The sequence below is a fragment of the Mustela erminea genome, chromosome 14 (assembly GCF_009829155.1).
Source record: "Mustela erminea isolate mMusErm1 chromosome 14, mMusErm1.Pri, whole genome shotgun sequence".
Classification (NCBI taxonomy): Eukaryota; Metazoa; Chordata; class Mammalia; order Carnivora; family Mustelidae; genus Mustela; species Mustela erminea.
The window spans coordinates 56,408,825-56,697,182 of NC_045627.1; the positions used below are offsets into that span (position 1 = coordinate 56,408,825).

The 288,358-nt window shown below is 40.7% G+C and overlaps 3 protein-coding genes and 1 long non-coding RNA gene across 8 annotated transcripts; 1 reads left to right on the top strand and 3 right to left on the bottom strand.

Moving 5' to 3' along the window:
- Nucleotides 1-19,974: 19,974 nt before the first annotated feature.
- On the bottom strand, nt 19,975-68,311 carry LOC116573045. The gene is made up of 7 exons (XR_004278594.1): nt 67,895-68,311; nt 62,713-62,789; nt 61,775-61,836; nt 51,474-51,561; nt 45,630-45,764; nt 36,870-37,023; nt 19,975-22,745 (listed from the first exon to the last, which is right to left on the bottom strand). It is a non-coding gene; the product is annotated as an uncharacterized LOC116573045 (long non-coding RNA).
- Nucleotides 68,312-82,362: 14,051 nt separating this feature from the next.
- On the bottom strand, nt 82,363-168,045 carry HTR7 (5-hydroxytryptamine receptor 7). Of its 4 annotated transcripts, XR_004278595.1 has the most exons (4): nt 167,097-168,045; nt 96,034-96,792; nt 84,773-84,930; nt 82,363-82,401 (listed from the first exon to the last, which is right to left on the bottom strand). XR_004278595.1 is itself a non-coding variant. In XM_032312660.1 (3 exons), the coding sequence occupies exons 1-3, from the start codon at nt 167,639-167,641 to the stop codon at nt 84,873-84,875; spliced, it is 1,362 nt and encodes a 453-aa protein (XP_032168551.1). In that variant the 5' UTR covers nt 167,642-168,045; the 3' UTR covers nt 84,199-84,872. The 4 variants fall into 4 exon arrangements, 3 of the variants coding, with proteins under 3 accessions (XP_032168551.1, XP_032168553.1, XP_032168552.1); XM_032312660.1 differs by lacking the exon at nt 82,363-82,401 and having other exon boundaries at nt 84,199-84,930; XM_032312662.1 differs by lacking the exons at nt 82,363-82,401; nt 84,773-84,930 and adding an exon at nt 87,718-89,551 and having other exon boundaries at nt 96,029-96,792.
- A 10,290-nt stretch (nt 168,046-178,335) lies between these two features.
- RPP30 (ribonuclease P/MRP subunit p30) lies at nt 178,336-205,392 on the top strand. Of its 2 annotated transcripts, none has more exons than XM_032312665.1 (11): nt 178,336-178,455; nt 179,882-179,937; nt 180,740-180,796; nt 181,190-181,264; nt 184,302-184,373; nt 190,975-191,064; nt 199,308-199,424; nt 199,992-200,021; nt 200,430-200,467; nt 200,850-200,929; nt 204,977-205,392. In XM_032312665.1, the coding sequence occupies exons 1-11, from the start codon at nt 178,374-178,376 to the stop codon at nt 205,048-205,050; spliced, it is 771 nt and encodes a 256-aa protein (XP_032168556.1). In that variant the 5' UTR covers nt 178,336-178,373; the 3' UTR covers nt 205,051-205,392. The 2 variants fall into 2 exon arrangements, with proteins under 2 accessions (XP_032168556.1, XP_032168555.1); XM_032312664.1 differs by having other exon boundaries at nt 178,338-178,455; nt 204,941-205,392.
- Nucleotides 205,393-211,926: 6,534 nt separating this feature from the next.
- On the bottom strand, nt 211,927-221,100 carry ANKRD1 (ankyrin repeat domain 1). Its single transcript, XM_032313286.1, has 9 exons — nt 220,830-221,100; nt 219,989-220,168; nt 218,969-219,106; nt 218,733-218,840; nt 217,434-217,532; nt 215,941-216,039; nt 215,635-215,733; nt 215,400-215,498; nt 211,927-212,811 (listed from the first exon to the last, which is right to left on the bottom strand). The coding sequence occupies exons 1-9, from the start codon at nt 221,043-221,045 to the stop codon at nt 212,701-212,703; spliced, it is 1,149 nt and encodes a 382-aa protein (XP_032169177.1). The 5' UTR covers nt 221,046-221,100; the 3' UTR covers nt 211,927-212,700.
- Between the last annotated feature and the right edge of the window lie 67,258 nt (nt 221,101-288,358).

Sequence of the window (288,358 nt, forward strand, 5' to 3'; positions counted from 1 at the left end):
GACATGAACGTCTTTGGGGTCATTATTCTGTCCACCCCAATGACCAACATTTATATTTTTGTAGTTAAGACAAAATTTCAACATTAATTAGAAAGGAAGCCCACCTTTTCATAAACACCTGTGTTCGATCCAATTAATTTGTGGTTTTGGAGGGCTGACTTTCACAACTAAGTAATGATGGGTTTTGGGTTTTTTTTTTTTTTTCCTTTTGGTTGGAAACTTTCTGGAGCACGTGGGTGCAGGGATGGTGGTAGCGTCTGGGTTTCTGAGCAGCTTGGATGAGCATCTGTGGAGGAATCACTGTGGTGGGTTATATTTAAAAACAGTTTCTTCCAAATGTTCAGAACAGGGCCAGGTCTGTACTAAGAAGCAGCCTTAAATCTGCTTCGGAAAGGAAAAAAAAAAAAAGGTAGAGATTCTAAATTGCAGAAGGTGGTTACATCGATTCGTTTCGTATTAGCAGCTCACTAATGATGAGCGGCGATGAGTGGCGAAGCAGAGGATTAAAGGAGGGAGAGGAAGACCTGGAGCTTCTTCACTGATCCTTGAACCAGTTAGTCATATTGCGGTGAGAAGCGAGCAGAGCAAGAAATCAGGGGCACCAGATTCCCCCTGCGTTTCTTTTTCTAGCCAAGGAAAAGAAGGACCGGACTGCTCAGATGCACTTCGGATGGGGCTGGATGCCAAAAAACAAACAAACAACAAACAAAGAAAAACAAAAAACAGCAGTAAAGTCCGAGTAGGGCGAGCCCAAACAGAAATGTTATTATTTGCTTTGGTTTTTGTCTCTTCCTTGAACTGGTCATTGGAGAACATCTACTCCCTCAATGCCCTGAGGAGAGATTTACAGGGTCTTGACCTCCCAGTCCGTTGAGAAAAGAGCCCTACACCGTTTGCTACACAGAGCTCTGGTTTTAAAGTTTCAAGCTGCTGCTTCTCAAAGAAGCAAGTGAAATTGAAAGCCCCTGGGTGGGGGGGAGGTGGAAACCTGGTGATGGCTAAGGGCGCGTGTGGTGATGAGCACTGGGTGTTGCAGACAACTAGTAAATTGTTGAATGCTACATCTGAAACTAACGACGTACTACATGCTGGCTAATTGAACATAGTAATAATAATAAAAAAGAAAGTATATTTGTAAAGAGATTTACATGGTTCGAATACGAGGAAATTCACGTTTACCTACCTGTTCCCTCCCTTTTCAGGTTTGCTTCTCCTAATATTTTCAATGTGTATTTTCATCTCCTAGAAGAGCATTCACTGATATACATGTTACTTTATTAAGAAACTAACCTATAGCTTATTTTTAAAAACAAATGTGAAAATATGTATCAGATGCTTTAAAACAACTAGCCATAAATAATAAAGTGTTCCTATTATCCTTATTAGAATTCCCTTCACGTTGGTGAGGAGAGACAGAGAGGGAATTTTTTGGCCAGTAGTTCCTAAAACTCACTAAAGCACTTCTCAGCCTTTAATGTGCACACAAAACACCTAAGGACTTTGTTAAAATGCAAATTAAGGCTCAGTGAGGGGAGGGGAGGAGAAGAGGAGGGTCATAGATTCTCTATTTTTTACATGCCCCTGAAATCCCCCTGTGAGTAGTGAGGTCATGGACAACAGGTTTCCCAAGCACCGCCCCCTCCAGCCCCACCCCGCCAAACTCCCCACAGAGCTGTAATTTTAACAAGACCTTTGGATTATTTCTATATCACCAGCCTTACACTGGTTCAAGAACAGAATTGGCACACCAGTTAACGTTCAAATGCCTGCTGGGGCCCTGTGGTCACCTAAATGCTCGAATTGGGCTTACTTGAAAATGGGTGCTGAACAAACGCTGTCCGTTCACAGGCCACCAGGGTGTAACCTCGCAGCCTAGAGCTGGCAGTCTGAGCATTTGGAAGGCCATGACCCCCTGTGAGAATTGGATGTCCGTTCTGGGACATCTACCGCCAGCAAAATCTACAAACACATGCACACATTTCATAAACAGTTTCAGGAAGTTGCATATTTCCACGTCCATCCATAGATTCCCTGAAAGTTCATGACCTCAGGCTGAGAATCCCTGGGCCGCCCTGCAAAGACCATCTGCCTCAGCGATGGACAACATGCTAGTTTCAAATTTCATCTTGTTATCCTTTTGACTCCTCTGAGTCAGCACCAGAACCTTTCCCTGAAAAGATCCACTGAAGGTAACTAGGGGCTTCTACTTCCCAGCCCCCAGGGTGCACTTCAATTTAACTGACGTTCATAGAACACTACGGTCAACAAGTATGGACTATATATATTTCAAGCTTATATGGCATATTTACTAACAGAGACCATATACACTGAATCATAAAGCAAGTCACAACATTTTTATGACACTGAAATCATACAAAGGGTATCCTCTGATCACAATGGAATTTGATTTAAAAATCAGTAAAATAATATATCTAGGAAAACTCTATATAGAGTTTAAACAATATATTTCTAAGTAATTTGTGATGAAAGACAAAGTCACAGGAAATTTGAAAATATTTTGTAGGATGGGCCAGCAGACTGGAAATTGAAGGTAAGAGTTGATGTTGCAGCCTTGAGCCTGAAATCTACAAATAGGGTAGCTGAGTGGAAATTCAGCCAGGATGCTATGTTGCAGTCTTCAGGCAGAATTCCTTCTGAGAAACCTCAGTTTTTTGCTCTTAAAACTCTCAACTAACTGGGTGAAGCCCACTCACATTTTAAAAGATAATCTACTTTACTTAAAGACTACTAATTGGGGAGCTTGGGTAGCTCAGTGGGTTAAAGCCTCTGCCTTCAGTTTGGGTCATGATCCCAGGGTCCTGGGATAGAGCCCTGCATCGGGCTCATCAGGCTCTCTGCTCAGCGGGGAGCCTGCTTCGTCCTCTCTCTCTCTCCCTGCCTCTCTGCCTACTTGTAGATAGATCTCTGTCTGTCAAATAATAAATAAAATCTTAAAAAAAAAAAGACTACTAATTGCATATGTTAATTATATCCATCTACAAATACCTTCACAGTAACAACTAGCCTAGTGTTCTACCAAACAACTGTATACCTAAGTCAAGTCAGCTTGACACAAAAAAATTAACCATCACATATAATACATCAAAATATGAAAGATGAAGCTGAAGTGTTAGGGGGGAATTTATAACTTTAAATGCCTAAATCTGAAAAGAAGGAAGAGCACTGGGTGTTATATGCAACTGATGAATTGTTGAACACTACATCTGAAACTAATGATGTACTATATGTTGGTTAATTAAATTTCAAATGACAAAAATAAAGAACTGCATGAAAAAAAGAAGAAAGAGCTAAATACAAGGACATAATAGTCTACCTTAAAAATAAGCTAGAAAAGGAGCAAAATAATCCCAAAGTAAGTAGAAGAAAGGCGACAATAAGCAGAATTTAATGAAACTTAAAAATGGACATACTAAGAGAGAACATTTACAAGTCAAAAGCTGTTTTTGTGAGGCTATCAATAATATTGAGAAATTTCTAACTACTAAGAAATAAAAAAGAAATCACCCATGGTGGGAACAAAAAGAAGGTTATTATCATAAACATTAAAAGGATAGTAAGAAAATTACATACAACTTTATTATATCAAGTGAACAGCTTAGATGAAATGGACAAATTCTCAAAAAAATTTATCAAAATTGACACAAGTAACAACAGAAAAAGGAATAATTGAAGATATACTACATAATTTAAATGTGATAGCAAAACATCTCTCCAAAGAAAACTCCAGGTCCAAGAGGTCTTAATATTGAATAATGTTAAATATTCCAGGAAGAAATAAGACCAATATTACTCACACTTTGAAAAAAAAAAAAATAGAAGAGGAGGTGTGCCTGGGTGGCTCCCCTCAGTGAAGCATCTGCCTTCTGCTGGGATCATGATTCCAGGGTCTTGGGATGGAGCCCCAAACTGGGCTGGCTCCCTGCTGAGTGGAGAGCCTGTTTCTTCCTCTCCCTCTGCCCTCCCACCTCGTGCTTTGTCTCTCGCTCTTCTCTCTATATATTAAATAAAATTTTTTTTATTTAGGGAGAGTTCATTGCTTAACTCATTTCATGAAACCAACATAACCCTAATGCCAATCTAACAAGGACATTACTAAGAAAGAAAATTACAAATGAATATTCCTCATGAATATAGATGTAAAGTTCTTAAGAAAATATAAGCAAATATATCCAAAAACTATATAAAAAGGATACTAGATCATGACAAAATAGTATTTATACCAGGAAAGCAGAGTTAGTTTAACATTAAAAAAATCAATCCATGTAATTCATTGCATTTTTTAAAAAAGCAGAAAACCATATGATCCTTTTGTATGGAAAGGATTAATACTATGCATCATAAAAGACCTGAACAAAGTAGGAATAATAGTGCACCATGCTGTTCTATTATCTATTACCCCCTTACCATAATGTCAAATGGCATCTATGAAAAACCTACAAGTAATAACATCCTTAATGGTTAAAGGGCAAATTATTTTACCCAGAGATCAGAAACAAAGGAAGGATGCCTGCTTCCACCCCTTCTATCCTACATTGCTCTGGAATTCCTAGTTATTTCAATAAGATAGAAAAATTTAATATATATATAATATATATATAAAAAAGTTGGAACAGAAAAAAAATTAATACTGTTTGCAGGTAATATAATTTTTTATATAGAAAATCCCAAAGAATCTATAAAACTACTAGTAGAACCAATAAAAACACTTGCCTAGGATACAGGATACAAAGCTATTATTTGTAAAATCTAATATATTCTTGTATACTAGCAGCAAATAAATGCAAAGTGAAATTTTTAAAAACTCCATTTACAGTGATATCAAAAATAAAAAACATAAAAGAATAAATCTAACAAAAGAGACCCAAAATCTTGACACTGAAAACTGCAAAATATTGTGAGAGAAATTAAGGAATTTCTAAAAAAAAAAAAAAAATGGAAAGATATGGTCATAGATTGAAAGACATATTATAGAGCTGATAATTCTCACCAAATTGATCTATAGATTTAATATAATCCCAATTAAAATTTCAATGGGATTTTTATAGAAATTGACATGCCAATTCTAAAATTTATTAGGGAATATAAAAGTTCCAGATATCAAAACAAATTTTTTAAAAAAGTAAACTTGGAGAAATTACTCAATTTTAAAACTTACTTTAAAGTCACAATGAAGAAAATAGTTTGGTATTGGTAAAAAAAAAAGATAGGCATACAGATTAATGGACTAGATTCTAGAAGCAGAGCTACATACATTTGATTAATTGATTTTGGCAAATTTCTAAGCTAATTCAAAGGAGAAAGGAAAGTTCTTTCAACAAATATTACTACTCAACTGGATATCCATGTAGGAAAAAAATGAAAATTGATACTTGTCTCATACCACAAACTACTGTGAACTTTTTGTGCACAAGTCTATTTAAGAACTTATATACATATCCTTTTCTTGGATTAATTCCTAGAAGTAGAATGGTTGGATATTATGGTAGGTATACATGCAACATTTTAATAAACGGTAATAGTAGTTTTGCCAACTGAAAATTCAGGGAATAGATTATTGACTTAGATATAAAGTCTAAAATTATAATACTTATACAAGGGAAAAGGAGATTAATGCTGTTTTTTTTTGGTAGGCAATGGGTTCTTATATAGAAACACAAAGCATGCAACATAAAAATTTAAAATTTATGAGTTAGACTTAGTGAAAATGAAAAGCGTTTCCTCTTTAAAAGCTGCCAGTAAGAAAACGTAAATAAAAACAAGCTACTGACTGAGAGAAAACTCTCAAAACAGAAATACCAAGAGACTTGTATCCAGAAAATTTTTAAAAAAATTATTCCAGCTCAGTAATAAAAGGCAAATGGCCTAATAAGTAAATGAACAATAGATTTCACCAAAGAAGATATACAAATGGTAAGTATATTTTTAAAAAGCTCAACATCATTAGCCATCAGGAAAATGCAATTTAAGCCACAATGAAACATATATTCATGAGAATTGCTACAATTAGAGTTAACTGGCCATACCATGTATTGGCAAGGACATGGAGTAATTAGAATTCTCATACATTTTGGTTGGGAATGTAAAACAATACAATTGATCTGTAAAACTACTTTTGCCATTTGTTAAAATGTTACATGTATACTTACCATGATATCCAACAATTTCACTTCTAGGAATTAATCCAACAAAAGCATATGTATATAAATTCTTACATAGACTTGTGCACAAAACATTCATTGTAACTTAATTATAATAGACAAAATCTGGAAACAACCCAAAAGTTAATCAACAAATGAATGGGAAAACAATCATGAATGATCCATATACAATGGAATATTTGTTAGCAATTAAAAGGAAAGAACTACTGATAGATGCAACAATTTGGATAAATCTCAGAATCATTATGTTGAAGAGAAGAAACTGGGTGGAAAAAAAAATCTGTATTATTCCATCTATTTAAAGCAGAAAAACTGATAAAACCAAATATGCTTTTAGAAAACAGCATCCTGGTTACTTTTGAGGATTGGTAGTGACTAGGAGGGGAATAAAAGAGGCTTTTAAGGTTTTTTGTTTCTTGATATAGGTACTTATAAGGTTTTTATAAGGTTTTTTGTTTCTTGATATAGGTACTGATCATACAATGGTGTTCATGCAAAGAAAATTTATCAAACTGAATATTAATGACCTGTGTACATTTCTGTGTATGTGCTATATAATTCAGTATAAATTTCAAAATACAAAAACAAAAGAACATGACTACAGACTCTGTATTTTCTACTCTTTTGAGCAATTAATAGAGCTATTTGTACTTGTACTTGCCACACCCATTGCAATCCTGTCACACTGCATCAGAGGGTCACCCTCTATCCTTGAACTAGAAAGCTAGTGGCGCCCTCATCCTCATCACCAGCACCTGTACTATCCAGCAACAGCAGCCACATGAACATTACAAACCTCTTGGCTGACATCTAATGAGAATAAGCCTCTGTTCTGTTCAGAGAACATTTGCAAGACATTTATTTGTTCACACATACCTATCGCAACCACCATCTCTACCACTGCTAAGGAAAAGAACAAAAATTATATCGTAGCTATTGAAAGTAGTATTCTTTGCCACAGTTCCCCCTTCTGATGATCATGAGGAGGAATAATGATAATCCTATCATTATTTGGGGCAATAATTGCCTTTTTGTACAATCCTAATTGACAAATGCATTTGTAATTTCAAGACATGTGCAGAGGGTCATGATTCTATAAATAAAAAGAAGGATTTTTGTTCCAAATCTGAAATAAATATTTGCCTCTCCGGGTCAAGTTCTGAAAGGACTATCTGTTAGAAACCTTGTTTCAACCCCAGGAATCCTGCTCAGGGGAAAATTAACTGAAGGAAAACAAGGTGGCCTACATGTGTCAGTCACCATGAACCTTCTGGAAAACCTGAATTCTCCCTCAGAGAAGACAAAAATATTGTCTGGAGAACACATCAGAGCCTAATCACAGATACTCAGATATCTGAAGTTATGAAAAGTTGATTTAAAAATTAGTTACAGTTATATTCCTTATTGTACCGATGCTTCTTTTAAAATGTAACTTTGCAGCATATCCTATCAAAATGATGAGCCTCTTGGGACACTTGGATGGTGCCATTGGTTGAATGGACTCTTGGTTTTGGTTCAGGTCATGATGTCAGGGTCGTGAAACTGAGCCCCGCATCAGCTCCACACTCAGCGTGGGGTCTGCTTAAGATTCTTTCTTCCTCTCCTGCTGCCCCTCTTGTGCATGATCTCTCTCTCTCTCTCTCTCTCTCTCAAATAAATAAGTAAAAAAAAAAAAAAAAAAAAAAAAAAGGTGAGCCTCTTTTTTCCCTCCCTTGAATCTGGGCCAGTCCTGTGGCTTGCTTGGGGTAACAGAACATGGAGAAAATGATGTTGTGCTAGTTCTGAGCCTAAGTCTCAACATACAAGTATGTGTGCTTCCCCTCTTTTTCTTGGAATCCAGTCACTACCAAACAAACCCTAGCTAGTCTGCTGAAGAGAGTTCAGTTGTAGTACCCAAAATTTTCCTATGCCTATCTATGCCTATGCCCAGCTGATCATCATGCTTGTAAGAATCTACTCAAGATAAGCAGAGTGGCTTGTCCAAACCACAGCTGGTCATAGACACAGAATGAGCCTAGGTGAGTCCAGAACTGCCTAGCTGGCAGACTTGCAAATATATTTGTATTATAATATATATTTCATATATATTATATATAATATATTTGTATTATAATTTGTATTATATATAATATATTTGTATTATTAACACACTAAAGCTTGGGATGGTTTGCTACGTGAATAGTTAGGCAACAAATAGCTGAAACAGAAATCTGAGGGTATAGTTCTTTGGGAAGAGTCTTTGGTCTAACTAACTTCCTCATTTTATGAATATAAATAAAGATAAACATAAAGGACATAAACTAAAAGTCAGAAATACCAGCTTTTTATTTTTATTCTATCTAGCTAATATTACAACATTTCTTGGAAGAGTTTCATTATAACCATCATAATAGCTACTGCATTTAGGCACTTAATATAGACAGAAGTATTCTAAACATTTTACAGCAATTTAGCGATTTTTTCCCTATAATGTGAGGATATGGATTGTTCAGAATCACACATGGAACTAGTCTATGAACGTAAACCCTTCCGACACCAGAGCCCCTATCCTGCAGTTTCACTCTATTCCACCGCCTCCCACGATGGTGAGGCACAGAACTGTACCTTGAACGGGCCTGAAATTCTAAAGTCAGGACATTAAGCAAATAATACTACAGTCAAAATTATCCTGGAAAATGTCTTTGTCTATAAATTGTAACACCAGCTGTCAGGAAGTCCACTAGAATCAGTTTTGTCCTCCAATATTATGCAGATAGCTACAGTTTGGGAGGGACAGAAGTCAGTCTCCATGGCTGGACTGAGTTTCAGAGTCCATGTTGAATAAAAAAGATCCATACACACACGGCCATGTATCTGGTACATGGTTAGATGCTCACGCTATGAGAGATGCAAGAGACCTGAAACCCACTGGAAGATCATCATACTTACCCATCTCATTTTTCTTTTGGCTCATAATCCAGACTGACAGATGGAATCACTTGAGGTATTAAAATTTGCTCTTTCTCTATTCCTGTCTCTTCCCATTGCCAAGTGTTCAAACACTTAAATTCGCAAAAGTTAAATGTGTATCTGGTGCAACTCCACTCTACTGTTTTGGGAAAAGATAACATGCCATGAGTTCCAGAGTACTCGAGGAGGTCAGAGCTATGTGGGGAACTGGAAAGGGTACTCTCCCAAGAGTCAGGAAGCCCTGGTCTTGATCCCCGATCTGGGCACTAACTTGCTCTGTGATTTTGTTACATGTCAACATTCAGTCGACATCCCTAAAGCTCAGTTTCCTTGCCTGTGACATATTTTTTGGCTTTGTGAAACAAGCCTGAACCCTTTGATACCAAAATTAACATTTACCAGGTAAAATCGGACTGCTTTCAGGAAATCAAAAAGGGGTGGAGAGGTGAAGGATCGATGTTAGGCTCTTGGTCCTTACAGCACAAGTGCCTTCCCTGAAACTCTCCCAGATGCCTCCTGTGATGCAGGCTTTCCATGCCTTCCATCAGCTTCATCCTGCGCTCATTGGCTCTACGGTGTCATGGACCCAGGATCTGACAATCCTGAGCTCCAACCTTGGGTCTTTCCCTTATTACCTGCATAAACCTTGGCAATATACCTCAGTTCTTTCTAATTTTAATTCCTTCATGAATGCAACAGAATTAATAACGTATACCTAACCTATCTATATAATAATAGATGGCATTTTTGTTAAATATGTAAGATAACATATGTTAAGCCCAGTAATTTTGTGTCCCTTGATAACATTTAAACACCCATAAGCAATAAAAAGCAATTAAAAAGCGATAAAAATAGAAAACTAGCTTAAGCAAACACACACACACACACACACACACACATTGGAATGATACTGAGTGAGTGCAAAAAAACCTGAAGAGACAAAACCAAACCTGGGAAGGACTAGACCCAGGGCAATTTGGGTGTTTCCGCAACAGAGTGAGCATTCCTAGTGGGTCTCTGCTCCACCCACCTTCTGTGTTCAGGATGTGACTTGCTGGGAGAAATAACCCAACTGGCCTAGTTTGTTTGGATCATTTGACTACATTGGATCAAAGGTAAAGAGCCCTGTAATGGAAAACCCCATTCAAGTCACATGCAGTGAAAAGAGTGAGCTCCCTAAGGGAAGGAAGCACTGTTTTGAGAACAACAGAAGGGATGCTAAGCAGGCAGAAAACAGGTTCCATGCCCAGTCCTGGGAGTTATCATCAACATCACACAAAGGTTAGATCCCAAAGTCATTATTGTTTTTAAATGGCCTATCCAATGATATTTTTCCCTAGCTATGTCCTTGCCATGACCTTTTCTGATACCCTACCTGCTTTCCTGTTGGCTCATTTTTGTGGTTCCAGACAGATTCCTGTGGAGAGCCTTGCTGAGTTTAATTACTTTTAGGGGAAAAACCTCTTTATGCTGGTGAACTCAGCCATAAAACACGATCAATCCAATGATTTCCCTTATGTTAACTTCCCCCTAAGACAAGACTTTTGTTTTTGTTTTTGTTTTTGTCACTTACAGAACAATACAAACTCTATATAACTGATGAATCAATAAATTTTAAAACTTTGCTCTTCACCCAGAGACAACACAAAGAAACTCTGAAACCAGAGCAGGAGCATCGTGTCTCCTCCATGAACTCCTCCCTCCGTAAACTTACTCAAGGCTATTTGAACAGCTGTCACAGGCTTGGTCTGATCTCCTGAGCCCTCCATGACAGTGGGTCAGACAGTAACATCAACACTATGTTTAGTCATGAGGGAATTAGGGGATGAGGGAAATCAAGGTCAAAAACAGACCCATGAATAGTATAAGCTATTTTTTGGTTTGTAATTTTTCTTAGGAAAACAAGGAGATGCTTGGTCTATATATTTAAGCTTGAGAGCTCCAGAGCCTAAGGTGAACTTTCTGAGTAATGTCTTGTGATTCATTTAGTCTCTCTGTGGCCTTTTCAGACCCAGCACAAAACACATGGATGGAAATTCACACCTGCAGTTCACAGGTGGGGAACTGGAATTCAGTCCAGTTCAGTTTTTAGTGTGACAGAACTACTTGAAGTCAGGATCCCTGGGCTCTGATCGAACTACCAACTGTTTCCTAACTTGAGGGGAGTTGCTTTCCTTCCATAGGTCTTGGTTTTGTCCTCCCTTATGTGAGGATACTGAGCCACTTGTTTCTAGGTTGCTTTCCTTCCTGTGTTGTCTAATGAAGCTAGGGCCAGAGGGATTCCTAGGAATACATGCTTCGGGCACTTAGAGAACCCAACTTTCTCCTGGGGAGAAAACGTAGAAATTAAAGGTCCCCATTTGCTCACCTTGATGGGTGAAGAGCTGAAAAGGGCACCTGCTGATGTTATTCAAGAACTCCAGAATATCATTTTCTGTGGGCGCTGATTCTATAATATCTGGGATGACAATAAAAGTTGGAGTCAGCAAACTTTTTCTGTAAAAGGTCAGGTAATAAATATTTTAGGCCTCACAGGGCTAGTCTCTGTTGCAGTCACTCAAACCTACCATTGTCGTGTGAAAGCAGATACAGACAATCCTTAAACACAGGAGCAGGTTGTGTTTCACTACAAAACAGGCAGTGGGGACTTGATCCATGGACTGTGATTTGCTGACCCATGATATAAACAACAGTCTTTGGAAGATCACTGAAATAAGAGCCTCAAGATGGAGGTCTAAGTCTACCATTTAACTATCTGGTGAATTGCTTAACTTCTGCAAATCTCAGTTCCTTCCTTTTCAAATGAGAAAAACAAAGACAGAAAAGGAAGTGGTACACACTGTGCCTCAATAGAGTAAGAATGCTAATAGTTAACATCGGAATCTTATAAAATTTGAAATATTCCTTTCACATTTTTCATCACCTTTAATTCTAAAAAATAATAATCCTTAATATCTACCTAAAGTGGTAGTTGTTACCTAACATTCTGGATTATAGATATCATTATTCCCATTTTATGGAGAAGACACTGAAGGTCATGGGGAGCAGGAGAGTGAGGTGAAAACTGTATGCTGCTACATTAACACAAGGTGCCGTAATTATTCAAGATGAGGGAGATAAGTTCTCCCAAGTCTTTCTTTCACAGGTTCAAGGAGTGGACTTTCATCCTAGTATTTAAAATCCAATTCAGCATACATGTTCTAACATCCACTGTTGTGTGTAATCCGTCTCCGTGCTCAACGAGCTTCTCAGCCTCGTAAAGAGCCCTAATTCACCCGATAAGTAAAGGCTGGAGTATCCCTCCTATGTCCTTGTCCTCTCTCAGAGCATATCCAAGAAAATAGACTTGTTGCTATCTTCATGGACATGGTAGTTATGTGGCAACAGAGAACCAAACAGTTTTCCTACCTGTGCCATTAAGATGCATGGAGGAATGGGGAAGGGGAGGTACTCAGAGTAATCTGGAATCTTCCAAAGGCCAACAGCCCTGTAGGTGAGAAGGCTGCAAGTGTTCTCCCTTGCCTGAGGCTGTGTAAAGACAAGGGTGACAGGTACACAGGTAATGTCTTCCCAGGCTTGAAAGAGGATGATCAAACTAAAAGACACAGCAGAGATCACCACTTTCAAGGGTTTGAAATCTTCCCAGACATCACTTTCAAACATTTTACAATTTTAAAGAGCAAAGATCACAACTGCTGAATTCCACTTACACAGTATAATTTGACACTTGCATGACTTCTTTCAGGTGTTTTGACATATATTTTTCTACCATTAAAGGGAGCATTGCACTAATACGGAAAACCAGAAAAACACAGAAAAAAATTGATGAAAATAAGAGTAATCCATAATTTCATAAGGCAAAATAACTATTAATGTGTCACATTGTGTGGTAGATGGCCACAGTCATCCCTCCCCTTGTGCAGGCCCTTTTGCTATTGACCTTGCCATTCTCCTCATCCAGAAGTGGAGTTTTAGTTTCCCTTCTATTGAATCTGGGCAGACATTGCAGCTTGTTTTGCAAAAAGAAAGTCACGGAATGACATGGTACAAATAATGATGCTAAGCTTTAGGAGGACTTACAGCTTTATTTTTGTCTGCTTAGAGCCCTGAGTCTCTGTATTTAAAAAAAAAAAAATGCCTAGGGTACCCAGGAGGCTCAGCTGATTTAGTGTCTGACTCTTGATCTCAGCTCAGGTCTTGATCTCAGTGTCATGAGTTCAAGACCTGCATAGGGCTCCTTAAAAAAAAAAAAAAAAAAAAAAAGTCTTCTAAAATGAACTACTTAAATAAGACCCAGAGTCTTGTAACACTGCAGAAGTCCAAATTTCAACAGAAAATCAGGCATACCAAGAAGAGAGAATATCTCAAATCAAATAAGAAAAGAAAATCAACAGACACCAACACCAAATGACACAAATGTTGGAATTATCTAACAAGGATTTTAGAGCAGTCATCATCAAAGCACTTCAATGAGCCTGTGAACATGCTTGAACCAAATGAAAATATAGGAAATCACAGAAGAGAAACAGGAGATATAAAGAAGAAGGAAATGGAAATTTTAGAACTAAAACACACGATAAATAAACAGTTCAGTGGATGGACTTCACAGCAGAATGGAGAGGATGAAGGGAGAATTGATAAAGTTGAAAATGAAACAATAGAAATTACCCATTCTGAACAACAGAGAGAAAACAGAGAGAAGAAAAAAAAAAAGGTGAATAGAGCCTCCTCTGTGACGTGGAAGACTATAACAAAAGATTAACATTCATGTCATGGAAGTCTAGAAAAAGAGGAGAAAGAGAGTAGGTTGAAAAAATATTCTAAGAAATCATGGCTGAATAGTTCCCACATTTGGCAAGACATAAACCTACAGATACAAGAAGGTAAAAGAAACCCAAAGAGTATAAACCCAAAGAAATCTATGTCAAGATATATCATAGTTAAACATCTAAAAACAAGATATATCATAGTTAAACATCTAAAAACTAAAGACAAAGGAAAAACAAAAAACAAAACCCGAAAGTCTCCTGAGAGAAATGATGCATACCTGTAAGGAAAAAACAATTAGACAGAGTCCGACTTTTCCTCAGAATCCATGAAGGCCAAAAGGAATCAACACCACATTTTTCAGATGCTGAATGACAAGCGTCAATCCAGAATTTTGTAATTAGCAAAAAAATTCTTCACGAATGATGGAGAAATGAAGATATTTTCAGATGAAGAGTAACTAAACTTGGCTGCCAGCAGAGCAACTATATAAGAATGACTAACAGAAGCCCTCTAACCAGAAAGAAGATGATAAGGGAAGGAGTCTTTGAAAAGCAGGATAGAAGAAAGAACAGAGGAAAATAAAAAACATGGGTAAGTGCAGTAATATTTCCTTCTTAAGTTTTCTAAGTTCTGTTTGATGGTGGAAGCAAAATTGTACCAATGCATGCTGTGGTTCTCGATGTATATAAACGAAATATTTAAGACAAATGTAGTGGGAGAGAGAAAGGGGAGGTAAGGTTTCTGCGGTCCAGTCAAACTGATAAATGTGGACATGCATAGCCTGTGGTAAGTGATGTGTGCATCTACTGTAATACCCAGAGCAGTCACTGTAAAAACTATATATAAAGAAACACTCAAAAACACTATCAACAAATCAAAATTGGATTTAAGTAATTCCCAAAAAGGCAAGAAAAAAGGAAACAGAAAAATGAAAAATAAAACAAACAGCAAAATTGTTTTAAAAAATAAATAAATAAACACAATTATAGGGCTTCCAGGTATTCAGGTGCAAAGTGGTTAAAGCCCTGTCCTCTGGAGCCAGACTCCAAGGCCAAATTCCTCATTCTGTCCCATTGGATAAATTGCCTAATCTACCTGTGCCTCAGATACTAAATCTATAAACTGAAGATAATGATATCCCCTTCATAGGATTTTGCTGAGATTTAAACGAACTAATATTTACTTATAACAATGCCTGACAAATGATAAATATGATATGCCTATTTTTTAATTAAATAAATTAAATTGATTCCAATAAATTAAATTGATTTCCCAACTCACAATTTTATTCCTCTTTTTTCACCTCATAAATTTTTTATAAAGATTTATTTATTTATTTATTTATTTGAGAGAGAGAGAGAGAGAGAGAGAGAGAGCAAGCCCATGAGTAGGGGAACAGGGGTGGGAGTGATGAGCAGAGGGGGAGGGAGAGAGAGAATCTCCAGCAGACTTTCCACTGAGCACAGAGCCAGCTGCACGAGATCATGACCTGAGCCAAATTAAGAGCCTGAGCCTCAGCCAACTGAGCCACCCAGGCGCCCCAAACCTCATAAATTAACACTGTGAAAGACAACCTTATACTTTTGTCTTATTCTATATTTCTGACTATTTTTAGGGTACCGGAATCCTCTGAAATGTTCTGATGTTCATGTGCAGTCCCACTCCTTTTTCCTGGCAGGATAAACTTCACAGACTTCTAGAAGAACTTGAATAACTAGAGCAGCTGCAGTTCTCACCAAATTTGTCTCGCCAGCCGGTGAAATAGAGAGCGGAGGTCTCTGTAGCAAGGAAATCCTATTAGCTTATGACATTACACTAAAGCAGCCTAATGTCATGGTTAAGAGCATGGGCTCTGAAGTTTGGTTGTCTCAGTTCAAATTCCAGCTCTTTTTGTTTGTTTGTTTTTAATTTATTTATTTATTTGACAGACAGATCACAAGTGGGCAGAGAGGCAGGCAGAGACAGAGAGAGGGGGAAGCAGGCTCCCCGATGAGCAGAGAGCCTGATGTAGGGCTCGATCCCAGAACCCTGGGATCATGACCTGAGCTGAAGGCAGAGGCTTTAACCCACTGAGCCACCCAGGCGCCCCCAAATTCCAGCTCTTTATCATTCATGAGCTGTGCAACCTTGGGCACCTTGCTTAACCTGTCTGTGCTTCCATGGTGGTCTTTTTTTTTTTTTTTTAATCTATAAATAGGGGGAAATAATCGTATCTTGAGGATGTTAGGAGGATGAAAAGAGTTAATACACCTGAAGTGCTCAGAGAAGCGCCTGCCGTTAGACCACATAGAAAAGTTCAGCAAAGCGTCCTTCCTGATGGCCGAAATCTGTCCTGCAAGCAAGCGGGTAAGAAATGGACCATGACCCTCCCTCCAGGTGAAATGGTGGCCTTCATTATTGGGCAATGTTGGCTGCCAGGAAGGTTGTGATAGGGCGCCTGGTTACGCGCCACAACTAAGATAGCCTACTGAACATCATCTCAGCCAGAAAACATCCCTAAAGAAGAAGGGAAACAAGTAATTTTCATAAAGTATTTTTTTCATCTGAGCTGACTCTAGCTGCTGGCACATGTGGGAGCTTAGCACATTTACTGGATGACAAACAGATTGGCCTGTTCCATCGGGGTATCTGCAAGGCTTAATGTGTGGTTTGATATCTTTGCAATTCTTGGTCTCCAGGAACTCCGTGACTCAAAAGGAGTATTCTTAGATTTCTTATGGCTATAAATCAAAGTATAAGATCGTGCTTTGGGAGATGTTGTTTATTGTGTTTTTAAATGGAGTTAAAAATAAACTGCTAAGATTCCCTCTTAAACTCTGAGCTTAGAGCAGATTCTATTCTGAGGTATTATTACTCAGTGTATAAACAGACTCTACAGAGATAAATTGTACGAAATTCCATAATTCCTTTCTGCCAAAGAATAGCAGCTGGTTGTTGCCAAAAAAATCAGCTTCCTATCTTTCCTTTCTCCTTTCCTCATTTTTAATGGCTGATTTTACTCTGGAATCCAGACAAGGGACAGACTACAAAAGCATTAATCCATCCATTGTATTTGAGTTTGCATCAGGATATTCAAGACCCAAAGCAATCACTCTCAGATTTCATGCATCATTGAAAAGGGAGATGTTTGAGATTGATATATATGTCCCCAACTCATACTTAACTAGAATATTGACATAGATCCTGATTTCTTATCACTGTTCCAATGTGAAATATTCTGGCCTATTCTTAGCATAAGTTATCAAATTATCCTGAAATCCCAATAGCTAAGCATTCTTGTTATGCCTCCTTTATAACCCTAAGGAGCCATGTGTCCTATTTTAAGGTATGAAAAATATGAAGACCATGAGCCCAGGCAGTTCCTCCTATTCATAACTGCTGATTATGGTCTGCCCATTTCCAGGTTAAAACGTTGGAGTCTGGACTCCATAAGTTGGAGAACTTGATCACTGTTCCAAAGCTTCAAAAGGAAAGCCTCTTACAATGTTTTTTTAATTTTTTTAATTCACATAGAATGTATCATTTGCCCAGGGGACAGGTCTATGAATCATCAGTCTTACACAATTCACAGCACTCACTAGAGAACTTACCCTCCCCAATGTCCACAACCCAACTGCTCCAGTGTGTTTTGCAGGACTCACAGATTTTTTTTTAAAGATTTTATTTATTTATTTGAGAGAGAGAGAAAGATCACTGGGGGTGGAAGTGAGGAGGAGTAGAGGGAGAGAGAGAAGCAGACTCCCCACCAAGCAGGGAGCCCTACAAGAGACTCCATCCCAGGACCCTGGAGTCATGACCCCAGTCAAAGGCAGACACTTATCAACTGAGCCACCCACGTGCCCCAGGCCTCACAGATTTAAAGGACCATTTGGTCTAAACAAGAAGACTCTGCTAGAGGATTTCCAGCTGGGGACTATCTGCATGCTGAGCCCTGTTCTCACAGGAGATAAGCTCAACAGAGCAAGGCCAAGGTAATTGGAACAGAAGCCTAAGAGGCACTCTAGCCTCTCTTGCTTTAAGAGTGTGCACTCTGGAATCAGACAGCGTAGATCTGAATCTTGTCTCTACCACTTATTAGCTGTGTGACCTTAGATAAGCTAAACAAGCTCTCTTTGGTGATAATAGTGCCATCCTGACAGGATTGTGGTGAGGAGTAAATGAGCAAAAACACGTAGACTAGTGCTTCTACAACAACATTTGCTATTTTAGTGTTCTTATCACTGATTATTAGCAATGTTACGTCCATATTGAGCGAGATTTACAATGGTTTCTTAGAAAACCAGAACCAATCAAATGTATTAAGCACCTACCATTCACTCAATCCTCAGCTAAGCACTCGGTCTTCAAGGGTATAAAAACATATGAGTAAATGGGGGAGAAGAGACAAATCAACCATGTAGAAGCATTTCAAATAATATATAGATACTCAGCAGAAACCACTCCTTGAGTGTGGGCTGCACACAATGACTCTTTCCAAAGAGCCATAAACAGAATGGACAGGGGTGGGAGGCCAGCCACTTCACGGTGAAGAAAGCTGACAAACACTAACTCAGCCAAACAATCAAGCTCATCGTAACACTGATAAATCATGTTAATTATATGCATTCCAGCACCAGTCGACTCCTGGGAAAAACCCGAGACAAATCACAACTGAGGGACGTTCAATACCTGGCCAGTTCTCAGAACTGCCAAGGTCATCAGAAACAAGGGACGTCTGAGAAGCTGTCACAGCCAGGAGGAGTCTAAGGAGATATGAACAACGACATGTAGTGTGGTTGGTCCTGGAACTAAAAAAAGGACATTAGGTAAAAACCAAAGAAATCTAAATAAAGTATGGATCTAGTCAATAAGGTATCATAATGGTTCATCCATTACGGCAAATGTACTTTACCTAATGGAAGATGTTAGTCAAAGGAGAAACTGGCTGCTGGGGCATATGGGAACTCCCCACACGGTCTTTGCAGTTTTTCTATAGATCCAAAACTGTTCTGAAAAATTAAGGTTTAGGGCACCTGGGTGGCTCAGTCATTAAGTGTCTGCCTTCGTCTCAGGTCAGGATCTCTGGGTCCTAGGATCAAATACTGCATCAGGCTCTCCCTGCTCAGCGGGGAGTCTGCTTCTCCCTCTTCCCTGCCCATCCCCCACTGCTCTCAATCACAAAAATAAATAAAATCTTTAAAGTAATTATAATTAAAATTTATTTATAATAAAAAAGATATGGATTTGGCTCATAGGATGTCCCAGATTAATGGGGAGACAAGTGATTAAGTCATGAATTACAAGGAGTGTGGTATGTGTACACAGCATGGAGAGGTTAACATCAATGTTGAAGGTGGTTAAGCATGGCATTAGGAGGGAGACATTGTCTGAGCTGCAATTTTCAGGAATGAATCAGGCCTCCTAAGAAGAGGGAGTGCCTGAGTAAAGATCTGGAAACCATTGAGCCTTTTGGCGTTGTCAGGTGTCTAAGCGTGAAGAGGAAGAGTCACAAAACAGGAGACTGACAAGGGAAAAGCCAGATCAGAAAGGACTAGAGTGTGCGCTTAGCTGGAGGGAGGCTGGCCCATCAGGATCATTCCAAAAGGGGATGCCTGGAAGAGCAAAGCAGTGGGAAACACTCCTGACAGGCACCCCATTCTCTTAAAATTAAAATGCCCATCATCCCTCCACTGCCAGAAATAACAGCTATAAAGTACTGGACTTGACCTGTTTTAATCCCATTTGTCATTGGGCTCAATTTATTGATGGCTAATAGCTTCTTTCTAGGGGAAGATACGTGACTCGAGAAAAAGAACTTACCACTGTTAGTCTGAAGGCTTCTCCTGAAATGGACAGAAAAAATATCAAATAGGGGTTGACCTGGATGACCAGGTTTGGCCATCTCAGCCTGTGTGGTAGTCCATAGGAGCCAGCACCAAATCAGTGAGGGCAGGAAGGAGGCAGACATTGAGCAGGGGACAGGGATGGGAGTGGAAATGCCCTTTTATAACAGGGTAGAATTCAAGGAAGTGCCCTGGGGATTGAGCTCCAACCTGGACAAAGACCAGCAGACTAGAAAGGCTATTAAAATAAAAACACAATTCCCCACCACTTTTTGCAGAAGTCCGAGCATACTGCCACATCAATAAGAACAGGGAGTATGAGTTATGAGTTCAATGGTGCCAATTTAATTTCTAAATTATGAAATCCATGAAGAGCAAAATTTGTCCAATCAACTGTTCTGGTTGCCCCAATGATGGGAAGAGGCAGAAATGCCAGATGTCCCACAACTCCTGGGACAGTTCCACCCAACAAACAACTGCCCTACTTTCCACAAACTTCACACATCACTTCACACAGAGGGCCATGAGGAATTATCAGAGCCAAGAACACAACTCTGTCTCACCTATAAATACAAAGTACCTTTTGCAAGATACTAATTTTGCAGAAACCCAACCACCATGTAAATCAAAAGAAAGAGTTTCCATTGTTTGAAACTTCCCAGAGTTGTTCATTTTGGACGGTACCATGACTTATCTAATAACAGCACAAATGGTAGTTTTGGGTCCTAGATTCTGTGAGCCCATTTTTTTCAGCCTCTGCATTCACAGAGTTTCCAAATATGAATCCCAGTATGCAACACCTTCATGGAGGTTGTGTTTGAAAATTTACATATTGAAACACATCTCGTTTTAGTAGAAATTTCCTTCTTTTTATTTCTCACCTATATTACTGCTAAGATGCTAAATTAATGTTTTCATTGTGTGAACAGGAATTTCATTTTAGGATAGTACAGAGGACATGATAAGATGCTTGCTATAAGTAGGTGGTGGGTCTGGTAGGATTAAGAATCACAGTATTAGATTCAAGGGGGCTAAGAAATGGGCAGAAAGCCCCTCCCAGCAGCCTGCTCCTTCATTACATTTAGGAGGAAGTTAAATGACTCTGGTGGGCTGTTAGTCCCCTACAAGGGATTCCGCCTAAGTAAATTCCTGGGGGGCAGAAGCCCAAGTGAGCTCCAGGGGTGTCTCAGAAGTTTAGAGCTGCTCCGAGACCCAATTAAATGCAATTAAATTAAACTCCAAACATGCTTCCAAAATGTCAGGGGAAGTTTAGTCTCCTGAGTGCTGAGACCAAGCCATGAATGGATTCTGATTTAAAAGAGTAGTATCTCACACACAGAGACAGAAGGAAGCCCCATTAAACTGTTTTCTATGAGGGGGCAGGGTGACCATATACCAGCTTCTCCCACACTGAGCTGAAATCATTAAGCAAAACCCCTTGTTCCAATGAGGTTTTGTGTTGTTTTGTTCTATTTTGATCTGCCAGAGGATTTGGTGAAGAGGACAGTGTCAGTAAAGACAGAGCTGCTTGCTAGGATGCGAGCTGGCACACTGGAAAGAGAGATGCTTAGTGTTCTGACGTTGGTCTCCAGGTCCTCCTCACCAAACAGCACAGAGATAGCCTTTAAGCCACAGAACCAAGGGACCAGTTCTGACCCAGTCAGGCTCCCTTTTTGTGCACTGCATAGCATTCTTGATGCACACCACCTCGGGTCTTTGGTTCCTGCATCAGGGTGAGGGGCACAGTGCTCAAGAAAGACAAACTGGCAGACATCCAAATTCATGGTTTCTACCACAATTCCCCACCCAAGTTGCAGGAACAAGCTTCTTCAGTGTGCAATGCCTATTTCAGAAGATTTAAACATTAATACTGGATGAGAATTGGTGCCCTGAACAGAACTTCTCAGGGTACTTATGATTTTACTAAATTATTGGGAACACTACAACCCTTACCAATCTCCCAGGGTTTTCTCTGGCTCAAATACTGTTAATTTGTCTCCATTTCCCTTGGTGAAAATATTAAAAGGTCATTGCTTGAACTAGCTGACGAAATCCATGTTGTACCCAAACAGTGGCATGCGTCCTCAACCCAGTGTGAGGGAGGACTTTCCACTGAAGTGCTTCCCACCGGACCCACATGGCTCATACGATCAGCACCAAAAGTCATTTGCAGAAAGCTATGGGTCAGGTGTTGATCTGTTTAAGAATTTGGAACTTTGGGGGCACGGTCCAAGGAATTCTCCTCTGAAGGCATTATAAAGAATAGCAAAAATAAAACACCAGTGCCAATCAAATGTTATTGGTTGGGTCCTAACCATATTTCAGATATCACACTAAGGGTGTGTGGCCTCTGCCCTCTCCTTCCTCCCAACTACCCTGCCATAGAAGCATTACCATCCCTTATTTCTAGATAAGCAAACTGAAGTTCACGTATGCTAATTAGCTTTTCCAAGCAGTGTGGAAATAGATGTGAACCCAGGACTGAGTCCAAGGCTCTCATCTTCATCATGGCAGGAGAGGCAGCAGGGGCCATGGAGAGAATATGAACTCCAGCATAAAATATGTCCCCAGTCACTGGCTGTGTGATCTGGAATCAATCTCTCAATCCTGGGCTTCTGTTTTTCTGAAATTCCATGGGCTGTATAAACTGATCCGTCAGAGGAGAGCATAGATGGGTGCAGACCATTGCCTGAGACCGGGCTGGCTTGTTGACTCTCTGAATCAGTGCCAGGAATCAGCTGAAAGGTCACGCAGAGGATACTCCCAGGTGCACAATGACAGTGAGAGCAGGACCTTCACTTGAAGAAGAATGCTTGCAAATAATTTACGGATTTATGTTTTCAAGGCCAGTGCTTTGAAGCTTTTCGTTTCCTGGCCAATCCCTTTGCACGAGGTGAGGAGTAGAGACAACTGTCCTCAGTTTTCTGTTGTCTTGAGTATTCTTAATCACTGCTATCCGAATACCGCTGAGATTTCCTTATCCTTCTGGATTTTGCTGCTATTGGATGCTGGAAACTGCTGAGAGCTAAACCAAAGGAAAAACATATAGACTTATTAGTCATACAGTATATAATATATAGGACAATATAGATAACATATATCATACAATTTATAATAAATAATATATATTTGACATTATATGTGTGTGTGTGTATATATATATATATATACATATATATATATATATATATATCAGACCCCAATTACTGGATGCATGCACACAAAAGTACACAAAAGTTAAAACTATTCATATATGAAATCAAGTATGCTATACCACATGATGAAACTAATACACGAAATACACATAAAATTCTCCAAAGCATATGTTTAAAAGGAATATAGATTTTATTTAATCATGAGGGGAAACATCATAACAAGAGCTTTGTTCCTTGTCCAGCTCAGCCACTGGCTAGCTCTGTAAACTCTGTAAGACACAGCGAGGTCTGTAACAAGCTTAGAGGCCAGACAATTTAAATTCTGGTGTGGAAGGGCACTGATTTGCACAATATGTTTGGATGTACAATAGGAACAAAACAAGCAAAAGTTCTATTTGTTCCACAACTAACCCCATCGTTGTGAGGCTCTCATTCCCATGGTGGAAAGACCATAGGGGAAAATGAAATACTTAAATTTGACAAGTCAAAGTGATCTAACCTCAAGTTTTAAAAAGTCTCCTTCAGTGCCACAATTTCATTTGAACAAACGGTCAGTTCAAACTCACATTCAGAGAAGTTTTTCCATCTTTCTTTAATTTCAATATTCTCCCTTTCCTTCCCTCTTCACAGTATAGTATCAGAGTAGAGGGGAAGTCTATTGTGTGTCTGCTACTTGGTAGGGCTGAGCCATCTGGTCTACCTGCTTTTACTCACTCCCCTCACTGCTCTCCAGCGTACACGTCATTGGCACAGACAGGTTCCTGGGCACTCTCTACTGGCATCTGTGAAGGTAGAGCTAATCCTGGAGATTCAGGGTGCTATGCTGGCCCCTGCTCCCTAGTGTCCTGAATTAAGCGGTCAAAACAAATTAAGAAATAAATGTCTAAAAAAGTATGGGAAGGACAATCTTACTCCAACTCCACCCACGATATCAATAACCATCTACAGTAGATGACTCAACATGTTTTATCTTTAGTCCTATTCCTTGAGCAGCTGACATATGCGGCCAACTACTACTTCATATCTCCATCTGGTGCTTGAAAGACACCTCAAATTGAATATATTCAACCAAATTCATCATCTTAATCCCCCAAAATCTGGCCTTATTTTAGTTGTCCTTACAACAGTAAGGACATCTATCATCTACCAGTTATCTGAGCTAGAAATTTAGAGTTCATTCTTAAAAGCCTCTCTATTTCAGCCTTTCTATATAATCCATCATTAGGGGCAATTGTTTTAATCTCCTAATTACCACACAGATCTGACCCCTTCCTCTCAGACTTCACTGCCCCCTGTCTCTCACCGACATCCTCGGTGGTCTCCTGACTGCTTTATCTGTACCCATTCTGGACTTCTAGTCTGCTTTCCACCTTAGCCAGAGAGGTGTCTGCTAAGTAAACACAGTGTCAGGAGCATCCACACCTCGTGTGCACACGTGCATGCACACACACACACACACACACACACACTCTCTCTCTCTCTCTTTTCAAAACTCTAATTGGCATTCTATTATTCTAAAAGAAAGACCAAAATATTTCATATGAGTCTCAGAATCCTATGTCACCTGACCCCCCACTTACTTTGGCAGCTCCCCTACTTGCCTTCACTCTCTCAGCTCCAGTGACACCGGCCCAATTTCAATTTCTCAGTCTGAAGGGCTTCTTTCCAACACAGGGCCTTTGTGTCTGCTGGTCCCTCTGTCTGTCTTGAAGCCTCCTCTCCCCACTTAACCCTCCTTTGCCTGGCTAAGGGAAACTCTTCCTTCAAACCTCACCCTAGCATTATTTCCTCAGGGACCCTTTCTAACCTTCCTGACGATATCAAATCCCCTTGTCAGATGTACTTTCTCTCAGCTCAGTTTACATGTATGCATATGATTTTTTGATTAATGGCCATCCCTTTCACTAGATTATAAGCTTCCCGAGAGCAGGAACCATATCTGCTTTTGCTCTCCATTTTATCCTCAGCATTCTGAGCCATGCAGGGCACACAATAAGGTGCTTTCATACTTATTTTTTATTTCTACTCATTGAATGCATAACTGATTGAAAAAAATCCATCCAGAAACTCTTTGATGACTGTATTTTTAAAAAATTTAATAAGTTATTGATACCTGTGGAATTGACTGTCAGCTGGAGAAATGGCTTTACTTCAGAGATTTTGACAGCTGTCTATGCTGCCTGTTAGCTAGGTAAGCTTTGGAAAATCATTTAACTCAGCAGGAGCATTAAAATAATAATACCTGTTTTCAGTCACAAAGCTACAGATAAATAGTCAAGTATTATACAAATGTAAGGCATTATGATTTTATTAGCAAAGTTTAAAAGCTTTCTATGAAAAGCTGCAAAAAAAGCAAGAACACATAATTAATGTTGAAAAAAGCCTTGTGATTTCCCCCACAGACTTCATTTTTATATTAGTCAACATGATGTTTAATCAAATATTACCCTAAATATTTATGAAACATTCTTTAAGCACCCAATACCTTGCAAAAAGTATCTATTTCCTATCATGTAATCATTGTTATAGTTCAGTTCCATGGGTGGTAGCAGTTCCTTCCCCACAGATGAGGGACTTGAGCTTTAAACTGGTAACCGCCTTGTCCAAAGTCATGAGCTAGGAAGGGATGACGGAGGATGCCAACACCTGGTGTCTGTGACTTCAAAACTCATCCACGCTCTGGAGATTTGGGCTAATTTAAAGGAGAAATTTTATCAAACAAAAGTAGCATTTCGCTTTTTTTGGTGGTGGGAGGGAAGATCATTATTGAAAGCCAGATTAGTAGCTTAGAAAATTGCCTGCAAGAAATATCTCAAAGACCTGAGAAAACAGTCTAGAAATAGAAATTAAGAAGGAAAAGTTTAGAGATTTAAAATCTCTATATCCAGAAGACCTAACAAATGAGTAACAGATACTTGAGAAAGACAAAGGGAGATCGATAAGAGGAGGTAGTAGTTAGACAAATAAATAAATAAAATATTTGTGAGATAATGAAAGACTTAAGTCTACAAGATTGAAAGCCTCTCTGATTTCAAGCCTGGAGTATTTTTAGGCATGCCTCATAAAATTTCTGATCTCTTAAGTAACGATAAAGAGAAAAAATCTTAAACACCACCAAGTAAAAAAAAAAACTACCTACATGGGAAGAAAACAAATCAGACTGGCACTTAGAACATTGGAAGTTAAACAATAGAATGAAATCTACAGATAAGAGCAAAGACTGCAACTGAATTCTATACCCTATGAACGTATGACCACCCTTCCATGGAGGTGTACAAGACTTCAGAGAGGGAATCATGCGTAGAGTCCATCTAAGGAAAATACTCAAGAACATTCACTTAAATAAAAAGTGAAACCAAAAGGAAACCTCAAGATGAAAAAAGAGTAAAATAAAAAAACAGTGAACAAATAAACCTGATTGATTTGTACATAAATCCTGGTACAGATACATGTAGAACTGAAGATATAGGAATAAAAAAGTAGGGATAAAGCATCTGATATTGTCCAACAGAAGGTTTAAGAGAGATGCTTGAAATAGCAGAGGAGAACACCAATACATACAAATTCCCAGCAAAATCTAGACATTGAGAGTGACAAAAAGGGAAAGGATTCCAAAAGTTTAATGGTAGAAAGAGAGGAAAGAAAGGTGAAAGGTAAAGTATTTTAATAGTCTCATCCTGTAGGGTGCAGGCAGCTGGAGAAAAAGAACATCCCACAGTGAAAGCTTCATTTTCTTATAAATAGTTAGGGAAATTGTTTCATCTGCTGGGAGAGGATCATTAAGAAAAGGGAAAAATACAGGACCACTTCCAAATTAACAAAGGGAAAGAAACAGAATGAATATCAACGAAAACCAGAAAAAGGAAACAGAGTAATGAAATGCAAAGACTGAAGAAATAAAGTCATTATACCTAACATGAATACACCAAAGTATCCTAGTCAAATACAAAGACTGACAGCCTAGATTGTATTTATATTGCTAGTTGCAGAAAACACACTTAATTTGAGTGATAAAGCATGATGGGAAATGAAAAGATCAGCAAGGAGATACCAGACAAATGCAAACAAAAAGGAAACAGATACGGCAATATGAATACCAGATAAGGTGAAATTTAAGGTTAAAACATTATAGAGAATTGAAAGAATCATTAAGTACTGATAAAAAGCACAGTTTAGGAATTCACTAAATCACTGTAGGGGCCCAGTCGGTTAAGTGTCTGCCTTTGGTTCAGGTCATGATCTTGGGGTCCTGGGGTCCAGCCTGAGCTGGGCTCCCTGTTCAGCAGGAAGTTTGCTTCTCTCTCTCCCTCTTCCCATCCCTCCCCGCTTGTTCTCTCTCTCTCTCTCTCTCTCTCTCTCTCTCTCACTATCTCAAATAAATAAAATCTTTAAAAGGAAATAAATAAAAAGGAAATCAGTATAGACTATATGTACTAAAAAAAAATGGCAGCTGAACAGGTGGAGGAAAAACCACTATCTATATAAGGAAAACCAGACAAAAATGCAATTGTCATACAGTTGACTCAGAATCTAGTCATCAAGGGTATGTAAGGATAGAAGAATATAATAATACAGTCAATAAACTTGATTTAATAGACCTATGCAATGGGGCGCAGGAGTTGGATGGTACCAGCCTTGGAGAGCCAGTTTAAGTCGGTCTACTGCTCCCACATACTGAGTGATGTCACGTTGGTGGCTAGAATACAGGCTGTGGTGGCCATGGATATACCTGGAAACACCAATTCTACCAATACTGCAAATGGTCATCTCCAGAGAGAGCTGGCTGTTCAACTTTATCAGCACACCACTGAGTCTATACATGAAAATTTACATTTAAGTAGAGAATATAGTTTTTCTCATATACTCAGGGAACATTTTGAAAAAATAATCATGTACTTGACTCAAAGCCTTAACAGATTCTAAAACTGGAGATTTTTTACAAACTGCATTTTTCTGATCATATACCAATGACACTTGAAATAAGTAATATAAAAGTGACAAGAATTACTACTGGCAATTTAGAAACATACTTCTAGTAAGTGCTAGATCAAAGGAGCATTACAATAAAAGGGAAATCAGAATCATCTAGAAAGCAAAGAAAAGGAGAACCATTCATGTAGAATCTATGGACAAATGTTAAGCTTTACTCCAAAGAAACTGCATGTTCTTAAATGCCTTTATTATTACAAAAGAAAGAGTAAGGACAAATAATGCAAAGAGTCTAAGAACTAATCTTAGAAACTGGAGAGGAAAAAACACAACATGAGCCAAGAAACAATAGGAAGAGAACAAATAATAAAAAATGAAACTAATAAAGCAGAAAACACAGACTAGAGAGAATTAAAAAAAAAAGAAAGAAAGTTGAAACCCCTCTTTGGAGGGAAAAAAAATAGATAAATTTTTTCACCAGATCTTGAAAAAAAAAAAAAACAAGAGAGCAATCATAGAGCAATATTAAAATTAAGAAAAGAAATATAACCACAGATGTAGGAGCAATTAAGATAATTTTTAAGAAAATGAAACTAAGGAGATACATTTAAAGAGGGTTTTCCTGCAAAATACAAATTCTTTAAACGGATCTAAGAAGAAAAGGAAAATTCAAATAAATATTCCAATGACCCTAAAATCAGAAAAGAAATTAAAAGTCCACCATTCAAAACAGCACAAGAACATCTGGGTTCATAGCTATGTTTTAGACATCTTTTAAAGAACAGACAAATATTTATTTAATCTATTCCATTTCTAGGAAGAAGATGAAAATGTCTCCAGTTAACTTTTGGAAGATAAAATTATTCTAATAACAAATCTCATAAACAAACCTGATAGTCAGATTTTTCATTGAGAAAGAAAACTTTCTTCTAGATGTTAGCTCTATAAGAATGGGGACGTTTATGCTTAAATACTGTGGCCTCAGCACTCAGACTACTACATGACAGAAAGCAGGTGCTCAATAAACATCTTTTGAATGAATAATAGGCCAATTTTCCTCATGGATAGAGATGCCAAAACTAAAAACAAATGTTAGTAAATAGAATCTGACAATGCATCAAAATATTTATAGCATACTAACAGATGCTGAAAAGACATTTGTTATCCCAATGTCATAAAGTAGTTTAATTAAAATCAGACATTACAGATGGAATGATATATAATACCAAAATTTTTTTATTATTATCATGAAAGTTCTAGCCAATTTGGAAATTTAAAAAAGGTAAAATAATGAATCTACACATCAAAAAAGAAAAAAGGATAATATGTTATTGTTGATAAATGCTCCTATACATTGAAAACCCAAATATCTTGGAGAAATTTCCATAGGAACCATTGAGTGACAAAAGAAAAATGCACAGAAGTGGGCATAATAGCTCATTTCTTAAAACAATAGCAAAAACCCCACAAATATCTAAGAGGGAGAGAGATTTGTAAGCATGGAAAGATATACAGAAGGTTATTTTGGATTATCATGTGTCAAAGAACTGGGTGAAGGAAGAAGAACAGGAAGGAAAAGCCAAGTAAAATTCAAAATGTATATACACATACACACATATGCAAAAATTATGTACTATATATGCATTTATGCAAAGTTATATATACATGCACATATAAAACATATAAAGAAATAAAGTTAAAATTTATTTTTATTAACAATATAGTTTTTAAAGGATTCAATTTTTTTTTTAAAAGGTTATGTTGCTTCAAAGGAAGGTACAGAATGAAATAATTCAGAGGTTAACTTTCTCAACTACAACTCAGGGTGTTGAAAGGCAGATTGAGAACACAGAGCATAAACTCCAAGGCCATCTCCTTCTAGGGCACTGCCTTAGCACCCCTGGCCTGCTTTCTAACAAGGTTTTTCTCTGCAACTTTCCACAAGGAACGCCCTCTAACTGCTTGGTGATTTATTAGCCATAAGAGGGAATTAGCCAACAACAACGAATGTGTCCAGCTCAACACAATTTCTCCACCAATGGGCCCCATTGGAGGATCAGTTTCAGTCCTTTATGTTCCTGCTCAAATAACTGCATGATTAAAATTTATAATTGTTTCTTTTCTCTAAGCTTCTTCTAATCAATTATAAAATTATTTAACAATTATAAAACCAGGAGTAGATAAGACTGTCTCAAAGAGCCTTCTTTCTAAAGCAGCAGCCCCCTACCCCATTCATTTGACCATGGTTTTCTGGAAAGGGTAGCTTATTAAACATTCAGAGGGATACCCATGAGGTGTACTCCATAGTTGAATGAATGGTTCAAATGTGTTCAGTGATGCTAAAAATATTCAGTATATTTTATCTTATAAAGTAACAAAAATATTGGAGAGTTTAAATCATCTTATTCATTAAGAGTAAAATAATATGTTTAATCTTACATTTTTGTTATAAAGTTGGGATAAAAAATATTTTAATATAAAAAGTAAAGTTTTTATTCTTTATTACTTATCCTCTTAGGTATATTTTGCATCCTGGTACAGTACCAAGATTATTCTTATATTTGTTTACACTGTGGCATTATTTAAAAATCCCAGTTCACACAAGTCCATGAGAACAAAAGATGTACATACATGTTATGTCTTGAGATATTTGGATACTCTTTTTTTTAAAATTTTTTATTTTTTATAAACATATATATTTATCCCCAGGGGTACAGGTCTGTGAATCACCAGGTTTACACACTTCACAGCACTCACCAAAGCACATACCCTCCCCAATGTCCATAATCCCACCCCCTTCTCCCAACCCCCCTCCCCCCAGCAACCCTCAGTTTGTTTTGTGAGATTAAGAGTCACTTATGGTTTGTCTCCCTCCCAATTCCATCTTGTTTCATTGATTCTTCTTCTACCCACTTAAGCCCCCATGTTGCATCACCACTTCCTCATATCAGGGAGATCATATGATAGTTGTCTTTCTCTGCTTGACTTATTTCGCTAAGCATGATACGCTCTAGTTCCATCCATGTTGTCGCAAATGGCAAGATTTCATTTCTTTTGATGGCTGCATAGTATTCCATTGTGTATATATACCACATCTTCTTGATCCATTCATCTGTTGATGGACATCTAGGTTCTTTCCATAGTTTGGCTATTGTGGACATTGCTACTATAAACATTCAGGTTCACGTGCCCCTTTGGATCACTACATTTGTATCTTTAGGGTAAATACCCAGTAGTGCAATTGCTGGGTCATAGGACAGTTCTATTTTCAACATTTTGAGGAACCTCCATGCTGTTTTCCAGAGTGGCTGCACCAGCTTGCATTCCCACCAACAGTGTAGGAGGGTTCCCCTTTCTCCGCATCCTCACCAGCATCTGTCATTTCCTGACTTGTTGATTTTAGCCATTCTGACTGGTGTGAGGTGATATCTCATTGTGGTTTTGATTTGTATTTCCCTGATGCCGAGTGATATGGAGCACTTTTTCATGTGTCTGTTGGCCATCTGGATGTCTTCTTTGCAGAAATGTCTGTTCATGTCCTCTGCCCATTTCTTGATTGGATTATTTGTTCTTTGGGTGTTGAGTTTGCTAAGTTCTTTATAGATTCTGGACACTAGTCCTTTATCTGATATGTCGTTTGCAAATATCTTCTCTCATTCTGTCAGTTGTCTTTTGATTTTGTTAACTGCTTCCTTTGCTGTGCAAAAGCTTTTGATCTTGATGAAATCCCAATAGTTCATTTTTGCCCTTGCTTCCCTTGCCTTTGGCGATGTTCCTAGGAAGATGTTGCTGCGGCTGAGGTCGAATATTTGGATATTCTTAAATTGGACTAATCCAAAATGTATTGATTATTTCATTAGGGACAATTACCTTTTTCTTTTCTTTACATTTTTTAAAAGAGAGAGAAAGAGAAAGAGAGAGTAAGTGGGGTGGGAGGTCACAGAGGAGGAGAGACAGAGGGAGAGGGACAGAGGGGGGAGGAGAGAATCTCTCTCTGAGCTCCACTGCTCAGTATGCAGCCTGAGTTAGAATTCGATCTCAGGACACTGAGATCATAACCTGAGCAGAAATCAATAGTCAGTCACAACTGACTGAGCCACCAAGGTGGCCCATTATCTTTTTCTTTTTAAAGAAACTATGGGCTTTGATTGTTCATCTTTAATTTTGCAATAGTCCTTTGTGTTTTTTAAATTAATATATAACTCTGGAAAACACAAAATTATGCTCTTTTGATAAAAACTCTTTAAGCTATACTAGGTTCATGACAAACTAGTTTGCCTAGTAAAAATATTTACCTTCAATAGCACAATATCATTCATCATCTTTAACCACCCTCCCGAAATCAAGAGAGACCTATATGTAGATTACAGAGAAACTGAGTGGGAAACTGAGTCTAGAGCCATTTCTTGGCAGTTAGTGCATTACAGCAAAATAAAACTTACAGCTATAAGGTGGAATGTCTTTCTAGAGACACCTATAGCTTATCACATATTTTTTAAAAGTCCAATTTCTCCTATTAATATGAATCTGGCCCGATTCCTCACAAAATAATATCCAGGACATTTCACAGTAAAGATCCACTTGCCTTTCCTCATATCAAAAAGCAGCAATTCGTTGCACACTGAAATCACTCTTTTTCTAGTCCTCAAATTTCCCCTTTGTCCGCCAAAGGGGAAAGAGACCTCTCAGTCCATCCTGACACAACACATTACTGTCATTACTTGATGAATACCTACTTTTTCCCCACTAGAGTGTAAATTCTGTGCAATCAGTACCTTTGTCTATCTGGGTCCCTAATATCATTTCTTGAGCTTTGTATAGTTCCTGGAGCATAATAGGAACTCAGGATTTGTGGAAGTAAGAGGAGAAGGAATGGGGAGAGGAAAGAAGGAAGTCAGAAAGCAAGCAGGCATATAATAATAAATGATAGCTTCTTGTTCAATAATTGGTCATGATTATTATTGCTGTCTCTACTCACATTTTAGGGATGGGGTTCTAAGCCCAAAGACTTCATTAGTCCTTCAGACATTCTGTTGGGACTTCGTTATAATATAATAATATTTCCAGGCTAACTTCTCTGAAAGAAATTTACTGGGGCTTCTGTTTTATTTCTAAGCAAAGCATAGGGTATTGACATTTTCCAACCCAACCAAACAAAAAAGTTTTTCTGAAGATATTTGAACCAAGAAAAACAAGTTAGGTTTTCACAAGGAAATGGATTTTCTATTAAATGGCAAATCCCACTAAATGGTTGTTTCATAAGGTTCTCGGCAAAATGGTTTTTTTTTTTTTAATTTACATGTTTAAATTTAGATCACTGAAAAGTCCATTTCAAGAATGTTTTCTGAACATAGAAAGAGCATCTTCACTCAGTTGTGAAGAAGGCCAATTTTCTTCTACTATACACTTTCACTCAGCATTTTGCTCTTCTGAGCTAGAAAAACAGGCAACGACACTCTGTTAGCCTTTAAAGTTTCTATTTCAGTCCACATCATCATCTCAAGAGCACTATTATATTTTAGCACTTTTCAGAAAGGTTATCATACTCAAAAAATATGGCTGTTTGTCAACATCCTCATTTATACCAAGATGAATTTTCCTTTCCCCTGCCTTTCTCACCTGGAATACTTTCTCAGTGTTTGAAGTAATTTTGAACTGAAAAAGTAATTCTCCATCTTTGTTGGTTTTATACAAAACATGGAAACGATGTGTCATTACTGTCCACACCCTCTGAGCCCTCACCCATAGCAGACATCACTAATTAATTATGGCAATTGCCGAGCCTAGATTTGAACACAGAGTTCATATAAACCTGGGTTTCCTGGCAGTTACCCATAATCATTTAGACTGATTGTGGCAAAATAAAACTTGTTTTGCCAGAGCTAGTCTAGAAGCTACTGAAAGCAATTAGGGCAATTAGAAACCTTGAGATCCATTTCAGTTCTATTATTCATTCTTATCTACAAATCATTTTACCACCCCCCCCCCCCGCAAAGTTGGGAGAGACAACTCAAGCAATCTTTCATACTCTAGAATGGTAAAATTCCAACATTTGTCATGCTGTTGTCAGGCATCAAGTAAGAGAGTAGCAACTAGGTATAGGTTTAATTAGTAGTGGTTGTGTCCCCTATGGAAAGTCTGTGGTTGTCTCTTTAGAGCTTGTATAAATCAAGAAAAAGTAAACACATGAGAAGTTGGTAAGACACATCTTTTTGGAAATGTGGAATAAAGTTGGTCTTGGACAAAGAGGAATGGAAAAGAGATCCCAAGAAGAAAGGGAAAGAGTAGAGAACTAACCCTGCCCATTCAGGTTGACAAAACATGGGACAAGAATTCTGCAGGATGGGAGGCCCAGAGTGTGAAAGAAGGTATGGCCACAATCAACTAGGCCAAAACTACCACATTTTACTTCAGAAAGTGTGGTGTCTGTGGCGCTTTTGCATCTGTGTTTGTATTTTGTGTTATGGTCCATCTGACTCACAGAAGTTTTCATTTAGTGGTACAGCATGCTTTTACAATTGAAGCGATGGGATAGGGATGCCTCCTGATTATGAAGTAAACTGGGAGAGGGAGTGGGCAATTATTTGGGTTGATAACCTTCAGAGCCCAAACCTAAGCAATTATCACACATTCCCACCATTAGCTCCATGGAAGCGGCAAGAACGTACCATTGGCTAATAGCTTAATACTTTTAGCAGGCAAAATTTTACTAATTTATATGTTTAAAATGATTACATGCCCTCTATAAGATAAACACTCTTTATTGAACTACAATAGAATATTTGGGTACCAGAAACTAACTTCTATGTACATCTTTCTTTTTTTCAATCACCCAAGATCCATGATCAAGGCTGGTCTAAGAGTGGTAATACTAAAGGGAAGCATTACTTTTCTTGTACAGAAGGATGGTCTTCCCAACCCAAGATCTATGGAAAACATATCAGTGCTTTCCACAACAATGGGAATAAGTCTATTCTGAGCCATCCATATCACTTACCTGTGCCACATTACAGGCATATCTGTTAGGATAATTTGAGGTCATGGGCTCATTTATAAAAAATTTTTTTTGCAAAGCTGAGAATCAAATGTGTGAACTTGTTCTCATATGAATGTCATTTGTGGGAGCTCAGTGGAGATACACTGTCTTTCCTATTCTTCTGGAAATAATAATCCAGCTTCCAGCTACCCTAATATTATGTAAAGTTGTGGTTAAATAACTAAATAAATAAATAAATAGCCCTGCCCTGAGAACATGAGGCCCACCCTGACTCCTCTCATATAGGTCCCTAGCTAATGCTAATAGCATAATACAATCTTTATAAAGATGGGGATGTGCCTCGGCATAAAATAAAATACAGTGTTATCAGAAGGAAGCCAGAAGAGTTTATGAAGGTTCAAAATCTTCCCCGTATTTTTCTGTTTTGCTAAATATAGAACCAGTGAATCATATGAATGGGTGTGCTCAGCATTCCTCTCCCCAGCTCCAAGCTCTTTTCCTTTTGGGAGGGGGCGGCTTGAAATGTGGAATACTGTCTCAGCTTGCTTTCAACCCTCTGATCTCCCATAAAGCAGTAGAAGTCTAGAAACTGTTACCAATTTCTCCCTGGTACAACTGGAGACACAACTTGAGGAGAGAATGAAACACTCTGTGTCAGGATTCCCCAGAGAAGCAGAAAGCTTCTAGTTATGAATATATAGATATATATCCATAACAGATAGATGTAAGATATATATATGTAATATATAAATATATATTTATATAAATATATTTATAATACATAAATATATAATATATAAAATAGGATATATACACATATATAAACACACACATACACATACGTATATATACGTATATCTATGTATATGTATATATACACATAGTCTTGGGTCCAAAATCTACAGAGCAGACCAGCAGGCTGGAAGTTCAGATAGGATTTCTATGTTATAGTCTTGAGAGAAAATTTCTTCTTCTTCCTAAAAGCTCAGTTTCTGTCCCAAAGATGTTCAACTGATTGTATAAGTGCTACTCACATTGTCAAAGGCAATCTCTTTCATCTAAAATCAATCGTAACTGTAAATGTTAATCATGTCTACAAAATACCTTCACAACAACATCTAGGCTAGTGTTTGACCAAACAACTGGGCGTAATAGTCTAGTCAAGCTGACAACTAAAATTAACCATCATGTATCAGTCTTAGTGATATCTCAAATTGTTGATCTTCTAGAAATTAATTCTTTACCTCTCATTCTACCATATTAATAAATATGTGATCTTTCTTGTTCTAAAGTAATTTCAAGAAATGTCAAAATGATGGCTTTATACAGAGCACAGAGCCTTCAGAAGTAGAGGGGGAAATTGTGTCACAAGCCTTAGAGTTGTTTAAGATAAAAGAAAAGCTCTAAGATATTGCAAGGTCCTTAAATATAGGAATAAATTATAGGAATAAATGTAAAAATAAATTGGAATTGGAAAGCATTCCAAGGATAGGTATCTGATACTGTTATCACTTCAGAAGTTCATGACTTCCGGAACTGAAGCAACACAACTAAAGTCAACACACATGCAAAACATACTACGTCAGAATCTGCAGGTCTTTTTCCTTTTATAGGAAAGAGAAGTACAACCTTTTGTAGGAGTTTACAGTCTCTCTGATTGCTTTCATTTCAGTAAATAAGATCAAGAACAAAATGAAGATGTTTTGTTACCACCCAAATTCAACGATAAATAGACAAAATGTGGAACTGATTTAGTTTATGACATCATAAACTCAACATCCTATTGTACTAAAAGTGCCTCTCATTTGTTCATTAGTGTTGTTAACCAACATGAGTGCATGCCTGCTATGTCCCAGGCTATTTCCAGCATCTGGGCAGCGGCCCTCGGAAGGAATTGCTTGTGTTTATAAAACACCGGTGAGGCAGAGAGATAACGTTCTTTTTCTGTGCATAAATGCATAAACATTGCCTGAATGGCTATACCACCACCTGCCAGATAGGTGCATCAGCCAAGCTGGGTCAACGTTTGTGTATACTTAGTAACCATCCCTCTTGGAAGTATGCCTACCTCCCAACACACCTTTCACCCATGCTCCCAAATCCATTATTTTTCTTTCTTTCCTGGCTCCTTTGAGTTTTTCCTCAATGTAGCAAGGATCATCACTTATTTGCTTGTATCTGTTTCTTGCTCATCATTATATCCCTTGTTCTTGGCACCATGCCTAGGAAAGGAAAAGAGATGAATGGTTATTTGTTGAGTGAATTAACAAATGACAATTCACAATTATATGAACTCTGCAACCTGCCCTGGGCCAGGGAATGAGGAAAATATATATCTTACTCCCCGACCAAACAGGCATTCCCACCCATGGGCTGTCCGTGTTACTATCTGTGAAAAGATACATCTTTAAGAATAGAAAAACCAGAAATGGACCCGCAACTATATGGTCAACTAATCTTCAACAAAGCAGGAAACAATACCCTATGGGAAAAAAGAGAGTCTCTTCAAAAAATGGTGTTGGGAAAATTGGACAGCAACAAGCTGAAGAATGAAACTGGACCACTTTCTTATACCATACACAAAAATACACTCAAAATGGATGAAAGACCAAAATATGAGACAGGAAACCATCAAAATCTGAGAGGCCAACCCACGCAGCAACCTCTTTGACCTTGGCCATAGCAGCTTCTCACTAGATATATCTCCTGAGACAAGGAAAACAAAAGCAAAAATGAACTATTGGGATTTTATCAAGATAAAAATCTTCTGCATAGTAAAGGAAACAATCAGCAAAACTAAAAAGTAACCTTTGGAATGGGAGAAGATATTTGCAAATGACATATCTGATAAAGGGTTAGTATCCAAAATCTATAAAAAACTTATCAAATTCAACACCCTAAAACAAATAATCCAGTTAAGAAATGGGCAGAAGATATGAATAGACATCTTTCCAAAGAAGACATCCAGATGGCCAGCAGACACACGAAAAGACTCTCAATGTCACTCAACATCAATATCACTGATATCATAATATCACTCAACATCAACATCAACAATATATGTGTATGTCAGGGACATACAATATATACAAATCAAAATTTTTGATTTTGATTTGTACAAATCAAAACCACAATAAGATACCACCTCACACCTATCAGAAGGGCTACAATTAACAACACAGGAAACAAAGGGTGTTGGCAAGGATGCAGAGAAAGGGGAGCAAAGGGAGAAGAGGCTGCAAACTGCTGCAGCCGTTCTGGAAAACAGTTCCTCAAAAAGTTAAACCTACAACTACCCTACAATCCAGCAATTGCACTACTAAGTATTTCCTCAAAGGATGCAGAAATACTGAATCAAAGGGCCACCTGCACCCTGATGTTTATAGCAGCATTATCAACAATAGCCAAACTATGGAAAGAGCCCAAATGTCCACTGACTGATGAATAGATAAAGAAGATGTGGTATATATACACAATGGAACACTACTCCATGATTAAAAAAAAGAAGAAGAATGAAATCTTGTCATTTGCAATGACATAAATGGCAAGAGGAGCTAGAGGGTGTTATGCTAAACAAAATAAGTCAGTCAAAGAAAAATACCATATGACTTCATTCGTATGTGGAATTTAAGAAACAAAACAGGTGGATGTGGGGGAAAGGGGGGAAAAAGAGAGGGAAACCGTAAGAGAGACTCTTAACTATAGAGAACAGAGGATTGCTAGAGGGGAAGTGAGTGGAGGGATGGGCCAGATGGGTGATGGGGATTGAGGAGGGCACTCGTGATGAGCACTGGGTGTTAAACGTAAGTGAGGAATCACTGTATTCTACTCTTGGAACTAACATTACACTATATGTGAACTAACAAGAATTTAAATAAAAACTTGAAACATTAAAAAAAAAAAAGATACATCTTTGAAGTACAAAAATGATGGGGACCCTCTCTTAACCTGAGAGAATCAAGCTCTAATGCCCTGAAGCATCTACTCTACATCGAAAATTAACTTCTCTCTTATGCATCTAGAATGTTCTATGTCATCATTAGGAAAACTGCAAAAATAGTCATCCAAATCATTTTCTGTGTTTAGATGAGAAATGTCGAGAGGAGGTATGCCCAAGTCTGAGTGGCAAATTTTCCATACTGTATCATTGCAAATATGCTGAGTAACTATATATAACTATATATATATATGTAACTATATATAACTATATATATATGTATGTATGTATGTATGCATATATATATACATACATACAAACAACTAGATCACTCTTCTTTATTGGGTAGTTCCCTCTACTTCCCCCTCTTCTGATTAATCCTGACCAGTTTAAATCAGTTTAATTCTATATTGGTAGCAGGAACCTATATTTTGATGCTGTTATGTTAATGCATTGCTATTAGGTAACACTTCAGGTCCTATTTGTCAACTTTTGTACTGCACTAGCAGAGGGCCCCAGGTACAGGGAGTTCCATGCTTCTGGTCCCCCGTGTTCCTCATGCAGTGTCTGATATTCCTCAGCAGGCTACAGAATACAGTCAGTGCCAAGGATTTGGGGGAGATTGGGGCAGGGAACCCAGAATCCCACTGTCAAGTCTGTCGCAGAGCACAGAGCAATAGAAACTAATCCAGGGACAGCCAGAACAGCAGGTGGATGAGGGAGTGAGCAGGACTCAGTGTTCCCCATGCGCTGGATGCCTGCTGGCCTGCTGAATCACTGTCTTATTTCCCTCTCATCATTCTCCTGAGAAAAAGAGGACTCCCTCTCCCTATGCTTTGCTGCTCTTGGTAGGAGCCCAAACCTCAAAGCAGCTGGGAGAAGAAGGTGAAAACAAGGATTTTGGATCACATTGAGATAAGGAGAAAAGAGCCTACCTCTTTCTGTTTCCATGAAACAAAATATGGCTCAGCAGTTTGCTTAATCAGAATACATCTTGGCTATTTTTTTTTTTTTTGGCTCTTTTAGCACTTTAAGTCTGCCAACCATTCTTTTAAGACGAATGGTACAGGAACAGTGCAACCCATACGTCTCTCCAATAACAATAAGTAGAGAATTATTATAGATCCAGGAGAGGCATGCTTTTCATGTATCCTTATTGTGCTGCTGAATTTCTAAAGTTCAGACTCTCATCTAAAATTCCAGGTAGTATCTATAATAGCCTAAAATGGTTTTCTCATGTCCCTTGTGGGGATTAGTGATACTGATAAATGAAACAAGTCATTCAGCTAGGGTTTTTCTTTGTGTATGAAAGATGTTTGCTATCACTTAATAGGTTTAAAAATAAAAGATCAGCTCTACACAGACTATTCCCTTCCTCAAAGACCCAAGTTGGCTCTGGGTGTGTTGACCAGACCAAGAAGTTCTCATTTAGCATAAGTTGCTGAGGAAAATGAGATGAAGCATTTGTCCATGCTTCTTGATGGTTTTTCCCTCCAGAGAAACTATTAGAATAATAACACAGTACTCATGAAGCATAAATATATAATGGAAATAAAAGCAGATACCGTTGACCTTGGAACAGCATGGGTTTGTACTAGGCAGTCCACTTAGACGCAGATTTTTTTCGATAAAAATGTATTTTTCTTCCTTGTGATTCCCTTAACAATTTCTTTTCTCTATCTTATTTTATTTAAGAATACAGCATTTAATAAATGTAACAGACAAAACTGTGCTCCTCGATGAATGATGTTATAGGTAAGGCTTCCTGTCCACAGTAGGATATCAGTAGTTAAGTTTTGGGGGGAGTCAAGGTTACAGTGGATTTTTGGAAGCTCAGGGATCAGTGCTTCTAACCCCCACAATTTTCAAAGATCAGCTCTACTAGACCACTTACTGGGAGCAAGCAGGTACTCTTCTAAGCATTTTGCATTTATCAGTTCATATAATCCTGATAAAAACCCCGTGCAAGACATGCCATTGTAATTTCATTTTACCTATTAGGAAACTAAGGCACTGAAGGAAAAGTAACCTTTGGTCGCATGGGAAGTAATCTGAAATGATATTGAAATAAAAACATTTGGGAGAGAATGGTACTCTTGTCACTAAATTTTGTTTCTGTCACCACTTAATTAAAACTTAGCTTAGGGGCACCTGTGTGGCTCAGTGGGTTAAAGCCTCTGCCTTTGGCTTAAGTCATAATCCCAGAGTCCTGGGATCCAGCCCCCCATCGGGCTCTCTGCTCAGCGGGGAGCCTGCTTCCTCCTCTCTCTCTGTCTGCCTCTCTGCCTACTTGTGATCTCTGTCTATCAAATAAATAAATAAAATCTTAAAAGAAAACAAAACAAAACAAACAAACAAAAACTTATCTTAGAAAATTTTTCATTTCCTCAAACTAAGAAAAACAAACAAACAAACAAACAAAACCTGGTTGTCTTAGCCCGGACTCCCCTCCTCGCTATTAGCAGCTTGCGTGTTATAACACATGGTGCCTCCTCCTGCTGACAGAGTTCAAGGGAGGCCAGTTCTCACTAAATATTCTTGCCGTGGGTAAAGCAAACCACTATCTGTCCATGGGGATCGTGTTATCTATGGTGATATCATATTCTTTCTCTTTCTGCATCAGAATCAGAACGACGGAGACTCCTGAAATCCCCCCGAGTCCCCAGAATGGTCATTCTAGCCACTAGCAACTTGCTGCTGCAAAACTTATTAGGGAACCATGTCTCTGGTTCCTTCAAACAGCCATCCTCGCCTTGCCCGCAGAGCTCCTTGCTATGACACTGGAGTGTCTCCGGCTAACTTGTGCTTAGCAAGGACGATTCCTTACTAGGGCCTTACTGAGCATTTAAAAAGAGCAGTAGGTTTTTTTGCTTTTTTGCTTTGTTTTGTTTTAAAGATTTTATTTTATTTTATTTATTTGAGAGAGAGAGCATGTGAGGGGAGAGGTCAGAGCAAGAAGCAGACTCCTCACTGAGCAGGGAGCCCAATGTGGGACTCGATCCCGGGCCTCCAGGATCCTGAACTGAGCTGAAGGCCATCGCTTAATCAACTGAGCCACCCAGGCGCCTGAGCAGCATTTTTTTTTTTTTTTTTTTTTTTTTTAAAGATTTTATTTATTAATTTGACAGAAAGAAATCACAAGTAGACGGAGAGGCAGCCAGAGAGAGAGAGAGAGGGAAGCAGGCTCTCTGCTGAGCAGAGAGCCCGATGCGGGACTCGATCCCAGGACTCTGAGATCATGACCTGAGCCGAAGGCAGCAGCTTAACCCACTGAGCCACCCAGGCGCCCCAAAGCATTTTTTAAATACAGTTACATACTGCTGCCTTAGTACCTTGTGCAAATATCTTGTGCATTTTAAATGAGCCTTTTTATCTAAACCCTACCTACAGAGACCTCAGTCTTCAAAATAAGATTTGCCACATTTTAAATCCGAGGCAAATTCAAGGTAAAAAATGGCCTCTGGTTCCGCTATGTACAACACGGAAATTTTATAGCTCCTTAGGTTATGTTTTAGTTCCAGACTTTGCTCCCCAAATAATAAAGCTCATTTATTTAAGGATCTGGAGAAACAACTGCCCGTTTAGCGCTGGAAACAAGAAACAGCGTATATCATTTCTGTCCCTTCCTGCATCCCCATCCGCCCTCGAACCTAGGGATGGGAGATTCTCGCAGAAAATTCCCTGTAGGTTTAAGAAACAGAGCAGGTCAGAGAATTCTCAGACTAATCTTAAGTGCATGTCTTACTGTAGGGACCCACAGGTACAAGTCTGAGAGGACACAGAGAAAAGTCAGGCTGATCAAAGGCATCTCAGCCCAAGAATCCCCATAGTCAATGGCAGCTAACATTGGTTGAACACTCATCTCTGGCCAGGCAACATGCTAAATGCTTTCCATGTTTTTACTCATTTACCTTCACAGGGAAATGATGAAATGGGTACTATTCTTATCATCCACGTTTTATACATGAGAACCCTGAAGCACAGAGAAGTTAAGTGACTAACCAAAGTCACACAGCTAGTTAGAGGCAGAGGCAAATATTTGGATCCAAGCCTTCCAGCTTCAGAATCCCTGAGCTGAATTACTCTATTCCAACTGTTTCTTGGAAGAGAAGTTTAATGTTGACTGTCCTCCTCCTCCTGGCCTTGGAGATAAAGAAAGAAATGGTCAGCAAGTTACCTGAGGGTTCATGGAGAAAGTGGATTTCAGAAAACCCTGTGTTTGTGCTTTCCATTTGTTTTTTTTGGGGGGGGGGATGTTGTTTTTTGATACTGGAAAAAAAGACTCCCTATAATAATTATCATAATGTTTGTCTAGCAGAGAACCTTTGGACACATTTGTCTGACTTTTCAGGGAGGGAGCAAACAATAGTTAAGGTCCCCATTTGTGCTTATAGTTATAATGACTTAAGAATCCAGTGAATACCAAAAGCACCAACCAAGGTCATAAATAATACAAACAGAGCAGCATACCCAAAGGATGAGGGATGCCTGAGCACATTTTATTCCACAATATCCAATCAGTATGGTTTTGTTGATAGAAACATTCCAGTTTCAACTTTCAGTATTCCTGTAGACCCAAGGAACAAAGAGGAAATTTCACTGTAGTCTACAAAAGCAATCAAGTCATTGGATCACCTCTACTGCAGTGTTTCGAACTAATGAAAGCCATTTCTCTTTGGAGAGCTGGGATAATTCTAGAGCTTTCAGGGTCTAGAACTAACCCAGAATATAAGGAGAGCTGGAGCCTTATTTACCTTGCACACTTAACGTGTTGCTAGTGCCTGGAAGCCCAGCATAGAGCAGGCACCGAACACACGGAGTGAAAGTTGGTCAGTGAATGACTTGGAACAACAGAGTTCTCTGAGTCTGGTTCCATTCTGGTTTGAGGGAAACCCATAGCACCCTTATGCAAATTTATTCTGATATTCCTTCTGCAGGATTTGCAATCTGAAAACATAACAGAAAAGGGAAATGTTGGCTCAAACTTATACTTCGAAGATTGTTGTAGCTGCCCCAGGACTTGCTGACTGTAAAACCAGCATTTGATCACTGGTTGAAGGGAAAGAGGTCCATCCGCCCAAAGCATGTACCTCAAAGTCATTTGCAAAGTCATGCAGTATAATGATTAAGAATTTGACCCTTGGGGTCAGATGTACATTCATATCTGAGCTCCACCATTAATAAGCTGCATTCTGAATATCTCTTAACTTCTGTTCCCTTGTGTTTGAAATCGAGGTAATAATGCACTCCAAATCTTCTTGTTGTAAGAATTATATGCACCAACATACAAGAGGTACTAGCAGGATGCCTGGGTATAAGGAAATGCTGAAGAGATGGTTGGAAAGGGTGTAACGGAAACATGCTGAATACTCCTTCATTCTGAGGTTCATTTTCATGTAATATTTTTATTGCTAAAAACCCTCAGATTTGATGATCACCAGTTTTTCTTTTAAACAGTCTATGTCCCCCACAGGTCAGTGACCCTCTCAGAGAAGAATTCTGATATCTTTTAGCAATGTGCCACACAAACCCTGGCAAGAGTAGGGCTCATCACCATGGCGTTGGAAAGTCAATTGTGCTATGCTCATGAAGAGAATACATGTCACTATATGAAAGAATGTATGCAGTTTCTAGAAATACTTAGCTTGTTACTGGGCCAAGGATCCTCATTTTTGTTATTCTCAGACTGCCTTTCCAAATAACTTTAATGAAACGAACTCTTGACTTTTCCATATCTTGAAGATTCCAATCGCTTGTGTTATTCTAATCTCAACACATTCAAGAGCCTCCTGGACTCCCTGTTCCACTCAGGAATTTTCCTTCCTGTACTAAAGGAATCTTCCTTAGTCACGGAAAATATGTGTGCTTATTTGGTGAAATAAGTCATAAAATATAAAAGATGTGTTGCAGATAAAAACATTTAATTGGCTTAAAATGATTATTACACACATTAGCAATGTCATCCTAAGAGGTAGAATATTGGATGCAAGGAGGAAAGGAAGGGAAATGAGGCAAATATTTTAAAATTCATACCATGTACCAGAATCCAGGATACCAGCATTTACCGGGCTTAATAGGCACCAACCTCTACACTAGCACTTTTATGCCCACTTTCTCTCATATAATCATCACACATATTCTTTGACCTGGGAAAGCAGATCCTTTTTTTCCAAATGGGGAAACCTTATCAGAAAAGGGATAACCTGCCCAAGGTCCTTTATCTAAGAAGTGGTGAGTTCAGAACTTAAACTCCCAGATCAAGATTCGAAATCTAAGATTTCTTATGCTACCATTTCATGTGCCCCACTGTTGACTTAAGCAGAGGGTAGAGTCTTGACCTTTATAATTGGAAAGAGTAGGGGTGTGGGATACAATTTTTGACCAGTTTACAGCAACAGGTACTATTATGTATATAGGAGGACAACTTCATTGCCCCTCTATACCACTGAGATAAAGATGCACCCCAACTTCTCGTTCAAATGAAGAATAAGCTAGATCTTGATCTTGCTTGAACCAGAGATCAACAGGTTTTAACAGAACTCTGAAATTTTGGAGTATCCACTTATAATGATTTTGATGTGCTTGTATCGTGGGTCCAATAGCAGCTCAACTGTTTACACAGAGCAAGTTTTCCTTACTCACTCACCATCATCTCCTAGCTCATGGCTTTTCCTCCAAAACCTTCTCTGGGTATTTTCATAAATAGGCTTCATAATCAGAAATATAGAGAGAATCACAGCAATGCTAATTCCACCCCCGGGACTGGTTCCTGAAGGCAAGTTTCAGACCCTTCACTTGCTTTTCAGACAAGAGTAGAAATAATTGGGCTGCACTAGGTCTATTTTTATGAAATTATTCTGAAGAACAGTCATTAGGTAGAGAAGATCCTACCTTCTCCATCTCCCCTGGCCTGCTAAATGAGGACAGCAGTTTGTGTAAAGGCAGTTGTAAGCTTTTAAAACCACCACATTTCATGCGATAGTTGGTTTCTTACATATTTCAATGGGCATGACCTGGAAACCCAAACTAAAAAGAAAAATACCCATCGTTAGCTTTCATTTATTAACAGTTCTTCTCTACAATGTCCAGGACTAGGTGATGTGCTCAGGGGGGGGGGGGGGGGAAATATATATATATATACATATATATATATATATATATATATGTATGTATGTATGTATATACATATATAAATAAATTTGTACCATAAAAGCAAATGTCATGATTATTAAACCATGGAAGAGTCTGTCAGTTGGTGGGATATTTGTTTTTATGGTGGGTCCCCGGGGTGGCGGGGGAGGTGGACCTGAGCAGCACCCGGTTCCCAAACTGAGCTCTGTCTCCCGAGATTTGCATTTACCTCAGTGTCTCTCACTTACGCAAGTGGTTTAGGATAACTGAAAATGTCCAGGCTAAAGACGCTGTCTCTAATCCTGGTCCTGCTGGCAAAATTCACTCCATTTAATAAATTCCCTCAACTCAAAACCGTGTGGATAGGACTAGGTGATTTCCAAGTTTTTCCAGAAGCTTCAAATTCTAGAAGCTGCTTCTTCTACTCCCTTCACCTTATCTGCACACAGGCTTCTTGGTCTCTTCCCCTTCCCACGGCAAATGCCACTGGAGGGAGGGGTGACTGTCTGAACTGGTCTGGTTGTCAGACTCCAGGACACAGAGGGGGCCATTTTCACAATGAAGCAGGGTCACTGTAAGGGGAATGCTCACTTGGGAGTGGAATGCACTTAGAAGTGGCTTTCCTTTCCTGCTCTCAGGCATGCAGCTGGAGTGGGAAGTGGACCCAAGGCTAGTTTTCTGAGCCGCTCTACTTCCTCTTCTCTGGCAACAGCCAAGCCTGAGCCCACACCCCCAGATGCAGCTTTGAGGCCATCTCAGGCACCGGGATGGAAAAAACTGCATTTTTCCCATAGTCTCTTTTTCTGTCACTCCCTGTCCTTCCGTTCCTGGGAAGCTGGCAGCTGATGGACTGGGGGTGATGAGCTGGGAGGGAACTGAGACACTGGGCTCATACAGTCCTGTTGACTCTACTGGAGTTCTATGGACGGAGACCTCAAGCCCGAAACCAACTGCCCAACATGTGGTTTTGGCCATTTACTCTTCATGAGCTCCATTTGGGTATGCTTTCCCAGAGAAAATTCCAGGGAGGATGGGAGATGGGGCTGGATAGGTGGGAAGCAGATGTTGTGAATTCCTTGGCTCTAACACTACTGTCACCAAGAATAGTACAATTACCAGTAAGATGGTTTGGAGAACACTCTTTGATTCCAGAAACAAATATACACAACTTTATCAGAAGTTAGCTTAGACCCTAATTCATAGAGTTCGCAAAAAATATGAGCTCTTACCTGACAAATATATGGCAAAAATTCATCTGTCTGAATTTGTTCACATATAGCCTAGACCTTTATCTTTCTCAGAGTATCTCTAGTTCTATCACGTTCTTTCCCCATCTGCTCCTCTCTCTCTCACACACGTACATACACGCACGCGTGCACACACCCACTCTACCGTGTGACCATGCAGGTGTATCCCAGCATCACATGGAGAGGGACTAAGAATCTACTCTTTCCCAACAAGCCATCTGCAGCAGGAAGCCTCCTGAACCAGAGCCCAAAGAAGAACTAATATACTTGGTCTCAGTTTTCCCTCTCCAGAGCCCACACACAAACCCACCTCCTAACACACACAGCATCTGGCTTATCCACCCCAGCATTTTCCCACCCACTGGGAGCTCTGCACCTCAAACACGTTACTGCAACGATGGGGAGTGGATTCTCAAGAACATATCCTGGACCGAGAAAACGTGCGGGCAAGAGGCAGCTACCCTGTGTCCAGTGAGCGCACAGTGCCCTCCTCTCCAGCGAAGTCAAAACGAATGTCTATCCCGCTTTTCCTGGAGGGCAGTGACCTATTGATAATGCGACTCTCCAGGTCCTTGGCCTCCCATCCTGTCCTGAGAATCCTGTCACTTCCACACCGTTGACTGGAGTCTAAAGGCTGCTTCGGGTACAGAAGAAAAGGAAATAAAGTTGAGAGAGTACGCAGCAGCCTTCTCCTCAGGCTGTTACAAAAACTGAGCTGTAAGGATGATGTCTGGTTTCCCAGAGAAGAAAGGGGAAAGAGGAACGACAAAAACACTCAAGAGTCATCAAACTCCAGAGTTCTTTCCACAGTGATAACAAGTGCAGCTACATCAAAGACTTTGCGCTTTTCCTAATACGCCCTGAGCAGCTCGCAAGCTGTTGCCATTAAGCGACTCTAATGTTTTCTAATGCACAAGCACATTGATAGTAATTAGACATGGGATACTTCTTTCTGTTCCAGAACCTTAATGCTGGAGCCTAGCAGAGGAAGTCTGGCTAAGTCTCCTCAGTTACAATGGCTACTCTCCTGTACCATCTCCTTTTTTAAAGGGGGGGGGGGTTGTATGTGATGTGGGGTAGAGTGACAGGCTGGTGCCAAACCCAGGGTGGTCCCCATGGAGTCCAGAGAGGGAGAGCTGTACCAGGGGGCACCCTCTGCACCAGACCACAGCAGGGCAGGGCTGTGGTGAGGGAAAGGGAGGGAGGAGGAAAGATGGGAATAACTTTCCTTGGCGACTTTCCCATTTCCCCACAGGGCAGACCAAAGGTGCTCAGTGACACTGCATTCCTTAGGACCGCAAGGGGTAAAGAAGTCCTTTCCGGAATGATCACGTGTGCTCCTTACCCCATCTGGCTTCCTCAGCCTCCAAGGCAAACACAAACACCTACGTCTCCCACATATAATTTGCTGCCCTAGCCAAGATTGCTCCCAAAGATTACATTTGATATCTATTGTAAAAATATTACATAGTCAGAATAAAATCTTCCTTTATGCAGAGTAGTATGCTGTGAAAAGTAAAATTCCTTTCCCGCATACCCCCCACCACGTGCCCTGGCCACAAGTAACCACACTGCACCGTTTATCTTATATCCTTCAAGAAGTGATCTATGCATATGCAATTGAATCTGTATATAATACTTTTAAAAATATTCACAGGGAATCACACAGAGCGTACTGTTTCATCACTTGCTTTTTTAACTTAATATATTTGGACATTTTTCCATGTCCGTATACTCAGCAAATCTACTCAGATCTAATTTATTCTTCATAAGAACTGAATATTGTTTGGGCAGACCATAATTTAATGAGTCCTCTCTTTAGTGGTCATTAGGTAACTTCCAGTTGCTTGTTATTACAAACCATGCTGCAGTTAAATTATTTGTATATATATCTTTGTGAACCTGAGCAAACATATCTTAGAAGTGGAATCCTTGGCTTAAAAAGTATGCACGTTGTAAATTTAGACAGATGAAATCATATTGCTCTCTCAACAATAATAATGGAAAGTCAAATGTTGGCTTTTCCACATCCTTGCCAACACGCAGTATTCATCAGTAGCTGAAAGTTGTATTTTATCGTCTAACTAAATTTTCATTTCTTTAATTATGAAGAAAATTGGGAATATACCCACTCATTATAAATCCTCAGTGTGTATTTATAATGCCCTATTTGCACAAACACAGATACATACCCAGAAACACATTTCCTTCATGAATTTCTTATTCATGTCCTTCAGTCATTTTCTTAAGAACATATCCATATATCTATGAAATTATTATGTCTTTATCATATATATCCACATTTTTTTCCTACTTCATCCTTTGAATTGTTCATACTTTGTTTACAGTATGATTATAATACTGAAGTTTCCAAATTTTTTAAAACATAACATAACATCTGGGTTTTATGTCAGACCCCAAGTGCTACCCCACTCCAAATTCTTTTTTAAATTACTAGTATTTTCTTCCAACACTATTATTACTTAATTCTTTCAGTGTAAATGTTTTAATCTCTTGGAATTTATTTTGGTGTAAGACAGGAGGTAAAGAACCGACTATATATTATTCCCAAATACAATTTATTACATAATCTAATTTTGGTGTTTTAATTCCAAATACTAACCTACATGTCAAATTCAAAACATATGCTGTTATTTCTAGAGTCTAATCTGTTTTATTGATTTGCTACTTCTACTTTGATTATAAGCTGATTTAATTACTCTAACTTTATTATGCATTTCAATATCTGGTAGGGCTAGTCTTTCTTCCTAGCTTTTCTTTAACATGTTTTATTTTCAAGCTAGAAAAGTTGCAGGCAGATTCTCTCTTCCAGGATGGTGGCTTGGGTTTGCTTTGAGGGGTCAATGCCCCTGTTCTGTGAAAAACCACTTGAGAGGGTCCTAGGGTTAGGCGATATTCACCCATAGCTGCGAGGGAACAACTAGAATGTAAACCCACATGCACTCTGTTCCATCTGAAGCCAAAGGTTCTATTTAGAAATGGGGTAGATTTTTTAAAAAAGAGATCTAGGGGGACGCCTGTGTGGCTCAGTTGGTTAAGCAGCTGCCTTCGGCTCAGGTCATGAACCCAGCGTCCTGGGATCGAGTCCCACGTCGGGCTCCTTGCTCAGCAGGGAGCCTGCTTCTCCCTCTGCCTCTGCCTGCCTCTCTGTCTGCCTGTGCTCACTCTCTCTCTGAAAAATAAATAAATAAAATCTGTAAAAAAAAAAAAAAGAGAGAGATCTAGGTTTCTATAGTTTATATAGCCAACAGAGAAATGTTCCTTCCTAAGTGTGGCATTTTAACGTCCCACTCACATACACGAGCACATGTGGCACAGAGATGGGATGGAAGAGCCAGCCTCAGAGAGGGGGCTGTGTGGGGTTCTGATGTCCCCTCACTCTCCCAGGCCACAGAGATCGTAAACAAGGACAGGCTGAGATTGGCAGTCCATCCTGGGCCTGGGCGCTTTATGACACAATTGGTGTCATAGACAGTGAAACACCCTGAATTAGGAAAAGGTATGCTGTTAAACTTCAGAGTTCTGATGTATTCTAGAGCCGTCAGAGAAAATTTTAGGCTGCTTTTAAGCAAACAGTCTGGAGCCATGGAAACTTGACCAAGGTTAAAGGGCCCACAGCGACCACAGAGCTAAACGCAAACAGGCTCATGAAGCGACTCACCTTGAAATGGCCACAGGCCCTAACCGATTACAACCAGGCACAGTTCCTCAGATTACCAAAAAGGGAAAATTCCATACATTTCCCATATTCCTTCACTCTGCTTCTAACTGTGGCCCCTCACCACCCCCTCTTCACAGACAGTCTCTCGTTTGCTGTCCTGCCCACTGTTCCCTTGCAGTGTAGTCAATAAACTTGTATCTCCTTTGCTCTGCCTTGGGTGAGTCCTTTCACTGACCCTGCTACTCGCTGGCTTGCACCCAACTGGGTGGGTTGCTCCCACTTTGGGGGCCCCATCTGATCAAGAGAGACACCACAAAAACCTTATTCCTGTGGCCTCTTCTCTTTTAGGGAATGAATATTCCTACTCTCCTTGAAGGAGATGGGGAAACATGGATTTTGGGGTGCTTTAGGTTTTGGGAGTAAAAAAAGATGTGCTTGAGAGCATGGCCCTGGGGTTGGTTAAGCAGCAAGCTGGGGGCTTCACTGGAAGGGGAGTTGGGGAAAGAGACACACCTTGTCAATGAGCTCATGGAGTAGCTTTGAAGGCTCCCATAACTAAAATTCTTTTTGCATTCTCTTTCTTATTACTTCCTTTCGAAACCCCCAGACCTTCATAAAGCTTCAGACTATCTAACAGGTAATTATGGAGGGATTAAGGGACGTGACTGTGCCCACCTAGAGAAGAATAGTCAAGAGGCATCCAGCTACAGATGGACAAAATCCATGGAAACAGTGGGATTCAGAGGAGTCGGCAGGAAATGACCTGGCAGAGGACAGAGAGCAGCAGTTAGGTGGCTGAAGTGGCAACAACTCTGACCGATTTCTGTATTACGAGCATTTCCCGGGGAATCCCAGAGAACACATAAGTATTCTGGAATTTCTACAGGCAGTGAATTTGGTTACTAAGGGGGGAATGTGGGGCGCCTGGGTGGCTCAGTGGGTTGAGCATCTGACTCTTGATTTCAGCTCAGGTCATGATTTCAGGATCCTGAGATTGAGCCCCTCTCTCCCAGCCAGCTGCAGAGCTCAGTGGGGGAGTCTGCTTGAAATTCTCTCTCCCACTGACCGGCCCCTTCTCCCACTCGCAGACCCTCGCCCTCTCAAAACAATATTGAAATTAAAAAAAAAAAAAAGCTAAGGGGAAATGTGGCCTCATATCTATTGACAAAGGGTCATTTCTGCAACAAATATTTGATTTTTGTAACCCCTTAAGGTGAAGTATGCTTTTACTCACTAATTAAACTACGTTTTTCAGATAGGCCAGCTGGTGTCTCAGCCTCACCCAGCTGACACAGTTTTCAAATAGTCCAGTAAATCCTATCAAGGCGGGAAGATTCTCTATCCTAAACAAATGAACAAAAATTAAGATCTGACTTATCCAGGTAGTTACCCCAATCCTACTTTTAGCAGACTGAGGACTCTTGGTTGCAGCCTTTGGTGAGCAGGGAGAGCCCCCGAAGGTGGACCTGGCCATTTCCTCAGGGGTCTGGCCTGCGGAAGACTTTGCTCTTCCAGGTACTGCTAAATAAAAATAATTACAGAACTGAGGCTCCTCTGAGCCCACACTACCCTTTCCCTCCGATCTCCCGACCTAGGTGAGCAGATCTACCCCTAGAGCCTTCCTTGGTGCCCTTAAACTGCCTTTTGAGTCCTTGTGTTTCAATACAAGTTTCCTTTGATATTCCTTTGAATTCAATTTAAACCAGATATAAATTTGGATGTGGGGAGATACCGGTATCCCCCTACAGACAACTTTTAATGTGATTCTCACTTACAGCTATGCAGTCTTTAAGCAGTCATGGAAGACCATCTTTTGACTCAGGTGCCACTGGTCCTTAGGAGTTCACTGATCTATTTAATATGCATTTATGAGCATGTATCTTTTGTATTCACAGCCCTATGCCATGGATAATAGAGATGTAGATGATAATATTAGCTTCTATTTCAAGAGTATTTTTTTAAAAATAATTTCCAAATGCATTACCTCCTCTAATCCTAAATAGAAGAATTGTCTGTGCCTCGAAAGATACATAGACTCCTGGGGAACAATATATCCCACAACAATGCAAAAATGTAATGAACTTTATACTTTATGTCATGTTTTATAAAATAACAAAATTAACATGAGGTCAGCTTACTCTTAGAAGGATTCTTGGAGAGAGCTGACTCAGAGTAGTCTGTGCGGGTTTTTTTTCTTTCTTTTTTTTTAAATCTTGGGATGAGCATGAGTGAATTTTTTTGGGTGTTGTGGAATGGAGGGGCACAGGGAGAGGGAAAGAGAATCCCAAGTAGGCCCCATGCCCAGTGTGGAGCCTGACACAGGGTTTAATCCCATGACTCAGAGATCATGACCTGAGCTGAGATCAAGAGTCGAACACTCAACTGACTGAGCAAGCTATCCAGGTGTTCTGAACATGAATGAATTTTTTTTAAATTTATTCATTTTTTTAAAAAGATTTTATTTATTTACTTGACAGAGAGAGAGAGACAGCAAAAAAGGAACACAAGCACGGGGAGTGAGAGACAGAGATGGAGGCTTGCCACTGAGCTGGAAGCCCAATGCAGGACTCAATCCCAGGACCCTAGGATCATGACCTGAGCTAAAGGCAGACGCTCAATCACTGAGCCACCCACAGGCCCCTAAAATTTATTTTTCATATAATCACAGTATAGAAATTTTGGAAAATGAAGATTAAAACACTCCTATCCTAAATGATATTATTAGCATGCATATGAAAATGAAAATAATGTCATGGAAGCATATACTGGAGTGTTTCTTTCCATTAATTTTTTTAATATGCTACCTATCCGTATCTACATATACATTTTTTAAAGACTTTTTTTTTAAAGATTGTATTTATTTATTTGACAGAGAGAGAAAGATCACAAGTAGGCAGAGAGGCAGGCAGAGAGAGGGGGAAGCAGGCTCCCTGCTGAGCAGAGAACCTGATGCAGGCCTCCATCCCAGGACACCGAGACCACGACCTAAGCCGAAGGCAGAAGCTTAACCCACTGAGCCACCCAGGTGTCCCTGTATCTACATATCCATTTTAACTAACATTAGGGTGTAAGTACTTACATGCTACTGCGAGTGTTCATAACCACCATTTTGATATTTTTATCCTATTAAAACCAGTGAATATATGACAAAGTATCATATAACCATTGCTCTATTACTAGAACTACAAAGTTTTCCAACTTCTCAACTATTCTGACCGAAGTAGTCTTCCTATACCATTGTTTCTTTAAGGTAGTTATCCACAGGAAACTTATTTTAAACAAATCTGTCTTAAGTTTGAGCTTTCTTGCTGAAACTATGGTAAATTCTTGCAAAACTAAGATGATTAAAACCCTAAAGATTTTTGTTGCATCTCTTACTTATTTAAATCTATGTTCCTTTTTGAGTGACTAATCCTTCCCTATAATTTTTTCCTGACTGCTTTGTTCCTCTCAAGGCAAACAACATATTTTTCTGTCAACTTTTTGTTACACAAATGCAGAACCATTAACATCAACAAAACAATCTAAAATAAAAGTTGTACTTTCTTTAAGAACAAAACAGTAAACACACACACACACACACAGAGATCAGTAGATATCAAGTGTTCTCTTTGGCTTGAATTAAAGAGTAAACCATCTTGGACCTGTGGAATCACTTCAGCACACTTAAGATAGAGTTAGGAATACATCTTCTTCAGTAATACAGTGGATTATTTGTTTCAGCTTCTATTTATTTTCTGTCTTTTTCCCCCCAAACCTGTTTGCATGAGAACAAGAAATGTTCCTGATTTCCCACCTGCCTCACACCATTCTGCTATTCCTTTAATTAGTCAGTCTTCTTGAAATCACCTTTTCCATTCCTCCCACATTGTTCTATCTATGCACTGATCCCGCCCTTGAGCTGTTCACAGGGCTTGCTAGCATCCTATTGGTGGTAGATTATACAAGGGAAAGCAAATCCACATGTTCTATTACATTTAAAGGTTCACATCCAGAAATGTTTACTGTGGATTCTCTGCAATAACTCCTAGACACTTTTTTCTTACAGGGAATTTCAGTGCAGATCATTTGAAAAGTGGAAACGCGTGCACTTATGGTAGAAACAAAAGCTGCAGGACCAAATTCCTCCAGCCAGAAAAAAGAAAAGATCCACAGGACACATGCATTTCCAAATGCCTCAGTATAAATTTCAGCACGTCAGATATAATTAGGAGAACTTCACAAGATTGCTTAGCTATTTAAGCCCTATATACAAAGAATATTGGGAAAATTACAAACAAAAAAATGTTAAAGTTTTTTTATGTTTAATGTTGTTTCGAAAGAAATATGTCTTCACTATACAAATTCAAAATTCACTGAAAAGCACAAAGAAGAAAATAAAATCCACCAGGGATAATTTAATCCTTTATGTCCAGAGAACCATACTGTTCAAATGATAGGATTTTTTTTTTAAATAAAATTGGAATCAGGCTCCGCATCATGATCTCCAGTCATGCTTTTTTCAATTAACAGTATACCAGGAATAATTTTCTATGTTATTGGTATTCTAAAACATTTTGGTCTCATTCTGTAGATGGATATGCCATAGATTAGCTAATTCTTGTTTTTTCTTTTAGCAGTTGTGGGGTTTCTTTTTTTCTATTACAAGTAACTATAATTGTGATGACATAAATTTTTTGCACATTTCTTATTATTTTCTTAGGAAAGATTTTTTAGAAAAACTAGTTTCACTGATCAAAAAACACAAACAATTGTAAAGACTTTTAGTAAAGGTTGTGAGTTGCCCATGAAGGACATTCCCTTCTTTTAATCTATGAAAATGTACCATACATATTCTTTTCTACTTTTAAATTTTTAAAAATCAAGTGTGATATTGTTAACCAACTTCTAAAATAATGTAAGTGGGCCTATGTATCCATCCTTTAGTCCCTTCACACATTTAATCCTTTTATTTCTGCAAAAATTTTTAACCAGAAAAATGGAGTTTGTCCCACCCTGGTAGTACCTAGAAGATGACCATAGTTCCTTTCAACCTTATTCCTTAACCCCTTCAATCAAAGCTTTCCCAGAAAGAGACTCTTAAGATTGAAATAGAAAATTACTACGTCTGATTGAAAAAATAACTACAAAGACTTTGAGACTCCAAGGTGGTCACCTAATGTTCTAACGGTCCAGCACCCTTCCCTCTCTTGATCTATTCAATATTTTTGGTGGGGGTGGGGGTGGGGGTAACAACAGCTGCCTCATTTCATCTGTTTACAGTAAAACTGCCAGTTAGCATCTTACTCCTGTCGCAGTAAGTCATTCATCCCTTCAATAATTATTGAGCACCTTCTTTCCACTATGCACTAATCTAAGATCTTGAAATTCAGCAGTGAGCAAAAGTGAAAATGTTCCTGCTTTCCTGGAGCTTAGGTCTGTGTTGGGGAGAAACTTAACATGTCTGTCTTCACATTGCTTCTGTTTCCCTTGGTGCTGGACAGCTTAGAAGCTTCTGATGGGTCCTCCACGTAGGCATGTTAATCACTGAAGGAATTTTGCTTACAGACAAGATTTGTAAAAGCTGCTTTTTTGCCCTAAACCTTCCTCTCTTGGGGAGAGAAGGAAGTACATACAGATATGACCATGTTATATCTAAGATTTTACAGGAACAACATGCCCAGATCCCAGTACCCAAAGATCAGCTGACCAAGGACAAAGAAGTCACGTGACCTTCCTTGGACGTCTACAGACGTCAGTCACCTATTGACTCAATCCTCTTCCACTTCTACTTTTTGCTGACATTAAAGAAGCTTTAGTTTCAGGCTGAGGGGAAATGGTTTTGGGGGATAATAGTCTCTAATCTCCTCGGTGTGCTGGCTTTCCACACAAAGTCACTTTCCTACCCCAACATCTTGCCTCTCGACTTACTGGCCTGTCCTGTCACAAGCAGAGGAGCTTGGACTGGTTCTAGACCCTAGTTGGAAGAGTTGGCCAAGTTAGACTAAATGGAGTTGCTTTCTAGAATTTTATATGCAGATGGTGAGAAAAATATGCTTTCTTTCCCCCTTGATTGAGAGTTGTAAAGGTACTATTTTTTAATTAATTAATTAATTAATTAATTTTAAGCTCTATGTCGAACATGGGGCTTGAACTCACCACCCCAAGATCAAGAATCCCAAGTTCTACTGACCAAACCAGTCTTTAGGTGCCCCTAAAGATACTACTGGAGAGCTCCCAGAAGCCATGTCCTCTGCTATGTGAGGACACCAGAAGAATGAAGCCAAGAAGTACTGTAGAAGCTGAGAAAAAAAGCTGGAGAGCCACAGTTCTGGGGCTATTTATCATCCCCAGCCATAACCCTATGCTTCCCAGTTATGAGAGACCTTATAACATGCCCTCTGCCTTTTTGTCCTTAACCTATTTGTCTAACACAGACTCTGGTCCCACATCTTAGAAGATGGGATCTGGGAGGGCTAAAAAGCCAGCAGCAGAAGAGGAGATGCTAAGCTTCTATCTATGTGCTTCTTTTTCCTTTGCTTCTGGAGGACTTTAAGTATTTCACCTCCCCCCACATTTCATTCATTTAACAAACATTTTTTCAGCAATGACTGTGCATCGAGTAGTCTTCTAGGGACTACAGACCCAGTGGTAAACAATACGTATGGAAATTCCTATCCTTATAGATTTCAGTTTCCAGTGGAGCCAGCTAGACAATAATTAAACTAAGAAAGAGAGTGGTGACACCAAATAAATGAGCAGGAAAGGAGACTCGAGTGCTGAGGAAGGGGAGGTAAGGGATTGTTCTTTTATGTAGACCAACTTGGGAGGGACTTGCTTTTAAGGAGTGGAGGGTGGAGTGGAGGAGACCAGAAGGCCAGGCGGGAACAAATAAATTGGGGGAGAGTTGAGGGAGTGTGATTAGGAAATAGAGAGGAGCAGCTCGGAAATGCCTTGACCCCACACAGATAAGTCAGCTCTTAGTGCCCAGTCACTGGGACTCTAAGTCCCAGTGTCACTTGACTCTAAGACCAGAACTAATTTGAAGGGAAACAGAAAAAGGTGTTAAAGGAGATCACAGACTTAATTTGCCCTGTTCTTTTAATAAAGACATGAAATGTTGTAATGAAGGATGGAGTGTCAAAATTATCCTTTTGAGCATACTTAATAAGGGATCCCCATCTAAGTGAGCCCTGGTATCCAATCGACCTATACCCACCATTGCTCTTGCCTGAAGAGTCATGGTGGGGGGTCAGATTGAAATCTAGAGCAAGGAATCCTTAGCTAAGATTCCAGGAGACACAAATGCCATAAAATTAGGCAACAACGACAACTCTAGGGACAGACAGACACTTTTAGTACACACATACATACAACCACCATCTACCATACACACATACATATATATACACACATCTATTATATATACAAACATCTATTTTATATATGTACACACACACACACACACACAATCTCTGAGACCCAAGATAAATTGAAATGAGGCTCCTTTCTCTGTCAAGGAGAAACGATACCACTATTAGCTAAAGCCTCAACCTCCTCTCTTTAAAAGATAAAGTAAGTCACGAACGTGCGGAGGATTGCTGCCCTTCTAAATCAGAGGCCCTCCCCTTCTCTATATCACTTGTTTGTGAAACAGACAGGAGATCGAATTAAGGGGCTCAGAACAGCGATAGGAGATCACCTGGATTTAAAACCCAAGAATCTCAGAACCAGTATCTTGTGGGCCTACGGACCCCAGAGAAGCAAGCCTGGGAGGTTGGCTCATCAGAGAATCACAAACACCTTGAAAGGTAACCTACCCCCTCCTCTTCCCACCTGGATCCCCCCCCTGTATTCATAGGCACCCAATCCACTTTTATTCTGCTATCTCATGCTTGGCCTTCCTTTCCTCACTTATAAAATATTATAAAGGTTAGATCACATTTTCATTAAAGTCCCCTCAACGTAAATTCATCCAGTCCTCAGTGTTAGGAACCAAAGGATCACCCGGGCAAGGACAACTACACTTCACAAATGCTCACTAAGTCACGTGTTCGGCATCGATCCCAAGGGGATGAGACAAGTCGTATAAAACTTCTGTCCCCAAAGGGCTCTCTCTCGTCTGTAAACAATGCTTTTAAGAAAGTTTTCTACTTAATTTGAAGGCTTTATATAGTTAGAACACAATCCAGTCTCTTTAAGGGGGAAAAAAAAAAAAAAGATCCTTTAGTTAGAAGAAAGAGGAACCATTTTTTAACAGTACTGGGAAATTCTGTGGTAATAAAGGCTGTACTAAGTGATAAACTACCAGTTCCTTCTGTGACGGCCTTTGTGGAAAAGGTGCTAGGAAATCCAGGGCCAAGCTACAAATAGCCCCAACCACAGAGGCTTAGAAAGGGACCAACGGCAGTTCCCAACAATATGACTAACTGGGACTGACCCTGAGCGGAAGTCCAAGGAGCCGTGCAGGAGATCAGTACCCTGTGGGGAGGGAGAACTGACTGAGACCTCGGGGCGCCATCGCCCCACCCCCAGACCTTTGTCTGGGCTTCTCTCAGATCTACTTGTGGTGGTTACTGTTTCTAAGTAGAGGGTCCATTTCAAGAGCCTCATTCTGTTCCTTTTACAGATAACTAACATTTCTATAAGAAGTACATCCCGGCCCTCTCCAACATTCCCCTCTTATACAAGCCTAACTGACAGACCTCAGGTTACCCCACAGACTCATGAGTTCCCTGAGAAAGGGAATGGCTGGGCTCTGATGAGCTTAGCCTTTCATCTCCTTCCTGCATCATGAAGCCCCAGGGGATGAGAAAGCGTGGTGATTCCCAAGTCTGCAGAGACCTGCTCGGAAGACCGAGGGTGGGGCCCAGGCAACTACATGGGGAACGCACGCAAAATTCCACACATGGGGAACTGAGAGCGACCTCGCTAACTGGTCACGGACTCACAGCCCAGGAAGCCTCAGAAACCACAAGCCAAGATCCCTGGGTTCCAGCCCAGCTGGAAACTGTATGCCCTGAGGGAAAGCTCCTTTGAGAAGGAGCCTCTGCTTCAGTTTCCTAAAGAAGAGATTTAAACCTCTTCCGGGCCACTTACACTTTTGTGGGTATTTGGCCTTTGAAGGTAACACCTTAATGGGATCAGGACTGTAGCGGGGAAATACCATACTCGGGCACAGTTCCAGGCATTTACAGCAGACGGAGGGAGAGGGAACTTGTTTGCCCCAGCATCAGATCACGTAGCTAGCCCCTCTGCACAAGCAGGCAGGAGCTGAGCCGGCCATCGGACCTGCACTGCCACAGCATCCTGCACTGTCCGAAAGTTCTCAAATCCCTTCAGCTTCTGGATGTGCAGCACGGTTATCCCTGATGAAGGCTTAAAGGAACTTGTCTGGGATACCGTGACACCTCAGACAATCTCTTTGTAAGTTATAAAACACTACAGCAACGTCAGCTGGCTTATTATTACTCTTATTATTGCCATCAGATGAGGTGTTGGGCTACTCTCCTGGCAGGTATGAGTAGTTTAGACCAAATCTGTCTTCATCGCTGAGGTCAAGCCCCAAACCCTAACCACTCACTTAAGGTGAATTACTCTTGTGTGTCATTTTCATACTAGAAGGATATTGGTGGACGCCAATGAGAGCTTAGAACAATAATTTGTTCCAGTGCTCATTGTGCTTTGTTAACCTTGGATGGACATTAATGAACAAGTTTCAGTTTCATTCCAACTTGTAGAACAAGTGGAACAATAAATGCAGTGGGACCCTGTACTATAAACTTGGCACGTCTCATTATTTAGAAACTGCCTGAAGAAAATTCTAGGAAGAAGCTTGGTTTATTCGTAAGAACTAATGTGTTCACTTCTATTTTTCTCCTAGTTTATGGTACTTCTCAATATGTTGGTAAATCACCTGATGTAATGGTCTGAAATTCCATGTGGGTAAAATGGGGTTAATAAATCATAACTGAAATCATCATTAGTGAGCTCCCTAACAACCCCAGATTCGTCTTCGGTTTCCAGGTTTTTCCTAATGCTCCAAAATAAAAAGCTCAGCAACATATCAGTGTAACTGGTCATACTAATGTCCTCTGCTACGTCATCCCATCCTCAAGAGAATATGCTAAGAAAGGAATTGATTATAATCAGAATTACATGCCACCATAGCTTAGCTGTCCTCTTATACTAACCTCTAGTTCTAAAATAATGCCTCCTATTTTTAAAATGTGGTTGGTATTTTTAAACAAAACATAGAGCAGCAATAAGATGACAAGAGTAGCCAAGACCAAATTGAATGAATAATTCTTCTATCTCAAAGAATAGCCACAAATAAGGACATGCAGACTGTTGCCGTGTCTCAAAAGCACTGCACATCTATCTTAGTGACGGAAGAATCTAACAATTACCTAAATGTTTGATGTGGGTGCGCCTGCGTGGCTCAGTGGGTTAAAGCCTCTGTCTTCGGCTCAGGTCATGATCTCAGGGTCCTGGAATCAAGCCCCGCATCGGGCTCCCTGCTCAGCAGGGAACGTGCTTCCTCCTCTCTCTCTGCCTGCTTTTCTGCCCACTAGTGATCTCTCTCTGTCTAATAAGTAAATAAAATCTTTTTTAAAAAATTCTGAAAAAAAGAAAGAAAGAAATGTTTGATGAGTACAACGTACTAAACTTTCAGATCACGGCTGACTTTCCCCTCCTTTTAGTCAAAATGTATTGGACTCATGTACACCTAGGCAAAGGCAGATAGGGAAGGGTAACGAATGTAACTGTAATATAATAGTCATTAATCAAGTCATTTTAGAATCACAAATTATAGTTGACGAGAGGGAGACATCCGTGTCAGCAATATGGTTGACTCGACTTGCACAGAAACTGCTCTAGGAACAGCCCTAACACTTAAAAATGCTGCATGAAATCGTTTTAAACCCTTTTTAATTCATGGCTGGAGTCAGTGGGGAAAGAAGTATGTAAGAGCTAAAAGACAGGCATTAGCTTACCATTAACCCTAGGAGGTTTGGAGCCTGGGATTTAACAGACATAAGGGAGACTGGAAACAAATCTGTGAAAACAAGGGGAGAAGTCAGTCAGAAACTCTAATTGAAACTGAAACTCCTTCCCTTACCAAGGATTTTCATCCTTGAGGGAGACAATAAGAATACATGACTCTCTTGATCTTGGCTGTGGAAGGAGTTGGGAAAAAGGCTCCCCTTAGAATTCCAAGCTATGGAAGCAATCTAAGTGCCCATCAATAGATGAATAGATAAAGATGTGATATATACATAAAATGGAATATTATTCAGCCATTAAAAAAGAATGAGCTCTTGCCACTTGCGACAATGTGGATGGACCTAGAGGGTATTACACTAAGTGAAATAAACCAGAGAGATACAGACAAATACTGTATGATACCACTTACACATGGAATCTAAAAAATAAAACAGACAAAGCAGAACCAGACCCATAAATACAGAAAACAAACTGGTGGTTGCCAGGAGAGATGTGTAGGAGGATGGGCAAAATGGATGAAGGGGAGGGGGAGGTATCGGCTTCCGGTTATGGAATGAATAAGTCAGAGGGATGAAAGGTACAGCATAGGGAATATAGTCAACAGGATAGTGTTGTATGGTGACAGATGGTAGTTATACTTCTGGTGGGCATAGCATAATGTACAAACTTATCCAATCTTTATGCTGAACGTCTGAAATTAATGTACCATTATGAGTCAACTATACTTCAGTAAAAAAAATGGCATGTCAAAACTCACAAAACAACTAGAGACAAATGTATAATTTTAAAATGTCTTAGCAAATAAGACTAAAACTCAGTGAAATAAACATCCGTCTCAAGAAAGTCTAAACACATAGCAAATTAAAATAAAGTAAGAAAATGTAAGATAATGAAGAAATGAAATTAATGAATTAGAAATAATACTTACAACAGAAAATATAAACCAGGCCAAAACCCGTGTGCTTAAAAAAACTAATACAATTTATCAATTCTTGAAGATACTAGCTGAAGAAAAAAGAAGAGATGAATTAGATAAATTCCTAGGAAAATAAAATGTACAAAAACAGATACAGAAGAAATAGTAAATCTGAACAGTCTATAACAATTTGAAAATCTAAGTCTATAATTAAAAACCTGTACAAAAAAAAATCATAGTTTCCCAGAAAGTTGACGTTATAGGACAAGATTACCAAAGAATGTACAAAGACTTCAACTGTACACACAGTATCCAACACAATTTATGAAGTCATAGTAACTTCACTATAAAGTTTGCTAAATACATTGCAACAAAAGAAAAGTTACAAAACAAACCTCACTCAAGAAGGTAAATGCAAGAAATCTTAATATATTAGCAAAACAAACCTGGTAATTTATTTGAGAAGGCAGGGAAGATTTATGCAAGAAACAAAAGACTTTATTTATAAAGATTGAAAACTACATTAAATTAGATTGTGCCTAATAAGAAAACAAACAATCCACACCAAAAAATAATTAAATAAATGACCCAATTAAAAAAAAATGGGATAAAGACCTTAATAGACACCTTGTCAAAGAAGACACACAAATGACAAACAAGCATATAAAAAGATACTCTATATCATAGACCATCAGGGAAATGTAAATTAAAACAATGAGATACCACTACACACCTATTAGAATGGCTGAAATCCAGGACACTGACAACACCTAATGCTGGCCAGTATGTGGGACAACAAGGGCTCCCATTCACTGCTAGTGGGAAGGTAAAATGGTACAGCTACTTTGGAAGACAATTTGTCTGTCTCTAACAAAACTAAAAATATCCCTATATGTGATTCAGCAATTGCACTCCTTGGTATTTACCCAAGGGAATGGAAAACTTTCATGTGGTTTTGTTCACACAAAAACTTGCACATGAATGTTTATAGCAGCTTTATTCCTAATTTGCCAGAACCTGGAAGCAACCAAGATGTCCTTCAGTACACAAATGGATAAACTATAGTACATTCAGAAAATGGATTATTATTCAGTGCTAAAAATAAAAGAGCTATCAAGCCATGAAAAGACATGGAGAAACCTTAAATGCATGCTGCTAAGTGAAAAAAGCCAGTCTCATAAGTCTGTATACTGCATGATTCCAACTATACCACATTCTTGCAAAGGCAAAACTTATGGAGACAGCAAAATCATCAGTGGTTTCCAGGGGTCTGGAAGGATGAATAGGTAGAGCATAGAGAATTTTTAGAGCATTGAAACTACTCTGTCTGATACCATAATGGTGGTTACATGTCCTTACACATTTGGCAAACCCATGGGATATATAACACAGAATGAGCCCTCATGTAAACTATGGACTTCAATTAATAATAATTCATCAATTTTGGGTCATCAATTGTAACAAATATACGACTCTAATGAGTGATGTTGTCATCTGTAGTCATGTGACAAGAGAGATTTGATGAACCTGAAAGAAGTCTTCCGAGTTGATCAAGGTCTAATGCAATGGGGCATAGTAGCACACGTCCTGGGAACTGGGAGGACAGGTAAGCTTTAGAATCTAAAAAGCAGCCTTTGATTTGCTTTTCCACCTCCTCCTAGGTACGTGTCAGGGAATTCATCCAACCACTAATAGCCACAACCTTCTTCAGCAAAAGGAAATGTTCATTAGGATAACATCTTATGAGTATTTAAATCATAAGACAAGATTCCCTCTGTCAATGGGAATTAGAAGTCTGAGACCAAATGAACCAGTAAAAATATCTTTTATGGTTCCTTTTCTGAAATCTGTTTAGCACATCTAACGACACTTTTGTAGGGAGACTTCTCTAAAAACCACTGAGGAAATGAGCTAGAGATGAATAGCCAATTGGTGAAATGCTTCTATTGGTTGAATTTTCATATTTTTATTCTTATCTTTTTATCTCTTAAACTAAGTAAACTGTAAACTAAGAACATAATTAAGACCTATGTCTAAACAGATGGCATTATAGACACTGTGAAGTTATTCCTGGTCAGAGCTTCTGCCTGGCAATTTGATACAGTGTTAAGACAATTTCAGTTTCTTAATTTCCTTCATATAGCAATCACTTAAATAATTGAAACAAATTTTCTAAGTCATATCCTTCCCTATTTATTCATAATTATCCAATCAATTGAAGTACTTTCCTGTAACTTCAACCATAATATAATAAGTGCTATAATCAGATAAGTTTAAAGTTTAATCAACTCAGACTTCTATGTCTATGGAAATGTTTTAGTAATCTAAATTAAAATCACCTACGATAATTCACTCACTCCTCTCAATGATATTTGGTAGTTCAAGGAGACACACATGTCGTGGGGTTAGCATTCAATGGCTCTGTATTGTATTAAGCAAAAGTCATTTTCTTTAAGTACAATGTAAATTGCATTTTAATATCTCTATAGATTTCTATGTTGGCAAGAGGAAAGCATAGCAAAATTTCTAAATAAATTTGAACAGAATTGCCCAGTGCTATTAATAATTTCATCTCCATATTTTAAAGATATGAATTTGCTTGCTTAAAAGCCATCTGATGAAACTTGTATTTTGAAGGGGAAGTAAGCTCAATTTCATTAAAGTCCATGGTGGCATAGGCAAAGTAAACATATGCAAGTTGTTTACACTTTGGGAATACTCCATTCTGTTGTAAAACTCCGATTAGATCATATATATAACACATAATAGATTACACACATGCACAGAGGTCTATGGAGCTATTGGAGGCAAAAGTCTACAAAATCAGGAGGCCACTTCTGCATCTCTCAGTACACGGTGATATCAAATACTGTAAACTGCTGCTTTTTTCCAATTATATACTCTATTAACATTTTTAAAATGTAGGAAATTATAGGGAAAGAATAACAATAATTTGTAAACCCACTATTAAAAATTTACTTATCTTTAACACTTTGAAAATATAGAAAAGTATAAAAAAGGAAATAATAAATAAAATATTATTTTATTTATAATAACTATATTTATAATAAACAAAATATAAGAATAAATAAATAAATAAAAGAATCACCTGTAATGTCAATATCCAGAGATAATCACTTTTAACAGTTTGATATGCACACTTACACATATATGTACATATACATATATATATAAGAACTTACATATATCATTTTTTAAATTGTGATTTTATTACTATATATGCAGCTCCTTACCTGGAGTTTTTCCACTAGATATTGCACCATTAGTTTTCTTTTCGTATTGTTAACTATATTTTCGAAACATGTTTGTTGTTGATGGCTGGAAAATATAACCTCTATGAGCACAGGGACTCTATCTTATTCATACAGCCTGTGCCAAGTATGCCATAATTTATTTAACCACTTTCCAATTTTTTAACATTTAGGCAGCTTCCAAATTTTCGCTGTCATAAATGTTACAATATTTTTTTATATATTTAATTTTTTTGTTAACATATAATGTTTCATTAGCCCCAGGGGTACAGGTCTGTGAATTCCCAGGTTTACACACTTCTCAGCCCTCAGGGTAGCATATACCTTCCCCAGTGTCCATAACCCAACCACCCCTCCACCCCCTCCCCCACAACCCTCAGTTTGTTTTGTGAGATTAGGAGTCTCTTATGGTTTGTCTCCCTCCCAATCCTATCTTGTCTCCTTTATTCTTTTCCTACGCCCCAAATCCTCCACATTGTATGAATTTCCCCACTATTTTCCTTTTGCCAAAAGCCGTTTAGTTTCTTTCTCTCTCCCACCCTCAGAGGAGAGTCCTATTTCGCCTAATGATTCTTTGAGATTTTGTGAGGCCGGTCTGGAAGGAAAGCAGTGAAGTTGAGGTTGAAGAGTAAGAGGCTGTGTGGGCTAGGACCGGAGGAGGACTCTTCCGAGAATTCGAAGATAAGATGCGGGAGTAGCTATGTGAGATAAAGCGACGGGAGAGGAGAGCTATTGCAGTGGTCTCTCTTAACCTCCTCACTGTGCTTTTAAAAATGCCAAGCATGAAAACGGAAGTGGAATCAGTTTTTTGTTTTGTTTTGTTCTGTTTGCCTGCCCAACATTAATCTTTGACAATTAGGGCCCCCTAACTTCTGAAACAAACAACCCCCCAGATTTCATGAAAGTTTATTTCTTGCTCGTGTCACCGTCCAATGGGTGTTCAGTGGGTGGCCTTCATGTGATGATGTAGGAACTCAGCAACTTCCATGTGAGGGATTTGACATCCCCCAGGGCCTCTGAGTCCTACACTTGTCCTTCTACATCCTGCGGGATGGAGAGCAAACAGAGAGAAACACCAGTCCTGCAGGAGCTTTAAGGGGCCAGAGCTGGAGATGGCATCCATCACTTTCACCCCATTCCATTGCTGAAAATTCAGTTACTTAGTCCCCACTCAGCTGCAAGGGAAATCATGAATGTGATCTATGCCATCCCTCCCGATTTTATGGATTTGTGGTAAAACCATAACAAAACAAAACAAAAAACAAACAAAACTGTTACTTGGGGTGGCGGTGTTGTCTCGATCAAACGATGGACAAATAATGCTGTTCAGAATCTTCTTTCTAGGTATTTGAATCTTGAGTAAAGTGACAAAAGGATAGGAAGCATGTGGGACTAGTTCATCCTGAGCTGGTGCCCTGCGGGGATCATTCATTGTTCCTTTGGCCCATCTTTTACCAGAACTAGATATCCAACTTTTCCTTCATATCCACGGTTTATCCACATCCTTCCAACAAATACCCTTTTTGCCTAAGTTAGCCACAGTTATTTTTTTGGTGCTTATAATCAAAGGACCTAATGAATACAGAACCTGAATTATTTTGAAATTGTGTCTGGTTGTTATTGTGATTAATCTGTGTTTCTTTGCTCATATAACCACTTTTGGATGGTGGCTCTATAAAGGTTACAGAAATAATGTTGAGATAAACTGATTTGTACACAAATCTTTACCTTATTTCTGATCATTTTCCCAAGCCAAATGCCTAGATCAACTCTATTTTTAAAAGCGTTTTAATACTAATTATATATTTCAGTCATTTAAATATCAATGCAAAATCTTTTCATATCATCAGCATTCCATTTCAACTTTAGAAAATTGTGTTTTCATCATTAAGAGTAATAGCAAAGCACAAGAAAGCACTTACCACATAGTCTGACATTAAAGTTGGATTGCTGAATCTCATCATGAGTGAACAATTCCTTACAGAAAGACTAGATCCTGTACAAGCTTTCCTGGAAGCTGTCCTGGGTTGCAAGAGGAAGGTGGGGAAATTGTGGCCAGATCAGTAGTGTGGGCTTCTGCAGCTTATTATTCTCTTATTCTTATCTCTTTTCCTCTAACCTGTGATGTCTCTTAGCATTCATGAAGCAACAGGGCACTAGCGGTTCTTCACCCAGAAGCCAGTCAGGTTGCCTGTGAGGTCTTGCTGTCGCATGACAACAAATTCTTTCAGAGAAGGTGGGCTTCTCTTCTTGGCTTAGGAAAGGGAATAAGAATTGTGAAATCAGATAACCATGTATCCCCAAAAGAGAAATAGGGAAAAGTTTGTTGTTGTTGTTGTTTTTAAGATTTATTTATCTGATGGGGAGAGAGAGAGAGAGAACAAGCAGGGAGAGTGGCAGGCAGAGGGAGAGGGAGAAGCAGGATTCCTGAGCAGGGGAGCAGGGAGCCTAATGCAGGGTTTGATCCCAGGACCTGGGATCATGACCTGAGACAAAGGCAGACAGACACTTAACCAACTGAACCACCCAGGTGCCCCAAGGGAAAAAGCTTTTAAAAAAATCTGTAAAGAGGAAAGGTTTTTTTGAGACTTGCATACAGAGGGCAATTCATATATAATAATATTCAACTTTGAAATGAGAATAACTGTCACCAGTTAAAATTTAACTCCATTATGGCCAACTCAGCCCTATATTTTGTTTTGTTTTGTTTTTTTGTTTTGTTTTTTAAAGATTTTATTTATTTACCTGAGAGAGAGACAGTGAGAGAGAGCATGAACGAGGAGAGGTCAGAGAGAGAAGCAGACTCCCCGTGGAGCTGGGAGCCCGATGCGGGACTCGATCCCGGGACTCCAGGATCATGACCTGAGCCGAAGCTAGTCGTCCAACCAACTGAGCCACCCAGGCGTCCCAGCCCTATGTTTTGTTGTTAGAGTTATTGTGCTGCTTGAAAAATACACCCTTTATCAAAATATTAGCATAAAATATTTAATTAGTACTTAACCCAAAATATGATATAATAGCTACTCAAAGAACAAGCACAAAATTAGCTAAAGATAGACATTTTTAACAGGCAATACAAAGGTGTGGATCAAATACTTTAAATAAAACTTAAATTGGACAGTGTTTCTTACCTTGAAAGCAAAGTCAGAAGAAAAAACAAAACCTTTTTTTTTAAGCCACCTATCAAAAAGATCCAGTATAATCATGTGAGCAAATCCTTTTCTTTTTTTTTTTTTTTAAGATTTTCTTTTTCTTTCTTTCTTTCTTTTTTTTTTTCTTTCTTTCTTTCTTTCTTTCTTTCTTTCTTTCAGGGAGTGAGAAAGAAAGCAGGAGTAGTGGGGAGAGGTGGAAGAGGCAGAGGGAGAGGGAGAAGCAAAGCAGACTCCCTGCAGGGAGTCTGATGTGAGACTCAACCCCAAGACTCTGGGATCACGATCTGAGCCAAAGACAGACACTTAATTGACTGAGCCACTCAGGTGCCCAATCTTTAAGAGACAAATAGGATAAACTTCTCTACTGAGCCCTGGAACAGTTTAAAGGAAAAGGATACATTCCAAGTATATGTTAAAAGCAACATGATACTATTGCCAAACCTTAACAAAAAGAAAGCAACTAACCATGCTTATGTTGACCAAGAAAAACCTTAATAAAATATTAGAAGACATAACTGAATAGAATACTGAAAGCATAAGAGATCATGAGTAAGTGCAATTCATTCTAGACTGTAAGGATAATTTGATACTAGTAAATAAATTAATATACCATACTCTCTTGGCTGCCAAAAACATTTGTTTAATTCCAAATGTATTTGAGATTAAAAAAAAAAGAAATGTGATGTAGGATTGAATGGATATTGCGTGAATATTAAAAAATAATATGCACTGTAACTGTAAAGCTGGCATTATGCTTAGTGGATAAATAATGGAAGTATTTCCTTTAAAGCCAGAAATCAGATATCTCAGACCGGTGCAATTGTTCAGTATCATTCTGAACATTGAAGAAAATGCAATTAATCAAGAAAATGAAATGAGGCATACATGCTTGAAGGGAGAATGCAAAATTATTAGTATTTCCAGTTAATATAATTTTCTACTTGTGAACTCCAGGAAAACAAACTGCAAAACTTTTAGAACTGTTAAGAGAATCAGTAAGATAGCTAATTTCAAAATAAAGATACAAAAATGCAATTGCTCTTTTCACATATCAACCATAACTAGTGAGAGAATTGCCACATTTACAATAGCAACTAACAACAAAAACTCAAATGAAAAAATAAAAAATATATATTCATCCCTATAGTATCCAGCAATGATAGTAAGGACAACCACAAGAACAATATGCATGATACTGGCACAGGAAAGACAGACAGACTGCCAAGGAGCAGAGTCAAAAATCCCAGAAATGCTCAAGTATCATGAGAATTTAGAGAATAAATGTGCCATTTCAAATCACAGGGGAAGGAATTGCTCACTAAGTAATTTGGGACAACCAGCTAGCCAGCTTAGGGAAAAGTCCATTTCATAAATTAAATTCCAGTTAGATAAAGCATGTTAATAAATGGAAAAAAGAAAAAATGTATGAGAAAACACTCCCAAGAATAATAGACTGGAATGCTTCTTTTTAAACTTGACACCAAAGCCAGAAACCATAGAAATTTACATAGAAGTTAAATATTTCCTGGCAGTGAAAACAAAAACAAAATACCACAATTATGTAAGTTTAAGAGACTTAGGAAAAACCATTTAGTAACACACATGTTGGACAAAGAATTACTACCACTCTATGAGGAGCTCTTACAAATCAATTATTTTTTTTTTAATGGTCAAAGACTATAGCCAATTTACAAATAAAATAAATTACAATGGACCAAAAAAATGATACATACAGTTTATTTTCTGAAATGCAAGTGAAACTATTTTTATGGTAAACTTGCCCTCGCCTCCCATTTTTTTTTTTTTTGTTGAGGCATAACTGACATACAACATTATATTAGTTTCAGATATAGGACTTGGTGATTTGATATTTGTATATATTGTGAAATAATCAATACAATAAGCCTAGTTAACATCTATCACCATACATAGTTATAGAATTATTTTTTCTTATGATGAGAGCTTTTAAGATTCACTCTTAGCCACTTTCAAATATGCAGAACAGTAATATTAATCATAGTTACTATGTTGTACATTACATTCCCAGGACTTATTTATTTATAACTGGAAGTTTTTATTTTTTGACCACCTTCACCCATTTCACTCATATCCCAACCTCTACCTCTGGAAACCACCAAGCTGTTCTCTACATCTGTGAGTTTGTCTGTTTTTAAGTTGTTTGCTTTTGTATTTAGATTCTACATATAAGTGATATTATATAGTATTTGTCTTTTTCTCTCGGACTTAATTCATTTAGCATAATACCCTCAAGGTCCATCCACATTGTTGCAAATGGCAAGATCTCATTGCCCCCCCCCCTTCTTTTAAAAGATTTTATTTATTTACTTGACAGACAGAGATCACAAGTAGGCAGAGAGCAGGCAGACAGAGAGAGGGGGAAGCAGGCTCCATGCCAAGCAGAGAGCCTGATGCAGGGCTCAATCCCAGGACCCTGGGATCATCATAACCCACTGAGCCACCCAGGCACCCCTCATTCCTTTTTTAAATGACAGAATAATATTCCATTGTATATATAGTCCACAGTGTCTTTATTCAATCATCTGTCGATGGACATTTAGGTTGTTTCTGTATCTTGTCTATTGTAAATAATGTTGCAATAAACATAGGAGTACATATATCTTTTTGAGTGTTTTTGTTTCTTGCAGATAAATATCCAGAAGTGGGGTTGCTGGATCAGATGATAGTTCTATTTTTAATTTCTTAAGGAACCTCCACTACTGTGTTCCATGATAATCATATCAATTTATGTTCTCACCTACAGTGCACAAGTTTCCCTTTCTCCACATCCTTGCCAATATGTGTTGTTTCTTACCTCTTTGACAGTAACTATTTGAACAGGTACATTTCCCTGATGATTAGTGATCAGCATTTTTTTCACATATCTTTGTTCATATACCTATATGTCCTCTGTGGAAAAAAGTCTTCAGATCCTCTGCCCATTTTTTAACCATATTTTCTTGCTTTTGAGTTGCAGGAGTTCTTTCTATATTTTGGATATTAACCCCTTACCAGACACATGATTTTGCAAATATTTTCTTCTACTCAGTAGTTTGCCTTTTCCTTTTGTTGATGGTTTCCTTTGCATGCAAAAGCTTTTTAGTTTGATGTAGTCCTACTTGTCTATTAGCTTTTGTTGCTTTTACTTTTGGTGTCAAATCCAAAGTCATCATCTTTAAGACCTATGTCAAGGAACTTATTGCTTGTATGTTCTCTAGGAGTTTTATAGGCCTTATGTTCAAGTCTTCACTGTTTTGAGTTTATATTTGTGTATGGTGTAAGATAGTGGTCAGTTTCTTTCTTTTTGTGTATGTGACTGTCCAGTTTTCCCAACACCATTTACTGAAGACACTGCCTTCAATAAACACTGTCCCCACTGTATATTCTTCACTCCTTTGTCAAAAATTAATTGACCACACTGGCATGGTCTATTTCTGGATACTCTATTGTGTCGAATGGATCTATGTGTTTTTTTATACTAAAACCATATTGTTTTGATTATTATAGCTTTGAAATATAGCTTGAAATTTAGGAAAGCACTGCCTTCAGCTCTATTCTTCTTTCTCAAGATTGCTTTTGCTATTTGGGGTCTTTTGTGGTTCCATACATATTTTAGGATTGTTTGTTCTTGCTCTGTGAAAAATGACATTAGAATTTTGATAGGGGTTGCATTAAATCTGAAGATTACTTTGGATAATATGTACATTTTAACAATATTAATTATTCCAATCCATGAGCACAGAGTATATTTTCATTTCTTTGTGTCTTCTTCAGTTTCTTTCATTAATGTCTTATAATTTTCAGTGTATAGGTCTTTCACTTACTTGGTTAAATTTATTCCTAAGTATTTTGTTCTTTCTGATGCAACTATAAATGGGATTATTTTCTTAATTTCTCTTTCTGATAGTTTGTTATTAATATAGAAACACAATGAATTTTTGTATCTTGATTTCGTATCCTACAATTTTTTAAAAGAAATCTTTTAAAACCATAATATTGGCATCAGATGAATGACAACCCAAACATTTTTGTAGGGGGGTAAATTTTTACCTCTATCCTCTTAGGGTTTTCCAGCTGGGCCTGAGAATTAAACTGACATAAGACATACTAACAGGAGAAAAACACACACATTTATATTAAGTTTTACATGACATAGGAGCCTTCCTAAGGAATGAGGCCCAAAGAATTGGTAAAACCTACAGGCTTTACAGTAGGTTGAACAAAGAGAGGCAATTGCAGAGAAGTAAGTGTATGGGGAGCCTAAGGGAAGATAAGATATATTTTAACAAGGTCTGCTTGAACAGATTTCTTTCAACCTCAGTTCCCTGTCACTGGTGATAAGAATGTTTTCCTTCCTTTTGGTATACAGAGGACACCTTTCACATGGGAGGTTTATCTCCTACCTTCAGGAATGAAAAGGAGGGTCAGAGTGCCCATCTTGCAACTGCCATTTTTCAAGTGCCTTTAATTCAAAATAATCAACATATTAAAACAGCACACTTTGGGGTAATATGCTCTGCACTGCTCCTTTGGCAAAGGAGACAGAAAATGGACATTTTCAAAAGCTGTTGATAGGAGTATGAATGGATACAACCTTTTTGGGAGGCATTTTTATCAACCACAATTATAACTGGGCAACCCATTCAATCTAAAAATCTTGTATCTAGAAATTCTCCACAAAGAGATAGTTACACAAGAGGGAAAACATATGTGCATAGATGTACCTGGCTGCATCATCATATAGGCAAAATTGAACAGATGAAGCAGAACAAAATCTCCATCATTAAATGATTGGTTAAGTAAATAAGATATTCTATCATTAAGAAGTAAGGTAGTATCTTATCTATTGAGGTAGAAACATGAAATCAACATGTTTTCAAGTGAGACAAAAACAGGCTGTCGTGTAGGATGAATTTATTTATAAAGCATGCATATGCCCACATTTCTATATGTGTATTCATGTACATTTAGAAATCTAGGAGTTTATCTCTGGATGGTGAGATTTGGGTGATTTTACTGCCTTAGTAGATTTTTTTTGCACTTGTTCCTATGTTTTGTTTTGTTATTTTTTGTTAATGAGCATGTATCATCTTAATGACAAAATATTAAGTTTTTTTCAAAATAATTCACCTTACCTACCAGTTGCCTCTTTTCACTGCCTTTGTCCCTCTGTTGCACCAATTTTACCACATTTTTTCAATGCTAAGTAGCATAGGCTTTTTCCACTGCCACGCATCTTAAAATAGATGGCATTTCACAACTGCTGTTGGCCAGGGGACCAACATGACATCGTTGTCATTGCCTGTGCAGGTGCAAACTTGGCCATGGTTATTCATATTGCCATGACTTCCGCTAATTATACACATTATTGGTTCTACATCCGTTGAGTGTAATTGACATTTAAAATTGCTTTGGTTCATTGCTGTCGTATCACTTCATCACCTCAAAACTGGGTGGCTTAAAACAACAATCCCTTTGTTATTTCTCACAGTTTCTATGGGCCAGGAATTCAGCAAGGGCTTGGCTGGGTAGTTTTGGTCAAGAAATATTGCATGCGATTGCAGCCCCTTAGAAGCTGGAATGGACATAGCAGAGGTGGCGGAAGCAGGAGCAGCTGGAAACAGGCAAAGCTTCTTTCTCCCTTCATGCGGTGGGCTTTTCCATGTGATTCCTCAGGAGTTGGATGGGTTTGGGTTTCCTCTCAGCATGGCAGCCACAGACCACTGAGACTGTTAACACGGAGGGCCTGGGTTCTAGAACAAATATTCTAACAAGCCAAGTGGCACCTGCATCATCTTCTCAGACCTAGCTTCAGAAATCATTCCAGAGCTGATGCTTTCTATGCGTTACAAGCAAGTCACAAACTCTCCCAGATACAAGCAGGAGGAAATAGGCTTTCCTTCTTCATGTGGAATTAGTAAGGTTCTAGAAGCCCATATGGGACAAGAACTATTATTGTGGCCACTGGAAAAAAAAAAAATAGCTGGCACAAAATATTTTCAGAATGATTACACTATTATATGGCATTGACATGTAAAGTTATTTTATTTATTTAACCTTTTTAAAAGATTTTATTTTTTGAAAGAAAGCGAGAGACAGTGAGAGAGGGAATACAAGCAGGGAGAGTAGGAGAAGCAGGCTTCCTACTGAGCAGGGAGCCCGAGGTTGGTCTTGATCCCAGGATCCCGGGATCATGACCTGAGCTGAAGGCAAATGCTTAATGACTGAGCCACCCAGGCGCCCTTGTAAAGTTATTTTAAATTCATAAATGTACTACATGATAAAAAATAAATCCCTTTCTTTATATGTCGAACAGCGTTCTTTAGTTCAGGAAGTATAAACTAAAAATCTAGGTGGTTAGGGAGCAGTGTCTCATAGTCTAACCGGCTTCCTAAAGGTCTTTTGTACTGACTTCTTAAAGGTCTCCTATTTGTCCATCCAGGTCCACTTTCCACATTTCTTGTGATCTTGACACCATGCAGACATGCTCCTGTGCCCTCTGCTTCAGCTCCAACAGGACCCATGGGTAGGCCTGGTGGGGGATGGGAAGGAGGAGGAGAGAGAGGGCAGAGCACGCACTGCCTTGGTGTTTCCCTGGCCCGAACCTGACTCAGGCAGCCTGCTCTACCATTCTCTCTCCCTACGGGTTTCTGTAACATCTCCCACTTCTCATCCTTTTATTGAGGTGGTGACAGCTTCTCTGATGTTTGCCCTGGGTTTCTGAACTTGCCTTTGTTGTTCCCCCACGCCTTTGTAATCAGCGCCTATGGAAACAAATCCCCGACCGGGCGAGAGGCCTGCCGAATAATCCACATCTTGTAACCAGGGGCATATTAGAATAGAAGAGGTAATAGGTACTGCTTCAGAAAGGACTGATTTTCCTTCACATTACATGCCAGCAGGATGAACAGAGCCTGGCCTGTCCAAGGCCTTCCCACTGTGGGGAGAGGCCGGTGGAGCTGGGAGCTCGGGAAAATTCCCGGTGGTAGACAGGCATGGCCAGTGGACTGTGGGGCAGTGATCCACTGTCATATTTTCTATCTTGTAATTCCTTTGTTGACAGACACACATGCAATGTTTGCTCGGTGTGACAGCCTGATCTCACCTGTGACATAAGCCAAGGTCCAAACCTGCCTTTGCTGTGTAGCAGAAATAGAAGAGGAGGAAGAAGAAGATGGCCACCGAGTGTCAAGAAGCGACCTAAAAACGGTGGACAGTTGACTGAAGTGATGAGGAACGATCGACACGGGGTAAGGAGAGACGTGGATGGTTTTTCACTTTGGGCATGCTGTAGAGCTATTGGCCACCTACAGGTTTTTTGCACATGTACCCCCATAAAGTCATTTTGAAAAACTAAGCAGCCACTTGCAAATTTCTCAGATACCTGGGGAGGGAAAGATAATGAAGACAGGATTCCCTGATGCCCCATGTGACTCAGGGTGTCCAAGGAGAGAATCTGTGAAGACTGGGGACTCCTGGGTTTCATACAGTTTTAACCCTATTTAGGTGAACCTATTTCTTGAACACTGGGTGCATGAGGCCAATCTTAGTACATGCCTACAGGTCAGCAGTGAGAATCTTAGTACCTTCTTGCATGTCAGTGGTCAGAACCTCAGCACATTCCTGCATGTCAGTGGTGGGAAGCAAGCCAGAACTTCCCCAAATCATTAGAATCTGACTAACAATTTTCATGGTTTCAATTCTACCAGACACCATAGAGACACACTGCATTGAAAACCAGGCATATTCTTTTCAAATAGGAATGGGTGAAGGGATATCGTTTTGCTTTCCTCTGATCAATTACGGATTCTTCTGAAAGTTATCAAAAAGGAGTGTGCTGACTAACTGGTTGTGGAAAAATTCAATTAAACTTTTTTTGAATAAAAACATCATTTCAAAGATGTCTGCCAGGTGAATTTCAACAAAAAGAATCCTATTTTTCCCAATTATTGTAATTATTGAAATTTGTCAAGAAGGAAAAAAAAAGTAGATTACCAAAAATAAAAGCGATTAAAAAGGATCACAAAGAGTCACTGCTTTGTACCCCATGTACTGTTTATACCGGAAAATCTCTTGCAACTCTCTCCTCTCTCAAACTCCCCTCCACTTCCCAGATTATAAGAACTGTTCTAGGTGCAAAGATATCAGTTTCCAGGACTGTGGTAGTTGTTCTAGAACTTCCTCTCACCTGATTATCTGTAGTGTGCCCCTAAAGATCAGCTGGGATGGCATTTTGCCAAAGGTGCCCACCTCCCTCGAACAAGCACTTTACCAACATAATTCTTGAATATTTCAGAGTTAAAAATAAAATGCATTTAAAATGAGAATTGTCTGAAAAATAATCCCATTCTGAGGGTTTTCTACTTTCATTTGGTAATAGATTAATAAACATTGTTGTGGAAAATAAGAAACTGTATTCATCTTTATATCATCCCCCCCACCACCACCACCCCAAATCGTTCAAGTCTAGAAAATCCCACCTACCTGCAATGGCAACCCTGGACAAATATTCCCAGAAATTTCTGTTGTCTGCATATGCAATGTTTGAAGCACACATTTTATGTCATACTTAGTAGGTAGAGTAGTATAAAGGTGTTTGCCCCAAAATAAGCGGCAAAAATCAACATGTTATAAAAAACAAGTTCCCCATGTTACAAATATATACATTAACAATTAGAAAACAGTCAAAGATATGAGGAAGGCAGCTCACAGAAGAGGATATGACCGGTGGCCAACCACACACGATAAAGAAGTTCAACCCCACCAGTAATCAGGAAAGCACAAACCTAAAACCACAAAGTAATAGCATTTCACACCCTTCAGACTGGCAAAACCTTAAAAGTTGAGTATTTGTGAATGCCAAGTGTTTGAGAAAATGTGAAACTGTAAGAACTCTCATATACTGTTAGTGGGAGTATAAAATGGGGCAAAGACTCAGAATTTGGCAAAATCTCGTTAAGGATATACACTGACTCCTACACAGCAATCAGGCGAGCTATGGAGCTGTTGGGCTCCTACATTTTTTGCACATGTACTCCATAAGGTAATTCTGAAAAACTATACAGCCACTTGCAAATTTTGGACATGTAAAACTTTAAATCACAAATGTGAATAGTTGCAGAAGATGTAAGTTTGCAATTGTTAGAAATACTGACATTTAAAAAATAAAACAGTGATGTCATTCATTTAAATCTATTCAAAAGTGGTATCAGATAACAAATACTATCTATTTTAAAATTACACAAACTGCTCTTGTTTAACATTTGGAAAATTTATCTTTTTTTTTTAAACTTGTATTTCCATTGCACATCTCACTGAAGTTTATCTTAACATAATGTATTCTTATGTTTGAACATCCTATTTTGATCAACTTATCACCTGTTACAGATATGTGCAAAAAATTTTTATCTGCAAAAAATACACATAAAAATGTACCTTTAAGAGATAGTTAAGAATTTTTTTCCTCAAAAAAAGTGTTTTTCTTGATTTCAAAAGTTATCAATAAATAACTATTTTAAGTAGTAATTCACATTACTAATTCTTATTATGTCTAATTATTATTACATGAATTACTACTAAATTACTATTGGCCAAAACCAAAATGTATTGCACATATTGGTAAGTATTAAATGTAAAAGTATAAATTTTGATTAGAAATGTTTATGATGGAATGAATGGACAATTTTTTTTCATTTAGTTCCTGTATCCAATTATGAATATTACTTATTGCTAAAATGAAACAGGACTCATGAAATTAACAACAAAATAAAAGTAATGGGGTTACTAGCAGTATGAAGCTTACCAATAGTATATTAATGATTAAGTGCATTTTTTATAATAAATTTCACTAAATATACCAAAGTTACATAAATCTAGTAAGTACATGATAAAAATGAACAAATGAGCTGAGAATTGGTTAATTGGTGATAATGAGCAGGAAATTTAAGTCCAAATGAAGAGTGTATATGGATTTATAATGTCCAATAATCTTTTTGTAAAAGTAATGGAAATATTTCTTCTACAAATCTGATTAAATGTTCGAAAAGATATAAAACACTAGCTTACTTGCAACATGAGTTTTTTCTACTCTATTTCACTCTGTCTGTCTGTCTGTCACACACACACAAACACACACACACAGGATGCCCAATTAAATTTGAATTTCAGCAATTTTTTAATATAAATGTTCCCAAGGCACTACTGAGACATATTATTTGAGAATATACTTGTACTAAAATAATACAAAACTACCTGCTGTTTATCTGAAATTCAAATTTAACTAGACATCCTGTCTTTTACCTGAATTTTAAATTTCACCCAAGTTTTTGCCTTTAACAGAAATATGTGCAAGGAAAGACATGAGGCTCTACTGCAGACTTATAGGCCCTTAATTAAAGCAGACTATGTGGATCCCAAAATATTTTGAATTGTCCCTTTGGGGCACAGCACTATATTAAGTTCCTAGATAGGTAAAAGACCTTTCTTTCGGACAATGGAAAGAAGTGGTAGTGAATGAGGAGATGGACAGTACAGGTGGCCCTCAGGCATGTCAAGTTTAGAATGCGAAAATCCATTATGCTAACAGCCATCATACTGGGGAAATTCCAGTGTGTGTGTGCGTGCGCGCGCTTGTGCCTATGTGCATATGAAGCCGGGACAGGGGTGGGGGGGTGGCATTGGTAATGGCACAGTGCCCATACCTTAATTTGAAGTCCAGTATTCTGGGCAGGGTTTCCCAACACATCTGCACTAAATGGTTAAATTGGGTTACGGTTGTGCCACAAGAGACTGACCTCTTCAGCTCTCAGGGTAGCCTTCGTTTAGAGGCACAGTGACATCTGGCAGAGGGACCCAAGTGAAAAGGGCTGGGAAGCCTCATATAGCAGAAACATCCCCTAATATATGTAGCATGGTACATCCATAAATGCTCATAGCAGCATTCTTTATAGTTACAAAAATCTAGACATACACTAAATGCCCATCAGAGCAAAAATGGAGGACTGAGTCACGAATATTCCACTAGCCAAGTGTTACAGTGCAATTAAAATGGATAAACCTGATCTGTAACTCCCAAGAGGAAGAGCCCTCAAAAACCTGGCACTGAGAAATAAGCAGGTTGCAGAAGGATGGCAGACACAGTGCGGCAAACGTGTAAAATAGATAGTTAAGGAAACTTTTAAAAAATGCAACCATCGTGTATTAAAAGCAGGCAAGCACTGATTAGAAGGATGTAGAAAGTGCCTGCTTATGCCAGGGGAATGGGATGGAAGAGGATGGGTAAGAACAATGGCACAGGAGGGCACTCATGAAGCTCTGCTCCGTTCTCCATTCTTTACACTGTTAACTCATTCACATCTTTCAAAACCCCAGAAGGTACTGGACAGTATTATCCCCATTTTACAGAGGAAAGGATGGAGGCACAGAAATACAGAGATTAGACAACTTTCCCAGTATCAGACACCTCTAATAATAAAAGGGACAAAAGGGGTCCTTTAGTATTACTAATTTTTTTATTAATAAGGACTTGAAAATGTGACAAAATGACAACATAATAGATGAAAGGGTGTTTATGACACTTCATTCTTTTCCACTTTTTTGAAATATCAAATTTAAAAGCTCTGCTTTATTTTTTCAGAAGCTCAGACTTGTCCAATAAGATCATTCTAAAACTCTGGTTATGAATTCTTTTCATGAAAACATAAGTCTTTTTCTCATCTGTCCTCACCAATGGTAGATAAATTACATAAACAGGTATCCTTTTTATTTCTGTGTGGTAATACGGAAGTGAAGACATTCTATCTCAGTCTAAATTACACAGTAGGGCCGTAAACTTGTGTGCCTCACTACAAATTATGTTATAATATTTAATATTTAAGGGATGGTTTCCATCCAAAAAGTCTGTGCTTTGCATGATCCAAATGGATGAATGGGAATTAGGTCCAATTTTCCCTTAACTGATTTAATTAACTAAATCTTTTTTTTTTTTTTTTTTTGGTTGCAGATAAGTTAAAAGCCAATATTTAAAAGCCTGCTGCAATTAAATTTCTAAGAGCCAGGAGAATAAACAGTATAAAGTGTAATCTTTGATTCATGTACCCAGAGTAGTGTCAGGTGGTAATTTTATCTCCACTTCCAAAATAGATTCCAACATTTCATACAGAGCCATTGATGAGGAAATTGATGGGAAAATGGGGGTGACAGCAAACATTCTTCCCTGGAATTGCTCTCTTCCGGTGGAAGAGCAGCTAAAGCCTCCCAGGAGCATGTCTCCACAGAGACCAGGCTGGGGGCAACTGGCCAAGCCTCCCTGACATAGCTCAGCTATTATTTAATTGCCCTCATTCATTTCCACTCTCAAAAGCTAGTAGTCGTTGGGGTGCCTGGCTGGCTTAGTGGGTTGAGTGTGTGACTCTTAATCTCAGGGTTGTAAGTTCAAGCCCCATGCTGAGTGTAGAGGTTGCTTAAAAATACCAACTTTTTAAAAAATTAATTAATTAAGTCACATTAAAAGCCAGTCATTAGCTCCCTTGTGAGCTGAAGAAAGACCTGGCCCAAGTCACATGGATGGATCTGGAGAGCAGCAAGTTTTCAGGTGCAGGGGCCCCTGGGGTCTATAAGTAACGAAGCAGCCATAGGATCGTGAATCCTAGACAATGAAGGAGGCACGCAGGTATGATGAGAGGGGCTACTGCCCCCACCAACTTGTCACGCTGTCTGAAGCTCCTACCCACACTCTCTCAGGTTCGGACATTGATCCAAGGAATTGCTTATCTCAACTCTGTACCTTGCAGGAAGGGGACATTGCGCCTGAATATGGATTCGTGTATTTGACTCATTGGCTTGACTGTTTAGAGACAGCAAAAGATGAGTTGGGCACAGAAGAGATAAGTTTTAATGAGCAGAATATATAAAGGCACATGTTATAGGGGCAATAGCAATTGGGGAAGCATATTAGGGCTCCTCAGACAAACAGAACCAGTGGGTTATTTTTATATGTATTATACATAGGTTATTGATATATATGTCCCATATACGCTTTTATATAAATGTAAAACAATATTCTATTGATATAGTTATACATACACACATATAATCTACATAGAGAGTTTCATTGAGAGAGAGAGAGAGATTTATTATAAGAATTGCTCACGTGATTTCGGAGGCTGAGAAGTCCCACAACGTGCTGGCTGCAAGCTGGAGACCCAGGAGAAGCTGGTGGTGTAGTTTGGTCCAAGTCCAAAGGCCTGAGAATCAGAAGGCTGGTGGTCCCGGTCCAAAGGCAGGAGAAAACCAATATTCCGGCTCAGACAGTCAGGCAGAGAGTTAATTCTCCCACTCTCCAATTTTTTTGTTCTATTCAGACCCTCAAGGCATTGGACATAGCCCACCCACACTAGGGAGGGTGATCTGCTTTACTCAGTCTATGGATTCAAATGCTAATTTCATCCAGAAACACCCTCACAGACACACCCAGAAATCATGCTTAGCCAAATCTCTGGGCACACTGTGATCCAGTCAAATTAACACATAAAATTAACCAACACAGGCAAGCTGCAATAGAATTACAAACCAGGAGAAAACACTGAGATGCTAGGTACCCAGATACGGAGGAAACCAAGAATAGGATTAGGAAGTAGGAATGACACCTTTGCCTTCTTCTCATTATCCAGGCTTTAACCTTGAACAACTACTATGGGGAATTCAGTGACCCAAGAGTTTCTCAGAGTTCAGATACATACTTCCAGTCCCACAGAACCAGTCGGTATCACTGAGATGCATTTTGTGGAATGGAAGGAAGGATGTAAGAAAAAGTACACATCAGCCAGAGGGCTGTTCTGCTACTTACAGGTTAATGTCCTCAAATGCCATACGCATCAGGTCTCTCACAAAATGGAGATAAAAACCCCCTCTTAGGGCTGTTGTGAGGATTATCATAATGACCAATGAGTAAGAAACACCCAACCTATGTGAGTTGTATTAGTCACTGACATTACACACACACACACACACACACACACACACGTAAAAGTGAGGACCGTGGTCAAGGTCAACGTCTCATTCTCAATGGCTAATATCCAACACATATTTTCAAAGATCTAGTCTTTGCTTTGTTGACAAACATTTGATCAGCTGCTTGGCATGGGGACAGAAAGGTGAGGCATTGATTCTCAGCTGATCTTGTGCTACCACCAATATTAATTAGTTAATTCCTGGAGTTACTCAATATTGTAGGAATTAATCAGGTCTGGACTTAAAAACAAAATCCATATGTCCCTACATATAACTGAAAACGATCTAAGGTGATCTGGGGGTTATTTTCTTCCACAAAACTGCTGGATTTCTGGTGCAGGGACTGAGAACTAAAGACTTTGTGAGAGAATTTGTGTCCTGTGTGTTTCTCTGACAAGATGCTTGAACTATATACAAAAGATTTAGAAACGATTATTTCATATTCATTATGCTTTTCCACACTAACTGCACACAGAATCAGCTACATGATTCATTCTGCCAGCATGTTTGGGAATAGCAATTCTCAATGCTTAGAACCCAGCTCAGCTGTACCAGAATCACCCGGTAGGTTGGCTAATGGCCCTCTTCACCCTCCACTGCACCCCACGACATAATGAATCAGAATTTCTGAAAATGGGGCCCAGGAGTTTTCATGTTTAACAAGCTCCCTAGGGGTGCCTGGCTGGCTCAGTCAGGCAACTGAGTGACACTTAATGTTGGGGTCATGTGTTTAAGCCCCACGTCGGTCATGGAGCTTCCTTCAAAAGAAAAAAAAAATCCTTAAAAAAAAAAAAAAAAACAAGCTCACTAGATAATTTTTACTTAGAGTAAAATTTTGAACATGGTAGGTTTAAGGCAGAAGGCAGAGTGGTTACTTCAGATGAAACTTCATCTTTCCTATATCACAAACTTTCACCTTCGAACTATTGTTGACGCTGTCAAAATTTAGTCTCTATTTTTCTGGCCTATTTAAGCACAGTTTGGTTAATATAATCATTCTAAAAATTAAATATCTTTCAGTGTCTTCAGGGCAACATTCTGGGCTCAATTTAACTGGGGGATAATTAAAGAGGAGGAACACAGGGGGAAAGCTGGGTTGTTTGCAGGCTCTGATTGGTTATTGCGGGCCACCCCTCTGCATGGCTCATAAGCCAGGCGTTGTCCTCCCCTGCCCTGTCGGCACAGCACCTCTGCCTCACACACACCACAGCATGCTGGGGGAGAGCCTTGTCCACAGTGTCCTAAGTGTTTCATGATTGTGCTGGTCATTTCTTAGTCTAGGCATGGCTTGGTTTTCCCTAACTGTACATTTGCAGGAGACAATGGCCAGTGTTTGTGATTTTTTGTTTGTTTGTTTGTTTCTCCACGTTAGGTTTGTTCTGACCATATTTACTGAACTGTAATTTTAGGTCTACCAAACCTAGTAAGAAAAAAAATTGAACTTATATTTTGTATTTTTACCTCACTTCTCTTCTAATTCACTCTATTTTATTGTATTTTGCAAACACACAGCTACACGACAGTTTTTAAAACCTCTTCACCAAAGACAGCATGGCTTTCCACCACTCTCCTTTAAACAAATTCGGACAAAACCACAACTCTACTTCAGCACATTCTCACCTGCTAAACAGTAGGAGTTTACTCTAGATCATCCATGAGATTCTACAATTCTCTGTGGATACGGTTATATCTTTTTCCTAGAGGTGACAAACTTGTATGTTCATAGCAGACTTTCTGCTCTCTTGTAGCTGCTCTGTGCCATCTCTCCCACTGTGAGACTGTGTGGATTAAGAGAACAAAGACCATTTTAATAATAGCCCAATCAAAATGTAATTAAGAAAGGTAATTTGGCATCATTAAAGTTATTACATAATATACATCAAAGATAAAGTCTAGATATTTCTTACCATCTGCTACTTTGGATGATCAGTTCTCTCCTCCAGTAAGATTGAAATGTTCTCATCAATATTTTGAAGTGTGCACTCCTTTCTGAACCTCCTTGTATTTGCCTTATCGTAATACATATCACACTGGATTAGAATCATTTGTGTAACATTAAGCTTCCTTTATAGATTTTTAGCTTCACAAGAATGGAAATCAGTTCTCTCTAATTCACCACTAGGTTTTAGTGCTCAGACTCTGACATATATAATAAATATGTATAGGAATAAATGAGGAAGTGGAAAAATGAATTTCTTAGAGGAAGAATCATGCATCAGACTTTCCTTTCTTTACAGCCTCTTGAATATTTCTTGTCCATTACTTTCCCTTTGTTCTATAATCTCTGAGCATAAATTTTATAGTTTGACTAGAACCTAAGCTTTCATGTGTGTTCTGAGAGCCATAGTTACAATATGTCTTAATTCCCTTCACTCAGCATTTTTTTAATGCCAAATACCCAATGTAATTGTTATCTTCAAGTCTACATCCAATGGCTGTCAACTTCTCTCATTTTCTGCTTCCTATTAGCGTAGTAAATTTTGCTTTTACATTGTGTATTGATGATCACATCACATTTCTGTTGCTTGGATTGCATAAGCAATGTTTTTGTTTTTTGTTTTTTTAACTTATTTAGCCAGCAGGAGCTTAAAAGCAAAGTTTTTTTAAGTAAAGAAATTACTTTCCTTCTCCAGAGAAGATGTAGATGAAGCAAGTTCAAAGAGATATCCAGTTAAATAAACTTTTGTCTCTGGGAACTGGATCCCCTGAGTTGGTTCTCAAGGTCTGCCTGTTTCACACTGATTGTCTGACCAGGTTTTCCTTTTGTGATCTACACTGCTTGAACTAAGGAAGGAATGACATCACAACATGCGTTTCTCCCAGTGCTTCCTAAATGCACTGACCCCTTGAAAATTTCAGAATGGCTTCTTTGTGCACTGGGAGGGACCATCTGGCTAGCTGTAGATAAACAAGTTTCAACATATGGGCCATAACACATACATGGCTCTGCTCTACTAGTGCAGAAAATTAAGAAAAGGTTGCTCTCTTGATATGAGAAGCTCATGCAAAAGGAGCAGCACCCTGTCGTGGAGGGCCTGCCCTACACTGCACACAGGAGAGCTTAATTCCAGCCCCTCCTGTCCCACTCATTGAACATGTCACTTGATCACACCAAGTTTCCTCGATAGTCTCCTCTGAAAATTAACAAGGATGCCAAGTAAACCCTGGCCTTCCTCTTTCCCTCCACCTCCTTCTTTCTTTCCCATTTAGAAATATTTTTTACATGCTTCCTACATATGTTGCAAGCACAGTGCAAAGTGTTGGGCATATTGATGAGGGAAACAGACACACACTATAATCACCCCTGAAGATGTACTAAACTATGATGGATATATACATTAAATAAATAATTGAAAACATGAAGAATCTTCCAGACAGAAGGTGGAAAGCATGTGTGAAGGTCCTGAGATGGGAAGCATCGACTGTTGGAAAATGCAGGATTTTGTAAACATTTCTATCCCTTAAATGGAGGACTCTGCTGAGAGTCAAAATGCTGCAAGGAAAATGCCTGCCACCTCCAGATGGCAGTTCAAGCAATCAGTATATTAGCATAAACTATCTGAAAAATTGTCTGCATCTTCATTGATATTATGCCTATGATCAATGCATCTAATAAAACTACATGAAAATATGATCACTAAAAACATATACAAGCATGTCAAGCACATGACACTGTGGCAAAGGCTTTAAGAATGATGAAACCATTTCCAGAAAACAGGAACTCTATGCGTGCCCCTGCTTAATATGAACATAACAAAATCAAACACGAAGTAACCATCACTAAGTGACAGCTTACAAGTACTGTTTCCTAAGCACCATTTCCCAATACCCAGCCCTGCAGGCTGACAGTTGACACCCCTGAGTGAGAAGAGACATGAGTCATCACAGCCATTCTTGCTGAACACTCATAAAATATGTGTAGAGTGTTTCTTTCAGTGATTTCCCCAATTCTGGGTTAAAACAAAAGCTGTACCTTTGGCACAAATTATGTCATGTGGGAAGCAGTATAAAGTGTCTGAGATTTCTCTCATTCTTTCTCAGTTTCTACTCCCTCCTTTCTTTTGGCAGCTATGCTCGTAAAGCACAGTGCACACTGGCCAGCCCCTGTAGCCAAGAAAGCAGAGTTCAATAACCAAGCATTCGAGTCAGGCATGATAAAGAGCCAATGTGAAGAACTAAGGTCATGACCAAAAAAAAAAAAAAAAAAAAAAAAAAAAAATTAAACAAACTTATTTAAAAACCTGAGTCAACCCAATTAACCATAATGCCTTGTCTTCTACTACAGGAAAGAAATAGGACATTCCCTACACACTGCCACACCGTTCACTGTGTGATATGGCAACTATCTGAGAAACGTATATCTTCTCTCTAATGGCACACTTCTTCAGAGTAAGGACCTGCTTTATCCGTCTTTGCTCCCTTGATGTCCACAGTGCTGAATATGGCATAAGCCCAGTAAATGCCCACTAATTAAGTCAAGGAATGAAGAGTCATTCTTAAAAAAAAAAAAAAAAAAAAAGTTACGAGCTGGATAAATCCTCATAGTGAAACACAATAAATTATAGATGGTCTTAACTACCTGTTAGGATTTTAGCAAAACATACAAAACTTGGTTGACCTTCTGCTGTTCTACGTAGAGCAATATTCAAGACAGCAGACCTTCCATTAAAAATCGTTACTTAATTTGCTTTATTACAGCTACAAATAAACTTTATTTGATGTAATGTAATAAAACATTTTTAAAATTTAACAACATTTATCTGACCAGAATTAATCATTTAAATTATGAATATAAGTATATACAGTCACTTTAGCAAATCCATGATTCAGGAATCTGTACAAGCTTTGTCTGAGAGGACAGCACCCACCTCCCCTCTAGACCCTTCCTTGTGTCTGGTGAGATGCAATGTTCAGTGAAAGCAGAAGATATCCAAAATCCACGTTGGAAATCCATAGTCTTCTGGAAGAGAACAGCTACCTTTCTTGTAGGAAAATAATTTTCTCTGTCAGTTCTCTTTTATCAAACGAAGCTTTGTGTTCACTTTCTCCCCTTGGAGGTACTCTTCCGATCCACCATCTTCCTGTCTTATTACATATTACTTGTACATTAAAAACAAAAACAAAACAAAAAAACCCAACAAACTATTTGCATCGGGGCCTTTTCTGGTTTACCTGCCTTCATGTCTACCACTTTGAGGAGGGAGAGGGAAGAAGAACAGAACTGGCCAGGCACACATTTGATTTAGGTTACAGAGAACACGAAAACAAATCCTCCTAAAGGAAGAGAATAGTGTTCTGAGTGTTTCCCAGTAGCAGCCCAGGTGACCTCCAAGTCACATGGTTCCCTTTAATACAATGCTGCCCAAGAATTAACCATGTTGATGCTCCATGTCTGAAAGCATCATAACTTCCCATGGAAACCTTTCTTATTCCCACACTTCCTCCCCCAAAACACATGGTTATTGTCCAGCCTGGGAGCCCACCACAGTTGTGTCAACCTGATACCTACACCTGAAGTTTTATGCCCACAGCCATGCTGGTAGACAGCACAGTTCAGTGGCCCCTGCTCTTCATCCAGGCAGGTACAAAGCCTACCGAAGGAACCCTCCTCCCCTCTCAGGACCCTTCAGAAGAAGTGTGAGTACAAGAAAAAGCTTTATTTAGGTTTGATGATTCTCTCCATCCTGAGATCTGTTCCTGAGTGATACCATAACAATACAAGAGTTCACAAAGAAAAGTACATCGGTGGGGAAGTCACAGGGACCCTGCAAAAAAGCGAAACTATTTGACAGAAGCTTGAACCAGACACTGCTCTGGGACATCATTTGTATTAGCTGATGACGGGATTCTGTTTTCTAACACGGACATGCAACACATTCAACGCTACGCTTACCACAGTTTGCTTGGAAAAACACACCCTTCTGTCCTGCCACAAAATACATTCTGTCTCGTAAATGATTCCTGAATATTCACCACAATGCCTAGACTTGGAAGCATGGGAAGTGCGCATTGGAACTTTCTTCCATTTGTAGGGGCTTGGACGTACGCAAAGCACCAGAAACGGCTTCTTTTCTGGGACTCAGTTCTGTTTGTGTGCTTACCGCTGAGCTGATCTGGCCATCTTAAACGGAAAACTATTTTCTTTGGCACACAACAGCACTGATCCACAGAAAAAGACAAGAGGTCACCATCTCTCTCACAACATGCTTTGTACAACAGATCACTCTGCTTGTCACGTCTCAGCCACCCCAGGAAAGGACAAGCCGCGCTCCATTCCGCGGCCTCAGCAAATGGTTGAGTTCTGTTTCCACCTCTGTCTTGCCTTGTTGATTTCGTTTTCATTATTCCACTTTTGATCATGAATCATGACTTTTTTTCCTACAGTAGTCAGAGTTTTGTCTATAAAGAGAGAGAAAGAGAGAGAGAAAGGGAGAGAGAGAAAAGACAAGAAAATGATTTAGCAGAACCGTAAATGTGACTTTTCATTTTGTGGTGGCTAGATTTAATTTTGACAGCATTCAGTCATTTGAATCATGTGTGGTTTCTAAGGGGTTATATGAGCTTCTCTAAAAGGAAAGAAAGAGTGCTGTGGCTCTTTTCATAAATTTTATAGTGTCTCTAAGTTGCCAGGGCCTTAATATATTTGCAAATCAGCCCCAGATAACCCATTTAGAAATTCACTTTTATAATACAGCTGTAGCCAAAAATGGCTCCACTCTCAAAAATCCTTGCAAAATACTACTGCACTTATCCCACATGAAAAGAATAACGGCATCCACGTATGAGAAGTGTTCTTCCTTTCAGGCCCAGGAGGGTGCATCATAGAAAGACATGTGTGCCAAAACCAGAGAACCCCATCTCCCTCACTTCCTTCCTCCCGGATTCACAGAAGTGGCATGAATCATGGAGAAGTCTTGGCCAACCACTGAGGGACAATCTCTTTCTCCTTGGTGCAGAGCCACATTCCCACCAGATCCACAGTCCCCTAACTCTGTACATTCATAGGACTTCACTTACCAAACACTATCCACAAGCTTGAGACTTAGGTCTGTTGAGGTTCCAGGGCCTGGCACCACCACACCCTCAGGCTTTGTCTCCCCAACCCAGTAATAGTCCTACTCTCACTTGGCTCTCAGGACTGGATAGATGGGTTTTCCTGGTGAAAGGATCAGCTTCTCCATGAGACCCCAGCTCTCATTTTCTTTGTCTGTCACTTCACAGAATGATGCCTAAAGAGAAGGACCATGCTTCGGCTCAAACCCCCTCCAGGCTCCTGGGTTTGTGGGAGTGGGCACCGGAAACAGCTGTATCCCCGATGATGCTCCCCAACTATTCTGAGGCTGGGGCCTCCACCGTCTCAGCACAGAGGAGACACTGCACTTCCCTGCAGCTCAGCGCCGCTCTACTTGGATTGGCTCATGAAATGCACTGAACCCCTTCACCATCCACCTGCAAGGACAACACTGAACGTTCAGACATCCTTGGCCTCTTTTCTGGTCTCAACACCACCTTCCCTGTGTGGGCCTTCATGGCAGTAGACCTCATTTTCATATTGGTCTCCTAACCCATCTCCCTTCTCCTATTGTGAACTAGTCTACACCGCTGCCTTGGTCTCACCCCTGCTCCAAAGGCTTCATCTCTCTCTCCCCCACCCACACTGCCTAGCTGGCCCTCCGTGCTGACTCTAATCGACCCAGATTCCAGGTACTGCTGAAGACCTGCCCCGCGTTCCTTATTTGCCTCCAACCACATCTGTGCCCCTCTGTCCCTGCTGTCCCATCTGCTTTGAGTAGGTCCAACTCTACCTTTCCCCAAAGCTTATTTTTCTTATATACCTATCTATACTGCTTGATTTTTATTTATTTTTAAAGATTTCATTTATTTATATTTATTTATTTGAGAGAGACAGAGACGGAGCGTGAGCACCAGCAGCGGGAGGGGAGAGGAAGAGGGGCAGAGGGAGAGCAGTCTCCCCGAAGACGCAGGGAGCCGGACACAGGGCTCGATCCCAGGGCCCTAAGACCACAATGTGAACCTAAGGCAAATGCATAACTGACTGAACCACCCGGACATCCCTGTGCTTCTTGATTTTACTTGGTGTTATCTGTATCTACTCAGAAAACAAAAAAGAAAAAGCACGTTCAAAGAAGCAAGAAAAGCCAATTGCCTGCCTTTCCTATTCTAAAGAGATACTGCAAAGTGAGAAAGTAGGCAACAGCAAAGCAAACAAGCTGTGATTATTACTCACTGATGATTTAATGAAAACAAGGAGTTGAATTACTGCTAGTTAATGAAGAGGAAAATAGAACGGGGCGTGGAGGGGAACCCATGAAATAGCAAAGGTGTCATTTGTTTCTGGCTTTAAGGTGACATCCCAGCACAGATATTCAGAGAGCTTCAGGGCCTTGGTGCTTCCTCCCAGTTCCTCCTAGGATCCGTTCCTTTTCTTTTTTTTTTAAAACCACTGGTTTTCATAAAGAAAAGGTAGAATCACCCTGAACTCTAAAGCTTCAGCACAAAGCCGGGAGCAGCGGATTGACAGAACTCATAAAAGGAACCCAAGGTTACTCTGTCACAATTCACCACTGCAATCAACCGGGATTCTAAGAGGCTTTTTGAACAGAAAGGCAATACGATCACCAAGGAGAAGAAGGGAGAGGCGAACGGAGAGCTACTTCAAAATAATTTCATAGAATTATTTTATATGGAAGTATTTCAAAAACGGCAACTCTTTTTCTTTTTTTAAAAAAATATTTTATTTATTTATTTAAGAGAGAGAGGGGAAAAGAAAGAAAGCTAGGGAAAGGGCAGAGGGAGAGGGAGAAGGAGACTCCCTGCTGAGCAGGGAGCCTGATGCGGGGCTCAATCCTAGCACCCCGAGATATGACCTGAGCTGAAGGCAGACGCTCAATCAACAGAGCCACGGAGGTGCGCCCAAAACTGCTTTTCTATATTGTTCACAATAACAGTGTCAAAGAACAAAAATCCTCACGATGTGACCCTTAAAAACAATTTATGGCAACTGAAAGCAACTCCGTAAGTGAGGTTGTCAAATTAAAAAGAAAAACACAAGAATCCCTGCTATATCACATTATCACACTTGGCTTTGTATTACCAGATTCGGATACTTGCGAAAAGGTGAAAGAGGTTATAACTTAGAACAGACCAGGGAAGCAGGAACAGCTTTTCTCTCTGTCCACTGCCTACCCAAGTGCCTGCTGGACTCCTGAGTCTCTCATTGTGCTGATCAAGAAAATGGGAAGACATGGGTAGATATTTGGAAGGAGCAACACACAGTCTAGTAGAGCATTTACGCAGAAAAGAAAGGAAACCATTATGTAGGGATAAAGCCAAGAAGGCGGAGTTGGGGGCATAAGTGAATAAAATTAGAACCCAAGCAGCCACAGAGGGAGGAAAGGGCTGGAGACACTGGAGGGAGGAACTTCAAGTCTGTAGGCTGGCCAAGAAGCGTAGGCACAGGAGAGATGGGTTGGGGGCACAAAGGATCCTGAGAAGGTTTGCTGTGAGCTACGGGTTAGACACCAGTCACTCTTCCAGAGACTCCTGTAGAGTTACGAGTTGTTTGGGCTACCCAGCTGGTGTGTACTGAAATGCAAGTATGGGATATTCTTTTTTTTTTTAAATTAATATACAATGTATTATTTGCTTCAGAGGTATAGGTCTGTGAATCATCAATCTTATACAACTCATAGCACTCACCGTAGCACATACCCTCCTCAATGTCCAGCCTCCCCAACCCCCTACCTCCCCAACCCCCAGCAACCCTCAGTTTGTTTCCTGAGATTAAGAGTCTCTTACGGTTTGTCTCCCTCCCTGGTCCCATCTTGTTTCATATTTTCCCTCCCTATCCCTCACAACCCCGACCCTGCCTCTCAAATTCCTCATATCAGAGAAATCATATGATAATTGTCTTTCTCTGATTGACTTATTTCACTCAGCATAACACCCTCTAGTTCCATCCATGTTGTTGCAGGTGGCAGGATTTCGGGGTAGGTGGGGGTTGACGGCTGCATAGTATTCCATTGTGTATATACACCACATCTTCTTTATCCATTCATCTGTTGATGGACATCTAGGTTCTTCAGTATGGGATATTCTGATTACTAGTCTCTCACTAACTACGACTACCACATCATCCCCCCACCCAACGCACTGGATGAAAGCTTCCAGAAGCATAGACTGTCACCTCTTCATCTTTCCACCCCCTGGCATGCCTGGTATTATACCTTGTACGTAGCAGGTCTCAAAGGTTTCTGGAAAAAACCAGCCACTGAAGAGACTACTTCCTGCCTCTGCCTTCTGATTCATCTCACCCGGAGCCCCCTGGATCCATCTCCATCTCTTCAATGATTCCCATTCTCCTATTCACAGAGATCTAGTCAGAAGCTCTGTTCTGTCCACACTAGGGTTTTGCAACTTTAGCATTATAGAATTTGTGGTGGGGTAATGCTTTGTTGTGGGGGAGCTGCCCCTGTGTTATGCGATGTTGAGCTGTGTCCCACTGGATGCCGGTAGGTCCTCCCTTCTCCCAACTGTGACAACCAAACATGTCTCTAGACACCGCCAAATGTTCCCTGGCAGCAAAACCAACTGGCTGAGAACCACTTGTCTACACTAAAATCCCAAAATCCTGGGGCTGGAAGGGGAGAGTCTTCACAATCTGATCTCATTTTACCTTCCCACTCTGATCCCCAAATCTTGCCCCACCCCAGAGCTTAGCGCCAGCCTGACTGTCCTCTGCAGAAGGCCCCCCACTGGTGCCTTTACATGGATGCTGTCTCTACTCTCCTTTAGCTACAAATGCTTGACTACTTTCAGAGACATACTGGAGCCCATATCCTCCAAGATCTTCCCTGATGAGGGTTAGGGTAAGCTCTGAGTTATTTTCCTCTGCTTTGAATCCTTTAGCTTTTATTTTTTCCAACTTTCCATTGCTCTCATTATGAAAAGGGTGGCTGTGCATATATGTGTGTTTACATTCAGACTGCCCAACAGAAATATATGCAGGACAGGAAAAACATCATGTATTTTCTGCATCCTTCACAATGCATGGCACAGTTCGGGGCAAGAATTTCAAAAGGAGTCCTCCCCTATGGAAAGTGAATAGAAAGCTACCTGGTGTCAAATTTTTTTAAAACAGCAGTTATTCCAACTCTCTTAATGGAAATTTCCTGAAGTTAATGGAGATTTAGACCAATCATTCCAAATGATTTTCATATTCTATTATTATTTAAAAAAATCAATAATTACAAATCAAACAGAGTGAGATGTAATGAGAGAACAGTCATTTTCTTACACCAGGGGCAGCAAACTATGACCTGTGGGCCAAATTCAACTGGCAGCCTGTTTTTGTAAATAAAGTTTTATTGGTACATGACCATCATCATTTGCTTACTTGTGTTGATGACTGCTTTCTCACTGAAAAGGCAGAGATGAGTAATTTCAAGTGACCCGCAGCTAGCAAAGCCTAACACACTTACTATGTGGCCCTCCAGAGTAAAATTTGCTGACCCCTGTCTTAGACTAACAGGAAAACAACACCTAAGCCTCTATACTAGCTAGCGGCCCAGAGGCAAATATCCCTGGATGCTATGCTGGTGAAGTTAGAGAACAGGCTGCGTTCCTAGAGGTGTTCAGAGTCATTTGGGGGGTATCCTAGATTTGGAGCCTCTGGAGGCCATTGTGATCCATGAGGACACTTTGGCATTCACCTGAAGCAAGGCTGTTCTTCTGGGACAGCTAGAGGGAAGAAGGTGTCCTTTGACATGGTGGTTACTCATCAAGGAATCTAATATATGAAGAATTTACAGGGATAAGAGTCAGATGAGGTGGAATCTAGACCTAAGAGTGCTGCCTTAGTCCCCAGGTCTGTTACCTCTTCTGTCAAATGAAGGGCCTGGACAACATGGCTGACAGGCAGCCCATGGTCCTCTGGCTGCTCCTGCCCACCAGGTCCAGTGAAGAGGAGTGCCTCCTCCTCTCATGCCCGCCACTGCCCTCTCATCAGCACCTTCCATCTTCTCATTCCAGATTCTTTGCCCTCAAACAGCTTTCAAACAGAAGGATGTTGCCTCTGCCTCATATTTAAAGCACAATCAGGGGGCGGTGTGCTAACAACCCTAATTACTCTATTGTCTCCTTCCTTCTTCACCATGCCAAACTCACTAGTCAGTGGGTTGCATGTGACACCCCTATTCCTTATCACCACTGGCCCTCAGATCCCAGCCCCTGCTGCAACTGCTCGTGAGAAAGGCAGAGGCCTCCCAGACACACTCAGGAACCATGGGTTCCTTCCTCCTCCGAAATGGGCAGCGCCTCCTCAAGGCTCTGCAGCTTTCAAGACTTTAATCGTGGCTCCTCCCCGTGCTATCCACTCTCCTGTGTCCCAGGCTGCTTCCTGTTAGCTCGTGTGAATCTGCTTCCTTCCTCCAACGACTTGATCAGCAAAGGATGAGAGCATCACAAAAGCTTTACTGAATAGAAGAGTCACAGCAACAGAAAGCAATGGCGTTACAAGAATGGGAGCTGCGGGACATGGCTTGGACGCTGTTTACGGGAAAGGGGTAGGAAACGCCACCTTCCTTGCCCATCACACCTGCTGCAGTCCCTGGACATACCAGTCCAGTCTCCCAGGCCCTCTAAGTACCTGACTTGGGCTCTGGGAACTCTGCTGGGTGGAGGGCTGGAGTCCACAGTGTCCTGAATTCAAATCTGATCTGCTTAGTAGAAAGTTGGCTGGCTACGGATGCAGGGAGCCCTCTGGGACATGCTCAGAGAGGGTCCGTACTGGGGTGGGGAGAGGGGGCGGCGGTGGTGGTTGGAGATGGGGATAAAAGGAGAATAGTGATAAGTGACCTTACAGCACAAACTCAGGTCTCTCGGGCCTCTCGGCGAGCTTCAGGGCTTCGTGCATGCCTGCAGCCGACAGCTTGCGGTTGATGTTCCGGTACTGGCACTGGAGCAGGCTGCGGTAGGTGGTCCTCAGATCCCGGTTGAAGAAGGCATATATAAAAGGGTTAATGAGAGAGTTGGCGTAGCCCAGCCACAGAAAGGTCCTCTCCACCCACAGCGGGATGCAGCTGCAGGCCGTGCCGCAGATGAAGGGTCTGGCGGTGGAGAGAAGGAAGAACGGCAGCCAGCACACGGTGAAGGCCCCCACGATGATGCCCAAGGTGGTGGCCGCTTTCTGCTCCCGCTTGAAGATGGAGATGTTTTTCCTCTCATGTTTGAGGAGTCTCGAAAGGTTGGCACACTCCTCCACCTCCTTCTGGAGCTTCACCATGCCGTTCAGGGAGATGCTGCTGTCTGGCTCCTCGGGCCGGGGGAAGCCGGGGAACTTGTGCTTGGCGGCGCTCTTCCGCGCGGCCTTGTAGATCTGGTAGTACATGAACAGCATGACGGACATGGGGATGTAAAACGCCACCGCCGTGGAGTAGATGGTGTAGCCAAAGTCCTGGCTGATCAGGCACACCTTGTCGTCGTTCACGTTCTGAGCCCAACCGAAGAGCGGGGGTAAGGTGATGGAGGCTGAAAGCAGCCAGACAGACAGAATCATTTTCGCCATGCACTTGCCATTCTGCCTCACGGGGTACGTGAGCGGCCGCGTGATCCCGAGGTACCTGGAGGACAAGTAGAAAGAGAACACGTGACTCTGGGATCACTCCCGAGCACCAGAGGCCGAAGGCTGCTACCAGGCTTTCTACCTACTGAGCAGCTCCATTCCTCAGGACAGCCCTTCTAAGGAGGCATCGTAACGCCCATTTTACAGCGAGGTAAACTAAGGCTTAGGGATGTTATCTGCTTCCATCCAGGTCATAGGCTCAGCCAGAGGGACTGCTGCCCTCTGTCTGTAATGCCAGGCCATGCTTTTCTCGAACCTCGCAGGCTCTCCGATTCCCCACAGTCAGTGAACCAAAGGTTAAACATCCATTCCCCCCATGACCACTGCCACTGAAATCAGCCAGGAACAAAATGTCAAGCTGACGTGGGATGTGGTGACACATCCTCACACATTAACCAAGGTCTACCACACTCTAATATTACACACCCACTGATCTCCTGGGTTGTCTTAATTCAGACAGGCTTTTAATTCATTTTAACTTCCCTTTTGCACTGTGGTGAGAGCATTTCTTTAAGATCACAGAGATTTGTGAGATATTAAGGAAATTCTAGGGCTTTGGAATGGGAAGCAGCAAGTAATCATTTTTTTTTTTTTACACCCAGAAAATTCTCACATAAGAGTAACGTCAGAAGAACAATTCTATAAAATAAAAACAGCCTACCTCGTCTCTCCTCTCCTGAGAAGGATCACAAAAAAGGGGCACAATTCTGAAAAATAGGAGGTGAAGCCAACATTTTTTCTGTGCTTAGTTCTACACAGAGAATAAATAGTTCTCCATCTCTGCCCATCAAGGATTTCCAAAGCAAAAGAGATTTAGCAAACAGAAAACATACACAGCAAGATGTTTTTGCTAAATATTTAATGGTTTTCAGCTTTCCAAATTTGTTTTCTTCTCTCTGTATTTAATGGTCTTAGCTTCTACTTTAGGAAGAATGCAAAGAGCCTGTAAGAAGCCAAGACAGGTAAAAGCTGTCATTTTGTTGGTTTCTTTAAATTCATGGATGTATATAAAAGATACAGTCGTAACACAGGAAAAGGAAAGGTAGAGAACCCCCAAATTACCAAAAGGTTATTTTCCGAAAGCCTCTCAGTTGGTGGGTTGGAACTTTAAAAATAATTATTTTGTGCTAGAAATAGCCTCACGTGTTTTGTCTAAATTATCCCACAAAAGTCAAAATAGGCATCACTGTAGCACTTACGACAAGGCAAAACTGAAATATTAATAAAAAGCAATCGGCCACATTTTCTTATTCACCAAGAATATTTACTTATTCCTTCAACAAATATTAATTGAGTTTCTTCTCTATGCCAGGTGCTATTTTAAAAGTTGGGAATGTGGCAGTGAATAAAGGAGATATAAATTTTGAAGGCAAGTGCTTGGGGAAATTGTGTTGGGTTGAATGGGAGGACTAGGGCTGATGCTTATGTGGGAGGGGCTCCTGATTCTTTCCAAGGATTCAGGTGTTAGTAGCACCTGAATTTTTTCACAACTGCTAGGTCCCTTTCCTCAATCAAGCCAACGCACAAGCACTATCCCTAGGCTTATCAGGTATAACTAGGATTAAGTTCTGGCTCCGGAACAGAATGAAGGATGAGAAAGAAGGCATTCTCCTGAGAACACTAGAATTAGAGCTGAAAAGGAAAGAAAAGAGAAAAGGAGGGAGGAAAGGGGGGACCAGGGAGGAAGAGGGGAAAGAGAAAGCAAGGAAGGTAAATGCAGAGTAGACTTTGCTGTTTGGGAATTTTTATCTGAGTTTTAAGTTATGGAAAAAATTGTAAGAAAATTAACACACACATACACAAAAATGGTAAATGAAGAACCCCCTGAAGCAAAGTGTTGGAACTGACTGAAGCATACAGTTAAGTTGATCCCTGCTCTGAGATGTTCCATTGCTTTTTTTTTTTTTTTTTTTTTTTTTTTTTCAGTTCAGGCTTTTCCTGTTGGAACTGCTTTGCAGACCTCTCTTTTCACATATCGAATTTGCTCTTTAACAACTCCTGTGGATGCACACAGCCTTTTGGATTCTTCCTTGTTTCCGGTTCCCTCAGCAAGCCTTTTCCAGGACTTGGATTTTGATTATCTTCTCTCTTTGCCTGTAGCTACAGCTACAGCTGCTTGTTTCCAAGCCTAGATCTAGCTTCCCAGGTACCAACCCCAGCAAGAGGTCCAACGGGAAGAGACCAGTTCCTACAGTTCCCCAGGTGGCCACCAGATGGCATTGTGAGACCATCTTACATCTACTTATGGGGGGTTGGCATGTGGGTAGTTAGGGCAGTTGGTGTTTACTGGAAGGAGGAAGGAGGATCACTCTTGATGAGAGAAGTTATATTTTATTTGCGGGGTTATACAAAAAATTAGCATGGCTGGAATTCACAACCTCATAAACTCCTATTCTTGATTAACACAGTTCAGTTTTCCTTTCCATCCTTCAACAGACTCCTTACTCAAACAGGGAAATTCTATCTTCAGGCTTAATTAAATCCAGCCTTTCTACTGCTCCCATAAATAATACGGAATTCACAAAGATTAAGCCTGAGAGATTAATCGAGTACCCAAGGACATCTCACAATATTAAATAATCTCGTGAGCACAGCATGCTTATTCATATTCTAATATGCTTAGTCTGACTTATATTGCATTTCAGTGATGTGGGTTGGCCCATATTTGGTCCTTCCTGGATGTATAAATTATAGTCCATAAACTCCTAATTTAGACTCCATTCTCTAGTGGCATCAAGTCATGTCCTACAGTAAGGCAGATACAGTTACTGGGTACCACCTGGTGAGACTTTCGGAGGCTAAAATCAACCGAGAGATGATTTTAAAAAATACGAGTGCTCATTAAAGTGTCTGGAAATAAAATAAATAAACAAAAGTCAACAGTTTTTAAAAAATCCATCAACTATTAGAAATATTATGAAAGGAAACATCTCTATTCATAGCAACCATCAAGGAATTAAAATATTTAGATAAATGTTTTAAATGCCAGAGCCTACATGAAGAACACATAAAATGCTACTGAAAGCATGAAGAGAATGCTTGAATCCATAGGGAAATTTTTTAAAAATACAACTCAGTATTATAAAAGTGCCAATTTCCCCTCAATTGATCTAAAAACAATAATACAACTGTACTGGAAAATTCCAGCAGGACTTTTCCTCAATCAACCAAATGACTTTTTAGTTCATCAAGTAAATATGGAAAAAACAGAACGTCTGAAAAAGAAGAAAATTGAAGGGATACTTATTCTGTTAAAAAAAAAAAAATAGTACAAAGCCACAGAAACAAAAACTCAGTAAGAATGACTCAGAAACAGGTCAACTGAATAAAATAGAGCCCAGAAACAGATTCAAATATATAAGGGAATAATATAAGAAAATGCACCACTTTAAATCAGTAGTAAAATGGTGTATGTATTCTTGAAGTCTGACAACTGGCCAGCAACTGGGGTAAGTAAAAATAAAACTGGCTTAGGTTTCTCCTTATTCAAAAATAAATCCCAGATGGATCAAAGATTATCGTGTAAAAATGTTAAAATCTAAGGCTACTATGAGGAAATATGGGGGAGTGGTTCTGCAATCCTTAAAGGACAATGCTCATTCTTAACTACGATATAAAAGCTTAAAACTTTATATAAAAGATATAATGATTAAATTTTTGATAATAATTTTATACACAAAAACAAATAAGTGATGTTTAGTTTAAATTAATAACCACTGTGTGCAGAGTTAAAAGTCAAATGACAAACTCCCAGCCCAAATAACAAAATCTCAATATTCACAGATCTCTTACAGGGCAATGAGAAAAAGACAAACGGTGTGATAAAAATACTGAAGCAATTAAACAAAGAAGAAATAAGCACTTGGAAATATGTGCAATTTCATTAATAATCAAAGAGATGCAAATTTTTAAGTGACTTTTGAGCATTTATCAATTTTTAAGAAAGACAAAAGCCAATATTAAGAAAGTATGAAAAAACAAGCACGCTTCTATTATTTTGCTTAGTGGAAGCTGCAACTGGGATGACAGATCTGGAGCAGTTTGGTAAGGAATATACACGAACATTGACCTTTTGGCTCAGCAATCCAACTTCTAGGAATTTAAGAATGTAACTCTACAAATGCAAAATGATTAATGTGCAAGGATACTTAGGGGGGAGGGAGATGGAAGGATGGGTGAGCCTGGTGACGGGTATCAAGGCGGGCACAGATTGCATGGAGCACTGGGTGTTATACGCAAACCATGAATCAAGGAACAGTACATCAAAAACTGATGCTATACTGTATGGGGACTAATATAACATAATAAAAAATGTGCAAGGATATTAATAAACATAATGGGGGGAGGGCGCAGTGTAAATGTCAATAGGAGGTTAGATAAAGTAGGGTATATATGTGTGTATATATAGATACAGATATGGATATGAATGTAGATACATAATGTAACCATTAAAAATTCTGATATATGTATCTATTTACTAGCATGAAAACACAAAAAAGGGGATAGAAAACAATATCTAGTCCCAAAAGACAAATAGCAGAGCATCATATATTGTATTAATTTTTTTATGTAAAAGTAGGTGTTTGTGTGTGTGTGCTGAGATGTCTAGAAGGCTATCTACCAAATACGAATGGGACTTTTATCTGAGTTGGAGAGATTTGAGTAGTTTTAAATCTTTTCTTTGGACTTGGAATTTTCTATGCTTAATTTTTGTTAACTATAAAAAAGAAATGAACATCATTTTAATTTCATTTTAATTCTGAGAATAAAATAGAAGATTAAGGAGAATTCTGTAAATTCCTAAGCCACCTAAGTGATTTTGGCAATACAGATGATCTGGTTCATAAAACCTTTAAAAAGCTGATAATTAAATCTTAGGTTGTTTCATTTGATAAGCTTTCCAAAAGTGTTTTATTACATTCATAAATTCACACAAAGGAAACAGAACTCACTGGCATTTAAAATTCCATAATTAGTATACAAAGTAATATTGGTATTCAGGGAAGTGTTTGTTCAAATTATACATCCGTTCTCTTAAATAGTATAAATTCGTTCTCCTGTACAGTATAAATCTTACCTTTGAGGGGGGAGGAAATCTAGATTGATTCTGAAAATTCCCTAATATGCATGGTGAATATTTGTCCCTCTACATTTTATGAACATTTATGCTCAGTGTTAATTAGAAAGCAGGGTGCTTATAAAGCCTTCAGAATTTAACTTTAAAATACATACAAATGTTACAATACAGTAAATCTCAGAGATAAAGGCACCAAAGTATTATATAATTGAGAAATGTATGCAACTCACAACAGGGGTTCTATTAAAAAAGGGGTTGTAGAAAAAGAGGGTTAGGGAGTTGTAATCTACATAAAGAGGGATTAGAAAGCAAAAGAATTCTGCTGCCTGCCTTCCATTCTAATTCTACAGAAATTACAGGTAATGGTTCTTCAATGAAATGGCTTCTCCTGAGTTTTGCTGCTATAGAATAATAATTTAAGAGGTAAAAGAACAAGGAGAGATTACTCTTTGGTAAGTGTTCGACTTGGAAAAGGTCTGCACACTTAGCACACCAATTTTCGTGAGAAATCTTCCCTCACAGGTGAAATTCACTGGACTCTCCAGCCCGAAGCTGTCAGAATATCGGAATCACAGAGACTCTTTGGAAACATACAGATTCCCAGACTGCCTTCCACATATTCTCTTTCAAGAAGTCTGGAGGCCCAGGACTTTGTATTTAGGGCTGTTCTGTTCCCTACCCGGTGTGCTGCTGTCAGAGTCACCTTCCCTTGCTCAGTTACAGAGACTTTACTCTTGTATGAAGACTTCACTTTTACTTTATATATTTCATCTTAATGGTCTGCTTACAGTTGGGCCCCGTAAAAGCATCATGAATCGTGTCTCCATTATGCCAGCTTATTACTCTGTCTTCCAGTGTGCTAAATGCAAATGAAATAAGCATGGTTTTTTGTCCTAATCAAGTTGTAGATTTTTTTTTTTAATTCACAGAAGACAACAAGGTTTTGTAAACCTTTTTGAGAGTAAGAAATAAGAATACTTCCTTTTTTAAGATTTTATTTATTTATTAAAAAGAGAGAGAGGAAATGAGAGAGAAAGCATGAGAGCAGAGAAGTCAGAGGGAGAAGCAGATTCCCCGCTGAGCAGGCAGCCCGACAGGACTCCAGGATCATGACCTGAGCTGAAGGCAGTTGCTTAACCAACTGAGCCACCTAGGTTGCCCCAAGAACAAATATTTCTTATACTAAATTTCCACAGTCACTCAGTACACATATATTTATGATATAAATAAGAATTTAAGGCATATACATGTAGGTGTATAGATACAGGCATGCATATATTTATGTATTATGAAATGGAAATAAAGATTTCACAATACCAAGTTACCGTTATGATTTGCAATTTACTCTTTTCTATTCTACTTCAGATTTTTTTTTAAAGATTTTATTTATTTATTTGACAGACAGAGATCACAAATAGGCAGAGAGGCAGGAAGAAAGAGAGAGAGGAGGAAGCAGGCTCCCTGTGGAGGAGAGAGCCCGATGTGGGGCTCAATCCCAGGACCCTGGGATCATGACCTGAGCCGAAGGCAGAGGCTTTAACCCACTGAGCCACCCAGGCTCCCCTCTACTTCAGATTTTTAAAGTGTTGGTCTTACTGCAGGAAATTGATTTCATGACCTAATAATGAATCGTGACCCAAAGTTTAAAAAAGTACTAGCCTTCAATGAACATATGATAAGGTGTTGAATATTATGACTCATCAGGTGAAATGCAAATTAAAAGCACACTGAGATACCACCAATACCATCAGAAGGGTTACAACTAAAAAGGATAATGATTCAAACTGGTGCAGCCGCTCTGGAAAACAGTATCGAAGTTCCTCAAAAAGTTAAAAATAGAGATACCCTACACCCCAGCAATTGCACTACTGGGTATTTATTCAAAGAATACACAGTGATTCAAAGGGGTACATGCTCCCCGATGTTTAGAGCAGCAAATGTCCACAATTGCCAAAACATGGAAAGAGCCCAGATGTCCACTGGCAGATGAATGGATAAAGAAAAGGTGGTGTATATATATACAATGGAATATTATTCAGCCATCAAAACAGTGAAATTTTGCCATTTGCAATGACATGGATGGAACTAGAGGGTATTATGCTAAATGAAATATCAGAGAAAGACAAATACCATAGGATTTCACTCATAAGTGGAATTTAAGAGACAAAACATATGAACACAGGGGAAGGGAAGGAAAAATAAAATAAGAGGAAAGAAGAGAGAGAGGCAAACTATGGGGAACCGAGGATTGCTGGATGGGAGGTGGGTAAGGTGAAAGAGGGAACTGGCTGATGGGCATTGAAGTAATGAGGACTGGTGTTGTATGCAACTGATGAATCAATGAACTCTACCTCTGAAACTAGTAATACAGTATATGTTAATTAAGTTGAATTTAAATAAAATTTATAAAACTAAAATGATGATGTTCTTGGGGAACCTGGGTGGCTCCGTCATTTGAGCGTCTGACTCTTGATCTCAGCTCAGGTCTCGATCTTGGGATTGTGAATTCAAGCCCTGCGTTGGGCATAAAGACTACTTTAAAAAACTCCAAAAAAAAATTAAAATGATGATGGTGGTGATGATGATGATGATGGTAAAAACTACAATGCTAAATGGTAGGTGAAGACAGGAAGCAACTGTCATTCTCATATACTACTGATGAGAGTATAAATTGATGCAATAACTTTGGGAAACTATTTTTTAACATCTATTAAACCTGATTATATATATGTTTATTCTTTTTTTAAACATTTTTTTAAAGATTTATTTATTTACTTTAGAGAGAGAGAAAACAGGGGGCGGAGGGGAAGGACAGAGGCAGATGGAGACAGAATCCCAAGCAGACTCATGCTGGGTGTGGAGCTGAGCGTGGGGCTCAATCCCAGAAGTCTGAGATCATGACCGGAGCTGAAACCAAGAATCAGACACTTGACCAACTATGCCACCCAGGTGCCCCTATATTCTTCTAAATATATGATAAACATTTAACAAAATACCGAAATACATGTATCAGGATGCTCATAGCAGCATTACTGGTAATAGCCCCAAAGGAAACCAACCCATTCCACAAGAATAAAGTGCCTGCAGTTCCACAATAGAAGAATGGGTACATACATTGTGGTATATTCATGAAGTAAATTCTATAAAACAACAAGAGTGAACCAACTACTGCTCAACGCACCAACACAGATGATTCTCACAAACATAATATTGAACTAAAGCAGCCAAAAAGAAAAAAAGAACACACACTTCCAAAACAAGTGAAACTAACCTATGGTGATAGACACCAGGATAGCGATTACCTTGAGAGGAGAGGGGACATTAATAAGTAGGAGGGACTCTCAGGAAAATTTAGAGCTCTGGAAATGTCTATTTCTTTATCTGGGTGCGTTACATAAATACATTCCTTTGGTCAAAATTAAGTTAGCTGCGCAGTCATGATTTGGCAGTGTTTAGAATGTAAAGAAAGAAAGTTAATTTTAAAAATTAAAAGTAAATTTTTAAGAACACATCAAATTTACCATTTGCCATTAACCTACACATCTCTAAATCTACCACTAAAATGGGGTTCCATTATACTTTTAAACCATTTTCATCAATGTTTCCAGGCTGTAATTATAATTAGGACCAGCAAAAATCGAGATTCCCCATTCTGAGCCCCGTATTGAGGAAGAAACGTGGCCAGAGGAGAGGGGGAGAAAAGACAGCAACAAAACTCAACAAGATTTGGAAACAGAATAACAAAGGCTTCCTCTTTGAAAAACTAAATTATAAAATAAGAAATTATAGTTTCCCTTTAGGGAGAAAATCAGGCTTAATTAAAATAAAGCAAATCACTTAAAGCCAAAAGTACTTGTTAAAAATTCATATACTGTTTTAGTTTACTGTTGTTACATAATTAATTACCACAATTTAGTGGCTTAAAACAACACCAGATCTGTAGGTGTCCTTACAGTTGTGTAGGTCAAAAGTCTGGACACAGTTCTACTGGGTTCTCTACTCAGGGTCTCACCAGGTTGAACTCAAGGTATTGGCTGGGGCTGAGGTATCACAGGAGGAGAACTCTGGCAAGAGTACATGTTTGCTGGCAGAATTCATTTCCTTGTAGCTGCAGAACCCATAAAGGTTGCATCTTCAAGGCCAGCAGGGGAACACCTGCTACACATCTCAAACCCTTGATCTTTAAATCCTCTTTGAAAAGCACTCACCTGATTTGATCAGGCCCACTAACATTGAAGAGGAAAGAATTATACCAGCATACACACAGGGAAAAGAGAATCTCAGGGCCATCTTAGAATCCTGCCTACTGGGGTGCCTGGGTGGCTCAGTGGGTTAAAGCCTCTGCCTTCAGCTCGGGTCATGATCCCAGGTCCTGGGATCGAGCCCCACATCAGGCTCTCTGCTTCACTCTCTCTGCTTACTTGTGATCTCTGTCTGTCAAATAAATAAATAAAATCTTTAAAAATAAAAAAAAGGAATCCTCCCTACCACTGACAGTGATAACAAAAGCTAAGGATACAGGAAACTTCCCACTAAGTGAGCTCAACAGAGACCTTTCTGCTACCTACTCAAGCTGAGACAAACCTTCCAATGAGACTATCTCATCTGGACTCTATCATAAGGCAACTGTTTTCTGCTGAATTTTTCCACCATTTAATACAAAAAACAAAACAAAACAAACAAACCACAAAAAGACAATTAAAAAAAACCAACAAAACAAAAGAAAAGCCCAAAACACAAATTTTCTCTTACTGCCAACTCAATTTTTAGCTACCTACTATGTAAAACTCTGTATCTACCAAAAACTATCAAAGAATTTTTTAGATAATTATAGGAAGTCATGCAAACAAATAATGTAAGAGATTAATAGTGACTCCTGAATTATACTTGGTGCTTACTTACTTCAGTTTTTATCTGAACTTACATACAGTCTGAATTTTCCCACCAAAGAATTTTATTCCTCAGAGAAAGAGAGAAATGAAAAGGCAAAGAGTAAGCCAAAATTTTACCAACAAAAACAAAACAAAGGAATGGCATAAAACTTTAGTTAAAATTTCAAAAGATTACAAGCAAGGAAAATATAGTACTAAGTGACTTCTAATCCCACATCACTCCGTAGAAGCACGTGAAGCAAAGGGTAAGTGAGTAAAATCGTTAAATTTCTGAGTAGTATTATTTGAAGTAAATTTGAGGTGATAAGGAACCAGTGTAAAGAAAAGCCATTAAAGCCATTAAGAAGAAAAACTCCAAAGTATCATTTTAGCCAAGGTAAGAAGGAGCACCCAAATCTGTTATCTTTTAAGATACTGGCCTAAAAATGAGAGCTACACTGAGGTCCAGAAGGTGGGTAGTCCTTAGCTTAGTGGAATGTGCTCTGATACAGTACATTTAATGAAGATTTAGAATAAAGAACAGTCTTCCACTAAAGGCTTTCACTTAGTGGCAGTTACCCACCCCCCAATCCTACACCTTCAGACTATGGAAAAGTAGATACTATGGAAAAGTACATAGAATAAATAGTACCTTAAAGCAGAAAAACAACTGCTATCAAAGAAGGCAGAATGACATGGAGAACGCAACCACACGATGTCAGAACAAACACTAACATTTAAATAACTCATATTAAGAATGAGCCAAATGGAAAAAAATAATGTTACAGCAACTATACAAACATATTACAATAATAACAGTGAAAGAAGAAAGCAACAGAACATGAATAAAACTATTAAAAAAAAAAAACAAACAAATCAAAATGAAAGCATGCCCTTAGGTTAGAAGGAGTTTTTTTACAAATAGTTTTCCCTGTAAAGGACCTCAACAAGTACATCTGACCCTTGAACAATGCAGGAATTAGGGGCTCTAACCCTCCATGCAGTCAAAAATCTGTATTAACTTTTGACTCCCCGAAAATAACTCCTAGCCTACTGTTGCCCAGAAGTCTTACTGGTAACATAAACAGTTGATTAGTGCATATTTTGTATGAAATATAATTATATACTTTATTCTTACAATAAAGCAAGCTAGAGAAAATAAAATTATGAGAAAATCATGGAGAGAGAAAACACATTTACAGTACTGTACTAATTTTTAAAAATCCACATGGAAGTGGACCCATGCAGCTCAAACCAGTGTTGTTCAAGGGTAGAAATTTATGTAATCACTAAAGCAGGGACTCAAAGATGAGATGCTGAAACAGCGGAATGAGACAGAAAAAGAGACTTCAGAGTTAAGGAAATAAATTGAGGTCAAAACACTAGCAGTTCAGATCTAATAGATAAATTAGAAACAGGTAGGAATAGAATAACATACGTGAAAAGCCAATCAGTGGCATGAGGAGAAGGCTAGAGATAAAAAAATGCGGAGGGGAAAACATATTCACATAATTAGAGGAGGACAGACATGGAGGACACACATGGATAATGCAGTGTAGGTACGACTGGTGTTCCCGAAGAAATGAAAGAGCCCAACAAGGTAGCAACAACACAACATCACTTAGACGTGCAAAATGTAAAAAGTATACAGAGATGTAACATAGGATATTTTCCCTAAATCCATCAAAGGGGTGAATGTCATGATCAGAAAAGGACATATGACACTGCTGGGAAAAGTGACCTAGAATTATCTATCATCAAGAAGACCTAACCAGGTAACGTAACCGAAGTTCAAGACATGGAAAGACATATACAGGCATCTGGAATGAGAAAGATCAAGAAATGTCCAAGGGGGAAACAATCAGATACTCCGTAGCGTCACTCCATGATGGAACATAACAGGAAAGTGTCTAGGAAGATGTGAGTGTGGAAGAACACGATCCCCGTTACTTAAGGTTATAAAATCAACAAAATTCTCAACAGGAAAGAATGTGGGGAGTATAGCAACCATAAACTCATTTGCAAGACAGCGGGACAAAATGCATCCAACCAAAAGATGAATCGAAATGAAGAATTTAGAAACAAAGAAACCATGATTATCACTAAACCTGTTTAAATGCAGAACTAACACCTGTGGGAATTATATTAGAAAAACAATACAAGTTTTACAAAGTAAAAATAGCATAAGCCACAAGAATCAGGAGTTGAGGAAAGTGGTATAGTATGCAGTGTTAGAAGACTAATCACTTCAGGGCGCCTGGATGGCTCAGTAGGTTAAACCTCTGCCCCTGGCTCAGGTCAGGATCTCAGGGTCCTGGGATGGAGCCCTGCATTGGGTTCTCTGCTTGGCGGAGAGCCTGCTTCCCCCTCTCTCTCTGCCTGCTTGTGTCTCTGTCTCTCTGTCAAATAAATGAATAAAATCTAAAAAAAAAAAAAAAAAACTAATCACTTCAACTTTTTTTTTATTAAAGATTTTTATTTATTTATTTATTTGACAGATCACAAGTAGGCAGAGAGGAGAGAGAGAGAGAGAGAGAGAGGAGGAAGCAGGCTCTCTGCTGAGCAGAGAGTTTGATGCGGGGCTCCATCCCAGGACCCTGAGATCATGACCTGAGCTGAAGGCAAAGGCTTTAACCCGCTGAGCCACCCAGGCGCCCCAATCACTTCAGCTTTTATAGTAGGGAAGTACTAATACGGTCTATGAAATTTTAACATATAGTTTCTATAAATCCAGCTTCTTGATGGTTGCATATTTTCCCCATAATCTTCATGCAATCTTTTAGGAAAGAATAGCATTAAAGTTAACAGCCCTTATTTGAAGTTTGTACTTCCTTCATTTTAATTTTATTTTTAACTCAAGTAAACATTGTTTTAATATTTTGTTAGAATAACAAGTATAATGTTATCTTATCTCCTTCTTTCAATTTTTCATCTATCAACTTTCTGTCTATCTATGTGTTGAGTCAGCCAACCAGAGAGCCAGCTGTCCTCCTAAGTGGACAGAAGCATAAAGAGATGTCTAAAATGGTCCTCACCGAATGTTAAGATTGTCATTTTTCCTCTTTGTACAGGAAGAGTTTAGACAATTTGTTACTTTCTTATTTATGTTTTTTATAATAGCTGGAAGTTTTTATGTGCACACATATTTTTCAAGAAATTATTTCTCTAAAATAAGGAAAGTCCCTCTTTAATAAAATAATGGTTTCAGGGGTACCTCGCTGTCTCAGCCGGTTAGTTAAGCATCCTGTTCATTTCAGCTCAGGTTTTGATCTCAACATCGTGAGTTCAGGCCCTGAGCTGGGGTCCATGCTGGGTGTGGAACCTACTTAAAAACAAAACAAAACAAAAAAACTGGTTTCAACCAGTAATTTCATTCACCTTCCAGTTGGTTCCTCTTTACAGATCTCTCTATCAACCTGGCAAGTTTGGAATTAACTGCTGATTTAACCGTACTCAATTTCTCAGAAAATTTTGCAAATTATCTTTGCACTCTAAATTCTCATTAACTTCTTGAATTGTGAAGTACCTCTTGGGAGGAAGCCAGTTCTAGGCATCCTAACAGTCTAATCTCCTAACGAGCTCTGGTGAACTAACAGGGGGCTGCCCACTCTTTGCCTCCCTGTCTTTCAGAGGTAAACTCTTCCCCTTTCCTTTATTCTGGGCTAGGCTTGTGACTTGCTTTACCCACAGAAAGTGGGGTAAGCGTGTGTGACTTCTCAGGCCAAGCCTTAAGAGATCTGTAGCTTCTGCCTTCACAGCTTGGAAAACCCCCTCTTGGAAGCCCACCAGGCTGACAGGAAGCTCATGTTAAGCATGTTTACATATATATATTTAAAAAAACAAAAAAAACAAAAAACACCTCATGAGGAACACTGAGCAGTCAGGTGAGTAAAGCTTTCTTGAATCTGCCAGTCTGGCCCACACACCAGCTGAATGTGGCCAAATATGTAGTCTCTTACGATGCCATTTGATGTTTTGATGTCAGTGGGCCACTCATGTGAACTCTGCCCAAATTCCTGACCACAGAATTTGGAACAATCATAAAGTTACGGGTGGTTTCTTCTGCAACAACAGATGACTGAGACAGTATACGGAGGCCATATTCTTTCTCCTCATTGACGTGTGATCTCAGACACTGCATTTGCTGACAATCACTTCACCTCACTCTTAGGAATGAATTACCACAAGCCCCATGGCTTCCTTTTGGCCTCTGCAGCCCCCAAAAGTGAGCCAGGAACACTCACTAGCTTGTTTGAAGCAACTCCAGATTTCACTCTTCGCTTTCTCTCACTTTGGTTTTACCTTAATGGCTTCATTTATTCATTCAGAGAATATATCCTGAGTACCGGCAGTAGGGTAGGTCCTGTTTAAGGACAGGGGCTACAGCAGTGAACCTAATAGACCAATATCTGTGAAGCCTGAATCGAAACAACAAAACCAATGAACAAACAAAACCAGAAACAGAATGACAAATACAGAGAACAAACTGGGGGTGGTCCTGGGCGGGGAGGAGGTTGATGGGTGAAACAGGTAAAGGAGGTTAAGAGGTATAAACTTTATAACTTTTCGGTTATAAAATAAATAAGTCATGGGGATGAAAAGCACAGCAGGAGGAACAGAGTCAAAAATACTACAATAGTGTTGCACAGAAACACATAGCAAATAGGGGTGAACACAGCCTAATGTACAGAATTGTGGAATCACTATGTATTATACCTGCAAATAATATAACTTTGGATGCCAACTATACTTCAATAAATAAATTATAAAGTTTTTAAAAAATCTATGAGGCTTACAGAGATCACAAATAAATAAGTAAAAAATGGACAGTAGGTCAGATCATTTTAAGTGCAATGGCGAAAAACAAGACAGCAGAGGGGAACAGAGAGTGGAGAACAGGCTGGGGATAACCTGCAGAACAGATGTACACTTTGGTCCCTGAAATGGGGTGGCAGGCTGGCCAGGATTTCTTTTTTTTTTTTTAAAGATTTTATTTATTTATTTGACAGAGAGAGAAATCACAAGTAGGCGGAGAGTCAGGCAGAGAGAGAGAGAGAAGCAGGCTCCCGCTGAGCAAAGAGCCCGATGCGGGGCTCGATCCCAGGACACTGAAATCATGACCTGAGCCGAAGGCAGCGGCTTAATCCACTGAGCCACCCAGGCACCCCTGGCCAGGATTTCTTGAAGGGCTCTCCACTCTCAACTTCCGTGGTCCGGTCTTCACCCACTTTTTTACCTTAGGCTGCACAGAGAAGCACCATCTTCATGGAGGGGCTTGACCATATTCAACATCTGGCTAAAATGAAAACCGCTGAAACCCTGCATCAGGCAGATCTGGCTTCAATTCTGGCTCTGTCCTTTTCACTAGCTCCAGCACTCTGAAAGGGATCCTCAGCCCTCCAAGCTTCTGCTGCCTCCCAGGACAGAACGGGGGCGGGTCGGGGTAGAGAATGGAGTCACTCTGATGGGGGAAATGGGAACGTGAATGTCAGGTTTTCACAGTGAATGTCAGGTTTTCACACCACCCGCTAAGTAGCAGACACTCAGAAACTAGAGCTGACTTCCTGCCCCAGAACCCCATTTTAAAGAAAGGAACTGGCAAATAAGGCTGCCACCTGAGTTGATCCAATGGGAGAGCGAATGAGGGGACATATGAAGCATCTGGGAAAGGAAGAACAGAGGAGGGGGGTTATGCCCCACTCAGGAGAAACTGGCAGTGCCCAGCAGGTGTTTGTGGAATTTGTTGGTATAAGAGCTAGCTGGCCTTGAACCGGTGAAGTGGCTGTATGAGGAGAGAAAAGACAGAATTAGAAGACATCGTCGGAACAGAGTAGATAGGGCTCAGAAATGATTTAGCAAGGACTGGGGGTAAAACGGGACAAAAGAGGAGGAGCTAAAGAAGCTCATCAGTTTTCAAGCCAGGCTGACTGGGAAGACGGTGGGGCCATTATCCGAAGGAATAATCGTCCTCAGTCTACCATGATCCACCTTGCAGCCCGAGAGGCCTCTGGGGCAGATCCTGCTGACCTCTCCAGATCCACTGGCCATCACTCCACCCTGGTCATACCTGGTGGCTCTGCAGCCTTCAGCATGCACTCCGTGCCTCCTTCTTGAAACTTTCCTTTTCCTTTTTTGTATTGACAGACTTCCCAAGCCCTCCCACGCCTCTGGCCCACTCTTGCCCACTCTTCTTGGCCTTCTTGTCCTCCACTATGGGGCCTTCATGTTTTGGAACTCCTCCAGGCTGGGTCCCAACCCCACTGTCCTGACTCTGTATTCTCTAGCTGTTCCCCTCCATTACCAGTGCTTTAAAACCTTCTATTGACTGATGATCCACAAATTTGAGTCCCTAGCCCAGACTCCCCCATGGAGCTCCAGACTCACAAATCCAACTGCCTCCTTCCCATCTCCACTTTGATATTTCTAAAGCATCTTATTCATTCCTTCATCCAACAGACTTTTGTGAAACACCTTATATGGGTCTGGCACCCTCTCAATGTGTCCAAATATATCATTCTCCACAAACTGAGTCTCCTTCTACTTCCCCAACTTAGTGAATCCATCCAAGGGTACACAAGAACCTGGGAGACATTCTGGACTCCTCCTTCTCTAATTTACCTCCTCCATAGCTCTAAAACCTACCCACTTCTCTCTGCCTCCACTGCCACCATTCTAGAATCCTTATCTCACCATGGATTACTGCAGTGGCCTTTCAATTGGCCTCTCACATTTTATTCTTTTCCTTCCTAACCCATTCTCCTCATGCATCCAATATGACCTTTTCTTTTTTTAAATTTTTAATGTTAATGTATTTAATTAAATATGTAACATCTTTTCAGACTAAAAAATTAAATTACAAAAATTAAATTTAAAAAATCTTCTCAGACTAAAAAATTAAAGTATAATAAAAGTGGATATTGAGAAGTCTCGTTTCAAATCTTGCCCCATCCTCCTACCCCTTACATTCTATATGTATCATTTTTATTAGAATCTTGTATACCCTTCCAGCTTTTCTTTGCACAAATGCAAGCATATAAGAATATATTTCTTCTCTCCAACTTCCTTATATATAAAATAGCATACTGGATATGCTGTGTTGTTCATTGTTTCTTTCACTTAAAAATATATCCTTGAGATACTTTTACATTGGTGCATCAAGAGTTCCCTCGTGCTTTTTTTAGAGCTGCCTAGCATTCTATTGTGGGGCTTTGCCATCATTTATTTATCCAGTTATAAATAAATAATGGTATAAATAAATGCTAATGGTATCCACACCATTTGTACTGTTCCGTCCACCAATCAAAGCCAAAAAGAAATCCACAGGTCAGATGCAAACACCCAGGCAGCAAAATAATGAAACAATGCCTATGTCTTCCTTGTGATGTGAACTCTAAAACTTAGTGGCCACCTGCCTTCCATTGGCCTTTGAAGGAAAGGAAAGTTGTTGCTGGCCAAGGCTGGTACTCAGCTCCTACTGAAGATCCCACTGACACAGAGCACAGAATGGATGTTTCTTTCTACTAGCCAACAATACTCCAATTAACTGAAGCCCAGAGTCTAGTTTGCAGAAATCCTACAATAGCTCAGGGTGTGTGTCTTTGAGCCATCCTTGCAGAAAGGACAAGAAGTCAGGTTTCTTCAATGACAAGTACCTCAAGTTGCTGCATTGTTTGAATGTAAACATTATTTTCCTCCTACTTTGAGAATATCATACACAGTAGTCTAAACCCACCAGTATTTAAGCTTCTAAAAAACATATACAAATATGGCACCTATAGCTTTGGCTAAGACATTTGTCTCTGTAGTTAATATTTTGATAACATCACTTTCCTTTCTTAAGTGAATTATATGGAAAGTGATAAATTAAATTTACTCTATATTCTCTTTTCTATTTATTACTGTTATCTGGTAATTAATTTGCCCATTTCCATTAATCTTCCCCCAAAGCAATCAACTAGCAAATACATTTAATCTTGAAAAGCTTATTATGTATGCATAATTTCAATGTTTTCTTCATGAACTAAATGCTTATCTGATCTAGACCTATCACAAATGTTCATAAATTTTCACTGAAATAGAGTGGAATATAAATCAGCATATAGTTATCAAAATGTATTTTCTGGTTTAAGTTTTAACATAATAAGCTTTGGACAATATAAGCAACTATAGCCAAATATATATTTTAAAAGAATTAGGAGAACAAAAGAACAAAAGAATTTTAGGATTAGAAAACCAATTATATAATATATTCTAATCTGGAAGCATAACTTAAAAGATTATATTATAAAAAAAAAAAAAAAAAAAAGATTAAACAAAAATTAAACCGTAACAGTTGGCAAAATAACCGACAGGAAGAGTTAGTTGAACAAAATGAATAAAATCGAAAAGACCCTTTATAGACTGTTAAATAAGAAAGAGATTAAAAGAGGAAAGAAATGAAAGAGAAAATAGCATTTAAAAAGATCAATAGCTTTCAAAGTAAACTAAAACATAAAACAAAAGACTTTTTAAAAGCCATTGGTAAGAACTATAAATCACTGTATGTATAAAAAACAGTACTTAGGAAGACATCTCAATTGAAAACTGATAACAAAATTACTGTAAGATAATTCAATAACCTCCTAAATTCAGACAGTATTAAAACAAACTTCTAAAAAATAGTAGCATAGTTTTTGCTTTGATCGACATAATAATCTTACTATCTACTTATCTAAGCAAATAAGCATCAAGTATGGGGGTGGTTTACTCACCTCTAATTCGAATCCTTTATTCTCATATCATTTCAGTATTTTTCCTTCAAATGTTATTATTCTACTGGTTTGAAAAGGTATTCGGTTCTAGTTGCAGATATGAGTCAATATAGTCTAACCACTAAGCTGTCTTCCGCTTCTTGGAAACACAAAATCTGTCAATAAGACTTGGGAGATTTTCCTCCTCCTCTTTCTTCCCCCTTTAGCCCATTAAACCATTAAAAAATTACCACAACTTGAGTCCAGAGGCTCCTGTTCCCTGTCGCCCTTTTTTTTTTCCCTCCTTCTCTTTCTTTTTTTCTTTCTCTCTCTCTCTCTCTTTTGGTGCAAAATGGTGGTTTATTAAACCATGGGCACAGGACTCAAGGGCACAAAGAGCTATGGCACTGGGGTTTTGAGGGGTGGCTGATTATATGCTCTGGGATTGAGGAAGGTGAGGGAAAAGGGATGTTTCTGAAAGAACTTTCATACGCTAAAGATGACTCCCAGACTACCCTAGGCCTTGCTATTGTCAAGTCAAGGTTGTTTACCCCTCCAGTAAGGCCTTAACAGTAAGATACTTGGGAGCTTCCTAGAGGAATGTTACATTCTTCCTATCACAGTCCTTAACAATGGGCTGCAGGTTTAAAAGAAATTAGTTTTATTTACATTTCTTTCTGCCTCAGCCTCCCACAATTTTATGGAGGGGAGAGCGATGTTAGGTCCCTTAGCCCTTTTCCACGTGATGTATCTTTACACAGGGGCAAAACCTTTCCAGAGGGAAAATCGTAGCTGATAAACTTATTTTCTACTAGTATGGGGAAAAATTTACATTTCTTTTATGCACGTGTCTACCCAGAAACCCAACCTCCTTTGTGTGAGTTTAAAGAAATATGGCATGTGTTTTTCCTTTTATCCCCAAAATGATCATGCTGAAAGAGTAAGAGCAAAAATAATTCTGCCTCATGTCTTCCTAGCATTTGAATACTACGAGCTAACATTTACTGAGCAAGCAAAATGCCAGGCCCTGTGATAAATGCGTAGACAGGGCATTGGACTCAGTCCTTGCAACCCTACGTGGTAGATATTAGCCACATTTCACAAATGAGGACAATGAGGCTCAACGAGGTTAACTTACTCTTCCACTGTCGCCCAGCTAACAGAGCTCAAAACTGGATGCCAATCAAGTTTTTTCTGACTTGGGAGTCTCCTCCTAACCAATACCCATTTTCTACCTCATCATTTACAAATCACATCCATATACATTTCTCTCATATACTCCCTCTTTTTCCATTTATGTTGGAGAATCACTGCACGTCTAGCTGGGAAAAGCTCAGAAGCCCTGACTGAATATAGAAATTCCCATCTAGAACATTCCAAGCTTTGGGTTAAACTCATACATTGTCAGAGAAGTCAGAGCTGCCTAAAGCAAATAGCTACGCTGTTGGATAGTGACCAGTGTTTATACTGAGTTCTACATCAGGTCTGAGACAAATGGGCCTTTTAATGTTTCCCCTCCCTGGGTGCCCTTCTTTTAGAGCAACCGAGAATAATTCTCAAATCTTTTCCATACGGCAACTATTCAAATAGCTTCAGGCATTTATGATCCTTTCACTCTTCCGTTCAGTTAGGTCCTTTTTATTGGAGATGATGGAACCCTGAGCTCAAACAAGGAGAAGCAAGAAGGCAAATGTCATGGCTTGTGATTTTAAAAAGTTAAGGTTCTGTTTCATGCATGTCTTGATCCAGGGGCTCACACGATGCCACTAGCATTTGGGTTCCGTGTGATTCTCATCTCTACACCCAACAGCACGGCTCCATTCTCAAGATCAGTATCTGGCCATACTACTTCCAGCCCCTAGAGTTATATTTAGCAAGATTTAGTCTGATTCAAGACTGTGCTCTCTCCCAGCAAACCCAGGAAAAGTCTTTTCTTTCATTTTACTAGCTTTGATTGGTTCACACACCCATCCCTGAGCCAGTCAAAGGGGCCAGGAAAACAATAACCCTTCTCACTCAGTGCCCCAGATGGGAGTAGCATCCACTCCCCTTCAAACACACAGAGTAAAGCACAGGGTTCGGGTAGTTTTCCAGACTAAAATAATAGTTGTTCCAGGCAGCTTCCTTATTTTCAGGAGAATTTGTCCAAGATCTTACAACATGACTACCGAAACGAAGTCAGGACTCCAAATGTGTCTACATCTGCAGAAATGACATGAAAAGGGGAATTGTTCTTTTTTTTCCCACATTTTTGTGTTATACTTATAATTCAAGTTTATATAATAATATTGATAATTGATAATATTGATAATTATATAATAAAATTGATAATTGATAATATGAAGATATTTCTTCTTTTTTGGAGTTGCTCTTCCCTTAAGTACTAAGCACTATTGTGCTGTGTCCCTAGCTGGTTCCTTAGGGAGATGCTATTGTACAACAGCATCTCATTCGGGCTTCTGCTCTTTTCTCTGACAGGCTTATACATGGGAGGCTGCTTCACTTAAATGTTGTTATAATACAGCATCAGGTAGGTACCTCTGGCTGGGAGAAACATTTTCAGAAAACCCAGCTCCACATGACCTAAACAATGAGAATAATTTATCATCGCCCCAAACAAGAAGTCACAAAGTAGGACAGCTCTGAGATAGTTAATTTGTCAGCCCGACAACATCATCAGGGACTGGGCTTCCTTCCAGCTGCTTAATCTGCCATTCTCTGGGTTCGGACTCAGCAGCTCCGTCTGGACCTAACGTGGCTGCTGCCACTTTGGAATGGCAGCACACACAAACCAAGACCAGCAGAACTATGACAGATCAGCCCTCCATCAGCATCTCTTTTTAAGCAGGGACACCTTTCCCAGACAGCCTCTTTCTCAGAAGCCCTCTGCTCACAACTCACCAACAAGAAATCTATCACCTCCCTAGTCCTAAATCCAATCAGAGACAGAAATATGAGACCACCATGAGTGGTTCAATGAAGCAAGCCCATCGATAGGAGAGGGAGTGCCTGGACAAAAGAAGGTTCTTTAACAATTGCTGGGTAGGTGGCAGAAAAAATTGAAAAATCATTCATCACTTGGAAATAGACCTTATTTACATTTCGGTGTTATTTCCTTCCAAACTGTTCCCCACCCCACTTTCTTGGTTGCTTCATTTAAACTGTTTTATTCATTTGTCTGACAAATATTTGTTGAGGACCTACTTTGTTCCAGTACTGTTTGAGGCAGTGGATTTGGTGGTGCTAGAGGCAAGGAAACAAATAATTTACATGTTCTTTTCAGACCGTGTTGATGCTATGTAGATGAATTTTAAAGGGTATAGGGCATAGAGTGGGGAGAAATGACACAGTGAGTCATCACAGTGAGGAGGCCTATCTGAGCAGAGGTGAGGGAGTGAACCACCTGCGCATCCAAAGACCGCACATCATATGTGCAAAGACCCTGAGAGCAGCACACAGCCATGCTCACAAACCAGCAAAAGGGACAGAGTGGCATGGAACGCTAGCAAGGAGGGGAGAGGCAAGGGATTGATTTGCAAAGTGGTCAGCAACCAAACTTTACGGCGCCTGGCCGGCCGTTATGGGACCTAGGGTTTTAGTCCAAGTGAGGTGAAAAGTCCCCAGAGGGCTAAGCAGGGGAGATGGGGCCTGAGTTACATTTTTAATACTCACTGGGACTGCTATGTGAAGAGACTATGTAGAGACAAGATTCTAGGAAGCAGATTTCTCCAGATTCTCTAACAGCTTTTTAAGTTCTCTTTGTCCTCACTTACAAGAACAATGCTTTTTATTCATTAGCTTTCTCCTAAATCTCTGGGAGTCTGTTTCAATCACTTCTCTTAGACCAGCACTGTTCAAGAGAAATATAATGTGAGATTCATATGTAATTTAAAGTTTCTAGTAAAAAATTAAAAAATATATATATAGGTGAACTTAAATTTAATACTATGCTGCATTTAACCCATATATCTTAAATATTATCATTTCTACACATGATATAAAAATTTTAATGAGTGATTTTACAGTCTTCCTCTTATATAAAGTCTTTGAAACCTAATGTCTATCTCCCATATAGGGCACATCATCATTCTTAACTAACTGTATGTCAAGCCCTCAGAATCCACATATGGCTTCTGCTACCACATTGGATGTGGAAGTTTGGGACAACAGTTTCCACCTGTTCTTTATTCCTTCAATTGCATCCCTTATGCTATTTCATGCCTTTAGTACTTGAGGAGTTAATTTCATAAATATTTTAATTATAAAAGGTCTGACAGACTTTAATATCCAGTATCACTCAGATCTGTTGGATGGACATTGTCTTATTCTTTTGCCTTTTTAGACTTTTTATTTTCAAATACTTTAATTCAAACACAGACACACACACGAATGCTAGCCAGCTTCAGTTCAGAATATTTGTTTGAAAAGGCAAAATGTTGGAAATCTTAATATGCCATAAATAACTAGATAAATTCTATTAGTCTTAGAAAAGATGGGAAACTTAACTATTTTTTCTTTCTCTTAAGTTTATGACCTAAATTTGATTTAATCATGCCAGAAATTTCATAAACTCCAAACCTCATACCTCACATAGGTTGAAAGGACATAACTTTTTAAAAATTTTAAAATCGACATTTAAGCAGAGTTAAATTAAATTATCAGGTATAAAAATGCTGATTAGTTAGAGTACTTAGGGAATAAGATGGTTTTGTTAATTGAATTCTAAAGTTAATGTTTGCTCCTTATTGTGAAAAATCTTCCTAAAATATATTAGGTAGATTTCCATTAATTAAGTTTAGTCTTCTGACTATAATAGATTCTCCTTTGATGATTCCAGAAGTTATGCAGTCTCAGTGTTATTATTCTTAATACTAGCCATTGGTATACAGAGGTGCAAGGGAAAGAAAATCCAATTATTTAAGGTCTTAGTTTAGTTGAGGTCTGGCCAGAATTCCCTATAGCATGGCAAATGAGAATGATTACTGTTTTATAGAGTCAGTGAGGGTATACTAGGTAGGAATGCTTTTAGCTAAATATAATAACTTCTCAGGTTCAGGAGGAGTCCTGAGCAGCTATGGTACCTCTACAATGCCATTAGGGCATTGTAAATTCCCAGTTGTAACAAACTTAATCTTGTGGCCTTAAGCTGGTGTCTACCAAAAAGTGGCATGCCATCCGTGTTCTAGGCTAGAAGACAGGAGAAAGGCCAAAAGGCAAAATGAAAGTCAACATAATCTGTCCAATTTTGAAGACTTCTCCAGGAGTCCCTCTCAAGAACTTTCATCTCAAGTCTCATCAGCCAAGACAGTGTAATCTGACCACCACAGCTCCAAGAGCAGCTGGGGGGTGAGTATTTCAACTGAAACCATGCCATCCTAAACAGAACCAGAGCCTAGTTAATAAAGAAAAATAAAAGAAGGGGTTTGGAAAGGGTAACCAGCAGTTTTACACATGGGAACTGGGGCATAATTGTGGGGGAAAGGGAATTGGTTCCTGAATTCCCTATGTCTCATGGCGGTGGGATTGGAAGTAAACAGATAGGATCTGAACATAATTTGTGTCAACAAATAATCTTGCCACTTCCTCACCCTCATCCCAAGCCATACGAGCCTCTTCATCTCTTCCTCCTCAAGCAGCACTGGACTCCAGGGACACTTCCAGGCATAAAATTTCCTACTGTTGTTTCCTTTTCCATTTCCCCTAAAGTGGAATCTAACAAGGTGACCCATAGATCCTAAGGGTAAGGATAATGACATGTGTCTCTCTGCTGGCCATTTGAGCCAGCAGGAGGAGACCACTGGACATGCTGAGTAATAATAAACTGAAAGAACCTAAATGAACATAAAAAAGGTTGCACTGTTTGGGCTGTTCAAACAGGACTCCTTTAAATGAACTGGGGTCCCAAAGAAACACACACTGGATCCTTGGCCTCTACCTCTGTAATTAATCCAGGCCATTTCTATTTGCCGGCACCCACTGCCTTTCACACTGCGCTTTCCTGTTTCTTCTGCTGTCCGAAAATGGCTTCATATGTGAATGGCCATTGTCCATTGTCCTGGTAGTCTTCTTCTACCTGACTCCCTCTACTCAATTCTCAACTTGATTTTTCAGCTTCAACTGTAATTACTGTCCCACCTACCAGACAGGAGACCAGGCACCCTCACTTTCAAACCAGCATACTGACTGTAGAAGTCAATCAGCCCAAAGCGAGAGTTGCTGACCTGATTCTGGCCATGATGCTGGTGAAGGGCCAGTGGGAGGGAAGATACTAGACCTGCCACTTAATGGTGGTGCTGGCCTGCAGAGCCTCTGAGAGCAGTCCCTGAGGAAATGTGTATGCCTCTTGGAGATGTTTAAAAAGAATTCCAGCAAACGTAAGTTCTCTTCCTCCTTCCCTGTCTTTGGAGCAGAAAATGCTACAACAGAGAAGTTAGGACAGACCAGAAGAAGAGGGACCAATACCATCATGAATGACAAGATGAAACTCTCCACATTTCTAAATCTGCTGAGAAAGAGATCTGATGTGATTGGAGGAAGCAGTCAGTGTTTTATCCCAAGAAGAAGACAACAAGAGACAAACAAGGTCCTTGGTGCTCTGACCCCTGCCTTTGGCTCCACCTCATTGCAGGCCACTCCCTTCCTATACCTGCTTTCTATTCCTCACACATTGTGTCGGCTCAAAGAAGGCAGCTTCTGCTCTGATGAAAAACTCTGAAATTCCAACAAACATTCATTTTTCGCTCGTGTCACATCTTCTGTGAGTCCAGGCAATTCCTCAGGCCAGCTCTACTCCTTAGTGGTGGCTAAGCAGTACATCTCTGTCAAGCCATACTTCCACAAGCCCATAGCAGGGAAAGAGTGCTCTGGAGATACCACACCCACAGTTGAATCCCATCCAAAGAATAGTTGCCATTTCCACTCACATCCCATTGGCTAAAGCATCTTACAAAGTGGTGATTAACCCCGGTGGGACAGGGAAGTCAGTCCACCACAACTGCAGAAAGACAGACGGAAATACTGCTGGGCAATATAAAGAAGCCGTCACACTTTCCATGTTATCTTGGATCTCCACACTTTAGCTTCCCTGAGGGGCTGCTCTCCACAGGCTGTCAGCCCCCAACCCCTTCCTTGGTTAACATCTATTCCTATCAGTTACTCCTCACTCTCCAGGCCTGCACCCAGGCTGTGAGAACTCTGTACTGTCATTTCATGTGTCACAGTATTTGCTTATCTTACTCACAAAATGACACACTTCTAACAGCCTATTACTTGTCTTTTGAAAATTCAAGTATGGAGACCATGTGTGGCACATGGTAACGGATTCCAAAATGTGTGAGAAATGATTAAATGAATAAGCATGTAGCAACCCAAGAAAAGCCAAGAGCAGCACGAGACACGGTGCCACAGGGAAGTAAAACAGACAGACCTACATCCAGCAGGAAGACCAGCCATCACCAAGAAGGACAAAATCAAACTCTCCACCTTTGTGAATCTGTAAAGAAATAAAATCCTGTGGAATGATGGGAAGTGATTTGTTTTTTTCTCTTTGGGGTTGGGGGTGGGTATTTGTTTTGTTTTGTTGTGTCTGGTCCCAGCAAGAGACAGATACAGCCCAATGCCTGGAACACTGCAGAATTCCCCCTATCTTAGCTTTCTAGCCCACATAAGAATACCACTGGTTTGAGGAAGAACCAGAGAAAAACAAAATTCCTTTGAAAGAAATAAATATTCTATGATGGATGTGGCTTGAAATTTAAAGGTTTTCCTTGATGTATAATTAACATATAGTGTTCTACTAGTCTGAGGTATATAATATAATGATTCAACAATTCTATACATTATTCAGTGTTCATGACAAGTACTCTTTTTTCTAAAGATTTTATTTATTTATTTGTTTGTTTGTTTATTTATTTGAGAGAGAGAGAGAGAAAGAGAGGGAAGGTATGCTCAAGCTGGAGAGGAGCAGAGGAAGAGAAACAAGCAGACTCTGTGCTGACCGCGAAGCCTGACACAGGGCTTGATCTCAAGACCCCAAGATCATGACCTGAGTCAAAAATCAAGTCAAAGACGTTCAACCAACTGAGCCACCCAGGCACCTCAGGATAAGTAGTACTCTTAACCCCCTTCACCTATTTCACCTACCCTCCTAACTATCTTCTCTCTGGCAACCACCAGTTTGGTTTTTTGTCTCGTTTGTTTGTTCATTCATTTTGTTTCTTAAATTCCATATATGAGTGAAATCATTTGATATTGTCTTTTTCTGACTTATTTGGTTTAGCCTTATACTCTCCAGCTTCACCCATGTTGTTGTAAATGAAAGACTTCATTCTTTATTTTGTGGCTGAGTAATGTTGTATATCCATTATATAATATATATTATATATACTGTGTGTATATATATATATATATATATATATATATATATATATATATACAGTGAATAAAGAAGAATGGATAAAGTAGATATACACACAGTATATATATATATACAGTATATATTCTTTATTCATTCATCTATCAATGGACACTTGGGTTGCTTCCATATCTTGGCTATAATAAATAATGCTACAATAAAATACGGGTGCATATATCTTTTTGAGTTAGTGTTTCTGTGTTATCTGGGTAAATACCCAGTAGTGGAATTACTGGATCATATGGTAATACCATTTTTAATTTTTTGAGGAATCTCCATACTGTTTTCCAGAGTGGCTGTTCCATTTGGCATTCCCAACAGTCTAAGAAAGTTCTTTTCTCTCCACATCCTCACCAACATTTATTGTTTCCTGTGTTTTTGATTTCAGCCATTCTGACAGATGTGAGGGGATATCTCATTGTAGTTTTGATATGCATGTCCCTGATGATGAATGATGTTGAGCATCTTTTCACATATCTATTGGCCATCTGCATGTAGTCTTTGAAAAAAAAGTCTATTCAGGTTCTCTGCCCATTTTTAATAGAATTGTTTGTATAGTGTTGAGTTGTATGAGTTCGTCATATATTTTGCGTATCACCTCCTTATCAGATATACAATTTGCAAATACCATCTTCCATTCAGTAGCATGTCCTTCAGTTTCATTGATACTTTCTTTTGCTATGCAAAGGAAACACAAAGAAAATTCCCTCATAAAGAATAAATGTTTACATCTATGACAAGTGTGGCTTGAAATTCGAAGTTTTTAAACTTTTCTCATTTTTTATTAGGAAATAGTATATGACCCAAAACAAAAATTTCAAATAATGCAAAATGGTATGAATTTAAAAATGGAAGTGTCCTCCCCATTTCCACCGTAGATCTCCAATACCACTCTCAGAAGTAATCAGTGTTAGCAGTGTGTTCTTCCAGAAATCTCTATACGTATTATATTCCTACATGTTATTTAATCTTTTCACATAAATAAGATCATTTTCTATATATTCCACAACTTGTCCTTTTCCTGTGCAATTGGACATCTCTGAATCAGTGCATATAAACATACTTCATTCATCTTAAAGTTGAATAGTGAGAACAAGGAATTTGAACCAAACTCTTAACAAAGAGGCCAAAACCTTTTGGAGTTTTAAATATATCTTTCAAACAGGAAAAGACTCTTGGGACATTGTCCTCATTGTCTCATTGGAAACAATGAGAAAAATGAGTTCATATTCTGCAGAAAATCTGAAAGACATCAGAAGGGTAATAAATGGTCAAACATTCATCTTTTAAGTGAAGATAAGAATCTGAGAAAGTAAATGTTTTCTTTTCCATAGAAAATACTGTGCGTGACTCTACCAAAAAAAAAAAAAAAAAAAAAAGGAATCTGATTTCTAATGTCCTTATTTCAAACATTCCATCCTGTTACATAACAAGGGTTCTTCTTTTATTTTTTCACAAGAAGAGAATCTGAATTAAAAGCCTTCCCTCATCAACTTAAAGAAATAATCATGTGTCAGATTTTCTGGATCAAAATCAGGATTTAGCTGGGAAATAACCTCTCTTTGCCCTTCTTTGACCACTATGGTGTTCCTGGCATAACTGGCCACCATGAGCCCAGGCAGCAGGAGGCTGCAATCAGCGCCTTACTCCAGAATTACTCCCACGGCCCTCTTCTGTGTTCTGGGCACATTTTCCTTTGGCTCCAGACCTTAGCTCTCTCATGCCTCTCTCTGGGTTGGATCAAGCTGGACTCCAGGACCAAGCCATGACCTCTGGCTGTGCCCTGCTTCCCCCTGGAAAGCTGAATCCTGCCATTAATGGGCATCACAAAAACAGGGAGGGGTGGTCCATCCCACATCCAGGAGAGTCTCCTAGACATTGCCAGAGCTGGGTTCACAGCACCTCCAATTCCACAGTCACAGGCAAGAGACAGTGCCCCCAGTATCCCCAGACTCTTCAGGATACCACACTGAGTGCTCTGCTTCTCTAAGAGGACACTGAACAGTTTCCAGAAGTGCCGAAGTTCAGGAATGTTAGCTCAGAAGTCAGGCTGACTGAGATCACACCCAACTTTAACTTCATTAGCTTGAGTAAGCCATTTTCCTAAGACTTCATTACCTCATTTGTGACAGAGGGCTAATAATAACACTTATACAATAAGATTAAAGTAAAATCTTATTTTATAAGGTTAAATAATCCATGTCATGTACTCATCACAGAATGTGACTTAAGCACACACAGAACATGCTTAATAAATGTTCACGGGGGTGCCAGTGATGATGCCAATGGTGAAGACAGCAACGTCTCCAAAAAGTGTTTGAAAGTCCTGACTTCCTTGAGCAACAGACCCCACCCCACCCCCCAACCTGGAATCATGTCCCATCACCTTTCCTATAGGAATGAGATGACCCAGATCCTTCCAGAGGAAAGGCACTCTGAAAAACCTATGACAGTGCCTTAAATGGCCAACTAGACTTGGCCAACATCCTCAGAAACAAGGTAAACCCTTGCCCATGCCATGTTCCTGAGGCTCCTTAAGAATGTTTTTGAGGCCTGTGTAATCATCTAGCACCCATTCTTCTCCTTCCCACAAATCTGTCCGACCATCTTTGAGCATTTTTGTTCCCCATTCACACTTTTGATTCCACTTTTCTAAGCACAATAAACATGGGCATCTTATGTTCAATATTGAATAATGACATCTAAAGTCTGCCGATCCAATTGTGCTGTGTGTAGTTTTTGCTGATAGTCACTGGTTTCCTGAGGAATTTTATAACTTGGTGATTATGAGCCCCTTCTTATTGGAACTTGAACTGTGGGAATTCTCCGAGGCCTGTGTGGAAGGTGTATTTCCCTAGAAACCATTTGCATCCGTTTCTGCCAGGCAGGGCAACACTGCCAATCCAGGGCCCCTTTAAGCCCAATTCTAGGTTGGAGATTCTGCTTGTTTGTTTTTTCAGGGCCTCCGGAGTAGTATGGGCATCCCCACCCCTCCACTAACTTCCATGAACATTTGCCTGTTAGGTCAGCCTTTCAATAGTCACTCTCTCAAAATTCTGGGTGGCAGCTTTGGTCTCACTCCCCACTTTGTAAAACTTCTGGGCTTACTTCTTGCCTCTGGGATGCAGCCTTTATATTTAAGACTCTAGGTCAACAGAAATCAGCAGCTCTCTCCATGGGAGGCCGCCAGCTCCCACACTGGTTTACCTCTCTGGCTGCTTGCTTCCCCTTTTGGCCTGAGGATTCATCTTACTTTCTTGGCAGCTCAGCCACACAATTAAAATAACATGTATTTAAAAAATTCTGTTCGGCATTTTTAGTGTTTTTCATTAAAAGGGCTTTATAGAATATCTAGTCCATCCATAATACTGCCAGAAATAGCTTGGATTTTCATGTGATTTTAAAACTTACTCAGTTTTTTCTTCACCCTATTATTTGAATGGTTTATGTTTGCCTCTCCTTGTCATCTGCTTCAATAATCATGATGCTCCTGCTCGACTTTGGAGCCCCCACTAACTCACCTCTGAGTTTTTTCTTATTTTTCTTCTTGTTTTCCATTAAGCTGTGGCACTTTATCACGAATTTTTCCAACTAGGTCTGCCCATAGGAGAAAGGTTACTATATAATTATTATTTTTATACTGTGACTTCAAGCAAGATTTCTAGAAAATTTAGTTCCTGACAGGTACAATACAATTACACAAAGAAAGATGGAGATTAATTACATTCTTGCTAAGACAGAGCCTATTAAAGAGGCGATGTGGAATAGTATAGCATTTTATACATTATCTGTCACAAAACACACCACATACAAAACTGTCTAATCGTGTTGCCAACCATCTCAGGAAATATTAATCATCTACCCACTAGAATCCTTCCTTTATTTTAAAATTAATCACAAAAGACTTTAGAAAGATCTGCTAATAATCTCTGTATTGCATACCAAATACCTCCATCTGGTTCCTTCTCTGAAGCTTAAGCACTGCGGTTCCATGTCCAGCCTCCAAGACAACCTGAGTTTGAATCACCGCTCTAATCCTTACCAGGTGAGAGGGTAAGAACAGGTCACTTCATATCTCAGAGTCTCTAGTTCTCATCTGCACAGTGGGAATAACTGTTCCTCCCATTTCTATATCAGGGTTTAAATATGAACGTCTGTAGGGGCGCCTGGGTGGCTCAGTGGGTTAGGCCACTGCCTTCGGCTCAGGTCATGATCTCAGGGTCCTGGGATCGAGTCCCACATCGGGCTCTCTGCTCAGCAGGGGGCCTGCTTCCCTTCCTCTCTCTCTGTGATCTCTTCCCTTCCTCTCTCCTACTGTGATCTCTCTCTGTCAAATAAATAAATAAAATCTTTAAAAATAAATAAATAAATAAATAAATAAATAAATAAATAAATAAATATGAACGTCTGTAAAACCTTGGTCCAGGGCCTGACACACAGACCATCTTTAATCATTGGCAGCTATAAGAATAAATTCTATTAATTAAAAAAAAATTTCTAAATTATCCAACCAGCATTATCCCAACTAGAAGAGCGATCACTGCTGAGCCAGTATCAAAGTTTAGGAAGCCAAGAGGTTTGTTTAAGGAATTGGGATTAATGTGTGCTGACCCAACTACCTCCTCTACTTGGTACTCTGTGGGTAGGGCCAGCTCAGTCTCCAAGATGCTCAGTCAGGGTAAAGTCAATGGCACCCACCTTAATTTGGAATGTGTGAGCGCTAACTGTGTGACTCAGCAGCAATAAGCACAGTTCATACAGTTCTGTATTATTGCCCAGTTTGCTCATCAGCCATGACCACTCTGGGAAAGACCCAAGCTCCTGGCCACACACACGCTGTTCCTCTGCCTGGAACACTCCAGTCTTCCTTGGGATAAGTCCTACTCATTCATTAGAGACTAACTTGGATGCCATTTCCTCCAGAAAGACTCTCCGGTCTCACTGAATGCCCTGCTTGGCATTCCTGGGGCTTCTCCTCAACACACAATCAACCATCCTGGAATATGTTCTCCACTTATTTGTTTTGGATCATCAATAAGATAAGGTGCGTTGGGGTAGGAACCATGTTTTTCCTTGTTTAGCACTAAATCCAAATCCTAGTTCTGTGTCTCATATGATAGGTATTAAATAAATATTGATTGTATGAATGAATGAAACATGCAGAGAACTGTAATCAAAGATGTACTTGTCCTGTAGACATCACTTAGAGGCATTCGGAGAGACCTAAGTATCTAATTGAGGTGATGGAATCGAAGAAGTGGCAGAACATACCCTTTGAACATTCTCTTCTTTGTGAATGCCTAATAGAATCCAGGGGGTTTTGAAGTCCTAGAGGCAAATGCCTTTGTTAACTGTATAATGTCCCCCATCCATCTGTCTGTTCCTTAGCCCCCACACACACACTTGTCCATACAGTACATGGCTCAGTACCTGGTACATAAACCCTAAATAAATGCCACCTGAATAACTAAATGGCATCCCTGCCATGCTGTCCCCCACCCCCATCAATCCTAACATTTTGCCTGTAGCAACAAACACCAGAGCCAAGAGCCAGCGCTGAACTCCCGCAATCCACTTGGAGCCTCCGTTTTTGTGGTATATTTTAAATAACACTATGGTTCACCTTGTTCTTTACGCAGACCTTAAAACTGTGTTTATTTTGGGGCACCTGAGTGGCTCAGTAGGTTAAAGCCTCTGCCTTCGGCTCAGGTCATGATCCCAGGGTCCTGGGATCAAGCCCCGCATCGGGCTCTCTGCTTGGCGGGGAGCCTGCTTCCTCCTCTCTCTCTCTGCCTGCCTCTCTGCCTACTTGTGATCTCTGTCTGTAAAAATAAATAAATAAATAAAATCTTTAAAAACAAAAACTGTGTTTATTTTCCCTCCAACACTTTTTGCTATTCCGCAAACGGCACCACAATGCCTGCTGACAAGGACTGAGCCCCAAACGCAGCGACGCACAAGGTCCTAGAGCCCCGCGGAGCAGCTGTGCAGGAGAGCTTCAGGAAACAGTCACTGTGCTGCCTGCCAGCTGCCCAACGTCCAAACGAGTCTGCTTCTAGAGGGTGCTTTCTCACCCCAGAGCCCATGACCACAGGGATGTGGCCTTTCTGCAAGGTGCTTCCACACCCTCTAACCTCTGTCTTCCATACGGCTGGTTCCAGGCATTTCTGCTGAGGGAACTTCCACAGGACACGGTGCCCAGGTTCATGTCTGACCTGTGTCGACCTTACGTTCTCACTAAAAACACAAAACCTACAACAGCAGGCAGGTTAACACCTGATCTTTGCTCAGCATTGGCCCACCCATCCAAGGAGGCTACCCTCCGTGGGAGGCCTTAGCACTTGGTAAAAGCTAAGTAGTGGCCAAGGGCAGGCCGGGGCGAAAGAGGGTTCATCCGCTCCATCAGCAGGAAAATGCCTGTCACACTTGCCTGCTGCTAGGTACCCACTTCATGTTTCTTTATAAAGGTCAGTGATTCTTATTTATTTGTTTATTCACATGTTTACCACACGTGTTCTCCTGGGAACTTGGAAGCTAATGAGGTAGCCAGATGTGTCTGCTGGGTGATTTTTATTTATTTGCTTATTTATTTGTTTACTGCACATGTTCTCCTGGAAACTTGGAAGCTGATGAGGTGACCAAATGTGGTGCCTGGGTTCACATTTCTGTGTGTGTTTGTTCCTGATATTGGGGTACAGGCTAAGAAATGCTTAAACAGACGGAAAAGTTGATGAGACAAGCAAAGAGAGAAAAAACCTGACAGAGTTTAACTTCCCTTATTCTAGGTTATTACCTGAACTTTTATTTTTAAACTACAAAGCCCTGAAATTCATGAATAATACAGGAAATCTGTAAAATGCCACTTTTCTGGAATAAGCAGGACATTAAAATGCAAATTGCAGTTCCACACACAGCTGTACTCGATGTGACAAATTAAGCTCTTCTTATTCCTAGTCTTGACATTTGCCTTCAAGATGTTTGTTCAATGTAAAGAGAAAGAGCAAGGGAGAAGCAGACAAGAGGAGGGGCTACCACAATGCCCAGGAGTTTAGCCCCCTATAAGAGGTCCTGAAGGGATGAAAGGTCACCCTGGGAGCTCCCCTCCTCTAGCACAAGACATGGAGAAAACCAACCTCTGCATTACTGCATTTTTCTCTATACTGCATTTTTCCCTATAAAAATAGCATTCTTTAATAATACACGTACCTCTTTAGAACAAGCAGGACAGAAATTGAAAACAAACTGAGTAAATGAAAAAGTTGGAGTCCCTTTTAGCCCTACAGTTGCATACTTCACTCACTCAGCTAGACCCACGAAGCTCATCCTCAAACCTCCCCTTATAATACATCATTAGGACAAGTGCCTACTCTGCCTGGTGCACTTAGGTTCGATTGGTAAGTAACTCGGACAGAGTTTACTGCCTTCACTGGGCTTACCTGTCACAGCTGTGTGTAAGAATGACTAGCTAATGGTGCGATCAGCTGTAGTGCTAAATATGTATTTGGCTTACATAATGCCCACCGTGGCCCTGTGAGGGAGGTACTACCGTTACTCGCATTTTACAAATGAGGACACCGAGAGGTTAAGTAATTTACCTAGCACACTAGTAAGTGGGTGAACTGGGATGTGAACCCCAGCACTCTGGCTCCAGAATCTGCACCCTAGGTATCTTTGGAACCCACCACTCACAATCCCTACCGAATTTTGTCCGTGAGTAATCATTACTATTTCTTGAATAAATGATTCATCTGTTATTACTCAGTGACCTTGGGCTAGAGTAGCAACAGCAAATATTAGCACCACCTGCTGGACAGAAGCCTGGCACAGAAAAGACCGCCGTTACTGAGGGCTTGACAGCAGAGATCAAAGCAATTTATCTGGATAATTCAGGTACTAGTCCTCACGCAGGGACCTTTCATCATTCCACAGACCTCTCACACTCGATCTGATTAACCAAAAGCTAGTCACCTATTATATAAAGGTGCCAATATCCCAAACAGATCAATCGTTGGTATTCTTCAGGGATCAACAAAGCAGAAGTTTTTAAATAGAACTCTTCCAGAAAAGTCATGATCATGGTCATGAGGCGACAGGGAATATCTCAAACTCTTACAGGAAAGACCTACATATTTGTATCTACAAATAACTGCACTAATCTTGTTAAAGCAGATAAAACCAATCATTTGAAGACCAAGAATTAGATTGGGCCCAGATATAAAGCCTAAAAGATGATGATTGTTCCTGATCTCTGCTTCTACAGGAGCTCAACTCTTTACCCACTCTTTTACTAAATATTAGCAAATTTGTAAAAAAAAAAAAAAAAAAAGTAATTATAATAAAAATGTATTAGTATACAAATAAAGGGTCTACCTATACTTTGTTTCAAGTAAAACAAAACAAATAGAATTTCTTTTTTTAAAGACCTCTTAGCAAAACAGGAAAAATAAAAGAGTATTTTGTTATTTTCAGTTGCTTTCCCTCTTTGACCTAAAGTGAAGAAAAAGAAAGGAGAAAAAAGGTATGCAAAAAATGCAGGGAAACAGAGTTAGAGGCCAAAGCGGAAAAGTTTGGAAGACTTCAAATCCCCGCTTTGTAACTTGGCAGACTCCTATTCATCCCTTAAGACCTTGCTCAAGCGTCACCTCTGCTGTGTAGTTTCTCCTAGCTATGCCCCTCCTCCACTGCTTACTCTCATTATTGAGATCCCATAGCACTTGATATGTATATTATGATATAATATCACATCATAATTATGCACTGACCTGTCCTTGCCCCCTAGACACTATGAGGATTTTCTTATGATTTTCTTATGAAGTTTCTCAGTCAGCGAAATGACTACTGAAACCAGAAGTAAACAACGGTCATTTGAAACAAATATCACTTCCTTCTTTCTAAACTATACTTTGTATTACTACCCAACAAAAGCTCTTGAAAGTAGCTTCAAGACCCAGCAGTGCTCAAGGCTTTTGCTTTGACTCTTGTGATTTTGTGTGTGTGTGTGTGTGTGTGTGTGTATGGTCTTCAACATTAGTCTTCCCAAGCTACAAAATCGAAAATCATTGAAATATAAAGCAGGAAAAGTAACCAAGGGCTTTGGTTTCCAATGCTATTTTTGTCTGTTCTGCCTACGATAAAACTATGTCAGGAGGGACACCCCACACACATCAATGCATCTGCCTGAACTGAAAAGAATGTGGAAAGCCTCACTGGGAACATCAAACCCACTTTATATATCCAAGTGCCTGGACATGATCTGTTTATTTAAATGCTATTGGCAAGTGGACTGCCGAAGGTTAACAGACAATTGGGAATCACTGTAGTTCTGTGAAAATGATAAATAAAACAGAAGGATCAACCTTACATAGTTTTATAAAATCAGCTACAATTACACAAAAATAAATCACCAGGAAAAGCACTGTACTTGCTAAATGCATCTTACTGGTATAGTACAACGGTTAAAAAGTGTTTAGATTGAGGGATAACACAAAGCCAGAATTCAAATCCATGTTTGACTGTATATAACCTGGGTGACCTAAAACACATTACTCAATCTTTTTATGGCTCAGTTTTCTTATCTGTAAAATGGGAGTGATAATAGTACAATCCTGGGTCTGTTATGAGCACTTAGCAGAGCATCCGGCATATAGTAAACACTCAGCAGATACTGTATTTCTTTCTCTTTTCTCATTTATTTATTCACTGCTTCAAGAAAATAAACACTAAGTGCACACACTAGCTATTATGCTGGGGACTTCCACTCATATCTCTGCAGCTCCTAACTGGAAAAATGAAAGGGTCGGACACAATGAAAATTCCCCAGGCCAACATCTTTTATCCTAGTCATGCAAAGAGTCAAACTGTGCTCCCAGGCTTCTGCAAACATTTGATTCAAATTTCATTGTTAAGGTATATTAATTATTTTTACAACTTTAATGTGAAACATCAACCACACTCATTTATGTTCTCTATCAAAATTTCACGCAAAGGAGACCCCGAAGAACTTAATGTGCGCCCCCTGGTTGACTGCTTTATTCCAGAGTCCACACAATAAGCTTTTCTGTGAATATATTTGAAGTTCCCAGGAATGTGACACTGATTGAGAAGACTGAAAGTCCTTTTTGGTTTGCTCTGTTTTGTTTTGCTAAAATTCAGACCTGTACGTGCCTACTCACATAAAATCATACAAGCAAATAAAATCCTACAACATATGTGTGCTCCACTCAATTAAATGACAAGACACATTCACACGGCATTTTCTGACAAATGCTGACTAATTAAAATGGCTGAGGAACCCATTAATTGATTTTTTAAGGTGAATACTTAATTAATAACCACATGCACTTGTTACTTGCTGTGATTTTAATTTGAGACAAGTATTTGCTACTTTTTTGAGTTACTGTATCCATTAAATTGAAGAGAACAATTTTTAAAAATACTGTCATTCACAACTACTCCTCAGTATGAGTCCACATTTTCTTGATACCATGCAAAGAGAGAGAGTGTATGTGTGTGTGAGAGAGAAAGACAAAGAGAAAGAGAAAGAGAGAGACACAGAGTGAAAGAGAAAGTTAAATTGGATGCTTAGATTGATGTGGCTGGAACTGTCTTCCATAAACAGAAATTTAATTACAAGTTTATTAAATGAGCCTCATTGCTCTTTTGGATGATTTTTTAAAAAATATTTTATTTATGTATTTGATAGAGAGGTAGAGAGAGAGCACAAGTAGGACAAGTAGGCAGAGCTGAAGGCAGAGGGAGAAGGAGAAGGAGGCTCTCCACTGAGCAGGGAGCCCAACACAGGGCTCGATCCCAGGACCTTGGGATCATGGCCTGAGCCGAAGACAGCTGCTTAACTGACTGAGTCATCCAGGCACCACTTTGGATAACTCTCTGATAACCAAATGTCACAAATTTGAAGTCACAAATGTATACTAATAAAATTTCCCCTTCATCTCATATTTGATTCCTACATGATATTTAAAAGGGAGGTTCAGAAAACTTTGTTCTGGATTATTCTCTTTAGTGAGCCATTATCATAGGCTAGTAACTATTAATGGTTCCTAGGTGGGTCACATGGAGAAGTATTACCAAATACCTGTCCACGGAAAGGTTAAAGTCTACAGAAGACAGACATACCCATATTTAGAATAAGGCAGTATCTGTCAAGTGCCATCAAAGTGTGTAGACGTATCATTCATATATATATATATATATATATATATATATATATATATATATATATATATATGGCTGTAGATTGGGGGATGATTCAATTCAACCAGGAAGTCAGAGGAAAGTTTCATAACTGATCAGTTTTTAAGTAGAACACTGAATACTGAATAGAATTTAATAGGAGAATTAAATAGAACATACCAAGGAAAGATAAAGAAGTAAAAGATTCAAGAAATGCTCTAGAAAGTTAAGTGGTCCAAGCATATGCATATACATTTTTGTTCATGTTCACTGAAGGAGGAGGTGGGGGAGAGAGTACAATATGAGATAATAAGGCTAGCCTAAACTGAAATAAGCTGTCACTCCCAAAATTGCACCTAGAATAAAGATGTACATTTTGCATTTATCCTAGGTCTAAGGAACCAAAGAGAATAATGTTTGAAGTGAGATCTGCTGATAGTCCCTTCCAGGTTTTTCTGTCATTCAAGATACCCTTATCATTTCCAGTGAAGTGAGGTTTGATAATCCTCTTGTTTCTTGATCTTTCCTAACAATTTCTCACAAACATGAAAATATTATAATATTTGACAGAAGTTTTGGTTTTTTAAATTTGAACTATCTGGTCATAGTGGCTCCTTAGAGTTCTTTGTTATTTATCTGGGAAATCTCCAAATCTGTTTTCAGTAGAGTTTATAAAAAGATAGAATGAAATTAAAGAATTTTGAAGAGAAAAGGAACTGTAAAATTGTGTAACTCAAACTCCTCATTTTCATGGCATCTATGACCCATATAGCTCAGATGATTCTGAGGAAAGGATGAAATAAAACAGAACACAAAACCATTTTTTAACTCAAACACACTTAAAAATGCTTGTTTAAGTGTCACACAAGTTCCTCCTCCAAGCTCTCAGTGCTAGAAAGATAACCATGATATCGTGATCCAAATTTCCAAATTTCTTGACTTCTAACCCAAGTTTATCTTCATGCAGGGTGCGGGGGATCAAACATAAGACATGGAGTCCCTAGTTCTAAGATTTCAGTGTCTAATTGGGGAGATAAAAGATAAAGTCTGTAAATAATAGGAGTTTGTTTTTTTGTGTGTGTGTGGTTTGTTTTGTTTTTGTTTTTTTACTACAGCCATACCAGATGGAAATTAATCATGACTCTTGGTTTACAACATATTGTCAACACTGCTCTAGGCATGACCCTCTTCTTATTTATTTTATCTTTAAAAATAATATAATGAGCACCACAAACGTACTATCTGTCTCAAGAATCAGAATACAGACAGCCATACCTACCCATGGGCCCCTTCCTGCTGGGTTTAGGAAAGACTCAGTGGAGCTGGTCAGATTTCATTCAGGGATGATCAGTACCATTTGGGTAGATGGAAAAGAATATCCAAACATGAATAAAATTTGAACAAAGGTCATACATAAAAATCTGTAAGGCAGGTTTGGGAAGGGACTAGGAAGAACACAAAGATGGATTCAGTTGGAATAACAACTTGTGTAAGGGCTTAATAAGAGCCAACAAAAGATATACCTATAGGTAGAGAACTCTAAGTGCCATCTAAAGTATCTTAAGTGTATTCTGAAGACAATAGGGAGACTTTCAACAGAGAAAAGAATGATCAAAGGAGAGTTTTAGAGAAATCAGCAGGATGGAAATAGACAAAATAGACTGAAGGGGGGAAGCCAAAATCAGAAAGTTCAGTCCAGAATTAGCTGTACAACAAAATATCACTGAAAATGACATCTGGCCCACATGCCACTAGCAGCAACTCCCTGTTTTCCATAAAAAATATGGACTCCTCATGCAAACTAAAGACATAAAACTTATAAAAATCACTTAAGTGAATAGACTATTAACAAGTACCTTTGGATGATCTTTAAAAATATTCAACATGATAAAATTTAAAATACACACATTTTTAAAATCACAGAGTTAAAGGATAAACATCCATTGGGCAATTTTTAAAAAAGCACAGATGGTAATAATAATTTCAGGTAAAGTAGGGCATATAATTAAGCTAACTTTAAACACATATGGGAAAATATAAATTTCCAAAGCTGACCCCCCCAAAAAATGTAAACCAACAAATAATAATGAAGGAAACTGAAAGATTAAAGAAAATAAAAGTCTCCAGAACCAGATGTTATGAACCAGTGGATCATAAAAGATCCACTCATTTTATGAATCTAATATAATTCTAATATCAGAAAAAGAACTAGCACCAAGTAAGAACAAATTACTGAAATTAACTACAGACCAGTACCATGTCTTTAATTTTAATAAGGATTATACAGAACCTGTTATCTACCCTGCAATATGCTAAAACAGAAGAAAAAATGCATAGTCTCTGTCTTCTTGGTAATTATGGTTTAGCCATCAAGCAAGTAATTATAAGTGTAACGGGGTAGATATGTAATATGTGAAGATCACAATAAAATACAACATAATTTTATTTTATTTTATTTTAGAAGATTTATTTATTTATTTATTTGACAGACAGAGATCACAAGTAGGCAGAGAGGCAGGCAGAGAGAGAGGAGGAGGCAGGTTCCCTGCCAAGCAGAGAGCCCCACTCGGGCCTTGATACCCAGACCCTGAGATCGTGACCTGAGCCGAAGGCAGAGGCTTTAACCCACTGATCCCTTTCCCTGGACAGCTGAGGAGTCACACCACAGTCGTGGTGACCCATCCCTCAGGTTAGAGGAGGAACACACTCAAACCTCCCTCTGCTTTGTCTCTCCAGGCCTGCCCGGCTCACCTGTGCTCAGGGTTCCCAAGTGCAGGGGTGGGACAGGGCTGTGGCGTCTTGTTCAGAAATAAAGCAGCTGTCCGCTCAAAAAAAAAAAAAAAAACAACAAACCCCACAACAGAATTTTAAAATAAACTAAAAGAATCATTCATAATAACCACGGAGGAAGCAATCCCAGGAATGCAAGCATAGTTGAATGTTAGGAAATTTATTTATATATTACTTAGTAGTATATCAACATATGTATTGGTGGACTGTTTTGAATATATATATTCAGTAATATATAGATAATGAAAAAAATAATTATATTGAAAAAGAATTTTTTAAAAACTCAAAAGAAAACCCCCCAAAATAAGATCAGCTTAGATTACACAGCAGTATATGCTGCAGCCTCAGTCCTTACTCACCAATTCCTTATGTACAAAGAGAGCGTCTTAAAAATCTATAGTAGTATTGGAAAGCAAGAAGGGGTGCCTTCGGTGGACCAAAAATTGTAAGGAACCCCTTAAAGATGAAAAGTAGACTGGATCGGATTAAAAAAGGAACTGTAGTCCAACATGCTCAGAGACAAAGGCTGCTGAAATACAGGGGTAAGCCTCTGAAGGTACCAGGAAGTAGGACAGATACAGGAGGAAGCTCCAGGACAACCAACAATGTGGTCTGAGTAGGGACGGTAATCACAGCTGGGACAGATAGACAAGCCTGTCACTCTCCACTCACCCCCATGCTCAAACACTAACTAGCAGAACACACTATCTGGAAAGGCAAGATGAACCCACCATCAAGAACCACAAAACATCTGGGGACAACCAAAACCACCAAAATGAAGCCCCAAATTCAACCTTGAGAACTAACACCAGAGGAAGAAAAATTATTATAGCAAATACAGACTTTACAAGAGCATAATTTTTCAAAATATAATTCATATCCCCAGAAGGATCAGATGAGATATTGAACCCATAAAAAAGTTAAACTTGATATAGTAAATTGTATCTTGGAAACACAACAGAGGGGTGCCTGGGTGGCTCAGTGGGTTAAAGCCTCTGCCTTTGGCTCAGGTCATGATCTCAGGGTCCTGGGATTGAGCCCTGCATCAGGCTCTCTTCTCAGCGGGGAGCCTGCTTCCCCCTCTCTCTCTGCCTGCCTCTCTGCCTACTTGTGATCTCTGTCTGTCAAATAAATAAATAAAATCCTTAAAAAAAAAAAAAAAGAAAAGAAAAGAAACACAACAGAGTATTTGTTTTCTTAGAATGAGTTGAGCAGTTCTAAAGCTCATCTAAAAGAATATTAAGATGATATTAGCCAAGGAGTTTTGAAAGCAAATAGTCTTAATTGTTAGATAATAAAAAATTAAAGCATCAAAATATTGGCATAAAAATTGATAATTAGGGGTGCCTGGGTGACTCAGTGGCTGAGAGTCTCTGCCTTTGGCTCAGGTCATGATCTCAGAGCCCCACATCGGGCTCTCTGCTCAGCAGGGAGCCTGCTTTCCCCTCTCTCTCTGCCTGCTGCTCTGCCTACTTGTGCTCTCTCTCTCTGTCAAATAAATAAATAAAATCTTAAAAAAAAAAAAAAATAGATAAGTAACCAGGCAGAGTAATAGCCCAGGAATAGACCTTAGTACAACAATGTATTTAGAGCAAAGTACAACAAACCTTACTACAATAATGAAAATAACTCAAGAACAAAATGAAAAAACAAACAAAAAACCCATGAATTATCTAAAATAAATCACAAATATTTCAATTGTCAAAAGATAAAAAAGGCATTTTAAACAAAAAGGCAATATAAGAAATAAAAGATAGCTTTAACTATTAAAAATACAAAATTAAAAAGCAAATGATAACTCAGAAAATTATATCTACAATATCTATAACAAAAGAGGATTATTTTCAAATATAAAGAACTCCAAAAAGTTAATCTCTAATTAATACAGATACTGAGATGCAAACAAAAAAGGTTATTTGAATATTCACCATTTTACTTTATTTTATTTTTTGCCATTTTAATGTGAATCATGTTTAATGTAATCACTATGTGGTTAAAGTAAGAATTTTATTCCCTTTATATTTTTGTACACTCCAGATTTTCTACATGAACCCAGTACTGTCACAATCAGAACTAAAAATTATCTCTAAATCAGTAAAATGAAGATAAACACACTGGCAAAGACAGTTAATTTAAAAAAAAAGAAATATAAGGATGACAAATATATGATAAAAGCTAGACAACTCTAATCAAAAAGACAAACAAAAATAGGATGCCTTGTTTGTTTCTTAAATTGTCAAAGTTTAAAAAAAAGTTGTTCTAATGATACTACCCAGGGTTAGCAAAAATGCAGGGAAACAGACACTTTATTTACATGGTCTTCTCGGGGTAGAACCTAAATTGGTAAATCTTTCTGAAGAATGTAACAACATATGCCATAAATATTAAAAATACACAAACTCTTATAATTTCCACTTATAAGAAATTACCCTGAGAAAATAATCAGAGCAGCATAAAAGCATTTTCATCTTATTCTTAATAACAGCTCAAAACTAGATACAACCTGAATATCAAAATATAGGAAAATTACCAAATAAGTTATGATAGATAATTATGCAATCATCAAAAGTCATAATTTTGAAAAATGACTTAAGGATGTGATGATTGTTCCCAACATAATTTTAAGTGACAAACAGTGAGATATAAACTTCTATCTACAGTGGGGATGTAAAATGATGCAGCTGTTGCAGGAAACAGTATGGTGGTTCCTCAAAAAATTAAAAATAGAATTAGCCTATGACCCAACACTTCCACTTCTCGATATATTCCCCAAAGAGCTAGAAATCAGGGTCTTGAAGAGGCAGTTGTATACCCATGTTTATATGCCCATGTTCATTTGCCCATGCTCACACAGCAGGATTCAAAACAGCCAAAAGGTGAAAGGAACCCAAGTGTCCATGGACACATGAGTGGATAAACAAGATGCCATCTATCCATAGAATGTAGTATTATTCCACCTTTGAAAGGAAGGAAATTCTGACACATGTCGCGACATGGATGAACCTTGAAGGCACTATGCTAAGTGAAAAACAACAAAAGTGTGGTATGATTCTACTTCTATGAGGTACCTAGAGTAGTCAAATTCACACAGACAGAAGATAGAATGGTGGTAGCCAAGAGCTGAGATGAGGGGAATGGGAAGTTGTTTAATGTCTATAATCTCAGTTTTGCAGGGTGAAAAGAATTCTACAGATTGGTTGTACAATATGTGAATGTATGTAACAGTACTGGACCATACTTGAAAATGGTTAAGGTTGTAAATTTTATCACGATTTTTTAAATGGGGAAAAAAAACTAGGTATGAACCCATTTTTGAAAGACATTTATAAAAAACAATCACATCCTTCTACACCTCCACCATCACTATCTTCTAAGGAGAACCTAGATAGAGCACAAAGTTTTAAAGGCTCTTTGAATAGCAAACAATAAAGGTCACAAGATAGTAGAAGTCTAGGAAATGACTAAGAGAGAGAAGGTAGGAGCTGGCAAGATGGTAGTCCACAGAAGAGAGAAGGAAAGTAAAAGAGGAAGCCAAAACTCCTTTGTCAAAGAAAATTTACAATATACTACAAATTGCTTATAAATGCTTTTACGCAAGTGGATTTTTCCAGGGAAGCTCAGAGAGGCGAGGCTGGTGGCAGCTGACAATTGGGTTATATGAAAAATGTCTACGGAAAAAGACTGGAAAGATACACCCTAAAATGTCAGTGATGGTTATTTCTAGACAGTGAGATTCCTGGCAGCTTTTTTCTTCTTCTCATGTGTACTCCTTTATGTGTTTTCTAAATTTTCTTTAACAAGCACAGGGGCATTTATTTTTTAGTGGTTGTCTTGGGTAGTGGTGATGGGAATGAGAGGAAGGTAAGCAACAGACATAGCCTTAGGAACGATGGATCGACAGGATTTAGCAACAGGACCACTGAGGGACTGCCTTCTCCTGTAGTTCATTCACTTACCAATTCACTAACCTGAGCATCTAACAGACTCATTATCAGTCGACCAGAGAATCATGTGAGAAGCCCACACGGACTTCGTACTAAGGATACACTCTAAGAAAAATGACCAGTCTAGTCAGAGTACTCACTGGAATCTAGGATGGTTGAAAAATGCTTTGAATTATGTAAAACAACAGATGAATGCCAGATACTGTCCCAATTACCTGAATTATTCTATCAAGGAACAAAAGCTCCATAAAACAATGAAGAATGTATCAAGGAAAGTGTTCTACAAAGCAAAATTTCCGAACTGTGTGTGCATCTTTATGGAGCATTTTGATAAGCACTGTTGAATGAAATCTTTGGTAAAGAATGTGTGTCCTGTTTTGCATGATGAAACAGCATCTACAGAACATCTAATGTTTTCCTGATGATTCAGTGTCATCATCAAAAGCATCAAGCCCAGCGCTGTCTATGTCACAGTTATGCCCTCAGGAGCTACCAAGTTCTCCAAGACTACTTCCCACTCTGGTCCAGATTTCTAGGTTTTTTCCATTCTTGTGTGTTTTTCTATAGCTTTTTATAGCTTTTATCTTAAACACATTGAGGTTTGAAGCTGGAAGTGACCTCAGAGATTACCTAATATGACCTACTCATCTCACAGAGGAGCAAACTATTTTCCTCCTCCACTCTGAGGCTCTTCTTCCAACATTTAGCTGTGTCAATGTGCCTACCGTGAGCAACACCTCTCCGGTTTCCAATGTTCTGCTTCTAATCTGACAACTGGGAAAGCAGATAAGCAACCTTATTAGAATTATGCCAAAAATAACCATGATCTAAATGGAAAACTATTCTTAGAACACAAAGTAGGAGTTTTAATGTTGTTCTCTTGGGTCATACATTTCTTTGTGGGAATTTGGAGGCCTGTTTTCCATCCCTCAGGTTTGGGGAATGTGTTTACAATACAATACTACAGGCTTCTAGGACTATATATAGAGAACGCTAATCCTCTGAGAAGAAGGAACCCTTCCTCTCATGAACTATGTGAGCTCAAGTCAACTGTTGTCATTCTGAGCCTCAGTGTGCTCACATGTATAATGGGAATGATGTCTACCTGGGATAATAATGAATGGATTAAGTGAGGTCAGGTGCTTTAAACAGTGCTCAAAAATGAGAGTTGATATTGCTGTTCCTCTTCACACTCCCTCAAGCACTACAAGAAGGCATGTTTGCAAAAATTAACACAGTATCTTCATTTATTCAGCTCCTTCAGGACTGGGTACAATCTCACACAAAGCAAGAGTGGGAGCCTTACTTGCAGATACTCTGATTCAACCGGTCTGAGTTGGCGCCTCAGTACAGAGATCCTCAAATGATTCCCATAGGAGCCCAGGTTGCAAATTAATGCTCCAGACAAAAACCTTGAACCCTGCTGAGGCTCCATACCTGCCTACATCAGATCAGGACCCCTAGAAGCCCTACTGTCTGCTGGTAAGACTCTAGCTTGGTTTACTCTTGGTACTGTCACACTGATCCCCCGGGGACCCTGCCTTGACTCAACTCCTATTTCCCTCAAATTGCTTGATAGTATATGATGTAAGTCTCATCACATATTGCGTACATGAACTGATATGACTGTAACAATTGTTAAAATGCTATAATACTTCCATCCTAGCTGGCATAGAGTTGTTGCCCCAAATTCCTTGAGTGGCCTCACTTCATCATCCAGCCCTGTGATCTACATCCACTCTGGCTGGTTAGTAACAATAATCAACTATTTTTAATACCATTCCTGATTTTCATGACCTAGGGCTTTGTACCAGGGCACTGAAACTAAGAGAATGAAAACACTGTAGCTAATGATATTTTTAACTTTGTGGGTAAAAGAACGAAACAACAGAAAAAGAAATCAAGGAATTGTTCCCATTTACAACTGCACGAAAAACTGTAAGATACCTAGGAATAAACCTAACCAAAGAGATAAAAGATCTGTTCTGTGAAAACTATAAAACACTGATGAAAGAAATTGGAGATGATGGGGCACCTGGGTGGCTCAGTGGGTTGGGCCTCTGACTTCAGCTCAGGTCATGATCCCGGGGTCCTGGGACTGAGCCCCTCATTGGGCTCCCTGCTTGGCGGGGAGCCTGCTTTCCCCTCTCTCTATGCCTGCCTCTCTGCCTACTTGTAATCTCTCTCTCTCTCTTTCTGTCAAATAAATAAATAAAATCTTTAAAAAAAAAAAAAGAAAGAAAGAAATTGGAGATGACACAAATAAGTAGAAAGATATTCTATGCCCATGGATTAGAAGAACAAATATTGTTAAAATGTCTATACTACCCAAAACAATCTACACATTGAATGCAATCCCTATCAAAATACTACCAACTTTTTTCACAGAGCTAAAACAAATAATCCTAAAATTTGTATGGAACTACAAAAGACTCCAAATAGCCAAAACAATCTTGAAAAAGAAAAACAAGGAGGCATGATAATTCTGAACTTCAAGTTATATTACAAAGCAGTAGTGGTCAAGATAGAATGGTTCTGGCACAAAAACAGACATATAGGTCAGTGGAACAGAACAGAAAATCCATAAATGGACCCACAACTCTACGGTCAACTAATCTTCAACAAAGCAGGAAAGAATTTCCAATGGATAAAAGATAGTATCGTCAACAAATGGTGTTGAGAAACCTGGACAGCCCCCATGCAAAAGGATGAAATTGGACCACTTTCTTACACCATACACAAAGACAAATTCAAAATGGATGAAAGACCTACATGTAAGACAAGAAACCATCAAAATCCTAAAAGTAACCTCTTTGCAAGTTCTTGCTAGACATGTCACTGGAGGGAAGGGAAACAAAAGCAAAAATGAACTATTGGGACTTTATCAGTCAAGATAAAAAGCTTCTGCATAGCAAAGGAAACAACAACTAAAAGGCAACCTTCAGAATGGGAGATATTTGCAAACAACATATCTGATAAAGGGTTAGTATCCGAGATCTTAAAGAAGATATCAAAGCCAACATCCCCAAAACACCCAAAAAAACAAATAATGCACTCACGAAATGGGCTAGAAGACATGAATAAACATTTTCCCAAAAGAAGACATCCAGATGGCAAACAGACACGTGAAAAGATGCTCAACATCACTCAGCATCAGGGAAATAAAGATCAAAACTACAATGAGGTATCACCTCATACCTTTCAGAATGGTTAAAATTAACATCACAGGAAACAATAGATGTTGGCATGGACGGAGAGAACGGGGGAACCCTCTCGCACTGTTGGTGGGAATGCAAACTGGTGCAGTCCCTGTGAAAGACAGTACTGACATTCCTCAAAATGGTAAAAATACAACTACCCTCTAACCCAGCAATTACACTACTAGGTATTTACCCAAAGGACACAAAAATAGCGATTCAAAGGAGCACAAGCACCCCAATGTTTATGCAAGCATTAACAACAATATGGAAAGAACCCAAACATCCACTGACTGATGAATGGGTAAAGAAGATGTAGTATATATGTATACAATACAATACTATTCAACCATAAAAAAAGAATAAAATCTTGCCATTTGCCACAATGTGGATGGAGCTAGAGAGTATAATGCTACAGAAAATAAGTCAGTTAGAGAAAGACAAATACCATATGATTTCACTCATATGTGGAACTTAAGAAACAAAACAGAAGCGGGGGTGGAGGGAAAAAGGCAAACCATAAAACAGACTCTTAACTAAGGAGAACAAACTGAGGGTTGCTAGAGGGGAGGTGGATGGGGTGGGGGGATGAGTTAAATGGGTGATGGGGATTAAAGAAGGCACTTGTGATGAACCTTTGATGTTGTCTATAAATGATGAATCACTGAATTCTATTTTTGAAACTAATATTACACTATATGTTAACCAACTGAAATTTAAATAAAAACTTCAAACTACAAAAAAATAAAAATAAAAAGATAACTTTTATGGGTGAGCACGTTCACATAGACAGTGACACAACTGGCCTCCTAACTTTATTCAGGCCTTTGTTCACCAAATGTCATACCACAGAGAATGTCCCACACCACTCCATCTAAAGCGGCGCAGCTCTGCCTAACGTTTCCATGTTTTATTTGTTGCACAGCACGAATTATTTTCAATTATATTTTTTGTTTTGTTTTGTTTTAATCTATACGTTAACTCTCTCTACTAGATCCAAGGTTCTGTGAGAGCAAGGACTGGTCTGGTTTGTTTGCTCTCTAATTCCCAATGTGTTGAACATTATCTATTCTACAGTAAGTACTGATAGAGATTTGCCAACAATAAATGAATAACATAATTCATATACCACTAAAAAAAATTATGGATGGGAGGAAATATCTGCAAATCTTCTATCTGATAAAGAACTTGTATCCAAAATACGCAAGAACCCCTACAACTAATAATAAAATCATAAACAACTCAATTAAAAAGTGGGGGCACTGAATAGACATCTCACCAAATAAAATACCCAATTGGCTAATAAGATGCTCAACGTAATTGATCAGTAGGAAAACACAAATTTAATGACAACAAAATTCCACTACACACCCACTGGAGTGGCTAGAATCAGAAATACTGGGGTGAACATGAAGAAACTGGACTTCTCTACATTGCTTTTGGGAATGTACAACTGCTTTGGAAAATAGTTGGAGAGTTTCTTAGAAAGTTAAACAGGGGCACCTGGGTGGTGCAGTGGGTTAAGCATCTGACTCTTGGTGGCAGCTCAGGTCTTCATTTCAAGATCATGAGATCAAGTTCTGCAACGGGCTCCATGCTCAGTGCAGAGTCGGCTTGAGATTCTCTCTTCCTCTGCCCCTCCCTCTCACGCTCTCTCTCTCTCTCAAATAAGTCTTTTAAAAAGAAAAGTTACTAGCAGTTCCACTAAGTTATCTGCCCAAGAGAAATAAGAATAATGTCCACACAAAGACTTGTCTACAAATGTTCATAACAGATTTATGACAGCCAAAAAGTAGAACAGCCTAGATGTTCTTCAACTGATGAATAGATAAACAAAATGCAGTATAGCCATACAACAGAATGCTGTTCTGCAAGATATACACATACATTTTGGCGGGGGGTGGGGGAGAGGTATTGGAAATATTCCAGGACTGGATTGTGGTGAGAAATATACAACTCTATACATTTACTCAAAATCGTGGATCTGGGTACTTACAATGGTGAATTTTATGGTATATAAATTATATCTCACTAAAGCTGTTAAACAACACACACACACACACACACACAAATTGATGCAATAAAAACCACTGTGGAAATCTAAGAATTCATTTTTAGCCCTTCCCAGAAAATCTCTCCTACTCCCTTTTCACTAATACTGCCTCTTTATCCACAATGATAGGCAGATATGCCTCAGGCTGGGGACCCAAGGCCAACAGGAATCTGCTAGTTTTGGTGCCCTGTGACTGAACAATGTATCCTATTTCCCCTTAATCTCTCCTACATGTTCACGTGGATAACTTAGAGTTACAACCCCAGATTGCCCCATGAGGGCTTAGCCTAGTATGGGGTTTCTACTTCTGGAGTCTACCTACTTCCAACTATCCTCTTGGTTCCCAAGCTCGCTTTTGTCCTGGAACACTGATTTTAGTCCAGCCTTATTCCTCAATGCATAAACTTGAAACAAAAGTCCTAAAGGCCATCTACTACCCTGGGCCAAGAACCTCATTTTGACTGATATCAGCTAGCTTCCCCCTAGTTCTGGGGTGGGATAGAATTCAGGCAGTGGCTCATAATCTGAAGGGTATATCCCAGGGATTCCCATCCTTCTTCAAAAATGAGGACCCCTTTAGGATGTCAAAACATTTTTCAAACCCACACTTAGTAGTAATTGCACTTTTAGTATCAGTTGACTAAAAAAGTACAGAATGACAAAACGCTATGCTAGCTTAAATGCTCTTAAGTAAATTTGCATTTTATTAATCATAATCACATCTACATTTACCGGGAAGGAAAATCTTCTCTATTTTAAAAGGGAGAAATATTATCTCCAGCTGCTTCTGTATCCTGAGAAAGTGCAGGATTCACATTGGGGGTGGGGGGAGAAGAGGTCATTTTTTTCCCTTAGGATGAGGCAGCCCTGAGTCGTGAAAGGGAAGCCAGCCTCTAGACTGATCTGATGAAAGAGATAGAGGCTATTGGGAAATAACTTGGTTTGCATAATAAAATAATAAAGATCTTTCAAGTAGTTCTCAGGCAGCTAACAGGAGTGGTGGTGGCTTTTAGTATTGTTTTTGGTATGGGGGGCAGCAAAGGTGAGGAAGAACCCCAACATATTGAAAGAAGTGTTGAGGGGAAAGGTGTCAATGGGAAGAAGAGCTTAACACAAATCCAGATCATTACCGATTGGAGCAAGGACCTGGATGTTGTCAGAATGCCCCAGCCCACAACATGAGAAATCCCCTATAGGAAATGGGGTTTCTAATCATTTCTTGAGTAATCTCTTTAGAATCATCAGAATCACAGGTGAGCGTCACAGATACTGAGGGAAGATCACATCTGAATTAGTGAAGTACACAGATCAGAACACCAGCTTAGGACCCACAGTCCCACTAAGTCTGTCATTTCAAATACCTGTAACACCCTACAGGAAAAGCAGTACTCCACTTACAAAAAACACTCTTGTACATACATTCTTACTTTTACCATCAAAACATCCTATGAGAAAGGTATAATCAACCCAACTTTACAATATGGGAAATTGAGGCTCAAAGAGAATAAAATGATGTCTTACATCTGATAAGGAAGTCACCCAATGAGACCCAAAAGTGAGGCCTTTGGATTCCAAATGCAGTGTGTTTTGTACAACATCATGGGTATGGAAAATGAACAGAAAAAATAAAAAGAAGTCAGGGCAACTGAATTCTAAGTAATAACAGACTTCAACAGCCAACAGAGACTGCCTCAGAAGTCAAAGAATTAAGCAGTGTTCTAGACAGATTAGGTGCTCCTGCTAACTTTACTATTTCCCACTCATCAACATTATGAATATCCATTCATTAAATCATTCAACAAGTATTGACTGACTGTTTATCTTGAGCCAGTGCATTGGCAAAGCCAAATTTCAGTAACTGCAACTTGAATACCATTCAATAATGGTATCAATAAAAAGTGTGACGATATCCTTCCCTTGATGGTAAGAACCTGATTCGCTGCCATCGTGGTTTGTGGGTGTTATTAAGCTCATGAAAACCCCGTATTTCCCAAAGAACAAAAAACCGTTTGCCCCAAAAGATGCTAATTACACTCACACACAAACCATCAGCCTGTACTGCTTTTAAATGTATAACCAGATAAACACAGAAGTCCATTCCCGGCATTTTTTATTCTGGAGCACCCAAAATAAGGCAAAAGTCATAGCCAACAAGTTGCCCAAGTACAGTTGAGCAATAACCTGGGTCAAAGTGATAACAGAAAGATGTGACTCAGTTAAGTTATTCTACAAGGAAAGGAAATAAAATAAACAACTATCTCAGCTACTAGAGTACTATTCACAGGTCTGTCCTCACTGTGGTGTATGTGTGCATCACTGGATAGGAAGTCAGTCCCATGTGCCTTCCAAGTTCTGGTCTTGTCACTTAGCAGTCAGTGGCTTCAAGCAGGCCCTTCTTTTCTCTGTGCTTTGATTTTCTCTTTATAAAATGTGAAGGTTAGACTACATAAGCTTCAGAAGTTCATATCAATTCAAAATCTCAGCAAGAAATAAATTGCACCCTTAAATTAGGATAGTGAAGGAAACTGTACAGAGGTATGAGCAAGAGGCAAGGGAACGACAAAGGACAGTGGGGCAACAGAACAATCACCACATGCAAAGGGAGGAGGGCAAGAGGCAGTTAAAGGACCCACTGGGAAAGAGTCAGGCTGCAGGGGCCACCTGCAGAGGAACTGTGACTTCCGGTCAAGGGGCACAGTCAGTGCAAAGTAATGTTCAGGAAGGGTAGGATCTCTCTTTGATATCCTTCCAGAACCCAACCAGAAGCTGGAGAGTGTATCAGTTTCCCAAGGAAGAAAACAGAGTGGAGAAAAGTAGAGGGAAGACCTGGAGATGTCAATTAGCACAGGTCTCGTCCAGTTTTCACATTCTCTGATTCTGTTCATCTGGTAATTTGTGGAGGATAATTTGACCTCACTTGACCTCTGGCATGTCAAACCTGGAACTCAGGACAATCAGGGATAAGTAGAGCCCAGAACACACACCAAGGTCAACACCTATCTTATCACTCACTGTACAGAATATTTCAAGGTGCTGATATCATGCTCCTAGGTGAACCTCCCAGGTCTAGATATATTATTTGATTTTCATCTTTAAAAGAAGACCCATGATCTACCAGGAATAGACCATACTTTCCAATCCTTTCTTTGAGAAACGTGACCGTTAAGACACCAGCCTGGAATCAGATTCTGACCCTGAGTAACCTGATTAAATTCTTTAAGACTTTCCAGGTTTGTAAAATGGGGATAATAGAACCTACCGCACAGAGCTGTTGGAAAGAGTGCATGAAATGGTCAGCATGTAGCACAAAGTCCTACAGATACCAGGTAACATTTAATCCTTCACTGGGTACTTATTTTAAAAAAATTTCTTAGGAGTTGCTAATGATTTTTACCTAAGTTACCTTTCTCTTCCTTCATTCCAACTCTAAAGGAATCCTTGACACAACTTTCTAGGGTTCCCGAAATGCCAACAATTGATCAGGGATTTTTATTGAAGCTACACATGAAATGAATTTGTTTGGAGATTCATCACCTCAGACAAGATTAAATTAACAGTTTTCAGTGGGAAACTGTTCATTTTGAAAATACAAATCCTACACACTGAAAATCAAATCAAATGTAAATAAAAAAATCAATCATCACATAATGCCATTGGAAAAATATAATCTAGAAAGAGAAAACTTGGATTTTTATCAAAAAGTTTCTTTTGACCAGTGTCTTCTGTGAGTACATAATCCTATTCTCTAAAAACTTGGGGGAGACTTTGCTATTACCTATAGACATACTAAGAAATTATAAGGATGGGTAAGAGACCACCATAACTTTAAAAGACAATGTGGAAATACAAAATGTCAAGAGTAGAATAAACATCAAGTGTTGAATACCCAGGGAAGTGGGGAAGAAAGAAGTAAAGAGGCTTCTGGTGAAGCAGAAGCCAATATTCAAAGACACTGCAGTTGAGCTGCACATATTCATCTGGCCTGTCCACACTTCTGAAGTACATTCTTGGTCCCTAGCCCTGGGATAGTCCTTAGGTCAGCAAACCCTACCAGTCCTCCAGACACTGCTTCTGCTCTTGAAGTATCCAAGGTCTCCTGGGGAGGCAGACTCCTAAAGAGCCATCCAGAGAACATGATGGACACTGAACTGTAATATGAACAAATCAATATGGGAACATAAATTCAGGGAAAGAGGAGGATCAAGTCACTAATGGCTTGCTATCAGTTAGCTTCTGCTGTGTAACAAAGTACACTAAAACCTTGAGATTTAAACACCAGCTATATATTCAGTTTGCTACTCTGCGGGTCAGCTGCACTATTCTGGTCTAGGTTGGTTCAGTTCATCTCAGGTGGTTTTCTTATGTCTGTGGTCAGGTGAGAGATCTGCTGGTGCCTGAGTAGCTTATGAAAACCTCATTTGCCTGAGTGGGCACTGGGAAATAAGAGGACTAAGTCATGAGTCTCTCATCACCCGGTTTAGGCTTCTTCACGTGGAAGTAGTCACAGTGCCCCCCAAATTAACAAAGGCTGGCAAATACCAATGCATAGGCTCTTTTCAAGTCTCTGTCTGCATCATGTTTGCTAAAGTCCCATTAGGCAAAGCAAGGTAGAAGGCCAAGCCTAGAGTCAGCATGGGAAGGGCTGTAAAGTCACACATGGAAGGCATGTGTATATAGAAATGGGAAGAATTTGAGGCCATTTTTATAATCTATCACAAGGTTGCACACAAGTGACATTTGAGGGGAATGTAACAGCCTCCTAGGAATTTAGCAGAATAGGAGCTATTCCCTGGAAGAAGAATCAAGACAGGAACCAACATGTAAGTGTCAACATGTCTCTGACTCACCCAGGATAGAGCAAGGAGAGATTCTGAAGGGAGGTTTACACTTTATCATGGGATTTTCCATTTTGTGCAGGGGTATTTGAAATATCTGTAGCTGTAGTGGATCCCATTATATGATTTCTAGCATCTCATCTTGCCTCTGGGGCTCGGAAGCTAACCCAATGAGGCTGGCAGGGTTGTTCATGTAATGCACATAACAGGTAAAAATCCTGTTACACTGGCCGCCCTTACAAAGAGACCTTAAAGACAGAACATCTTGACAATGAAATCCACAGTGACTTCATAAACCATGGGAAGCAGAGCTGTGGCATCAGAGTCAGAAAAACAAATGCCCTGGCAACTATGATGACGTCCCCACTCAGGGAGAAAGGAAACAAGGCCCACCAAAGCAGAACTGGATCATAAATGGTGTGGCTTCTATGTCCCTCATTTCCCCTGCCTACTTGTTCCAAACCCAAGATCCAATTAAATAGTCAAGATGTGCTTGCTTCATTCATTCACTTATTCATTTACTTATCCATCAAATATTTATTGGGCACCTTCCACATGCCAAGAGAAGCTGGGAACAAACAGAGATGAGTAAGTGCTCCTGTCCCCAAGGACTCTCAACATTTGCTGGGGTGGCGGAAGAAATAGAAACAAGTACATTTCAGCATGATGATAATTGAGAAGGAATCTCAGGTGCTAAGGGAAAGCCTGGAAGGAGAACCCAATCCAGACCAAGGGTCAGGGACAGCTTCCTGGAGACCAAAATATGAGAGCTGAATGCTAAAGAATGTTTAGGAAATAGGCAGGAAAGTGGAGGGCATTCCAGGCAGAGGAAACAATAGGTACTAGGACACAGGAGGAAGGATATGGTATAATTGGGAAAAATGGAAACAGCCCCTATACTTTCTGACACACAGGAAGCCCACAGAGAAAGGGCACAAGCAGGAGACAGCTAGGATGTCATCTGACAAGGGACGATGCCCCACAAGCTCTCCGCTCCCCAATATCTAGAACATTGTATCAGGTACCAGTTAGTCACCCTTCCTGACAAACTGAGCAGAACCCATCATGAAGGAACTCAAGTCCCTGACTTGCCTCAAGCAGTGTCTATACTGAATCATGGAATAGACGTTGGCCCCTATTTTTAGCATCACTGGCTAGTTAGGGTGATTTGGGGGCAGGATGCGATTCCCTGAAGCCTCATCAAGCCCCCATACAGGCTTTTTCTGCAGGCAAACTTGATTTACTTCTTCTCTTGAAGATGAAAGAAGACAGGAGATTGAAGAAGGACACCAGGGAGTCCTCCCATCCAAACAGCTCTAACTCCAGAATGCTGCCTTGATTGGCTGGCAGAACTCAAGGCCACAGTGCAGCTCAGAGTTGAACAATATTAACAACAGTAATAATAACACGGGCATTTTATAAGAGACAAGCCCTTGGCTAAATTCCTCTTGGATATAATCTCATTTATTCCTCATATTAACTCTGTGGAGATATTTCTATCATAATGAGCCATGAAACTTAGAGATAAAGCATGATGACTTATGTCAGGTCACAGGAGTCACAGAAACAGAATTTGTGTCCTCTCCCATCTCTGCTGTTTCCTAACCCAGGCTCCCCTATTTGACACCCAATTTTATCAGATAACGTTTATTCATTCAGGGATCTTTCTGCATCCCGCCTGGTGTACTGAGCCTGCAGAGGATGAATCAGACATGGTCTTGAGCCTAAAGTTCTTCTGCCCTTGTAGGATATTCCTGAATTCAATCATCCATTAATTTAATCAATATGATTAAGCACCTACTGTGTGCCAGGAACTCTGTAAGCGCTAGGAAATAGAAGTGAAAAATGAAGTCAAATTTCTTATCTATTGTAATGGAATTCAAGACATGTACCTAAGTAACTATCATCAGGGTACCATGCCACAGGGGCTAGAAGCTCACATTCCTGACTCCCAGCTAAGTAGTTACCGGCAAAACTTCTCGAAAGAGCTGTTTCTAGTCACCATCTCCACTTCTTTCCTCTTGTCTCTCTCATCTCGCTCCATCTGGGCTTCTGATTCACTGCTCCACTGAAGCTGCTCTTCTCGAGACAACTAGAGCTCAAGGTCACCAAGCTGACTGTTTGTTTTTCTAGCCTTCTCTTACAATACCATTTCACAGAGTTGATAGTCTGTCTTTATCAAAATACATTTCCCTTGATTTCCTTGACAGCACATTCTCTAGGTGTTCCTCATGTTTCACTGACCGTCCCTTTTTGAACTTTGCTAGCTTGTCCTCTCCACTTAACCTCTAAATATTTTATCTCCTTAAGGATTGGTATCCAGGCCCCTTTTCCTATCTATTCTTTCCCACCCTATGGCTTTAAATATCATGTATACTGGCACCCAAATGTGTATCTCTAGTCCTGACTTCTCTCGGGAACTCTAGACACTTAAATCCAAATGTCCACGGACACCAAACTCAACATTCAAAATAGAAACTCATGATTTTTACTACCAGTCCTACTACTTTCTCATTCAGTAAACAGCATCACCATCTGCTGGGTAGCTTGAGCCAAAGTATGTCCTCCTTTACTCTTCTCTGTCCCTCACTCCCCACATCCAACCTTCAGTGCTGCTGATGCACCTCCAAGGCATATCTTGATCCCTTCACTTCTCTCCATCTTCACTATTCCATTATTTCTTATCTTGATGACTACAGAAGCCTTTGGGTTGGTCTCCTGGCTCTGCCGTGTTATTTATATCTCAGTGTATATGTCACCACCTCAGAAGGGGCTTCCATGATTACCCACTCTAATTAATTCATTTCTCTGCTTTAATTATCCATATGGTACATATTACCAATGAATGTACAAAAGTATATGTTTCCAGCCCATTTATTCTCACTAGAATGTAAGATTCAAAAAAGTGAAGAGCTTATTTTTGCCTTGTTTAGGATACTGAGGAGTAACTAATGAAAATGGAGTAACCAGTAAAGGCTGAAGAAATGAAAAGATGAATTCCTAGGACTCCTGTAATAAGAAAAGATCATTCTGATATGTGAAGAAGTTGCTAATAAAGGTCTATCACTTTTGTGATCCAGGAAGGAAGCCAGAGGGTCAGGACCTGCAGCAGCCCCAAAACTATCAGGGATGGAACCACAAGGCAATCCATTTGTCAAAACGGAAGAATGGACAAAGACTTTTATTGAGACTATCAGAGACTTTTTCACACCAAACACACAGAATATGTATTTCCCAAAATACAATTCTGAAATATTCAGGCAGCTGGACCAGATTGATTATAGCTAAACTGGAGCATGCCACTGAAGTCTCCCAGGTTGAAGCATTACGACTGATAGGTGCCTGTAAGTGGATAGTTCTGGCAGATGTTTGGGATGAATGAACCATTTAGAAAGAAGAAAGCCATCCAGCTGCCATTCTTTGAGAGTAGAAAATTCTATCAGAAGGCCCAGAAATACCGAATGCTCGGGAATTTGAGTCAGAACAGAGCCCATGATGACAGTGAGAATTCAAACTGGGTAAATGAGCAAAACCAAAGCTCCCCATATAAATGCACCATGAGGACTCCCCCCAAGGCCCACAGCTGCTCCGCCCACAGATGCTGGTGTCCAGCGTCTCACTACAATGCCGGAAGACTGAGCACATGGGTTGGACCCACAAGCCATCACTGTGCAGCAGTCCTTAGCAAAAACTCAGGCACAGAAAGGCTGTTCAAAAACAGACCACAGAGTACCTGAGTTTTTATTGATGGAAGCACTCAAACAACCCAATTGTTTGCAACCAGAAGCTAAATGACTCATAATCTCCTCCAGAAAGGTCATAGCACACAGGGATTGACTGCAGAGCAATATGGATAAGCTAGTTTTTTAAAGGTCCAAATTTTCTGATATGTGAATAAATCAACTTAATGGATGCTCAACCAGATAACTTCTTGAAGACGTGGGTGTGTCTTTGTCCACCTTTGTATCATCACAGTACTTCAATATCTAGGAGACAAGAAACAAGGGTTTGTCTTTTAAAGAAATCTCAGCTCCGTCGTCTCCTCTAACTTGTTCATGCATCCTCTCTCTCTCTTCACTGCCTCTCTTCCTCTCCCTCTTCATTCTCTCTTTCTACACACACACACACAGCCTCTCTACTAGGGCCTGGTGCTCAAGAGTCCTTAAACCGGTAAAGAAGTGGATCATACTATTCCATAATGACTTACCCTAACCCTAACCCAAAAGCTAACAGATGGACAAGAGTGGAGGTGCCCTGGACCAACAATGGAGGAGAGGCTGCCAAAACACATCTGGCTCTTAGGATATTAGGTAAGAGACTATGGGCTTCTGCTAACATAATTACTATCATAGTCACATCATCTCTGTCCTCTCTGAAAGGCGGAAGAAAATATCTAGTGCGGAATGTGGTTCACAAATGATGTTCACCAAGTCAAAACCCCTCTGGATCTCAAAACACCTGAAGTCAGACATTTCCCCAGCCAAATGTGACTCCACTACTTTCTTCCTAGACACCCTTGGGCAAGTTATTTAAGCTCTAACAGGCTCCCTTTGCTCATCACACAGGTGGCCATGATGAGAGTGCCCACAGAGTGGTTGTGGAGATAAAGTGAGATGAATTACATAAAGCCCTTGGCAATGGGCCTGGCACAAAATATGCACTCAACAAATGACATTGCAAATGCCATTTACTGTGCTCCCCTACTTGGCTCTCACCTTCATGCCTGACACCTGTGCCTCTCCTTTTGGGATGTGTGAGCTTGGTCAAAAATATGTTTCTTCACCGAAAGAAAAAGCCTCTGGGATTGTCATTCAGTTTTGCCTGCATTTTCCCCCTGTTCCATGGCACAACAGTGATGATAAGAAAGATCCAATCCCTGTCTCTAAACTGCTAAGCTTTTAATATCCCTGGGCCTTTAAAGTCAGTGTTCTGCCTATGTATGGAGAGCAGAAAATGACTCAGCAGCCTACTATGCCTATGGATAGATGGGACAATCCCTTGGGGCTATCCCACTGCCTCCATGCTGTTTCTGTTCCATCAATCCTCAAATGCTAATTTGGTTTAATTCAAGGATACTTCTATGTTGTCTCCAGAAAGAATGTTGCACAGAAAGCTGGAAAATAAGAAGTCACGGCTAGACCTTTGGGAATCTGAGGGACCCACCGTCCTTCCTCAAATCAACCTACAATGATTAGCTAAACACCTACTATGTGCCAAGTACTACGCTGGGGATGGGGATATAGTCTCTGACAAGACAGACTCCTGCCATGAAGAATATATGGAAGATTCCATGCAGAATGTACAAGACCTGCTATGCAGAATATATGGATGATTGAGCCAACAAATCATGCATTCATTACAATTAATTTCACAAACTGTCAATTACACATTGCAGTGAGTGTTACTAAGAAAAAATGCAGTGAGTTTTAAGACTCCTTAAGGTGGTCTGGAGATTCTAGGATTGCTTGCATAAGACAGTAACATCTAATCAAGGACCTGTCTAGAGAGTGATAAGAATTAGCCAACCAAAGAGGTTGAAAGGGGGAGGGGGCAATAAAAAGACTTGTGAAAGCCCACAACATCAAAAATGTCAAGGAACTAAAAAAAAAAGAATAAGGTTTCCAGAATACTGGGGGCTTGGAGGAGATGGGGAGAAGATAGATAGACTGACCAACAGACCAACAGAGGACTGAATTGAATTGAACTGAACTGAATCGAATCGAATTGAAGCGAAGCGAAGCAAATTGAAACTTCGGCAAAAGTTGGCAAACTCCAGCAGGGTCAAATCTGGCCTGCTGATTTTTGTCTAGTACCCCCCAGCTAAGAATGTTTTTTTATGTTTTAAAATAGTTTAACAAATAAAAAGAATATTTAATGAGATGTAAAAATGACATGAAATTCAAACTGCAGTATTCATAAATGAAGTTTTACGGAACACAGCCACTCCCATATATCCACATAATGCCCATGGCTGCTTTCAAGCTACAGTGGCAAAGTAGTCACAACAGAGACCACATGGCACACAAGCCTAAAGTATACACTAAAATACTTACCTAGGTCTTTACAGAAAAAGGTTTGCCAACCCCCAATCTAGTGAGGTAGGCAGAGGTCAGATTATATAATCTTTTAGGTCACAATGAACATTTAGGATCTCATCCCAAGAAATGGGGAACTCATTAACTCATTCAAGAAGCAGGAGAACAGCATAATCTAGCACATTGGACTAATCCGGGAGCTTCCAAAGTTCGGATGCATGAGTCCTAGCCCCAAAGGCTATCTATGCATTAGTTGGCCTTGTGTGTGGCCTGGGTGTGGACTGTGGAATTTTTTTAAGATTCCTAGGTGATTCTAATGCGCAGAGAAGTTTAGGAACTATGAATAAAATCACATTTGCACTTTTAAAAGAACATCCGAACTCCATCAGGTTACACATTAAAATCACCTGGAGGGTATTTTCAAACAAACTGATGCCCAGGCCCAACCAGGTTAATTAAATCAGGTTCTCTCTAGAGCTGGGCTCCAAGACGGGCATTAAGAAAGGCAACCTGCAACATCTGTCACAAGGGGAAAAGTCTGACAGACTTGGGCTTTTCCTGTGCTATTCCCTTACCCGGGATGCCTTCTGGCTCCCTCTCTGTACGTTTGCTCACAGACTGATTCACTGCCTCCAGACTCTTGGCATCTCTGTTCCCCTTGCCTGGAAACTCTCCTGCCTTTCCATCACCAGTCTAATTCAACATTTCATCTGAGACCTCGATCAGGATTTAACTCCATCATGGTCATACCCAAACTCCTATTTTCTTTAAATACATACACATTAATACATGACACTTGAACCAGCTTTGAACCCAGGTTTTACTCATACAAACTGTGTCTTTGGACAGTCACTTTCTCCCTCCAGTTCCTCCCACACGGAGTGAGATAATAATGCCCACCCCACAATGTTGTCAGAAGGATCAAAGGAGATTTCTGTGGGTGGAAAGTGGTCTGCGAACAATAAAGCACTGAACACCGATTAGCTGCCAGCATTTCTACACAGCCAGCTAACTCATAAGAAGGAACCAAAGTAGTTTGTGGAAAGCGTCACTCACAAAAGTGCAAAAGATCTCTTTATTCTCCTCCCTCTCGCCTTCCCATAGCAAAGCTGGAAGAGGATTCTAGCAACCCTTAAAGTATACCTACCAGCTGCAAATTAATTTAGAGATGAGTGAGGATGACTTCTTCAAAGAGAAAGGCGATCCAGAGAAGCCAGAAGGCTCCCTGCACTGCTGATCACAGTGGAATGAAAGCCAAGAGCACAGCTCAGATCATCGAAGAGAATGAGTCACAGCACCTGGCGAGGAGGCAAGACTTCAGCCAGACGCCAGTCAGAGCTAAGGAGCACGGCTCTTGCAAATAACTCAGATGAGTTCCTGTAACTGTTAACAACCCCAAGATGACCCCTGCCCTCATGCATGAAGCTAAAAATGAATGGTGGCGGACGGCACTGAAACAGTAAGTGTACCTGGTCAGACTGACCATCCATCTGATGTGAATCCTCACAGGATGTCATCAGATAAAGACTTCCGTCCTTTTGATGATAAAACAAAATGCAGAAGCAGGAAAGTGTCTAAAATATACATGGATGCTTTGGCGGTAATTTAAAAAGGGAACATTCTTGTAATTATCACTACAGTCAAGAGATAAAACATGACAGCACTTTAGAAGCAAGCCCAGAGGTAATCACTCTCCTTGTTCTCATGATCTATATCTCTTCCCTTTTCTTTCTAAAATTTCCACTTACCTAAGTCTCTAAACAAATTTGTTTGTTTCAGACTTCTATGAATGGAATCACACTGTATGTGTTCTTTGGGATTCTGCTTCTTCTGCCCAGCATTACGTTTGTGACCCCAAAGTATTTATGTGAAATGACATGACATCTGAAATTTGATTTAAAATACTGTGAAGATGGAGGAGTCACAATGTTGAATAAATGGGCCATAAACTGATCACTATTGAACCTAGGCAATGGATACATTAGGTTCTTCATACTATACTCCTGACTTTTAGATATGTTTCAAACTTTTTGGAACAAAAAATTGTTTAAATTACTCTGAAATTCATTTTGACCACAGTTTCTTCATTTTTATTGTTGTATAGCAGTAGTTCTCTAGGTAAGGTCCCCAAACCAGGAGCGTCAGAATCATCTGGGAATCTGAAATGCAGATTATTTCGCTCCACCCCAGACTTACTGAATCAGAAACTTGGGGTGGGACCCAGCAATCTGTGTTTTAATATGCTCTGCAGATAGTCCTGATACATGTTCAAATTAGATAACCACTATTGAATAGTACTCTATTATCCAAATATACCACAATTATGTATTCATTCTACTACTGATGCACTGTGTATTATTTCAAGTTTTAGGATTCCAAGTCTGTGGATATTATAAATATTCTTTTTTTTTTTTTAAAGATCTTATTTTATTTATTTGTCAGAGAGAGAGAGCACAAGCAGGGGGAGCGGCAGGCAGAGGAAGAAAGAGAAGCAGGCTCCCAGCTGAGCAGGGAGTCCTGATATGGGGCTCGATCCTAGGACCCTGGGATCATGACCTGAACGGAAGGCAGAGGTTTAACTGACTGAGCCACCCAGGTGTCCCCATATTATAAATATTCTTATACAAGACTTCTGGTGACAAGAGTCTCTCTGATACATACCTAATGGTAAGATAACAAAATCATAGGGTGAATTATCTTCAACAGTACACAATAATGCCAAACTATTTTCAGAGAGATTCACCAATTCACAACCCTATTGGTAAAGTATGAAAGTACCCTTTGCTCTACATTCTTGTTAATACTTGGTATTTTTCAGGTATTTTAATTGTTTCCATTCTAGAGCATTATGCACTACCAGGCTTTCCAGCTTGGGATCAAAAAAATATACATTAGGAAATAGATATATTAGGGGATAGAACTCTAGACATGAAATCATAGTTTTGCAAATATGTTAGTTGATGGGTTTGCATGAAATGGGCCTGATTTCAGGAAGAATCTGGAATGATGGAGAAACTGCGAAGGTCATTGGGATTATATACTTTGGAAAGCAAGAGGGAATGTGGTATAAAATGTTATTGAGAACTGAAGCAAGGACAAATCAGGGACCTTACAGATGTGCTAAACACTTTCAATTTTATTCCAAGTGAAATGAAAAGCCAATGAAAGGTTTTCAGAAGAGCAATTTACATAATTATACTTCTGTATTTGTATATATTTAAAATATTTCAGGCGCACATCCACTTGTAGCTATGATGAGGATGCATGATGCTTCAGACCAATGCTTCTGCTGAAACAACGAATAAAGCTGGACAAAGCACAGAGAGGCACACACACACACACACACCTGCTTGGAGCCATCAGAGTTACTGAGACAACCAGGAGCTGAGAGGACAAAATAATCCTGGAGAAGAGAGAACCACAGAGAGGTAAGCCAAAATTCTGCCGCCACTCTTTCCCTTGGGACATTGGCCATAACTAGGTGAGGGGAAGGGGCAGAGGATCCAGGCAAAGAGCCTCCGCAGAACTACTTATGAAGAGGCAACAATACCAGAAGAAATTTTGGCAGTCTCTTGAAGATAGAAAGACAGAAATTAAAGACCTAAGAGGCCAAGATCCCAGTAAGAAGGAAGGAGCAGAAAACTAAGCCCAACGCTTGGCTGGTACTCCCCTTAAGACGTTGGTTGACTTCTGAAGTTTTGCAGGGCAGGGGACTGAGAGGTCCAGGAGAAAGCTCCCAAAAGGCTTTCAGTAGGAGTTTTAGCAGTCTTACAGTGCTGAGGAGAGAACAGTTACAGTACTGAACAAGCCAGCAGGAGAAGACATTGAGAATAGCTCATGCTCTTAGCTGAAATCCCACGAAAAGCTACACCCCGGGAGGAGGCATTGGCCAGCAGCAGACAGAGCCCTATCAAAATTAAAACATCACCTATAGTTAAGCACAACCCCTAAATGGATTATAATAATAAGTCCACCAATATGTCTGCCTAGAAGCTATTTTCTCTCGAGAAAAATAACATCATCAACGTCTATAATTTTGCATACAAAATGTGGAGCATATAGTCAAATGTACTAGGCATGCCAAGATGTAGACCCAAAACCCAGAGGAAAACAAACAGATCACACACAAAGAAACCACTAGTGATTCAGATATTGAAATTTGTATAAAAAGAGCCTAGGTATACTCAAGAATATAATAACAAGAAGGAGAAATTACATGCATAAGGCAGAGAATTCAAATCAATGAAAAGGAACAAATCAGGAAAAAAAAGGATCAATTGGAACTTCTAGGAGTGTGAAATTAATAATCAATAGATAAGGCTGAACAACAGATTAGACATAGCAGAAGAGAGGATTAATAAATTGGAAGGCAGGTCAAAATTTTTTCAAAACTCAATCACAGCATAAAATGGAAAATAAAAAGTGTAAGAGACATGTGTGACAGAGTAAAAGTTCTAAATTATATAAATTTGAGACACAGAAGTAAGAAAGAATGGGACAGTAAAATTATTTAAAGAGATAACAGCAAACTGATCAGAGACATCAATGCACAAATACAAAAATTAAGAATCCCAGCAAGGTTGACAGCAAATAGACAGTAAAAAATAATCAATAACGCCACACCTGGGGACATCTTAGAAAAATTGATAAAAACCAAAGACAAAGAGAAAATCTTAAAAGCAACCAGAAGAAAAAAAACACACATTATCTTCAACAGCATAATAATAATGTTGGTGAATGGCTGATTTTTCTCCAGAAATGACAGAAACATGAAGAATGTTTTAGAGTGCTGAAAATCCCTCAAACATAGAATTACATACTCAAAGAAAATGTCATTCAAAAATGATGGCAAAATTAAGACAGTTTCAGATAAACACAAACTGACAGTAATTGTTACTAACAAACACTCACTTTAAAAAAAAAATGTTAAAGAAAGTTTAACTGGGCAGAAGAAAATAATCCCAGATGAAAACATGGTAATGTAGGAAAAAAATAAAGAGCAATAAAAAGGTAAACATGGGGGAAATAAGAATGAATACTGACTATCTAAAGTAACAAAAATAATATCTGATAGATTTTCTTTTTTTTAAAGGTTTTATTTATTTATTTGACAGAGATCACAAGTAGGCAGAAAGGCAAGCAGAGATGGGGGGAGCAGGCTCCCTCCCCAGCAGAGAGCCCAGTGCATGTGGGGCTTGATCCCAGAACCCTGGGATCATGACCTGAGCCAAAGGCAGAGGCTTTAACCCACTGAGCCACCCAGGCACCTCTCGATTTTCTAAATATGTAGATTAAAATGCATGACAACAGTAACAGAAAGGATGTACGGGGGTAAACAATTAAAATACAATAAGGAAACTTACTATACAGTATTGTACTAAATAAATAAATAAATAAAACAAAATAAAATACCGACAGACTATAAACTATGGGTCAATCACAGAGATATTATATTGAGCAAAAGAAGCCAGAATTAAGAGTACATACTATACTGTTACATTTATATGATGTTCTAACCAAGTGAAACTAATTCATGATGCAAAAAGTCAGGATAAGTTATCCTTGGAGTATCAGAAACTAGAAAGGGGCAGAAGGGGACCTCTGGGAGGTTGGTAATATTCAATTTCTTGATCTAGTGGCAGATTACATCAAAGTGTTTGCTTTATGGAAATTTATCAAACTCTATACTTAGGATTGTTTGTTTTCTATATGTATTTCCAAAAGACATTAAAAATATATTTCAGACTAACAGAAAGTTATACAAAAAATAACAAGACTATATCAACCATCAAAATTAGAAACAAAACATTACTGGTATAGTTGGTATGTGTGTTACTCCCTCATTATAACTGCCGCCCCCAGAGATAACCACTCCCATGAGTGAGGCATTCATCATTCCTCTGCACTCTTATTCCCTTTACTCCTTGGACTCAACTAAACAATGTATAGAGCTCTTTTATATGTTTTAAACTACATATAAAATATAACTTGATCTCTATTTTTATTTTTTTAAGACTTATTTATTTAGAGAGAGAGGGAGAGAGCAAGTGGGGAAAGGGGAAGAATCTCAAGCAGACTCCCTGCTGAGCACAGAGCCCACCTGGGGTTCAAAGATCTCAGGACCCTGAGATCATGACCAAGCCAAAATCAAGAGCCAGACACTGAACTGATTGAGCCACCCAGGTGCCCCAGTTTCTATTTTTAAAAGATCATTCTGAAAGGGGCACAAGGCAACTTTCTAAAATTATAAAAAATATGCTATATCCTGATAGGAATATTGCTTACATGGGTACAAACATTTGTCAAACACATCAAGTTATGCATTTAATATCTGTGCATTTTGCTGTAGATAAATGTTATCTCACTTAAAACAAAAATTTTTAAGAGACCATTCTAGCTACTTCATTGGCAATGGACTTGCCAGAAAAGAAACCAACAAGGCCAGTTCAAATACTCCAGTAGACCTGATAGTGCCAAACTCATCTATCCAAGGAGGAAGGACATAAAGACAGCTTGTGGGCACAGTTCTTTGAGCGGTTTAACTGGGAAGTGGAGCAGTAACTGGAGAAGTAAGGCCAAAGGAAAATAAAAGATCAAGCCTGGCCCAGTTGAGAGGAAACACTGAAGACAAAGAAGAGAAGTAGGATCAAGGACGGAGCAAAATCCTTGAGATAAGAGGGGATGGGATATGAAGCGCAGGTGGTTTGGTCTTTCCCAGGACACAATGTCTTTTCGCCCTCTAACTGGGCAGAAATAAAAAGGGAACAGATGTAAGAAAAATGTAAAGAAAAGATGTAAGAAAGATTGTTTGGTAGTGGAAAGATAACGAAGCTCCCACAATACTCAAAAGCAGGAATACTATTATTCACCCTTGATTATACTTCACCTTGTACTCAAGAGGGGATGAATAAGTGAAGATTAAAATGTTTCATATTTTCTTAGTACATTTGTATGTCATTGGTCATAGTCTACAATGGGACTGAAAAAAACAGTCTCTTCAGAAATAATTCACCTTAGATATCAAAAGCATTTTCCTTTTTCTCATTTTTATTTTTGTGTGTTCTTGGGAAAAAAGCAATCTGCATCTTCCAGTGTTATCAGCTCTTCATTTTATCAGAAAAAATAAATAAAACCTATGTTCATCCTCCAAAATAATTTTGAAGCAGAATTCACCAATGGAACAATTCTCATAGGAAATAAAGAGAGAGAGTCTATACCCTATATTACCACAATTTGTAACAATCGTAAGGATATACTGGATAAAGAAACTGGAAGCTCTTGCCAAGAAGGATTAACCTCTGTCATGGAAACATTCCTGCTGCTTGTTGGTAAGTCACATGTATACCCTGAGTGACAAGCCTTTAGCTCATATACAGGAATCTCAGGGTGGTCCCAAGCCAAACCTGAATGCGCCCAGCAGGACAGAAGCACCTCCTGTGTTAGGAGATGAGTCAGTATACTGTGCTGTTTACATATCACTAATCAATTACGAAAGGAAGAAAAATTATAAATGCATTTCTTGCACCATAAATTGGCATGTGTTGTACTACACCAAGTTCCATTTAAAAGGACTCCATTCATGCAAGAAGTGCCGATTTGGTTGGCTTAGCAGTTCAATTTTTATGCTTACAATTCATTTATATACTCACTATGTATATTGAGTGCACGCTCATATTTCCTGTTGCCACAGCCAGACTGTGAGTGCATATGTTTTTGTCATTCTTCACTACAGTAATTCAGAACTTCAGCTGTCAAGTTTGGAGCTAATATTTTCGTATATGCCATTCGTGCACTACTCTTAAAAATAATTCCTTGTTTGCTCTCAGAGGCTCCAACCTGACATGATATATGAAATGGCAGGATCAATTCTTTAAAAATAACCTAGATCTTTATATGCAGCTACAATATATTTTTTTTTCCTTGAAAATATCCCCTTTCCTATCATTCCCTTTATTCAGTAATTATAAACCCTGGTCAAGCAGTAAAATAGGACAACATGTTAAACATCAACAAACCACATAGAGCAGTGTTTACAGGGAGGAAAAGGAAGAAAATCTCAGCTTCCTGCTACACCATCCTTTGAGGCACTGTCATTTTAAGTGTGGAAGCATCAATTATTTCTTCTATGCTGAAGGATTTATACATTTAAAGGTTCCATAGGTCCACAAAGAAAATAAGCAATCGTTTCTCTGTATCATTAAACACAACAGGATACCAGTCCTGTGCGGGTTTTAAAACACCAGCAGAATTACGTGGGTGAACACTAAGGTTTAATATTTATTTCACTTTCAAGAGAAACAGAGTTATTAGGTGGCCAAAGGACATCGGGACCATCCTTCAGGTTGTCAGTTGCACTGTGTTTCGGGGACCAAAGACTAGCTCCATTGCAGCATCTTGTAGTCCTAGAGTCTGAAGAAACCTCAGGGTCTCCTAGCCCAATCTGTTACCCAAGAATTTTACCGAAATTTCCCCCTCAATATCTCTGACAGATGGTCAGCCTCTGTTGCAATTACTCCACTGGGGAGTTCGTAAGAGAAGATTCTCAAGGGATGTGATGAAAGACTAGAACCAACCATTCAGACAGGGAGTAAGGCTCCAGTCAGCAAGGCTGCAGGATACAGACAGCGTTGCCAAACGCTAAAATCAGACTTCCAGGAGAATGAGATTTGAAATCAGCAATGATAGGGGTTCAGATATGTAGAACCCCAATTCTGGAACCCTCCTCAGTCCCCTCACTGGCCTGGAGAGGAGCTCTCACAATCTGGAAGCAAGGAGCCTTTTCAACGACTGATTTCTTAAAGTAAGAAATGACACTTTCAGACTCACAGCAAGGGTTTGTCAAGCTCAGAAATGATCAGATCCTTTCCTTCTAAAAACCAAGCCCGGGGACCCCCTGCTGGAACTGCTAATGTTTAAAATCTTAAACTTTGGTCTTAAAACCCTTACTAAAACATTTCGGGCTCTTCTTTTCAAGACGCATATAGGCTCTGCTTTAACTGAAGTTGCTCGGTTGGTGTAGGGTTGATGTGTGGGGGTTGATGTTTTCGGCGCAGCCCTTCATCCCGCCTAGGAGTCTGGCTTATCCTCCCAAGAAAGGCGGGCGCTAGCGGTGGAGCGGTCAGCACATCCCCAGCCGGACCCGGGACGGGGCGGCCCGGCCCTTACCTGTCGATGCTGATCACGCATAAGGTCATGATCGAGGCCGTGCAGCACATGACGTCCATGGCGATGAAGACGTTGCAGAAGAAGTGGCCAAAGATCCACTTGCCCCCGATGAGGTCGGTGACGCTGACGAAGGGCATGACCGCCACGGCCACCGAGAGGTCGGCCAGCGCCAGGGACACGATCAGGTAGTTGGAGGGCTGGCGGAGCTTCTTGACGAAGCACACCGAGATCACCACCAGGCAGTTGCCTGCGATCGTCAGCAGCGTGATGAGCGTCAGGATGGAGCCGATCACAACTTTCTCGGCTCTGCCATAGTTGATCTGCTCCCCGCAGCCGGAGGCATTGTCCGGCGGCGCGTCCCAGGTGGGCACCGGGCTGGCCGTCACCTCTGGGACCCCGCGCAGCAGGTGCGGCGCCCAGGAGCCCGAGACCGGGCCGGCGCCGTCGGGGCTCAGGTCCGGCAGCCCGCGCCCCACCTCCGGCAGGAGCAAAGAGCGGAGGTGCCCGTAGAGGTCCGGGCGGCCGCTGCTGTTAACGTCCATCATCGTGCCGCTGTGCGCTGCTGCCCATGGAGCCGGCGCCCCCGCCACGCGCTCCGGCCTCCGGCCCGGGGGCTTCACCTCGCCGGTTCCGCTCCGCCCGGCCCAGCCATGGGACCCGCGCCGGCCGCTGGGGGGCGCCTCGGCTCGGCCCCGCGGCCCCGCACGTCCCGGGGCCCCAGCCGCTGCGGACCACGCGGGAGCACGGCCGCGCCGAGACTCCCCGCGGGAGGCGCCCCCGACACAGACGGACGCCCGCGACGCGCGGCTCACGGGCTCGCGGGCGCCGCTCGGCTGGCCGCCCCGCAGCCCGCAGCCGCCGCGCGCCTCGGCCGAGCGCGCCCAGCAGGCAGCGGCAGAAGTTGCGGAGTGCGCCCCGCCCCTCGCGCCCGCCGCCGCCGCTCCCCTGCGGCAGCGGCGCCGCGTCCCCGCGGCCGCCGCCGCCGCTGCCCGCGCCCCTCCGGCTCCCGGGACGGGCTTCCCCGGCTGGGCCGGGCCGCCGCCTCTCCCGCACCTCCCCGCCGGGCGGGGGGCGGTGCTCCCCGCGCCTCTCGGGATCCGGAGCCGGTTTGCTCCCAGATCCCTCTGTGCGGCTGGAGGCGCAGACCCCCTCCGACAGACTCGAGCCTCCTCACAGAATGAACGACACTTGGATGGGGGAGAACAAGGGGACCGGCGGACGCTCGGACTCACTGCAAAATGAAGAACCTCAAGAGGATTTTTTTTTTTTTCTTAATTAAAAAACCTTTTCGAGCACCACACCAAGCAACAAATAGATACTTCCGTTTCCCATTTTGACCACTTCTGGGAGAAAGCGAAGATGGAAAAGGAGAAGCAGCCGACTGGGGTGGGGGTGGGGGTGGGAGCTCAGAAGAAAGCAGAGAGAGGGTGGGCTGCCTTCAGGAGGAGCTGGGGGCTCTGGGGAAGAGACCACCACGGGGCTTAAACCCATTGTGACTAACCCTCCAGCGTCTAGAAACAGGCCTTTCGGGCTCTGCAAATAGATCCGGGGAGCTTTTCTATTCCGACTTCGAAGCCTAATATACTGAAATAAGGGTTAATTTTTCCCATGGTATTCTGGAAATCTTGCCCATAAGCGAAGAAACGACCGGTGATGGTGTTCTGCAAAAGAACCCTGGAGGTGTATGTTGACTTAGTGCCTATTGCCTAAAACCCCCTTGATATTCAAAGCCTGTCAGAGTGGCTGATTTTTACTATTTGACACTTACTTCACTCCATTTTGTATAAAGGTTTTATTGTAAACCAGCAGTGATTTCTTTAAAGACTCTAAAAATAATCAAATCTGTTTTCTTTTCTAGATGGCCCTAGCAGATTATAAATAGGAAGAAAGGGAACACAAACCTCAAAATGTATTGATCTGAGAGCTGAATAATACTCTCATTCTTCAAGGTGGGTATTAGCCCTATTTTTCCAGATAAGGAAACACAGTTGCTACTGCATTCAGCTGGAAAGGCACAGTTAGGTTTCAAACCGAGGTTTATGTGATTAGTATGTCCATATTCTTCTCTCTACACTTAAAAACAGAATATTTTTAAGTAAAAAAAAAAAAAAATACCCACATGGTGGGCTAATGGTCACTATTTATGACCATTTCAGGGTCTCGCTCACTGAGATAAGCAGATCAATACATTGAGTCAGAGGAAGAGTGAAAGCTACATAGGCCACAAAGCAATATCATTTAGTAGTTAAGAATATGGATGAGGAAATGTCTTCAATCTTACTTATGTTAGTATTAAACATAATTTCAGACAAAAGAAAACTAGTTTGGTGCTGGAAGGCATCGAAGAAACCATTTGTTTACCTTTCAAGACAGGGGAACAGAGGTTGAGAGACCGTTAATGACTGAACCAAGATCTTATACGACTACACTGAAATGGTTTAATTCTCCGGTTTTGAGTTTAGAATTGTCTCAAGGACTCTTGAAAATTCTCTAAGGTGGTAATTTCACAAGCTACGTTTGACTTTTCTTATTTTAACTCTTTAATCACTTTAACTTATCTTTTTTTTTTTAATTAAGATTTTTTATTTATTTATTTGACAGACAGAGATCACAAGTAGGCAGAGAGGCAGGCAGAGAGAGAGGAGGAAGCAGGCTCCCTGCTGAGCAGACAGCCTGATGCGGGGCTCGATCCCCAGACCCTGAGATCATGACCTGAGCTGAAGGCAGAGGCTTTAACCCACTGAGCCACCCAGGCGCCCCTCATTTTAACTTATCTTGACTTTCCTCTTTTTCCCCCTGAGTAATCAGGCCAACTTACATTACATTGTCTTGGCTCTCATAAACAATAGCCCACACTAATGAATTATACGAAGAATTTAAAAGCAATAGTTGTATTATTTGAATCTACAGTTAATATAATTTGTCGCCTATACTCCTACCAGCTCTTATCAGGCCTACTTATTTCATAACACCTTCTGATGTTTTTAGCCTTCATTTTTTCATTGTAGGATGCCAGATAATCAGTAAAGTACTACTTTCAAATTGACTTCCTCTTCCATTTTCTATACAGCATCAGGTCCAAACTCCCCTTTTTATAGAGCCGTCACCTCTATTACGTTATCCTGGGTGATGGCTGGGTATATTTCCTTAGAGTTGCTAGGTTTTTAATTTATAAGCTGTCACAATGCATAAACATAGTTATTGAAAATCTCAGCTTCTGCAACATTACCTTGCTTATGTTGAGTTTAAATTTCATCTATCATTATTTTGAGATCCTGACAGAACTACCTGGAATTCTTTGTTTCTCTCTAACCTTGACTAACAAATAATCCTCTCGCCATAAAAACGCTAAAAATCTCATGTATACATTTCCATAATTTTCTTGTAATGAAAAGCTAAAGGTAGAGCTTTAAAAATCCACAAAATCCCTAAACACTCACCTAAATTTGATATTTGTTTTGTCCTTGATTTCCTAGTGTTTAAAATCCATACCAAGGTGTTGCTTCCTTCGCCCTCCCCCAGCCCACCTACTCTTTGGCAGTTACACTGGAGAGAATAAGAGAAGTGTTGGCATTTAAATCAAATCGTGTTGTTCGTTTTCATCCCTTTTGTTTCTTTCATTTAAAAAATAACTCTGCTGCTTTAAGAAGTATGAAACGTTGTTTAGACTCTCATTTCCTATAACAACGGTCTCATAAAATTGTCAGTGAGGGTACTTGAGACTACAGCTTTCTGATGCTTCCAACTGGTAATCTTCCTCTCTCAAAACTGCTCTGGGGTAGTAGAAAAGAGCCGCCGAGTCCTACAACAGGAATTATCGTCTTTTTATAAGCTCTTTCTCCCTCTAGGTACTCATAGCTCATCCAAAGCATATGCTTAATCATATCTATGCAGACACACACATACCCATCCATAGGACATAAAGAGAGTTTTTTCCCCTAAAACCAGCATATTCTGGCAATCTAGATTTACTTTAAGAAACAAGTAAAATAAAGCTTTCTAAGTCATAGGACCCACTGGCAACTCACTGGTCAGTTAAGCATACTAATGTCATGCTGACTGGGGTTCCAGTAATTTCCAATGTCCAATGCTGCTGACTTCCTACAGAGTTACTCTTACTTTTCCAAAGTTTTTCAGCTCCTCACTTTAATACCCCATTGCCTCACTCAACTAAAATATTCACTGGGGTTTCCCTTGATCCCAATAACCAAATACTACCCTACCCTATGACTACCAGTTGGGCTGTGGACCAGTAGCACAGGGACAGAATTCAGAATACCCATCCTCATGACAATGACTGAAATCTGTCAACAGGCATTGGGGAGGCTCAGTTTGGGATAAGAGCAGCTAACTAAGCTGGAACCAGGAATGCCCCTCTCTCTGTGACCCCTTTTACCATAGCTAGTTTTATCCTTTCTAGATTCCTGAAGCATTTTTTCCCCTATCTTTATTCTAGCATCTACCAGTGCAATATGCTTTAGATCTTATTTATTTATTTGACAGAGAGATCACAAGTAAGTGGGGTGGGGGGGCAGAAGCAGGCTCTCTGCTGAGCAGAGAGCCCCATGTGGGGCTCCATCCATGGACCCTGAGATCATGGCTTGAGCCAAAGGCAGAGGCTTAACCCCCTGAGCCACCCATGTGCCCCCACATATGCTTTATATATACCTGACTATCCTCCCATTAAACTGTGAACTCCCCAAAGACAAGGATATTTTCTTATTTCTTCCATGTGTTAGGTGTTCAATAAACATTTGTCAAATGAACTGAGTGTAGAATAATGCCTATAACCAAGTGTCATTCATGGTATAAAAGAATTCCTCAGCTTAAAAGTGAATTGTGAGTTTGGTTTTCTTTTAGAATATACATCCTTTAATTATGCTACCTTTGTTTGCATTAGCTCCCAAGGATGACGACAAAAAATGTACTTTTTTTCTTTGGTTCCTTCCATTTAGAAAACTTCCATTCTCTTTACAAAATAAATGTAACCTTTAAAAATTGTCATAAGAAAAGATAAATAGAAAATCAAAGAACAGATAGATCCAAGAACGCTTATTTTTAAATTACTCATTTTTTTCCATACTAGGACTGTTTTTGAAATATAAGTGGTACGTGCGCGCCGCCTAGTGGGAAATCTGTTCCTCAGTATAAATTCCACAAAGAAAAACTGCCATGGAGAGCTTTTATCAGGGAACAAATTCAGTAATGTTGGCTTTCGATCTCTGAACCTGAAGGACGAATTAAAAGAAAAATTAAATTCTTCAATTTAGAGAAATGTAAAGAAAAACTGATAAAAGCAGTATTTCCTCATTGATTGAGCCAATGTTTACTGAGTCTAATAATACAAGTTGTAGTACAATATGCAAATAGGTATGAACTAAGGTTAAGTCCACAGGAAAGAGGCATTGGACCTGACTGGGGAAACCAAAGAATTCACAGAGCTAACATTTCAGTTAGGCTGCTAGAAAGAGGACAGGGTTCCATAAATATGGGGGATATTTTTAAATAAATATGTTTAGATTCTAATAGTTTAAATTAGATTTATTTTTTTAAAGAATTCATTGATTTGAGAGAGAGAGCACAAACAGAGGGAGAGGCACAGGGAGAAGCAGACTCCTGGCTGAGCAGGGACCTTGACATGGGGCTCAATCCCAGGACCCTGGAATCATGACCTGAGCTGAAGGCAGACCCTTAACCCACTGAGCCCCACTAAATTTAGACTTAAATTAACTAACTGAAAATTGTCAGTATTTCTAATTTACATGTACTATTTGTAAGTAAAGGCTAAATATATATACTTGCTTTTTTAACTGTATTAGATTTTATTTTTAAGATGATATACATATATGTATGTCGATAAAGGTAATTGCATATGTGTGTGTCACCATAAACATGAGGGCTACAAATGCAGAGTGATGCAGGGGTGCTGTATTGTCAACCCAAATAACAGCAGCACTATTACTGCAATGACATGATATTTAAAATGAGGAACAACTCTTCTAGTTTTCTTGCAGTTCTAACCAACTCATAATTCCAAGCAAAGCAAAGCACAGGCCTCCCTCTGTTTACTCAATAGTTACATTCCTGGAAACTTCTGTGCATATAAAAAAAAATTGTAAAAAAAAAATGCTGTGCATTTATATATAAAACCTGTTTAGGTTCTAGATTAAAAAAAGAAAGAAAGAAAGAAAAAAAAAAAGATAAACAAGCTTTACCCATGCCGGACAAGGAGCGAGTGTTCATTCTACAAGATTTTCTCACACATTGCAGGATTGTTAGCATCCCTGGGCACTTCTTGCCAAAGCTAGTACCAGCCATCTCACCTCTCAATTATTGTGACAACAATAAGCCTAAAAAAATACTCACATAAATTTTCAAGTGCCCCCCACCCAGGGTTGGCTGGAAGGTGGAAGAGAGGGCAACAATACTGTTGTGGAACATTGTTTTAAAGAATGGTTCATGAGATATTTTCTGTAAAGTATGATATATGTATTTTATGTTTTCCAGGCTAAGATGCAAGATTGAGGCTATTATGTAGGTCCTTAAAGAGCAAAACTTCCTTGTGTAATTTTCATTCACAGTAATGACATAAATCGGAAAGGACAAGTTAAGCAGTATTATCATAACGTTTAAATACTTAAATCAGAGTACCTTTTTTGGATCATAGTTTTGATGCTCAGTATGAGGTTAGACCATAATTTTCATAGCTGGAAACCAGTTTCTGTGCAGAAAATGACCTGGGTTATCCCTAGCCAGATGAGTTTCCCAAAGACACAATTTTGCTATCTATGAACAAATCAGTTTATGTGAATTTTTTTTTTTTTAAAGCCTGATGCGGGGCTTGATCCCAGGACCCTGGGATCATGACCTGGGCCAAAGGCAGAGGCTTTAACCCACTGAGCCACCCAGGCGCCCTGATGTGAATTTTTCTTTTAAAGGGAGATGGGGGATATCAGAATATTTAAAGGAGATATATCATCAACCAAAAAGACTATATCTGACCCAGTCTTCCCTGATAAGCCAAGGTGGACATATTTTCCTTGATAACATTAGCAAGGAAAGCTCTTTCTGCAATTCAAGATGTTTTCAACAACCACTATATCCATTTACAGCTATTTGGAGCATGAACTGCGTGGTTAACTACCACGACTATTATTTTTGTATAGTGTTTAAGTTTAGAGCTCAAAATGGTTTCTAGTCAATGGTACAATAAATTGACTAAGACTCTGTGTCTTGACAAAATCTTGTCACATTGTGCTTATGATCCATAAGTCTGATGTTAAAAATGACCCCTGCAGGAATCCCATCTGTAGTCATGGTTACCAGTTCTGACAAATCTACTTTAATATTTTCAAAATTCTTCTCCATACACGCAAAAAAAAGCCACTTCCTAATGATGTGCCTTTTGGGAGTAACTTTTCCAGATGATATTTAGTCATATCGAAATTTTCAACAACACAAATAGCTTTTATATATCTACTTGATTATCAACTGCAATAGAAAATGCCCAAAAATAACTTGATTTTTAAAGGTCAATTTATTCTGCAAGTTCCAAGCTGTATTTCCAACATCCTGAGCAATAGCATTTATAGTTACCATGTTTGTAAACGCTAAATTCTGTTTAGGACCTGTTCTTTCTTTTGCTTTCAATAAACATTTTTTGTAAGCTTGCCTTCAGTTAAGTAGTTGTAGTTGCCTGAGCAATTTTTGTTTTCACTTAATATGCGCTAATTCCAAGGCAGCATCATGGTGATGAGTAATTTTATCTATCAACTTGACCAGTCCACAGGGTACCCAGATATTTGATCAAACATTGTTTGTTTGTTTTCCTGAATGAGATTAGCATTTGAATCAGTTGGCCGAGTAAAGCAGAATTAACCTCCCTAATATGGGGTGGGGGGGCTTCATCCCTAGTTGGAGGCCTGAAAAGAACAAAAGGTCTGATCCTTCTTCAAGTAAGGAAGGATTCCTCCCCCCTGACTGCCTTCAAGCTGGGACAGTGTTTTGGGGGTTTTGTTTTGTGTTTTTTTCTGTCACTGGACTCAAGCTGAAGTATCAGCCTTTTCTGGGGCTTGAGCCTGCTGGCCTTCAGAATGGAAGCTACATCAGCTCTCCTGAGTCTCCAGAGGGCTAGATCTGCAGATCTGGGGACTTGTCAGCCACCATAATCCCCTGAGCCAATCACTCATATGATAGACACACTTTTTGGCTTCACCAGCTCTGTGGCAAATGGGGGCAAATACAAGTCTGCCTAGAGGAAGGGTGCCATTTTCCAATCTGCACAAGGGCTCCTTTAAGTGCTCCATCATTGGGAATCAAAGAGGGGGTGCTTTGGGGGTTGCTGGTGTATCATGCCAGCATACCATACACACAGTTCAGTGAACTTCTGGCCGTGTGTTTAAATAAATGAATACGATCCAATAGCTACAGTTGTGATGATGTGGGTATGAAGGTGAACAAGAGCTCATGGGTTCATTGATTAAATCTGCAAATTTTGACTGAGCACTATCTACTTTGTGCCCATTGTGGATAAACCCCAGACTTCTGCATCTTATTACTTTTTAATTCCATCCATCAAAATTTAAATCAAGCATTCCCTCCTCCAGGAAAACATCCTTTATCTCCTCCAAATCCCCCCAACCCCCCCTCAATCTGGGACAGAAGACTCTGCCAGATGTACCTGACACACCTGTGCAAATGGTGTTATCATACTGCTTTCTTGCCTTGCCCCCCACCTCAACCATAAGCTGCCAGAGGACAGGGGCCCACAGGAGCACTCATTTATGAAAGGAGAACCAAGTGAAAAGAGGATAAGGCCAAAGATTAGCTGAACACACACTGACTTTTGGGAACAAGCTCAAGAAAGATAGGCCTTTGGGGAGAACAAGAAGGGCTTAAGGGTTGCTTTGGATACCAAAAGGCACCCTTTCTAAACTCCCCAAGGAAAAGGAAATGACTAAAGAGCCATCCATCTTCTCTGACCTCAGATATAATAGGAATAACAGTATCTCCTTCATTGGCTGATTGTGATGATTATTCAGATAATGGATACAACATGGATACAAAAATGGATAAACCAGATAATGGACACAAAGTACACAGAGTAATTATGCAGTACTATTATTTTCCAGGCAGATATTTTCAGGGTTTCCTTCAAACTCCAGATCCTTGCTGCCTCAGCTTCCCTTGCAGGCCAACTTCTGACCCTTCTTCCTTGTTGTTCTCCCCTATCACCATCCCATCCTATCTCTCCCTCCTCCTTTCCCAACCTCCAACTCTCTCCACTGCTTGTTTTGTCCAGGAGACCATACAGGAAGGGAAAACTGAGCCAAACTGCCTGGATGTATATATAGATCTATCCCTATTACTTGAGCCATATGTTTCTCAGATGTAAAATGCAGATGTTGCTAAACAAAAACAAAAAGCCAGTACTTAACTCACGGTTGCTTTGAAAATTAAATAAGATATCCAAGTAAGAACTCACCGAATTAGCTGGCCCTCAATAAAGTGTTCAGTGACTTTTCTCTATTCATTTTTTTTCTCCCCCTTTCGTTTCCTCCTCATCTAGGCCTGGGGGTGAAAATGGGAAAAGAAGTCTAAATGTACAGTTCACAAGAAAAGCACAATGACTTTCAAAGAGAGAAGCCCTCTTTCGTCTAATGCTGACATCAAAAATCAGTTATTTTATTCACCTTCACCACACCTTGGTCCTATTTCTGACCATTCTAGAACTGTGGTCATAGGTGAAGATACCTGTATGATCTTGCAAAATTAACCCTAGGTTTCCCGATGAAAAGCAGAGTTTGCTTTGCATGACCTTGTTCTATTTACAGAAGTAAAAAAAAAAAAAAAAATTGTTCTTACTTAAGAAATACCAAGTACTGGAAAAAGGCAAAATATTTCTTCTTTATTAAATTTAACCAAAAGGAGAATTGCATGCTTTCACATGGAACAGAACTGTCTTAAAATTGCCTTCCGAAATCAGGAAAGAAAGCATTTAAAGAAGGACCAATCATTACGGTGCGGTCCACAGACCAGAGACTATCTAGGTACTGCTTGTTTTAAGTACAGAAATGGAAACTGTTTAGAAACGTTTACAGCACTTTGTTACTGTCGGGAAATTTAAGCCCCCCAGTCAGTGGGCTCTTCTTATTTTGCGGAGTAGAGGGCGATCCGGTTGTGGTCAAACCAGTTCTTTTTTTTTAAAGATTTTTTTTTTATTTATTTATTTGACAGAGAGAAATCACAAGTAGATGGAGAGGCAGGCAGAGAGAGAGAGAGGGAAGCAGGCCCTCCGCCGAGCAGAGAGCCCGATGCGGGACTCGATCACAGGACTCCGAGATCACGACCCGAGCCGAAGGCAGCGGCCCAACCCACTGAGCCAAACCAGTTCTATGCGGCCAGAGCCCCTGCTCACCGGTAACGCACAGGGGACCACCTACGGCGTCTCCGAAGAACTGGAGGCGGGGGAGGGGACCGGAGGATGGGGGAGAGGTGAGACTCCCGGTCCAGTTTGAGAAGCCCCGACGTAAACTGTAGTTCCACAATTTTACGTTGTCGGATAATTTATCAATCTTCGAGAGCTCATTTAAATGAAGTCCAAAAATGTGGAAACATCCAATGTGCGTGGGATATGTGCCACTTTGTTCACTTCTCAGCTGGAAAACGGACAGATTTCAATTTTGCATCTCCCCTGTCGAACCTGTCTGGCTAACTGGGCTCCCCGCTCGTCCGAGAGAGAGCCCTGCCATCTCGTGGCTGCAGACGGGGACCGCAAGACGGAGCCGCGCGCCGGGGACCGCCCGTTCTGACTGGACCGAGAGACCCTAGACCTGAGGTCTTCTGCTCAGTTCTCCGTCTTCCGGATCAGCCCGTTTCAAAGAACAGAATGGACTTCAGAAGGCGGAGGGAAAAGGGTTTCTTACGACTGTTTCAAAAGCCCTTCCAGCTCTTGGCAAAAGTGTCCGGTTCGCGAAAGAATCACTTTCCACAGTATTTTCTGGACGAATGGTGGGAGATGAGAACGCCTCCGAGGGAAACCAAACATTCTCATTCAGAAGGCGGCAAAGAAAAACTGAAGTGAGGCCGTGGATTTCAACACACTAACTTTTGCTGGTACTCGTAGGCGAGGCAAGTGCCTTCGAACCTTAAAGCGAATACTTAGATCTAAGTGGAGAGAGGGGCGGGCGGCGCAGGTAAACTACAATTCCCAGCATGCCAGAGGGGGCGAGCCCTGCGGCTGCGCAGACGGACGCGCGACGGTCACGTGAGTTCAGCATGGCGGTGTTCGCGGATTTGGACCTGCGAGCGGGTTCCGACCTGAAGGCGCTTCGCGGGCTGGTGGAGAACGCCGCTCACCGTGAGTCTCCCCGGCTTTGCGGGCCGCGGTGCCTGCCCAGTCTCGCTGTTTCCCAGACCATCGGGCCAAGTTCAAGAGGGACTCGAGGGCCTGTCCTGGTCCAGGTCTCCTGAGATCCCTGGGATGTCCCTGGTAGCTGATGCCGCCGCGGTGTTGCTCTGATCCCGGGCGCGGGAAACTCGAAGGCACCTGGGAGTTATTACCCGGTTCAGCTCCTTCTTGCCTGCCAGTTGAAAAAACTGAGGCTCTGAGAGGATGGGAGACGTGCATAGAACCCCACAGCTGAGGGATGGCAGAAGCCTGGGCTTCCGAGTGTACAAGTCACCTACGCCACTGCTTTTGGTATCACCCCTTTCCGCCTCACGGCACTATCAGAGCATTTCGGGGAATTGAGCACAGGCGGGTAAAGCTGTGGAAATTCAAAGAAAAGGGGGGAGGGACGTGAGGGTGACATTGTGGGAACAATATTAAGAAGAAGAGGAGGTAGGGGGAGGAGGGAAGACGTACTACTATGCGGGTGGGAGGGGGGCAGCATGGCCATAATGCAAGAATGTTAGGCATATTTGAATCCAAGGGAAGCCAAAGCCCTGAGAGATCCTTTTTAATGGTTGTAGTTAATCATGAGTGTTGTCTTCTCAACACTCCACTGTAAAGTGCGAGGATAGAGAAGTTTAAAAATGAGGAAGTTTCTCTGGAGCCTGTCGAATAATGGATGCTCATTAACAATTTAAGGGAGAGGAAGGAAAGAAGGAAATCAAACAGATGAGAGAGAGAGCCATTCTTTTGGTATTAATATGCATGATCTCTTAATACTAGTATCCTGTCATCCCCATTGGTATTTAAGTAACTTAAAAATAGGAGTCATGATCCAGACATATTTTCGGTAGTCTGAATGTCCAGAAAAATGCTGTGTTGAGCTGATACAGCAGGGCCCTGGCCTCCAGAGAGTTCCCAGTCTGATGGTGGGCAGCTGGAAAGAGGAGGTGAGCAGTGGTGTGAAGGAGTGATTACTCCATTTTTTCCTAGGAAAAGGGCCTCTGAGGGAAGTAGAGAGGGTAAAAAGCAAACGAAATGAGCGAGAAAAAAAAGTATCGTGCTAATAATACATCACAGAAGTCAAACAGAGCCCTGTCTCTGTGCCACGCACTGCTCTCAATCATCCTGTGCTTATTATCTTGTTTTCTCATGACAGTTGTGTGAGGTTAAGTTCTGTTAAAACCATTTGATAGTTGAAGACCTGAAGCTTGAAGTTAAGTAACTTGTAAGTGGTAACCCGTAGATTTGAAGGCAGGTGGTCTGACACCAGAGCCCATATTCACAACCACTGTTCCTACTGACCCCTAATCTTGACATAAATTGAGCCTAGCCTGTGCATACAGGGAAAAGGTTGTCCCATTTAATAAGAATGTTCGATTTTTCTTTTCAGTTGGCTATTCAGTTGTTGCCATCAATCATGTTGTTGAATTCAAGGAAAAGAAACAGGTAAAAAACAATTTCTGAAGTTAATAACCGGCATTTACAGTTGTCTTTGTTTATATTGGTAATGTGGAAGCTACAGATGAGCATATTTCTTAAATGCACCCTCTTGTGTACTATCTTATTTTACATGTAAACAGTTGAGTCAGTGCAAAGTTTTTGTGAAGTATTAGGGCATGGTAGAAAGATTTAAAGTTGAGGTGATGTTAATTAAACAACTTTTTTTTTTTTTTTAAAGATTTTATTTATTCATTTGACACAGAGAGATCACAAGTAGGCAGAGAGGCAGGCAGAGAGAGAGAGAGGAGGAAGCAGGATCCCTGCTGAGCACAGAGCCCGATGCGGGACTCGATCCCAGGACCCTGAGATCATGACCTGAGCCGAAGGCAGCAGCTTAACCCACTGAGCCACCCAGGCGCCCTAATTAAACAACTTTAAGTAATTTTTAAAAGTATGTTGTCATTGACTGAATTGTAATCCCAGTATTACTCCTTTTTATTTTACTGACATGGACTCATTATTAATTCCCCTCTTACACGTGCATGTAAATGTGTATATTTCTCGTCAGGCCCAACAACTGTACCTTTTAGATTTTTTCAGTCTAAAAACTGTTTTTCATCTCTCCTCTCCATTGATGTTTCAACCACTTCTCTGATTTCCAGCTTTCTTCCTTTTACTTTTTTTTTTAAACTTAAGTGTTTCTCTACACCAGAAATTAACTTTTCTGAAAACCCCCTATAAGTTTTCCATTATGTTTCATTCCTTTAACATGTATGATCTAGGGTGACTGTTTATTGTTTTTTTATAGGAAATTGAAAAACCAGTAGCTGTTTCTGAACTCTTTACAACTTTGCCAATTGTACAGGTGGGTATTCTGTTGTTTAAGAACTATAATACTATTCAAATATGCCCAATTTTATGTAGGGTTTTCTAACGGGCACTGTTCCTTCCTCTGCCAGTCTTACTTTTCCACAAAACTCAGCTCTTCCCTGAAGTATTCACTTACTATGAATTCAGTACTTCTTTGATTATCTTTTTTCCTGAAGTCCTATAACCTTTAATCTCTTTATGTAGTTTAACACATGTACATCTTTATTTTACTAATTATATTATAAATTCCTTGGTATTGAAGACTAGCTTTTACTGATCGTCACTATCTTTTATTGCTGGTATCTTTTAATGACTACTTCCCACTGGTAAAGAGGAAAGTCACTCATTGGCCTTTGAACTTTCTTTGATAGAATGTTTTTGATTATAGGGAAAATCAAGACCGATCAAAGTTTTAACTAGATTGACGATTATCGTTTCAGATCCATCTCACTGTAATGTTTTGGTAAGTTAATTTTTCTTCTTTTTGGCCTTTTAAGTTGTACTGGTTCATGTTGAACCTCACTTCCTACTCTTTTTTTTTTTTTTTAAGGTTTTATTTATTTACTTGACAGAGGGAACACAAGCATGGGGAGCAGCAGGCAGAGGGAGATGGAGAAGCAGGCTCCCCACAGAGCAGGAAGCCCAATATGGGGGTCAATCCCAGGACCCTGGGATCATGACTTGAGCTGAAGGCAGATGTTTAACCCACTGAGCCACCGAGGCAGCCTGAACCTTACCACCTTCTGAATCCCTGAATCCCCTGCCCCCGGTTAGGATACCTGCCTACTCTCCTATTCTGAGGAGAATTCATATAACATAACAGTCTCTTCTACTCTTGTCACAGATAGAGGGGTACCACAGTTAACAAATCCTTTGACAACTGTTCTTCATTGAACTCACATGAACCAGACGTACAGTGGGTGCCAGAGATATTGCTGTGAATAAGACAGACAGGATTGTTGAACTTAGGAAGGTTATAGTTTAATTGACAAGACAAGCACCAAACAGATAATTAAGAATGTGAGGAATATTTGAAGAGTTGGAGGTAGTAAATAAAAGATACTCTGAGGAAGGTGATGTTCCACCTGGGACCAGAAGAATCAGTAAGTGTTATGTAGGTGCTGCGCACATGAGAGAGTGTTCCCACAGACAGGATGGATTAGGCACAGGTTCTGGGCCCCAAGAAAACATGGTGTTTTCTAGGAAATGAAACAACACCAGTAGGGCTCACCCTTGTGAGCTGGCTAACCTGGGATGAGGTTAGGGAGCTAGTCTGAGTAAGCAGTTGGAAGCCCTTGAAAGTTTTAAATGAGGGAGTGAAATTATGATGTTTCCATTATAGAGACTGGATCAGAGGGGTTGAGGGGATTTAAGAGGCTTAGCAGGGGCTGAGGATTGACAGGATTCCATGGTTGATTGGGTGTAATGTGGTGGCTCCCAGCACTGCCTGATCAGCCCGCTAGTAGATGGTGGTACCTTTTCCTGAGAAAGGACATAAAAAGAGAAGCAGGTTTGAAGGCATTGTGTTAGGGACATGATGGGTTATTGTAAGGATTCCAGTGGCAAGTTTGTAAAATGGGTAGTTGGAAAAAGGGGCGTGACCCTCAGAAGAGGGATCTGATTAAAGATACTGATTTGGAAACGGTCTCTCTGTAGAGAGTAAATGAAGTCATGGAAATGGATGAGAATCCCTGGTTCACGTGTGGACCTGTGAAGAAATTCTCGGACAGAGTCCTGAGGAACTTCAGCATTTAATGGTGGAGTAGAGAAGGGGAGCTAGAACTGGAGACTGAGGCGGGACTGTGAGAAATATGAAGACTGGGCAAAGTGAGAAGGGAAATGTGAGGAAAGGTGAGCAGCATCTTCGAGCCCGAATAGTCCAGCAGGAGAGGGGCTCAGACATGTCTTGGAATATTGACAAGAAGTCATTGGTTGCCTTAGCAAAAAACCACCTCCATGGAAGTGATAGAGACGGGAGGAAATGTAGACAGTGTGTGATGCTGATTTCACTTGCAAAGTTGACTCCATAGGGGAACAGAAGGCACAGGGAGGTTGGCAGACAAGAACCTGCTCTCTCTGGGTTTTAGTAGCTGGGAGAGAGGAGTATGCCTGCTGGTGGGAAGGATCTAATGAAGGAGAGAGAAAGAGATCCTGAAAATGTGAGGAGTTTTATCTTGAGCTGGAGTGGACTCCTCTGCCATAGAACAAGAGTCATCAAGGAAGGGCTGGCCTCTTTTATAATGATTAACATTGCTTAAAAACAAAAGTAGAAAGCCAAGTTCTGATTCTCTGGGCCCAAGTAGACCTAAAGGGAGTTGACTTTTGATGGGTCACAAAGATGTTCATTCTCTCTTGTTATCATGAGCATCCTGGTAACCCCTTTTTGTCCCTTTTCAATTGGGAGTGGGCAAGCAGAGGGCACAGAATCCTAGGTCCTAACTTTTCTAAGACCTGGGGTCTGCCCTGTGTTAGCATGTCTGCCCAGCAGCCCTTCGTGCCTGCTTCTGCTTCTCTTCACCCCTCCCCTTTCCTGCTCTGATTTTTAGAATCCCTTTTCTTTCTACAAAATCAGAGGTAAAAGCTTTAAAGGTACAAACAGGCAAAGAAGAAATATCACATATTATCCCATCATTCAGAAACCGTGTTTGAACATACAGTTGAGCCTTGAACAATGCCAAGGATGAGGGCACAGACCCCCATTACTCCTACCCCACATAGTTAAATATACATGTATAAATTTTGACTCCCCCAAAACTTCACTACTAATGGCATCCTACTGCCAACCAGAAGCCTTAGTAATAACATAACAGCAACATTATAGTAACAGTAATAACATTTACAGTGCTGTATTAGATTTATTTAAAAAAAAAAAAAAAGAATGTATGGGTGGACCTGTGTAGTGTGAACCCATGTTCAGGGCTCAGCTGCATAGTTTTCCAACCTTTTCATAGACATACACATATGGTGTTAAGTTTGAGATTTTCATTTTTAAGCAATAACTGTTTAACTGATCTATCCCTCTCCTACTCCTATTTTCTTGCACATCTAGCATTTTAATTTATATTTAACAGTATTCTTTTTTTTTTAACAGTATTCTTATTGTGAGCCTAATTGTATCATGTTTAGTGTGTGTATTTCTTGTCTCATAAAAAAATGGTGAGTTCCACTGAGAGCCCAGACATGCCTTGAATGAGTTCATATCCCCAGTGCCCTGCACACAGTAGATGCTCAGAAATATCTGGTAACCTTCTCCACTCATGTGTAAGAGCACCAGCTATCCAGTTTGATTTTTATATCAAGCACAATTTGGTATGCAGTTAAAGGGTTACAATGTGGGAAGGAGGGTGATGGGTGGGGTCTAAAACCTCATATACAAAGCAAAGCAGAAATGGCATGTAAGAAATACTACGTGATTAATATAAACGCAGCTAGACTACAAGTCAGAATTCCATGTGTACACTCTTGATTATTATACAATAACATTCTTTTTGTACTGCTAGAGAGCAACATCTTCAAGGGTCCGGCTGTATGATATCGTTGCAGTTTTTCCAAAGACAGAAAAACTTTTTCATGTGAGTATGTAAGTAATAAATAGTGAGAGAACATAGTATTTATTATTTTACGTAAGAAGTCTGATGTTCTGCTTTTGCAGGTGATCTGTTTCACTCCATCTGGAAACTTCTAAGATTTTTCATGTATACCTGGGATTCTGAAATTTCACAAGGCGGTGCTTAGGTGGCATGTGTTGTTTTGTTTATCTTGCTGGATATTTGCTGGGCTCAAATTGAAAGAGTCTCAAGGTTTTTTCTGTTTATCTCTGCTTCATTCACTTATTCATTCATTCATCTGAAATGTCTCTTAGGTGAATGTTGTTCTGTCTCATTCAAAGCTCTGAAATCACCTCAGTTTCTGCCTTTTGTACCATGCATTGCTACCCATGAGGGAAGAAAGGTGCAGAGTTCTGCTGTGGCATAAGAGATCTCCTCTCTGGTTTGACTTTCTCCTTTGCGTGCTCTGAGGTGTGGTCCATATGCTAGCAAGATCATGTCCACCTTTAGTCTTAGAGAAGTTCTTCAGAATCAGCCATCTGCTGATTCTGTTGCCCTTTGTGTTCTTTGTGCCTTTATGAATTTAATTCCTTTTGTATTTTTAAAATAGCCATTTCCGTGACTTTTCAAGAGCCAACATTGTTGAGCCTGCATGGTCATTTTGTCAAGTTAAAACAGAGCACACTGGGTATTTTGTTTTTTTCACTCTGCACATTTTAAATGATTATAGGAAAGAACAAAAATCAACTGTAATAGTTTTTCAGGAATGTTTTACTGTTTAAAATAGGCATAGCTACTTTTAGGAAGTTCTTTTATCTAGATTGAAGAAAATAGCCAACTACCAAAACTATACTCACCAAAAGGATACTGCAGAAAAAAAAAATGTACTGATCTTTGATGTTTTAATTTTACAGCCTGTTCATTTTTTTTTTTTAAGTTTTTATTTATTTATTTGACACACAGAGATCACAAGTAGGCAGAGAGGCGGAGAGAGAGGGGGAAGCAGGCTCCCCGCTGAGCAGAAGGCCTGATGCAGGGCTCGATCCCAGGACCCTGGAACCATGACCTGAGCCGAAGGCAGAGGCTTAACCCACTGAGCCACCCAGACGCCCCACAGCCAGTTCATTTTTTTTTAACTTTATTATTTTTATTAACATATATTGTATTATTTGCCGCAGGGGTACAGGACGATTCACAATCGTCAGGCTTACACATTTCATAGCACTCATTTTTAAGCAAAATGTGTTCTAAAATTATAGGATGATTTTCCTTTGGTTTATCCAGTAGAGGGAGCTGTTAACTAAGGAGGCTGATGTGTGATTAAATTTAGTTTTTAGGGCAACTATCAATTCTTAATTGTTTATATTACTTCAAGGAAATAGCAAAAATTGTCTGTGATTTTTTTTTTTACTTTGGTGATGCCCTTCATAAAATGCTCAACTATAGTAATTATCAAGAATTTTGTTTCAGAAAAAGGTGAGTGGGATCAAGTGGTTCTTATTTATCAGAAGCCCCTGTGGAACTAGTGAAAACCAGGCACTTTAAGATCTCCCCCACTGGAGATTCAGATCCATTAGGTTTGGGGTTAGAATATCTGGGGTTTTTTGTTTTGGTTTTTTTTTTGTTTTTTCCAAGTCCCATAGGAGATTCTCATTCAGTATTGAAACCCCAAGGAGGAATATGAGCATATCCAAGTTCATTGAATAGCAGCTTAGTTTTCTAACTAAGTAATAGCAACTCTAGACTGAAAGTTGGCAGTGTACCTAATTTTTTGTTGCCCATTTATTTTTTTAATTGATTCTGAAGTGCACATAATTTATATTTTTGATAGTTATATAACATGATGGAGAAGCATATGTTTATATATCTCCCAGAAACTTCTGCATATTTATTTCATTAACACAATAATCCTGGGAATAAACAGAACATATATACTTTATTATCCTCATTTTTTAGAAGAGAAAGTTGAGACTTAGGCTAAACGATTTGCTTTAAATCTTGGTTAGTATATAACAGCCAGGCCTTTTGGGTTTTAGAACACATTAAAGTTTCATTTAGCAATTTTATCTTATTATAGTTGACCCTTGAACAGCATGGGCTTGAACTGCACGGGTTCACTTTTGTGCAGATTTTTTTCAATAAATACAATACTATAAATGTATTTTCCTAATGTTTTTCTTAGTAATATTTATTGTCTAGCTTACTTTGTTGTAAGAACACAGTATATAATATACAAACGTGTTCATTAGCTATTTATGTTCTCAGTAAGGCTTATGGTCAACAGAAGTTAAATTTGGGTGGGAATCAGAAGTTATACGTAGATTTTCTGAGGGGATGGCACCCCTCAATCCTAGGTTGCTAATGAGTCAGCTGTACTTGTTTTTCTCCGATTGTGTGAATTCAAAAGCATGAGCACATGCTTTGTATGGTGGGTAGAATTGTCAGAAATACCCCTGAAGATAGAATAAAGCTATAAATAACATAAAAGGTATTTGTTTGGAACAGACTATGCAGAGAGTTACATGAAAAGTTACATGAAAACAGATTCTAAAATTGGAACATCTTCCTTTTATCTGTTTACATCTTTCCCATTCATTAAGGAGCAGTTAAAGTTAGCATTCTCCCTGTTTTCTATAGAAAATCAATTTTAAGAGACATTTTTCTTTTAATCCTAAAGGTTTTACAAGTATATCATGGTTTGGAACTGGGTCAGATGCAAGCAATGTGTTGCTTAGCAGGTTGTATTCTCTAAGTGATTTTATTTGTTTGGTTTTTAAGTAGATTATCTAGAATTTTTTTTTTTAAAGATTTTATTTATTTATTTGACAGAGAGAGATCACAAGTAGGCAGAGAGGCAGGCAGAGAGAGAGGAGGAAGCAGGCTTCCCGCTGAGCAGAGAGCCCGATGCGGGACTCGATCCCAGGACCCCGAGATCATGACCTGAGCCGAAGGCAGCGGCTTAACCCACTGAGCCACCCAGGCGCCCCGATTATCTAGAATTTAAGCAAGCATCCCTGTAGATGTGATATTCTAAAACTAAGGTCTCTAAAATGAGTCACAAAAACAAATACACACACACACACGTGTTAACACTTAGTAGTTTAAAATCTAACCACCTTAAATAGCATTGTTTCCGTGGGAAATAACCTGATTTTCCATTCGGAGTATCTGGAAGATATCTCATGGATAAACCCTCCCTCTCCAGGGTTACCCTAGGGGCTAAGGCAGAAGTGAAAGACTGTAAGGGGAGTCCATGACCACAGAATTTGGCAGGCAGCATTACATAGAAGCTTCGGGAACTTCTGAGTTACTCCCATTTAGGATTTAAAGCAACTGAACAGGATGAGGAAAATTCAAGTTATTTAGTCCAGTGCGCTTTGAAGTAAGTACTTTGATTTTGTACTCCATCAATTTAAAAAAAAAAAATTGAGTCTTCATCCCCAGTACCTTGTTTATTTTCTTATAAATTATATGTATGTTTCATTATGTCAGTGTGATTTTTTAAACGATACATGCACACAAAACAAGTTTTAAGAGAATGAATTAAAATAAAGGGAAATAGAAGGTCTGTTTTTTTCCTTCCGAAATCCACGCGGTAGCCTTCAAAGAGTGTTGTCGGAGACCATGTGTGCAACACGGGAGGCTCCTCAGGAGAGGGAGTACCTTCCAGGCAGTGCTCCTCAAGCTGGCTCCACCAGCTTCAGAACTGACAGGGCTGTTTGTTAAAAGGCAGGTTATTAGGCCCTACTTATTACTGAGTTTATTACTGGGAGTAAGACCTGATAATTTCCAGTTTAGTTAAATTCTTCAGAGGAGTTTATATACACACACTTGAGACTGAGAGTCACCCTGATGGACGTCTCGCTTTTCTCTGGGTAAGTCTGGCTCTCCCTTACATCTTATTTCTCATAAAGTACCAACATGTATTAACCTGACACCCATGTAGGGGATTTGTGGGAGACTGAACCCCTACCCTCCCATTCTCCCAGTTCTGTTGAATCAAAAGTAAATGTATTTGTGGGTATGTGCACTTTGGAGACTGTGCCTTCCTTAAATCCTCATAGGAGTCCCTGAAAGGTGAAAAGAGCCGAGATGGCTTGATGCGCAACTTGGCAAAACCACTATAATCAGGTTCTCAACTGCAAATAGTATTTGAACATAATCTGTTTTAGTGATTTGGGAAGTATATCATTATAATGTAAAATGAGCTGTTATTTTATAATGTCCTGAGTGTATCCGTTAAACACTTGGATTAGTAGAAAGTTAAATAACAAAAGAATTCAGTTTGAAACATTTTAAGTTTGAGGTGTCAGAGGGAGCCAAGTGGAGCTGTCCTTTGTAAATGAACGTTTATTAGAATATGTGTACTTACACCAACACAAGGGATTGTTTTTAATTAGCTGCCATTATGTAAGAGGAGGAAAATGAGCAATAGATCTGTTAAAAAAGAACCTAATTTATCCTTATCCTGAGGAAGAATCCTTGATGGGCTTTTAAAAAAATGAATCTGCTTTTTTTTAGATGAAAAACAGTGATAAGTTCAAACAGGACAAAAGGCCATGTATTGAAATGGACACTTTTCTTCCCAGCTGAAACGCTCCCTTTTCTCCTTTGGCAACCACTGCTAACAGTGTGTGTGTATCTTCTCAGCAGTGATTACACACGTACTCCTTCCTTCCTTGATTCCCCTCTTCCTCCTTCCACCCTTCCGTCCTTTCTAACACCATGCTTTTTTTTTTTCACCTAACAGTATATATGGTTCCATAATATCAATCACAGATGTACTTCATTCCCTTGGAGTCTTCATACTCGGTTGCATAAAGGGACTATATTTTATTGAAGTAAAATAAAGGAATATCAAGTTGTGTCTAGTCTTTGGTGATTGGTATTGCTATGACTCTCCTCGCACTAATATTCGTGAGCATTTGTTGGGTATAAGGCTGTAGAATATATTTCCACAGGCTCTCTACAGGATGCATTCCTACAGGTGAATTGCTGGTGTGTGCGTTTAAAATTTTGACACCTGTTGTAAAATCCTTTTCAGGGTCCTGTACTGATTCAAAGACCCTGTGAGTGCTTGTTTATTTATTCTCTTGTTAGCAGTGGATTACTAAACTTGTGGATCTTTGCTATTCTGATAGCTTAAAAATGGTGACCAGAAGCTGAATTTGTTATATCTTCTATTCAGAGCTTTTCATCCATTCTTATCAAATTCTCAGTGAGTCTTTTATGAGGTGGACAGCTGTAGCAGTTGGGATGGGGCAGATTGTTTATGAGCCAAGTGTTTCTGCCAAAAAAGTGTTACTTCCCAGGCTTACTAAGTTACTATGACCGTCTAAAGCCAGGCAGCCTCTATCATTGCTTGCTTCTTCCTAAAGCCCTGGAGTGGGGGTAGGGATGACCAAAGTGGGAATTCTGAAGAAGAGAGGCAAGATGTGACATTCCTGTCACTACTGAAAGTCCAAGCTGATCATATGGGGGATATTATTACCTGCTCTTTACCCCTCTTCCTTACTCTGCCCTTCCCCTCTGGCCAGAGCTCTGGTGTTAGTTTGCCAGCATAGCCAACCTCGCATTTTGAATTTGTTCATCAAGCCTGTCTACACCAGCATTGTCAGTAAGGCTTGTTTTCAGTACACTACAAAACAGACAATTCTTTCTGTCACTGTAAATCAAGTAAAGGCCAAATCAGAGCAGGATACGCATCTTCTAGCTGTGGTTTTGGCTTATACTCTTATGCTCGTAATTTTTTCCCAGCTTTATTTTGCTCTTCTGGTTTTCTTATCATTCTGTTTTCCTTATCTATTTTCTTTTGTATGTTTTTGTTTCGTTTTTTTGAAAGCTATTTCAAACCTCTTTTGGAGGTAAATGCAAAGTACTGATCAATAAGCAAGAACAAAAATTGGAACAAAGGAAAGGGAACTTAGAAGTTGAAAAATACATTCAGCATCATTTGATTTGAAACAACTGTGCTTTGACCACCACCACCCTCCTTCTCCATCTCCTCCTCCTCCCCCCGCTGCTGCTGCTTATCATCTTTCCCCTCTGTGGAGACAGCTTATGCATTACACCCATTACGTAGACTATTTCTCTTCTAGTTGGAACAAAATGCCATCAGCAGGGCCATGCTAGTATCCTAGCCCCTTAGTAGTCTGATAGAAGCCACAGTCCTAGGACAGTTCCTGGCAGAAAAATAAATAATCTGTGGAATAAATGGACCATGCTCATATTCCTTTGGCTTGTTTTTCTTCCTGGATTTCGGAACAGTTAGTTACCACTTTCTGGAACAATCTGATGTAGCCTTCCGGAAACTGAGCCTCTCTTAGCATCCCACCCTTCTGTAGCAACCATGAGCTAGAGGGTCTCCAGGCTCTGTCTGGTGAGATGATCCGTGGACATACCACTGTGCTCCAGCTCGGTTACAGTTAAACCACTCAAACCGAATGTGAAGGAGTGGCTACTCATTGACAGATACATTTCAACACCATTATGATGCCTGTGGACTGAACCATATATAATTTATATTTCCTTAAATCAGATTTGACTATGTCTCCCATTCTTAATGTGTGCCATCTCTTTCTTTCATCTTTACCTGTTGTTTTTGTTTTTGTTTTTTTCTTGACAGGTCGCTTGTACACATTTAGATGTGGATTTAGTCTGCATAACTGTAACAGAGAAACTACCATTTTACTTCAAAAGACCACCTATTAATGTGGTGAGTGTTGTACTTTCTCTTTTATATGTGAATCTGTACAAACCCACGTTAACGAACTGGAAAAGGGGCAGAAGGACCTAGTATTCTTTAGAAGGAAAAGCCTAAGGCTGATGATAAATAGGCAGTTTAGGAAAGAGGATTTTCATTTTTGAAAGCTGACTAGAGGTAGAAAGGGAACTTGAAACAAAAATTATCCAGTAAATTATTAAGATGCGTTTAAAAGACCTTAGAAGCCAGAGTTAATGAAGGATATTTCTTAAAAGGATAGCCATAATCACAGACACTTAGAGCCTGAGCATTGAACAGTAAGGGGATAGAGCAATCTAGAAAGAAGAGGAAGGGGGAAAAAAACAGAGAGGGTTCCTAAGGTACCAGCGAGCTCGGGCGGGTGTGTAGAGGAGGCAGCCGGGTGCAGAACGCCCAGCGGACGAGGTCCAAGCAGGATGATCTACCCTGAAGCTCGCTGGTTGACGCAAAAGCCCAGGATCACTTTTATAATAATCTTAGAAGGTGGCCATGTGTTCAGGAAAGTTTTGTTCCTGCTTCTGCAATGGAATTCTCCTTACCTTTCTACGTAGTTTCTCTTGTTTCTCCCAACCCTTTATCTTCCATCTGTCACACCTTCTTGCCAGTCTTCATCAGAAAGGTGGTAGAGCTTGACCTCCATGGCTGTCGGGTCAGCACGGCGGTCAGCTGTTCGCGCGGGCAGCCGGGTCCTGGGGAAGGGTTAGGATGCTGTTTCAGAAGAGCAGCTTCCAAACCTGTCTCCCCTTCTCAAGAATTCCTCTCGAAGGAGACCGAGGGTGTCACAGGCAGTCCACATTCCATACCTTGTCCTGTCAGAATTGGAAAATTAAAAACTTAGGCACTTTTTCAAGATCGATAACTCCCCTCTTCTTCTGTCTCTGTGGAATCACAACTTCCTTGAGCTTTCTTTCACTGTCGCCGCTGCTAAGGAATTGGCTCGAGGCCAAGAGTAGGGGGAGACAGTGAAAGGAGAACATTGATCTATGTGGTGTGCAGAAATTGAATCCGTGTGGAAAAATTTAAGTTGGCTTACGTTCCAGCCCTAAAAATATGCTACTAAAGAACTTGAAAAGGACTCAAAATTTTAAAGTCGTATATATAAGGGGAAACCTATAAACCAGCTCTTTTCTGATAAATACAGAGAGTGCTACTGAACATAAAACAGTATTTACTAAGCTCAAATCATGTTTCCTGTCTTCTTGCTGGTACTTAAAAAGATAAACCCTAAAAACAATCCTGAATCATCACATGTTCAGGTTGGAGATCTGTGTTGTTTTTAGCAGCTCACCTGTGCAGTGTGGTAAATGCAGGCTAGCAAAGAGAAGCCATTCAACCCGTCAGTCCCAGGATGGGGAAAGTTCTGGTTGGTACCCTGTCAAAAGAGAACTCTGAGATGCTCCAGCTACCTGCGATAAAAGGCACAAACAAATACAGTACCTGAGGTGATGGCATTCTCATTGGCCTCACATATTGTTCCTCTTCAGAGGTAGCAAGCTCTGTCTCTAGAAGGCTTTTTACTAGCCTCCAACTACCCGTCCAATTTCTGCAGTTAGGTGGTGCAGCCACTCTGTAAATTGCTATTCAGCTTACATTTTTTTTTTAACCTCTCTCTTTGTCTTAATAAATAAGGAAGGCCATTTTCTAGACTTCTTTGCCTGAGTAAACCCACTTACGGTACTGTGCCCTTGACTGGGAGGAGATAGTAGCATGGGATGCTAAGGCCAAGTCCATGGAACAGATGGACAGCAGTGCACAGCACATAACTCCTCATGTCCTTCAACAGTGGTAGGCTTCTCAATGGCTGTTTTGGCAAGGGCTTTCAGTTAGTTCCTTATGAATGTGCCCTACTGTTCAACCCAGATTGTAAGCTTATAGACTGTACCAGCTGTGGGCTGGGTCTTTTTAATTATCGGCAAAATCTTGCCTGCAATGGATGCTCCTTAGAATTTGTCAGTCGAATGAATATATGTCACATTTAGCATATCAAGGTGCAGCTTGGGGAACATGGCCAAATCGTCCTTGTCATCAGTCTTTATCTGGCTGTCAGGGTCTGGCAGGAAGTGTGGGCATGGAGGGAAGTGGGGCACTGGGGCAGCATGAGGAGGATGGCAGTGGGGACAGTGGCAGTAGGACCGCCCACCCTCCAGTTCCATCTGTAGGTACAGGAAAACTGCTGTTTGATGGATATTTTTGGCTCAATTCCCATCTATTTCAATTTAAGAATTCTGAAAAGTAAAAATTTGACAAGCGAGAGGGATATGCAGTATTTAACACAGTGTCTGCTTTTTTAAAAATCTGGTGTGAACATTTTACATATGTTGTTTAATAAAAACTAGATGATGGAGTGGAAGGAAGGGCTGTGCAGGATTATTTTTAGTCTTCATCTAGTGTAGAAGTAGGCTGTGGTGTGAATTGGTCAGGAAGCACAAAAGTCCATATTTATTCACCATCCATTTTTTTCATTTGAAAGAGTAAGCTTTGAAACATATAATAAGAGGTAGCTAGCTTATTGTTTAGGGTAAGTAAGAGTTGTATGATATGTGTGTATTATTTGTATCTAATAATATCTATTCTAGATATGGAGCTGTAAGATTTTACATTAAAATACGGAAATATGTTCACCATGAAAGGATAGAAAATGTGGTAAATGAGAGTAATAATTAATCTTAGGTCCCGGTCCTTGCATGCTCCTTTGGACTTGTTAGTAAACTTGGCTTTGGCCATGAAAAGTTGATAGGTTGACTTTATAAGGATCATCGTATTGGGCACAGATCTTAATTTAGAAAGGATATGTATCCCTTTATTTTGTGGTGGTAAAAAGCAGGAACATTAAAATACTTAATTCATTAGTCTTCTTCCCAGAGGCCTTAAGCCATGTGACAGTTATCAGCTCAAAAGGTTGGCATGATAGGTTGGAGGGTACGAATTTCCAGTTACAAGAAGAATAACTTCGGAAACTCTAATGTACTCGCATGACTGTAGTTCATAGTACAGTGTTGTGTACTTGAAAGTTGTTGAGAATAGACCTGAAGCATTCTCACCAAAAAAAAAAAAAAAAAAAAGGTTACATTAACTATGTCAGGTGATAGATGTGCTAGTTGTGTGGATCTTAGTAATCATTCCACAATGTATATGCGTATCAGATCATTGTATTATGTACTTTAAATATGTATAATTGTATTTGTCAGTTATTCCTCAGTAAAGTTAGAAGAAGACGACAGCTGGGCCATGAAAGTGGCCCAGGAGCTGGAGCAGCACACCAGAGCATTCCTTTGTACAACCTAGAGCTCGCATCCCCCTTAGTTATCTTCAACACATGCTTGGGGCACCGTAATGTCACTTATGTAGTTCCCTCTAAAATCTCCTACAGACCTCTTCTGGAGTCTAACCTGTATGGAAATCACAACTTCATCATGTGATAGTTGGATTTCAAAAAGTTAAATTCAGTTTGTCTTCTTAGACAGTCAGGTGACTTCTCATTACTTATCTTATGGTTTAGGCACTTTCTCAGCTGCTCCAGCCCAGCAGCCATAGGGCACGTGGATGTGAAGTACCTCCATTATGCAGATAAGATCGGACTCAGGTAGTTTGTGGCTCACACTTCTCTCACAAGTTGACTTCGGAATTGTACTCGAGCTCTGATTTTAAATCTGCTGTCATTTCCCACTGGGAAATGCTATTTAAAATTACTTTACAGCACAACTCTTTGTTAAGCATAGAATAATCTTATATTTTAGAACATGATCTTTAGGAATTCAGGTTTCAAGAACAGTTTTTTTAGCAGCACATATCTTTACCTTCCTTTGATTTTTCCCTTTAATTTTTTTTTTTTCCCCAGTGTTCTTGCCATTCAACAATGACTTCAAGTTTATGGAGTTATTTCAGTGCTTATATGTGTTATGTTCCCTGATGTTTTCCTCTCAGCACTCCCTTTAACTATAATCTATTTCTGTCTTCATGGTCCAATTAGTCCCCACTGAGAAGTGTCCAGCAAATAGTGTCTGAAGCAGTGAAGTTGTTCCAGGAATGATGCCATATATACTTGAGTTGGGTGTGAGAGCTCTATAAACTTTATTTTTCATCACACATATTGTGAACCTAAATGTGTTGAGTGCTTTATCGATCCAGGGCTTAGACCAGTGCTAGCAAACTTGCCAGTATCAACAATTTTGTGTGGCAAAAAAAAACAGAAAGAAGGTTAAAAGACTGGTGAAAATATTTTCACATATTTCAAAGCTAAAAGGCTAATGAGAAGCTAAAAAGCACAGATGAACAGTTCCCCCAAAATGGATTAAGAATGTGAAGACATTTCACTGGAAAGGAAATACAAATGGCCCTCAAAAATGAAAGATACTTAAATTCCTCATTATAGGAAAAATTTACATGAAAAACACCTAACTGATTGGCACAAGCCTGAGAGTTTGATGTACACTCTGCCGTAAGGTTGCGGGAAAGCAGGCATTCTCATACATTGCTGGAACAGTGTAAATTGGAACGATCCCTATGGGGAAGTGGGTGATTTGGCAACAACCATCCGAATTACAACTGCTTTCCCTTTCTGACCTGGTGTATTAGTTTCCTAGGGCTGCCAAAACAAAGCACCACAAACTGGGTGGCTTAAAACAACAGCGATTTATTGTCTCATGCTCCTGGAGGCTAGAAGTCTGAAATCAGGATATCATCGGGATCACGCTCCCTGTAGGAGCTATAGGATAATCCTTCTCTGCCCCTTCTTTGCTTCTGATTTGCCAGTAAATAATCTTTGGGGGTCCTTGGTGTGCAGCTGTGTGACTCCACAGTCTTCTGGCTTCATCTCACAGTATGTTCTGCCTCTGTGTCTGTGTCTTTATGTGGTTGTCATGTTGTAAGGACCCCAGTCTTGGGATCAGGGGTGTATCTTAGACCAGTGACCTCATCTTAACTAATTACATCTACAACAACCTTGTTTCCAAGTAAGGTCACATTCTGATGCACTGAGGGTTAGGACTTTAGCATACCTTTCAGGTGGGTGGGGAGGGGAGACACAGTTCAGCCCATAATAACCCAGCTTGAGTGTTTATTCTACAGATAGATTGAAATAGCCCAAAGTCTCTTGATGGAGGCATGGTTAATTACACGCCGCTGTATCTCTCCAGTGAAATACTGTGCCGCTATAAAACAGAATTCGGGAGTTAGGAGCTGACATAGAAAAGCCCTCGAGTCAGAGCAAGAATATGGTATGCTACCTTTTGGGTAAGAGGAAAAATAATATGTATTCATATTTACTTATGTTTGTATGAAGACACTCTGGAAGAAGACACAAATTAATAGAAGTAATTATAAGAGGTGGGAATGGGGCAGATGGGAGCAGACATACAAGTAAAACTTTTTATTGCTTTTTTATGTGACTTTCATTAGTGAATTAGATGAACAAATTACCTTAAATAATGTTACACCAGAGGGTGTTGAATCCTTTTGAACTCAGTAAAGAATTTTTATGAAATTACCAGAGAATCTGTATATTGGCCTGGTAATCAACTCTCTGTTTTCTTCCTGTCATCTTCAGCTTTGCTTAGTTTTTGGAATTTTACCACCAGTTTTTTCTTGATCACGTATCACACACCTGCCCTTTGTAGCGTCATTATGACTGTTACTTCTCATTAGTAAAGAAATCTGATCATCTGCCTATTCCAGAACCTTGGTCAGAGATGTGAACAAAAGCCAATCAGGCAGGCACTGTCATGCTTTATGAAGAGGCTGTTAAGAACAATCATTTGACAAGCTTAAGGCAATTTACATTAGAATGGTCTTAGAAACAGGCCCAGGTAATGAGTCTATATTTTATCCATTGAAAAATTTAAAGTACAGTATTATGAAAGAAATATTCACAACCGTCAATAGCACATTATGTATAATTTCTCTGTCTCAGACTTTTCTTAGCTGTTTAAAAGTGAACTTGATTAATGTACTAAGAGCAAAATCAGAACTTTTTTCTTAAAGACTAATTAAGCTGATTATTGTCTTCGCTCCCTCGCCCTGTGAAAGAGAGTTTTTATTTTGATCTCATCCCCAGACGGGGCTAAAATTTTAGATACAGTTAGGGGTACTTTATGACCTGGTCCCCCAGGTCTGTGTATCATCCACATCTTCTCCCCTTCTCCATCCTCCTGCCTTGTGTTTTAGTTCAGCAAATAGCAGGATGAAGAAAAAATGTCAGCTTCTTTGACTAATTAGTAATTTTGGTAAGAGAAGTAGCCAAGGGAATAGTTGAGAATCTGGCTAAAGGAAGTGTTGTGGTTTAACTGTTGAATAAGTCGCCAGTTTTATCCTGGTTCCTTTTACATGAATAATCTGTGATGAGCAGCATTATTATATAACTTCTTTCCTATAAGCTACTATTTATCTACTCAGAATATAAATACATTTAACACTTTTTGCATAAAAGGCAGTTATGTCTTACAAAGAAATATGACGCTACTCTCCAGCTGTGTACAAGATAGGCAGGGAGACCGAGGTGCACATTTAACTTTGGCACAAAGAGTATCATCACAGACACCATTCCCAGAAATAATCAACACAAGCCCAAGGTTTAGAGGTGGGAAGAAATTGTCAGGGAAGGTTGCAGTATGGAAAATCCCATGTAAATTTTAACTAAACTAATATCAGATATGTAAGGAATTCTACAATAAAATCTCAGAACCTTAAGGCAAGAGGAAAAGTTAACGAAGGGAGGATTAGAGGATAGGAGAAAAGGAGTCTCGGTTCAGGGAGGGAAAGTAGGGGCCTTCCATGTGCACCTGAATTAGTTTAAGGTGGGCTGCCAGTTCTGGAAGACCAGTTTTTCCATTCCTTGTGAACATTAAGAAGTAGACCCCCTGTGGCCACACAGGAGGGTAATAGAAACTCACTTGCCAGGTGCTGCCCAGTTTGTGCCTGCCGTCCTTCCTTTGTTCGTTCAGAAGAGCACTGCCACCAACTAGGGACTTCCCCTGCCATGCCAGCATCCTTCATTGCTTCCCACTGCTGAGATCAGTGTGTCTGCAGTCCTAAAGACTGGCCCTTCCCACCCTCCTTAGCCTCCATTCCCACTACAGGGGGCCCCCTCACTCTTGTCCCCAGCCATGACCTCCTCCCTTTGCTCCCACACTCCCTCCAACCCCAGAGCCTTTCCGTGTACTCCTCCCTTTGAAAATGCCTGTTTACTCAGTTCCTTCATCATCTACTCTTAAAGTTCTTGATAGCACTTTCCACAGTTGAAGTGTTAGGGTTTTTAGTAGTTATTTGGTAGTCCCCTTAGAGTAAAAGCTCAGAAAAGGGAGGAACCGTGTCAGCGTTTGCTCGCCATTCCCACACATAGTTGGCTGAACACATACCTGTCATGAATGGATGAAGACACAGAGCTGGTCGTCAGAAAAGATGGACAGTGTGGTGGTGGATTTCAGTTCTGTTTCCACCCCTTCCAGACTGTTTTCTTACTTCTGGATGCCCAGCTATTAAGAATGCTGTAAGTAGGAAAGAAGTTAATTTTTCTCATGTAAAAGACTAAGCTTGTCTGATGAGGTGAGCTGGGCGAAATATTTAAGAGGCCAGGCTTCTTTCATGCCTGAGCCCAGCCAGAACTCAGGACTCTAGTAGTAAAGGACAAGGGGAGAACAGATATTGGGGTCCGTTAGCAGTCTCTCTCACAGTGCCTCATAAAGGTATCATTAGGGTTAAATTCACACATAAGACTCTTAGCATGCACTTGACACGATACTTCCTTCATTCAACATATGTAATAATTGACTCATCTGAGGGGCCTTCCCACCCCTGTTCTTCACACATTTTTCAGCTCTTCATTTCTTTGTCTCTTACATTGTTGGGTCCAATTAATTTTTGTTGTTGTTGTTTTCTTTGCAGTTTACTGGAAGTGTAGGGAGCACATCTCCATCTTCCTTTTAATAGTTCGTGGAGGAATAGCCCATTTGCCACCCCACTGGGACTTTGCTCTTCCTATTTATATAAAGTCAGCTTCCCCACAGCTAAGATCCACTATTGATCAGATAGAGCCAAACACCGGCCTTCCCCTGCGGATGGTGCCATTCAGGCATGAATCTGTCTTTGTTTCAGGCTGTACCTTGACTTGTGGGAGGTCTAAGGTGGGGTTGAAGAGGGAGGTGAGGGAGATTCTTAGTGAAAAGAAAGTAGGACAGTGTGTGTTTCTCCTTGACAGTTTATTTCCTTTATCTCCTGTGAAGGCAATTGACCGAGGCGTGGGCTTTGAACTCATCTACAGCCCTGCTATCAAAGATTCCACAATGAGAAGGTACACAATTTCCAATGCCCTCAACTTGATGCAGGTCTGCAAAGGAAAGGTATGGTTCCCAAATTTCAAGGTGTTTTTCAAATCCAGCAGTTTATGCTTATTATTAATATACTGGAATTGTTTAACTGCTTCCTTTTCCCTAAAGCAGCAAGTTCTCAAAGCTGGGAAACAAATTCTCCCATGTCAATGAACCCTGCAAGTTCTAAGGGAAGGAGCAATATCAAAGGAAGAAGAATGGCAGGGTCGGGGAGGAAGATGTGTTGAAACCCTTTATAAGGAATTTGAGGTTCACCTACTTTGAAAAGAATGGTCTGGATAACACTTGTTTGTCATCAGTTAGTTGAATTAAGATTATAGGACTTTTTCAAGTAGTTTTTTAAATGAATTCACCTTTTGTAAGATCCAGTGGGAAGGCTTACTGTGTTTCTTGTCTTGTAGGCTGCTCTTGATCCTAAGGTCTTTCTCTGACTTTGATTCTTTACCTTATCTTTAGAAGAATGGTATTTGTAGAAACCTAAATGTGAGCAAGTGATAACTGGTTATTTGTATTAGAAGACTTTTCCATTTTTTTTTTTCATTTATCTGAAATTAATACTGAACACTTTCTCTTTGGCAGAATGTGATTCTGTCTAGTGCTGCAGAAAGGGTAAGTCTGGCGTGAGTACTTTGTTTTCACTTTTCAAGTTATAAAACTTTGAAACGTGTTTCTAGAGGATAAATTAATAGTAATGTAATGAATGCTTTTTGCATATTTGCATTTTGAATTGCCTGTGCCCATTGCGGTTGCTGAGAATAAAATGTATCCCCATTTCTTCTGGGATGCACGTTTTGTTTATGTGAAGTTTTTTTCTTTATGCTGTTACAGAATGCTTTCAGGGTTCTTTTAGAAACTTGGAAACTTAAGAAAACCATCAAAATTGTAAGGACTTAAATTGATGTGGTTAACTCCTTTAGTTTTTGGATATTTAAGCATCCTATTAATTTACTGCAAATGAAATCATTGAAATACTATGAATAACTTCTCTCCTGTCTTTTTTTGTTCACTTTATTTTAGCCTTTAGAAATAAGAGGCCCATACGATGTGGCAAACTTGTATCCTTTTCTGAGTTGGAAGCTGTTGAAATGTAGGAAATTTGGAAATTGATGTGGTATTATAGCTTAAGGGTTTTTTTTTTAACCTTTTACTGTGAGTTTACCAATGTAAAATTTCAAAAATAAATTACATACGTCGTAGAGAGCTTTATCCTTTTGTTTCCTGCGTTAAGGGTGAAATAGAAAAAGGGGGAAGAAGGGACTCTATATCATAAAAGCTTAGATTCAGTCTCTTCACAGATGCCCATTGCATTCAGGCTAGAACTCCTAGAGAGTGAAAATCCCTCTTGGTGTGGCCAGGGGAGCGGGGTTGGCAGTTGGGTTTCTGGTAGTCCCCTGTCCTTGGCTGACGCTATGTTGAAAGCTTTAATGGCCCCACCAGAGGACTACTGTTTGGGCTGTCTGAAAGTGACGCCAAGGCCGCCGTGTCCACCAACTGCCGAGCGGTTCTTCTGCACGGAGGTGAGCAAGTTCTTCCAATAAAAACACCAAATGCTCAGGTTAGGAGGCAGTCTTTTTTTATTTTTTTATTTTTTAAAGATTTTAATTAATTAATTAACTAATTAAATTATTTATTTATTTATTTGTCAGAGAGAGAGAGAGAGTGTGGGAGAACACAAGCAGGCAGGGTGGCAGGCAGAGGCAGAGAGAGAAGCAGGCTCCTCACTCAGCAAGGAGCCCGATGCGGGACTTGATCCCAGGACCCTGGGATCATGACCTGAGCCGGAGGCAGCGGCTTAACCAACTGAGCCACCCAGGTGTCCCAAAGATTTTTATTTATTTGACAGAGATTACAAGTAGGCAGAGAGGCACGGGGAAGCAGGCTCCCTGCTAAGCAGAGAGCCCGATGTGGGGCTCGATCCCAGGACTCTGAGATCATGACCTGAGCTGAAGGCAGAGGCCTAACCCACTGAGCCACCCAGGCGCCCCAAGCCAGTCTTTTTTTTAATCAGACGATGGAGCCTATTTACTTTTACTATCCTACTCTGCAAACCTCCTTTAGGCTCATCTTTGCTCAGCCTGTTTTAACTTTACCCACCATTGCTTCTCACCCTTTGCTTCAGACTTGACTTTGTGTCCTCTGTGGACTGAACGTGGTCTGTGTTACAAAACTGAGTACTGAATGTGTCTTCCGAGCTCCACGTGTTTGGGCCCGTCTACCTTCCTCCTCCCTCCTCTCCAGGGAGGCATGCTTCCCCTGCTGAAGTCATTGTTTGCAAGAACTGAAATGTGAAAAAATTGATGTTAAACCATTTGTTAGGAACACAGAAACAGCAAATACATTTTAAAAACCCAACTAAAAAACTCAAATAGTGTCTTTTCATATTTAATACAACTCATGATCCTTTTTCTCATTTTTTTTTTCATGCTTAACTATGGGCAGACTGTGTATCTTTTACTCACGTTTCATTTACATAAACCTACCTCCTCACCTTAATTCCACTACTTGAAGCCACTGAACTTCATATTCATCAGATGATAAAAATTAAACCAGAAATATTTGCTATGCCAAGACTTTAGAGAATGAAGATAAGGGGTTGTTTTTTTGTTTCTTTATAAAGATTTTTTTTTTTTTTTTTTGACAAAGATCTCAGGTAGGCAGAGAGGCAGGCAGAGAGAGGGGGAAGCAAGCTCCCCGCTGAGCAGAGAGCCCGATGCAGGGTTCGATCCCAGGACCCTGAGATCATGACCGGAGCCGAAGGCAGAGGCTTAACCTGCTGAGCCACCCAGGCGCCCCGAAGATGAGGTTTTTTAAAAAGAAAAAAATTTAGAGGCGCCTGGGTGGTTCAGTCAGTTAAGTGTCCCAACTCTTGATTTTGGCTCAGGTCTTGATCCCAGGGTTGTGGGATCGAGCCCCACGTTAGGCATTGTGCTCAGCACAGAGTCAGTTTGTCCCTCTCCCTCTGCTCGTCCTGTGCACACGTGCGCTCTCAAGTAAATAAACTTTTCAAAACATACTGTCTCTCTTCCTTCCCTTTTTTAAAAAAAAAAAAGAAAAATTTATACTTTCGATCTGTTTTATCTTTGTTCTCTCTGATTTTTAGCACTAGTAGTAGTGGTCACGAAGCAGTTCGCTTGATATCACCTAGATAAATTTAAACTTCAGAATAAGGCTACATGTAGACTAGGTTATTTGACATATGAATAGGTGAGTTATTGAGGCCTTGTATGTTTTGTCTAGATTTTCTAGATTTAATGATCTGATCCCCACTTGGGAGAATTGATTTCTATATTGACTTACTGTAAATTAGATGATTTTGCTTCTGTTTTCAACATTTTTAGTTTGAGATAACTGTATTATGTAGGCTAACTGTGTTATGTGGGCTAGGCCCTATCACATAAGCTCTGGGAATGGCCAGATTCATTAGGACTTTATCAAGATTGTCTTGAAATTAAGAAATGTAGGTTTGTGCTTTGGTTGTTCTGCCATTATTTTTGTCTGTTTTAAATGAACATAAGGAGTCATCAAGATTTTGGATAACAATTGGTGTTCCAAAGTAGACTAAAATATGAAAAGGAAGCTAATAAGAAAATATAATGGGAAAGATAGGAAGTTCTGCCCTTAAAAAAACTCAGCTGTTCAGCAGAGGGTATGTATAAAGCTAGGCTTTTATGAAGCTAAACTAAAGGAGGCCTTATGGACTCTAGGTAGCATTACCCTCCCACTGTGTGAGAGTCCTGGTTTATGGCTGCTGTCCCTGCAGAATTAATAGCACATCTGGAGGATACATTACAGTTACCCTGCTTTTAGTTGACATTGGGATCAATATTAGACTGCAGTGTGGTGGGTTCCTAAGACTATGAATTCAGCCTCAGGTTACACTAGAAGAAACAAAGGAATCTGAAGCAAGGGGATTCAGAGTCTCACTATTATTACCCTCTGCGTTGATGAAGTCTCAACTGGCGTGTGTAGTATCCCGAGTGCCGCTTTTCAGAAGGAAGCAGTGCACTGGAGCACTACCAGAAGACGGTTACTAGGTTCTTAGAGGGTCTGGAAACCTTATCATGAAATGGTTGAAAGCAGTGCTGGAATGGATATCTGGAAACAAAAGACTTAGGACACATAGTAGCTGCCATTCAACACTGGAAGGCTCTCTATAGGGAATCAGGATTAGGTGGGCCATTCAGGGTTCCAGAAACCAGTGAATAGCAATTCTAAGGAGGTTGTAGAGAAGGGACAGAGGAAGTTGGCATTCTAATGATCTTGAGAGAAGTTTGTCCCTTTTATAAATTAGAACACTTTAGATAATTGGCAAAGATTCAGTAGACTTGGTAAATTAATCCTGATAAGTGAGAAGGTCATGCCTAGGTAACTCTAGAATTGACTTGACTTTTATTACTTGAAACAAGAAATCTTAACTGAATTTATGTTCATAGAAGTTCTTTTGATTCTGTCTTCTTTGTAGCCAGTGGATCTCTCCTTCTCTCTCCTCCCTAGTCCTTAATTCATAAGAACTAAATTTGGATCTTTTCAAGGCATTATGGCCTTAAGCTTACCCATCAAGCCCCATTTCCCCATAAATTTTTCACATTCCCCCTTCACACCAGCTTATTGTCCCCTAAACATACTAGGTTCGTCTTCCCTTTTCCTGCATGCCTTTGCAAAGGAATCCCATCTTTTTTTTTTTTCTGTATTCCGAGTGTTACTTCTGTTATGATACCTTCCTGATTCATCCAGGCAGAGTTTCTTCTTATGGGTGCCTCCATTCCCATTACATTTGCCCCTCACGTTCTTTTATCTCTGTGGTAGGCATCTTAGTACCCTTTATAGATGACACAGGGCCTGGCCCAGTAGTACATTTTTAGCTAAAATTGGATAGATTTAAGTTGAACTCTGCTGCCAGCCTGACCTAGTATCTCACAATTCCCATTCTTTATCCATTGTCACCAGTATATGAGAGATCAGTAAATGTGTGAGTTTGATTTTTTTTCATTCACTCAGCAGGTATTTATTGAACACCTGTTAGATAACCAGGCATTGCTGGGTGTTAATACGACTGATTCTTCAGAGGTACATAGATGACCTAGTGAGGGACCCAGATACAGTATGTGCTGTAAAGTGAAGTAAGCTCATGTCATCACCATGGGAGGAACACAGTTGACTGTTGACCAGGCTCTCTTGATTCGTGTGCCTTTCTACCATACTTAAAACATCTGCTGCACCAAAGTCTGGGACTTGGGCCCTGGCTGCCAAAGGTACCATGGACAGACCATTGGAGAGAACCTGTCCTGTGGTTTTACCCTTGAGTAATCCCTTTAGAATGAATTAGATGTAAATAATATACTGGTATTTGTATCCATTGGGGATGACAAGGTACTGACAGTGAATGACATCAGTATCCATAGCAGTTATTCTGGCTTTATTATTTACTAATGTTGTTAAGTCAAAGTAACATGGTGATACTTGTTAAACCACATCTTTTTAAATCAGGTCTTAACTTAAGGGCTATGGTTTCCCTGTTTGTTTTATAGAAACTAGAAAAACTGCTTTTGGAATTATTTCCACAGTGAAGAAACCTCGACCATCAGAAGCAGATGATGATTCTCTTCCAGCTTGCAAGAAAGCCAAGTGTGAGAGCTGAAAAGAATCCCCAGTCTCTGTCAACACTCCCTTCTTCCCTTTGATAGTCCATCAGCCGCAATAGAAATAAAACCTTTATGATTTACTGTTTTCATTTGGAACTAGAAATCAGTAATCTATAAAAACAGTTCTATATTCAAGCCATTAAAGTAACAAAACCTAGTGAAGCAGTAAAAAAAAAAAAAGACTGCCCACTTAATGAATTTAGATATACTTTAAGAGAAAAATCAGAGACGAGTTTATTTATTTTTTGTGTTAAGTAATGAAACAGCAGGTATAATTGAATAAGATGTTTCCGTATTTCAGGAGACGCTTTAAAAAGTTTCTTCTTCATTTAAAAAAATACATGTTTTGCTGCTTTGCTGGATATACATGGCTTATTATTTTTTAATCTTACTCTTCAAAAAGGGGTTATTTTGAGGCCTGTTAAGGCATACCAAGGGATTGGCCTTTAGGTGATTTATTTTTGTTGTAAACCTCTCTCTTTGTATTCATCAAGTCAAGGTTCTTTCTGAAAGGAATTGCTATAAATTTTGTGGAAGGAGAGAGAAAGTGCATGTAAAATTACATGTGGCCTCTTCCTTTGCTGCTTACCTTCATGATATTCTTGAAATAGAATTTCCTCCTTTGAGTTGGAAGTCCCTGAAAGCCTACTACTGATTTTCCTAATAGCTGTATTAAAAATATCAAACCATTGTACTCAACCAACTTTGGAAATGATTTTTTTTAAAGTAGCAGAACCATTAAAATAAAATGAAGTGGACTTTTTTGCAAATGTCTGTATTCATGTTATGTTTTATTGATATAAAGAATCATTTCCGTGAGAAAAAGGACATTCTGAGAGAGAAAAGATAATTTTTTAAAAGAGCTGTATATCAGTCTCACTTATGGATACAGATGCTTAGGTAAAATATTGGTAAAGTGAGACCATTAAAACAGTATGCCTGACAAATGAGATTTATTCTAGGATTGTAAGGATATTTCAGTTATTTTTAATGTACTGTACTTTATCATATTTATTTATCAATCAAATTAGAAAAATCAGAATCATTTTAATGGATAAGACATTTGATAAAACTTAAAATCCACTCCTGGTCTTAAAAATGATAAAAACCCATGGCAAACGTTTACAAATAGAATATATCACATATATACACACATATGTTTATATACTGTATGTATTGAACATGGTGGCTCTAAAAGCATTCCTGTCTGACTTCTACTTGAGCAGTTTGATGGATTAGCCAACCCCATTCCCTCCGTAAAATGATGCTGATGCCACCGTTGCTGCCAGGCCCACACAGGAGTCCACCACTCCCTCAAGTGCCGGCTTGCTTCTGCCCTCACCCCACTTGGATTCACCAATGGTTAATGTATGTTTGTTCACCAGTCTGTTGATGCCATTGTGGTTAGCATTGTAAAGTTATATATATATTAACTAAATATTATGAAAACTGTTGCACTATGAAGCACAAAAAAGGAATTCCCAGGAAATCCAAGTTTATGCTTTTGAAAGGCTTGAAAAGATGAGCCATTTAAAAAAAAAAAACCTGTCACAATAGGTGTGAACAGGACAACTAAGATTTGGGGGGATCCAGTAAAAATTCCACACTTGGATTGCTTCACTCAAGTCTTAAGTTGTTTTTCTTCTTTAAAGAGACAGGAAATCAAAGACAACCGTAGGTGTCCCATCAGGTCCCATCAGAGGGGTCCATAATCCCAAAAACAGATGTGATCCTTACAGATTGGCACAGGAGTGTGCATTTATAGATTTTAAACTCAAAATACTTAAGGGGGCATATGGTCATCTTTTTTTGAGGTCCCACTTTGTTCTACTGTTTCAATCAACTGGTTATATTACATGTATATTTGCCTCACTTGCAGCGGATATAATAGCGAGGGCCTCTTACATTAGGAAGTAAAGTTACTGCAGATGAGTCTGGCCTCTTCAAAAAGGAAGCAACTGGGAAAAGCTTAGAAATACAGGTGCTCCTTCGTTTATGTACCTTTGCTACATATTTGCAGATGTGCCTTCTTCCAGTTTATGAACAGATGCTTATCCTGTTCAGAATAGGTGGGCATTATGGCTGGTCCTCAGTGGAGAGTGGCAGGCAGGTTTCCTTCTAATATTTATCTTTGTTAAAACATGATGCATTACTGACTTCCTGCAACAAAATGTCAGTACCTTAAAGAAAAGTTCGGCAAGATGGTCCGTTAAAAGCTAAAGACACAAAAGGTAATCGTTTGGTTAATAGTAAGTTGCTATAAAATGTCACTTTTTTTTCAGTGTCATTTTAAAAGGTGGTACTATTCCAAAAATATAAATTAAGAAACACATAGGTCCTCTATGAAGAAAATTTTTTAATAGGGAAATTAAAGACGACTGGAAGACACTCTGGTTTTTTGGGTTTTTTTTTTTTTTTTTTGGATGAGAGACATTGTTCATCAAATTTTCCCCCAAATTATAAATTTAACAAAATTTAAAACCATCCGCATATGTTGGTTTCCTTGTATATATGTTGGGATTTGAAAGAATAAATAGAATACCTACAAAAATTCATAGAAAAATAATGGGAGGGGGGAACCTGAGTGGCTCAGGCAGTTAACCATCTGCCTTTGGCTCAGATTGTGATCGCAGGGTCCTGGGATCAAGCCCCCATCTGGACTCTCTGTGCAATGGGGAGTCTGCGTCTCCCTTTCCCTCTGCCCCTCCTCACTATTCATGCCCTCTGTCTCTCTCTCTGCTCTCTCAAATAAATAAATACAGTCTTCAAGCAATAAACACCAGTGGAAGGGACTTGTACACCCAGTATTACAGAGTACAACAGGACTCTGGGAACTAAAACTGTGTAACTGGGAAATTCAGAAATTCAGAGATGAGTGAAAGACTTTGGAGTCCAGAACAACTCCATTTACAGGAAGTATGGATTTCTCAATGCCGTGATGTTGGAATAACTGGTTAGCTATGCAGGAAAGGCAGTACAGCAAACAAAGTTAAGTGGAAAGACTAAAGACTCTGCATATTAAAATCTGAACCTGCCAGTACTCCGTACCTGTGACCTTGTGCAAATTTCATAATCACTCCGTGACTCACTTTCTTCTTTTCTCCCTACCTATGGCACTACTGCAAGGGTTAAGCAGATTCATATTTGTAGGAGGTTCAAAGAAGGACCAGTCCTACAGAACATACCTACTAAGCATTAGCTATTGTTCTATCATTTAGGAAAAAAAAAAGTCTAATCCTTATCTTCTACCCAATGTACACCACACTAAATTCAAATGGATTAAAGAATTAAATTTTTTTTAAAGTTTGTAAAATACTAAAGAAAAGGTAGGTACATTTTTTGTCTAAAATAACCTTGGGTTGGAAAAAACCTAAATATGGTCATCAAAGCCAGAAAACATGAAAATTAACTTGCCTCTATAAAACTAATGTTCTGTTAGAAAAGTACAACTAAAAAAATAGATTAATGAGGCATCTTACAGAGCAGAGGAGTTTAGCATCCTTAGTAAAAGCTTTAAAAAATTATTTTTAAAAAACATATGCAATTTGAGGGGTGCAATTTGAGGGCTCAGTCAGTTGGGTGTTCCACTCTTGATTTTGGCTCAGGTCGTGATCTCAAGGTGGTGAGCTTGAGCCCCTCGTCAGGCTCCACACTGGACGTGGAGCCTGCTTGAGATTCTTTCCTCACTTTGTTCCCCCCCCACCACCGATCTAAAAAACAAATAAAAACATGCAATTTGATAAATGCTGTTAGTGCCCACCAAATCCCTTTCACCAGGCTGGTGTACCCTCTCTCCAGCTGATTCAAATTTGAGCACTCATGGTTTCTCTTCACTCTCCCCAGAGCACTGCCCTGGGCTGATGGAACTCACCTTACCCAAAGAGGCCTGGGAAGCTTTACCTCCCCACCCCTACCCCCAACCCAGTTCGGCCTGTGGCTTGTGCCTGATGCAGGACATTATCACCCGGCCTTCTGGCCTCCACAGCGTGACTGATACTCCAGAGCTGGGATAAGGCTGAGGAGAGACTCTTCCTGAAAGCACATCTTTGCCTGTTTCTTCTGCCCTGTCCTGTTTTCCTCATCGCCTTATAGAGCGCACTCAATAAATCACTAACACAAGAATCCTCATTTCAGGTTCTGCTTCCAAGGAACCTGACATAATAGAAACTAGGCAATAAAGATGGATCCAAAAAATGCTCCATAAACAAAGATGGTGAGCTTTCTCAGTAATTAGGAAAATTCACCACAAATGTATCTTTCGCTGATCAGGTTGGAAGAGAAAAGATTTATAAGATGAGAATTCTCATAATTTGGGGGAAAATCAATAACATAATGGAAGGGGATTAATTTGATACTAATCTTACAAAGTCTTCTGTGAATGTGTTTCTTCAGAAATAGCTGGTTAGGTATGAAGGGTAGTGGATAAGGATATTCACTGCAACAATGTCTAGAATAACAGGAAAATGGAAACAACTTAAACAAACAATAATAGGACTAAATGGTCCATTATAAACTGAAACATAAGAATACCTGGATTTTTTAAGGAACTGAAAAGTACACAGAGTTGAAATTCAGTTTAGTGAAGAGAGTGATAAGAAACAGATGAGAATAGAGAGTTAAAGGCAGTCAGATTTCAAGGATTTTTGAAAAATGTTGAGTTTTCATTTCATCCTGAGGGCAATGGGAAGCCACTGAAGAATTTTTTTTATTTTTATTTTTTTAAGATTGTATTTATTTATTTATTTGACAGACAGAGATCACAAGTAGGCAGAGAGACAGGCAGAGAGAGAAAAGAGGAAGCAGGCTCCCCGCTGAGCAGAGAGCCCTATGTGAGGCTCCATCCCAGGACCCTGGGACCATGACCTGAGCTGAAGGCAGAGGCTTTAACCCACTAAGCCAGCCAGGCACCCTGCCACTGAAGAATTTTAAAGAGGTGAATGGCTTGACCAGATTTGCAGTTTAGAAAAATCACTCTGTAATAACACATTATATGTTTAATAAAAAAAAAAATAAATAAAAAAAAATCCTGCAACTTAACAGACTGGCGGGAAAAGAGCCCAAGGCCAGGAGCCCGGCAAGGGTCATTTGAGTAACGGAGGACATTGTGGCCATCTGAGCTAGAGCAGTGGCCCCTGGGATGCGAGAAGTGGACAGACTGCAGAGCCACTTAGAGAGGATACTTGGTAAGAAGACTTGAAGGTTGATGGGGATAAAGGAGTGAGGAAAAGAGAAGCAAGAAAAACCACCAGGCATCTGTTGGTCAATGGGACGTTCTCTTTACTGAGGAAGAGCCAAGATGAGAGACAGATGGTGGGCAAAGAGCTGGCTCAGGTGGCAAGACAAAGAGCTTTAAAGTTGACCACCTGTGAGACAGGTGAAAGCTTTGCCTGAAGTGTTTATCTTCTCCATTAGCAGAGGTGACGGAGTTGGCCTTATTCAAATGGGACTTACCCCATGTTGTCTTTCATGGGGTACCTTTCATGGGGTACCTTCGCCCTTTACCTTTGTGCTGGTGGAAATCTCATGTGGTGACTCAGAAGTGTTTTTTGTACCCTCCCAGCTGTTGCGGGGAGGGGGGTGTGAGGAAGCCATCATAAAGAGAGAGCTCGGTCACTTAATAACCTGCCAAGTTATGCTGTGTGAGACACCAATACCAGCAAGGAAAATGTGATTTGTGTGAGGAAGTGGAGGACCCAAGCCTTAAGGACTTGACTGGTTAGACCCAGGACCCTAGCAGGAGGGAGACAATGGAGGGACTGAAGTTCCTGATGCCCTTGGGAGGTTAGGAGACTAGATACAAAAGGCTCAAAGGTATCTCAAACCATCCTCACAACTTAGATGTCCGGGAGCAGCTGACTAGAACACCTTCTGCTTAGGGACCATGCCTGCGCACGCTTTCAGTGTTAGAGGCATAGCCAAAAGGCTGTGTGTGTTCTTCCACCCGGAGAGAGTTTTGGAGCTAGGGACCCCAGTGCTACTGTTTTATATTGGCCTTCATACATTTCCTAAAGTGCCAGACTTTCCCCATGATCGTGCCCTTTCTGGTGGCCTCTCTGCTGTCTGGAATAACTCCAGCTCATCCTTCAGACTGCCCCCAAAAGTTAGCATCTCAGTGAAGTCTTTGTAGAATTCCCCACCTTGTCTCTCCCCTTCAAATGGGTGTGCTTTTGCGTCTGAGACTCACAGCACTCTTGTTTTTTTCCCTTCATTGGATTTACCACAGATCATTACTATGTATTAATTTCGGACATTATTTCTTTAATATTCATCTGTTCCCGGAAAGCAGGGCAGGGACAATCTGGTTTTCTCATCACAGGTCTTAGCACCTGGCCTAGCACCTGGCAACAAAATGGCTCCCCTTGGAGGTCAGAAATCATTAACCAGGTGTATTTTCTCGTGGGCAGCCTCTGACACACAGCCGGTGTCCACAATAATCGTTAAGCCTCTGATTAGCGCTGATGGGAATGTCAACGATCATTTGTTTAAGGTGCAGTAATCATTCTTCCCACCAGGGGTCTCTTTCTCCCCACCACTGGGGCCAAAAGAACTTGAACTCCTCTATCTTGGTGATGGTTTTCCCAGCCTTGTTGCTCAAAGTGTGCATTTGGTGTATCACCACCTCTGCATCATCAGGGAGCTTCTCAGAAATGCAGTCTGCCTCTCCCCACCCCCCACCCCTGCAACGAATGGGAGGGATCAGAAACTTCATTTTAGCAAGATCCTCAGGTGGTCTGCATACATGGTCAATACTGTTGAGAGGTACTATTTTACAGGACATTTCCAATCCCCAAAACTTGGAAGACAAAAAACTCCATCTAAATGGCCTTTTTCACATGGCTCTTTCCCACCATACTTATAGAAGCACTTAGAAAGAGGTTTAGAATTTGCTTTTATTATGAATATAAAATAGACATACAACATAATATACATTTACACATTTACACTTTACGGTCACTTTCATCTTTTTTTCAGCAAATTCATTTCATCATGGCCCAGTGGCCTGCACCTGCCACGAACATGCCATTTACACTCACGACATTCTCTTCACCTTGGGACAACATGTGACTTGGTAAGGAATACCAGGCCCGGGCGTCTGACGGCTTGGCTTTACCGTCCTCCTCACAGAATCCCTCTCATTCTACAGTTTCTCCTCCTGTCTCTACATGCCTCCCACTGCCCCAAACTTCAGTATTAAAAATTCAGGAGAAAAGAAGGCTGTAATAATCACCCTTGTCCTTTAAAAAAAAAAACACCTTGAAATATCGTCCACCAATGAGGTGCACATGATTAGGCATGAGCAGCATTGCTCGTTAACATGGTTTAAGAGCAAATCTACGGGGAGGCTCTGAAGTGTTATATACAAATGAAGATTTGCTCACCAAGTGGGTCATTGTGAAGGATCAGAATTTCCAGTGGCATCACAGTAAATAAATAAATAAATAAATGGAAATAAATTAAAATAAATAGAGTGAGATTCACTAAGGGAAATTCCCCTAACTATATGCCTGTGCTTTCTCCAGACTTCACTGGGTGCAGCTGTACAACAGGTGGATAGGAGCTGGGTGTTAGGACTCGTTGCTCTTCCTTGGGGCCTTGCCTTCCAAATGCCGGTGAAGAACAACGGGATGCAAGCGGCGCCATTTCCCTCAGAAGGAGGCTATGCGAGAGGTTTTGTAGGAGTTCTCCTTCAGGCTGTCAAATATCGCTTTGGTTCCATTCTGCCAGTGCAGGACCAGATCCATTGGGGTCTTCCCAGCCTAATCAAAGTGCAGGAGGAAATGTGACTTTCAGATGGAAGGCATCTATAAATTCTACACATCCTCTGTGTGTGTGTGTGTGTGTGTGTGTGTGTGTGTGTTTAATGAGGTAATGGATGGGTCTATGTTGTTGATCTGTTTTATGCTTTCCACTATGAGTGGTTTGCAGTTTATATTCAAATCAGCCCTTCAGTGTTTCTCACAGGAATGCTTTATGGCATTTCAGATGAGCAATGTTTGGGGGTTTTGTTGTTGATTTTTTTTTTCCCCTGCCCTGTGGGACTGCCCCAGGTATTTAAAAAAAAAAAAAAAATTCAATCCCCAGTTCCTAGACAGTAAATGGGAAGAGCATTCCAAGTCACTTTGAAATTTAAAAAATGCCTCTCTATATATCCAGTATCCTGTAGAAGAGGCCTGGGGAGAAAGTGGTCAAGAACCAGTTCCTATCAATTTGGAAAATGATTCCTGATAAAACATGATGGTAAACGAGCTATTTGGACACCTTGGCAAAGTCCTCAGGTGCTGTGCAGAACTATTACTGCTCCGAGAGGGCTAGTTTTCAACTGGGATCTCCTGGGAAATTTCCTTTTTCTTGGGGGGACATCAACAATGTGTAAATAATTTTTGAGACCAAAATGCTTTTCCACTTATGCGTAGGTCTCCAGACAATTACGAAAATGCATACCATGTCACCTCTCAATTCTTGTCTTTAAATATATGAGAAGTCTTAAAATTTCCCACCCCTGTTCTTTTGGAAGTCTCTTTAACTCAGAGACTGTGAACTGGCAGCTTTAAGATGCAAATCAGTCTAGAGACCTCTTTTGTTTGGGCCCAGACAGAACTCAGATTTCTTAAAAGTTGGAATTAATTGGCAACAGTCGGGAATTAGGGGATTTCCCAACTGAATCCGTGAACTCTCTGAGAAAATCAGAAGAGTTGTCCAGCATGATACCTAGGACTTCACAGAGCAACAATGGACTGGGGTGGGGAGGAGCCACCACCTTTAAAAGTTATGTGCACAGACCCCCTGCAGCCAACATTTATGTAATTTAGGTGATCTGCCTGGCCCCTGTGCTTATTTGAAGTAGTGGCCCTGTAACCCTCATTTTGGAACTCCCCACCTCTGTAGCATGTTCCTTGAGCAACACTCATCGGTACACATGGTGACAGAGCTTTGGACAACAGAATAATGTACTGTGTGATGCTTCCAGTCCCCCTCAAGATGGTGTCCAGTGGCTTTGTGGTCTTTTGGGGAATATCCAGCCATTGGATCAATGACATTAATAGTTCTAGGACCCTTATGTTGGACTCTAACTGATAATTCAAAGCCATGAGCCCCATTGGTATATTTTGGGCTATTCTTCCATGAATTCCTTTACCTCATCTCTATTAGAATTTATCTCCTGATTTTCTGGCTACTTACACTGTCTCCCCCAAATCTGTAGGCTAGTTCTCTGGGCTGGCAATGTCTTACTGCCTAAAAATAATTGTCATAGTTTCTGCAGTTTGGGAGATTTCATTAAATCTACTTTTTTCCCGCTAATTTATTTAAATTATTAGATAAGACCAATCCCAATATGAAGGATGAGGGGATCCTACTATTAACACTTTCCCATCCAAGCAGCCTCTGTTTAATGCTTCTATCCTTTGTTCCTAACACCAAGACAGTTTTGAGGTGCTTTTTTTTTATGATAAAATATTCCTCTCAGTCTCATAGTAACACAATAAGGGGAGGAAATTATTCACAATAGAAGATGACTGGGGTTTTCCTTCTTTGTGAAGTGATTCTCTACCAAATCTTTCCAATTATTTCTTTGGTAATTTCTATCCATTCCTCCCAGTGATATTTTTAAAGCTTATATTAGATGATGTTTGTCTGGGAATTGGGACCATGAGGAAAAGTTGGCTCTCTTCCCTGGCTTGCAGATGAAGCTAAATTAACACGTACTTGTAGAAGGGACTTATATGAGCATTTTCAGGGCCTAAATATAGGAAATTATTTTGAGGGATATGCAGATAAACCACAGTGGAGAATGGATAGAACTTATCTCAAAAAATATAGGCAAAAGCATGGCTAACCCTGGAAGAAAGTGGTAGCATGTCCTGCTGTTGTAAGGAGGGGAGGACTACTCAGAATTACTCGGATTCGATATTGATTAATTTCAGTTCATTGGCTCTTGGCCCCATTGACTGCTGTGGAATTTAATCCTTTCAGGAATGGCGCCTGTCTTTATTCCTAACAACCCCAGGCCTTGCTCAGCCACGGGTGTCCAGGGAAGACAGTGCTTAGGTTTGTGAAGGTGAGCAATTTGACCGTCTCATATTTTCAAGAGGAAATCTTAAAAGAAAAGAATCACCGGACACTGTGATTGTGTTATGATGGCTCCACCCATCTCTGACCAGGTGACCCAAGTCCTTGCCAAGGACTAGCAATGTCATTAGGGGAATAGACAGGGGCATTTAAAGCATCACAAGACCACCCCCTAAACCCTGAAATCCTACCACCATGGGGCCGTTTTCAAGTAGAGCAGAGATGCTTTCGTGCATCAGAAAGCCCACAAGCGGGGCTGCTTATTTCGGGTACTTACACAATTCTTGATGTTGAGGTCGGCCCCATACATAATCAGGAGTCTGATCATTTTGTAACGGTTCAGCCTCACAGCATCATGCAGAGGGGTATCTCCTTCCTAGAGAAGCAGAGACCACAGGCTAAAGTGGGGCCTGAGGCCAGGAAGTGGGTCCCACAAGAGCCCAGGCTTGGGGAGTGATTCCAGATAAGTGAGGCTGGAGCTGCTGGAGGTGGAACTTGGCCCAGGGACTCACTCGGTCTTTGGCGTTGAGGTCAGCCTCACAGGCGATGAGATGCTCTGCGCACTCGTAGTGGCCAGTCCTCACGGCTACGTGCAGCGCTGTGCTGAGCAACTGGGAAATTAAAGAATGCGACTGATTTGCGGGGCTCAGGGACAGAGGTTGTCCCAGACCCCTAAGGCATGTGCAAGGGGGACAAGTGGCCACTATGGTGCCCCTCACAGCATAAGCTTCCTGCTGACCCAAACGGTGAGGTGGCTTTGGGAGAGGAGGGGGGAGGGGAGAGGGGCCCAGGAGTGGGGGAGGGGGGGAAATAAATACCTTATCCCGAGCACTGATTTTTGCTCCTTTATTCAGTAGCAATTTTAAGACATCGAGGTTTCCTCCACGGCTTGCCCAGTGGAGGGCTGTAGATTCAAGCTATACCAGAAGGCAAAAAGACATGAGTTAATGTAAAGAACTGGTCCGAGGAGTTAATACTTGGTTTCTGAGACCCGGGAACACCAGACTGGCTGAAGCATCCATGGTAGCAGTAGGCTGTCCCCCTATGGATTACGACTACAATGACTGAGAACTACAGTTTATTGAGAATTTCAGCATGCCGACAAGGTGTTGTGCACTTTCGATGGACTGGTCCTCCCAGCAACGCTATGAGGTAAGTGTGACTGCGCTCGTTTGGCAGATGAGAAAAACAAGTCTCCAAAATAGTCAAGTTTCTTGCCCAAGGAAGAACAGCTAGTAAGTATCAGAATAGATATCCAAACCCACATCTGCCTGGAACTTTTAGCCACTTTTGCCAAATATACTCAGAAGTTCTAGAGAAACGCATTTTAAAATTCTGGCAGAATAAAAGTACTCCTTTCCAAGAGATTTTAATCTGGATCTGCCCCCTCTTTCTGTGTCCCGTGCTTTTTTCCTCATCTCTTGTTGGTTCTGTGCTGTCGTTTATGCCAACACAACCAGTGTCCCTCAAGTGTCCCCACTCAAGGTCATCACACACTGCCCTGACTCTTGGAAGATGCCCTCTTCCCCTCTCTGACATGTTCCTGGCCTTCCAAATCATGCATTCATGAATGTTAGTGTCTTTTCATGCAAAACTTTTTTTTTTTTTTTTGCTTTCCTATGTGTTTGTCTTCAGGGTTCAATTTTGTTCAAATTCTTTGGACTTTTTTAATATCCCTCTTCCACTTTGCTATAAAGTCAAATTGAGCTGCATTTAAATAAATAAAGCATTTTCCCAGCCCAATCTTCAGTCCATAAAATATGCTGTGTGCTGGTCTTCGTAGAACTCACAGTAGTTGAATTCTTGAAGTCTGAATAGCAGCTACTTTCCATGGATGCAGTTCATTCCGTATGCAGTTTAGCCCCTGATCTCACTGATGGCATCTATCATACAAGGTGTACAGCTAGAGAATTCTGACACGTCGCTGGCTGCCAAGGGGCCACGAGCGGACTGTCGTGTGTAATGGAAGGACAGGGACACCGAGAGGCAAGTGCTGACTGTATTACTTCTCAGTAATGCTACTGACTTGCTACTGACCCAACTCTCTGATGGGGATATTGAATTGCATGCAGTGGCTCTCACTTCCTTCTTTTCCCTGGAACACTCGTCTCCTCTTCAGTATGTATGGAAAATACTTTCCACATGACCTAGCCCCCTCTCCCAACTTCCTTTTGTATGGAGAAATGAGCTTTTGCCTGGTTTTCTCAGATCAATTTTCAATCCAATCAGCCCCATTTTTCATCGTAGGTTTTCTCAAGCTTCATATGGATTCCTTATTTTGGCTCCTTTCCAAACAAAGAAATATATTTACCATATCACGGAATTCGATCTGAGCTCCAGCTTCCATTAACTTCTCCACAATTGCCAAATGTCCTTCTAAGCACGCTCTGTGAAGAGCCGTCCGTTTATACTGTCAGAAGAGAGATTTAAAAAGAGAGAGATAGCGATGCATATAAAAATGAGCAGAAATCCTTTCTAAGAGGCAGGAAGCTGAGGACTCCTACAACCTCACTGATAGAAACTCGAGTACTTCTTTTTGAATTAGAAATGTCAAATTCACTAAAATTTCAGAACTAGAACAGGGATCCTGCAACTGAGGCTGGAGTTTCCTGCAGGTACATTTCTAAGTGCTCAGTGGTCTACATGGACGGATGTGAACTTCAAACTCACAACTACCTGAACGCTGACATTTCCCTTTCGTGAATTTTGTGCCTTCATTGTTTGTGTAGAATTTGCCATGCAGACCAGAAGGTTTTCTCCCATCTGGGACCGTTGCTGGGTTGAATATCAAAAAGTATTCAATTCTTCTTTAAGAGAATGGGGGACTTATTTTTAGTTCAACTTCAGACAGAAATGATTCTCCATTCAGTTCAGGGGGGGAAAGGATACAAAAAGGATTAGTGCTTCTGGTAAAAAGACTTCATATTAATGGGTTGACTATTTGGCTTAGAACAACTGTTGCCATGGTTCACTCCAGTGTCCTCTATTTACGGACAAGGAAATAGAGGTCTAGGAAATGCAAAGTAGCTGCTAAAATCAAATAGTCATCTAGTGATAGAGCCAGAACTTGAACTCAAGTCACAGAGTCCCTGAGTAGTGGTGATGTGTTTAGGTCCAATCAAGGATGATGCTATTGGGGCACCTGGGTGGCTCGGTCGGTTAAGCATCTCCTTTCAGTTCAGGTCATGATCCCGGGGTCCTGGGATCAAACCCTGCATCATGCTCCCTGCTCAGGCCCTCCCCCTGTCTAATAAATAGAATCTTTTTTTTTTTTCTTTTAAAGGATGATGCTATTGTATGTCTGTCTAAAAGGGACTTGTTGGTCCTGCCTTATTAAAAGTCTACCCCAAGAACATGAAAAGCTAAAGACAAACTAAAAAGTCAGCTGGAAGAATATGAGAGTGCAAAAAATGCTGCAATTCTCAGCACGAATCCAGCCTCTTTGTTCTGGACCACTGCACTACCCTAATATGCTAGTGGCATCTGGGACAACAGCTGGAGAGACTGTTCCAGGTGGAGTGCTTGTTGGCACCGTGTTAGCAAGGCAGAAGTTAAGCAGAAACAGCACAAAATGAATGAGCTGGATTTTGCAGCGCTTTGTAGAAGTTACCTCATCACAGACATCTGGATTGTTCTTGTCCAACAAGAATTTTTCTACTACTGGCAGTTTATTCTCCAGGGCAGCCTTCAGGAACCTCGGCACATCCACAGGTTCTGTCTAAAGCCAAGAGCAAAGTGCGGGAGTTACTGTGAGCTTTCCGACATCCGATCAAACCCTCCACAGATATTTATTCCCCAGCAGCCTAATGCCAGACATGTAATACTAGCAAAGCAAACCATCCTTACAATGATTTCAGGTTCAGGTTCCTTTATAGCTGGGACTTTAGTCTTCTTGTATTTTTTCCTTTTCTTCAGCTGAATGATGACTTCAAGGTCTTCTAAATTTTCAAGCTTTGATCTTTGTTCTAGTTTTTTCTTCTTGAGCTAAAAAAGAAATCCATATTTCAAAACATGGTGACCAGCATTCTGGTTGTGTCTAAACAAAATCTGCAAGGTCTGTGATAAGTATGGGGGAAACAGCTGGAGCAAAACAGTAAAAAACAAAAAAAACAAGAAAAGCAACAACAACCTTTAAAGCTAATCATGGACTTTGACTCAGTGACTTCTTATTCAAGAATTTGGGGCGTCTACATTTTCATCTTCACTTCCCTTGCCTGTAGCATCAGCCTTTGACTCATTGGAGTTAGGATGTAGTCTGTAACTGAGCATCGAGTCATCATTTCCATAAACAAACCCTGGGTTTCTGCCGAATTTTTTTATTTAACTCAAAAGAATCCAACAATAAGGGTTAAGTTCCGAAATATCAATGCCAGTCTCTTTCAGGCAGCCTACAGAGCAGGGCTCATGAAGCAGGCTTTCCTGAGACTACTGCTAACTAAGGCATGTTTTATCTGCAATTAGTAAGGAATGTAAATTCACAGGGCACCACGGATTGTCAGCACAGATAATGAACACAGCCAAAGCCATGTGATTGAGAAAAAGTCTCTTGCCTTGGATTAACTAGACAGTGTATGACATCAGAAATTCACTGGTCATGTTTCTCTTTCCAAGTCTTTAAATCAGAACGTAGTCCTAGAACCTTCAATCATTGATTCAGAATCCAGAAGTCATTGTCTTGCTACAGAATTAGTTCCTACAACCTGTCCTATAGAAGTTGTCTCTTTATGGGTTTGAATTTGGCAAAGAAACACCTTTGGATGGTTGCATTTATTTTGTTTCCTCCCTTTTCTCCTTCCTGCCTGGCACCTCCTTCTCTCACCCCATCCCTGACTTCCCACACTAGTGGATTCCAAGAAGGGTCCTTACCTCCGCCTCTCGCTCTTTCTCAATTTTCCACTGTTGCTCCCCCAGGCTCAGGGAGTGGGCTGGAAGTGTCTTCAGGTCCTCTTGCTTCTCTAAAGTAACAGCAGCTTCATACTGCCCATCTCTGAAATCCTCAGGTAGGAACTCCCCAGTCTCCTCACTGCCATTCTTCTTCCCTGTGACCTAGGAGGAAAGAAAATTGTAGGTCAGAAGTAGCAGGGCCTGTCCTGGGATCATTCTCCAGAGACGATGCTGCAGGGGGGCCCTGGTCCTCCCTGCCTGATGATAGCCACCTCCGTGCACTGTGCTCTCAGATCCCAGGCTGGGACATGCTGCTGCTGCTGCAGGAGACCAGGAAGGCCATCAGACGATGGTCCTCCTCTCTTGGTAAAGCAAGGCTGAATTTAGGCTGATACATTTAAATGCACTTTTAATCCACCTAATCACACTTCACCTAAGAAAACTACAACCCCTCCATGATTATTTAAAATTCTTCCATTTCGGGTACTTTTGACTGACTCTTGGCCCTGAGTTGTGTAAGTTTCCAGACATCTATTCTTGCCATAGAACTTCTTCCCTAAGGCATCCTCATAACTACCTGTGAATCCACGCTTTCCTAAGAAAACCAAAGGAGAAGATAATAAATAGGAAATACAGAGAACATTCATGACGGCCAGATTTGTTTTCCCAGTTTCACTTATTTTATCACTTAGGCCAACCCTGCTCTGTGGATGACATCAGAGTACCTATGCATTATGCCTGAAGAAGAAGGACATTTCGGGGTTCATATAAAAACCAAGACTACACTGGTTTTCACGGCGAGACAACAACGTGTCTTACGTACCAACTCTTCCACTTTCATCACCATCATGTCAGCCCGAGGTTGGTTCGTCTGCGTGTTTGCTGCTGTGGAACGAGTGCCTCGTGTCAGCCCTGTGGAGCCCCTCCACACCGGTCGCCTTATATAGTGAGGGCCGGGTGAGGTCATCTCCCAACCTGGGAACCCAAGTAACACCCCTGCCCCCACCCGCGGCCAACTCAGAGGCAGGTGAATTTTCATTCCAGACTCTGTGTCTGGGAAGCAGAGGAGGGAGGGGCTGCCAAGTAACCCCCCTGAATGTGTGAATCAGGAAGAAATGTGAGAGGGCCATTCCTTGGGCGGTGACCACACCGCTCAGCAATGCAAGTCATCCTATTTATCGAGAAGCCAGGGGACAGCTGTCTGTTGATGCCGCACCACAGGCTGCTCCTTTTCCTTCTTTGCCAGCTTTCATATGACTAACCCTATCAAGAAAATGTAAATACCCTGCATAGCATACTGCCAGTAATATCTTGCTGATAACCAGACTTATCAACACTTCACTTGGGGGAAGTGTTGCTTTAGGACATCCTATTCCTATCGGTAAACAGTCTGAGAGGAAAGGATCCGGGTCCTAATGACCCTTGTCTATATCAGTTTGGAATTCTCTGGAGTGATGTCTAGGGCTAAAAAGGCCCCATGACATGCCACCTTACCCTCGTTATAAGAAACTGAAAGCATTCAGTAATGCACTTTTATTTTATGGTGTCACTGGCCATAATTAGCACATGACATGCTTCCTGTCATCTAAAAGGACATACTTACTGGGGCCTCTTTGATACAAATGGTCCCCACCAAGATTAGAGGAGATCAGTTATTTAGAAATGGCATGGTGTTGCTTGGGTCATAGAGCCAAGGTTCTCAGAGGCTATTGCTAAAACACTCAGCTGTGCGAGCTTATCAAAAATGCAGATCTCCTGGGCCCACGCCGGGGCATTCTGAATCCATTTATGGTGGGTCCTAGGAATCTGTATTTTTCAAAGCACTCAGAAAATTCTGATGCATAGAGGTTTGAGACACATTGCTAGAGGGGCAGAGGGCTTTGCTCTGGGGAGGGGTGAAGACTACCCCAGTTTCTGGTTTCTCATTCTGAGCTGTTAAATTATCTAAAAATATTTAGGCTTTTTTTTTTTTAAGATTTTATTTATTTATTTGACAGAGAAAGAGAGATCACAAGTAGAGAGGCAGGCAGAGAGAGAGAGGGAGAAGCAGGCTCCCCGCTGAGCAGAGAGCCTAATATGGGGGTCGATCCCAGGACCCCAAAACCATGACCTGAGCCAAAGGCAGAGGCTTAACCCATTGAGACACCCAGGAGCTCCGATATTTAGGTCTTTTTATGGTTCAGGAAGAGACTAGGATTATACCTTCAAAGCCATTTATAACCTTCGTTTTCTCAGTAAGAGAAACAAAGGGGAGAATGAGAGGGAGTATTTATGGAGGGGACTTTTAGGATGTTATGTTGAATTTATGTATCTGTAACCCCTCAAGACTACTCTGCCCCACCAACATGGCTGCCATCCTCTTCTTCCCTCAAACTGATCAGCTCCTGGGCATCTTCTGGAACCGCCAGAATGAGACATTGACTACCTACCCTGGCGGAGAAGAACCCTCCTAATAACTCCTTTATCTGTTCTGGTCTCCTACTGTTCTTTCCTAAAAAGGGTTTTACTTTAAACAAATTTCCTGGTGTTCTCTTTGAGGCAGACACAACTCTTAGGTCTTCCTTGGTTTTTCCATCCAAGTGAGAAATGGCCATTTTAGCTTTTCCTACCATTTCTCGGGACTTTTTGTTCCAGGCTTGACCCACACCGAGAATCGGGTTAGGAGACATCTTTGGGGAAGGGTCACAGGTTAAGGATCTTGAATATGGAATCCCACCACCATCAGTGCCCTGAAAGTTCAAGCAAGACCCACATGCTTTCATTTTACACAGGGGGTTGCAGCCCAGAAACAGTGAGTAACTTGCTGCAGATACACAGCAGGTTGGTGGATACTCAGTTGAAGAGTTTCGATTCCATCCAACAAAAGCTAAAGCTCACAGAGCACAGAGGAGATTTTCAAGGGCAAGCCCCTACCAAAACTGATAAAAGGCGCTCATTGTTTAGATCACCTCAAACAATGCAAGCAGAAGTGGGTGGAAGTCAGCACATCAAGCTTTAATCTTCCCCTAGTCCCTGAGTTTTTCCTCTCAAACCTGACTGATTCTGTACTGGATGCTCCAGGAAGTCTTTCTTTCTTTTCTTTTCTTTTTTTGGGGCCGGGGGAGGGGGGGGTCAAAGGGAAAGGAAGACGGAGAATCTTTCAAAATCTCGAGCAGACTCTATACCCAGCTTGATCTCACAACCCCAAAATCAAGACCTAAGTCAAAATCAAAAGTCAGCTCCCCCTGACTGACTGAGCCCCCCAGGTGCCCCTCCAGGAAGTCTTGAAGGGAACTTCGCAGAGGGTGAGAGGGGAGGACAGTTCGTGGAATGGGCTGAACTGAGAGTAAAGGAGCCAACCAGGCAGGTCAGCCATGATTGTCAGGTCAGCAAAATCCCTGCCAGGCCTCTCCGCGCCCCTGTCCCCGTGTTGGGCCAGTAGGCATGACAACATAGGACAGGATCTGTGCTTCAAAAAGCGATTCTAGGTGCATTTGGCTCCCTGACAACGCAGAAGACAAAATTGTATTTTCGAATCATTCTTGTCAAAATTGAGAATAGAACTTCTCAACTAGAGGGAAGTTCTGTCTCTTCTGTTTTTTTCTTTTGTTTTGTTTTAAAAACTTCCCTCCTGTAAAAGCACTTCATGGGGGAAGTTCTGAAACATATATATTTGGCTGGATCTTACTCTCACACTAGGTACAACCCTGCCTTACCGAGATGAGTTCAGAGGAAAAAAATCTTCTCAGTGGTTCTACCATTCTTTACGCAGCATCAGCCGTCTGTGGACAGAGGGAACAGGGAAATGGTTCCTGGGTTTTATTGGCGTTACCTCATGAGCCTTTCACCCAATTTCCACAGCATGTCTGCATTTCGGTGGGACCAGAATTAGCATCCTGTTTCCAGCTGGAGAGAGTGAGAGGCAGAGGAACAGAGCCCCCAGCACTAACTGTTGTCACCCCAAGTTCCAAAGACGTGCCCAGACCCCACCCCGGGAATTGTGCGGCAGCTCCGCTCCAAGGGCAATCTTGTCTTTCCACATTTGGGGACCTTGTACTTCACTGTACTTCTACTAAGATATTTCTCTTATTATATTTTCTTAAGTACGTAAGTAATCTGTGCATGTCATTGTTAAAAAGACCCAGAATGTTGCTTATTTGCAATCTTACCAAGTGTTGATTTGATACTTGATTTTTTTGCACCCGATAATGTGTCTGAGCACTCGTCTTCTACCAGCACAGACCAATCTATTTCGTTATCTTAATCAACAGCATGGATTTCCACGTGTGGACAGACCATTGCTTATTTACCCACTCTCCCATCTGTGGATGTTTAGGCTGTTTTTTCGAAACAGGCCCCTTTATTTGCTCCAATCAAAGACATCTTATAGCGCATAACATTTGATTGTTATTAACACTCCGTGTCCTTAGAACACCCACCTCCATACTAAAAGGAATGACTCCAAGGACCGTAGCCAGATTCTGACTCAGAAGACACCTTGTTCCGCGGTTGTACTTACAATTGCTCATTTTGCCATCCCTCTTCCTAACCTTCCCGGAGCCAGCAGCTACTCACCTCCCTTGGCTCAGAGAAGAGGCTGACTCTGCCTGACTAGGAATCCAAGTAGCCTTACGGCCAAGCCATGGCTCAGTTTACACACTTGAAAATGCCAAAGGCAGGTCATAAAATGAAGCAAAGAAGGTTCAGGGTTGTTTCCCCACCCCCACCAACCAGGAATGGAATAACCTGTATTTGAAAAGCTGAACACACTGGGGACATATTTGAGCAGGATGGTGGTATCTGCCGTCATCTCCTCTCAAAGACTCAAGTCCTTTTCTGCCCAGGGCTCTGGAATCAAAGCACATGCACACTGCCTGGAAGCAATGGGGCACAAGCTTTCTTTTTGCAGGTATTGGTGGCCCCCAGAGGGAGAGGTAGGTGAGAGGGTAGGTCTTACCTCCACACCTTATGGCAGGTGCCTTGTAATTTACATGTCTCAACCTGAATTTTGCCATACATATGAACCCATGTCAGCCAATAGGCAAACACAGCCACACGGGCTCTTCTACAAACTCAATGAAACTGGCCCCATCTTAGGCCCTCATACAACAAACAGCATAAAAGGTTCAGTTGAGGCCAATGAAACCACATCTTAGTAGCAAATTTTAACTAAGTTTCTGGTCTAATCAGGTGACAGAACATTCCATGTATGGCCCAACACGAGATCTGACAAAGTCCTTGTACTCACTATAGACCTAGGACTCTAACAGGCATAGCAAAATGTCTAACATACAGTAGAGCTTAATACTTAAGTAACACCTGACTGTATAGTTATATGCTTTTCTAGCCACACCACATATCTTGAATCCTCCTTTCAATGATAAATAATTTGTAATATTGTTAATGCTAATTAACAAAGAGTGCTTTAGTACTAGTAAGAGTTGAAGATGGTTAAAGGGCTTGTGGTAGTCTCTTCCAGAATGTTCTGGAAACTGATAGACTTCTTATAAACCCTAAGTAACCACAAGTGTACTGTGCCCAGTTAGGTCAGGTCAGAGGTGAATTAACCTTTCCCAGGGCAGTGGTTCTCAAGGCTGGGTGCATCTTCAAATTGGCTATGAAGCTTTTAAAAGATGCTAATACTCCAGCTTCCTCCTAAGTAAATGAAATCTGAACCTTTGCTGTAAGTTCCAGGTATTGGCATTTAAAAAAAATTCTCCAGCTGATTCTAATCTCCACCCAGCTTTGAGAATACCAACACAGGATCTAGATTTAAGTGACTATGTATATAAATAAATGTACATATATTCTTGAAGGTATAGGAGGCAGTCAAGCTATCCTTACCCCAGTTTCTGAATTTTGGTTGTTAAAGATTCTGTCTTTATGATGATTATGGAAAATACACACACACACACACACACACACACATACACACACTTTATTTATTCAATATTTGGCCTTACTATGTGTCAGACTTTTTTATAGAGCTGAGATAAGGGAAGAGGGAGCCTGGCTTTTAATCCTCACCCTGCCCTGTGTCTGGTTGAATAAGTCCTCTCACATCTTAGGACCTTAAATCTTCCAGATATTCAAGGAGAGTTTTGAATGAAATGATCTCTGGGGCCCTAAAATTTTACAGAGGTCTTCAAACCACTGAATCAAAAGGTAGAAATAAATATTCCTGAATGCAGCATTACATGCAGATGGCAGAGGTGATTCTCCAAAGCCTCTAAAAGAGGAAATGGTCCATAAAGCCTCCACTAGCCCAGACATTTTAAAGACACACCCCCATTTGATAACCAGGAAAATCTCACACCTTCTGTTAACATGAATAGGAATGTCAAGAGGAACTTGAGGCCAAAACCAAATCAAAGCAATAGTCATTTTGAATATGCTTTTCCAAAGCCTCCCCAGACCTTAGAGATCTTGATAAGGCTTCTTCCCTCCTCCTTCCCCTGTGAGAATCTCTGCCCCAATTCTGGCCTTTGCTGGAATCCATGTAGAAAAAGGACTGATCAATGGACAGGAAGGGCTGTCAGGGACTTTATATTAAAAGTCGTATTTCTCCAAACAGTGGATTCTATTTTAGGCCCCTGCATTAATTTCCATAGTCTTAGTAAGACAGAGCCCTCAACAATCAACATTCTGAGCCAGTGATAAGGTTGAGGGGACTGTCTCTTACTACGGGAAGAACAGGTGTGCAAGAGAATCAGCTAATGTGAATGCATAACGATTCCCCTTCCTGCCCCTAACGTTTCTGAAAAGCTAAACTTACTTCATAAAATGAAATTTCACTGAATGGACAAGGGCATGGTAGAGAGTTTGCATTGAAGCAGTTTGGGGAAAAAAAAAAAGTCCAATTGTCATAGTAACGCTCTGAAAAGATTTTGAAGCAACTTTGGAAATAACTTCACATTCAATTACATAGGACATCCACTTGGGGTGAGAGATAAGTGCTTCTATGACTGCAAACATAGAAGGAAAATGCATTTAACCTCTTTAGCCAATATGTTTGTAAATATACATATATATGCATTTTTGAAGTTGTAGTGAACAATTAAGCTACCCTTGTCACAGTCTCAGAGTTGTGACTATAAGACCTTGGGAAAAAATACATCTTATATGTAAATTATTCACTCAATGTTTATTTAGCCTGTTCCTGCAGGACAACCTGACATGTATTTCCTAAAGTGTTGCAATAAGAAGTGTACATCATCACTTATGCAATATCCTTAACAAAAATAATTAACCTGAGTCCAATCATGAGGCAACATTTAGACAAATCCAGAATGTCAGACCCTCAACAAAACAACTAGTTGGGCTCTTCAAATAGGTCAATGACTTGAAAAGCCAAACAAAAAACGAATGGGATTTTCTAGATTAAAAGAAACTTAAAGAGACATAACAATCAAACAAAATACATGGATTTTGGTTGGATCCTGTAATTTAAAAAACAAAAACCATAGAATATATTTTGGGAACAATTAAATTTGAATACAACTTAAATTTTAAACACTATTAACAATAGTTTTCTTATGTTTTATAATGGTTTTAAGGTACTGCAGGAGGATGTCCTTATATATTCTGAATTATTTTGTGGTGGGATGTCATGATACCTGCTTTCAAATGGTTCAACAGAAAAACTATGTGTGTATCTGTATCTGGAGAGAAAAGACTGAGAAAGAAAAAGAGCATAACTATAAAATATTAACAATTGACTCTAGGTGAAGAGTATAGGGGTTCTCACTGACTGCTGTTCTTTCCATTTTTCTGTACCTTTTCAAACTTTAAAATAAGTACAACTTGGGGCATCTGGGTGGCTCAGTCAGTTAAGCATCTGCCTTCGTCTCAGGTCAGATCCCAGGGTCCTCGAATCAAGCTCCGCACTGGGCTCTCTGCTCAGCGGGGTGTCCGCTTCTCCCTTTGCCTCTGCCCCTGTATCCAGTCATAGTCTCTCTCTCTCTCTGTCTGTCTCAAATAAATAAAAGCTTAAAAAAAATAAAATACCCACAACTTTTTCGTAAAATAGGAACCCTAGAACATAAGCTTCATGAAGCAGGAGAGGTTGGCCTGCTTGTCTCACCGATGTACGCTGGGCACATAGTAGGCACTCAGTAAACCTGGTCTAATGCAAAGCGAACATGAAGAAGGCGGTGGGCTTGGGGCTGGAGGGAAGGGCCGGAAGCGGGGAGCCTGCAGGTGTCGTGCCTGTCCCTCTGAGGTTTGCAGACCCCGGCGGCAGGAACGCCCGCACCGGGGCCCCTCTCGCCAAGCCCTCTGTCTGCATTGCCTCTGAGCTGCCAGAGAGGCAGCAGGTTGGGGAGAGAGTCCCTCAGCCTGAAGGGCTTACCCGTGACCTGCTTTCCTGCCAACACCACCCGTGGAGCTGGAAATGGCATGGAGAGGTTTCTGGTGAGAGGAGAAAACAGGGGCTTCTGTCCTCACACAGCTGCTCAGGCACACCCCATGGATCCCAGGGGAAATGTGAGCATGTGTGGACCCTCCGGGGTCGTGAGGTCCCAGAGCCCCCCATGCAAGTGGTGAAATTGAAAGTCTTATGGTCAGGGGGCATCTGCCTTCTTTCTCTATTAAATCTCCTTTCCTGCCACCAAAAGAGTGTATTGCTTTCAAAAGATGGGTTGTCTAACAGTGATGACTTCTGATGACTTCTTACGTCATTTCCAAATTCTGTTTGAATGTGTACTAATGGCTAAAAGATGAATAGAACAAAAATGGCCCTGGAGGCTAATGGAGGAGGAGAGTTCCTGGGGGTGGTGGGGGACTCAGGTGTTATGCACACTAGAGAGGGGCTCAGCCCAAGGGCGACCACCTAAAGGTTTCTTTCTTTCCTTTCTTCATCCCCCCTTTCCCTTCCTTTCTTCCTCTTTTCTCTGCCCCCAAGCCACCTCAAAAACCAGAGGGACTGAAACCAAAGTCAGGTGAAGGTTGAAGGACCCCAGCCTTCATCCTCCCTAGAACTTGGTAAGTGGGGCCATGCCATCCTACGAAGTGACTATTTCAGAAAGAGGTTCAGACCCTTTAACTAGAAACACCCGCCCCCAACTTCTTCCCGCCCCCAGGCATGTCATCCCTTTCCTGTGTCAACCTGCAAGTGAAGGTGTCCTTACCCCTCCCCCTCAGAAGGAGCCTGGCAGGGTTTTCTGAACTGAATTCACCTAAGAAAGGGAAGAGCCTGTTTGGAAAAACATACTCTTCTGCTGCCAACACAAGCAGACCTTTTAGGGAGGAGGGAAACTGTAACCCCTCCAAGCTCTTTGCTCTCCTTCGGAGCCGGAGCCGGGGCTCTCAGGTTTCACAAAGGAATTTATAGAGCAGACTGACGCCTCTGGGGTTGGAATCAGCTCAGTACTAAGTGGAGAGCCAGGAAGAGGGCTAGGCACCCTTCTCTGCTTTGTGCAGGCTGGGGATTGTTTACAGGGAATGAAAATGTCCTCTCACTGAAAAGGAATGTTTGGCAAGGAAATGACCTCTGGAGGCACAAACTGGTCACTCCCTGGGGACTCAGTTTGGGATAGTAACCATCAGAACCATCAACCTGGACAAAGCCCTATTCGGTGGGGTGGGGGAGGGGGCTGAGGGTTAGGGGAGCTTGGTGATGCTTAAAGCAACTCCTGCCTTTGAAGGACAGCTATTCTCTTTTCTAGGTAAGTTATGTATGGCAAATGAAGGAAAAGGAGAAAAAATGAGGGGTTGGAAATCACTTAGGGAGAAATAAGAGGAATGCTTGACTTGTTGGTGTATGTGTTCCCTACTTAGCTAAGAGCTTGACCTAGGTCTTCTCAAACCTGTGTTTAGGGGGCACTGGATGATGTGGGGTGAGTAGCTCTGGTGGCTGACATCTAGCAGAGAGAGATGATGTCCTTCCTTATTTGGTGGCTTGAGAAGCCAAGTTCCCTCCTCATCTCTCATTGCACGAGGACTGGGCCCTGGTCAGCAAAAGCCCAGACATTCAGCGCCCCCCCCACCCCTCCCCAGCCCCCTGTCTTATCGCAGAGTCTTCACTGAGGAATTCTGAGGCCCACCCTAGTGCTCCGGAAGTGCTCCAACCCATGGCCTGCCACTTGGCTCCTCTTGTGATGACAAGCAGATAACATAGCTCACATGCCTTCTCCTTTCCCTGCATACCAACCAGACCCCAGCTCTGAAAAGGGAACGCACCACAAACCAAGAGAGATGGAGGTTTATTTTTATAGAGACATTGTTAAGACGTTGCAGTAAGCCTAGACTTATGGAATGTGCTTCCCCGTGTTCCTCCAGGGTCTCTCCTCAGTCAATGTAAGATTTTTACGATGGGGAAATCAGTGGGTGCGGAGGTCAATTAAATATCCACAGTCACATAGCAAGCACGTATGTGTGTGTGCGTGTTGGGGGGCGGGGAGAGTTCAAATCCAAAGCCCAGGCTGACTCCATGTCCAGAGGCCCTTTATTGCAGTTAAATCCCATCAGAACTGAGCATACCCCTGATGGCAGTCACCACGAGAAGATTTGCCAAATTCGGGTATCCTTAACTTCAAGACAAGCATTCCTTCTTCAAGGCATGGTATTAAAAGGTACATTTGCATGTCCATCAACATCCACTGGGGTAACAACCCCAACTCAGATGCAATGGACAAAGTTTCTATATCTGAGAAACAACAAGAAAGCAGAGAAAATATTTGCTAAACACATCAGCAGATGAATGGATATAAATACGAAACAAAGTGGCAGGATATACATCCAAATCGATACATATGAATGAGTTCTCTTTTAAAAGACAAATGCTCTTATATGGGGTGAAATAATATAAACCAAGCCATCAGCTATTTATGAGAGACACACTTGTGCTAGCACAAGATTGAGAGGAAGAAAATAAAGGGATGGACAGAGGGACGCCATGTAAAGGCTACCAAAGTATGCAGAAGGGGCAATATTAGTACCAGACACAATAAATCTGAGGCAAAAAGCGCCAAATGGGAGAAAGAGAGATGAACAACATCCAAGAAGAAGTTCTGCGCATCATTACCATGCATGCATTCAACAACATAGCATTGGAAACATCGAAAGACAAAATCTGTATACTCAGGCACGCTAAAAACAGGTACACATAATAAAAAGTACTGTTTGGACCCAACAGAAACCTGCTGTCTCTTCCAATGGATAAATTGTCTGCAGTATATTTAAGGCAGGGAGCTTAAGCTCAGAATTACAGATTGAAAAGATCCAAAGTATTTCAGGGAGAGCTTATTTATGCTGTATGAGTATTTTACATCAGGGAAGCATTATGACAAATAGACCGTGAAAATCACACTACATCCTAAGGAAAAACAAAAAGCCACAGAAGATTCTTGGAGTGTCTCTTCAGGAAATCCTCAAGCACTCAAGGCCCTTGCCAGTTAAGGTAATGTGTTCATAAATTTCCCCGAACAAACTCATTCCAGCATCAGAAAATGACAAATCAATCAAACTTTAGAGAATTGATGGCTAAACTCTTCCAGGGCTGTGGGCATGAATCCAGGAAAGGAATTTATGCCAGGATATTGAACCCCTTCCTGCCAAAAATGGAAAGAAAGACGGAAAGAAAACCAGTTACTTCAATTCATATCTACCACATTCTGGGCAAGAGAGTGAAGATTCGCTTAGAGCTTCTAATAGGGGACATGAAATTCCTAGCAAAAATGTGGAACTGAAGCAATTAGTTCTTAAACAGATCTCATCTTCTCCAGCAGTGAGGGGAGGGGGAGCAAGAAGCTAATGAGGAAAAACGTTGTCCGTGGACAACCTTGGGCATCTAGGATTCTAAATGATATCTTGTAAAGGGAAGAAAATTGAGTGGATATTGAAGGAAAACCCAAGAACTAGTACATGCTAATCTAGAGTTTATTCTAGTGTAAATTAGACAATGAATTGGTTAGACATGCTGATAGCTTTCCAAGAGAAGAGGACCTTTTCTTCCTGATCCTGTGTCAGGTACTTAGGTGAATTCTCACCTGAAGGGGATTTGATGTAGTTGAGGTCACTAGTGCCTTAAGTTCTACATTCAAACTGTGGAAACATGGACTGGAGACCCTACTAGGTCATTAACAAGGTTGGCTGGTGTGTGAAAGGGTTAGCCACACACACATATACATATATGTAACACATGTATATATCTCTATATATTTAACTGCAGAGAGAAAGAGAGATTAACTTGGGTCTCTTTCTGCCTCTTTGTCATTCCTTGTAGTCTCTTTTCTCTTTCTCCTCTACATTCTAACACCGCTTCATTCCCTGTGTGTCTGCCAGTGGGTAGGTCTTATCTCTGCGTTTCTCTGTGTGGGGTTCAGTGTATTCCTCAGTCATTGGCTGCCCACTCCTCTCTCTTCCTCTCTCTGTCCCCCTCCTTTCCTTACTCCTGCCTTTTGCTTTGGCTCTGGCTGCTGCCCCTGCTGCTATGATGCATTTTCTATTGATGGAGTGAGCATTAAGGATGCCCAAATATGGTAAGGGTTTCAGTCAGGGTTGAGATCATGGTAGACAAGCAATGCTCACACCCTGCACCATACTCAGGAAACTCAGCCTGTCACAAACACTGGCCCACCTTATATCCATCCTCCTGAGATCAGAGGAAACGGAGTGATGTAGCCAGACCCTGGTTTATAAAAGGCAGCAGAGACTCTCTGTTGGCAGCTGCCACTTGTTACAGTTCCGTCGATTTTCCATCCCAAAGCAATTTACATTCATGTCTCTGTTATGATCACTTTGCTGTGCCCTTAGTGGAGGGGAAACTGTCTTCCCTAGAATCAATTTAGATAATTAGAGTAAATCCACTGGATAAAGAATGCTCAGATACAAAAATGCAACTATTGAAAATTTTTTTTTTCTTTTTAAATTCACCCTCCTTTTAAAAGAATATTCAAAGAATTGCCCCATCAGAGCTCTGAAATATCAAGAATTTCTCTCATTTCTTGCTGTGGTTAATGCCAGGAACATTCTAGAACACTGCAATTGCTCATTCCTTAGAACGAAGGATAGCGAATGATTTTGTTTGCCTGAGATTTAACCCCCCTGAGAAGTATTTTTCCAAGGTGCTCCTTGAGCTAAAGCCTGGCTAAAAACCTTTCAAACCAATCTATGGGAAAATATATTTTTTTATTAAAGAGCTTTGCTTAATCAAGCATTCCTCCATGGCATTTTAAGGATTTTATTTTTACTGAATCCTTCTAGAACCTGCAGGAAATCTTCAAAATGGACGACACCAATTTCAGCTGCAGAAAACAGCTGCAGTGAAGGTCAGGGGAGACAGACAGGCAAAAGTGAAGAATGTAAAGGGTATAGACCGTTGATTTTTGTTTTTTTTTTTTTTAAGGGGATTCCAAGCCAGAAAGGCTGGGAAACCTATCCCTTAAATTCATGGTTCATGAAATTGATTAGAAATGGCTTTTAAAGTCTTGTGGAAGGGTTATATAGGGTATGAAATTTTCCACCTAGGACAAATTCTGAACTGTAATGGGACTCTCCCTCAATCTAACCTATTTATTACCATTTACTGAGCACTCACCATATGCTACCCTTTGGGACAAATGTTTGATTTGTTCATATAAATCTCATAGTCATTTTTAAAAGATATGATTATTTTCTCTCTTTTACAGATGGACAAATAGAGCCTGATGGGTTAAAGCAATTCGTTTACACAGCTAAGAAGAAAGAGATCTGAGATTCAAACCCACAATTGCTGACCTTACAGTCTATGTTTTTAAATACCTGTTGCATGGCCAGACTTGCCACCAAGGAGTCCAGATCCAGAGAGAAAATTGGCTCTGAGCACCAGTGACAACAAATGTCCCAGATGGGGATCCTGCTAAGCCTCCCCTGGGCCTAATCAGTAAATCTCAGAATGTTATGGAGATCATCATGGAAAGAGTACTCAGGTTCATCAAGTCCTATGCCATTTGCAGTTTGGTATCTATGATCTCAGATGATCTTCTCTAGAACTCTATGACTTAAGGGTTGGTATTCCCATTGTAACAGAAAAAGAGTCTAAGATCCAGTGAGGTTAAGTACTTTCTCAAGGTCACATATTTGGTAACTTCAGAGCCGTTGCCTGGGCCAAGTCTACCTGAATCTTTGTCCAGGGTCCTTTAAGCTGCTTCTGCTGGGCCATCTCCAATCCATTGATCATGACTACTCTGAAGTGTTTCAAAAAATAGTCTTAGGATGGATCAAGACTTGGTGAGGAAAAGGATCATGATTGATTAACCATGTCAGCACAGACACTAGAATGAGGAGTGGCAGCACACTTGCCATAATTATGTCGTTTCTGATAGATTTTGTCCAAACTCAGATTTTCCAGAAGAAGGAATGAAGAAGGCAGATCTCAGAAATTCTGAGAATACTCAAAATTCTAATTGAGTCAATTCCAGCTGAGCTGAAACAGAATTGAATGAATTGAAGTGAAAAACTAATGTTTAATATAAATAAAAGGGAGGTAATTTGTAATTAAAGTACTATCTGCTTTAGTAATTATTTCCTGGGGCACAACGACACTAGAAGTCATAACAAAGTAGCCGATCGCTTGGCCTGCTTATAATGAATAAGTTTGGATTTAAAAAAAAGAGAAGCCAACATCAAGTTGAATATTGTTAATACTTTGTCTTTATAGTTAACATATTGAAATAAGGCCTAAATAAGTAAATTTCTTTTTTCCCCATATACTTTAAATAAGTAAATTTCTTTTTTTTCCCACATGTAAGGTTTTAATTTTTTTAATTATTTTTATTAACATATAATGTATTATTTTCCCCAGGGGTACAGGTCTGTGAATCATTAGGCTTACACATTTCATAGCTCTCACCATAGCACATACCCTCCCCAATGTCCCTAACCCAACCACCCTCTCCATAACCCACCTCCCCCCAGCAACACTGTTTTGTGAGATTAAGAGTCTCTTATGGTTTGTCTCCCTCCCAGTCCCATCATTTCATTTTTTCCTTCCCTACCCCGAAAACCCCCTACTCTGCCTCTCAAATTCCTCATATCAGGGAGATCATATGATAATTGTCTTTCTCTGATGGACTTATTCCACTCAGCATAATACCCTCTAGTTCCATCCACATAGTTGCCAATGGCAAGATTTCATTTCTTTTGATGGCTGCATAGTATTCCATTATATATGTGTGTGTGTGTATATCTCTATATCTATATCTATATCTATATCTATATCTATATCTATCTATATATATATCTCACATCTTCTTTATCTATTCATCTGTTGACAGACATCTAGGTTCTTCCCATAGTTTGGCTATTGTGGACATTGCTGCTATGAACATTTGGGTGCACATGCCCCTTTGGATCACTACACTTGTTTCTTTAGGGTAAATACCCAGTAGTGCGATTGCTGGGTTGTAGGGTACCTCCATTTTCAACTTTTTGAAGAACCTCCATGCTGTTTTCTAGAATGGCTGCCCCAGTTTGCATTTCCACCAACAGTGTAGGAGGGTTCCCCTTTCTCCGAATCCTCGCCAGCATCTGTCATTTCCTGACTTGTTAATTTTAGCCATTCTGCCTGGTGTGAGATGGTATCTCATTGTGGTTTTGATTTGTAGTTCGCTGATGCCAAGTGATGTGGAGCACTTTTTCATGTGCCTGTTGGCCATCTGGATGTCTTCTTTGCAGAAATGTCTGCTCATGGCATCTGCCCATTTCTTGATTGTATTATTTGTTCTTTGGGCATTGAGTTTGATAGGTTCTTTATAGATTTTTGATACTAGCCCTTTATCTGACATGTCTTTGCAACTATCTTCTCCCATTCTGTCAGTTGTCTTTTGGTTTTGTTGACTGTTTCCTTTGCTGTGCAAAAGCTTTTGATCTTGATGAAGTCCCAATAGTTCATTTTTGCCCTTGCTTCCCTGGCCTTTGGTGATGCTTCTAGGAAGAAGTTGCTGCAGCTGAGGTCAGAAAGGTTGCTGCCTATGTTCTCCTCAAGGATTTTGATGGATTCCTGTCTCACACTATCACCACTGCTATTCAACATAGTACTAGAAGTCCTAGCCTCAGCAATCAGACAACAAAAAGAAATTAGAGGCATCTGAATCGGCAAAGAAGAAGTCAAACTCTCACTCTTTGCAGATGTCTTTCATCCAATTTGAGTCTATTTTTGTGTGTGGTGTAAGGAAATGGTCCAGTTTCATTTTTCTGCATGTGGCTACCCAACTTTCCCAACACCACTTTTTGAAGAGACTGTCTTTTTTCCATTGGACATTCTTTCCTGCTTTGTCAAAGATTAGTTGACTGTAAAATTGAGGGTCCCTTTCTGGCCTCTCTATTCTGTTCCATTGATCTATGTGTCTGTTTTTGTGCCAGTATCATACTGTCTTGATGATTATAGCTCTGTAGTAGTAGTTTGAAGTCTGGAATTGTGATGCCACCAACTTTGGCTTTCTTTTTCAACATACCTCTGGCTATTCAGGGTCTTTTCTGGTTCCCTATAAATTTTAAGATTATTTGTCCCATTTCTTTGAAAAAAATTGAAGGTATTTTGATAGGGATTGCATTAAATGTGTAGATTGCTTTAGGTACCATAGACATTTTCACAAAATTTGTTCTTCCAATCCATGAATATGGAACATTGTTCCATTTCTTTGTGTCGTCCTCAATTTCTTTCATGAGTACTTTATAGTTTTCTTAGTACAGATTCTTTGCCTCTTTGGTTATGTTTATTCCTAACCAAAGGTATTTTAAGGTTTTGGGTGCAATTGTAAATGGGATCTACTCCTTAGTTTCTCTTTCTTCTGTCTTGTTGTTGGGGTATAGAAATGCAACTGATTTCTTTGCATTGATTTTATATCCTGGCACTTTACTGAATTCCTGTATGAGTTCCTGCAGTTTTGGAGTGGAGTCTTTTGGGTTTTCCACGTAAAGTATCATATCATCTGCAAAGAGTGAGAATTTGACTTCCTCTTTACCGATTAGATGCTTTTAATTTCTTTATGCTGTCTGATTGCTGAGGCCAGGACTTCTAGTACTATGTTGAATAGCAGTGGTGATAGTGGACATCCCTGCCATGTTCCTGATCTTAGCCGAAAAGCTCTCAGTTTTTCCCAATTGAGAATGATATTCATTGTGGGTTTTTCATACAAGGCTTTGATGATATTGAGGTATGTACCCTCTATCCCTACACTTTGAAGAGTTTTGATCAAGAAAGGATGCTATACTTTGTCAAATGCTTTTTCAGCATCTATTGAGGCTATCATATGGTTCATGTTCTTTCTTTTATTAATGTATTCTATCACATTGATTGATTTGCGGATGTTGAACCAACCTTGCAGCTTGGGTATAAATCCCACTTGGTTGTGGTGAATAATCCTTTTAATATACTGTTGGATGCTATTGGCTAGTATTTCGGTGAGAATTTTTGCACCTGTGTTCATTAAGGATATTGGTCTGTAATTCTTTTTGATGAGATCTTTGTCTGGTTTTGGGATCAAGATAATGCTGGCCTCATAAAATGAGTTTGGAAGTCTTCCTTCCATTTCTATTTTTTGGAACAGTTTCAGGAGAATAGGAATTAATTCTTCTTTGACTGTTTGGTAAAATTCCCCTGGGAAGCTATCTGGCCCTGGGCTCCTGTTTGTTGGGAGATTTTTGATGACTGCTTCAATCTCCTTACTGTTTATGGGTCTATTCAGGTTTTCTATTTCTTCCTGGTTCAGTTTTGGTAGTTTAGATGTCTCTAGGAATGCACCCATTTCTTCCAGATTGTCAAATTTGCTGGTGTATAGTTGCTCATAATATGTTCTTGTAATTGTTTGTATTTCTTTGGTGTTGGCTGTGATCTCTCCTCTTTCATTCATGATTTTATTAATTTGGGTCCTTTTTCTTTGCTTTTTGATAAGTCTGGCCAGGGGTTTAGCAATCTTATTAATTCTTTCAAAGAACTAGCTCCTACTTTTATTTATTTGTTCTACTGTTCTTTTGGTTTCTATTTCATAGATTTCTGCTCTGATCTTTATTATTTCTCTTCTCCTGCTGGGTTTAGGCTTTCTTTGTTGTTCTTTCTCCAGCTCCTTTAGGTGTAGGGTTAGGTTGTATATTTGTGACCTTTATTGTTTCTTGAGAAAGGTTTGTATTGCTATATACTTTCTTCTCAGGACTGCCTTTGCTGTGCCCCAAAGATTTTGAACAGTTGTGTTTTCATTTTCATTTGTTTCCATGAATTTTTTCAGTTCTTTAATTTCCTGGTTGACCCATTCATTCTTTAGTAAGATGCTCTTTAGCCTCCATGTATTTGAGTTCTTTCCAACTTTGCTCTTGTGATTGAGTTCTAGCTTCAGAGCACTATGGTCTGAAAATATGCAGGGAATGATCTTTTGGTACCAGTTGAGACCTGATTTGTGACCCAGGGTGTGATCTATTCTGGAAAATGTTCCATGTGCACTGGAGAAGAATGTGTATTCTGTTGCTTTGAGATGGAATGTTTTGAATATATCTTTGATGTCCTTCTGGTCCAGTAGGTCATTTAAAGACTTTATTTCCTTGTTGATCTTTTGCTTAGATGATCTGTCCATTTCAGTGAGGGGGGTGTTAAAGCTCCCTACTATTATTGTGTTATTGTCTATGTGTTTCCTTGATTTTGTTATTAATTGATTAATATAATTTTTGTTAACTCTAATAGATCAAAATATGCCCTCCCAAATACCTCCCAAAATTTTAAAGAAAGAAAAACATATTATACACAAAAATAAGGGTAAACATGATGAAGGGATGGAATATGACTGCAAAGATGAAAATTTAAAAAGATTCTAAAAGAGGAATTGATAAGTTGGTTGGAAAAAGAAAAAAAAAAAGAGGAAAAAATGTAATCAGGCTGGAGACTAGAACAAAGCCACACACTAGATTTAGGGTATATTTTGATCTACTAAAAGAAATTGTATCCCAAAAATTTAAAGGAAAAAAAAAAACCCTATCTGTATACAAAAAAATAAGGTTAAATAAAATGAAGGGATATAATATGACTATAATAATGAAAATTTAAAAAGATTTTTTTAAAAAGGTATTGATAAGATAAAATAGTTAAAAATGTTAAAAGAGGGAAGAGGAAAAGTTAAAAAAATGAATAAGAATAAAATAAAATTTAAAAAATTTAACTTTGCAAGACTAAAGGATCATTGTAAAAAAGCCATGAATTCTATATGTTGCTTTCCCCTACCTCTGGAGTTCCATCCACAGTTCTCATTGATGGGTAAACTTGGTCTTGGCCAGATGTTCTTGCTGATCTTCTTGGGGTGGGGCCTGTTGCAGTGACTCTTAATGTCTTTGCCCAAGGCGGAATTGCACTGCCCTTGCCAGGGGCCGGGTTCAGCAATCTGCTCAGGTTAACGCTTGAAGCTTTTGATCCCTGAACGCTTTCCGTACAGCTTTGGAGGATGGGAATGAAAATGGCGGCTTCCCAATCTCCGGCTGGGAGGAGCTGGGAGCTCGTAGCCCCATTCTTCAGTGCCCTCAGCGCACAATCTCTCCCGTCTCCCTGGTCTCTGGCCTCACTCTGCTCATTCGGGCTGTGACCGAGTTTTTCTATCTCTGGCACACAGTCCCGTTTGGAGTCTCCAAACCCAGCAGATTCCTGCAGTGCGCTCCTGCCGCTTCTCTTGGAGGAAGAAGGAGGGGGTCTTTCCGGATCTGCCACTTGTGGCAGTGGCCTGACTGTGCCTCAGATCACGGTTTAAGGTAACCCTGAGCTGAAAGCCCCCACCTTGGCTCCGTTTCTGCAGCCAGCTTCCCTACTCCAATATCTGGGAGCTTTACCACCCTCAGACACTCCTGGTCTTTCTGTAACCCTGCAGGTCTGGAGACCACACTGTCCCTGCGAGGGCTCCACCCCCACTTATCCTCTGGAGTGACATCCCTCAGTGGAGCAGACTTCTAAAAGTTTTTATTTTTGTGCTCCCCTGCTGCACCACTTGCCAGGAACCAGTCCCTTCCCCGGCAGTCTATCTTCCCATCACCTCAGATTCACTCCTCCACATGTCCTACCTTCTAGAAAGTGGTCAATTTTCTAATTCCTGCTCTTCTTCTCTTCTGTCTCCTGTTGAGTTTGTAGGTGTTCAGAATGGTTTGATAACTATCTAAATGTGCTGCTGGGACCTGATGATATTTCAGTCTCTTACTCATCTGCCATCTTGCTTTCTCCCCTAAGTAAATTTCTTTTTACATGTAGATTTATTATCAATAGAACAGGTAGCATGTGGATCGATAGATTGGCAGCTTAAGCAGCATAGTTGACCTTGCCATCAATGGTGTGATTGTCCAAAATCATTAATGTTTCTTAGGAAAATTAAAAAAAAAAAAGAAATAAGAAGAAGAGCTGTATAATCTTCCCTTGATTCACATGTAGTTCTGTTTCTGGAAAAACAAAGTCTATTAAAGCTATAAAAAATACCTTTTATTTTTTATGTATAATGGAATTAAGTTCTAAGCTCAGATAATTATAAAATATCTTGCAGGGCACTGGAAAGACATGCTGGATATGAGACCATTCTTGGTATAGAGTCATCCCATGCATTCCTGGCAGTCTGAAATTCCTGGCCTTGCCCATTAAGTGTCAGTGCAGTCTCCCAGTCACCGTGTCAACCAATAACAGCTTCACGTATTTCCAAAGTGCCCCTAGGAGATGGTGTCACACTTTTTGCAGACATTGTCCTCTATAGAGAAGACCAGGAAAAGAATGAAAGTCTAAGAGAGTGTCATCAGGCATGGCTACAACTGCATTTCCCCAGTTGAGGTTGAGGAAGAAGCTTCCCACCTAAGCCAAGTAAAGGGAGATGGGAGCATCAGTAAGAGACTTGGGTATAGAGATTGAGGCTTCTGCCATGAAAAGGAGACTGACATCTCCTTCCTCTGGTTGGATATTCACAGCAGATTAGTTCTTCCTCATCTGTGTCAAGGAGGATTGGAGAAATGTGGAGAGTACAGGGGGATTGTCTACCACTTGGAGTAGCTGGATGCTCTCATGCCACTGGGCCTGGCAAAGAGCTTGAGTTTCCTAAGGGAAAACTGGACACAGTGGATTTCAGGGATTTGGGCTTTGAGCCATCTTGCTGTTCTCCCCTCAAAGAGGATTGTCTGTTGTGCAGATATCCAACAATAAGTGGATATTGCATAAGCCACCCTTGGAGGGAACTGAAGTGGAAGGAGAGCCCAGGATTAGAAGTGGGACTGGAGCCACATCTTCCAGTCAGGGAATTATAAAGTAGGAGGAAGGAGAAGGGGCTTTCAGGAGCCTCAAAGAACTTTTGCATGAATATCCGTCATAGAGGAGGTGTGGTCATTGACTGGCATGAGCTAGATAATTAACAATACAGCATGGGAAGACCTCAACCAGTTAAGTATAAACAAGTTTTCCCTTTCTCCTTCTCTCTTCCCCACTTGTGATGGTTAATTTTATAATGTCAACTGTAATGGACAGGGTGCCCAGATATTTGGTGATTGAAACATTCTGGCTATACCTCTGAGGGTGTTTCTGGGTGAGATTAACCTTTGAGTCAGTGGACTTGAGTAGAGCAGATTGCCCTCCGCAGTGTGGATGGGCCTCATTCAGTTTGTTTGTTGATGGTCTGAATAGAATAAAAGGCTGAGTAAGAGAGAAATTGAACTCTGCCTGATTGTCTCTGAGACAGAGCATTAGTCTCTTGTTTCCAGACTCAGACTCAGGCTGGAACTCACACCATTGGCTCTCGTGGTTGTCAGGCCTTTGGACTTGGACTGGAACTTGAACTGAGAACATCATCTCTCTTGGGTTTCCAACTTCCAACTGCAGATCCTGGGACTTCTCAGGGTCTGTAATCACATGAGCCAATTCCTTATAATAAATCTCTATTTACCTATTTATCTGTCTCTATAACTATGTCTATATATTGAATATAATATCCTACTGGTTCTGTTTCTCTGGAGAGGCCTGGGTAATACATCACCCTAACCCACTGCAGGAGCTAGGACCATGGTGAGTGGATAGGAAAGGTAAAGAGCTTTGAAGTACATAGGAGATTGGAGTTTATATTGTACCAGACTATATTTTAACAACTGAAAGTGAAGAGAAGGCTGTGGACTCTTATCTAAGAGACTGTGAAAGCATATGGAATGATTTTATAAAAGATAATTGGGACTTGGGAGCAACTATTGAAAGAAACAAAAATGTTTTATGTTTATCTTCCAACCGGTTATAGGTCCTCAGGAACCTAGTGACCTACCTGACTTTGCTCCACAGAAGACTTAAAATAATTTATAAGAAGGCATTTATATACAATGGGAAATAAAAACTAGGATAAGAAAAAAATATAAATGGAATAGAATGCTAGTTAAGAAAAGGAAACTTCAGGTCAAAGATTCATAGAGTTTCTAGTTCTGTACTGTCATTAGGGTTGAGCAGCCAGTTTTGTTCTGATCTTTCAACAGCTAAAGCAGAAGGAGGAACATGATCCAGCAGATGAGAACAGGGATAAAATACACTAATAATTTTCAGAACAAAAGTACATTGGGAGGTGTACAGTCTGATCAAGGAACGAACACCAATGGCTATCACTGTCCAGTGTCTGTCCCCCGTTGCCTCGATGGCTTGGATATGCCTTCCAATTAATGAGATGCTTCACATTAATACTACCGATGACTAAAATTGAGAAACACTACATATTAGTGCAGTGCTAGCACTTCTAGTCATCATCCCCGTTTTATAGATGGAGACCCTGAGGCATTTTAAAGTTACTCAAAGGCACTGAGTAACTGAACAACATCCACCCAGCTAGCAAGTGGCAGAGCCAGAACCTGAAGTCAAGTCTGCTGGTTTCTAGCCCCACACTCTTCACTAAACCAGCTCATAGTGCTGTTATCAGAAATGAGAGAATGCTGACAGTGCTGCCTTAGCCCGAGTGCCCAGGGATAGGAGCACTCTGCTTACCTGAGGCACGAACATGTTGGTGGCATCCTATAGTTTTGTAAAGGCAACAATAGTTAACAGTGTTTGAAAACCCCACTTGGCAGGGGTGATGCCCAACACTAGCTGGTCTTTTACAACATGAAATGAAAATTCACACCATTCTCTCACCATATTTGGGTCAGGTCTTTGAAAAATGTATATGTATTTGTTTTTGAAGAAAGCACAATATGGGTTTAAAAAAACAGTGACTCATAGAACTTTTATAGTGAAGCTTTAGTTTCACCACTTAAGGCCAGATCTGATTTCCCCGATTATGCGAACCAACTGGCTTTGAGTTCTGATGCCTTTGTTTAGTGTTAGGGAGGCAGCTGAACTGTAATGGAAAGTGGATTGAATTTGGAATCTAAACACCAGGGTTCAGGTTCTGTCCACCTGACTTAGTTATCTTGAGTGATCTTGAGTTCCCGTTCTGTCATCTATGAAACTAATATAACAAATTCTGCCATTTAGGACAAAGATGGTGGTGGTGGGGGATATGTGTGTGTGTGTATGAAAAAACTTTAAAACCCCTAAACTGAAATTATACAGTATGATATTTCTGTGTTGAATTCAAAAGGAGGGAGGTAGCTCGGTGGCTGAAAGAACATTTGGTTAAGAATAAAGAGATCACACTATTTACATAGTGGGTCTGAGTAAGTGACTTAGCACTCTAACTTCTTGAATTTAGATAAAGCATATATTAAAACAAAACACAACAACAACAAAACAAAACTTAAATTTTTCTCAAAAAACCCTAATTTTTCTCAACTATTAACTGAAATTAGTTAAATGCCCCTTTTTATCCCTAAATATTTTGGTTTTTGATCATTGGTTTCCTTCAATTTATGTTTCCATATTTGTGTAGGAATATAAATTAGGATCAGGAATATTATTGCCTGGATTTCTATTTTGAAAAAGTGTGAAATGTGAAGACTTTCAAACCTTGGTATTTGTAACTAACACATATAAAATCACTCACAGTGACTTTTGGAATATTTTTATCTGTCAGAGATTTGGGTAGAGGCATCCGAGTGCTGAACTTAAGATCTTTAATGTGTTATAACCTCCCATTGATTTCCAGTTGCAGTTTTAGCTCTTGGAAAACTGCCTTTTACTTACGGTTCCCATACTTGTTTCCTAGGTCTGCCAAAGCAAAGGTCCACAGACAGGGAGCTGTAAGCAACAGAGTTGGCTCCTTCTGAGGGATACGAAGACAAATCTGTTTCAGACCTCTCTCCTAGCCTCTGGTCATTTTCTGGCTCTTACGGGTTGAATTATATTCCCTCAAAATTTCTATGTTGAGGTCCTAACCCTCAGTTTTCCAACTGTGACCTTATTTAGAGATAAGTCCTTTAATCAAAATAAAGGAGGTCGTTAGGGTGCATCTTAATCCATTATGACTGGCATTTTTATAAGAAGGAGAGGTTTTGACACAGACTCATATGGACAGAAGGCGATGTGGAGACACAGGGGGAAGATGTCTGTCTCCAAGCCAAGGAGAGAGGCCTGGAACAGAATGTTCCCTCAGCCCTCAGAAAGAACCAAACTTGCCAACAGGTTGATCTAGGACTTCCACCATCTAGGACTGTGAGACAATACATTTCTTTTGTTTAAGCCACCCAGTGTGTGGTACTTTGTTATGGTAGCCCTAGGAAACTAATAAACTAATAAACTCACAATGTTGCCATTTGCTGGCTTGTAGAGGCAAAACCCCAATCTCTGCCTTCATGTTCACATGGCATACTTCGTGTGTGTGTGTGTGTGTGTGTGTGTGTGTGTGTGTGTCTACCTGTCTGTCTCCAAATTTCCCCTTTTGATAAAGGACAGCAGTTATATCAGATTAGGGCCCATCCCCTGCTCCATCATGACTTCATCTTAACTAATTATATCTACTACAACCCTATATCAAGGAAGGTCACGTTCTAAGGTACTTGGTTTAAGATTTCAACCTGTGAATTTGGAGGAGATACAATTCAACCAGGAACAGTTACTTACTGTGGTAGATTGAAAAACATGACCAAAATATTTTACAGCTCCTCCCCTCAAGAGGTAAAGTTTAATCTCTCATTCCTTGAATCTAGATAGCACTGATGATGTACTCTTTCTCGGAGAATATAACAGTAATGACTCCACGGAAAGTGTGGAGCTTAGGTAGGCCTCCAGAGTCCTTGCAGCCCCTGTCATCTGGACTGCTCCCCTGAGACTGCACAACCAGAAGCTGGACCAGCCCCTTCAAGGATAAGAAGCCTTGTGGAGGGAAACCAAGGTGCCCCTGACAACAGCCAGCAACAACGGCCAGACATTGAGTGAGACCATCCCAGACCTTTTAAATAGGAGCTGGCAAACTAGCCCATGGGCAAAATCCAGTCTGGCTATATTTATATAGCCTATGAACTAAGAATAGTTTCAGCCATTTTAATGGTTGGAAAATATCAAAGGAAGAATACTGCTTTATGGCACATGGAAATTATGTGAAATCCAAATTTTAGAGTCCACAAATAAAACTGTGTTAGGACATAGCCACCCTCGTTTATATATTGCCTGTGGTTGCTTTTTGTGTTCTAACGGCAGACTCAAGTATTTGTGACACAGGCCATATGACCATGAACGTCTAAAATATTTAATATTTGGCCCTTTGTAGAAGAAGTTTTCTGAGCACTGTGTTAAGTACAGCTGAGTTTCCAGCCAAATACTGCTGTGTGAGTGAGCCCAGTGAAGCAAGCAGATCTGTCCTGATCCCATAGGAATCAGGAGAACAAATCCTTGTTTTAAACCACAAAGTTTGAGGGTGGCTAGTTATGAAGCAAAAGATAACCAACATACTTACACATCAGACTTCCAGTTAAGTGGAAAACAATATTACTATGAAGCCAAACAGAGCATGCCTGTCTGTGCAAAAACGACAACAAAAAACAATCTCCGAATACTTTGGGAACCTGAACCAAACCTCCCAAACCTTTTTTTTCCACACGCACGGTTGTAATTTTTCAGGTAATTATTTTTTAGACCAACAGTGCAGAGAGCAAATAATTAGTCGAAACAAAACTCTTCACAAAACTGTATTAAATGTCCTCAGTTTACATTGGATTTCACCCTAAACCAATTTTCTGAATTTCATGCTATCTGACTAGTAGCATATGATTCTGACAAAAGTGCCTGAAAAGAGCAGACAAAAGCTCCCCCTGCCTTTGTGTACTCATCACTGCTAATGGAATTGAACAGCTACTAGCCAAACCCGGAAGGAACGCACTGTTACCAGTTTGCTCTCTGAGCTCTGCCATGGTTAGCTGACTTCCTGTGCAGGAGATACAGCCATAGCCTAACCACAGAAGCTTGCAGTTTCCAGCCTCTAACAACGAAAGCTGGGACCTGTATGATCTGGGAAAACCTGGGTCTGAATCTAACCACTTAACCTAGAGCTCCTGCCTTGACTGTAGCCGCCAAGTTCCCACACAGTTATCAGAGACATCACTGAATTAAAAGACCTAAGACATTTGGAGTTCAGAGTTGTCATCCATTCTGGAGATTTACTTGAGAGTTATCAGTATAGAGATTGTAAGTCATAAAATTGGCTGCAATGTTGAGCTGGTTATTACTGTAGGCAATTGAGCACTAATTGTGCTGAAGGTACTTGGAGGAGCTATGTAGAATACGCCTCAGAATTGTCTGTCAGAGATGTGGATAGAGGAGAAACCACTAGATGTCAGGTGCTCCACGGGTGTCGCCTCCCTCAAACTTCCAGATTTGTGTGTGTCTCTGAATGTCGCAGCAGATTCCCTTAGGCATTATAGTATGATGTTGGCTACAGATAACGATATCTCTGGAACATGCAAATGTGCCTTATATGGCAAAATGGGACTTTGCAAATGTGATTAAGTTAAAGATCTTGAGATGGGGAGATCATCCTGGATTGTCTAGGTGAGCCTTAGGTGCAAGCACAGAGTCCCTCTAAGAGGACTCTTGACCACATGCTGGAAAAGAAAGCCATGTGAGACACACAGGATCAGAGAGAGAAGGGGCTGCATGGCTGGCTTGGAAGATGGAGGAAGGGGCTGTGAGCCAAGGAATACAAAGAATGCTGTTCTAGAACCAGAAAGAACAACCACACAGATTTGCAGTAATATGTGATGGTGGCCCGAGGAAAAACAAGGAAGACAATAGTGTTTGGGGGTTATACCTGCAGATTCCAGCACCAATGACCGGAGTATAAAGGTTGGCCAACAGGATGTGAGACAAAGAACAAATCTGGACTTCCCACTGCTTGGATCTGTTGTGGCCTATGCTCAGTGCAGCCCATCAGAGAGCTTAGATGGTGGTGACCAGTCTCCATCCAATCCAGGAAGATTAACTGGAATAAGCTACAGTCTCTGCTTCTGCTTCTGGAATAAGCTACAGTCTCTGGTCCTCTTCTATGACTGATGGTTATCTTTTACCTCCTCTACCATCCTTTTTAACATGTCTCTCACCTTCATCTGCTCTTCAGTAGGTATGGTGGGCTGCCTGGTGGGGTGACCCAGGATTTCATTTCTGAGGGACTAAAAGTCTTAGTTGTTTATCCCGGTTGGATCCTGAATCCTGTAGTTGCCCATTTATGCTTATCACTGGACATGGAGTCACTAAGAAACACTTCTGATCAAGACACACTCCTTCTTGCCTTGATGATATAACAGTAATCACAGAACCTCATGATAATCTGGGAAATGAGTTAACATGGTGATTCCTTCCTCTGCCTTTTGGTTAATTGGCTTAAGAAACCAAAATAATTAGATGCCCATGGAAGTTTCTGGTTCAGTGGGGCAATTAGTGGGTCCTCTTGTGAAAATATACCATCCAGGTCGGGGGAGAATGGGAAGACTTCTAATCCAACACAACCTAAGATTAAAGGGATAGGAAGGACAAATTTTACACCTGGGTCCTTGGGAATTATGAGGAAAGGGGACAATCCTACTTCCATCCTATTGGTTCCTAGAATCATGTATTCTAGCTATTGAGGACACAGCACCATATATCAGTGATTGGAACAGAGTCTACACTGCATCCTGGAAGACAGTCCCCTAATTCTGGGTGTTTTTCCTGAGATGAGGCCATAGTGGAGTCTTTAATTGACCATTCCATCATTATATCATGCTGCTGCCTTCCAGGTGATTTGATATATAGTTGGAAGAATAAGTGCCATAGTTATATGCCAAATGTCACCACTGTAAAATAGATCTATTGATCTGATACAAATTTATGTAGGAATCTCCTGTCAGTAAATCAGACACTTTATATGACCTTGGAGATGGTGCAGGAAGAGGCTTTACAGGCACAGAATGCAAACCCATATGGCAGATGGAAGAGATACACAGATATGGGGAAAGGACACAGAGCTTCTATGTCCATTCTAAGCATACCACCCTCCCAGCACCTCTGTGTGTTCACCAACCCAGTCACTCCCTGAGCCCCACTCTTGTAAGTTTTTGTGGAAGCTTCATTATATAGGCATGATTGATTAAACCATTGTCCACTAGTGTTTTACTCAGCCTCCAGCCTGTGTCCCCTCTTTGGAGGTCAGGAGGGTGGGATTGGAAGTACTAACCCTCCAACCATAAGGTTGGTTGCCCTGACAACCAGCTCTCATCCTTTCCAAACGTCACCTCATTAACATAATCTCAGGTGTGGTTGAAATGTTTTTTTTTGTAAATCAAGATGCTTTTATCACTCTTATCACTTAGGAAATTGCAAGGATTTTAGGAGCTCTGTGCCAGGAATGGGATGAAGACCAAATATATATTTCTTATTATAAATCATGAGATCGCACTCCTGGTTTTTTCCCATGTGGCCTGGCTGCCAGCAAGTTTAGTCCAAGAACCAGAAGGACCCAATGTTTGTAAACATTTCCTTAAATATAAACATATAGATGTAAGTACCAGTTTTTCCCGAATAGTAATACAATCCCAGGTTCAGAAGGACAACGGCAGAGCAAGCAGTGAGACTCTCAGATCTGTTAAGACTTTGCTTTGCATGGATACTGTCACCAGAAGCTCAAACCTCTTGCTGGGAGGTGGGGGGGTGGGCAAGCAAGTCTACCTGTATAAACTGTATCTGCTCCTCCCCTGTGGAGCTACCTGCTTCTCAAGGGTTCTGGATCCTTGGCTTGATATATCAGGCACATACTAGAGAAACAGTTAGTAGTCTTGAGCCTATTTTTTCTTTGCCCACCAATCCATGACACACTGCAACCCATAAAATACTTAGTGCAAAGTCCATGAAGAGCCCTCCAGAAATGGAAGCTCCTTCCATCCCTCCTTTCCATCCAGGTAAGAATATCCTTTGATTCTATACCTTTCCATCACTTTCCATTATTCAAACACCCTCATTAGGCTGGTCCTTGAAACTTGTGCTTATTAACTTTAAAACATCCATCCATTTTCAATTTAAGGCTCTCTTCCCCCAACCTGTTGCTCAGCACAGGCTACTCTGGGATCTCTGGTTGCCTGGAATGGGGCAGGGAGTGCAGTGAGGGGGTGATCGCCTTCTTACCTTCTCCGCACTTGCTTCTCTAGTTTTGGAATGTGGCACAGGGAGATGAAAGACCCTTCAATTGTGGCTGCTCTGGCAACATCTTCCCTGCATCTGGGCTCTTTCTCCATGAGCTAGAGGAGTGGTGGGCACAAGGATGCCTTCAACGGGCAGTTATTCGGTCCCAAGGAGCAACCCCAGGTGTGAGCAGCCCCTTGCAAAAATCCATTTCTTCTACCAGCTAGAGACCTCAGGCCCCATTTCTCTGAGGCAAGCTCCTCTGTCCCTTTGACTGTGGTGGCCCCTGGCCATGAGCACAGCTCTGCTCTTTGTCTCTGCCTAATCTTACTTGTCCTTTAGAGACTTGGGGAACAAAAACTCATTTTATGTACCTTTAGGAAAATGAGAACTCAAGGGTGATGTCCTTCCTTGCCTCCCCACCGACCTCTGTTCTCTCCCCAGGGCTCAGATCCCCTGGCATGGATCTGCAAGTCAAGAAGCTGAGCAGACACTGGGGTAGGGATCAAAATGACAATCTACCCACCAGAATTTACAAGACAGGTCTCTTGGGCATCTCTACCACAGTTCTAGGGAGGGACTAGTTAGTGGCCTTCTCCCTGAATGAAGGGCAGCTTTCTTTGAAAATGATGGATTTCCTCAAAGACAACCTCCCTCCAGATTCCTGTCCCCTCTTATATCTCTTCTCTCCAGGGCTCTCGGGTGGCCTCTCTTGCACAGATGGTAGGTGGTGGCAGGTGAGAGGGGCAGTCCTATAGCTAGAGTGGGGCTTTCTTTGAGTTCTAGAAGTTCTGAGAGCTAATTAAGGTATCGGTAGTATGTTATATCTGTGCCATAAAGCAAAGGAGCAAGAAAAAGGCCTCCATCAATTCTTTACAATTACCATTACATAAATACAGATTGAGTTGTTACCAAAGAGAGGTCACTGAGTGTCCCCAAAGACTTGTCTCACAGATGAGGGCACTGCCTAAGGCAGCTAGGGAAATACCTACCAATAAAAGAGATGTGGAAATATCTGTTTCCCACTGATGTCAAGGCCAGAAATGGAAATTGTGGCCTGAAATAACCTTTTCTGGGCCAACCATCATAATGGGACATCTAACCTAAGACTCAGTTTCCTGACCTGTAAAGTTAACGTTGAACTAGCTTGCATGGTTTTCCTAGCTCAGATTTTTAAGAGTTAAGATGATGGAATGTGCTGGTGTTGTACAAATAAAAGAGACAAGTTTTTTGTTGTTGTTGTTTGGTTTTTTTGGTTAGCTATTTGGAAATCCCCTGTGCAATTTGTGACCATAGATAGAATTCAGATTTATAAACTAAAATAATCTTTTCCTATCTCAAATATCCCCAATTTACTCCCTGGCTTACTGTTATATTTCATTGTGAGTTAAGTCAGATATATTTTGTCCTGATTAAATAAAAACAAAATCAAGTAACTACTTCAGGCCAGCCAGTAAACTCATAAAATTAGAAAGGCATGGCAAAGATGTCAACTAACATTCATAGCATATGTTAAAGGAGTTTAGTGACAAACGGATAAGGAACAAGCGAGGGTGTCTGTGTTCAGGACAATTAAAATGATCTGAAGACAAGGAAGTGGGTTTGTTGGAAGGACACATGGGGACCTACTGGAACCCAAGGGCAGGTAGGGCAGCAGGCTCCCCAGGGACCGGCTTCTCCTCACCAGCTCTCCAGGCAAGTGGTCTCTTATCTTGGCTTTTTTCTGCATATCTACTTGCCTCTCACTGAGAAGGAGGTCTGGGTGGGGTTGCCAATTAGATAAAAAAGCCTGCTTCAAAGTGCAAATATCTCCATGAGACATTTTTCTAAGAAAACTGAGTCTTCAGTTTTAGTTATTGTGCATTTAGTTTTAATGGCCTTCGTTGCTGGGGTGCCCAAGAAACTTAAAGTTGGGGATGCTTTAGGATCACTAGTAAGGGGGAAAAAAAGCAATAAAGCACTGGATAACAAGAGAGGGAGAGCTGATTGAAAACCGTCAACTCCCTGAAAGATCTAAACAAGGGATGAAGCCTCCCATGTCCTTAATTCGTGATTCTGGAGACAGCTGACCTGTTGACTTATAGATATCATTAAAAAGCCTCTGTTAGAAATAGTGACAGTGTCAGAACCTGTTCTCCACATTAAGATCTGACAAAGAGTTACTTTCAATAAGAAAATCTGAACCTTTGTTTATGACTATAACATCAGACATCTTTGCCCCCCCCCCCCTTTTGGGAAATAATTTCCAGACCTCACAATAATTTGAGCCAAAAGTTAGAGTCAAATCCAGGCTTTGACACTAATTTTTCAGAAACTGTTTTCCTGGAGCCTGGAGTTTGATGAATGGCAGTGAATTCCTTCCCTGCTGCCCTCGGTGGCTGAACATTGACATCTTAGAAAAGGCTAGAATGGTGGTTCCATCACTTACCAGCTATGTACCCTTGGGAACGCACTTAACCTAAGTATTTCTCATAAAGACTTGAATTGTTAGCTTTCTTGTGATTTGTCATTTTCATTCTATCTTTCTCTCTTCCAAGGCAGCGTCTCTCTCCTACAATTCTTTGTGCTATCCCCTGTGCCACTGCTGGCAGGGTGCTGAGCTGAGTGCCCACGCTCAATAAATGGTTCATGTTTATCATTTTCTTGATTTTGGCAAAATACTAATAATCATTTATTACATAAGTGGGCAAAACATTGAGTCTGGTTACTTTGGTGGGGGAGCTGCAAATTTACCTGGAAGTTCTCTCTTCTCTCTCACAGCATGGGACTCTAGGAAGCTGTTTGGGAGTAGAAACTGTTGGGGGCAGAGCTGTTGTCTTGATGGACAGCCCTGGCTTTTGGTGACCCAGAGACACAGACAGGGAGCTGCTGCTCATTAGATGCCCCTCTTTCCTAAAACAAATACATAGAGGACATGAAAGAAGCAATACAATTCTTTTCTAGAAGTTTCCATTATTGGCTCAGGGAAGATTCCGTTAATTGAGGCCAGGACTTCTGTGGATTCTCCCTCCTCCTCAGCCATTTGGTTCTGTTTCTGGCAAAATAACAAATCTGGCCTTACCAAGCTGAGGGAGTCCTTGTCCCGTCCATATTCTGGGTAACTGCGAAGCTTCCTGGCATTAATTGGCAATGACGAATGCCTGCTATCCCTGATTCCCCTCTTCCTGGGTGGGAGAATGAGAGGCCCAGCCAACCTCACAACAATGAGATACAAGCACTAATGTCAATTTAAGCATAACCTTCTGAAGGAGTCCAAGGTAGTGCTTGTCCCCTGAAAAATTGCACTGCCTTCTCCATGATTTCTAGAGAAACTGCTGGAGGTACTCTTTCCTATATACTGAGAGTACTGTACACAACTCATTGTAATTTTTTTATTCATTTCTACCACTCTCCACTGTAGGCTGTGAGCCATCTGATAGCAAAGGCTACCCCCACCCCACCAACAACCAAGGGCATGGTCCCTGCCTCCTCCTCCATCACCCCTTGTGCACAACATTTTGTGAGAAGAAAAGAGGAAATCTTCTGCCTCCCATGTAAATATTTAGTAGATTCAACATCCCTCCAAGCTCTGAAAGTTGTGGTCTAATGTCAGCTCATAATTCATGTGTTGAGAAATATACAGACAGGACAAGGTGGATTGGCTTCCAGGCCTAAAGCAGGAAGGCCAGAAATTCTAGATCCATTGACTTGCCCAGAGCTGCATGGAGGGCATTGCATTGCCATACCCAAGAAGGTTCAGGATAGTTGGACAACCGCAGCTCTACGAAGGGAGACAAGGAAGAAAGCACCTGTCATGTGTCTCCAGACAGTGGCCTGTCTGTTCTTGGTTGTGCAGACAGATGATTCAGCTCTCAGAGAATGGAGCTATAAAATATTTGTATCACACATGTGATTCCCCTTGTTCTGATTTCATGCTTGCTAAGCAACTGACAAATTACAAGTTGATCACCCATGTATTTATTAATACCCTACTTTGTTCTAGAAAGGACATTAGGGGGCTTACAAAGATGCACATGCTTCAATTTAAAAGATAAATTTGATATAAATGGATAGAGTGGGTTTTTGGTTGGGTCTGTTTCATATCCATTTTACCTGTATTATTTCCCATTCTCTTTGAGGGAACAAGCTGCCTGTTGGGGGGAACTGGCACCATCTCCTCACAGGTTGAAGACTGTGTGTGGCCCACCCTAATTCCATCCACTTGGTCTCAGAGGCTTGGTCAAGTCTTCCATGGAAATCCAATCTTGGGAACTTTGGCAGAATTACAGGGAAAGAGAAGCTCTTCTTCCCCTGGTACTGCTCTCTGTAGGATGCTACAAGCCTGGGGCTGCCACAAACTTGAGGTGGGGAGGCAGGGACCTGAGAAAGGAGGCCACAGACAAGAGAGCAAAGCTGAGGGATGAAGGGTACGGAGCACGGATGGGGCAATTCCTAGACGCAGCCATGGCTGAGGTTAGACCTCTGGGCTGTGTTTTAATAGTCATAACGTTCTTTTTTCTTTAATTGAGTTTCTCGCCAATCTCAACAGAAGGTCCTAATTAAAATTCAGCATGTAAGAAAAGTGTAGAGAGGGCAAAGTAAGCATAGAGAAAAAAAAACTGAGACTAGTAGTAAAGTGAGCACCACTCCTGTCCCCTGCCGCAAATGTTTGCTGTGAATTCAGGGCACTTGCTAGCACTAGGCCACAAACTCAACTCAAACCTCATAGCAGTCAACTCAGGGTGAAAGCAGCTCTGTTAATTAATTAGGGGACCCAGAAGATTCAAACTAAGTAAGATGCTCAGGAGAAATATTGCTATTCTTGATTATAAAAATTGAAAGGGATTTCTACCTTGAACTCCTCATTAAAAAAGAGCTGCATAGAACAGTGAATCACACACAACAGACAACAATATTCCTCAAGAAGTACAATAATGAGTTAATGAATTTCATAGGACTGTTTCTTGTAACATCCTGCAGAGTGGGCCGTGACCTCATACCGAGCACAGTTCCATGAGAGCAGCTTTAAAGTGGGGGAAATGGTGCGAGTCCCACACGCAGCCCTCTGCTGGAATGGCTTCATCAGAACCCCACCAGAATGAGCAAGCTGCAAGCTGTACCCCTCAGTGAATGGTTGGGGAGCCATAGACCAGTTAAAAATCTTTGCTTTGAGAAGTTAATCTAAGCCTTTTATTCTATGCTTGTAAGACAGATGAATGGTTGTCTATTAAAGCTATTTTTACTGAGTCCGCGAACCCATGTCATATGTAAAGTGAGAACGTTCATCTTTCTCCTCTTTCTGAGGACGTGGGCCCTGCGAGTGGAGATTCCAACCTCGATTTCCTAGAAAGAATCCCTTTCTGGATGAAAGCAGCCTTCCTACCTGCGATCTGACAAAGACATGCGTTGGGATTTTAGGGACTTGTTTTTTAATCTAATGAATTTCAGCACTGAAGGAGGCTCGCTGGAGTTATAAGGCCTTCAGACAGACCCAGCTTGCTCACAGAAGGTTGTTCTAAACACATGTGAGTTGAATGTGTGATAATTGCACACTGCAAGTATGTCTGTAAAGATTTTCTGTTCCTATTGAGATGGATACGTCCCTAAATTCCTTAATAACACTTTCTCTCTGGATGTAACCTGGGAAGCCAGATTTCTAGCATTTTGTTTGTTGAACCAACTCATTTTATTTACATGGCCATTATCCTTTTAAAAAATGTATGGGCAAGTTCATCCCTAAAAGTCACAAATTTTAATTCACGTCTTTCCTCCATGGACTTGTATTTCTATTCCATTTCTTCCATAGAATTTCATTCTAGTATAACATATTTTCATATTTGAAAGTCCTTTAAGGATGTTTATCTTGAGCAAATATACTTTTGTAAATTAAAATTAATTCTTTTTATTCTTGTGACTATAAAGTTCTTATTGTTAAAATTTTCATCTGGATTCAGAAGCTGCCTCTCTGCTGATATCCTGCCCATAGTATTATTGAAGATCAGTTAGCCTAGAAAGTAGCATTATTAGACTATTGTATCCTCTGAAGCAACCAGAAAAAATTCTATAACAGCCGATGATGGTCAAAGTCATAGTTGGGCAATTTAATGAAAAATTGGGGGTTAAACAGGTTATGATAAATCAATCCCTTATCCCCCCTCTGAATTTGGAGCTGATAGAGATTTTGACACAGGAGTCTAAAGATGAAAATATCTGTTTTATTAATGACCAGACCACAGGCACACGGGCTCTACTAGGGCAAAGACAGGAACAGTGGCAGGTGTGTAGATACCCACTCCCCACCTTTCTGAGGCAGAACAAAGTGATCGGTGGGGCGGAGAGCAGATTCTAGGAAATGGACCCTGACCCTTGGGCTGTGAAGTTTTAAAGCTGCATTATTAAAGAATCATCAAGCCTTCCTCTATAGCAGTTATGGTCAGGGCACAACAATGAGCAGAGCATGGCAAAACCTTGACTCCAGCCCTATGCCCTCTGCTCTTGGTTTGTGGCTGGGGAGATGGCTGGCCCCTCCCCCTTGTGTAAGCAGGAAGTAGGAGCCTTGCCTTTGCAGGTGCATAGGCAACCCCCCTCCCCCAACCCACACCCTCATTCATAATTGGGGAAGTACCGCCTTTCTCCTGGACTCTTTCAGAGGCTGGGTCAAGCCTAGAGGTTAACTTGGATTGGCTGCCTTCAACCTTGAGCTATAATTCACTTCCTTAGAGCTTTGCAGCCAATGTCTTTTCTAGAAGTCTGAGGATAGAGTCAGTCTTGGACAAATTAAGGCATGCCTTTCTGAGCCTCACTCAAAAGAGCTTCCTACTCCTTCTTTCCAAGTTGATCTTACTACCCTAGAGCTATAGGCCTTCCCATGCAGGGGCAGGGTCTGCCTGAATTTACCAGTTAGAGGAGCAGAATGTAAGTGTGTCCTGAGGCAGAATGCTACAAAAGAGAAAACCCAGAAAAAACTCAACTTCAGACTTCCTCCCAAATCATCAATCAGCTTTGTCATTCACCTACACTTGGGGTGGAGGAGTGAAGGGTTGAGGAGCCTTCAGAAAAACCCTCCACTGATACTTTTCCCTCCTCAGGAGGGATACACCGGTTTCTTGTCCTTTATGGAAATGCATGGCACCTCTGAATCATGAATGAACTGCACCTACATTCCTGGCAAGAGATAGTGATAGTTCTACAACCACATGAATGTATTTGATGCTACTTCCAAAGGGTTAAAATGATAAATTCCCTTTAGACTTATTCTACTACAACTAAAAACAGACTGGATCTAATCTTGTTTTGGGTTTTATTTTCCTTGGTTTTCAAGAGCTAATGCATGCACATGGTTTTAAATTTTACAAACTCAATGGCCTCCCCCCAGTCTATTCCCTAGCCAATCTGAATTCTTTTCTAAAGGCAAACAGTAACACCAGTGTTTTGGTAGATGTCTCATGCATACACGAACAAACACATTTTAAAAAATATTGACACAAACTACCAAATTTTACATGCTTTTCTGTAATATGCTTTTTTTTTTTTTTTTTTTTTTTAGCTTAATGAAATTTCCTGGGAGGAATGTTCCATATCAGTATGTCAGAGTTCTAGCATTCCTATCTACCTATTTTTCTAGCACATGGATGGTCCACAGTTGACTTAACCAATCCCCCTTATGGTACAAATCAAGATGTTTCTAATCTTTTGCTCCTCTAAACAGTGAATAGCTTTGAGTATGTGTCATTTCTCTTATCTACCTACACAAAGGATAAATTCCCAAATGTGAACTTCTCTAACCATCGTTTCAATAGTTTTCCACACAGGCATAGTTAACCTAATACTGTTGAGTAGACATTGGAAACGAACAAGATCACTAATCTGACAAGCTAACCAGAAAAGTGGTCATGTATCCCTCTCATAAACCATCATGTCACACTTTGGTATGTGTACTAAAGGAGGAAAACCATTGAATGAACCCTAAGAAAACAGCGTCCGGTTTCAAAGAGCGACACTTTCTGGCGGAGATCTGGCCAGCCCCTAAAGCATAACTACCTGGCTAGAAGTGAATTTTCTTTACATAATTCCTTATATTTTCCCCAGTGTAATTTTCCCATGTTTCTACCCATAATACCTTTTTTATAATGTGACAATTAAAGACCCCCAGCAGGTTAGCCAGAGAAAGTGATATTATCTGCATATGACAGGTGAGGAAACAGGAACAAAGGCCATGAGAAGTTGCTTCTCATTTGACCAGTAAGTTAGTGAAAGAGTCTGGATTAAGATCCAGATCAATAACCCTAATCTTGTGCTTTCCCCACTAATCTATATTGTCCTTTCTCTCCAGCTCAAAAATAAACGAACTGTTCCTAAATCTTCCAGGCCCAGGAGAGGTCACAGTTTGTGCACAGCCAGTGACTGCCTTATTCCTTGGAATTTGTCCTGATGCTCCACAGATGTTGAAGATAAACACAGGGGATTTTTCAGGCATTGAAAATATCTTCAAACAAGGGAGATCCAGGAAGGCTGATGACTTCCAGGCTTGCCTACAGCCTTACGTGGCTCACATGTCAAGATGGGAAGAGGTAAGTCTGAGCTTTAAGACTGCTACTGCTCCCCGGGAAGAGCCAGAGGGCAATGGATTTTGTACAGTGGGGAACACTTTTTTGTATTGTGGGCACCAAAACGCTATGAACCCTTTAAAAGGTCTCCCATGAAATGCAACTCTGGGTGGCACGAACAGGAGAGAGTGCTCCAGCGTTGCACACGGAAGCCGCTGTGGGAAGGACAAGCAACAACCATGCTGCTGAAGAGGGTGACCCTGGCTATATGCACAGTCAACAAGAAATTTACGCAAAGCCTGGACTGGGAGCCATAGTAGAATTCAAGAATTCTTGAAAGCTAGTACTTCTAGCCTCTATCACTGGGAGAGTCAGTCCTGAGTGCTGTAGCAAAGAATCCTCGAATATCACTGGAGGAACACACTGAAGGTCTGTTTCTCACCCGTGTCACCATCAGGAGGTGGGGGTCTGGGGAAGGGGCAAGGGGTCCAGTGTTCCATGTGGTCACAGAAATGGCATCTGTCACCTCTGCCCAAAGTCCCCTGGCCTGAACTCAGAGGATTCCTATTGCTTGGGAGGCTGGGAAGTGAGTCTTCCTCCACGTTCTGGAGAAAAAGGGTCTGGGTGAATATACAGGAGTCTCTCTGCTCCATCAAAATAAATAAACAGACTCAGAACCTGAATGGTAAGGGACACAGAAGAGAGCCGCTAGTACATGATGACAGGGACAGTGAAAGGAGAAAAGATCTGAACAGGATCAGATAGAGACCTTTGCCTCTAGAAAGGTCTTTGATACAAAAGGCTGTGGGCCCGGATTCTAGAACTATAATGTCTATTACTAATGGCTTGTGGGGCATAGAAATGTATTAAGATTAACTGTGTAAGAAACTGTACATGATTCTCATTTCATACCTGGAATCAATCATTCCCAGTTGGCCTCTTTTTGCTGTATTTATAAAGCCATGGGTTAAAGAACCCTAGGGGTACTTCTAACATGAGATGTCTGGGCAGAGAGAGTCTTACTGACAGCTGAGGTCAAGATTCTTGGTCTGGGGACACAAGGCATGAAAGGGTTCACCTTGAGACTGGCCACCCTGGACAGGCATGTCCCTGACTGGTGTGCTACACATTTCTCTTACAGCCTGGAAAAAATGAGGGAAAGAGCCAATGTCGACCTCAGGGTCCCTGGCAGGGTTTTTTGGAAACCACACACCATGACAAATCTCAAGGAAGTTAAACAAACAATCCTAACCAAGGCAGCCTTGCTATTTTTAAAAGAGCCGGGGCTTCATTACTTCAAACCCAAATTCCTGTGAGCTTGGCAACCATCCTACTCTAAAATGAACATCCCTTTTCCAGCCATGGTGTTTAAAAACACAGCTAAGCTCTCTCAGTGGAAGGCTAAGCTTTTTCAACCTCAGGAATGTGAGTGTCTACTCTGGAGGGCCCAGGAGGGCTGGTTAAGAGGATGTGTTTGTGTTAGTGGATATCTAGGTTACTGTAGGTATCTGTGTTACCCCATGTGAGTGTGTGTGTGTGTGTGTGTGTGTGTGTGTATGTGAAATTCAAAGCAAGACAGAGGAAAGCCACTCAAGTAAACCCACGTTTTACCTTCCGGTATGTGAAACTGCAGTTAATTGGCTGAGGAGAAACGGGAACCCACAAGGAACTGACACGAGGACTATTAAGAAACTCCCAGAAGACCGAACTCTCGCTGGCTGTGTAATCACAAGCACCTGCAAAGCTCTCCCTCACTGAGGAGAGAGCAAGGTGCACCTGCCAGCCAGCATCTGCCTGGAGGAAGGAAAGACAGGGCTTCAACCCCAAGCAGGAAAGTGCCAGCCCCTCTCCTGTGCTCGGCTGTCATGCTCAGTTGCACTGCGTGCAGGTCTGCCTGTCAGCGTGTGCTGAATCCTACGGCCCCGTTCCAGGTCTTACTATTTGCACTGTGTTCTGGATGACTTGTTGCCCCTACCTGTGTGCACCCAGAAAGGCTCTGGTTTCTATAACAACAGACCCCATCCCCCTGGAGTCTCCACGCTTCGTGCCAAGGCCACATGCGGAGCCCGGCCTTCTGCCTGGCCCCTCTAGACGGCCCTGCCTGTTCCCTCCCAGACACCAGCACTGAGCGTCAGTAGTTCCCAAAAGTGGAAAGAGGAAATGGAGACTCAGTAAAGAAGTACATAGAAGCAGAGCTCTTGTCAGCCATTCTGATCTGGAAGCAGTCTGGATTCTCCTTCCCTGGGCTTCATCTAGGTTCTTTTAAGCCTGTAGCAAGAACAAGAAATCAGCTATCAGTGGGCTTACTAGGGTATTTTCTCAATAATCTTTTGGAAGAGCAGTGGATGTCAAGATTTTTTTTTTTTAATCTAGAGGCTGAAGCATGCTGCATTTATGGCAATGCTACCATTCGGGCAGGAGGGCAGAGAGATGGGTCTTTGTCAAGTTTTCTTTTTTCTTAGAGACCAAATGTCTGGGAGAGAGGATGGGCGAGGCATTGCTCTTTGGGCTTGCTGCAATCTGGAAAGAATAAAGTTTGCACGGTAGAAATGAGAGAGTCTTCAGGATTGTGATTTTGTGTTGTGACTGGATTCACATTTGCAGTCATCCTTGCAACCAGAAGGATCACGTGACTAGCGTGTGCTCAGAAGGAGCCAGAATAGAACTGTCTATTCTAATGCAGAAACGGGGGTCTCAGGGCTCTGCAGGCTGCCTGAGCAATTGCCCTTTGCCTGTTGTAGGGCCCTGTGTGAGCGTCAATCCTCTAGGTGGCTTCTGGGCTCGTTTCTTCTCAACCAATCGTGGCTGCTAAGAGCAGGTGACCTCACAAACTGTTTAAGCAACTTTTACTGCTGCGAATCATTCTCTTGGGAGCCTCAGAAGCTGGCAAAATAAATCTTTGTATTCACTCCATTTGTATTCTGACAGCACAGAAAACCTCTGCTTTGAAAAGGAAAGCTTTTCCTGAGCAAATGCAATGGAGGGAACAGATTCCCCGTGTGTGGCTTTGAAGGTGTTAACATAACAATAATTGTTTTCATTTTGATAAGCTCTACAGATTCCAGAGTTCTCTCAAGAGTTCCATTTCATTTGATATTTGCAGTTACCACGTGAAGTAGGCAGGGCTGACCTTGACCGGCATCTCTATCAGAAGCTCAGTGGCATTAAATGGCTTGCCAATGTCACAAGGTGAGTAGTTGGCACAAATTGCAATGCAGATGTCCTGACAAGTCAGTAGGCCTTCTCTTCTGCCTTCCACTAAACTTCTAAAATAACCCTATGGATTTAAAAAATATATAATCGCCACTTGTATGCAAGCCCCAGAAAATTCCCAGGCTGCTGAAAGGGGTCTATTTTGGTGATGCAAGTGAATATCGAGCTGCTGATTTTGAGCGAAAGCAGCCAATGCAAATAAGCATGATATATTCATATATTCATCCATTTGAAAGAAATCTGATGGCAAGAATTTGCTCTAACAAAGCAGATTCTCGGATATGCCAGCATCTGTACAAATACGTGTCATTCTCTGCAACCTCCATGCGCAGGGGAGGGCCACAGATTCCCTGAACAGGAAGATGGCACAGAGTCTTAGAGGTCATTTTATCAACCCCATTTTCCAGGGGGAGGAAAGCAGATTGACAGAGCGGTGCCTTGCCCCACATCACACCGTTAAAGGTGTCATAGCCCAGAGCTTCAGACACCACAGTCGGTTCAGAGAGAGGCTTCTGAGACTCTTGATGGTTCCAAGTCACGAAAGCAGCACTAAATCAGGCTCTGCGCAGTATTTAAGCAGATGAGCGCAATAAGACCTCTTAGCAGGATTTAGAGCAACAAAAGACTGGAATCAAAGTCTTGCGGCTTGTGTAAGGTTGTTCGTCTGACAGTGGGTCTCTCCAGAGTGCGGGCTCCCTTGGAAGTCACTTTCAACTCGGCTTCGCCCTTGAGCCTCAGCCTGGGAGTGTGAAGCCAGGATTGCTGGCTGCCTGGTGTGGTGTGATGGTGGGGACAGGGTTTGGCTCGGGGCTCCCCTGTGCTTTCCACATCGCCTCAGTTACTGGCCAGGGCCCAGTGTGAGGCCCAGGAAACCACGCCAAAACAAGCCCAAGTGATGGTGCAGAGGGCTATGGTATTTATTCAGGGGCTTTCTCAGAAGGCTTTCCAAATGTTCCATTGGGAGGTTTATTTTCAAACCTCAGTCCAAGACCAAACCACTTATGGTTATGTCAGCCTCTTTGCCCAAGGTGTCTCTGAGCTGCTTTCAGCAGGCTTCTAAAAGAATCCCGGAGGCCTCTAAAAGAATCTCAGAGACTTGGACCGTGCCTCTGAAAGAATGGCCTGACACCAGAGTCACTCAAGAACTTTCTCTTATGTCTTGGAGGGAAGGATGTAATCAGACAAAATTCTGGGAGGGGTTGCCGCCATCGTGGGGCAGATGCTGCGGACGCTGCTCCGAACCCCCTTGGGTCCAAGGCCCACAGCCTCCTGGCGGCCCCCAGAGCTGCCCACTGCCAGACCCTGGCTGACTCCCTCCCCTGAAGTTGCCTTTTGATACAGGTGGTTGCCTCCCTTGAGATTAGAACTCCTTCCCCAGAAAAACCTGCATCTGTTGATGGGTCAATGTGGGGGCAAAAAGGATTGACCCCTAGCTTCATTCAGGACATCTTTGCAGGGGCCTCCCCAACTCCGATTAGTTGGGGTCTCTGTGCTGCTCCATCAACGTGCAGGTTCGCCCTCTGCCTGGACACCCATCCTGCTCGCCGTTACGATCATGCCCCCAAGCACCCCCACCAGAGTGCTACATTCGTTAGCAGCGATGAACCTGCTCCAACCTGTCATCCTCATCCCAAGTCCACAGCACACCGCAGGGCTCATGCTTGGTGTTGTGCACTCTGCGAGTTTCAGTCGATGTACAATGACACGTGTCCATCATTATAGTAGCATTTGGAGAAGTTTCACTGCCCTAAAGATCCTGTGTTTTGTTTGTTTGTGCTACTGCCCATACCCCCTTCCCTGCTCGCTCACTGGCCGCCACTGATCTTTCCATTGTCTCCACAGTGAGCACCATTCTCATCTTTTTATCCCAATAAATGAGCTATCCAAGGTCATCCTGGGTGAGCTGTGGCCGGTGCAGATGGCCCTGCTACCTGCAGTTTGTAAGGTGGCTTCACGCCACATGCACAAAGATAGGTGCCACCATCGGATGACATTTTGGCAGCCAAAGGGAACTTGTGACTGCCATCGGTAAGCATGACAGCCAAGCATGTGGTCCCTGGGGAAAGCCCTTCACATGGGTCTTTCCTTGCTGCATTTATATTTAGCTCAAATGCCAAACTGCAGTTGTTTTCCTCAGCGACAGGCACCAAACAATAACCAAAAAGAATAAGGAATCGTTGTGACCTTTCTTCCCTGTGGGACGTGTAGTCCGTCCTCAAATTTGGGACTGCATCCTCAACAACCAGCTCTCCCATGCCCGGCCCATGAGATGTACACCCGTATTTATTGTATCAAAGGAGTTTCAAAAGGAAAGGACTTGAATTCTTGTTCTATAGCTTTTAAACAATGTTTCTATGTTCATTTTTAGTTGAGAATATTTCAAGGGGTGCCTGAGGTGGCTCAGTCAGTTAAGCATCTGCATTCCAATCCAGTAGTGATCCCAGAGTGCTGGAATCAAGCCCCACTTCGGGCTCTTTGCTCAGTGGGGAGTCTGCTTCTCCTTCTCCCTCAGCCCCCCGGCTCATGCGTGCTCTCTCTCTCAAATAAATTAAATCTTAAAAAAGAAAAGAAAAGAAAAGAAATATTTCAAACCTATAGAAGGGTGCAGAAAGCAAAATATACAGCTAATCTGCCTACCATCCACATTAAATAGCTGTTAACATTTTCTCATTTTTACTTACACGCCCTCGGAACAAAAGGGAAAAAAACTATAGCAGGCCCCACACCCCTGCTCTTAGCTTACTCTCTTCTTCCTCCCCCTGCAGAGGCATCTCTGCCTGAAGCTGCTATGTGGGATTCCCATGCCTGCTTCTGTTCTCTCCCTAACCATTTGTGTGTCCGAAACATTTACTATCATTTCTGTGCCTTCAGAATTCACTGAAATGTCATCCTATTGTGTATATGATTTTGAGATTGGCTTTTTGTCAGGTACCATCTATTTTAGGTGGTTATTTGAACACAGCGTAGGCCTCGTTCATTCATTTAACAGCAGCCCGGGACACCATGGTGTTTTTGTCTCCCTATGGATGAAAGTTAATGGTTTGCTTTTGTGGTTGTTGCGGCGGTGAGCGTGCTCGTGCCCGCGCCTCCATGGGGTGAGCGTGCTCGTGCCCGCGTCTCCGTGCACGTGTATGTGGTTTCTTTAGCGTAGGCACTTGGAAGCGGAATTGCTAAGTGGCAAGGCGTGGACCTTCTCACGCTCCCGGGTATTGGCTAATTGCTCTCCCAAGTGGCTGTACCGGCTCACATTCCTACCAGATCTGAAAGTCCTGGTTTCCTGCATCCTCACCATCCCTTGTGAAGCTTCCAAAATTTTCCAACAGGATAGGTGCGAAAGGCATTTTGTCGTCTTAATTTACGTTTCCTTGATGACTCATAAGCTTAAACCTTGGTCTATGTTTACAAGCCAGTTTTATGTGTGTATGTGTGTGAGGGAGGGAACAGGAGGGAGAGAGGAGGAGAGAGAAGGGGAGAGCCCCATGGGAAACAGGAGAGGAGGAAGGGAAGGGGACCGGAGGGGGACCCGGTTCCAATCCTTTGTTCCTCTGAAAAACTGGCTGACCCTTCGCTTATCCATTTGTAACTATGCTGCCTTTACTCTAAAGTATTTCAACTGCAAATACCTTCTGCTAAACTGTATCTAGTTTTTAAAATCATGTTTATGTTACCCTCTGTTATAAACGGGTTTAGGACTCTGACATAGTCAAATTCATCAATTTTAAGATTTGTGGGTATTGGTTCTTTAATAAATCTGCTCATAGCTGCATTTGAGATAGTCTCCCATATTGTTTTCTAAAAATTCTAAATTTCTGCTCTTCACATTTAAATTTTTGTCCATCTGGAATTTACTTTTGCTTATGTGGTGAAGTAGAAATCTAATTTTATCTTTTCCAAATAGAAAGCTAAATGTTTCAGCACCTCACAAGGATAGTCCAGCTTTCCCCAGTGTTTGAAATGCCATTTCTGTCAAATACACATTTCCATGTACAAGGGGCTCACTCCCTTGACTCTCCAAACCATCCTGCTGGCCCATTAGCCTGTCCTTGCCCCACGCTGTCATGTGAACATTATTACAGCTAATGGCAATATTTAGCGGCTGGTGCACTGAGTCACCTCATTCTTTGTCCTCACATTTATTCATTTGTTTTCTGGTTTTAATGAGATACAACAGACAAATAACACTTCTAAGTCTAAAGTGTACAATGTGATGATTTGATATATTCATATACTGTGAACAATTAACATAATAATGTTCATTTACACACCTCAGCAGTTACCATTTGTGTGTGTGTTGAAGACATTTAAGATTTCCTCTTAGCAAATTCCAAGTATGCAATAAAGTATTGTTGTCTATAGATTCAAATTTATTCTGACTTTCTTTAGTTCTTACCTTTCCAAAATATTAGGCTTAGCTAATTGATTGCCTGTGAAAAACGCTATCAAATTGATAAAGGAAATGTGTCTAATGGAATAATTTGGTAACTTTTTGCCATTTGTAAAATTGAGTCTTCCCAGTGAGAAATGTGGTACATCTTTCAACCTAGGCCTTCTTGATAAATTATGCATTTATATTATTTAATATAGATTTATACTTTTACCTGTAAAGATTTTACACGTTTTTATTAGCTATCTTAGGAGGTTTTCATAACTCTTGCTACAACTGTAAATAGTGTCTTTTTTAAAAATTATATTTTCTAATAATTTGTTGCAGGTGTTCGGAAACCATTTTTAAAAATCAGTTTTAAATGAGGCAACTTGTGTATTTCCTTATTTCTTCTAATAGTTGCTGATTACTTCTCTTCTCTTGGATTTTTAAAAATAGATAATCACAGCATCCATAAATAATGATACTTCCATACTTCAATTTTGAATATTCATTTTATTTCTTTTTCTTGTCATTACTTCATTGGCTAAGACTTACAAAGCAATTTTGAGTAAGGGCTGTTGATATTAGTCATCCTTGCCTTGTTCCTGAACTTCAGTGAAATTAAACTTCAGTGAAATTTTAGAGATGCATTGAGTATGACTTTAACTGTAGATGGATAGTAGACAAATTTTATTGGGTTGTTCTTATTTCTGGTATGCTAAAAGAATTGGTTATAAATGGGTATCAAATTTTATCAAATGAATTTTTTGCATCTTTTAAGGTAATTACATGTTTTTTCTTTATCGTGTATGTGGCAAATTATTTGCAACCCTACTAGATGCAGTGTGCCAATGTTTGTTTCAAAACTTTATGTATTTCTTCATAAATGAAATTCATCCATAGTTTCCTTTTTTGTAATGTCTTTTCCAGTTTTTGTTGTCAAGGTTATATAATGAGTTGTAAAGTTTTCTCCCTTTTTCTTGTTTCTGGAACAGATTGCATAAGATAGGAATTGAATTTCCCTTGAAAGCTGAGAAAAACCTGCCTGTAAATCTCTCTGAGCTGTGCATTCTTTTTGTGAATAGATTTTGAGTTACTGATTAATTATTTTATTTTTAAATTTTTAAAAAGATTTTTATTGTTATTTATTTATCTGACAGAGAGAAAGAGAGAGAGAAAGCATAAGCAGGGGGAGCGGCAGGCAGAGGGAGAGGGAGAAGCGGACTCCCGCTGAGCAGGAAGCCCAATTCTGGGCTCCATCCCAGGACCCTGGGATCACGACCAGAGCTGAAGGCAGGTACTTAACTGACTGAGCCACCCAGGCGCCCCTGATTAAGTATTTTAAAGGCCATAAATCTATTCAGCTATTTCTTTTTGAACTGCATTTTCTTGGAGTGTTTCCATTTTATCTAAAATTTCAGTATTGCAACAAAGTCATACATAGTCTCATGACTTTGTGAATGTATATTGTATCCATAATTACATCTTTTTCTTTCCCAGTGCAGCTCATTTGTACCATCTTCCTTTTTCTGCTCCTTTGCCTTTCTCTCTCTCTCTCTTTTTTAAAAGATTTATTTACTTATTTGAGAATGAGAGAGAGCAAATGGAAGGAGGAGCAGAGAGGCTTGGGAGGGAGGAAGAATCCTCAAGCAGACTCCCTGCTGAGCACAGAGCCCCTCAAGGGGCTCAATCCCAGGATATGAGATCATGACCTGAGCCAAAATCAAGAGTCAGCAACTTAACCAACTGAGCCACCCAGCTGCCCCTCTTTTGCCTTTGTTAATCATTTCAGTTGTCTTCTATTTCATTCATTTTACTGTTAATCTGTATCTTTTTTCCTTCCCTTTTTCCTTTGTCTTTTCTTGGGCTCTCATTGGTATTTTTTTCTAGCTTCTTTAATTAGATGCGTTCATTCATCCTCAAAATTTCTTCTTTTTTGGGTGTATGTGCATGTGTGTATGCCTACCCGTCATTTCCTCTCCAAAGCACTGCGTTTAGTCACGTCTCACAATTGTGATATGCACTTTTTCCCTCCTCATTCAGCTCTAGATATTTTTAAATTTCCATTATCATTTCTATTTTGACTCATTAATAATTCAGAAATGTTTTTATATTTCCAAACATATGGTTCCTTTTCTGTAGTTACATTTTGTAATTTGCTTCCAATTTAATGGCCTTTTGGAAGGGGCTGTGATCTGTGTGATATTGATTCATGTGTTACTTTTAGATACTTGCTTTGTGGCCAAGTGTGTGGTCATTCAATAATAAGTACAATGCGTACTCGCTAATTGTTAGATACAGGAAATTCTTATATTCAAGTTCTTAAATGTGTTGCTTTAATCATTTGTATGTTTACTAATTATTTGGTTTGCTTAACCTCCTTAATATGGAGCATTGCGTTAAACTAGCTCCCTACGATTGTGAATTTCTTCATTTTTTTGTGATTCTGGTCATTTGTCTTTCATAAATTTTAAGACTACATTCTTAAAAGTTGGCGACTTCAGAATTTTTAAGTCCTTTTGGTGGTTAGTTTCTGGCCTAGCTGTAAGATGATTCTTTCTTTGCACTACTTCTCCCTCTTAGAACTAAAACACAGCCAGGACTTTCAGCCATCATTGTCCATACCACATCCCCACTGCTCTTGCAATAAGATTTATAACCTTCTTTTGAGACACAGGTTTTCCTAAACTTTTCTGAGATTTGCAACCATCACAAGATCATCTCTAACCCCTGCGCCTCCTTTCCTGATGTCGACTATGTTGGGGGAGCATTTCCCCTAATTTTATGATTCAACTTTTAGCTGTCTCCTGGTGTTGCTAAAGTTGAAGACTGAATTTTATTTTCCATTCCTCTTGTTGCTTTTGGATGCTTTCCAGGCAATCCCAATTTTTACTGCCATCTTCACACTGACATTTTTACATAGTGAAGCCTAAGGTTAATCAACATCTTTACTTGTCTCCTGAACATTACCTTACCCATATCCATTTGATCACTCTTTCTCATACCATGTGCTCTCCTTGTCTACTATTTTAGGTACACCTTGGGATTCTGATCCCAAACAGATCATCATTATATGGTTCTGTGATCAGTGCTCATTTAGATTTGCCCGTGTCTTTCTTTCTCTGTCTCTCCATGCGACTTTTCTTCTTGCTTCTCATGGCTTCTCCCAGAGACGTAGAGCTTCTGGAGTTCTTTCCGTGGGGGGCTGCGAATTGTAGATTATTTCGATCTTTGCTTGCCTATTGATGTCTCTAGCTTACTTTCACTTTTGAATTTTACTTTAGCTGAGAATAGAATTCTAAAGTGTCCATTATTTTCTCCGAAGGTATTGTTTCATTACCAGTGTCTATTATGCTACTAAGAAATTAGCTGGCAGTTTAAGTAATAATAGCAAAAACCAAAAAATCTGGCTACTTCACAAAGACATGAGGATATAAATGAGAACAACTTGGAGGAACGCTAAGCCACGATCTTCATTTTTCAACCCCACTTTTCAATTACACATGTTTTGTTTAAATTCAACTATTATATTTTTATTTCCCCTGATGTCAACTATTCTTACAAACTCTTTGAAATCTGTTGCACGTTTACATATTTAACACATATGTTCAACCCATGAAAACTCTTCCTTTGAAAGAGCTGTAAACAGGTCTGAAATTTCTGTTTCCAAATTTTGTTTTTGTTCTTTTTCTGTACATGTGCAGCTATGAGATGTTTTTCTTTTCAGAGGTGACACCCTTACATTGTTTTGGTGACAAAAAAAATCACCTAATTATGGGAAATGTCTTGACATCCCTAACAGCTGGAACCACTCTTGCTAGCTGTCTGTGTCACTTCAGGCAAAACACTTCCATTCTCTGCACCCACCCCCCCATTCCCCCAGCCCCTGAGGGGCTCCAGCACATTCCTAATCCACCCTGGATGGGGCTGGCAGAAAATCCAGGCCTTTGGGTAGAGTGGTTCCTTAAGTCCAAGTGCTAATCTCCGTGGATTTCCAACATAGCATTTTTAAAAAGCAAGGGGAAGAAGCATGTCTAAAATGTGATTCCTTTTGTATGAATTTTTTTTAAAAAGATAGATAGTTGGTAGTATAATACAAATAATTTGGAGGCAAGGAGAATCAGTGGTTAATTGCTTATAGTGGTAAACAGTTATGGAAAGAGAAACTAGGGAGTGGAAGACCTCTCTTTCTTTAGCACTTTTTTGAAGTATTTAAATCATGTAACTCAGCAGATATTATATACATAGGTGTATGTTGTATATTTATGAGTATATGTGTATGCTTGAGTATATATACATAATACATATACTGTGTATGTGATATTGAGATCATATATGTAATATATACTATATATTATATATAACAGAAAATTATATATTATATGATAATACATATTACATATAACAGGAGTTCAGAAAACTACTGTTACATGTATAATTTATATAATTATATATATAATATACAATGAAGATATATATATTCATGTATGTGCATGTGTTTACATACATATATATTAACAGCAGGAATATTCTGAGCAAGAAGACTATACACTACCATTCTTTTTGGCTTATTTTCTTCTTTATACTTTTCTGTTGATAAAACTTAAAGGAAAAAAATGCAGAAAATAAAAGGTCTCAAGTTATCCCTGTGCTAGCTTACTAGGGCTGCCTTCACAAAGTACCCCAAGTTAGGTGTTCAAATGACAGAAATTGAGTGTCTAACACTTCCAGAGGTTCTCTAAGTGTGATACGGAGGTTGGCTCTGCAGGAAGGGTCTGCTCCAGGCCCCTCTCTTTGGCTTGTGGACAGCTGCCTTCATCTTGGGTTTCTTCACATCATATTCTTTTTTTTTTTTTTGACAGATAGCGATCACAAGTAGGCAGAGAGGCAGGCAGAGAGAGAGGGAGGAGGAAGCAGGCTCCCCGCTGAGCAGAGAGCCCGATGCAGGGCTCGATCCCAGGACCCTGGGATCACGACCCGAGCCGAAGGCAGAGACTTTAACCCACTGAGCCACCCAGGCGCCCCTTCACATCATCTTCTTCTAGGTGTGTCTCTGTACCCAAATTTCCCTTTTTAATAGTTCATTAATCACATTGGATTAGGGCCCACCTTAAAATACCTCACTTCACTTGATTACCTCTGTACAGACTATCTCCAAATGAGGTCATGTTCTGAGGTACTGGAGGTTAGGATTCCAACACATCTTTTTTTAGGAGGGGGCATAATTGAACCATAACCGTACTTAATATGATAGGAATTCACAGAAGTGGAGAAAATAAAGAAAGCCAATGGAGACACTTTCTGCAGGAGGTGACATTAGACCGCATTCTTTTTTTTTTTTTTTAAGATTTTATTTATTATTTATTGGACAGACAGAGATCACAAGTAGGCAGAGAGGCAAGCAGAGAGAGAGAAGGAAGCAGGCTCCCTGCTGAGCAGAGAGCCCGATGCGGGGCTCGATCCCAGGACCCCGGGATCATGACCTGAGCCGAAGGCAGAGGCCTTAACCCACTGAGCCAAACAGGCGCCCCTAGACCGCATTCTTAAAGGATAAATCATCCTCTGTCCTTTGACAGGGAGAAGGAGTGGATTTCACACTCTCCTCCCCTCTTTCGCTGGAACGAGATGGGGAAATGAATGTTGGGAATGGGGATGACAAATGAGCAGGACATTCATGAGGTCCATATGCCTAGAAATAAATGTTCCATTCCATGTGGTGAACGTAAACTGGGATTGTACTGATGAGGCCAGAGGGAGGGAGGAGAGCTAAGTGGAACTCAAGGAAGAATCTGCAAATACCCAGAGTTATCCTATAACGGAAATGGGCTACTCCACAGGTGAGGGCATGCCTGGGGGAAATTGAGGCAGAAGCTATAGAAGGGTTCTTACAGATAGGCAGCTGGATTCAACCAATTCTAGTCTTCCTGTGAAGCCCCGCCCAGCATATGTGTGCAGGGAGAAGTTTGTGAGTGGAGTGGGAAGGGGGAAGGGTTATAAATGAGAACATTCCCACTGGGGGAGAAAGGAGACCCCAAACATGAGAAGGAAAGCTCCTTTTGAAAACCTGAATCAGAGACAACAGGGGGCACAGGGGGAGGAGGGGGAGGAGACACTTACTCCAGCGGGGAAGGTCAGACTCGCCAGAGCCACACATCACAGCCAAATTTTCTCGGAGCCACAAAGTCCAGGCCCAAAACATGGGGTCAAGAGTATGAGAATTTTGGCCCAAGATGAATGAATCTGGTTTCCCCAGCTGCCTCCACTCTGGAAATTTGTATGTTGAAAGAATGTGAGCACCTGAGACTATTTCTAGTTCCAGCTGCTCTTCGGTATTAATAAAGGTCTAATTGCTAAAACCTTGTGCAGAGGACATGGGGTTCATTTTCCTGACACATGGAAAGTGTGGTTTGGAGGCCGAGCTGTCAGACCCAAATCACCTCCAGACCCGGCCTATGGCAAGCACGTTTCATCCCCGGGCAGGACTTGGGAAGCTTGGTCGATAGCCTCTTTACAGCTGTTTGTATCCAAACAGGGGAGCCGCCGTGACAGGTTGGAATTCCTGTCGAAGAAGTGTGGCACCAAGCTTCCTTCCAGCCCATTTCCCAGGTAACAGGGTATGGAGAACGACCCCCACATTGTCATGCCTGCCTGCCCCTTGTCCAGCATTCAGATCAAGTTTATGAGGTGTCCCCCAGCTCTCACCAGGTAGCTCAAGAAAGAAGACCACCACCACATAACTCGGAGGCTCTCTGAGGGCAGGCTTCCTCTGTAAAAGGAGGGGGGTGAGGGCGCTCGGGGCTGCAGCCCTGTTCTTGGCCTCTCTTCGGAGAGAGACACAAAGAGGCCCCGTGGGGGTGAGGGGAAGCTCCACCCTCCCTTTCTCCACCCACAAATACTGATTGCTGTATCCCCTCCAAATCTAAACATAATTGACTCACTTTTTGCTTCATGGAAGCGCAATCTGTATTCACAAAAGCGACTCAAATGTTGTCCCAAACATCAAAGATCGAAGTCCATGCATTTGTACTTGAACGCTAGTTCCAATTTTTTAAGGGAATCCCCCTCCCTAAGTTCACTCACTTTTAATTCATCTTTCTGGCTTGTGAGCAGAGTTCCCAGATCAGTCTTCATTCCTTATTGGGCTTTTCATGCACAATATTGGAGTACATTAAATGACCCTTGTGAGAAGTTCCAGGAAACTATGCCTTGCTGATTTATGGGCCTGCCTCCCAGAAACCCGAGTTTTAAGAAACCCTTGATGCTGACAGGCAGTGCAACATAGTGACTAAGTGCCTGGACTCCACAGTCAGACTCCCTGGGCTTCAACACTGGTCCCACCATTTACACTTCATGTGACCTTGGGCAAGTGTCCTTGGTTTTCTTATATGTAAAGTAGGAAAAATGATAGTAATTCTGCAGAGGACAGTTGTGACAAGTAAGTTATCATGTGTAAAGTGCTTTACAATTGATGCCAGCCATTATTACTGCTTCCACAGAAAGAGTGCTGTTGGAGCAAGTTAAGAGTGGGGTCCCAGGAGACCCAATGAAAAAACGCAAGATTTGCACGGATGCTCCTCATAGGGTCATGCTGTGTGCTGTGTCACCCGTGTGGAGTGGGCATGACATGGTTCCATAGGAAAACCAAGTACGGTCTGTATTATTGGAGGAGTGGGTGTTTGCTAATACTCAACACCCTGAAAGAGGCCATTTAGCTTGAGGAGTCCTGGTCCACTTAGCCAGAGGCACACCAAGGAGACACAGTAAGCCCAGCAAAGACCCAGTGCAGATGGAGAGAGGCTGTCCCTTGGTGAAGTGGGCAGCAGGAATTTTGCACAATGTTCTTTGGGGGTTCGGCAGAGCTTAAATCTGTGCAGTAGCCAGCAGGGACAGCTAGAACAGTTAGGGATGAAGAATGTGCTTTACAAGCGAGCCTAGGGGAACGGCAGACGATGGGTGCGGTTCCCAGGTCAGGCAGGGGATTCGTTTACAGCCTGGATGTTGAAAGAGGATTTACATATGGTCTGTGCCCAGACATCTGCTTGGGAGAGGCTCTCGTGCTCACCAGAGGGGTGCAGCGCTGAGCCCCTCAGCCCTCGTCTGGGCTGTGAGCATGGCTTACTCCCAACCGCCTGTCCTCTCTCGAATCACCTGGGGGGAGCTACCTCGCTCAGCATCATGGCCCTTCCCAGGACAGCCTGATCCAGTGACCAGCCAACACAGAGTTACAAAGGCCTGGGCCTTGTGCCCCAGCTCAGGACAGCCCTGAAGTTACCTTGTCTTCAGAAACTCCCCCCACCCCCCAAAGTCAGCTAAGTCTGCTCGGGATACTGCGCGGAGGCTTAACCTTTCACTCTGTCCAATCCTGCTTCTCGCCATAGATGTGGACCCCAAGAGCAGCCCCTCAGGGTTGCCTCCCATGGTAACCACCACCTCAGAATCTCCTTCCCTGCAGAGCCCTGATTTCCCCCCTCATGACCCACGGATCCCTCTCGTTTCCTAGCCTGTCAGTTGGGGCCACGTGACAGGGTCCTGGCCAACGGGGAAGTAGGCTGAGTGGAGGGGCCCAGGGTCTCCCAGTGCCCTCAGAGGCCACACATGTGAGGGGGCACAGACGCCACTTGGAGGAAACTTGCAAGTGTGGCAAATAAGCCTTTGTCACATTAGAGCTCTGAGATTTTGGATTTGTTTTTGTGGGTATTTCCTTCCCTTTCCTTTTTTTTTTTTTTTTTAAGATTTTATTTATTTATTTGACAGAGATTACAAGGAGGCAGAGAGGCAGGCAGAGAGAGAGAGGGAAGAAGGCTCCCTGCTGAGCAGAGAGCCCGATGTGGGGCTCGATCCCAGGACACCTGAGCCAAAGGCAGAGGCCTTAACCCAGGTGCCACTGTATTTGTTTTCTTAACAAACCCTATCTTACCTTGTCTTAGCTAACATATCAGCCCTACTTCTTAAAAACTTTTCTAATTCCAGAGAGAGAAGGAACTATAAGTTAATATCCGAACACACTGTGAAATATTTGTTGCTTGTTTTACGTCTACTTAAGTTAACCCTTAGAGAAGCATAACATAATTAGTCCCACATTGTAGATTTAGCTATTCTCAGTACTAATACTGCTAATGCATCCTTTTGTTGTGTTTATGAATTTTGCATATTCTCAGTGGCAGTATTTCTGGGGAATCCTTTTGTGTGTGTGTATTTCCCAGGGCCCAAGCTAAATAAACCATTTAGGCATTTTGACAAATAAATCTAACCCAAGTGCCTCCAACTGAGGATTACGGTCAATATTCTGGCGGCCTAAATAGAAAAACCAAGTAAATGTAAATAAATATATGTGCACATACTGATTGATTCTTTTAACCAGATTCTTTTAACTAACTAAGCAGCTAGTATGTGTATCATGGGCTTGGAAGCTTGCTACCTAGTAAAGTCTTCCTAGTCTCAAGGCACTTATTGGTCAGTGGGAGAGGCAGACCTGTGCCCAACTGCCTTTGGGGTTCAGTGCAGTAAGGACGTGTCAGGGCGCACTGGGGGACAGAGGGAAGGAGGGGATACTCAGCTCTGCCTGTGGAGGGCCAGAGAAGGCAGCAAACACACAGCTGACTCTTAAGCTACAACTTGATTGAAGAATTGGGGTTCATCTGGCCCATGAAGTGAGGTTGGGGAAGGAATTCCAGGCAGAGACCATAGAAACAGTGAAATGCATCTGGGACGCAACCCAGCTAGAGAGTTGACCTGGCAAGTGCGACAGGGCCATGGAAGGCAAGAGATGAGATCAGAAAGAAAGCACAGGCCAGATTCTGGGAGGTCGATATGCAATGCTGTGGGACTTGGCCTTTTCCATTTATTCTTTCTTTTATTGCCAAGTTTGTTTGACCTGCTTAATTGTTGCTGTTCTGGGCTCTCATGCAGACACAATTTTATTCTGAGGGGTAGGGTTTGTGGAATCATAATCTTCAGGCATCATTAAAACTGATTTCCCATGGTTCATACCAGTAAAAATAAGATCCCAGCAGTACATCAGACAGTGGAATATTATTCAGTGCTAAAAAGAAATGAGCTATCAAACCGGGAAAAGACATGGAGGAAACTTAAATGCATATTACTAAGTGAAAGAAGCCAGTCTGAAAAGACTGCATACCATATGATTCCGACTACATGACATTCTGGAAAAGGCAAAACTATGGAGACAGCAAAAAGATCAGTGGTTGCCAGGGGCTGGATGTGGGGAGGGACAACTAGGATTTTTAGGGCAGTGAAACTACTCCATATGATACTATAATGATGGCTACATTGGTCCAAACTCACAGAAGATATACTGTCCAAAACGGTCCCTAGTGTAAACTGTGGACTTTGGCTGATTATGATGTGTCAGCGTAGATTCATCAATTGTAACAAATGTTCTCTCTGGTTAGGAGGGTTAATGATGGGGGAGACTGTGCATGCGTGGTATCAGGAGGTGTATGGGCAATTTCTGTATCTTCTTCTCAATTTTGCTGTGTACCTAAAACTGCTCTAAGAAATAAACTATATTAATAAAAGAAAAAACCCTCTCTGAAGCACATGTCACAGAGCTATTCTCACCTGGTACCTGTCCTTGGCTCCACGCGGCAAAGTCCACCTCACACCTGCCCCTAGGAAGTTCAGGCCCAGCTGCCAAGTGGCTTTGAGGGGGAAAACACTTCTCTGCCCCTCCCGGTTCAGGCCTGCTTCCCAGACAGGGGGCACTCCTGCTGCCCTCAAGAGCTACTCTCCTGCCTCTGTAGTAATAGCACCCCCATTCGTTTAGGGTGGCAAAGTGCACAGGCAAGAGACTTTCTCAGCCCTCAGCCAGCTTTGGAACCGTTCAGGACACTTCAGAAACACTATTTAAAAGAGAATCAGCTGGGAGGCCTTTCCCTAAAACACATATACTCACACACACACACTTTTTCCTTCCTTTTCCATTTTTCTTCTTTCGAGGCTCTGATGTAAATATGATTGCTGGAGCTCCAGCAGCCATCCTGCGACCCTAAGAACAGAAGTTGTTCACTAAGGTAAAGTAAGCAGAAAAATAGAAGGAAGCCTGAGTCCTTGGGGACCAAGGAGCTAGCCTAACAGCTCTGATTGCCAACTTCAAGATTTTATTTCAGAAAGAGAAACAACTGCATATGTGTTTAACCCATCTTCAGTTGGGGGTTTAACCTAATCTTGATATAATTGGTTTTTCTTGGGATGATTGACAGGAGAGTTTCTCCTTCCTTAAGGAACGATCCCAACCCCTACCACTAGGGGGTGGCCTTGCCCTATATGCCTCAACCTAACAATTACATATTTAAGAGTCCAACATCAGTACCGTTATGGAGAATGCGGTCTTTACAATTGCATGTGACAGCTATGGCCCAGTTAGACCTGAGCTATGCCGGGCTCTGTCCAATTCCTCTAGCATGAGATTTGGATCTCATGTTCTTCCTCTGTTTTCTCTGTCCAGATCCTCGGCTTCTAGAAACAATCCCTAGAACCAAACAGAACAGAGAAGCAAGTCTAACTCAACGGGAATGTAACAATTTTCTACTTCTAAATGGAAAAAGGAACTTCTAGTCCAAACACCATTCAGGTTGATGATAACTTTACACTTTTCAACAAGGAGCAATGGGTAGATGCTTGCTATACATTTGTGTAAATAAAGGTGATTGATTAACCAGCAGCTGGTAGTTCTAATAAGGAAGATTCTAGCCTAAAGGATTATTGAATCTCGACTTCCTGCGAGGTGGAAAATTGCCTGCAGCATTTAAGCGACTCTTTTTCAGTTTACATTCATGGAAGTTTCAAAAATCTCCAGGCAGAGCATTTTAGTCATTAATAATCTGTGAGGAGAGTAATTTATCTAACTCTCACTCTGGCTAAGGGCAAACTGCTTTCTCAAAATGAAAGTACAGTCCTCATGCTATAAAAAACCCGCTCACGACTAACCAACAAAGGACCCTGTGGTGTGAGGGGTGGTTACGACACCAAAGCCTTCTGACAGGTTCAGATCACATGGCCTTGCTGTCTCAGCACTGTCCTGGTCTAGCTCCAGCTTCACCCCAATACTGTTGGGTGAAGATGTGGGGGATTTCACTGGAGAACTAATAACGCTAAATGTCTCCTCTCAATTTCCTTACTGGGCTGCTGTGTTTGGTACAAACAAGCAAAGAAAAAAATGTGTCTGCAGCGTTGAGAAATAGTCTCTTCATTCTCTCCCATCTCCGAGAAGATGTAGAAAGTCTTCATAGGTAATAAGATCAGTGATGGTTGTGCAATCTCAAAGCGGGAAGAAGGACTGAAACCCCTGCTTCCTCACAGGCACAGAATCAGGTGTCTGCTCCCTTCGGGGATCCCCCAGGGGTTGGGTTGTGCAAAGAAACACACAGGATGCCCTGTTACATTAGCAGGCTTGGTGCCATCTTTGGGACACACTCATACTAAAACATTATTCAGGGTTTATCTGAAATTCAAAGTTAATTGAGTGTTCTGGATTTTACCTGGCAATCCTACTTGGCGGGAAAGAATCTGCCCCTGGTGGGAGGCCAGGGGAGAGCAGTAAAAAACATGAGCAGATTCTAGAATCTATCAAGGGGACTGCCCCAGGGAATGTCACTGATTACAAACAAAACAGCCACAAACCACGGGGCGCGTGGGCAGGTTTCCCAGAGCAGCTGATGTCCTCTTGTGATGTACGTTTACAAAGTTTCAGATGCTCTCCTGCTCTGGGTATATTGAGAGCTCTGGGTATATTGAGTTGGGGGTGCTGAACACCTGGCTAGCCAACAACCACTGAGGAGGGGGCTTGAGATACCTACTCAAGCTCCTCGCCCCCGAGCTTACGTGTTCTGCACTTTTACGTGTAGATCTATGTTGGGCTGGGATACCATGAGGTGTCTCCTTAGAGACAAAGCAGTTGGTTGTTACCAGGATGCCCAGCAACACTACTGTCTCAGAAGGTGACTTGTCCAAACCATGAGATACGGAAAACGCTTGGTACCTGTTCCTTGAGTTTGCCCACTCTGCGGTGCTCCTTCCCCAGCTCTGTCTGGCATCTATTGTCCCAATGTCTGGCTTACTCAGAACACCCAACCAGAATCCACCTGCTGAAGAAATGTGAAGATATGTGGGCACCTTCTCCTGTGGGCCCAGCGAGGATGTAGGTGGGCAGTGTTCCATTTTCTGCCTTTTTGGTCTCCACATCACACTTTGCAGACATAAATACATGACCATATTGAACAGTGAGTCAGTCTCAGAAGGGAATTACAGGCAAGGATCCTTTCCTTCATTCGAATTCCCTTCTGGCATTGAGCCCTGCATCCAGTAAGGCCAAAGGTCTCACCACCTGTAAGTTTCCTGAGTTTCGCAAGGAGGTACCTGAAGGCTTTGGTGTCTCTCTCTTGGGTGAGGTCCTCTGCCTGCTTCTCGCCCACAGCTGCTTAGCTATCCCTCAGGTTGTAAGCCCTCCCAAGTACTTTGTTCCTTAGCTCTTGTCTGAATCTTTACCCATCTTCCCTACAAAATCCCATCCTTATCTACAGTAAGAGGTCTCCCTCCCTAGGTTCTTCTTTCCTTCTCATGCAGAATCCCAAGTCCCTTTTTCAGTCTAAAGTTGCAGAGCTGGATGGTCAGAGATGTCTATGGCCACCAAATCTGGAAGGAAGGAAGAAAGGAAGGAATGGAGGGAGAAGGGAAGGAAAGAGGGAAGAAAGGGAGGAAAAGAAAAAAAAAATCCCATCATCATCCTGGGGAGATGTGGATCCCTCTGGTCACAATTCCATCTCATTTCCCAGTATGAGCTCCAGGCATGCCAGGGCCTTTAATCATGGTCATGTTAAATTGGGCACATACACTATCTCAGGGATAATATGATCTGAATCCTCATTGAGAGAGACCTGTTTTCGCACTGGCAAGACAACCGAGCCCCATTACTGTGCAGAACAGACTTCCCACTAGGAGCCAAACAGCATGGAGAAAGGAACAAGGCCACCGGTTAACAGATGCTCCTTGAAAGGCCAGGAAGAACTCCAGACTACTGGATTAAATTATTTAGCTTCAACCTGTCTCCTTTGGGAGAAAGGGAATGGAGTGAGTTTGGCTGGCAGTTCTTCCCATTACTCAGACAACAAATGTTCGCCAGGTCTTAACTGGGGACCTCGTTTTCTTTTTTCTTTAGAGCAGCTTCACGGACTTCAGTCTGCTTTAAATGACGAAGTCGTTGGTATAGCTAGGCTACTGTAAGATTAGAGACAGATTAGTCACTCAGTGTTAATCTTATTATTTCTACCTCACTTCCTTTTTGATCAGAATTCACAGGGTCTAATTGTCCCACCTTCGGATTTGTCTTTGTTCTTTCTATGATTCTTCATCTCTAACCACTTGGTTTCCATGGTAGACTGGTTCTTGTCATAGATCTGACTCTCTTGGACTTCCAGATCTTGACATGTACTGTCCTTTCCACCTGGAATTATCTTATCCCCCTCCGCCATGCTTCTGACTTACTCAGCCCACCCTTCCCATCTCAGAGTAAATGATATTTCCCTCTCGAGGCCACCAGACGCCCTTGGCAGTGCTTCTCAAACTGGTCTGCCTAAGAATCTGGAGATTTAAAAAGCCTAGAGAGCCTTTTAAAAAGAGAGGCTCCTTCTTCTGTTCTCTGCCCCCTTCACCAAATTCTAACTCAGTAGGTCTGGGATGTGGGTAATTTAAACAAGTCCCCAGGTAATTTTGATTCTGCAGGCCACACAGTAGGAACCACTACCCCCAGGCTACATTAAATCTCCCAGCTCTGTGGTTCTGGAGCTTTCTCCATACACGTTATCAAAAGGCATTATCCTTAATATCACCTTAATGTCTCTCTTCCAGGATAGGCTAAAACACAAGAAGGCAGATCTCATCCATATTATTGGTTGCTGCGTCCCCATCGATCAGCACCTGTGTCTTGGGGGCTGGTTGCTAGTTTACCTCAGCCCCGGGGTCAGTAGCTTCTTCCCACAATTATTAATAACTAGGTTGTCTCAACGTCCCATTTCGCTCTTCTAGACTGGCTTCCGGCATCTGCGAAACAATTCCCTGCATTAAATCTTCTCTGGTTGCAACACCTAGGATGGTTTCCATGTTCCTGATTATGCTGACCGTTATACATATTGGTTTAAAAAGCATCTCTTCAAATACATATGAGAGCTAAGCATTCAGAGTCGTGTGAGTTCTCTCCATCACATTATTTTCCCTTTCTCATTAATGTTTCTTGTCATCAGACACTGATTGAACTTCTCGTTCAGAGCCCATGCTTCCACCGTTGGTAAAAAGTAGAAAGAGACAGTGGAAATGGGGATGGGACACTTGAAGTGACTGAGATGGCAGAATGTTAAATGCTGTGGGAACCCCAGGGCAGGGCAAGGGACGCTAACCCCATCCAAGGCTGAGGAAACCGAGGAAGCCCTCCCCAGGCTGTCCTGCATGCACAATATTGTAGAAATACAGAAGAGGTAGAGACCAAGTAGAAGAAATGGAAGGCTTCACGGAAGAAGGGATGTTGCCTTGGATCTGGAAGGATGAACAGGAGCATGTGAAAGATCAGAATCCAGTGTTTCAATGAAAGAGAGTGCCGTGTGCCTCAGCGTGGGGACATGGCGTTCCTGGTGTGTGCTCAGGGACCTAGGCTACCAGGGAAATGGACTGGTTGGAAATGAGGTCCTTCAGGCCAATTATAAAGGACCTAGGGAGCCTGGTTGACAAGGACACATTTAGGCAACAGGGACCGACTGAAGGGTTTGAAGATGGGTAGAGGCTGATAAAATAGATTCACACTTGAGAACGTTATGTCTGGAGAATAGAATTGAAGAGTAGAGACTGGCGGCAGCAGGGAGAGCAGTGACAAAGCTGAGGCAGAGGTTCGGGTGAAAGCTGATGAGAGTGTGTGACCCATGAGAAGCAGGTAGGGGTGGAGAGGAGCGAAGCAGTCCTGGGTCACTGGGCTGCATCCTCAAAACAGTTTCCGGTGAAATGCCAGAAAGCCTCCATTTGTTCCCAAAGGAAGCCTCAGAAATCTGCCTTTATTCATCTTTCTCAAAACTTTGCTGAAGTCTGTTTAACTGCTTTCAAATTCATACCCTAGCCGAGCAGTTTTTTTTTTTTTTTTATCCTACCGAAGTCTTCTGAAAGGCATTCTGGGGAATAGGGAAAGGCTGTAAGGGAGAACGTGAGGACCCAAGCAGAACGCGGGTCAACAGTCTAAGGATGTAGGGAAACCACATTCCGAAGAGGGAGAGGAAGGAAGCCTGGGGTAGAGAAGAGGAACAGACCTGAGTCTGAGAGAAGACACTGGGGGGACTTTTTTCTTCTTCTGACTGATGAGGGAGAGAGGAAAACTCTGGGAACAAACGATCAGGTGTTACAAAGGCAAACACCTCTAGGAACCTGGCAGGTGAAATGAGTGAGGCAGGCTTGGCTGAAGAATATGGAGGCACATGGTCCATGCAAAGGGCAAATACCCACGAGCTCCAGCCAATTGTTGTCATGTGGAAATGCAGCGTTGCCAGATCTTGTGATTTGTCAGCAGAAGCCAGAAGTCTAGATATTCCTGTAAAAGTACCCACTATCTTTAATGTGGGTGACTAATTCACATTTTTTCTAAACACCATGCTGGCCAAGTAAAGCACACCATGGCTGCATTGGGCCCTTGGGTGGCCAATTTGTAACCTCTGATCTAGGGGGAATGGCAGGGTTGGTCTTTGAATAAATCCCACCAGCCAAGGCAGATATGCAGCCCATTTCTGCTAGAACATAAACAAGTCATGAGCCAACAGCATTTCAAAAAAAAAAAAATCTATTAAATCTACTGGCTAATTCTGGAAAGCTGATACAGAAACTGGTCTTGATTTGGTAAGAAGAATCTTAAGATGCTGAAGTAGAAGGAAGGAAATCCGTAATCTCTGACATGGTCTCTAACACACCTTTAAAAAAATCAGAATTTAAGAGAATGACGCTTTGGAGGAGATCATGGTCTAACGTGTCTTTTAGGGGTTTAATGCTAACAATTATTGTTATTTCAATATATATCACAGACAGTATAGAAAGAATTCCCATGAATCAGTAATAAGGCAATATCCCAACAGAACATGCACAGTTCACAGAAAAGGAAGTATTGGTCTTTCAACTGGAAAAAATGCTTTGTTTTACTTCACTTATTCATGTAAGAAATCCAAATTATGACCATGTCTTTGACCTATAGTAGTAGAAAAAGTTAAAAGGAAATTTGGATAACACTTCCATACACTGGTGGTGGAATTACACATTTCACCGTGGCTGCTAAGGAGAGCAGATCAGTGGGATCCATTGAAGTTTAAAAATATGTATACCTCTTGACCCCAACATTTCTAAATACAATAATATTAATTAGTTACATGATTTTAGTCACACATTTGGGAAAGATATATAAATATATAAATATTCATTATAGCATTATTTATAATAGCAAAAAGTTGAAAACAAAGTGTCCATCAATATGGAAATAATGGACCATGAATGGGACACTGAAGCCCTACGCATACTGAAAGGGACACATCTGCATATTAAGGGAAAGAAGCACAGTTAAGTGTAAATTAGGGGCACCTGGGTGGCTCAGTGGGTTAAGCCTCTGCCTTTAGCTCAGGTCATGATCTCAGGGTCCTCGGATCAAGCCCTGCATTGGGCTTTCTGCTCAGCTGGGAACCTGCTTCTCCCTCTGTCTGCCGCTTTGCCTACTTGTGATCTCTCTCTCTGTCAAATAAATAAAATCTTTAAGAAAAAAAGTGTAAATTGTATAATAACATTTGGGATTGTGTAAATATGTACTTATATATGTATAAAATGTCTTCAGAAAGTTCAAGAAGTATTTTTTTAAATTTTATTTTTTTTCAATGTCCCAAAGTTCATTTTTAATGCACCACACCCAGTCCTCCATGTAATACATGTCCTCCTTAATACCCACCGCAAGGCTTACCCACCCCCTCACCCCCACTCCCTTCCAAAACCCTTTGTTTGTTTCTCAGAGTCCACAGTCTCTCATGGTTCATCTCCCCTTCTGATTTCCCCTAATTCACTTTTCCTTTTCTTCTCCTAATGTCCCCCATGTTCCTCGTTATGCTCCACAAGTTAGTGATACCATATAATAATTGACTCTCTCTGCTTGACTTATTTTACTTAGCAGAATCTCCTCCAGTCCTGTCCATGTTGATACAAAAGTTGGGTATTCATCCTTTCTGATGGAAGTGTAATACTCCATTGTATGTATGAACCGTATCTTCTTTATCCATTTGTCATTTGAAGGGCATCTTGGCTCTTTCCACAGTTTGGCGATTATGGCCATTGCTGCTATGAACACTGGGGTACAGATGGTCCTTTTTTTCACTGCCTTTGTATCTTTGGGGTAAATACCCAGTAATGCAATAGCAGGGTCATAAGGTAGCTCTATTTTTAATTTCTTAAGGAATCTCCACACTTTTTTCCAAAGTGGCTGCACCAACTTGCATTCCCACCAACAGTATAAAAGGGTTCCCCTTTCTCCACATCCTCTCCAACACTGGAAGACATACAAATGGCTAACAGACACATGAAAAAATATTCATCATCATTAGCCATCAGAGAAATTCAAATCAAAATCACATTGAGATACCATCTTACAGTAGTTAGAATGGCCAAAATTAACAAGACAAGACGTATCTTGTAAAAAGGGTTGCCTCTGGGGAGAGAACATTGAGTAGGAAGTAGAGATGGAGAGAATGAGCTTTGTGCTATATATTCTTTTGTATATGTTGAATTTTTGTTTTATATATATATATACACACAAATAAATATTTAATGCATTATATACAATATAATATAATAATATGAATACTATAATGTATAAGATATATTACGTATTAAAAGCAATTTTTTTTCAAAAAGTCCTACTAACTTAAAAAAAAAAAATCACTAACACTGTCAATCCTCTCAAAGATTTCTTAACGCTTTTGAATCCCAAGACCAAACTTTGGCTTCAAAGTACTAGCAACCTTACCACAGCTTTGGCTATCAAAATAATTGTAGTTATTTTTCTTCTGCTATCTCAGATTCAGATCCAAATCATTAGCTTTTCTATCCAGCATGCTGGTGGAAGTACATCCAAACCCACAAATGTGAAAAAAAATGAGATGTGGAAGTAGGAGTCATCTCTGTAGAAGTTCTGCATAGTTCCCTCACAGGAGTCCGGATGACTCCCAAGCTTTTTTCTGAACCATTTCTCTGAGGGAAATGAAACGATAAGGCAGCGATTTAAGCCACAAGTTGAGCCTGGGTTCTGGTGGACTAGAAGGAGAAAATTCAGTGAACTCTTATGTTTCCACTGTGTAGGAGCACAGACTATCTTTCTCAGGCAGACATGGGAACATACAGAGGACTCAGAAATCCCATTAAGTTTCAGAGTCCACTGCCAATAAATTTAATAAGAAATGGAAGCAAGGTTATTTATTTGTTTTACAGCATTCTCAAGAGAGTACAGAAAGAAACTCTTAGAAGAATTCAGATCAGTGAGTAAACCATTAATGATTCTCCACCAAATCCCCGAATATATTTTAAGCACCTACTAAGTGCTAGTTCAGTAAGCTGGGCACCATGGTAGGGCTATAGGGATGGGAAAGGCATTCATAATCTAATTCAGTGCTTTCCAAAGTCTCCTCTGAAAGGAATTCTGGAAAATATTAATATTGTTTCAAGACAAGAAAGATTTTCTCAACAGTTAAGCATCAGCAAATTAGCAAGGAAACAAATCGAAGATAAAATCCAAGTTTCAGCAGTACAGGATTTTTAGATCTTTTAATATATTGATATGCAATGTGAAGTTCTAGAGAGGGGCACAGTATGCAGTTTCCCCCCCAAATTATTTGAATATTACGAGATTTTTGGTTTGAGCAGCTGGAGGAAGTAATATTTTTGCAACTTATGTAGGAAAGCAATAGCCCAAATGCAGAGAGAAACATAAATACATATGTGGAAAGTTAAACAGCAAAATAAAAATTTCATAACAAAATAAAAATTTCTTAACACAAGCAGGGGTTAAGTGCCCAAAAGTTCAGCATAAATGCAATAAATGGCCTCAGATCCAAAAAGGAAAAGGTAATGGTGACTCAGAGTCAGAAAGGCTGTGGGGAACTAAGGGGCTAAACCTCCAAGAAGGGAGATACTGGTCAAGAAAGAGAAGAAGCTGGAAGGGATAGAGCTGTTTGGAGAAGGGAGGAGACCAAGTTGACTAGAGCAGAGGGTTCATTACAGAGGAAAGGTAGAGATGTCCAGGTAGGACTGGACTGGAAAGGGCTTTGACTGACTGGCTAAGTCATCTGAACCTTGTCTTGACCATACGGAGCCTAGAAAAGCCTCTAAGCAGGACACTGGAATGTTCCAGATGATCTTCTAAGGAAATTACCCTGGTGCTCATTTGCAGAGAGAATTGGGGGTGGGGAGAATGGCACAGGAAGGGAAGGAAATGGGGGCCAGAAGCTGACTGTAGAATGAAGATGTGGAGCAGGGTCAGTGCACAGACTACAAAAGGCATTTTCAACGAGGAAGTGCTAGAACATGAAAATTATATACAAGGGTATCCATGAGCGGCAAGGGGTTTGGAGTCTGGGTGGTGAGAATGGTACCGTTCATGTGGGTAGGACAATTTGGGGGATATCAAGTTGCATTGTGCTCCATAAGTTTTTTCCTAACCCACCTCCAATCCCCATTGATTGCACAAAAGTAAGTAGGCTTTTCATACTTCTTTGCCTGAAAGACAATTGCCTGAAATGCTGTTACCCCTCCTTTTCGTTTATAAAGCCAAACCTCACAAAAGTTTGGGGATCCTAGAATGATGAGCCATAATAACAGGAACTCCTTCAAGGTCAGGGAGAAGGAGGGCAGCAGCCGTGGATCCCAAGAGTGATGGTCTGACCAATGTATATACCCTGGAAGCCGGGACTGTAATAAAATGAACATATCCCTTAAGCTGTCCTCGTGCTCCTTTGTAAGCCTTTTTTACCTCCCTCCCTCCTCCGCCCCCTTTCTGAGGCAACTAACTAACTGATCTGCTTTCAGCCCCTGTTAATTCTTTCTTAGTTTATAGCAGTGTAGGTACATAAATAGAAGAATACCATAATTTTTTTTTCATTCGGCATGATTGTATGGCTATCCATCTATGTAGTTGTATCCGTAATTCATCCTTCTGCACTGCCAAGTAGTGTTTCATTATATGGATATACCACCATTTGTTTATCATTTACATGTCAGTGAACTTCTGGGTTAAGATCTGAAAATTCTTTACAAATCCTGCGTAGAGGCTGTTTCTCAGACACGTGATTTCCAAATGTTTTCTTCCAGCCTCTGGCTTCTTTTTTCACTTGCCTTAATAATGTCATTCAAGGAACAGTTCTCCATTTTGATGAATCCAACGTATCAATCTCTTTTTTTGTGGACTGTGTTTCTAGTGATGTAAGAAATCCCAGGTCATGGAGATGTGATCCTATGTTTTTTCCTAAAATTTCTACAGTTTTAGGTTTTATATTTAGGTCTATAATCCATTTTGTTAAAAAAAGTATTTTATTTGAGGGAAATGGGGGGGAAGAGGAAGAGGGACAAGCAGACCCCTCCCCCTGCCCACTGAGCACTGAACATGGAAGCCTGACAGGGGCACTCAATCCTGGGACCCTGAGATCATGATCTGAGCCAAAGTCAGATGCTTAACCAAAGGAGCCACCCAGGCTCCCCCAATCCATTTTTCAAAGTTTATTTTTATTTATGATATAAGCTATAGACTGAAGAGGTATTTTTTTTTAGTCTTTTTTAGTTCTTTTTTAATTTTAATTTTTTTGTATACAAATATCCAACTGTTGTAGCACCATGTGTTGTACCTCTGTCGAACATCAATTACTATATTACGGGCAGGTCTATTTGTGGATTTTCTATTCTGTTTATTATTTGCCTATCTTTATGTCGATACAGCATATCTTGATTTCTGTAACTTCAGAATAAGTTTTGAGATCAGGTGGTATAAGTCCTCCAGCTTAATTCTTTTATTTATTTATTTTTTAAAAGATTTTGTTTATTTGGGAGACAGAGTTGGTGAGAAATAGGGCATAAGCAGGGGAGAGAGGGCGAAGCAGCCTCCCTACTGAGCAGGGAGCCCAACACAGGATCATCCCAGGACTCTGGGATAATGACCTGAGTGGAAGGCAGACATGTAACTGACTGAGCCATGCTGGTGTCCCTCTTTTTTTTTTTTTTTTTTTTTTTCATTTTTAAGGTAGTTTGGCAATTCAAAGTTTTTGGCATTTCCCTGTGAATTTTAGAATCAGCTTGTCAGTTTCTACAAAAATAAAAACCAACTGTAATTTCAACTGGACTGCCTTGAATCTATAGGTATATCTGGAGAGAACTGACAACAATGTTGATTCATCTGGCTCCACATCCAATGTGGAGCATTGTGGAGCCTATTATTTAGGCTCTCTTTAGTGATTTTCAGCAATATTTTGTAGTTTTCAGTGTACATACTTTGAACATCTTTGGTCAGATCTATCATTAAGTATCCCATATTTTTGATGCTATTGTAAATGGTTTTGTTTTGGAATTTCAAAAGTCTAATTGTTCATGTAACATTGTTAAACTCACTTATTAATTCCAGTAGCCTTTGTAATAGAAATTTCTACATACATAGTCATATCATCTATGAATATTTATTTCTTCCTCTATCTAGATGCTGTGTATTTCTTTTTCTTGCTTTACGGCTCTGTCCAGAACCCCCAGTAACAATG

Bases quoted from the DNA above. Each gene is read 5' to 3' on its own strand.
- HTR7 (XM_032312660.1), bottom strand. From the start codon at position 167,641: ATGATGGACGTTAACAGCAGCGGCCGCCCGGACCTCTACGGGCACCTC. The intron at 96,793-167,096 runs GTAAGGGCCGGG...CTTGTCCTCCAG, and splicing joins TGCGTGATCAGCATCGACAG to GTACCTCGGGATCACGCGGC. The intron at 84,931-96,033 runs GTAAGGTCACTT...TAATCCACACAG, and splicing joins GAGAGACCTGAGTTTGTGCT to TCTCACAGTGGGAGAGATGG.
- RPP30 (XM_032312664.1), top strand. From the start codon at position 178,374: ATGGCGGTGTTCGCGGATTTGGACCTGCGAGCGGGTTCCGACCTGAAG. The intron at 179,938-180,739 runs GTAAAAAACAAT...GTTTTTTTATAG, and splicing joins AATTCAAGGAAAAGAAACAG to GAAATTGAAAAACCAGTAGC. The intron at 200,468-200,849 runs GTATCCTTTTCT...TGGCCCCACCAG, and splicing joins CCATACGATGTGGCAAACTT to AGGACTACTGTTTGGGCTGT.
- ANKRD1 (XM_032313286.1), bottom strand. From the start codon at position 221,045: ATGAAAATTCACCTGCCTCTGAGTTGGCCGCGGGTGGGGGCAGGGGTG. The intron at 220,169-220,829 runs GTACGTAAGACA...CTTTCCTCCTAG, and splicing joins TGATGAAAGTGGAAGAGTTG to GTCACAGGGAAGAAGAATGG. The intron at 215,499-215,634 runs GTGAGTCCCTGG...CTGCTTCTCTAG, and splicing joins ACCTCAACGCCAAAGACCGA to GAAGGAGATACCCCTCTGCA.